The 241,086-nt window shown below is 51.1% G+C and overlaps 15 protein-coding genes and 2 pseudogenes across 46 annotated transcripts; 13 read left to right on the forward strand and 4 right to left on the reverse strand.

Annotated features, from left to right (window-relative positions):
* Positions 1-1,498: 1,498 nt before the first annotated feature.
* PIANP (PILR alpha associated neural protein) lies at positions 1,499-10,097 on the reverse strand. 7 transcript variants are annotated; one of them, XM_037988369.2, is made up of 8 exons: positions 9,881-10,097; positions 7,610-7,693; positions 7,329-7,388; positions 6,570-7,075; positions 5,732-5,813; positions 4,720-4,941; positions 2,099-2,171; positions 1,499-1,749 (listed from the first exon to the last, which is right to left on the reverse strand). In XM_037988369.2, exons 3-7 carry the CDS (start codon positions 7,343-7,345, stop codon positions 2,138-2,140), a joined length of 861 nt encoding a protein of 286 aa, XP_037844297.1. In that variant the 5' UTR covers positions 7,346-7,388; positions 7,610-7,693; positions 9,881-10,097; the 3' UTR covers positions 1,499-1,749; positions 2,099-2,137. The 7 variants fall into 7 exon arrangements, with proteins under 7 accessions (XP_037844297.1, XP_007965582.1, XP_007965584.1 ...); XM_007967391.3 differs by lacking the exon at positions 7,610-7,693; XM_007967393.3 differs by lacking the exons at positions 7,610-7,693; positions 9,881-10,097 and adding an exon at positions 9,402-9,523.
* Positions 10,098-16,263: 6,166 nt separating this feature from the next.
* Positions 16,264-16,360, forward strand: LOC119620763 (U6 spliceosomal RNA; annotated as a pseudogene).
* Positions 16,361-29,807: 13,447 nt separating this feature from the next.
* COPS7A (COP9 signalosome subunit 7A) lies at positions 29,808-37,284 on the forward strand. 4 transcript variants are annotated; one of them, XM_007967398.3, is made up of 8 exons: positions 29,808-29,936; positions 30,399-30,603; positions 33,331-33,406; positions 33,629-33,717; positions 34,658-34,860; positions 35,808-35,913; positions 36,075-36,226; positions 36,405-37,284. In XM_007967398.3, the coding sequence occupies exons 2-8, from the start codon at positions 30,442-30,444 to the stop codon at positions 36,442-36,444; spliced, it is 828 nt and encodes a 275-aa protein (XP_007965589.1). In that variant the 5' UTR covers positions 29,808-29,936; positions 30,399-30,441; the 3' UTR covers positions 36,445-37,284. The 4 variants fall into 4 exon arrangements, with proteins under 4 accessions (XP_007965589.1, XP_007965591.1, XP_007965588.1 ...); XM_007967400.3 differs by having other exon boundaries at positions 29,822-30,049; XM_007967397.3 differs by having other exon boundaries at positions 29,822-30,034.
* A 22,856-nt stretch (positions 37,285-60,140) lies between these two features.
* On the reverse strand, positions 60,141-65,281 carry MLF2 (myeloid leukemia factor 2). The gene is made up of 9 exons (XM_007967403.3): positions 65,078-65,281; positions 64,426-64,503; positions 64,072-64,201; positions 63,783-63,818; positions 62,856-62,909; positions 62,323-62,451; positions 61,994-62,153; positions 60,902-61,114; positions 60,141-60,683 (listed from the first exon to the last, which is right to left on the reverse strand). Exons 2-8 carry the CDS (start codon positions 64,473-64,475, stop codon positions 60,927-60,929), a joined length of 747 nt encoding a protein of 248 aa, XP_007965594.1. The 5' UTR covers positions 64,476-64,503; positions 65,078-65,281; the 3' UTR covers positions 60,141-60,683; positions 60,902-60,926.
* A 13,830-nt stretch (positions 65,282-79,111) lies between these two features.
* On the forward strand, positions 79,112-83,913 carry PTMS (parathymosin). The gene is made up of 5 exons (XM_037988353.2): positions 79,112-79,682; positions 82,565-82,636; positions 82,882-82,960; positions 83,118-83,179; positions 83,353-83,913. The coding sequence occupies exons 1-5, from the start codon at positions 79,638-79,640 to the stop codon at positions 83,401-83,403; spliced, it is 309 nt and encodes a 102-aa protein (XP_037844281.1). The 5' UTR covers positions 79,112-79,637; the 3' UTR covers positions 83,404-83,913.
* Positions 83,914-85,422: 1,509 nt separating this feature from the next.
* On the forward strand, positions 85,423-91,852 carry LAG3 (lymphocyte activating 3). 2 transcript variants are annotated; one of them, XM_007967405.3, is made up of 8 exons: positions 85,427-85,855; positions 86,140-86,287; positions 86,622-86,926; positions 87,524-87,793; positions 88,202-88,477; positions 90,175-90,417; positions 90,699-90,829; positions 91,154-91,847. In XM_007967405.3, the coding sequence occupies exons 1-8, from the start codon at positions 85,798-85,800 to the stop codon at positions 91,340-91,342; spliced, it is 1,620 nt and encodes a 539-aa protein (XP_007965596.3). In that variant the 5' UTR covers positions 85,427-85,797; the 3' UTR covers positions 91,343-91,847. The 2 variants fall into 2 exon arrangements, with proteins under 2 accessions (XP_072876525.1, XP_007965596.3); XM_073020424.1 differs by lacking the exon at positions 90,175-90,417 and having other exon boundaries at positions 85,423-85,855; positions 91,154-91,852.
* Positions 91,853-101,357: 9,505 nt separating this feature from the next.
* Positions 101,358-129,748, forward strand: CD4 (CD4 molecule). Of its 2 annotated transcripts, XM_007967413.3 has the most exons (10): positions 101,362-101,500; positions 111,930-112,045; positions 112,165-112,329; positions 123,336-123,494; positions 123,953-124,186; positions 125,251-125,598; positions 126,268-126,468; positions 127,329-127,450; positions 127,754-127,821; positions 128,217-129,748. In XM_007967413.3, exons 2-10 carry the CDS (start codon positions 111,997-111,999, stop codon positions 128,245-128,247), a joined length of 1,377 nt encoding a protein of 458 aa, XP_007965604.3. In that variant the 5' UTR covers positions 101,362-101,500; positions 111,930-111,996; the 3' UTR covers positions 128,248-129,748. The 2 variants fall into 2 exon arrangements, with proteins under 2 accessions (XP_072876526.1, XP_007965604.3); XM_073020425.1 differs by lacking the exons at positions 127,329-127,450; positions 127,754-127,821; positions 128,217-129,748 and having other exon boundaries at positions 101,358-101,500; positions 126,268-127,317.
* Positions 129,749-130,718: 970 nt separating this feature from the next.
* On the forward strand, positions 130,719-136,350 carry GPR162 (G protein-coupled receptor 162). 2 transcript variants are annotated; one of them, XM_007967411.3, is made up of 5 exons: positions 130,719-130,835; positions 132,394-133,691; positions 134,410-134,599; positions 135,118-135,275; positions 135,578-136,350. In XM_007967411.3, exons 2-5 carry the CDS (start codon positions 132,825-132,827, stop codon positions 136,130-136,132), a joined length of 1,770 nt encoding a protein of 589 aa, XP_007965602.3. In that variant the 5' UTR covers positions 130,719-130,835; positions 132,394-132,824; the 3' UTR covers positions 136,133-136,350. The 2 variants fall into 2 exon arrangements, with proteins under 2 accessions (XP_007965602.3, XP_007965603.3); XM_007967412.3 differs by having other exon boundaries at positions 130,720-130,835; positions 132,394-132,689.
* Positions 136,351-136,849: 499 nt separating this feature from the next.
* Positions 136,850-148,962, forward strand: P3H3 (prolyl 3-hydroxylase 3). 2 transcript variants are annotated; one of them, XM_007967409.3, is made up of 15 exons: positions 136,858-137,710; positions 138,630-138,782; positions 139,124-139,325; positions 139,412-139,543; positions 139,989-140,125; positions 140,598-140,687; positions 142,374-142,426; positions 142,524-142,591; positions 142,707-142,831; positions 145,769-145,870; positions 146,209-146,359; positions 146,517-146,634; positions 146,743-146,818; positions 148,117-148,257; positions 148,413-148,962. In XM_007967409.3, the coding sequence occupies exons 1-15, from the start codon at positions 136,919-136,921 to the stop codon at positions 148,575-148,577; spliced, it is 2,505 nt and encodes an 834-aa protein (XP_007965600.2). In that variant the 5' UTR covers positions 136,858-136,918; the 3' UTR covers positions 148,578-148,962. The 2 variants fall into 2 exon arrangements, with proteins under 2 accessions (XP_007965601.2, XP_007965600.2); XM_007967410.3 differs by lacking the exon at positions 148,413-148,962 and having other exon boundaries at positions 136,850-137,710; positions 148,052-148,159.
* Positions 148,963-149,077: 115 nt separating this feature from the next.
* On the forward strand, positions 149,078-156,711 carry GNB3 (G protein subunit beta 3). The gene is made up of 10 exons (XM_007967407.3): positions 149,078-150,125; positions 150,349-150,435; positions 150,678-150,716; positions 152,051-152,157; positions 152,255-152,318; positions 152,443-152,605; positions 152,712-152,778; positions 152,861-153,062; positions 154,969-155,185; positions 156,111-156,711. Exons 2-10 carry the CDS (start codon positions 150,379-150,381, stop codon positions 156,215-156,217), a joined length of 1,023 nt encoding a protein of 340 aa, XP_007965598.1. The 5' UTR covers positions 149,078-150,125; positions 150,349-150,378; the 3' UTR covers positions 156,218-156,711.
* A 1,461-nt stretch (positions 156,712-158,172) lies between these two features.
* On the reverse strand, positions 158,173-161,473 carry CDCA3 (cell division cycle associated 3). 10 transcript variants are annotated; one of them, XR_005237212.2, is made up of 6 exons: positions 160,557-161,462; positions 160,168-160,277; positions 159,802-159,931; positions 158,896-159,189; positions 158,653-158,743; positions 158,173-158,530 (listed from the first exon to the last, which is right to left on the reverse strand). XR_005237212.2 is itself a non-coding variant. In XM_007967417.3 (6 exons), the coding sequence occupies exons 1-6, from the start codon at positions 160,741-160,743 to the stop codon at positions 158,375-158,377; spliced, it is 909 nt and encodes a 302-aa protein (XP_007965608.3). In that variant the 5' UTR covers positions 160,744-161,460; the 3' UTR covers positions 158,173-158,374. The 10 variants fall into 10 exon arrangements, 8 of the variants coding, with proteins under 8 accessions (XP_007965608.3, XP_007965607.3, XP_037844277.2 ...); XR_005237213.2 differs by having other exon boundaries at positions 160,168-160,344; positions 160,557-160,641; XM_007967417.3 differs by having other exon boundaries at positions 158,653-158,759; positions 158,896-159,114; positions 160,557-161,460.
* On the forward strand, positions 161,439-176,009 carry USP5 (ubiquitin specific peptidase 5). Of its 2 annotated transcripts, none has more exons than XM_007967421.3 (20): positions 161,439-161,610; positions 164,695-164,820; positions 165,056-165,122; positions 165,318-165,451; positions 165,606-165,751; positions 166,008-166,192; positions 166,907-167,001; positions 167,700-167,893; positions 168,710-168,781; positions 169,383-169,470; positions 169,598-169,723; positions 170,185-170,338; positions 170,676-170,850; positions 171,680-171,768; positions 172,394-172,585; positions 173,044-173,187; positions 173,264-173,409; positions 174,112-174,265; positions 174,553-174,637; positions 175,361-176,009. In XM_007967421.3, the coding sequence occupies exons 1-20, from the start codon at positions 161,500-161,502 to the stop codon at positions 175,452-175,454; spliced, it is 2,577 nt and encodes an 858-aa protein (XP_007965612.1). In that variant the 5' UTR covers positions 161,439-161,499; the 3' UTR covers positions 175,455-176,009. The 2 variants fall into 2 exon arrangements, with proteins under 2 accessions (XP_007965612.1, XP_007965613.1); XM_007967422.3 differs by having other exon boundaries at positions 172,394-172,516.
* A 772-nt stretch (positions 176,010-176,781) lies between these two features.
* On the forward strand, positions 176,782-180,214 carry TPI1 (triosephosphate isomerase 1). The gene is made up of 7 exons (XM_007967423.3): positions 176,782-177,044; positions 178,247-178,370; positions 178,488-178,572; positions 178,647-178,779; positions 179,080-179,165; positions 179,437-179,524; positions 179,653-180,214. Exons 1-7 carry the CDS (start codon positions 176,819-176,821, stop codon positions 179,769-179,771), a joined length of 861 nt encoding a protein of 286 aa, XP_007965614.1. The 5' UTR covers positions 176,782-176,818; the 3' UTR covers positions 179,772-180,214.
* A 110-nt stretch (positions 180,215-180,324) lies between these two features.
* SPSB2 (splA/ryanodine receptor domain and SOCS box containing 2) lies at positions 180,325-182,879 on the reverse strand. The gene is given in 5 exon segments (XM_007967425.3): positions 180,325-180,702; positions 181,619-182,164; positions 182,167-182,238; positions 182,241-182,364; positions 182,528-182,879. Coding segments are annotated over 4 exon segments (786 nt in total). The 5' UTR covers positions 182,281-182,364; positions 182,528-182,879; the 3' UTR covers positions 180,325-180,574.
* Positions 182,880-192,988: 10,109 nt separating this feature from the next.
* Positions 192,989-195,770, forward strand: LOC119620741 (large ribosomal subunit protein eL13-like; annotated as a pseudogene).
* Positions 195,771-200,191: 4,421 nt separating this feature from the next.
* Positions 200,192-227,353, forward strand: LRRC23 (leucine rich repeat containing 23). Of its 8 annotated transcripts, XM_007967433.3 has the most exons (8): positions 217,554-217,972; positions 218,485-218,659; positions 218,745-218,854; positions 219,292-219,545; positions 220,498-220,628; positions 222,679-222,815; positions 225,533-225,836; positions 227,009-227,353. In XM_007967433.3, exons 2-7 carry the CDS (start codon positions 218,534-218,536, stop codon positions 225,810-225,812), a joined length of 1,038 nt encoding a protein of 345 aa, XP_007965624.2. In that variant the 5' UTR covers positions 217,554-217,972; positions 218,485-218,533; the 3' UTR covers positions 225,813-225,836; positions 227,009-227,353. The 8 variants fall into 8 exon arrangements, with proteins under 8 accessions (XP_072876538.1, XP_007965624.2, XP_007965621.2 ...); XM_007967430.3 differs by lacking the exon at positions 225,533-225,836 and having other exon boundaries at positions 217,898-217,972; positions 227,009-227,348; XM_073020434.1 differs by lacking the exon at positions 227,009-227,353 and having other exon boundaries at positions 217,898-217,972; positions 225,533-226,360.
* A 282-nt stretch (positions 227,354-227,635) lies between these two features.
* Positions 227,636-237,101, forward strand: ENO2 (enolase 2). 2 transcript variants are annotated; one of them, XM_007967427.3, is made up of 12 exons: positions 227,636-227,789; positions 228,943-229,042; positions 229,520-229,615; positions 229,773-229,831; positions 230,139-230,208; positions 230,680-230,813; positions 231,036-231,258; positions 232,371-232,568; positions 234,990-235,191; positions 235,465-235,573; positions 235,753-235,811; positions 236,125-237,101. In XM_007967427.3, the coding sequence occupies exons 2-12, from the start codon at positions 228,958-228,960 to the stop codon at positions 236,192-236,194; spliced, it is 1,305 nt and encodes a 434-aa protein (XP_007965618.1). In that variant the 5' UTR covers positions 227,636-227,789; positions 228,943-228,957; the 3' UTR covers positions 236,195-237,101. The 2 variants fall into 2 exon arrangements, with proteins under 2 accessions (XP_007965618.1, XP_007965617.1); XM_007967426.3 differs by having other exon boundaries at positions 228,946-229,042.
* Positions 237,102-241,086: the final 3,985 nt, after the last annotated feature.

Raw genomic sequence — 241,086 nt, forward strand, 5'->3', positions numbered from 1 at the left:
TTCAAGTGATTCTCCTGCCTCAGCCTCCCGAGCAGCTGGGATGACAGTTGCCCATCACCACGCCTGGCTAATTTTTTTTATCTTTAGTGGAGACGGGGTTTCACCATATTGGCCAGGCTGGTCTCGAACTCCTTACCTCAACTGATCTACCCGCCTCGGCCTCCCAAAGTGCTGGGATTACAGGCATGAGCCACCACGTGCAGCAAAAAATAACTTTAACAGAAATAATTATAATGCCCATTTTACAAATGATGAAAATTATCCTCTAAAGGTTTAAGTGATTTTTTTCCCCCAAGGTCAAAGCAAGAAGGTAACAAAGTACACCTTTAAATATTTAAGTGTTTAAATAGATGATGCATTTCTTTGTTTGTAATTGTAGTTTGTATCTTTTTTAAAGTGTCTGTTCCCTTTATCACATTTTTGGGCTCAGCACTCAGTCTCTGTTGATGGAGAGTAAGGATTTTAAGGGCTCAGATGTGACCAGACCTATTGCTGTATGGGTCAGAGATTGCTGATTCAAGAAACCTTGACATCAGGGGCTGGTATTGAAAGGTGGGAACAGGAAATAGTAGTAATAGCTATACGTCCTGGTTCTCCTCCTGCTCTTTTCCTATTTACGTTAACTGGGCACTTCCTAGGCCTCAGTGTCTCCGTCAGCCCTGTTCTTGCCCTTGCTATAAGAAGGAAGTTTCCCAGCTACTTGGAAGGTTGAGGCAGGAGAATCACTTGAACCTGGGAGACGGAGGTCGCAGTAAGCCAAGATCATGCCATTGCACTCCAGCCTGGGCAACAAGAACTGAACTCCATCTCAAAAAAAAAAAAAAAAAAAAAAAAAAAAAAAGCAAGTTTCAAGTGCTCTGAACTCCTTAGGGAAAAGCTTTAGAACAATAAATGTGGGGCGTAGGGGGAGGAGGGCTGTTAATTTTAGCCTGGGGTTCTCCAGCTGGCATACTGTTCCCATCTTGAATCACTTCCACACCCTGAGCTGTGCCTGGGAGATCCCTCCCTCCTCCTGGGGGCTTCCCCATTCCCTGGTTTGGTCTGAGCCACAATGGCAAGCATTCCAGAAAAATGCTAAGAGACGCCTGGCTGAGTCATTTGATGCATAGCTGAGGAGGCAAAGAAAGGATGGTGATGAGAGATGCTGGTTCCAGTGGTGCCTGTGATGTGTGACCTCGAAGAACCTTCCAGTTCCCAAAAGGGCAGCATGGCCATTGTTTTGTTCTTGGTTAGCGACTCTGCTGCAGGTTTCTGAGGACCTCCCAAAGACCCACAGTCTCTGTTTCAACTACAGGAGAGAGAAAAGTTAGGGTTTGTTCCTCAGGGCCTCATGACTCTTCATGGCTAACATGACAGTGCAATATCGTTTGGGAGAATTATTTTAGTACAGTTCAGTGTCTGGAACAGTCTTCTTCCTCCTCTGTCTCTCCTGCCATCTGACTTTCCATGGGGAAAGGAGGACATTTAGGGAGAGGGAACAGGTGAGGATTCCAGTATCTTGCTGGTGTATTTTAATTTATTTAAATTTAGAGAAACAGCGGTCTAATCAGGCAGTAATTAATTCCCTCTTCATTGGGGCCTTCATGTGTGCCTTTTGCATATGGATGAGCCACGGGTCACACTGTCCCTTTGAAGAGAGATCCTTGCTGAAGGTGAGAGCCCAGTGTGCTCTCCGGCACTTGAGCTCCTTCCCCTTCTGTGCCAATGCTTCTCTTTTCTCCCCACCCTCACCTGACAAGGACTAGATTCCTGTGGGGAAAGAAGGAAAGGTTAATGAAGCTTCCTATCCCACCCTCCTTGGATCTGGATCCCTCCCTCATGGCCCACAGCATATACCATCCATGCCTCATCCTGTACCCTCAGGTTTCATCCAGCCCGCTCCCTCCCATCAGCCGCCTGCTGGGATATCTTCATGCCCCAATGAGTTGACTCCTCAGAAGCTTGTTTGCCTGGCACCTCTGCTTTGAGTTGGTTCATCAATCCTTGGCCCCGCTCTGCTTCTTTCCTCTGTAGCAGTCCTTTCCTTAGGGAGTGTGACGCCCTGAATGCACACACTGCTGTAGTCCTGACACATACGCTGCCTCCTCCTGGCACTCACCATTCTGTGCTGCACAGGCTCAGCTCCACTTCCCTCAGCTCACAGTACAGCTCCCAACACCTCAAGCACACACCTACCGACACAGAGACATTCCTATCCTAGCTTGAAAGATAAATGCATGGGGGCATATCCAGTCTAGGGCAGCCCGGGCCACCCTTTTGTACACTACAACATCCCTATCCTCCCTGAGGCCACCCCATTTCCAGGGAGCAAGTGGGGCACAGATTGGGGGAGGGGGGAGAGATGGGACCTGGGTGGTTACCATAGCAATAGAGCCTAGCAACAGCTGAGAGGCTGATGTGTGGGTTTTCACAGGGCTGTTACAAGAGCCAAACCTAGAATTGGGGACTCAGAGGTGACTGATCTCAACTGGGCAGCCTGCATTCCCTCCCCAAACACACCCCTTGATCCTACCCCCACACCCCTGCAGTGCCTCTCTCTGAGAGGGCAGAGTAGGGAAAGCTAATGAGTTAACCACAGGGCTTCTGATTCTGCACAGCTTTTGGGGGGCAGCTGTGGGTGGGGGCAGGTTAGGGAGCAAAGCTGAAAATAAACCAAGCAGGGCAGCTTCTTTCAGATGGCTCCCTCTCATCTTTTCTCCATTGCTCCATTTTTCTCTTCTCTTTTCCCCATTCTCCCTCCATCTGTCTTATCAGCTCTCTCTTCCACCTTGATCCACCTCCTATCCTTCCATGTAACTTTCCTTTTCTTCTGTCTCCCTTCTTTTGGTCTTTCTTGACCCTCCCTGGCAAGGAACAAGTGAGCCACGATTTCTATTCTAGTTTCTCTTGTGCGACTGCCCGTCAGAACGGCTCCCTTCCATTTTGTCCCGAGTTAAAGCCCCAGTTGGCTCCCAGCTCCAGGTCAGAGAAGGGAAGGTGACTTAGGTCTAGAGGGGGTCCCCACCTCATCCTGTACCTCCTCCTGGCTGTTCACCCCCTCTCCTCCTTTCTATGGGGGTCAGAAGGCAGAACCAGGGGACTTGAGTATCTTGCAAAGGCTTTATTTGAAAATTTTGAAACTTACATCCCACAGTAATTCAAGATGATCAACCACAAGAAGAAGGAGATAATACAAAAATATATATCACAGCATAGGAGCCAGGGAAGAGGGGAAGGAGGAAGGTGGAAAACCAGTGAGAAGGAGGGAAGAACCTGAGGAGGGGGAAAGGGCAGGGAGGCAAAAGGAAGGAGAGTGGAAGGAAGGAGGAAAGAAAGGAGGGGATAGGAGGGAGTCCGGGAAGAGAAGGGGTAGATTTGGAGGCAGAGCTCCTGATGGCCTTGAACCAGCTGACTCCGGTCCCTGGCAGCCTCGGTGGAGTTAGGGAGGCCCAAAGGCAGGCTGGGAAGGGAGGACTGGCTCAGGGGGCTCTGAAGTCCAGAAAACGGCACACACACAGACAGCCAAGACGACAAGACAAAAGGGACCGTAGGAGAAAGGGAAGGGCAAACGGGAGTCCCTTTCTCATGTAGTGCAGCAGGCGACTCCCCAAAACCCATCTGTCAGAAAACAGATTTTAGCAGTGGGGTGGGGGTGAAGTCTGGGGCCTCACTACCCCCATTCCCAAGGGGGAGCCCTCAGGGTGATGCCGGCACCCTTGGAGTGGGATGGGGAGACAGAGAAACAAATGGTGAGGAATGGGACGAGACCATGACAGAGGAGGGCACAAAGAGCCCCCAGCTCACCTCCCACCCACCTCTGGAGCAGCATGCAGGGGCTGCGGAAACGAGGTGAGTGGGTGTTCATGAGGGAGAGCGTGAGCACGCCGCACAACACCACAACATCAGGCCGGGAAATGCATGAGAGGTAAAGTGTGCAGGAAACACTGACCACCGAGTGAGCTGAGCACAGAATGTGGGAAGGAAAAGTGCAAATGTGAGACGAGAGAACATGAGAGTCAGCTGAGCGGAGCAGTGTGGACAGGGAGAGGGTGCAGGAGCATGTGCAAATGGCCTGTGAAGGTGGAGGTGAGTGCGCAAGGCTTTCATGTGAGTGCACAAGGGTGGGGACAGGGACCCGAAGTCACAGATATGTGAGGCCCCCACCTGCAGGAGGGCGAGCAGATAGGATTGCCTGTGGGGCTGGGGAGTGTTCCGGGGTGGTGTGCAAGGGCAGGAGCCAGGAGCCCCTGTGGCCCCAGCTCCCCACAGCTGCCCCACCCTCAGTGGGATGGGGGCTGTGCCGGCCCCTTGGCCTCCTGCTTGGCTGCACCCCAACATTGGGGGGCATCACAGATTCACCAGGGGAATCCTGAGAGGAAGAGGGAAAGGGCACAGTCAGGAACCAAGGGGTAGGCCAGACTAGAAGGGAAGTTCAAGACAAAGAGAGGGAATCAAGGTTAAGAGGGCAGAGTTGTCTTAGACAAGGTGGCACGAGAAAAAACCAAAGAGGGCAGAGTTGGAGTTATGGGCAGCAGAGAATAAGACACAGATCCTGAGAGACTGGGAGAAGGACGGCTGCCTCCCAGAGAGGAGCTGGTCCAGCCCCTTTGGGAGGGCCAGGAGCTGTGGGAGGCCACATCTGCCTCCTCACCACCCACCCAGAGGGCACCCCCACCCCAGCTCTGAAGACTTAAGTTGCCTTCCCTCTTTGCCCTCCCATCCCATTGCCCCTGCCCTCACCGGTTCAACTGGAAGGCTGGAGCCCCCTTGGGGTGGGGCATCCCAGGCCGGGGTCCCCCTCGGGGCTCCTCATGGTCAGGGGTGGGGGTAGGCGAGTCCCCGAAGGCCCCCAGCACAGTGACTCCGGCTGGGGACAGGTCTGTCAGCGGCTGCTGGCTCTCCTCTTGCCTCAGGGCACCTTGCTGCCCTGAGGGTCTGCGCCGCTTCTGGCTGCGGTCCCAGCTGGGGCATGGAGGGAAAGAGGTTCTCTTGCACACTCAAGTAGCCCCCATCCTGGGCCTGCACCAGTGGTCACCCCCAGCCTTGCCCAGTCACTCCCAACATCTTACAGCAGAGAAACTGGCCAAAACAGTTCCCTCTACTAAATCCCCTTGGACTCTCTGCCCATAAAACCACTTCCCCTGCCCTCTGGGGGGGGCTTGGAAATCTAAACCTCCTTACCCTCTAAACCTGATCCAGATCCACAGAATTAGTATCCCCTCCCCACCACCATAGTGTCCTCCCCTCTGCATGCCCAGAAGAGTCATTTCTCTCCTCGGCAGACAACTGGCAGGTTTAGTTCTAGTTCAAAGCAAGCTAATGACTTGGACACCTGAGTCTAATGATTCAGTAAAGTGTGAAGGACTGAGTGATGCATTATTAAATGTGTGCAAGAAAGCTCTGGATTTTCTCACTCCCCCCAGGCAACCCTAAGAAGGGCTCTGCAGACTGGATCAGCTTTCTCTGTCTTGGAGGAAATAGGGGCAAGGGAGGCCCACCAAAGCCCCGAATGCACAGAAATAATTCCCCTGCCTTCCCTTATCCTTGTATTTCCCTGGGAGACAGAATCTGCCCTGATTTCTCACCGTCTTCCCCCAGCCAAATCCTCATTATCTTTTCCCAAGTTCTTGTCTTCATCCAACATTTCCCACCCACCCCCCAGCAAAAGTGCTGCCCCTGCCCCTCCTGGCTAGAGCCTCAACTGCCAAACATTTCATCCCCATCTGCCAGCACCCTCCTCCTCTCAGCTTACCAGAACTTGAAGATGATGCCAGTGGCCACGAGAACAATGATGATGGAGATGGTAATTGTGACATAAAGCTGGGGGTCCACACCTGATTTGGGTGGGAAGAAAGTTTTAGGGAGCCCCGAGGTGGTAGGAGCCAAGAGGGGCTGGGGGCTCGGCTGTGGGCTGGAGTGGCATTGCTGTGTGGAGCCACGCTGCCAACTCTGTCTGCCCCTCTGGAGCCTCCCTCTTTATTGTTATCACAAGTGTTCCCCTGAGTTTTCAGCTCTTTTCCTCCACTTTCCCAAATGTATTTCACCAAATCCTGTGTGTATATGTGACGAGGATGAGGCCCTGTGATCAGAGAGAACCTACCGCTATGCCTAGAAACTATGGGGTGGAGATGTCCTAGTGTCTGCCGTGGCCCAACTCCCAAACCACGGGCCCTGTTCCTCTGTCAGCACTCCCTGAGCCAAGACATCTCCCGGGTAGTGCCCTTCATCCATGGCATTCTCTGCCCAGAATACTCCCACTCTGTTTTCAAGGGCCAGCTCAAATGTCAGTTCTCTGAAGGTGTCCTGATCCCCAAGCAGGAGGGGACTGTCACTTCTCTTTTTTCCTAAATCATGCTGCACGTGCCTCTATTGAAGCATTTATTACGTTGACTCCTCTCTGAGTACTTTCATATCTGTCTGCTCCAGTGGACCTGAACTCCGACAGGGTGTCTCTGTCGCTGCATCCTGTGCCAGTATAGTGCCTGACACATTTGTTGGAGGAGCTAACAGACAAGGCCTCTATTTCTGCCCCTTGGAGGCTTCACCCAGCCTCCCCATCCATCATATCCCTCCCAGCCTTTCCCACTCACCTTCCCCACGGCCCCCGAACAGGAACGGCCGCAGGGTGGCAGGTGCCTCTCCAAGGATAAGCCCATTTTCATCACCCCGCATGGAGTCTGAGTTGGGGTGTGGGGTTGCGAGCCCATGAGGGGCTGCAAAACCATAGTCCAGAAATCCAGGATTGGCAGAGTTGGGGTCCCCTCCATCCTCTCGAGACACGGTGGGACCCCACACAATAGCCCAGGGGTACTGGGATGAGGGCGGCCCCTCCTCAAAGCCTGATGGGGTGGCTGGGGGTGCAGTGCCAGGCAGGACTTGCCGACGAGATCTTGGGACCCGAGGGGATCGGCTTGGTGGAGGTGCCCGCTCCCACACGCACACATGACGTGGGGCCGAGGGGCCTCCCCGGGCACATGGGGGGCGGGCTGGGGCTGGTGGGGTTCGAGGGGAGGAGGAAGAGCCCTGAGCAGGCGGTGGGAGGGGCAGCAACAGCAGTGGCCAGAGAGGGAGGAGGTGGGACAGCAGCAGCGCAGGCCTGCAAGAAGGGAGAGAACGTGGCTGAGACAGAGGCCTACTGTGGGCCTACGTGTGGGAAGGACAGGCTCACACCAGAAACCTCCAGGTTTCCCTGTGAAAGCAGGTGGGCCTTGGGAAGATTCTCGCCTCATTTCCCATCTTCCAAGGGAGGATGGCCCTCAGGAGGGAAGGCCCTGGATGGGTCTAGGAAGGAAGGAGTCATGACCCCAGGGAATGTGGTCTCCAAGCTCCCTCTGCTGGGCCAAACTTACCACATCCTGGACTCCATGTCTGAGGTCTTCCTCAGCTGTGACCCAGATTTTCAGCCTTTACTGGGAGAAAAAGGGGGCCATCACACCCCAGCCCTGCCCTGTGTACTTCCCCAGCTAATTCATCCACCAATTCTACCCGCATCTGCCCTCCCAGGCCACCCAGCTGCCAGCTATGCTGCTGCACCCAGGATCCACTGCTTAGCATCCTTTTGGGGCAAAAACTGTAGCCTGGTTGCCTGACCAGACCCCAGCCCCATCTACAACTTCTCGGTCCCTATTACCTCTCCACCCCAGGGTCTACTCTGGCTTCTCTGGCTTCCTTTCTTCTCACTTCCTCTGCCCACAGCTCCAGGCTTTTCTTGGATCTTAATTTAGAGCCAAGAACCTTGTGATTCCTTGAGCACCTACCGCTAGGGAGGGAGTCTGAGGGTAGGGGGAGGGATGGGGAAGTCAATCCGAGCAAGCGAGTGAGTGTGTGTGCGTGCAGGGGGACCCTTCCAGCCCTCCTAGCCCTCCCACCCCACTGGCAGTGCCAGGCATTTGTCTTATGATTAGCCCCAGGAGTCTGCATCTTCAGGAGAAAGGAAGAGATGGAGGGATGGAAGGAAAGAAAGAGAGGTGAGTGGGAGAAAAACTACAGAATATAATTTTTGCTCTTAATGTTTAATCATCCAAGTGCATAGGTGCCCTCTGAAGGGAGGTGGAGTCAGGAAGAAACCACCCCCTCAAATGTGGCTCTCCTGGGTAAAGAATCCTGGGAAAATCGGGATGGTTGGTTTTGAAAGAGAAAGGGTATGTTCTCAGAGCTGAAGGTGGTGGATCCAGGAGGGGCAGCCTCCCCAGAGGGAGTAAGGACAGGACACCCGGTGTCCTCTAGATTCTGGGTCTAAATCTGCCCAATGGGCCGGATGCAGTGGCTCACGCCTGTAATCCCAGCACTTTGGGAGGCCAAAGCAGGTGGATCACCTGAGATCAGGAGTTTAAGACCAGCCTGGCCAACATAGTGAAACCCCGTGTCTACTAAAAATACAAAAATTAGCCAGGGGTGGTGGTGGGCGCCTGCAATCCCAGGTATTCAGAGGGCTAAGGCAGGAGAATCCCTTGAACCTGGGAGGCAGAGGTTGCAGTGAGCAGAGATCACGCCATTGCACTCCAGTCTGGGCAACAAGAGCAAGACTCCGACTCAAAAAATAAAATAAAAATAAATAATCTGCCCACTGAGTCTTCCCAGAGAACAACAGGGAAACAAGATGGGAAAGTCACGGGAAGGGAGTGGGGAAGTAGGCAGTGGGAGAGACGGGAAGGGGTGAAGGGCTGGGAGATGGAAGGGTGGTTAAGAGTGAGAGAGGAGAGAGGTGAAGAGGAAGCTGGCCTGGAGTGCAGGGTGAGAGAGAGCAGGCAGACCTGAAAAAGAGTGGACTGGGAAGAGAGGAGGAGAGTGGGTGCAGAAGACCCGAACTGTGGAGGATGCCGAAAGGAGGAAAGGATGAGAGAAAAGGTCAGGGAGGGGAAACGGAGAGGATGAAGGGGTCACAGGTGCAGGGGAAGAAGGGGCAGGAGGAGAAGGAGAGAGCGGTCCAGGCAGGACAGCCAGAGGAGTGGAGCGTAAGGGAATGGGAAAAAAGGAGAAAGAGCCCAGGATGGGGAGAAAGGAAGTGGGAAAGGAGAGAACATAAATGCTGAAGAAAAAATGACATGAGGAAGGGGCTGGGAAACGAGGCGGGAGCAGCAAAGATGGAGGAGTTGGGAATTGCTCCCTCAAATGTAAAGGGATATGGAGATACGGAAAGACATAGGGATAGGGGCATGGTGGGAAGAAGGGAGAGAGGGGAAGGGAAGAAAGCTAGAGGGAGGGAGCGAGGCGCGTAGAGCGAACCAGTGAAGCGGAGAAGGGCTCCCAGGTGCATCTGTGGCCAGCTGACTCCAAGACTATCGCCGCTCCGCCTGTGCATCCCCCCCAACCAGCGCCAACCCAGCCCCTGGGCCCCGCACAGCTTCAGCCGCCCCCTCCAGGAAGCCCGCAGTCCCCGGGCCGGCGCGCCACCCCCACCCCTCTCCCAGCTCCTCACCGACCTGTTGTGCGCAGGAGACGAGCTGGGGGTGGGGCGGGAGCCTCGGGGTGCGGGAGCCGGGCCCCAGCTCCAGCGTGGCCCCCATCCCACCCATCCCGCAGGCCCGCACTCTCCGCACAGGGCTGGAGAGTGGCGAGAGTCGGGGGAGACGAAGAAAAGGAGGTCGGCGAAGGGACTCCGAGGCAGGGAGCGCCGAGAGCGGACTGGGGACCCGAGGCAGGAGACTGCGCGGAGCCGCCCGCCGAGCCGAGGCTGGATGGAGGCAGCCGCGGGGACGGGGACGGCTGCGCCAGGGAGGGCGGGAGCGAGCCAGGACCGCAGAGGGATGGAGAGCCCTTCGGGGAAGGGGCGCTGGGAGGCTGGAGGCCTTGTCCCGGGCGAGGGACCGCGTCGGGAGGGGCAGGAGGCGAAGGGCGCGGAGCTGGGAAGGGCAGGGCCGGACTCCCCGCGGGTGGGGGCGTGGGGGTCCCTCTCACTCACCTGCATGGTTGGCGCGGCGGCGCGACGACTGCGGGCGCTCGGGGCTGAGCGGGGCTGGGGGGTCGCAGGAGCTGGCGGGGTGTAGGGCATGGTCGGGAGGTTTGGCCCGCGGCAGGGCGCTGGAGCGGGTTGGGGGCGGGCGCCCGGGGCGCGGGGCGGCGGCAGCGGGAGATGCTCGCCTCGGCTCTGCTCGGCTTGGCTCGGCTGGGCTCGGCGCGGCGGCTGGGACCGCTCCGTCTCCGCCTCCCCCTCCCGCCGGAGGCCACGCACGGTTTAACCCTCCTGCTGCCGCGCTGCAGGAGTCAAACCCGGCTATGTCCCAGGTGGAGGGCTGAAGAGGGTGGCGGGGTCCAGCGAACCTGGTTCCCTGGGTTCTGATGGCAGTCTCCTCACCTCCTTCACCCCAACTCCAGGGACACCCACGGTCGCCTCAATCAGTTTCTGAGATTCTGAGTCACTCAATGCTCTGCATTCCCAACTTTGTTCTTTTGTATTCTGTTTTGTAGAGATGGGGTCTCGCTGTGTTGCCCAGCCTGGTCTTGAACGCCTGGGCTCAAGCTATCCTTCCCGCTCAGCTTCCCGAAGTGCTGGGATTACAGTCACCACTGCCTGTCCCCCAACTTTGTTTTGTCCGCTGTGGAAGGTGCCCGAGGTCAAGGCTGGGGGCAAGGGGTGGAGGGAAGGACTGGGGAGGAAGGACTTTGCACCATCTTTGGATTATCCCCACAGCTTGATCCCCTATTTCACTCTGGCTCTGCTACCACGCATTAAGTGGGCTTTTCCAGCACTGGAATACCCAGACTCCGTACGGTGACTTACAAGAACCTGTATGACCTGGCTCCTAGGTGGCTCTCTGATTTCCTTTCCTAAAGATTTCTATTGCTGGTCGCGGTGGCTCACTCCTGTAATCCCAGCACTTTGAGAGGCCGAGGCGGGTGGATCACGAGGTCAGGAGATCAAGACCACGGTGAAACCCCGTCTCTACTAAATACAAAAAATTAGCCCGGCGTGGTGGTGGGTGCCTGTAATCACACCTACTAACAAGGCTGAGGCAGAATTACTTGAACCTGGGAGGTGGAGGTTGCAGTGAGCCGAGATCACGCCACTGCACTCCAGCCTGGGCGACAGAGCGAGACTCCACCTCAAAAAAAAAAAAAAAAACAAACAAACAAAAAAAACACCTTTCTATGCCTCAGTCACAGGGGACCTGGTGGATGTTCCTGGATGGAGACGAGCTTAACCTGCCTCAGGGCCTTTGCACTTGCTGTTCCCTCTGTCTGGAATACTTTTCCCTGGCTTTTCACAATGACTCACTGTTTTCATTCCAGTCTCACCTAGATCCAACACCTTCTGGGAGGCCTTGCCTAATGTGGCTATCAAAAGTAGCCTCTCCTGCCCCTTCTCCCACCACCTGGACACCATCCCTCTCTACCACACTACCTTGTTTTTCCTCTGGGCACTTCTAGGACACCACACTCTCCTCATTTCCCTCCAACTTCACTGGCTGTTCTTAGTTTTCCTCGGGTGACTTCTAAATGTTGGAGCCTCCTAGGGCTTAGTCCCTGGCCATTCTCTCTTTCCACATTCTCTGTCCAGTGATCTCATCCGGTCCCAGGGCTTAAATACTATGTAAATGTCAGTGAGTCCTAAATTTATATCCAGAGCGCCAGACTCATTTATCCAACAGCCTACTTGACATCTCCACTTGGATGTCTAATAGCCATGCAAAGCTAATGTGACTAAAATAGATGTCTTGAATTCCCTCACCCCCAATCCATTTTTCTCCCAGTGATCCCCATCTTGGGGCTTGACAACTACTAGTTGTTCAGGCTAAAAATCTAGGAAACATCCCTCCTTTCCCCTTTTTTTCACTGATTCTGTCCCTGTATGTAATTCACCAACAAGTCCTGTGGGCTCTGTGTCCAAAATATATCCCGAATTCATCTCCTTCTCTCTATCTTTATTGCTACAGTCCTGGTCTAAGCCCACATGTCTCATCCAGATTATCATAATAGCTTCCTCACTGGTCCCTGCTTCTGCCCTTGTCTTTACAAACTAGTTTTTGCAATATTGATAATATTTTAAAAATCAAAACCATGTCATGCTCTTCCGTGCTTAAAATATTCGAGTGGCTTTTCATTACACTTGGAATAAATCTGAACTCCTTGTAAGGAGAAGCCTGCTACCCTGTACCCACCTCATACACAGTGCTCCTGCTGGATCAGACTACTTGCTGTTCTGTAACATCAGAAGTCATTCTCTTAGCATCCCTGCACTTTTTTTTTTTTTTTTTTTTTTGAGACAGGGTGTCTCTCTGTTGCCCAGGCTGGAGTGCAATGGCATGATCTCAGTTTACTGCAACCTCCGCCTCCCAGGCTCAAGCAATTCTCCTGCCTCAGCTGCCCAAGTAGCTGGGATTACAGATGCTCCCCACTACTGCCCCGCTAATTTTTGTATTTTTACTAGAGATGGGGTTTCACCATGTTGGCCAGGCTGGTCTCGAACTCCTGACTTCAGGTGATCTTCCCACCTCGGCCTCCCAAAATGCTGGTATTACAGGCGTGAGTCGCCACACCCGGCTCAACTCATCACTTTCTGAAATGATCTAATATGTGTTTACTATTTACTGTCTGCTCCCTCCTGCCCCCCCATACATTAGAGAGCCAAGATCTTATTTGTCTTGTTGACTGCGTATCCCTACTCCTATTGCACTGCCTTGGCATATACTAGATGCTCAACATGTACCACTTAATGAACTTCTCCTAGGACCCCTGCCCACTCTGAACTCTTTTAGTTCTCTCCCCTGCTGTCCTCCTGCCTCTCCTCTCTAGCTGCCTGCCCCCCACTGATCTCTGTCCTATGTCAAATGCTTCAGGTTGAGCCTGTGCTCATGGCTCATGGCCACACCCCTTCAGATTCTCCCCCTACATTTGCTGCATTGTGAACCGTGGTTAGCTTGGAGCTCCTGCCTCCTGGAAAGAAGGAAGCCTGCTGTTCTGACCAACATCTGCAGCAGCTGCCCTCTTGCTCGCCTGTCCCTGACAGCCGTTCATTTGAGGTCAGAACAGCAGTGAGTGAGCCGTCCTCCTAGCGTCTCCCAGTGGTGGGGGAAAGACAACGCACACTGGATGTGAACCTGGCCAAGGGGCCATGTGAGTCAGGTGCGCAACTCCTGCCACATCCTGGGCTCCTTAAGCCCCAGAACATCCTGAGGATATGCTCCAGGTGAACTTGTGTCACTGGCATGGACCAAGCTTATCAAGTGAATATTCATGCTTAGTGTAAGTGCTTTTGACACTGAGGACCTTGGGTCATTAATTATTTCTATTATTCTTGATTCATTCATTCCATTTTTTTTTTTTTTTTGAGACAGGGTCTCACTCTGTCGCCCAGGCTGGAGTGTAGTGGCACAATCATGGCTCACAGAAGCCTCGACCTCCTAGACTCAAGCAATCCTCCCACCTCAGCCCCCAAGTATCTGGCACTACAGGTGTGTGCCACCATGCCAGGCTAATTTGTGTTTTTTTGTTTTTTGTGCGTTTTTTTTGTTTGCAGAGATGAGATTTTGCCACGTTGTCCAGGCTGGTCATACAAATATGGTCATTTAAATGCCAGTGACATGCCGGGTACTGTGCCACGGCTGGGGATACAGTGGAGAGCAAGAATGAAGTCATCTCTGTCTTGGTGGAGCTTACAGTCTGGTAGGGAGGCAGTGAAAGGGGCAGTGATAAATGTGACTTCAGATGAGTTTGAGGACCCGCCCACACTCCACAGTCTCTGTACATCCTTGTCCTGTTTCTGGCTCTGCTGGTATCTTCATCACTATCTCTGGGCTCATTTTTAATTAATTTATTTATTTTCAGAGATGGAGTTTCGCCATGTTGGCCGGGCTGGTCTCGAACTCCTGAGCTCAAGTAATCCTCCCACCCTGGCCTCCCAAAGTGCGGGAATTACAGGCGTGAGCCACTTTCACCTGGCTCATTTAGGGTGAATTTCTGTCTGTTTTCTGTCCTCAAATATCCAGTATTCTTCTTCTGAACTCTTCTCTCTCTCAGCTGATGATCTTGCTTGCTGCTTTTCTGAGAAAATAGAAACAAGCAGGAGAAAACTTCCCCATTCCCACCAGCACACCCCAGCCCCACTGCACCTACTGTGGGGGATCTCAAACACTGCCACCCACCCAAAGTCATCACTCCTGCAAATGTCCCTCCTTCTCCTGCAGCATCACTCTCCTCCTGTCTACTTGATCATTGCCGGCAGCACACAAACACGCTGTAATTCCTCCCAGCTTAAAACATCCTTCTCAACTGGCTGTCTGGCCCCAGCCTCTGCCCTTCTCTGCTTCCCTTTACAGGAAAGCTTTCCCAGAAGATGCTCTCTATTCACCGTCTCCTCTACTTCTCCAATTCCTTCTCTCTTGTATCAGCTTTAATCTAAACTTTTTAACTTTTGTAATTCACTATTTTTTCTTTTTGAGACAGGGTCTCACTGGGTTGCCCATGCTGGAGTGCAGTGGTGTGATCATAGTTCACTGCTGCCTGGAGCTGCTGGGCTCAAGCAAATCCTGCCTTAGCCTCCAGAGTAGCTGGGACTACAGGTGTGCACCACCAGCCCAGCTAATTTTTTAATTATTATTTGATAGAGGTGGGGGATCTCGCTATGTTGTCTAGGCTGGTCTCCAACTTCTGGCCTCAACTCAGCACCTTAGCCTCTCAAAGTGCTAGGATTACAGGCATGAGCCACTGCTCCCAGCCCGTTTTTGTTTTATTTTATTTTATTTTTGAGATGGAGTCTTGCCCTGTTGCCCAGGCTGGAGTGCAGTGGCATGATCTCGGCTCACTGCAACCTCCACCTCCCGGGTTCGAGCAATTCTTCTGCCTCAGCCTCCCAAGTAGCTGGGACTACAGGCGCGAGCCACCAGTCCCAGCTAATTTTGTATTTTTAGTAGAGACAGTGTTTCTCCATGTTGGTCAGGCTGGCCTGGAACTCCTGACTTCAGGCGATCCACCCATCTTGGCCTCCCAAAGTGTTGAGATTACAGGCTTGAGCCACTGTGCCCAGCCTATTTTATTTTATTTTGAGACAGAGTTTCACTCTTGTCGCCCAGACTGAGTGCAGTAGCGCTATCTCTGCTCACTGCAACCTCCTGGCTCCTGGATTCAAGTGATTCTCCTTCCTCAGTCTCCCAAGTACCTGAGACTATAGGTGTGCGCCACCACACCCAGCTAATTTTTGTATTTTTAGTAGAGACAGGGTTTCACTATGTTGGCCAGGTGGTTCTTCAACTCCTGACCTCAGGTGATCCACCCGCCTCGGCCTCCCAAAGTGCTGGGATTACAGGCGTGAGCCACCATGCCTGGCCTCGTTTTTAAAATATAGTTTTCAGCTGGGCGCAGTGGCTCACGCCTGTAATCCCAGCACTTTGGGAGGCCGAGGCGAGTGGATTATGAGGTCAAGAGTTCAAGACCAGCCTGGCCAATATGGTGAAACTCCGTCTCTACTAAAAATACAAAAATGAGCTGGGCATGGTGGTGAGTGCTTGTAATCCCACCTATTTGGGAGGCTGAGGCAGGAGAATCGCTTGAACCCAAGAAGCAGAGGTTGCACTGAGCCAAGATTGTGCCACTGCATTCCAACCTGGGTGACAGGAAGACTCCGTCTCAAAAAAAAAAAAAACTTAAAAAAAATTTTTTTTTAAATAAAAATTGGCCAGGTGCAGTGGCTCACGCCTGTAATCCCAGCACTTTGGGAGGGCGAGGCGGGTGGATCATGAGGTCAGGAGATTGAGACCATCCTGGCTAACACGGTGAAACCCCGTCTCTACTAAAAATACAAAAAATTAGCTGTGCGTGGTGGCAGGCGCCTGTAATCCCAGCTACTCGGGAGGTTCAGGCAGGAGAATCGCTTGAACCCAGGAAGCGGAGGTTGCAGTGAGCCGAGACTGCACCACTGCACTCCAGCCTGGGTGACAGAGCGAGACTCCGTGACACACACACACACACACACACAAATAAATAAATAAACAAATAAATAAATAAAAAGAAAAGAAAAGAAAAATGGACGGGCGCAGTGGCTCACGCCTGTAATCCCAGCACTTTAGGAGGCCGAGGCGAGTGGATCACCTGAGGTCAAGAGTCAAGACCAGCCTGGCTAATGTGGGGAAACCCCGTCTCTACTAAAAATACAAAAAAAAAAAAAATTAGCCGGGTGTGGTAGCGGGTGCCTGTAATCCCTCTGCTTGAGAGGCTGAGGCAGGATAATCGCTTGAACCAGGGAGGTAGAGGTTGCAGTGAGCTGAGATCGCAAGACTGCACTCCAGACTGGGCGAGAGCAAGACTCCATCTCAAAAAAACCAAAAAACTACTACTACTCACTTTGGCAACATATATACTAACATATATACTAACACTGGAATGATAGAGATTAGCACGGCCCCTCTACAAGGATGACACGCACATTCATGACGTGTTCCATTTTGTTGTAAATCAAAAAAATAAATAGAGCAGGCACAGTGGCTCACACCTGTAATCCCAGCACTTTGGGAGGCCAAAGTGGGAGGATCTCTTGACCTCAGGAGTTTAAGACCAGTCTGGGCAACATAGCAAGATGTCATCTCCATGAAAAATTTTAAAAATTAGGCCAGTGTGGTGGCTCACACCTGTAATCCCAACAATTTGGGAGGCCAAGGCGGGCAGATCACCTGAGGTCAGGAGTTCAAGACTAGCCTGGCCAACATGGTGAAAACCCATCTCTACTAAAAATACAAAAATTACCCAGGCATGGTGGTGGGTTCCTGTAATTCTAGCTACTTGGAAAGCTGAGGCAGAAAGATCGCTTGAACCCGGGAGGTAGAGGTTGCAGTGAGCTGAGACTGTGCCGTTGCAACTCCAGCCTGGGCGACAAGACTGAAACTCTGTTTTTTTGTTTTGTTTTTTGGTTTTTTAATGTAATCCCAGCTACTCAGGAGGCAGAGGTGGGAGAATCACTTGAGCTCAGGAGTTTGAGGCTGTAGTGAGCTATGATTGCACCACTGCCCTCCAGTCTGGGAGACAGAGCGAGACACTGTCTACAAAAATAAAAATTAGGCTGGGCATGGTGGCTCACGCCTGTAATCCTAACACTTAGGGAGACCAAGGTGGGCGGATCACGAGGTCAAGAGTTTGAAACCAACCTGACCAACATGGTGAAACCCCATCTCTACTAAAAATACAAAAATTAGCTGGGCATAGTGGCACGTGATTGCAATCCCAGTTATTCGGGAGGCTGAGGCAGGAGAATTGCTTGAACCCAGGAAGCAGAGGTTGCAGTGAGCTGAGATTGCGCCACTGCATTCCAGCCTGGGTGACAGCCAGACTCTGTCTTAAAAAAAAATTTTTTTTTAATTATAAAATAAAGAAAATAAAAATGGATGGGCGTGGTGACTCATGCCTGTAATCCCAGCACTTTAAGAGGCCGAGGCAGGTGGATCACGAGGTCAAGAGTTCAAGACCAGCCTGCCCAACATGGTGAAACTCCGTCTGTACTAAAAATACCAAAATTAGCTGGGTGTGGTGGTGTGCACCTGTAATCCCAGCTACTCAGGAGGCTGAGGCAGGAGAATTGCTTGAACCTGGAAGGCGAGGTTGCAGTGAGCCAAGATCGTGCCATTGCACTCCAGCCTAGGTGACAGAGCAAGATTCCATCTCAAAAATATATAAATAAATAAAGAGATTAGCCTGGGCAACATAGCATCTATAAAATAATGATTTCAAAAATTAGCTGGGCTGATTTCACACGCCCATAGTCCCAGCTACTCAGGAGGGGAGGCTGAGGCAGGAGGATCCCCATGAGCTTAGGAGTTCTAGGCAGCAGTGAACTATGATTTCAACACTGCACTCCAGCATAGGTGACAGAGCTAGACTCTATCTCTAAAAAATAACTGGCTGCACATGGTGGCTTATACCTGTAATCCCAGGACTTTGGGAGGCTGAGGCAGAAGGGTCATTTGAGCCCAGGAGTTCAAGACCAGCCTGGGCAGACCCTGTCTCTGCAAAAAAAAAAAAAAAAAAAAAAAAATATCCGCATGTGGTGGCACATGCCTGTGTTCCGATCTGCTTGGGAGGTTGAGGTGGGAGGATCTCTTTGGCCCCAGAAGTTGAGGCTACAGTGAGCTATGATTGCACCATTGCTCTTCAACCTGGGTGACAGAGCGAGACTGTCTCAAAACATAAATAAATAAGGCCAGGTGCAGTGGCTCACACTTGTAATCCCAGCCCTTTGAGAGGCTGAGGTGGGTGGATTGCCTGAACCCAGGAGTTGGAGACTAGCTTGGGCAATGTGGCAAAACCCCGTCTCTACAAAAAATACAAAAATTAGCCTGGCATGGTGGCATGCACCTGTAATCCTAGCTACTTGGAGGCTGAGGTGGGAGGACCACTTGAGCATGCAAAGTTGAGTCTGTAGTGAGTCGAGATTGCACCACTGCATTCCAGCCTGGGCCACAGAGCCAGACCTTGTCTCAGTAAATAAATAAATAAATAAATAAATAAATAAATAAATAAAATGGCCAGGCGCGGTGGCTCACGCCTGTAATCCTAGCGCTTTGGGAGGCCGAGGTGGGTGGATCACGAGGTCAGGAGATCGAGACCATCCTGGTGAACACGGTGAAACCCCGTCTCTACTGAAAATACAAAAAAAATTAGCCAGGCGTGGTGGCAGGCACCAGTGATCCCAGCTTTTGGGGAGGCTGAGGCAGGAGAATGGCGTGAACCCAGGAGGCGGAGCTTGCGGTGAGCAGAGATCGCGCCACTGCACTCCAGCCTGGGCGGCAGAGCAAGACTCTGTCTCTAAATAAATAAATAAATAAATAAAATGACATTATAAGTAGCCTTCTAGCACTGTTTACTTGCTTTTTCACTCACTATTACACTTCCAGGATTTAGCCATATTGTTCCATGTGGCTGCAGTTCATATGTTTCCACTGGAAGGTAAAGTGCTACTGAGTGAATATACCAAATATATCATACTTTGTCTATTCTCTTGTAGACGCATTTATGAATTGCTTTTTTTTTTTTTTTTTTTTTTTTTTAACTACTATAAACATTGTTACTGGCCAGGCACAGTGGCTCACGCCTGTAATCCCAACACTTTGGGAGGCCGAGGCGGCTGGATCACGAGGTCAAGAGATCGAGACCATCCGGGCCAACATGGTGAAACCCCATCTCTACAAAAAAAAAAAAAATGCAACAATGATCTGGGTGTGGTGGTGCGGGCCTGTAGTCCCAGCTACTCGGGAGGCTGAAGCAGGAGAATCGCTTGAACCCAGGAGGCAGAGGTTGCAGTGAGCCAAGATCGTGCCACTGCACTCTAGCCTGGTGACAGAGTGAGACTCTGTCTCAAAAAAAAACCTGTGGCTGTATATACCTGGAAGTGAGACTGCTAGGTTGTGAGGTATAAGAAAAATCAGCTTTGGCTGGGCACGGTGGCTCACGCCCCTAATCCCAGCACTTTGGAGACTGAGGTGGGTGGATTACTTGCAGTCAGGAATTCAAGATTAGCCTGGCCAACAAGGATGAAACCCCATCTCTACTAAAAATACAAAAAAACTTAGCCAGGCATGGTGGCATATGCCTGTAATCCCAGCTACTCAGGAGGCTGAGGCAGGAGAATTGCTTGAACTTGGAGGCAGAGGTTGCAGTGAGCCGAGATTGCAACACTGCACTCCACCCTGGGTGACACAGCAAGACCCCGTCTAAAAAAAAAAAAAAGAAATCAGCTTTGAGAGAGAATGCCAAATTGTTTTCAATTTTCACCACATTTTTAATGTTTTGTTTATTTATTTATTTTTGAGGTGGAGTCTTGCCCTGTCACCTAGGCTGGAGTACAGTGGCACAATCTTAGTTCACCGAAGCCTCTGCCTCCTGGGTTCAAGCGATTCTCCTGCCTCAGCCTCCTGAGTAGCTGGGATTACAGGCGTGCGCCACCACGCCTGGCTACTTTTTGTAATTTTAGTAGAGATAGGGTTTCCCCACGTTGGCCAGGCTGGTCTCAAACTCCTAAACTCAGGTGATCTGCCTGCCTCGGCCTCCCAAAGTGTTCGGATTACAAGCGTGAGCCGCTGTGCCTGACCAGTTTTCATCTGTATTTGAATACTGATTGATCTACATTCTCTCCAACACTTGTATTTTTAGACTTCTTAATTTTTGCCAATCTAGTGGGTATACAATAGTATTTTCGTGTGGATTTTTTTGGCATTTCTCTAATTACTAGTGCAGTTGAGCATCTTTTTGTATGCTTATTAGCCTTTTTAATTTCCTCTTCTGGGAAATGCCTGATCAGTTGAGTTGCTTGTGTTTTTTTTATTGATTTGTAGTTTTGTTTTGTTTTGTTTTGTTTTTGTTTTTTTTGAGACAGAGTCTTGCTCTGTTGCCCAGGTTGGAGTGCAATGACACGGTCTTGGCTCACTGCAACCTCCATCTCCCAGGTTCAAGCGATTCTCCTGCCTCAGCCTCCTGAGTAGCTGGGATTACAGGCACCCACCACCATGCCTGGCTAATTTTTGTGTTTTTAGTAGAGATGGTTTTTCACCACGTTGGCCAGGCTGGTCTCAAACTCCTGACCTCAGGTGATCTACCCGCCTCGGCCTCCCAAAGTGCTGGGATTATAGGCGTGGACCACCATGCCTGGTCAATTTGTAGTTTTTGTGTGTGTGTGTGTGTGTGTGTGTGTGTGTGTGTGTGTGTTTTGAGACAGTCTTGCTCTGTTGCCCAGGCTAGAGTGCAATGGCATGATGTCGGCTCACTGCAACCTCCGTCTCCTGGGTTCAGATGATTCTCCTGGCTCAGCCTCCTGAGTAGCTGGGACTGCAGGCATGCATCACCATGCCCGGCTAATTTTGTATTTTCAGTAGAGACGGGGTTTTGCCATGTTGGCCAGGCTGGTCTTGAGCTCTTGACATCAAGTGATCCGCCCACCTCGGCCTCCCAAAGTGCTGGGATTACAGGTGTGAGCCACCGCACCTGGCCAGATTTGTAGTTTTTTATATATTCTGGCTACTATCTTTTGCCAGTTATATATATCGCAAATATCTGTTCCTTTTTGAAGGTATTTGTGATCCTCCTCTCACTTTTTTCTTGATGTATTTTAATTATCAGAAGTTCTTAATTTTCATATGGTATATTTATCAACCTCTTATTTTGTGATTATGCTTTTTGTATGTTGAATTTGTTTTATTTTATTATACATATATATATATATTGTTGTTGTTGTTGAGAAGAAGTCTCTGTTGCTCAGGCTGGAGTACAGTGGCGCAATCTCAGCTCACTGCAACCTCCATCTGCCGGGTTCAAGCGATTCTCCTGTGCCAGCCTCCCGAGTAGCTGGGATTACAGTTGCAGGCCACCACGCCCAGCTAACTTTTTTGCATTTTTAGTAGAGACAGAGTTTTGCCATGTTGGCCAGGCTGGTCTGGAACTCCTGAACCTCAAGTGATCCACCTGCCTTGGGTTCCCAAAGTGCTAGGAATACAGACGTGAGCCACTGCACCTGACCTCTATCTTGAACTTAAAAATCATTCTCGGCTGAGCATGGTGGCTCACGCCTCCATGGCCAGCTACTTGGGAGGTTGAGACAGGAGAATGGCATGAACCCGGGAGGTGGAGCTTGCAGTGAGCTGAGATTGTGCCACTGCACTCCAGCCTGGGCTACTGAGTGCGACTCTGTCTCAAAAAAATAAAAATAAATAATAAAAATCATTCTCAGGTTGGCTGCAGTGGCTCATGCCTGTAATCCCAGCACTTTGGGAGGCCAAGGCATGTTACAGGTCGAAGGAATGAGGGGCTGCCTTTGCCCACAGAAGCAGGGCGCTCTCTTCTTCTTCCCCTGGACCCTTCTTTTAAAAGTTTCTTTTGTCTTAAGTTTTCATTTCTATGTTCGTCCCTTCCTTCAGTCGTGTAATGTTGGTCTCAAGTAGTAACAGTAGTAACTGTTGTAATGACGGTCTCAAGTAGTATTTATGGCAGTCAGCCACAAAGGCAGGAGGATTGTGTGAGCTCAGGAATTTGAGACCAGCCTAAGCAAAATTGGGAGACTTCAACTCTACAAAAAATTCAAAAAACAGCTGGAAGTGTTTTTTGTAGGAGAATGATCTGAACCCAGGAGGCGGAGGTTGCAGTGATCCGGTGTGTGGTGGCACACACCGATAGTCCCAGCTACTCAGGAGGCTGAGGTGAGAGAATCACCTGAGCCTGGCAGGTTGAGGCTGCAGTGAGCCGAGATCGTGCCTCCACACTTCAGCCTAGATGACAGAGTGAGACCCTGTCTCAAAAAAAAAAAACAAACACCACCACCAAAATTACCCACAACACTCTCTATCCTCCTCCTAGTCAGAAAATTTTTGTGTTCTTTGTTTTTTGTTTTTTTTTTTTTGAGACGGAGTCTCGCTCTGTCGCTCAGGCTGGAGTGCAGTGGCCGATCTCTGCTCACTGCAAGCTCCGCCTCCCGGGTTCGCGCAATTCTCCTGCCTCAGCCTCCTGAGCAGCTGGGACTACAGGCGCCCGCCACCTCGCCCGGCTTATTTTTTTGTATTTTTAGTAGAGACGGGGTTTCACCGTGTTAGCCAGGATGGTCTCGATCTCCTGACCTCGTGATCCGCCCGTCTCGGCCTCCCAAAGTGCTGGGATTACAGGCTTGAGCCACGGCGCCTGGCCCCATTTTTTTGTTTATGTTCAAACAGGGTCTCTGTCACCCAGGCTGGAGTGCAGTGGCGCCATCTTGGCGCACTGCAATCTCTGCCTCCCAGGTTCAAGCTAATTTTTTTGTATTTTCCGTAGAGACAGGGTTTCACTCTTGGCCAGGCTGGTCTTGAACTCCTGACCTCAAGTGATCTGCCCACCTCGTCCGCCCAGTGCTGGGATTACAGGCAGGAGCCACAGCGCCCCGCCTGTTCCTGGTTTTGGTTTTTGTTTTGTTTTGTTTTGTTTTGTTTTTTTTGTTGAGACGGAATCTCGCTCTGTCGCGCAGGCTGGAGTGCAGTGGCATGATCTCGGCTCACTGTAAGCTCCGCCTCCCAGGTTCAAGTGATTCTCCTGCCGCAGCCTCTCGAGTAGCTGGCATTACAGACACCTGCCACCACACCCAGCTAATTTTTTTTTTTTTTTTTTTTTTCTTTTTGAGATGGAGTTTTGCTCTTGTTGCCTAGGCTGGAGTGCAATGGTGTGATCTCAGCTCACTGCAGCCTCCTCCTCCTGGGTTCAAGGGATTCTCCTTCCTTAGCCTCCTAAGTAGCTGGATTACAGGTGCATGCCACCATGCCAGGCTAAGTTTTTGTATTTTTAGTAGAGACAGGGTTTCGCCATATTGGCCAGGCTGGTCTCGAACTCCTGACCTCAGGTGATCTGCCCGCCTTGGCCTCCCAAAGTGCTGGGATTACATGTGTGAGCCACCACGCCTGACCATTTTTGCATTTTTAGTAGAGATGGGGGGTTTCACCATATTGGCTAGGCTGGTCTCCAACTCCTGACCTCATGATCAGGAGTGATCATGCACCACCATGCCTGGGTAATTTTACTTTTTAGTAGAGATGGAGTTTCAACATGCTGGTCAGGCTGGTCTCAAATCCTGATAGGTGATCCACCTGCCTCGGCCTCCTAGAGTGCTGGGATTACAAGCGTGAGCCACTGTGCCTGGCAATTTTCCTTTCATTCTCTCTTTTTCTTTTCTTTTTTTTCTTTTCTCTCTCTTTTTTTTTTGAGACAGGGTCTTGCCGTATTGCCCAGGCTGAACTTGAATTGCTAGACTTGAGCGATCCTCCCACCTTAGCCTCCTGATTAGATGGGACTAAAATTTCCCTTTCTATTACTGCCCTTTTCTGATTTTGTTATCAAAGTAATTCTGGCCCCATAGAATAAGTTGAGGAGTGTGCTCTCTTCCTATTTTCTGGAATTGTTTGTATAAAATTAATATGATCTGCACTTTGAAAGTTTGGTGCTACTTGCCTTGATTATGTCATTTTTTAAAAAATAAAAAATGTTTCAGCGGGTCTTAGTGACTCATGCCTCTAATCCCAACACTTCGGAAGGCAGAAGCAGGTGGGTCGTCTGTCAGGAGTTTGAGACCAGCCTGACCAACATATTGAAACCCTGTCTCTACTAAAAATACAAAATTAGCCAGGTGTGGTGGTGCATGCCTGTAATCCCAGCTAGGGGGGCTGAGGCAGGAGACTCGCTTGAACTTGGGAGGCAGAGGTTGCAGTGAGCCAGGATAGTGCCATTTTACTCCAGCCTGGCCAACAAGAGTGAAACTCCATCTCAAAAGAAAAAAAAAAAAAAAAAAAAAATTTCTGGCCAGGCATGGTGGCTCACACCTATAATCCCAGCACTTTGGGAGGCCAAGGTGGGTGGATCACCTGAGGTCAGGAGTTCGAGACCAGCCTGACCAACATAGCGAAACCCCATCTCTACTAAAAATACAAAAATTAGCTGGGCATGGTGTGGGTACCTGTAATCCCAGCTACTTGGGGGCTGAGGCAGGAGGATTGCTTGAACCTGGGAGGTGGAGGTTGCAGTGAGCCGAGATCATGCCACTGCACTCCAGCCCAGGCAACAGAGCGACTCTCCATCTCCAAAAAAAAAAAAAAAAAAAAAAAAAAAGAAAGACAAACAATTTCCAGATGGGCTTAGTGGCTCACGCCTGTAATCCCAGCACTTTGGGAGGCCGAGGCAGGTGGATCACAGGGTCAGGAGTTCGAGACCAGCCTGGCCAAAACCCCATCTCTACTAAAAATACAAAAAGTTAGCTGGGCATGGTGGTGGGCGCCTGTAGTCCCAGCTACTCGGGAGGCTGAGGCAACCTCAGTGATTCTGAGGTTCCAGAATCACTGGAACCCGGGAGGCGGAGGTTGCAGTGAGCTGAGATCAGAACACTGCACCCCAGCCTGGGTGACAGAGCAAGACTCTGTCTCAAAAAATAACAGAAAGCACAAAACAAAAAATTTCCCCCTATTTTAAAATAGAGACAGGATCTTGCTATGTTGCCCATTGCTGGTCTTCAACTCCTGAGTTCAAAAGAGCCACCCACCTCAGCCTCCCAAAGTGCTGGGATTACATGCGTTAGCCACTGTGCCTGACTTATGATGTCATTCTCGACTTTCTTTTCTTCTCATATCTCACATCTAATCAATTTGCAAATTCTGTTCACTTTACCTTTAAACACAGAAACCAGGCCAGATACGGTGGCTCATGCCTATAATCCAACACTTTAGGAGGCTGAGGCGGGTGGGTCACCTGAAGTCAAGTGTTTGAGACCAGCCTGGGCAACATAGTAAAACCCTGTCTCTACTAAAAATACAAAAATTCGCCAGATATGGTGGCGCACACCTGTAGTCTCAGCTACTTGGGAGGCTGAGGCAGGAGAATCACTTGAATCTGGGAAGCAGAGGTTGCAGTGAGCTGAGATGGCACCACTGCACTCCAGCTTGGGAGACAGAATGAGACTCTGTCTCAAAAGTAAATAAATATACATACATACAGAATCCAGCTACTTCTCTTTGCATCTACTGCTAATATCACGGTCTAAGTTATCACTGTCTCTTGCCTGCATCACTGCTGTGGCCTTCTAATTGGTCTAATTGGTTCTGCCCATGCAGCCATTTTAATATGTTAAACATGTGGGTCAGATGGTGTCACTCCGCTGCTCAAATCCTCCACTGGTGCCCATCTCACTTTAAGCAAGAGCCAAAGTCCCTACAGTCGCCCACAAGACATGATCTGGACGCCCTGCTCTCTCTCTACCTTGCCTCCTCTCCCCTTTCTCAATCAGGTCCAGCCACACAGGCCCCCCTTGGTGCTCCTCAAACACATCTAGTATGTCTCCATCACGCGGCCTTTGCACTGCTAGTTTGCTCTGCTTGTGAAATTCTCATACAAATCCATCCAACTGGCTCCTTATCATCTTATCAGGGAGGCCCTCCTAAGGACCTTAAATAACACATGTCTCCTGCATTCCCCATCCCCCTTACCTTGTTTTTGTTTTTCTTCATATTTATCACCATGTAACTATTTATTTAAGACCTGAGTTCTACCACAAGAATACAAGTAGCAAGAGGGCAGGGATTTTGTCTACCTCTCCAGGAGCTAGAGCAATAATAGATACCTTTTGACTCAATGATAAATATGTTATTACATGTCTGACTCCTTGGATGTCAGTCAGCTTTTCCGGCTTTATTTCAGTGCATCTTTTCTGTAATTAGCATGAAAAACAGCACCTGATACAAACCCTTGTATATAACTGCCACTTAGTAACGAATGAACTAATGTTATCTCTAGAACTCTACTTATATTTAGTTTCCATCGTCATCTTGGGACACCTTTATTTTTCTTCCCACTTTCCCCTCTTCTTTTCCCATTTCTACTCCTTTTTCTTATCTTTCTCACATTTCCTCCTGCTCCTCCTTTTCTCTCTCTAATCCTACTTCTTTAGTCCATTTCCTCTCCTGTCTTTCTCTAAACTCTCTTTTATCTCCTTACTCAGTTCTCTCATGTCCTCCTCTCACTCCTCTTTCTCCTGTAGAACCAAAAGACATCAGAACCCAAATTGGCCTTACATCTAATCTCTCTTGGCTGCTATGGAAGAGGAGATACCACAAAACGGCGTGATTTGCTTTAAGGTCACAGCTAGTTTAAGGCCAAATCAGGACTAAATCTCAGGTTATCTCTTTCTTTGTCCTCTCTTGTCTCTCGCTCTTTCCTTTCTGCTTTTTCCCCGCTTCTCTTTTTTTTTTTTTTTTGAGACGGAGTCTCGCTCTGTTGCCCAGGCTGGAGTGCAGTGGTGCAATCTCGGCTCACTGCAAGCTCTGCCTCCCGAGTTCACGCCATTCTCCTGCCTCAGCCTCCCGAGTAGCTGGGACTACAGGCGCCCGCCACCACGCCCGGCTAATTTTTTGTATTTTTAGTAGAGACGGGGTTTCACTGTGTAGCCAGGATGGTCTCGATCTCCTGACCTCATGATCCACCCACCTCGGCCTCCCAAAGTGCTGGGACTACAGGCGTGAGCCACCGTGCCCGGTCTTCTCTTTCTTTTTTAAAATTTTATTTATTTATTTATTTTTGAGACGGAGTCTTGCTCTGTCGCCCAGGCTGGAGTGCAATAGCACAATCTTGGCTCACTGCAACCTCTGGCTCCTGGATTCAAGAGATACTCCTGTTTCAGCCTTCCAAGTAGCTGGGATTACAGGCATGTGCCACCACACCCAGCTAATTTTTGTATTTTTAGTAGAGATGGGGTTTCACCATGTTGGCCAGACTGGTCTCGAACTCCTGATCTCAAGACCTCAAGTGATCCACCTGCCTCGACCTCCCAAAGTGCTGGGATTACAGGCATGAGCCACTGTGCCCGGCTCGCTTTCTTTTTTTTTTTTTTGAGACGGAGTCTCGCTCTGTTGCCCAGGCCGGAGTGCAGAGACAGGATCTTGGCTCACTGCAACCTCCATCCCCTTCTCCTCCCGCAGGGTTCAAGTAATTCTCCTACCTTAGCCTCCTGAGTAGCTGGGATTATAGGGGTCTGCCACCACACTCCACTAATTTTTTTTTTTTTTTTTTTTAGTAGAGATGAGGTTTCACCATGTTGGCCAGTCTGGTCTCGAACTCCTGGCCTCAAGTGATCTGCCCATCTTGGCCTCCCAAAATGCTGGGATTACAGTCCTTAGCAACCACACCTGGCTCTCTTCTCTTTCTCAATACAGTGTTAGAATCAGACAAACTTGAATTAAATCTCAGTTCCATCACAGACCGGTAACCTTCAACAAACTATTTAACTTCTGTGTTCCTAAGAAGTTCCTAACTCTGTGTTCCTCACAGGTGAATTGAGACACACTAATATGCACCTCATAGGGTTACAAAAATCGAATAAAAATTTGAACAATCGGCCAGGTGCGGTGGCTCACGCCTGCAATCCCAGCACTTTGGGAGACGAAGGCAGGTGGATCATGAAATCAGGAGATCAGGACCATCCCAGCTAATATGGTGAAACCACATCTCTACTAAAAATACAAAAATTAGCTGGGCATGGTGGCACGTCCCTGTAATCCCAGCTACTCGGGAGGCTGAGGCAGGAGAATCGCTTGAACCCGAGAGGTGGAGGTTGCAGTGAGTCAAGATCGCACCACTGCACTCCAGCCTGGGCGATTGAGCGAGACTCTGTCTAAATAAATAAATAAACAAAATAAAATAAAAATCTGAACAATCGAGGCTGCAGTGAGCTGTGATCACATCACTGCATGCCACCCTGGGCAACAGAGTGAAACCATGCCTCTAAAAAAAAAAAAAAAAAAGTAAAAAATGAACAAATAAAACAAATAAAGCACTTGGTGCAAAATAGAACAAATATGGATTGTTTTCTCATTCTTTCATCTTACATGTTTTTCCCTTCTCTCTTTAAAAATAAGCTTGGACCCATCTCTACTAAAAATACAAAAATTAACTGGGGATGGTGGCGCACGCCTATAATTCCAGCTACTCGGGAGGCCGAAGCAGGAGAATCATTTGAGCCCAAGAGGCAGAGAGGTTCAGTGGGCCAAGACTGTGCCATTGTACTCCAGCCTGGGTGGCAAGAGCGAAACCCTGGCTCAAAAAAAAAAACATAAAATAAAAAAGAAAAGATAAGATAAGCTTGGGCGGGGAGGGGTGGATGCAAAAAAAAATAAGTTTGGATTCATTAATTCCTTGGTTCCTTCAAACTTTTAATATTTTATTATGCCTTTGATTCCTTCTTCTCACTTTTGTTTCACCTTTTCCATTCATTTCTTCTTCTCCTCTTCCTCCTTTCCCTTTCCTTTCTGTGTTTCTGCTTATTTTCTATTAACAAACAAAAATATATGGACCATAAACTGCATCTGCAGTTCCTTTAACCCTAACAGACTACGAGTCCTATTTCTCTTTATCTTTCTCTTTTTCACTTTCTTGTCTTTCCATTACTTATAAGTTTCTTAATTTTCTTCAGTCTCAGTTTTTCCATCTGGAAAGTGGAGATAACAATTACTAGATTGTTGTATCAGATGAATTAAGTAATGCTCGTAGCTTAACACAAAGGCCAAGATGTCATTAACTTTACCCTCACTTGACTTTCTGCAAGCCTGCTGTGAAATATAAAACACTATATAAATGTTAGTTGTTTTTGTTTTTATTAAAGTATGTTGAAGTAGAAAGACGGTTTTGAGTTTGAAAAGCTCCAGATAAATCCTTGGATTTTTATGAGTCTCAATTTCCTTTTCTGTAAAATGAGAATAACATAGGGGTTTTTCCTCCCCAAGAAACTAAGAGTCCATGTACTGAAAGCATCATTCTACTACAAGTATTAATACATATATAGTAATCATGGCAGACGGTGTCCTGAAGTCATACTGGGAATATTTGTGAGGATTCAACGGAATAAAATTTTAAAAGATGTCTGACCAATAGTAAGCACTCAATACATGTTAGCAATTACTATTTTTTACTCTTCTCACTTCTTTTCTCCTGCTCTTCAAAAAAGTGAGTGGTTGAACCGCCTAGGTGATCTCTGCTGCTAAACTTCTATTATTGATTATTGTTTACTTCCTCTCTGCCCCTTACTCCCCCATCCCGTTTTTTTCCCTCTTCTTCACTCATTCCATTACAGCTTTTCTCTTGCCTCAGGCACCCAGGGCAGTCCTGATCTCCAGCTCTTCAGCGGCTTAGAACAAACACAGAGTCGACCGCGACCAGGGACCCGCCAAAGACGTCTGTGTTTAGTGGCTAGCACTCTTCCACTAATAAAGTTTTATTGAAATACAGTATTTAAAAAGGCGCCCGTCATTCTTCCCCCGGCGGCCAATCGGAGAGTAGAATGCTTGCGTCTCTCACTGGAGCTTCAGCGGTCGGAACGCGGGGGCGGGGCATGTCCTGCCGAAATTTGCGTCCTTAGAGCGGAAGTACGGCCGGAAGCCCGCCATAGAGTTTAGTGGCCAGAGCGACTCTTCAGGGAGGTGGCAGGAAAGGCTTGGAACAGCTGCCGGAGGTGACGGAGCGGCGGCCCCGCCCGGTGCGCTGGAGGTCGAAGCTTCCAGGTAGCGGCCCGCAGAGCCTGACCCAGGGTACAACGAAGCAGTCGGCGGGAGCCCACGGTCGCTGGGCGGTGTCTTTAAGGGAGGGGGCGGAGCCACGTGTAAGCTTCATTGGGGTGAGGTCACGTGGTTGTGGGCGCGTGCGGGGCAGGAGTGGAGAACTGAGGGAGCGTCGTCGTTAGTGTGGACACCATGCGACACCCCTTTCTCCGTTGCATCCTGTCTTGGGGTTCAATGGGGGTGCACATGATGGGGCTTGGGGTTAGGCTCCAGGGAGGGTGTGGGTGTGGCAGCCTTGTGAAGTGGCTGACTTTAGGATTTGTAGATCAGAATTCTAGACCGCTCCATGTCTGATTCCTCAGCGCAGAACCGACTTAGTACCTACACAATCCAGTCCTTCACCCTTGTGCTTCCCATCCTACCAGCCATCGGGGATCTCTAGCTTCACATTCTCTTTCCTTGCAGCTCTGGACATCCTGAGCCCAGGTGCCCCCAGCTCAGTGCAGTCATGAGTGCGGAAGTGAAGGTGACAGGGCAGAACCAGGAGCAATTTCTGCTCCTAGCCAAGTCGGCCAAGGGGGCAGCGCTGGCCACACTCATCCATCAGGTGCTGGAGGCCCCTGGTGTCTACGTATTTGGAGAACTGCTGGACATGCCCAATGTTAGAGAGGTGGGTTGCTGGCTTGACTAGTCCACAGAGAAGCATGGGCAAAGGTTTGAATTTGAGAATGGGTGGGCAGGGCTCAATTTGTGATCCCATACCATTCAGTTGAACAAGAAAACAGTGATGATTAAATGCCAGCTTGCAAAAGTAACCAGTAAACAAGCAAACCAGCTTTCCTTTGGAGATAAAGGATCTATAAAGTCCACTATTTTTCATTTTAAGCAAAAGAGCTTGTTATTCAGAATAGGAAACCTGATTTCCAGCCCATCTTCACCAGTGTAATAGCTGTTAATTCTCATGTCACCTTGATCAGGTCACTTTTGTTTTAGGGCCTCAGCTCTCTCTTTTAAAAATGGAGACGATACTGCCCCCTCTGTTGTGGGAATAAAGTGAGATTATGGGAAAGTGTAAAGTCTGGTACAAGTGGGTAGTGAACATGTTAAATTAGCATGCCCTGTTCTTCCCTATGTGCAGCATATGCTAATATGTTCAAGGTAGCTAAGGGAGAACGTGTCTTTTTCCCAAAGACACATGGCAAACACTAGGAACACAGCAGAGAGAACCATTCACACAAAAGTGGCAGAGTTAATTTACAGAGGAGGCAGCCTGAGTCCTGACATGCTGACAGTGATATGTGGGTAAACTGAGCTAAGTTATGTGGGGCCTGTGGTTGAACCTTTTGGATCACTCTGTGATATGGTGAAAACTGGCTGACTTTTCCCTGCTTTCATCTGCAGTGGAACTAAAGAGTATCCATCAAGGTGATGAAAAAGAAGCACTTGGCCGGGTGCAGTGGCTCACGCCTGTAATCCCAGCACTTTGGAAGGCCAAGGCAGGTGGATCACCTGAGGTCAGGAGGTGAAACCAATATGACAGAACCCTGTGTCTATTAAAAATACAAACAGGGCTGGGCACAGTGGCTCACGCCTGTAATCCCAGCACTTTGGGAGGCTGAGGCAGGCGGATCACAAGGTCAGGAGATCGAGACCATCCTGACGGTCTAACACGGTGAAACCCCATCTCCACTAAAAATACAAAAAATTAGCCGGGCATGGTGGCGGGCACCTGTAGTTGTAGCTACTCGGGAGGCTAAGGCAGGAGAATGGCGTGAACCCGGGAGGCGGAGGTTGCAGTGAGTTGAGATGGCGCCACTGCACTCCAGAGCAAGACTCTGTCCCAAAAAAAAAAAAAAAAAACAGGGCCGGGCTTGGTGGCCTCATGCCTGTTCCCAGCACTTTGGGAGGCTGAGGTGGGTGGATCATGAGGTCAGGAGTTCAAGACCAGCCTGGCCAAGGTAGTGAAACCCTGTCTCTACTAAAAATACAAAAATTAGCTGGGTGCGGTGGCAGGCGCCTGTAATCCCAGCTACTTGGGAGGCCGAGACAGGAGAATCACTTGAACCTGGGAGGCAGAGGTTGCAGTGAGCCAAGATTGCGCCACTGCACTCCAGCCTGGGTGACAGAGTGAGACTCTGTCTCAAAAAAAAAACAAAAAAAAAAACAAAAAAAAGCTCATGTATCCCAGAAGTTAAAGTATCATTTAAAAAAAAAAAGGGCAGCAGAGGTTGCAGTGAGCCGAGATTGCACCACTGCACTCCAGCCTGGGTGACAGTGCGAGACACCGTCTCAGAAAAAGAAAAAGAAGCACTTATTGAGTGGCTGTTTACTGCCCTTTTTATGATCTTGGAATACAAGAAAAGTATCAGAAGAGATAAAATGAATGGATATAAGTCTAATTTATTTATTTAGCAAGTATTTCTTCTGAGGCAATTACTGCAGAGCTCTGTGGGATACCAGAGACTGGGTCTATAATCTTGTTGAAAGATATTCTTAGGTAGCAACCTTCTGCAAGGATTGATTAAGTGCCAGAATGAAGCTGAGCACAGTGGCTTATTCCTGTAATCCCAGCACTTTGGGAGGCTGAGGCAGGTGGATCACCTGAGGTCAGGAGTTCGAGACCAGCCTGGCCAACATGGCGAAACCCTGTGTCTACTAAAAATACATACATTAGCCCAGTGTGGTGGTGCATGCCTGTAATCCCACCTGCTTGGGAGGGTGAGGCAGGAGAATCACTTGAACTCAGGAGGCGGAGGTTTCAGTGAACCAAGATCATGCCACTGCATTCAAACCTGGGTGACGGAGGGAGACTCCGTCGCAAAAAAAAAAAAAAATGCCAGAATGAGTGATCCATGATAGGAGAGGAAATCTGGGTGGACTGGACTGGGTGATGCAAAACAGTGTCCTGGTCAGGTGAGTCTGAAGCAGAGACCACACATTTAGATGTCTTTCTAGGCTGTGCAGCTGTCAGAGATGAGTGAGGCTGAGGCAGGAGTCTGTTAAATTGGGGAGTACTGCACACTGCCCAGACATATTCCAATTTAGAAATATCAAACACTCTGAGGGCCAGACAACACAATTTGCGGTGTCTGGTGCATGTGTCTGTTCGACTCTGAAAACTGAATGTCTTCAACTCTGAATTTAGGGTAGGAATTGGATGGCGTATGGAGCAAGAGGGCGTTGTGGATTGGGAGAATAGTGTAAACAAAGGCCTGAAGGTGGAAATGCGCCCTTCCTGTGGGAAGCGTGATCAGAGAGGCAGAGAACTGCTTTTGATGAACCAGGAGAGTTAACATTGGCTGAGAAAGATGGAACAAAAAGTGGAGTTCCACACAGGGTAAGGCTGGGAGGGTGGAGAGGAAGACTTGGGTCACCTCCTTTGTCTTCATTCTTGCAGCTGGCTGAGAGTGACTTTGCCTCCACCTTCCGGCTGCTCACAGTGTTTGCTTATGGGACATACGCTGACTACTTAGGTAACCAGAGGGTGTGGTGCTCTGGAGTAATGGAGATGGGAGAAGGGCAATTTCTGGAGGGACTCAGAAGAAATTCCCGGGATATCCCACTTAGATCCCCTGGGCATGTAGGGTCAGGGTCAAGACCTGAATTGGCATTGAACATGGGAGGGGAGGGAAGGAGGCTAGGGCTTCCCAGAAAACTGATATCAGGATTCCTTACACTTTGTCATTTTTCCCTAGCTGAAGCCCGGAATCTTCCTCCACTAACAGAGGCTCAGAAGAATAAGCTTCGACACCTCTCAGTTGTCACCCTGGCTGCTAAAGTAAAGGTGAGTGGCAGTCCCCCAGTCCTACGATCTTGAGCATCCTTTTGTATGTCCCTGGGAGTCCACACTAGGACAGCCTTTGTCTGGACCGTGGCCGCTTCCTGCCCTCCCCTTGTCCAAGGTCTGTATATAAACTCCATTAGCAACCGTTTAGGCTGATAGTATTCTTAGTTTTCTGTGTTGTTTTTATTTTTTAATCAACTTAAGTTCTAAATAAACATCTTTTGTGTATTTGGTCAAAATAGCAACTAGGATGTTGTTCAGGTGTTGTTCAACAATACCTTCTTCCCTACTGCAGGAAACCAGGCTCTCTCTTGATGAAGTGCTAGGTTTCTCTTTGTTAGGATGAGAAATATATATCCCAGAAGTATCTGTGTATTCCCATTATTAATGGCTGTTTTTTGTCTAATATCACCACCCACCTCCCCAGCCTGCCCAGTCTGCAGCTCACAATAGTTACTTGACTCTCAGTTGTCCTCGGGATTTAATTTAAACCAGGCTCTCTACTGAGAGACACCTCCAAAGGAATGCCTGTTGCAAGTAGGCAGAGTATAAATGGTAAACAGTAACTCCAGACCTCTCCCACTTCCGCTTACTCCCCTAAGTCAAGCTGATCTTGACTGAGGACCGGGTGATACCCTGAACTGTGGCCAAAGGAGTGACACCCAGGCAGATGTCATTTTCTCCCTCTGTGGTGTGGCAGGGGTGAGGGTGTTAGGGGAGCATTTTGTATTTTATTTAAGATTGTGCTTCTAATGATGCTGTTTTTGAAGTGGGAATACTTTTGTTTATTTTGCTTTAGAACCAGCCTCTTAGAGGAAGTGATTTAGGAATGGGAGTGGAGGGCAGGTGGGCTGGGGCAGGGGGAAAAGGAGGGAAGATTTTTGGAAGCCCTTTTCTGTGCGGAACCTCACAAATCCTGACCTGATCTCCGCGACCCCAGTGTATCCCATATGCAGTGTTGCTGGAGGCTCTTGCCCTGCGTAATGTGCGGCAGCTGGAAGACCTTGTGATTGAGGCTGTGTATGCTGATGTGCTCCGTGGCTCCCTGGACCAGCGCAACCAGCGGCTCGAGGTTGACTACAGCATCGGGCGGGACATCCAGCGCCAGGACCTCAATGCCATTGCCCGAACCCTGCAGGAATGGTGAGAACCGTATCCTGGCACTGTCCCCTTCCTTCTCACCTGAGAAAGAGAAAGGCGCTTCAGGGTGAGAGAGGGCAAGAGCTGGGCTGGTCTGTAGAGGTGGGACCCAGGAGGATGAAGGGAAATGAATTTATCCCTCCAAAGGCTTCTGGGGAATGCAGGAGTGGGGAGGCCCTGGGAGGCGGCAGAAGTCAGCGTCCTTGGTATAGCAATTGGGGGAGGGAAAGGGAGTGGTACAACTGAGGGGATCCTAACCAGTAAGTTTGGTCGCCTATCTTAGGCTGGATTCTGTCGATTGGTCTATAACTACCATTGTCCACAGGCCTTTTCCTCTTTTTTATTTTCTTTGTGTCCCCATCTAACCTCAGGGTTTCTGTATTCAGTAAGTCACCTCTTTTGCTCTTTAGCATCTCCTACCCTATTTTGTTTGTAGTTCCTACTCCCATCTTGCACATCACTCCAGGCACTTCCTTATTGCTCTCTGACCACACTGAGTGTCCATCCCACTGCTAGGAGTGTTATCACAGGTAGTTTCTAGGTGCCCTGGTGAGGGTTCCCAACTCAGACTCAAAATGCCAGAAGCTGTGTTCTGGCTCTGTTGCTCAGGTTGGAGTGCAGTGGCACCAGCTTGACTCACTGCAGCCTCCAACCTCCAGGGCTCAAGCCACCCTCCACCTCAGTCCCTCGAGTAGCATGGGACTACAGGCTCGTGCCACCACATCCGGCTAATTTTTGTATTTTTTGTAGAGACGGGTTTTTACCGTATTGCTCAGGCCGGTCTTGAACTCCTGAGCTTAAGCAGTCTGCCTATCTTGGCCTCCCAAAATGCTGGGATTACGGCGGTGAGCCACTGTGCCCTGCCTCTAGGGTTCTTTTTGAGTCAGTTTTCTGCGAGTCTGTGATCGCAGCCCTTGTCTGCTGACACTTCTCTCCCCTGACTCCCGCAGGTGTGTGGGCTGTGAGGTTGTGCTGTCAGGCATTGAGGAGCAGGTGAGCCGTGCCAACCAGCACAAGGAGCAGCAACTGGGCCTGAAGCAGCAGATTGAGAGTGAGGTGAGCAGTCAGGGGAGCGGGCAGACCCAAGCTCCCCCAGCCTGGGCCACTTGTCCTTTGCAGAGAGGATTTGGACAGTGGCTGTAGCAGACAACCAGATGAGCAGGGGCTGGAAGGTTCTGGAACCTTCCTTGCTATCCCCATTCCTTTCATCCTGGTAGGTTGCCAACCTTAAAAAAACCATTAAAGTTACGACGGCAGCAGCAGCCGCGGCCACATCTCAGGACCCTGAGCAACACCTGACTGAGCTGAGGGAACCAGCTCCTGGCACCAACCAGCGTCAGCCCAGCAAGAAAGCCTCAAAGGGCAAGGGGTGAGCCAGGGTAGCAGGAACTGCTCACTTCCAGGGTGCCCTGCTTTTACCCCAGGGACTTCTCTGTCCTCATTTCCTTCAGTTACTTGCATGGGAGTAGGGAGTGGGGGGAACCTCCAGAGGTTAGGGGATTCCCTGCATTCTCTTTCTCTCTCTTTCTCTCTCTTCTCCTTGCCAGGCTCCGAGGGAGTGCCAAGATTTGGTCCAAGTCGAATTGAAAGGACTGTCGTTTCCTCCCTGGGGATGTGGGGTCCCAGCTGCCTGCCTGCCTCTTAGGAGTCCTCAGAGAGCCTTCCTGTGCCCCTGGCCAGCTGATAATCCTAGGTTCATGACCCTTCAGTTCCCCTAACCCCAAACATAGATCACACCTTCTCTAGGGAGGAGGCAAATGCAGGTTATGTTTTTCTTGGTACTTTTTGTTTTTTGTGACTTCATGTGTTCCATTACTCCCTGCTGCCATGCTGTCTCCCCTGTTTCCTTAAGAGCTCAGCATCTGTCCCTGTTTATTAAATGTCACTGAGTAGGTGGGTAGCCCTGATAGGGGTTGCTGTGTTTCAAGCATAACCCACAGGTGTCTTTTCTACCACCTCATCCCTGCATGCCTGATCCCCAATTCCTATACCTTACCCACCACCTATTGAGCAGCCTCTGAAAAGCCGTAGGGCCCCCACCTTTACTCATACCCTGAGAATTCTGGGAGCCAGTCTGCCATTCCAGGAGTCACTGGACATGTTCATCCTAGAATCCTGTCACACTACAGTCGTTTCTTTTCCTCTCTCTGGCCCTTGGGTCCTGGGATTGCTGCTGCTTCAACCCCAGAGCCTAAGAATGGCAGCCGTTTCTTAACATGTTGAGAGATGGGTCTTTCTTGGCCCTGGCCATCTTGGGAAGCTTGATGGCAATCCTGGAAGGGTTTAATCTCCTTTTGTGAGTTTGGTGGGGAAGGGAAGGGTATATAGATTGTATTAAAAAAAAAAAAAAGGTATATATGCATATATCTATATATAACATGACACAGAAATAAATCTATGAGAAATCTATCTACAAACTACCCTGAACCAGGTATCTTCTGTGTTTGATATTTGTGGATGGGAAGAAGACTCATTCCCAGTTCACTCTAAAAGAAACAGTACTGGAAAATGAAGAGACCCAGATACTATTTGCTGAGTCTCTGGCTGAGGCCTAGATCTCAAGCTGTATGCCTTTGGACAGGTTGCTCAGCATCTATTCAGAAGTAATGGATATGGCTGGGCGCAGTGGCTCACACCTGTAATCCCAATATGTTGGGAGGCCAGGGTGGGCATGTCACTTGAGGTCAGGAGTGTGAGACCAGCCTGGCCAACATGGTGAAACCTCGTCTCCTAAAAATACAAAAAAATTAGCTAGGTGTGGTAGTACATGCCCATAATCCCCTAAGGAGGCTGAGGCAGGAGAATCGCTTGAACCTGGGAGGTGAAGGTTGCGGTTGCAGTGAGCCAAGATCATGCACGCCAGCCTGAATGACAGAATGAGACTCCATCTCAAAAAAAAAAAAAAAAAAAAGGATGGGTGTGGTGGCTCATGCCTGTAATCCTGGCACTTTGGGAGGCCAAGGCAGGTGGATCATGAGGTCAGGAGATCGAGACCATCCTGGCTAACATGGTGAAACCCTGTCTCTACTAAAAATACAAAAAAATTAGCCAGGTGCGGTGGTGAGCATTTGTAGTCCCAGGTACTGGGGAGGCTGAGGCAGGAGAATGGCCTGAACCCGGGAGGCGGAGCTTGCAGTGAGCCGAGATGGCACCACTGCACTCCAGCCTGGGCGACAGAGTGAGACTCCGTCTCAAAAGGAAAAAAAAAAAAGGCTCTGGACATGCAAATGGTGGCCACTGTTTCTGCTCTCAAGGAACTTGAGTTCAGTCTATGTCCTCCCACCTCATAGAATTATAAGGGAAAGAGTTGATAATGAACTTGAATTTTCACATTGGAACCACACAGAACTGTCAGATCTGTGGCAAGAAGAAGCCATTGGACTCCTGCCCTCTGTCCACTAGAGCTCTCTAGGAAGTGTGCTAGAAGGATCGGAATCCTTGGCCTAGCTAGAGTGCTGCCATGGACTCCCTAGATTTGGAGAACTCTGGTGTGAGGGACAGCTGAGCCTTCGTTTGCATGTGAAGTGGTTGCCTTCTGAGGGTCCTGGGGTTGACAGCTGCTCCCCAGAGCTTGTGATGTTCTTTAGGTGGAGATTTAGGACAGACTACCCTTCATTGGTCCTAAAGCTATCAGTCATGGAATTAGAAAGTGGGAGTGGGAGCTGGGCACAGTGGCTCATGCCTGTAATCCCAGCACTTTGGGAGGCCAAGGCGGGCAGATCACGAGGTCAAGGGATCAAGACCTTCCTGGCCAACATGGTGAAACCCATCTCTACTGAAAATACAAAAATTAGCCGGGAACGGTGGCGCTTACCTGTAATCCCAGCTACTCGGAAGGCTGAGGCAGGAGAATTGCTTGAACCCAGGAGGCAGAGGTTGCGGTGAGCCAAGATGGTGCCACTGCACTGCAGCCTGCTGACAGAGCGAGACTCCGTCTCAAAAAAAAAAAGTGGGAGGGAGATTCTGCGTTTCTTTTGTGTGTGTGTGTGTGTGTGTGTGTGTGTTTTTGAGACAGAGTTTCACTCTTGTTGCCCAGGCTGGAGTGCAATGGCACGATCTTGGCTCACTGCAACCTCCATCTCCTGGGTTCAAGTGATTCTCCTGCCTCAGCCTCCCAAGTAGCTGGGATTACAGGCATGCCCCACCACACTTGGCTAATTTTTGTATATTTAGTAGAGATGGGGTTTCTCCATGTTGGTCAGGCTGGTTTCGAACTCCCGACCTCAGGTGATCCACCTGCTTCAGCCTCCTAAAGTGCTGGGATTACAGGCGTGAGCCACCACACCTGGCCAGATGCTAGGTTTTTGATTACAAATTGGCTAGGTAGGCTTGTCTTGAGCGGGGCAGTGACTTAATGAGACCAGTCTAAGGTGCCCCATTTCAGGAGTTGAAACTCTTGGCTTCTCAGCTTTTCCCTAGACAAGCAAGAGTTGATTCTCAGTCTCTGCCTCTGAAATAACCCCTTCTTCCCACACCCTCTAGTGTGTAAAAGTTGCTAACCCTTGGTGCTTAGAGCCTGTCCTGCCACCCGTGCGCATGCTCCAATTTTCCTTTGGAACTTAGTGTCGCCTTTACCTGTAAGCTGGTCCCAGCTAATGGTGCCATAACTTCCCAGGCCTCCCTTACTCTTATCCTTTAAAAATGGCTCTCAAGTCCAATGTGGGCTAGGCTGGGACTGCCTGACTTCACCCAAAGAGGGAGGGGAAAGCATTCACATCCCAAGGTTATGGGACAAAGACAAATGCCATTTGCCTTTGATTGACAGAAAGAAGTGTCTTGGCTGTGAAGGCCTGGGGAAAGGACAGTAAATTATTTGGGAGGTGGTGAGGATCAGTTTTTGACCCAGAAATGTGGTTTAAGATTTAGGGATTCCGTAACCAGGCCCAGGGCACCAGGAGAATCTTCCTAACCAAGAATCTTGTCTTCCACTTGCACGCTCACACATATGCTGATCCTTACTGGATAGCAATCTTGGGATGATTTTAGGGCTGGTCACAACAGTTAGTTATCTATTACTATGTAATAAATTACCCTAAAACCATGCCTTAAAACAACATGTAAATATGATCTCAGTTTCTATGGGTAAGGAATCTGGGCACGGCTGACTTCACTTTCTGCTTAGGTTTCTCACAAGACTGGAGTCAAGGTGTTAGCTAGGGCCATAGTCCTCTCAGGGTTCAAATGGGAAGGATTTGCTTCCCAGCTCACTCAGTGGTTGTCAGCAGGATTCATTACTTCACAGCTGGTCGGACTGAGGACCTCATTTCCTGACTGACTGTTGGCCAGAGGCCACCCAGGTAGTCTCCATCACAGCAAGAGCCAGAAAGACAACACCAGCAAGATGAAGTCACAGTCTTTTGTTACTTAGTCATGGAAGTGACATCATGTCACTTTCACCAGTTACCGGGTCCAGTCTATATTCAAGGGGTGAAGACTACACAGGCTGTGACTGTCAGAAGGCAGGAATCATTGGAAACCATGTTAGAAGCTCCCTACCACAGACAGGTTTTCTGGGCCACTAGCATCAAAATCATCAGGAGAGCTTCTGAAAATGTGCATTCCTGGACCCCACTCCCACCCTTTGCTATTGAATTAGCGTCTCCAGGGTGTGAACTGGAAATGTGCCGTCATCACCCTCATTGTCTCAGCTCTGCAAGGGCTCTGAAAAGGCTGCTGCAGGGCCTTGGAAGACATGTAAGGGGGCCCAGGGTCACCGTCTGAGAGAGAAGGGCAAAAGTGAAACTTCTGAGTACAGGGCAAGAGAGCAAGAGAAACTTGTCCTTTCCTTTGAGGTTCTTAAGTACATGGTTATATATTACAAGTGTGATAAGTACCTTAAGAAGTATTGGGTGACACAAAAGCATTTAACTGAGATCTACCTCTTGCCTGGGGTCAGAAAAGCCTGCAAGGACATGACCTTTAAACTGAAACTAGAAGCCCAAGTAGCAATTAGCCTGATAAAAGAGGGTGAGCATCTTGGATGGGAAGAATAGTGGGATAAAGGCCTGCAGGCAGAAAGCTTCATTCTGTGACCCACTGCCTGTCCTTCGATAGGAAATGCATAATTTGGGGGATGGGACAAGATAGACAATGCTATACTTAATGTTCATTTATCAGTCAATTGACAAATATATCTTGTTTTTTGTTTTATTTTGCTTTTGAGACCATGTCTCACTCTGTCACTGGAGCTGGAGTACAGTGGCACGATCATATGGGAATGGGGAGGGAAGCCCCAGGGGCCCAGAAAATGTCAGAGAGACCACAGGAAGAAAATCAAGAGAACAGTCCCATAAAAGTTTATGAACTCCTGGGCTAAACTGTGAGCTGTGCAAGCATAGCTCTGTCCCTAAACAGCCTAGCTAAGGCTTTGTGAACTGAGTTACAGAATGGATCACTGTCCAGGTCTGACTGGCCACTGGGTGGCATCTGAGCCGGACTGATCCAAATAGCACTGCGAACACTTTTAAAATAAAACTGACATTGAAACCACAATGCTAAAAAGGCAGGTCAAAACTTGCTGCCTGAACCTGATTACCTGCTAAAACAAATTAGCATTCAACATGTTCAACATACTCCTTAAGATTTTAACAAGACCCAGAGCCTCAAAACATAGTATTCAAAATATCCAGAGTATAATTTAAGATGACTCAGCATACAAATAACTCTCCAGGGAAAAGACAGCCAACCCCAAGGAGGTGGAAGTGTTGGAATTTAAAGCAAATGCTGCAAGCAATCTAACCATGCAGGAAGAAGAAAGGGAGAATGCTTTTGAAGCAAATGTAAAGAAAGTCTTTTTTTTTTTTTTTTTTTTTTGAGACAGAGTCTCGCTCTGTTGCCCAGGCTGGAGTGGAGTGCCGTGGTGTGATCTCGGCTCACTGCAAGCTCCCGGGTCCATACCATTCTCCTGCCTCAGCCTCCTGAGTAGCTGGGACTACAGGCTCCTGACCTCATGATCTGCCCGCCTTGGCCTCCTAAAGTGCTGGCATGTGAGCCACCTCGCCTGGCCTAAAGAAAGTCTTGCAAAGAAATGGAAGATATAAAGAACCAAACCGAAAATAGTAATAACTAGGCCGGATGTGGTGGCTCACGCCTGTAATCCCAGCACTTTGGGAGGCCGAGCTGGACGAATCACCTGAGGTCAGGAGTTCAAGACTATCCTGGCCAACATGGTGAAACCTCACCTTTATTAAAAATACAAAAATTAGCCGGGCGTGGTGGTGGGCGCCTGTAATCTCAGCTACTTGGGAGGCTGAGGCAGGAGAATCGCTTGAACCTGGGAAGTGGAGGTTATAGTGAGCTGAGATTGTGCCATTGCACTGTAGCTTGGGTGACAACAGCAAGACTCTGTCTCAAAAAAAAACAGAAACCTAAACTTCCCAAACCTGGGAAAAGACAAACACAGATTCAAAAAGTTTGGTGAATAGCAAACAAGATATACTCAAATCCATAGCCAGTGTGGTGGCACACGCCTGTAGTCCCAGCTACTTGGAAGGCTGAGGCAGGAGAATCACTTGCACTCCAGCCTGAGTGATAGAGCAAGACTCCGTCTCAAAAAAAAAAAAAAAAAAAAAAAAAAAAAAAAATCTATGTCCAGACACATCAGAATAAAATTACTAAAGGTTAAAGACAAAGAAAAAAGTCCTACAAGCATTTAGAAAAACAGTGCTTTTCACGCAGGATAAAAATGACTGAAATGACTGCACATTTCTCATCAGAAACTATGAAAGTCAGGTGGAACTAGAATGATACTTTTTTTTTTTTTTTGAGACGGAGTCTCGCTCTGTTGCCCAGACTGGAGTGCAGTGGCCGGATCTCAGCTCACTGCAAGCTCCGCCTCCCAGGTCCCCGCCATTCTCTTGCCTTAGCCTCCTGAGTAGCTGGGACTACAGGCGCCCGCCACCTCGTCCGGCTAGTTTTTTGTAATTTTTAGTAGAGAGGGGGTTTCACCGTGTTAGCCAGGATAGTCTCGATCTCCTGACCTCATGATCCACCCGTCTCGGCCTCCCAAAGTGCTGGGATTACAGGCTTGAGCCACCGTGCCCGGCCTAGAATGATACTTTTAAGGGGCCGAAGGGAAATAACTCAAAATTCTATATCCAGTGAAAATATTACTCAGGAATGAATGTGAAATAAAGATAGTCTCAAGTGAAGGAAAATAAGAATTTGTCATGGCAAACCCGTTGTAAAATAAATCCTAAAGGAGGTTCTTCAGGCAGAAGAGAAATGACACCAGAGGAAACACGGAATATTAAGGATGAAGAGCAACAGCAATGATAAATATAATAGATTATTTTTCTCCTCTTAGGTTCTTTAAAATGTTTATGACAGTTGAAAGAAAATTATAAATTTTCTTGATGTTTGTCTCCTCAAGAGGGAATTCTCTAAATTTAATTTTAAAACAATTATAAATTCACCTAGAGCCATGCACGGTGGCTCACGCCTGTAATCGCAGCACTTTGGGAGGCTAAGGCGGGCGGAACACCCGAAGTCAGGAGTTGTAGACCAGCCTGGCCAACATGGTGAGACCCCGTCACCACTAAAAACACAAAAATTAGCCGGGCGTGGTGGTGCATGCTTGTAATCCCAGCTACTTGGGAGGCTGAGGCAAGAGAATTGCTTGAACCTGGGAGACGGAGGTTGCAGTGAGCCGAGATCGCGCCATTGCACTCCAGCCTGGGCAAGAAGAGCGAAATTCTGTCTCAAAAAATAAATGAATTAATTCACCTATAAGGCTGGGTGTGGTGGCTCACGGCTATAATCTCAGCACTTTGGGAGGCTGAGATGGGCAGATCGCTTCAGCCTAGGAGTTCTAGACTAGCCTAGGCAACATGGCGAAACTTCACCGCTAGAAAAAATACAAAAAGAATTAGTAGGGCACGGTGGCATGTGCCTGTAGTCCCAGCTACTTGGGAGGCTAAGGCAGGAGAATTGCTTGAACCTGAGAGGTGGAGGTTGCAGTGAGCCAAGATTGTGCCATTGCACTCTAGTCTGGGTGACAGGAGTGAAACCCTGTCTCAAAAATTAAAAATCAACAGATAAATTCACCTAGAACTAAGCATTTTTAGCATTTAGTATGTGGAATTTCAGTATTAGTAGTATGTGGTATTTGTCATTTATAGTAATACATATGACAACTACGAGATAAGGAGACAGTAAAGGGACCTATGCTGTGGTGAAATGTCTACATTTAACTTGAAGTGATAGAAAAAACTCTTGATTGTGAAAAGTATGTATTTTGTAATCCCCGTTAGTAAGGGTTAGTAAACCATATTCCACAGGCCAAATCCAGCCCACTGCCTGTTTTTGTAAATACAATCTTTTTGGACTGTAGTTACACCTCATTCATTACATATTATGTATGGTTGCTTTTGCGCTACAGCATCAGATTTGGGTGTTGCAACACACATTGTATGGCTGACAAAGCTCATCATATTTATTACATCCGGCCCTTTACAGAAAAAGTTTGCCGGCGGAGCGTGGTGGCTCACGTCTGTAATCCCAGCACTCTGGGAGGCCGAAGTGGGTGGATCACCAGGTCAAGAAGTCAAGAACAGCTTGGTCAAAATGGTGAAACTCCGCCTCTACTAAAACTACAAAAATTAGCCAGGCGCGGTGGCAGGCGCCTGTAATCCCAGCTATTCAGGAGGCTGAGGCGGGTAATTGCTTGAACCCAGGCGGCAGAGGTTGCAGTGAGCGGAGATTGCACCACTGCACTCCAGCCTGGGCAACAGAGACTCCCTCTCAAAAAAAAAAAAAAGAAAAAGTTTGCCAATACGTGTCCTAGAGCAACCACTAAAGAAAAGAAAGCCGGGCGCGGTGGCCCACGCCTGTAATCCCAGCACTTTGGGAGGCCGAGGCGGGCGGATCACGAGGTCAGCGTATGGAGACCATCCTGGCTAACACGGTGAAACCCCGTTTCTACTGAAAATACAAAAAATTAGCCAGGCGTGGTGGCGGGTGCCTGTAGTCCCGGCTACTCGGGAGGCTGAGGCAGGAGAATGGCGTGAAACCGGGAGGCGGAGCTTGCAGTGAGCCGAGATCATGCCACTGCACTCCAGCCTGGGGACAGAGCGAGACTCCGTCTTAAAAAAAAGAAAAGAAAAGAAAAGAAAATGATACAGATATTTACTGGGAGTAAAAAAACTAAACATAAATTAAAATAGAATACTAAATAACATTCAAGTAAACCAATACAAGGATGGAAAATGGAGACAGATAAATTACAAACAGAACAGAAAATAAATAATAAATAATAGAAATAAATGCAAACATACTAATTATATTAATTTTTTAATTTTTTTTTTTTTGAGATGGAGTCTCACTCTTTAGTAGAGACAGGGTTTCATTTTTAGTAGAGACAGGGTTTCACTGTGTTGGCCAGTACAGTCTTGAACTCCTGACCTCAGGTGATCCTCCTGCCTCGGCCTCCCAAAGTGCTGGGATTATAGGCGTGAGTCACCACACCCAGTCAGTTATATTAAATTTAAATGGCCTAAATACAGTTAAAAGATGGGTAGGCTGGTGGTAAACATCTGTAGTTTCAGCTACTTGGGAGGCTAAGATGGAAGGATTGCTTGAGCCTGAGAAGTTGAAGCTGCAGTGAACTGTAATTGTGCCACAGCACTCCAGCCTAGGTGACAGAGAGAGACCCTGTCTCAAAAGAAAGAAAGAAAAAAAAAAAAACTCCTTAATTCTAGCACTTTGGGAGGCTGAGGCATGAGGATCACTTGAGCCCAGGATTTTGACACCAGCCTGTGCAACACAGTGAATAGAGACCCCATCTCTAAATAAACATCAAAATAATTTTTTTTCTTTTCTTTTTTTTTTTTGAGATGGAGTCTTGCTCTGTCTGGAGTGCAGTGGCGCGATCTCAGCTCACTGCAACCTCCGCCTCCTGGATTCACGCCATTCTCCTGCCTCAGCCTCCCAAGTAGCTGGAACTACAGGCATCCACCACCACGCCTTCCTAATTTTTTTGTATTTTTAGTAGAGACAGGGTTTCACCATGTTAGCCAGGATAGTCTCTATCTCCTGACCTTGTGATCTGCTCGCCTCGGCCTCCCAAAATGCTGGGATTACAGGCGTGAGCTACTGTGCCCGGCTAAAATAATTTTTTTTAAAGACCCAGAAATACAGTGTCTTAAAAAAACAAACAAACAAAAAAAAAAAGAGAAAACATTTTTAAGTATGACATAGATTGGTTAAAAGTAAAAAGATGGAAAAAGATATACCATGAACATTAACCAAAAGAGAGTTGAAAATGGCTGTGGTAACAGTAAACTAAACTTCAGAGCAAAGAAAATTACTAGAGATAAAGAGAGACATTGACTGGGCATGGTGGCTTAAGCTTGTAATCCCAGCACTTTGGGAGGCCGAGGTGGGCAGATCACGAAGTCAGGAGTTCGAGACCAGCCTGGCCAACATGGTGAAACCTCATCAATACTAAAAATACAAAAAAATTAGCCGGGTGTGTAATCCCAGCTACTTAGGAGGCTGAGGCAGGAGAATCACTTGAACCTGGGAGGCAGAGGTTGCAGTGAGCCAAAATCATGCCACTGCACTCCAGCCTGGGCAACAGAGTGAGACTCCATCTCAAAAAAAAAAAAAAAAATTACATAATAATAAGATATTTGGTTTTCCAAGTAGACACAATAATTCTAAATGTCCATGCATTTCACTACAGAGCTTTAAAATACATGAAGCAGGCTGGCCACTGTGGCTCACGCCTGTAATCCGAGCATTTTGGGAGGCCGGGCAGATCACTTGAGGTCAGGAGTATGAGACCAGCCTGGCCAACATAGTGAAACCCTGTCTCTACCAAAAATATAAAAAATTAGGCCGGGCGCGGTGGCTCAAGCCTGTAATCCCAGCACTTTGGGAGGCCAAGCTGGGCAGATCACAAGGTCAGGAGATCGAGACCATCCTGGCTAACACGGTGAAACCCCCTCTCTACTAAAAAATACAAAAAAAAACTAGCCGGGCAAGGTAGTGGGTGCCTGTAGTCCCAGCTACTCGGGAGGCTGAGGCAGGAGAATGGTGTGAACCCGGGAGGCAGAGCTTGCAGTGAGCTGAGATCCGGCCACTGCACTCCAGCCTGGGCGACAGAGCGAGACACCGTCTCAAAAAAAAAAAAAAATTAGCCAGGTGTGGTGGCATGTGACTGTAATCCCAGTTACTCAGGAGGCTGAGGCAGGACAATTGCTTGAACTTGGGAGGTGGAGGTTGCAATGAGCTGAGACTGTGCCGTTGCACCCCAGCCTGGGCAACAGAACGAGACTCCGTCTCAAAAAAGAGAAAAAAGAAAACAACAGCTGTGTGTGGTGGCTCACGCCTGTAATCCCAGCACTTTGGGAGACTGAGGTGGGTGGATCATGAAGTCAGGAGTTCAAGACCAGCCTGACCAATATGGTGAAACCCCGTCTCTACTAAAAATACAAAAATTAGCCAGGTATGGTGACGTATGCCTGTAGTCCCAGCTACTCAGGAGGCTGAGACAGGAGAATCACTTGAACCTGGGAGGTGGAGGTTGCAGTGAGCCAAGATCGTGCCTCTGCACTCTAGCCTGGGCGACAGAGCAAGACTCTGACTCAAAAAGAAAATAAAATTCATGAAGCAAAAACTGATAGATCTCAAAGGAGGTATGGACAGATCCACAAAGATAGTTGAAAACATCAAAACTCTGTTCCCAATAATCAACAGAAAATTAGCAAGTATGAAGAAGTATATAGAACTGAACAATGCCACCAACCAACATAATTGACACTTATAGAACACCCCCCAACATAGCAGAATACAGGTTTTTCAAGTGCACATGGAATTACCAAGATAGGCTATGTCCTGGGACATAAGACCAACTTCAACAAATTTTAAAAAGTGAAGTTATATAACGTATGTTTTCTGACCATAATGAACATGAACTAGAAATCAGTAACAGATAACAAGGAAATCTCCAAATACTTGGAAACTAAACAACATACTGTCAAATAACTCATGGATCAAAGAGGAAGTCTTGAGGAATTAGAAGATACTGTGAACTTAACAAAAATGAAAATGCAAAATATCAAACTGTGAGATGCAGCTAAAACAGCAGTTAGAGGAAAATTCATAGCATCAAATACTTAATTAGAAAAGAAGAAAGGGGCCAGGTGTGGTGGCTCATTGCCTGTAATCTCAACACATTGGGAGGCGAAGGCAGGAGGATTGCTTGAGCCCAGGAGCTTGAGATCAGCTTGTGCAACATAGCAAGACCCTGTCTCTACAAAAAATTTACGGGTGGTCCGGCGTGGTGGCTCATGCCTGTAATCCCAGCACTTTGGGAGGCCAAGGCAGGCAGATCACAAGGTCAGGAGTTTGAGACCAGTCTAGTCAACATAGTGAAACCCCATCTCCACTAAAAAATACAAAAAATTAGCCGGGCGTGGTGGTGGGCACCTGTAGTCCCAGCTACTTGGGAGGCTGAGGCAGGAGAATGGCGTGAACCTGGGAGGCAGAGCTTGCAGTGAGCCAAGATCGCGCCACTGTACTCCAGCCTGGGTGACAGAGTGAGACTCCATCTCAAAAAAAAAAAAAAAAAAAAAAAATTTACAGGCATGGTGGTGCATGCTTGTAGTCCCAGCTGCTCAGGTGCCTGAGGTAGGAGGATCACTTGAGCCCAGGAGGTTGAGGCTGCAGTGAGCTGTGATGCACCACTGCACTCCAGCCTAGGTGACAGAGCAAGACCCTGTCTCAAAAAAGAAAAAACAAGAAAAGTCTGAGGTCAACAATCTATACTTTTGCATTGAGAAAGAAGACAAAGAAGAGCAAAATTAAACCCAAAGCAAGCAGAAGGAAAAATAATGATAACAGATATTAATGAAATTGAAAACAGAAAAATAAAAACATAAATGAGCCAGGCATGGTGGCTCACACCTATAATCCTACCGCTTTTGGGGGCTGAGGTGGGCGGATCACCTGAGGTCAGGAGTTCAAGACCAGCCTGGCTAACATGATGAAACCCTATTTCTACTAAAAATATAAAAACTTTGCTGGGCATGGTGGTGTGTGCCTGTAATCCCAGCTACTTGGGAGGCTGAGGCAGGAGAATTGCTTGGACCCGGGAAGAGGAGGTTGCGGTGAGCCAAGATCACTGCACTCCAGCTTAGGCAACAAAAATGAAACTCTGTCTCAAAAAACAAACAAACAAACAAACAAAAACAACATAAATGAAGCCAGAAGTTGATTTTTTTTGAAATGATCAATAAAATTGCTAAACTTCTAGCCACACTAACAGAGAAGAGAGAGAGGAAGAAGAAACAGAGAGAGGGTGAGAAAAGAAAGAAACAGAGAAAGAGAGAGAAAGTACAAGTTAACCAAGATTAGGAATAGAGGAGGAGATATCACCACAGACCCCAAAGGTGAATAGTGAATACTATAAACACATTTACAAACATAAATTCAACAACTTAGATGAAATGTACCAATTCCTGTGATATGGTGTGAATATTGTTGTCCCCTCAAAAATTCATGTTGAACTTAGTCCCAGTGCAAACAGTGTTGGGAGGTGCGGTTTAATGGGAGGCATTAGGTCACGAAGGTGGAGCCTTCATGGATTAAGGGATTAATGACATTAAAAAAGGGCATTCAGAAATGGGTACAGTGTATTCTGCTCTTCTGCCATATGAGGAACAGTGTTCCCTCTGGAGGATGCAGTGCTCAAGGTGCCATATTGGGAGTGGAGACCAGGTCCTTAACCAGACACCAAACCTGTTGATCCCTTGGTCTTGGACTTCCCAGCCTCCAGAACTCTGGGAAATAAATTTCTGGTTTTTTTGTTTTGTTTTGTTTTAAGTTATCCAGTCTCAGGCATTCTATTAATAGCAGCACAAAACAGACTAAGAAATCTTGAAAGCCACAAGTTACCAAAACTCGCCAAAGAAAAAAGAGGTAGATGTAAATATAAAATGTACAACTATAAAACTTTTAGAAGATAACATATGAGAAAATCTTAGTTACCTGGAGTTAGGCAAGAAGTTCTTAGATTTAACATCAAAAGCATGACTCATAAAAGAAAAAAATGGTAAAGTTCCACGTCATCAAAATTCAAAACTTTTGCTCTGAGGAAGACAGCATTAGAAGGAACAAAGGACAAGCTACAGAATAGGAGAAAACATTTGCGAATCTACCTAATAAAAGACTTCTAGCCAGAATACATTAAGAACTCTGAAAACTCAGTAAGAAAACAACCTAATTTTTTAAAATGGGGTGCTAGGCGCGGTGACTCACGCCTGTAATCCCAGCACTTTGGGAGGCCCAGGCGGACAGATCACCTGAGGTCAGGAGTTTGAGACCAACCTGGCAAACATGATGAAACCCTGTCTCAATTGAAAATACAAAAATTAGCCGGGCGTGGTGGCGGACGTCTGTAATCCCAGCTACTTAGGAGGCTGAGGCAGGAGAATTGCTTGAACCCTGGAGGTGGAGGTTGCAGTGAGCCAAGATCGTGTCACTGCATTCCAGCCTGAGACTCTGTCTCAAAATCAATTCAATTCAATTAAAAATGGGCAAAAGACGGCCAGGTGCAGTGGCTCACGCTTGTAAACCCACCACTTTGGGAGGCTGAGTCAGGTGGATCACCTGAGGTCAGGAGATCGAGACCAGCCTGGCCAACATAGTGAAACCCCGTCTCTACTAAAAATACAAAAAAATTAGCTGGCATGGTGGCTAATAATCAATAATTACAGCCAGCGCCTGTAATCCCAGCTATTCGGGAGGCTGAGGCAGGAGAATCACTTGAGCCCGGGAGGCAGAGGTTGCAGTTAGCCAAGATCATGCCATTGCATTCCAGCCTGGGCTACAAGAGTGAAACTCCATCTCAAAAAAAAAAAAGGAAAAAAAAAAAGGGCAAAAAGACTTAGACACTTTATAGAAGAGGCTATTATGATGGCAAATAAGCACATGAAGACATACTCATGATTAGATGCTCAAATCATTAACCGTTAAGCAAATTCAAATTAAAACTACAATGAGATATCTAGTAGAATGAATAGAATACCTATACACCTATTAGAATAGCTAAAATAAAACAAAAACTGACAACAGTAATTGCTGGTAAGAATGTGAAGTAACTGTAACTCTTACAATTACTGGTGAGAATGCAAAATGGCACAGCCACTGTGGAAAACACTTTGCTATTTTCTTATAGACTTAACCTTACAGCTACTATATGATCCAGCAATCCCACTTCATTTCATTCCTAAAGAAACAAAAACTGGCTGGGCACAGTGACTTAGGCTTGTAATTCCAGTGCTTCGGGAGGCCAAGGTGGGCAGATCGCTTGAGCCCAGGAGTTGGAGACCAGCCTGGGCAACATGGCAAGACCCCCATCTCTACAAAAAATACAAAAATTAGCCCAGTGTGGTGGTGCTCGCCTGTAGTTACTCAGGAGGCTGAGGTGAGAAGACCACTTGAGCCTGGGAGGTTGAAGCTGCAGTGAGCCATGATGGCACCACTGCACTTCAGACTGGCCAACACAGTGAGACCCTGTCTCAAAGAAATGAAAGAAAACTTATATTCACACAAATGCCCCATACGTAAGTGTTTACAGCAGTTCTGTTCATAGTTCCAAAAATTGTAAATGACCCCAAATATTCTTTTTTTTTTTGTGACAGAGTCTTGCTCTGTCACCCAGGCTGGAGTACAGTGGTGCGATCTCGGCTCACTGCAAGCTCTGCCTCCCGGGTTCATGCTATTCTCCTGCCTCAGCCTCCCGAGTAGCCGGGACTACAGGTGCCCACCACCATGCCTTCCTAGTTTTTTGTATTTTTAGTAGAGATGGGGTTTCACCGTGTTAGCCAGGATGGTCTTGATCTCCTGACCTCGTGATCCGCCCACCTCAGCCTCCCAAAGTGCTAGGATCACAGGCGTGAGCCACCCCGCCCGGCCCAAAATGGCCCAAATGGGTGAGTGAATACACAATAAACACACAATGGAATACTGAGGAACTATTAACACACACAACATGAGTAAGTCTCAAAGGCGTTATGATAAGTGAAAGAGCCACCTTTGGCCAGGCACAGTGGCTGATGCTTATAATCACAGCACTTTGGGAGACTGAGGTGGGCATATCACCTGAGGTCAGGAGTTCGAGACCAGTCTGACCAACATGGTAAAACCCCGTCTCTACTAAAAATACAAAAACTAGCCGGGCGTGGTGGTGGGCGCCTGTAATCCCAGCTACTTGGGAGGCTAAGGCAGGAGAATGGCGTGAACCCAGGAAGTGGAGCTTGCAGTGAGCCGAGATTGCGCCACTGCACTTCAGTCTGGGCGGCACCTTCAAAATGTTACCTACTATGTGATTTCCTTATGTGACATTCTGGAAAAGGTGAAACTATAGCAATGGAAAACAAATCATTAGTTGCCAGGAGTTGGGGTAGAGGAAGGGTGTACCTACAGTAGCTACAGGGAGGGCTTTGAGGGGTGATGGAACTGTTCTAATCCTGATTGTGGTGGTGGTTACACAAATCTGTACATGTGAGTTAAAACTCACAGAACATACACACATACACACATGAAGCAATTTTGCCATAGATTTTTTTTAAAAGGTTAGAAAAACATACAGGGTTATCAGCACACTTGGGTAATTTTATTTAATTAATTCATTTATTTATTTATTTTTATGAGATGGAGTCTTGCTCTGTCACCAGGCTGGAGTGCAGTGGTGCAGTCTCGGCTCACTGCAACCTCTGCCTCCCTGGTTCAAGTGATTCTCCTGCCTCAGCCTCCCAAGTAGCTGGGACTACAGGCGTGTACCACCAAACCCAGCTAATTTTTGTATTTTTAGTAGAGACAGGGTTTCTCCACGGTGGTTAGGATGGTCTTGATCTCCTGACCTCGTGATCCACCCACCTCAGCCTTCCAGAGTGCTGGGATTATAGGTGTGAGCAACCTTGCCTGGCTGGATAATTTTTTATGTAAAAATTTGTACAAAAAAACTTTCTTTTTTTGGAGACAAGGTCTTGCTATGTTGCCTGGGTTGAAGTAACCTCTGCCACCCTGGCTCAGGTGATCCTCCCACCTCAGCCTTCCAAGTAGTTGGGCTACAGGCACGCACCACCATGCCCAGCTAATTTTTTATTTTTGTTTTTGAGAAGGAATCTCACTCTGTCGCCCAGGCTGGAGTGCAGTGGCATGATCTCGGCTCACTGCAATCTCCACCTCCCGGGTTCAAGCGATTCTTCTGCCTCAGCCTCCTGAGTAGCTGGGACTACAGGTGCATGCCACCACACCCAGTTAATTTTTTGTATTTTTAGTAGAGATAGGCTTTCACCATATTGGCCAGGCTGGTCTTGAACTGCTGACCTCAGGTGATCCACCTGCCTCAGCCTCCCAAAATGCTGCGATTACAGGTGTGAGCCACCACGCCCAGCTTTGTTTTTGTTTTTGTAGATATGGGATTTTGCCCTGTTGCCCAGGCTAGTCTCGAACTCCTGGGCTCAAGCAGTCCTCCCACCTCGGCTTCCCAAAGTGTTTAGGATTCCAGGCGTGAGCTGCCACGCCCTGCAGGAAACATTCTATTTAAAGGACTTCTACGGTGAATCATTCCATACATACTAGCATCATTTCTGTCAATCTAGGTTTTGAGTCCTGGCTCTCGCTGTGCTGCAATCAGATAGCTGTATGATGCTGAACAAGTCACTTCCCCATTTCTTCAGAAGAAAATGGGAACGGTGGTTTTGATGATATCTGGAATGACTGCTAAGGGGCATCCAAATCATCTCCATCCCTGACATTCTGCTTTAGTGTGTCTGAAAGCAGACCTACTGCCATATTTGGGAATTTCCAGAGCACATGATATCTAAAGTCTCTTTTAAGTCGAAATTGTCATTTATATTATATTTGGGCTGTCTGAAATTAAGATTCATCTATGTTGGGAATCGGCTTCTGTCCTTCCCTGCCATATTCCTTGTGAATTGTGAATTCCCCCACCTCAAATACATAACATCTTTATCTGGAGTCACCAGTGGTGTTCTAGGAACACAACTTTGTGTACTTTCACCAAAGCATTTCTCATCTGATATGGTTTGGCTGTGTCCCCACCCAAATCTCATCTTGAATTGTAGCTCCTATAATTCCCACATATGGTGGGAGGGACCCGGTGGGAGATAATTTAATCATAGGGGTGGTTTCTCCCATACTGTTCTCGTGGTAGTGAATAAATCTCACAAGATCTGATGGCTTTATAAGGGGAAACCCCTTTTGCTTTGTTCTCATTCTCTCTTTTGCCTGCTGCCATGTAAGATGTGCCTTTTGCCTTCCAACATGATTTTGAGGCCTCCCCAGTCACGCTGTGATTCCATTAAACCTCTTTTTTCTTTATAATTTACTCAGTCTCGGGTATGTCTTTATCAACAGTGTGAAAACGGACTAATACACCACCTCAGTGTCATCTTGGCTTTTCCCAAGGTATTTCTGCTCTTTTTCTTTCTTTCTTTCTTTCTTTTTTTTTTTTTTTTGAGAGGAGTCTCCCCCTATTGCCCAGGCTGGAGTGCAGTGGTGCGATCTCCGCTTACTGCAAACTCCACCTCCCTGGTTCACGCCATTCTCCTGCCTCAGCCTCCTAAGTAGCTGGGACTACAGGCGCCCGCCACCATGCCCGGCTACTTTTTTTTTTTTGTAATTTTAGTAGAGACGGGGTTTCACCATATTAGCCAGGGTGTTCTCGATCTCCTGACCTCGTGATCTGCCTGCCTCAGCCTCCCAAAGTGCTGGGATTATAGGCGTGAGCCACCGCGCCCAGCCAGTATTTCTGCTCTTTAGAGACTCAGTCCCACCTGGACAGCTCTTTCAAGTCCCCCCTCTCTCCCATCCTCCAGCTTCATGGGCCCAAATGTCTCAGACCCCTCAGATGCTTGGTTGGCCTCCTGGCCGGAGAACACTGACATCTTCAAGATGATGTTCCAGAAATGGCAAACTCTCCAGGTGGCAGGTGACAGATGAAAAGGAGGGGGTGATGCCGGGATAAACCAGGAGCAGCACCCTATTCCCACCCAAAAGATAAGGGCTTTAGGGAGGAAGAAGAGAATCTCAAGGGGCAGAGAAAGGCTGAATGCTAACCCAGTTTGCCTCGTCTCAGGGACAGTCCAGAGGGCCCCGAGCCCAGGCAGGGAAGCACTTTCTGCTTCTCCTGGTCCCCCAAGAGCTACCGTTTAAGAGCAGACATGGGCCGGGTGCAGTGGCTCACGCCTGTAGTCCCAGCACTTTGGGAGGCACAGGCAGGCAGATCACCTGAGGTCAAGAGTTCAAGACCAGCCTGGCCAACATGGTGAAACTCCCTCTCCACTAAAAATTAAAAAATTAGCCGACCGCAATGGCAGATGCCTGTAATCCCAGCTACCTGGAGGCTGAGGCAGGAGAATCGCTTGAACCTGGGAGGCAGAGGTTGCAGTGAGCCGAGAGTGCTATTGCACTCCAGCTTGGGTGACAGAGCGAGACTCCGTTAAAAAAAAAAAAAAAAAAAAAAAAAAAGGGTGGGCGCGGTGGCTCACGCCTGTAATCCCAGCACTTTGGGAGGCCGAGGCGGGCGGATCACGAGGTGAGGAGATTGAGACCATCCTGGCTAACACGGTGAAACCCTGTCTCTGCTAAAAATACAAAAAAAAAAAAAATTAGCAGGGCGTGGTGGCGGGCGCCTGAAGTTGCAGCTACATGGGAGGCTGAGGCAGGAGAATGGCGTGAACCTGGGAGGCGGAGCTTGCAGTGAGCCGAGATCGCACCACTGCACTCCAGCTTGGGCACAGAGGGAGACTCCGTCTCAAAAAAAAAAAAAAAAAAAAAAGCAGACACGGAGGCTAAGAGGGCTAAGAGTCATCAGCACACTCCACACTGCTCTACACTGGGGGGTTTCAGGGCCCCCTGTGTAGTAGCTGTCAGGCTTCAGCGTCCCAGGCCCCTCTCCCTCAGGCTATGTCAGCTCTGTGCCCCCAACACAGGCTCTCCTGAGGGATGAGGCTGGACAGAGGCTCCTTATGAGAGCCAGCTACCAACGTCTCCCCATGCCCCAGCTCCTCAGTGATTTCTTTCACCTCCCGATACCTCCCATGCCTCACCGTCCCATCTTTATCTCCCCGTCCTGGTGCAGCACTACCTGTCTCCTGCCTCTCCTAAGACTCCAGTGATGTCTATGAGCGACAGAGGTTAAGACTGCTTTCTTCTTGCCCCTAGCCCAACTGGAATGGGCTGAGAGAAGGCATCTTTGAGCCCTGCTGTTCCCTCAGCCCCTGGAATGACAGTCCCAGGATTGGGAACATAAAGGCAGGAAGGTATGTGAGTTAAATGGACTTGGAATATGCAGGTGGCAAGACCAGACTTCTGGGTTCTGTGGGCCAGTTCCTGGGTCTCTGGGTCACCTGTTTATATAACTTGGACATGGGGTAGAGGGTGGAGGAAAAAGGGTATTATTACTAGGGCCTGAGGCCATTACAATAGAAAGGGGAGGCCGGGCGCGGTGGCTCACGCCTGTAATCCCAGCACTTTGGGAGGCCGAGGCGGGCGGATCACAAGGTCAGGAGATCGAGACCATGGTGAAACCCCGTCTCTACTAAAAATAGAAAAAATTAGCCGGGCGCAGTGGTGGGCGCCTGTAGTCCCAGCTACTCGGGAGGCTGAGGCAGGAGAATGGCGTGAACCCGGGAGGCGGAGCTTGCAGTGAGCCGAGATTGCGCCACTGCACTCCAGCCTGGGCGACGAAGTGAGACTCCGTCTCAAAAAAAGAAAAAAAAAAAAAAAAAAAAAAAAGAAAGGGGAGAAAAAACCCCAAACCACAAACAGGGCAGAGGGAGAGTGGCCTCAGACATTTGTTTCTGCTTTGAGGTCTGGAGGGAGTGAGAGATGATAGCCAGGAGCTGGGAAGGTGAACGGCTGGGGGCTGTTCAAGGCCAGTAGGATGAGATCCAGGTTGTGTCTGGAAGTATTTTAGGGGTCCTGAGGATGGAGTGGGGGATGAGGGACCACCAGAGAACCCTGAAGGAGCAAGGCAGGGAGAGAGTGATCAGGGAGACAGACTAGGGTGGAACGGTCATTTGTATCCCATGCGCGTGTCAGACGCTCTCTGCACTCACTCAGGTCTCAGTTCTGAGGTATGAATCCACAGTCACCAGTGCCTAGAAAGGTCCATTTTACAAAGTGGGGAACTGACGTTACGAGAGAGGAAGAGTCTTTCCCACAGTGTGGCTGAGTGGTAGAGCCAGATCTTGCTTGTGCGTCTGCAGCCTGTTTCCCTCCTCTGTGTTATTCTGCTTAGTCACACACCTAGTGTCAGCCTCTTCCAACCTGTAATGTTCTAGGGTGGAGAAAATAACCTGAGTCATTTGCCCATGTCCTCTGGATATTTGCTGGGCCGGTGGCTGAGGGGTGGCCGCTGTGTGAGGCTGGGCCCAGATGGAGAGCTGACCGGAAGTAGAATATCTGTGTCCCTCAGAAAAGTTCCTTTCCTCTTCCTGTCCCGTGGCCCTTACCCCTGTGGCAGACAGGTCAGGATGTGCTAGGGGGCTGGTTCTTTTTTTTTTTTTTGAGATGGAGTCTTGCTCTTTCACCCAGGCTGGAGTGCAGTGGCACGATCTTGGCTCACTGCAAGCTCCGCCTCCCGGGTTCACACCATTCTCCTGCCTCAGCCTCCCAAGTAGCTGGGACTACAGGAGCCCACCACCACACCTGGCTAATTTTTTGTACTTTTAGTGGAAATGGGGTTTCACCGTGTTAGCCAGGCTGGTCTCGATATGCTGACCTCGTGATCCACCCACCTCAGCCTCCCAAAGTGCTGGGATTACAGGCGTGAGCCACCGCGCCCCGCTGGGGGCTGGTTCTTGAGCATCTCACTCTACTGATGCTAACTAACACCTCATTTCCCACAACATATCCCTGCTGAGAACTAGTCACAGGCCCTAGGAGTAAGGGCTGGGGTGAAGGGTGGTCCAAACCCTACAGCAGGGAGCAGGGGTACAAATCAGTTCACATGCCTAAAGGCTGGGACCTGAACAGGGGAATCCCTGAAAACACTGGACTGACTCACCTGGACTGAGGTCAGGGCAGCCTTACCCTGCTCCAGTCACACTCAGGACTATACCTGCGCATGCAGGCACTGGAACTGAAATCGGGGTTGAGAGGCTGGGCCTGATATTTTGTGGCTAGAAGGGCCCCACATAACTCAGGTCCAGGGAGGTGAGTGACCTGCCCAAGACCACAAGGCTGTTAGTGGCAGAGCTAAGGACTGAGGCTCCTTCAATTCCAGGTTACCTTGCTGCCTTCTTAGGAGAGTGAAGAAAACTCCTTTCTCAGAGGAAACAGTCGTGTGCTTATCTGCATAGGGCAAGATTACACTTAAAGATGAGAGCTATGAAGCCAGGCACAACAGCTCATACCTGTAATCCCAGCACTTTGGGAGGCCGAGGCAGGTGGATCACTTGAGTCCAGGAGTTCAAGACCAGCCTGGCCAACATGGTGAAACCCTGTCTCTTCTAAAAACACTAAAATTAGCTGGGCGTGGTGGCGCACACCTGTAGTCTCAGCTACTGAGGAGGCTGAGGCAGGAGAATCTCTTGAACTGGGGAGGCAGAGGCTGCAGTGAGCTGAGATCACGCCACTGCCTGGGTGACAGAGCAATACTCCATCTCAAAAAAAAGATGAGGACCATGGCTGCTGAGTTCCATCATCCACAGTTCAGAGCCCAGCTGGTGAATAATCCATACCTGTTTGACTTCTGGGATTCCTGGATTCTTTCACCACTGGGTTCCCTTGACCTGGTCGTGCATCTTCACCAGCCTACTTAATGGGATTTAGTAACTGCACTGGACTAGGACACCAGTGCCTGGTTGTTGAGCTCAACTTCTTTTTTTTTTTCCTTTTTTTATTTTTTTTTGAGACGGAGTCTCTCTCTGTCACCCAGGCTGGAGTGCAGTGGCCGGATCTCAGCTCACTGCAAGCTCCGCCTCCCGGGTTTACGCCATTCTCCCGCCTCAGCCTCCCGAGTAGCCGGGACTACAGGCACCTGCCACCGCGCCCGGCTAGTTTTTTGTATTTTTTAGTAGAGACAGGGTTTCACCATGTTAGCCAGGATGGTCTTGATCTCCTGGCCTCGTGATCCGCCCGTCTCAGCCTCCCAAAGTGCAGGTATTACAGGCTTGAGCCACCGCGCCCGGCCGAGCTCAACTTCATCTCTATCTCTCTGCTTGTTGAGTCACTGGACAAATCACCATCTTTTTTTTTTTTTTTTTGAGATGGAGTCTGGCTCTGTCGCCCAGGCTGGAGTGCAGTGGCGCAATCACGGCTCACTGCAAGCTCCACCTCCTGGGTTCACGCCATTCTCCTGCCTCAGCCTCCCAAATAGCTGGGACTACAAGCGCCTGCTACGACGCCCGGCTAATTTTTTGTATTTTTAGTAGAGACAGGGTTTCACCATGTTCGCCAGGATGCTCTCGATCTCCTGACCTCCCGATCCGCCCATCTTGGCCTCCCAAAGTACAAGGATTATAGGTGTGAGCCACTGCACTCAGCCGCTCCTTATCCTCTTGAATCTACTCGTCCATGAGACACAGGGGAAGATTCTCCCTTCCCTGAGAGGACCCAGAACCTTAGGTGTCTTTGTGTCCCCAACTGAAAAGAACTCAAGACTTTTATAAAGAGGAAACCATTATCAGACTCTCCTACACATTTGTCATCATTAAGTAAGTTCCCAAGAGGAAAAGAGTGACCCATTTGGCTGGGCAAAGCAAGAGTGAACGTCTTGAGAAATTTGAGCTCCTCATGCCCTTCCAGTCATGCTCAGGTTCCAGGTTAAGTTTTCTTCTCTAGTCTTCTTCCCTGGGCTCAAATTCGCAACTACTGTGGGTGGAAGGTTTGTGGAACGCTGCAGACCAGAGTTCCTCCCCTCTGAAGGCCTGTGCAGGGTTATCTGAAGTGTTTCCACCCAGAGTGCAGGAAAGAAACTCTGCCTAAGGAGCAAGGGGCAGCAAGTTCTGCAGGCACCCACGAGAGATGCCCAGCGCATCCCTGAAGAGCAAAGTGACAGCAGAATGTGAGGGGAGAGCCAGCGAGGCACGTGCTCATGTTCTCACGCCCCAGCCTAGCCCAGCCGAGTGCTGATGGCCTGCACCTGCCAGTGCTGATGGTCTCTCCACACCAAGGAGATGTGGGCTTGAACTCTGAGGCACGAAAGCTACACGTGGAGATGAGGAAAAGTGAGAAGGTAACTTCAGAGGAGACAGGAGGGTTGAACTGAACAGGAAAAGATCAAAAGTACAGCCAGAATCCCATTTGGTCTTTTTTCCATTCTCCTTTATTCCATAAACACCTAGTTACAAGTTGCACAAATCAAAAAATAAAGGCAGAGAAGGGTTTAGGGAAGATTCTCGTGATGTGTGTGGGCAGGAGTAGGGAGAAAGAGTTGGGAACCAGTCTGCTCCTTCCACAGCTCTAGACAGGGCTACGGCCCCTCAGTGGGGGCTCTGAGGAAGAGGTGGGCAAAGATCCAGGGTAGCTGAGGGATGGAGGAGACCCCTAAACCCAGAGCTCACCCCAAAAGACCCTTCAATGCATGGCAGGAGTAGAATGGGAAAGGTGAGGGGGTTTGAAGATGGAGCAGCAGAATGAAAAATCAAGTTAGTAGATGCAGAGGCGAAGTCACCATGGTAAGGGGATTAAAGAAGGAAAAAGTAGGGAAAGGGTGCCGTGAAAGGTTCTCCCTGAGACACCCCCAGGGAGAGGTGGGGGCCGGCTTGCCTGTTAATTTAATATTAAATTGGGGATGGGAATCAGAGAGGAAGAAGTTATTCAGGGGATGATTTCTCAGCCTGTACCTGGAGGGGAAAAGAGAGGAGCACAAATCAAAAGGAAGAAAAAACTTATGTTAAGAGCCAGGAGCTGGGGTTTAATCGCCTATGTCAGTGAGAACATTGTTCTTTCCACACCAACTCGCACTATCAAAGGCAGCTCCCGCGCGAGCCTGGACTGCGCCTGCCTCGCGGCCGAGGACCATCCGCAGGTGCACCCCGTCCTCCTTACCCCTGATACTTACAAGAGAGGCTGAGGGCCCGGGGCCCTCACCAGTCATAGCGGCGGGACTGTCGGGAAGGGGAGTCCTCAGGTCCCTGGATGGCCAAGCGGGGAGGCCCCTCTGCCCTTCGTCCCCCCGCCCCTGAGGACTCAAGCCGCCGAAACTCCAGGGGGCGCTGCTGCCGGAATCGGGACGTCTCCCGCCGCCACTCGTCGTCAAATGCTGCGGCCTCACCTGGAGGGGACGGAGTCCACATGAGGCCTGTGTGCGGCCTGGCTCCTGGAGGCCGATGTGCCAGCGAGTCACAGCTTCTCCGGCCAAAGCGGCGAAGGCTGAGTGTGTGTGCAGGGGTGGGTGGGGCGGCAATTCCCTTAGCTCTTTGGTTTCTACACGATCCCGGGAAGCCACCGGTAGGCCTAAGGTGGCCTACTGGAGGAAGAAATCAGAATGGGATTATTCTTCAGTTCAGGTTCATAGTCCTGTGTGCACACTAAGTACTTAATAATTGCGGATTTGAAAAAGATAAAGAGGGGAGAAAGAAACGGATCCAGGTGGAGAAGAGTGTAACACTATCAATACGGAACTTCAGGGACAAAGCAGGCCCCTCTCAAAGACACCGCCGCCGGCACCTGACTCAGCCCCTGAGCGGAGGAGGCTCCGAGTGCCTAAGAATATGGGGCTGACAGCCGGGCGCGGTGGCTCACGCCTGTAATCCCAGCACTTTGGGAGGCCGAGGCAGGTGGATCACCTGAGGTCAGGAGTTTGAGGCCAGCCTGGCCAATATGGTGAAACCCCGTCTCTACTAAAAATACAGAAATTAGCTGGGCGTGGTGGTACATACCTGTAGTCCCAGCTACTCGGGAGGCTGAGGCAGGAGAATTGCTTGAGCCCGGGAGGCGGGGGTTGCAGTGAGCTGAGATCGCCGCACTGCACTCCAGCCTGGGCACCTGGGCAACAAGAGCGAGACTCCGTCTCAAAAGTAAAAAAAATATATATATATATATGGGGCTGATCCAGAGCTTTGCCCAGAAGTGTCTATGAGTTAGGGATGTCTCCTAGCCCACAGGAACTGGGCTAGGGGCTGCCGGCCAGGAAGTGGGAGGGAAGGCTCACTCTCATCCAGGTTGATATAGTCCTGCCGCTCCTCCTGGTCCCCCGTGCGATGGTTTCGGGAGCGCTGGAGGATGTGGGCCCTGTCCCGGATGTGATGCCCGATGGACATCTGCTCCAGTCCACTGTCTGAATCCCGAACAGTCCTCCGTGTCTCCCGGATCTGGGATGAGGCAGAACATGGCACACTTAGCCGCCCCTTCCAAAGCCCTGGCTATACCATCTCAGGAGAAACACACCACACACAACCCAATCCGGAAAAAAGCAGCCAGGGTTTCTGGGGGTGCCGCTCAATCCCCCCTTCTCTGGGACAGGAGGGCTCCCCCACTCACCCCGCCTGGTGCTGAGCGCATCTCTGATGTCTCCTGGTAAACCTTGGGGGCACCATCACCCGTATTGGAGTAGGAGATGACAGTGGAAGATGAGAAGGTCTGACAATTGCCTCCAGCTGTCATGTGCTCCTGAGGACAGGGTAGGTAGGAGGGCTGAATGGGGAGGCATCCCCCCGGTGAAGAGATTTCGCCCTTCAGCTGCCTGTTCTAGCCTGTATCTTTCTCACAAAATGCAAGAACTGAAAAAACATCAGGCCTCATCATTACCCTCCCAAATTCCTCTGAGTCCAACCACGAGCAAGAAGGATCTGAAGAGACAGAGCCTTAATTGTATGCTACATCAGAGTGCTGCTGCTGGCTGCTTCAGGCAGGCATGACAGCAGATACAGGGTCCCAAGGCTCTCTGGTTCAATTACGGTATCCAGTACTTTACCCTTCACTAGCATACTGTCTCCCTCTTGCCTTAGAGGATTCAAGGTGTTGTCAGCCATCACTGAGAGCAAGGCCGGGGAAGGGTATGGGGCAAGTCTCACCATGTTTCCAATCATGTCATTCATCATCCCAAACATGTCCATGAAACCACCCGACTGGAGGAAAGAGATGGAAAACAGAGTCAGGAAAGCAAAGTCAATGTTCAGAGTTGATCCTGTTTAGGAACCCACAACCCACGTGGCTGCACACTTCCTTTCTCTTCTTCACATCTAGCAAGTTCTCTTTCTCATTCTCTATTAACGTAACCAGAATACTCATGTTTCTCTTCCTGTAAACTGCTGACCCCTTCCTCAATCTCTATGACTGCTCTGATCCAATTTTCCTTCTCCTGCCTGCTATATTCCCCCCATCTTTAGGAAGCAAGCCAAAGTTAATGGATCCTAAACTCTAAAGAAATTAAGGCATGAAATTGTTAAAACCTACCAAAAAATCATCTCTAGTTGGCCCTTTAACTGCGCCTCCCTCCTCCAAAGAACAAATTTTGCTAGACAATTACATCTTCCTAATGAGCATGAACTTCTAGGAGTACAAGAGTTAATAATGTCTTTTCTTCTTTTTTCGAGGTGGAGTCTGGCTCTGTTGCCCATGCTGGAGTGCACTGGTGCAGTCTCAGCTCACTGCAACCTCTATTTCCTAGGTTCAAGAGTAGCTGGGACTACAGGTGTGTGCCACCATGCCTGGCTTTTTTGGTATTTTTAGTAGAGAAGGAGTTTCACCACGTTGGCCAGTCTGGTCTCAACACTCCTGACCACAAGTGATGACCCGTCTCGGCCTCCCAACGAGAGTTAATAACACCTTTAACCCACAGGGCTCCTAGTACCCAGCAGGCTCAGAGCTTTGTGAATGCCATAAAAAGAGAAGATTCTGGGGTTACCCATGAAACTATTCCTAAAAGGCACACTTGGGAATAATACCTAAGGGTAGAGAGTGCGTCTGAGATGGCAGGACACGGGGAGATGAAGACTCACCATTCCCAGCATCCCAAAGGGGGAGACAGCTCCAGCCTACAGGAACACATGAGGAACAGAAATTACAGACCACATCCTATCTCTATACAATCCCAAACCAGGCCCATGGCCTCAATTTTTTTTTTCCCATCCTCTCAAAAGGGAGTCACAAAGCCCTTTTTCCTGACCCCTTCCCCCATTCCTAGAGCACTTCACTTGCTCATTTGGCTGTAGTGCAAGAAAACTAAAGTGCTTTCCTAACCAACCTCCAACCTTTCCTTGGGTCTCAGGTGTGTCATAGCACCATTACCTGCTGCATCCTGCGGCTGGCAGGCCTGGTCCCTGGCATGTTGCCATCTGTGATGCTGAGGAAGGGGCTATATCCAAAGCCACCTGACAACATACGGCTCATATGCTGACGGTGAATAGCAAAGGGATCCCTGTGGAGTGAGCACATAGTATGGATGGCAGAAGCGCCAAACTTAATCCCTCCACCACCCTGCAAAAAATACGCACAGAGCAACAGTGGCACCGATGCCTACTTTCTGCTAGGTAGGAGCTGGGTATCCAGCCAGTTCCAACCATTCCCAGCAATGGGAACCCCGATGTCTGCCTGAACTGCTGAGACCTGGAGTGGGAAGCTTGAGGGGGAGGGAATACTCACATCAGGAACATGGGATCCTCAGGCTCCACATCCCTCATGAAGCGGAACATCCTGATCTCAGCTCCAGGGGGCTCCACACTGGAAACATGTGGGAGCTCAGATACTTGGAGGTGGCCAGGGTTTTGCACACCCACTCAGTGTAGGGACTCTCAGAGCACTGTCATTTCCAAATGCTGTAACTGACCCCCTAAACTCCAGGGAGACCCTACTCCAGTGTTCCGCACAACCCTCTAAGGAGGTAAGGGCTCTTCAAACCTCTCTCTCAATTAGGGCCACGGAAACATTTTCCAAGCCTCTCGGTTTTTCCCTCCCCCACTCAGAGCCATCCTCTTCCCAAAGCTCTGGCCGGTAGCATACTCTCCCCTCCTCCCCCGCCGCCACCGTTCTAGATGAAAATCCCAAGTGCAGGTCCTCCGCCCCATTAATGACCCCAGCCACCCCGCCCCCTCCTTACACTCAGGCCTCCCCCAGGCGGGCCTCACTAAGACCCCCGCGCCTGTCTGCGGCTCCTCCAGCTCCTGCCTCCCCGCCGGGTGAGCCGGAGAGGTAGGCCTGAGCCTCTCGTTTCCCCAGTCCGCATCCCGGCCTCCCAGACCCTGCAGCCCCGCGGGCCCGCTCCCGTTCAGGGCTGCCCGCTCTGCCCGAGCCTCACCAGTGCCCGATTCGGGCTCAGCGGCCCATCCGGCCGGTTTCGCTTCCCGGTGCGCTGCAGGGTCAGGGTCGCGGCCCAGAACGCGGGGATTGGTCCGGGCTCGAGCTCCTCGGCCTTCCACGCCGCCTCCTCCCACCGCTGCCACCTCCGTAACCCCCGCCTCGGCCCACGGAGCCCGAACCTAGGCCAGGCCCGGGCGGAAGTGACGTCACGATGGGACCGCCCACCCGGGGCCGGGCCGTGGGAGCCCCGCCCACTGGCGTGGGTGGTGAGAAGGCTGGGGCCGAGTCCCAGGGGCGGCGGGGCCATGGGCCAACCTCAGGCGAGCGGAGCCTGAGGTCGAGAGGGTTCACCTGGCCACTAGGAAGGGGAGCTCATTAGTAACCTGGATTTGGGTTCTGTGGACTGGAAGAGGCTCCCATAAGGCTGGGGAGGAGAAGGAGAAGAGGAATCCATTCTTCGGGAGGGACCGAGTTGGGGGTTGAACTTGGGGGCGCTGTGCAGCACGTTCCCTCTCCCTCCTCCAGGGGAAACTGGAGGACTAGGGGCGGATGCCCCTCGGGGAGAGGCGGGCTCTCTGTGGGCGACGAGGCGGGGCGGATCCCTTGGGGGAGCTTTAAGCAGACTCTAGTGGAGAAGCAGTCTACCCTGGAGGGAGGATGGGCAGTTTTCTTGCCGGGGAGGCGCTTGGGCCTGTCCCCGCTTGAGGAGGAGCGTTCCTGGCAGGGCGGAGTCCCCGGAGTGACGCAGAGGAGGTGACACTCTCCAGCCCAGATCTAGTTCGGGCTTCGGAAAGTCGGATGGGGCAGAGAATCCAAGTTGGGGGGTTGGCCGCCAGATGGCGCTCCTCGGCCAGGCTGGAACCCGAGGCCGTTGAGAACTGGCATTGGAGAGGGACCTGGAGCCCTTCCCCATTACCCAACTGTGAAGGGTTGGACTGGGGAAAGGCTACAGTTCTGAAATCTATTAGTTTAATGCCACTCTCCCTTTCCTTTTACTCTAATTGTTGCGTCCTCAAGAGCTCCCAGTCCTGCACTGACCTTTCTTGCTTGCTTTCTTAGGTCAAAGGTCTAAAGTTTGGGGGAAGAAAGGAGTGGAGAGCTCAGTTAACCTGGATCACCCAGGGGAGGAGCTAAAACCGGGCCCAGGAGACCTGCCTCCAAGGCCAGAGACTGATACTTTGACATACTAAATGTCTTGCATAAAATCTGGCTCTGCTGGAGAGAAGGGCCCTCCCCTTTGGGGTCAGGGCATTTGGACTGTCTAGGATGGACTTTAACCAGACTCATCCAAACTCCAGCTTTCCCTGGTTCTTTACTCTGGCTTTTAGCCATATTAGTGCTGTGTGGAGTCTGACCCAATGAGAAAGACTTGTTCCCAATAATTCCCTGGGGGAGAAAGAGGGGGTTCCTGGTAACTCAGGAAAAGGTGCTAGGAACAGGGCTTCTCAGGTTTCTTTGGACTTGATCATTATTAAAGAGGAAAAAACAATAGTAGAGACAGGGAGTAGAGACAGATAGTTAAGATACAAGCTGGCAGACTGGCAAGTCAGGAAAACAGAGACAGAATAAAAGTAAATTTGTTTTTCATTGCTATTTCTGGGGAAGATACTTAGTAAAATCTTTTATCTTCCAGATGCTCTATCTCTGCACATTCCACCGTGCAACTTCCCCTTATCCTCTTGCCCCAAATGAAAGCAGTTTGACATGTGATCAAGAGTTGTCCCAGTAAAGGTTCTGTGGCTGAAACTTAAGATATCCTATTCATTCCTTTTTTTTTTTTTTTTTCTGTCCTCTCCTCCTTCTAAAGCAAGTTCTTTATTGTCCAGCCAATCAACAAATGTTTAAGGCCTGGCACGGTGGCTCACGCCTGTAATCCCAGCACTTTGGGAGGCCGAGGCGGGCAGATTACGAGGTCAGGAGTTCGAGACCAGCCTGACCAACAAGGTGAAATCCAGTCTCTGCTAAAAATACAAAAATTGGCCGGGTGCGGTGGCTCAAGCCTGTAATCCCAGCACTTTGGGAGGCCGAGATGGGTGGATCACGAGGTCAGGAGATCGAGACCATCCTGGCTAACACGGTGAAACCCCGTCTCTACTAAAAAATACAAAAAACTAGCCGGGCGAGGTGGCGGGCGCCTGTAGTCCCAGCTACTCGGGAGGCTGAGGCAGGAGAATGGCGTGAACCCGGGAGGCGGAGCTTGCAGTGAGCCGAGATCCGGTCACTGCACTCCAGTCCGGGCGACAGAGCAAGACTCCGTCTCAAAAAAAAAAAAAAAAAAAAAACAAACAAAAATTAGCTGGGCATGGTGGCACATGTCTGTAATCCCAGCTACTCAGGAGGCTGAGGCAGGAGAATCACTTGAACCCAGGAGATGGAGGTTGCAGTGAGCCAAGATTGCGTCACTGCACTCCAGCCTAAGCGACAGAGTGAGACTCCGGCTCAAAACAACAACTACAACAGAAACAGAAATTAACTGGGTGTCGTGGCAAGCGCCTGTAATCCCACAAGTAGGCTGAGGCAGGAGAATCACTTGATCCTGGGAGGTGGAGGTTGCAGTGAGACGAGATCACACCATTGCACTCCAGCCTGGGGGATAGAATGAGACTTTGTTCCAAAAAAATAAAAAACAAATGTTTAATGAGGCCTGGCACTGTCCTAGGTACGTTGTATTAAGCATACATACAAAAGTATAAGACACAGTCTCTGCCAATTGAAGGCATACAATCTTGTAGCCACCTTTTTCTTTTCTGGTTACCTGTTATCCTTTTATTTTTTTTAAATTAAATTGTAGAGATGGGGAGTTTCGTCATGTTGCCCAGGCTGGTCTCAAACTCCTGAGCTCAAGTGATCTGCCCAACCTTGGCCTCCCAAAGTGCTGGGATTACAGACATGAACCACCGCGCCCAGCTACCTGCTATCCTTTACCTACTGCCTTTAGGTGCCTAGAGCCCTTTCTCTTCTTCCTTCCAAAACTTAAGAATCTGCTGGCCAGGTGTGGTGGCTCATGCCTGTAATCCCAACACTTTAAGAGGCTGAGGTGGATGGATCACTTGCGGTCAGGAGTTCAAAACTAGCCTGGCCAACCTGGCCAACATGGTGAAACCCCATCTCTAATAAAAATACAAAAAAATTAGCTGGGCATGGTGGCGCATGCCTGTACTCCCAGCTACTTGCAGGGTGAGGCATGAGAATCGCTTGAACCCAGCAGCAGAGGTTGCAATGAGCTGAGATCTTGCCACTGCATTCCAGCCTGGGCAACAGAGCAAGACTCTGTCTCAAAAAAAAGGAAAAGAAAAAAGGAAATTGTTGGCCAGGCACAGTGACTCATACCTGTAATTCCAACACTTTGGGAAGCCAAGGCAGCAGTCTTGTTTGAGCCCTGGAGTTGGAGACCAGCCTGGACAACGTAGTGAGACCTTGTCTCTTCAGTAAAGAAAATTAGCCAGGTGTGGTGGTGTGTGCCTGTAGTCCCAGCTACTTGGAAGGCTGTGGTAGGAGGATTGCTTGAGCCATAATTACACCACTGCACTCCAGCCTGGGCGACAGAGCAAGGCCGTGTCTCTAAAAAAGAAAAAGAAAGGAAAAAAAAAAAAACTCTTGAACAGGTGAGGATGAAAGAGGAAATGCAAGAGCCCATTTTCAGAGTTGTTGGAGACATACCATATAGGCAGTTGTCTACTCCAGGAATTAAAGGGATGTAACTTTGCAAGTAACCAGAGTTTGTGTCTGTCTGCCTTCTCCCGGTCTCTCCCTCTTCTTCATTTCCTTTCCTCTCCTCTCCTTCACTCTCTTCCTCTCTCCCTTCCTCCCTCCCTCTTCTCTTTTCCTTCCCTCCCCCTTCCTCCCTCCCCGCTTTCTCTCTCTCTTTCTCTTTCTTTCTCTCTCCCTCCCTCCCTTCCTTCCTTCCTTCCTTCCTTCCTTCCTTCCTTCCTTCCTTCTTTTCTTTTCTTTCTTTCTTTCTTTCTTTCTTTCTTTCTTTCTTTCTTTCTTTCTTTCTTTCTTTCTTTCTTTCTTTCTTTCTCTTTCTTTGTCTCTCTCCCTCTCTCTTTCTTTCTTTCTCTCCTACTTTCCTTCCTTTTTTTTCTTTTTTTTTCAGAGTTTTGCTCTTGTTGCCCAGGCTGGAGTGCAATGGCATGATCTCAGCGCACTGCAACCTCCACCTCCCAGGTTGGGTTCAAGTGATTGTCCTGCCTCAGCCTCCCGACTAGCTGGGATTACAGGCACGTGCCACCGCACCTGGCTAATTTTGTATTTTTAGTAGAGAGAGGTTTTCTCCATGTTGGTCAGGCTGGTCTTGAACTCCTGGCTTCAGGTGATCGGCCTGCCTTGGCCTCCCAAAGTGTAGGGATTACAGGCGTGAGCTACCACACCTGGCCCTCCTGCCCTCCTTCCCTTCCCTTCCCTTCCCTTCCCTGCCTCCCTCCCTCCCTCCCTCCCTCCCTCCCTTCCTTCCTTCCTTCCTTCCTTCCTTCCTTCCTTCCTTCCTTTCCTTCCTTCCTTCCTTCCTTCCTTTCACTCGCTTTCCTTTCCTTTTTCTTTTCTCTTTTCTCTTTCCTTTCCTTTCTGTCCAGTGAGCTGTGGTGAGCAGTGTCCCATAGGTGAGATGTAGAAGGCAGAGCAGGCCCTGCCAGGGGTGAGGCTCAATATAAGGGCAGATAAGGACTGTTGGCAAGGAAGAGAAACAAAGGTCCTACATTCACTGTTGTATCTGATGGAGCCAAAGTCATGAAGTCCTTGAGAGGGTACTTCATGGACTTCATGGAAAAAGGGGTCCTCTCTTCAGATGTGAGGTCATGTCTCTGGAGCAATCCCAGGACTGCTGGAGATGAGAGTGGAAGGAGGCTGGAGGAGTGATGAAGGAATGAGGGGAGACTGAGTTTTTTTGCCTGAGCAGCATGAGCGGGTGTGGCTTACTGTGTGTGGATGTGATGTGCATTTGTGTTGGGGGAGGGAGATGACTATAAAAAACAGCGCTAAGGTGCCCCCAGGTAGAGCGAGGGGATGCCAACTCAGTGAGATAGAAAAGTGACTTGAGAGCATTTTTTTAAAAGTCAGCTTTTCAGCTTATAGATATATATAGAGCCACATTCATTCAACAATATGTACTGAATGCCTGCTCTGTCAAGTACTGTTCATGGTTCTGGAGATACGGTAATGATAGAAAAATAAAGCAAGGTAGAATGGGGATAGAGGACAGGCAGGCAAGCTGGGAGGCAGGCAGTGGTTGCTTTTGATATAGGGGACTAGGGAAGGCCTCACTGATGAAGTGACATTTAAGCAGAGACCTGAACAAGGTGAGAGAAGCAGCTAGGATGAGCGCATTCTGGGCAGAAGTAGCAAGTGCAGGCCGGTGCAGTGGCTCATGCCTGTAATCCCAGCACTTTGGGAGGCCCAGGTGGGTGGATCACTTGAGTCCAGGAGTTTGAGACTAGCCTGGCCAACAGGGTGAAACCCTGTCTCTGCTAAAAAATACAAAAATTAGCTGGGTGTGGTGGTGTGCATCTGTAATCCCAGCTACTCAGGAGGCTGAGGCAGGAAAATCGCTTGAACCCAGGAGGTGGAGATTGTAGTGAGCTGAGATCACGCCACTGCACTCCAGCCTGGGCAACAGAGCAAGACTCTGTCTCAAAAAATAAACAACAAAAAGGCTGGGTACGGTGGCTCAAGCCTGTAATCCCAGCACTTGGGAGGCCGAGGCAGGCGGATCACGAGGTTAGGAGATCAAGACCATCCTGGCTAACACGGTGAAACCCGGTCTCTACTAAAAATACAAAAAAATAGCCGGGTGCAGGGCGGGCACCTGTAGTCCCAGCTACTCAGGAGGCTGAGGCAGGAGAATGGCGTGAACTTGGGAGGCGGAGCTTGCAGTGAGCCAGAGATTGAGCCACTGCACTACAGCCTGGGCGACAGAGCGAGACTCCATCTCTAAATAAATAAATATAAATATAAATATAAATATAAATAAATAAACAACAAAAAAGGGTAGCAAGCGTAAAGGCCCTAAAGTATGCAGGAAGGCAGAAGCATGTTTAGTGTGGTCAAGGAACAGCAAGAAGCCAATGTGCCTAGACTCGTGTGAAAGAAGGAAAGAGCAGTGGTGAGATCACCGAGGAAGAAGGAAGCCAGATCATGTGGGACTTTCTAAGCCTTTGTAAAACCTAGGAAAGGATCACTCTGGCTGTTGTATGGAAGACAGACTGTTGGGGGAGGGTAACAGCAGAAACAGAAAGCCCTATTAGCATGCTGTAGCCATAATCCAGATGAGACCTGATGGTGGCTTAGAGCAGGTTAGAAGGAGTAGAGGCAATGAGAAGGGGTCGGTCGTATTCTGGATGTATTTTGAAGATGGAGCTAGCAGAATTTGCTGACGGATGGATGCAATGTGAGAGAGAGGAGTCAAGGATGATTCCAGGATTTCTGGCCTGGGCACTGCTTACACTCCTAAGTACTGTACTGAATATGTACAAATAGTGGTTTGAGAATATGCTAAAGCAGTGACTGGTTGAAAACTCCTGACTGTGTGGCTATCCAGGATAACTGACCTGGATACTTATCTCTTGAAGCTAGCCACCTAAGGTAGGAGGCGATGTGGACAACAGGAATGAGGGACTTCCATACCTAGTCTGACTATAAGATATTGGATATTAGACCGTCTTGGGTAGATATGCTAATAGTACTAGTTGGCATTAGCACCGGAGTTTCAAATTATTATTTAATCATTTCAAGAAGACATCCTGGCCAGGCACAGTGACTCACGCCTGTAATCTCAGCACTTTGGGAGGCTGAGGCAAGTGGATCACCTGAGGTCAGGAGTTCGAGACCAGTCTGGCCAACATGGAGAAACCCCATCTCTACTAAAAATACAAAATTAGCCGGGCATGGTGGCGCATGCCTATAATCCCAGCACTTTGGGAGGCCAAGACAGGTGGATCATGAGGTCAGGAGTTTGAGACCAGCCTGGCCAACATGGTGAAGCCCTGTCTCTACTAAAGGTGGAGGTTGCAGTGAGCTGAGATGGCACTATTGCACTCCAGCCTGGGCAACAGGGTGACACTCCGTCTCAGGAAAAAAAAAAAAATTGCTGAAGCAAAACTTTGAGGGAGTAGCGGTGTGAGGTAAGGCTACATATGTTAAAAGGAATCAGACCTTGAAGGGCCGTATTCGCTTCTAGACTTTGTCCTGTAGGGAAAATTGCAATAGTCTGTTTATATTTTAGGCAGAAAGGCAGTTTATGCGTTTCAGGAAACATTTCTGAGCTTCTACAATGTTCCAGGTATGGAAATAGGTGCTGAAGATGTAAAAAAAAAAAAAAAAAAAAAAAATTCTTAAATCATGATTGAAAACCCTAAGGAGCTTAAGCTTAAAGTCAGTGAGTGAGCCTTTGAGCAGAGGCAGGGCGGGGATTAGGACAGCAGAGGAGGCACTCAAGGAATGAGGGATCTGAGGAGGGAAAGAAAAGGTGGAGTCTAGGATGACTCCTGGGCGGGAATGAATGGGTGGAGGGCAGTCCCATCAACTGAAAGAGGAAATACAAAGGAGTATCAGTGGGAACAAATTAGGTCTGAGAAGCTGTGTTGCATCCGGGGAGAACTGAACAGAACAGAACTGGAATCATGACTCTGGAGCTCTGGAGCGAAGCTACTGCCAGAGAGTTGAAAGTGTGTTTGAGGTGTGTGTTGGCAGTGGAACTTAAACCCGTGGCAGTACAACATGGAATAGTTTAGGGAGTCTGTGAAGAGAGAACAGGACCTCTGAGATTGAAGTCACCTGGGAGGGTTCCGTGGACACTGTCATCGTCTCCTCCTGGTCATTAAGTCCTCCCTTCCTCAGTCTTCTGGGCAAAACAAGTCTTTAGCTGTTACTCCTGGTCCCATTTTCCCTTGCCTTTTCATTTTTACTGATCCCCTGGATCTGCCACAGTCTGTTTAATCTGTGAAAATGTGAACACTCTGAACAAACACACGCCTATGGTAAAGTATATGTCAACAGTGGCCCTGATTACCTGAAACACAGCAGCCAGAGTTGCTCCCTGACTTTCTACTTAAGGATTACTGGTGATGGAGGTTGAAAAGGCGGAAAAAGAGGCAGTTTAGGCCAAGCACGGTGGCTCACGCCTGTAATTCCAGCACTTTGGGAGGCCAAGGTGGGCGGATCATGAGGTCAGGAGATGGAGACCATCCTGGCAAACATGGTGAAACCCCGTCTCTACTAAAAAAATATAAAAAATTAGCCGGATGTGGTGGTGGGTGCCTGTAGTCCCAGTTACTTGGGAGGCTGAGGCAGGAGAATGGTGTGAACCCGGGAAGCGGAGCTTGCAGTGAGTGGAGATAGCGTGACAGCACTCCAGCCTGGGCGACAGAGCAAGACTCTGTCTCAAAAAAAAAAAAAAAAAAAAAGGAAAAGAGGCAGTTTAGGGCCAAGGTCTAAAGTGGTGCTGTCCTATATGGGGAAATAGCCACCCACTAGCCACATGTGGCTATTTAACTATTTAAATTTAATTAATGGCCGGGCGGGGTGGCTCACGCCTGTAATCCCAGCACTTTGGGAGGCTGAGGTGGGGGGATCACGAGGTCAAGAAATCAAGACCATCTTGGCCAACATGGTGAAACCCCGTCTCTACTAAAAATACAAAAATTAGCCGGGCACGGTGGTGTGCACCTGTAGTCCCAGCTACTCAGGAGGCTGAGGTAGAAGAATTGCTTGAATCCAGGAGGCGGAGGTTGCAGTGAGCCGAGATCGCGCCACTGCACTCCACCCTGCCAATAGGGCGAGACTCTGTCTCAAAAAATAAATAAATACATAAATGTAATTAAAAGGCCAGGTGCGGTGGCTCATGCCTGTAATCGTAGCACTTTGGGAGGCCAAGGTGGGCGGATTGCCTGAGCTCAGGAGTTAAGAGACCAGCCTGTGCAACATGGTGAAACCCCGTCTCTACTAAAATACAAAAGAAATTAGCAGGGCATGGCGGCATGTGCCTGCAGTCCCAGCTACTCAGGAGGCTGAGGCAGGAGAATTGCTTGAACTTGGGAGGCAGAGGCTGCAGTGAGCAGAAATCATGCCACTGCACTCCAGCCCTCCAGCCTGGGTGACAGAGCAAGACTCCATCTCTACAAAAACAAAAACAAACAAAAAAACAACAAAACAAAACAAAAAACCTTAAAAAAAAAAATTCAGTTCCTCAGTTGCACGAGCCACATTTTCAAGTGTTCAGTAACCACACATGACTATTGGCTACTGTATGGGAAAGTGCAGATAAAGAACATTTCCATCATCACAGAAAGTTTTGTTGGACAGAGCTGGAAAGCACCCATAAATGTTGCCTTCCTTCTGGACTTCATTGAACGCCCATGAAGACATGTTGAAGAGTGAATGTGGGGGAAAAATTGAAGGCAGGACAGGGAGGGTCAGGCAATAGCAAACGATTCTAGGTATAAAAGCAAAGGCGAGGCCGAGTGTGGTGGCTTACACCCGTAATCCCAGCACTTTGGGAGGCCAATGCAGGTGAATCATGAAGTCAGGAATTTTAGACTAGCCTGGCCGAGATGGTGAAACCCAGTATCGACTGAAAATACAAAAATTAGCTGGGCGCCGTAGCAGGCGCCTGTAATCCCAGCTACTCGGGAGGCTGACGCAGGAGGATCACTTGAACCTGGGAGGCAGAGGTTATAGTGAGCCGAGATCGCGTCACTGCACTCCAGCCTGGGGGACAGAGCAAGATTCTGTCTCAAAAAAAGAAAAAAAAAAGGCAAAGGCAGTCACGAAGGAGGGCAGGGAGAATAAGAAAAGCCAGTAAAGATTCTGAAGAAGGGCCCACTTGGTGGCTCACGCCTGTAATGGAAGCTGAGGTGGGTGGATCGCTTGAGCCCAGGAGTTTGAGACCGGTCTGAGCAACATGGTGAACACCCATCTCTACGAAAAATAAAAAAAATTAGCCAGGTGTGGTGGGGCGCCTCTAGTCCTAGCTGCTGAGGCTGAGGTGGGAGGATCACTTGAGCCTCTGGAGGCAGAGGTTGCAGCAAGCTGAGATCCTGCCACTGTGCTCAGTCCAGGTGAAAGAGTGAGACCGTGTCTCAAAAAATAAATAAATAAATAAATAAATAAATAAATAAATAAATAAATAAAATAATCTGAAGGAGAGGTACAAAGGTGAAACCCATTCTTTTTTTACTGTGGAGAAAGTTCATGGAGAAAAGTAGGAAAGCCACAGAAACTTTGGTTGTGATGTTCAAAACATAAAAGAGATGTCCAACCAGGACATCAGTAGTTACTGGGAAGATCTCAAGTCAGACAGAGGGAAGCCAGTATCCTGGCAGCATGTTGTGTTTTCCCAGCCTCCTTGAAGAAGGCTGAGAGAGCTGTCAGATTGAGTCCAAAATGGTGCTTCTGGGCTCGGAAATATGTGGTTTATTGAGCTTTCTTGTTTGTGCCTGGTGTGGTGCTAGATACTATGCCACAGGAGACATCAGTGTGGGTGGAAGACCAAGGAAGGCGATTTGGTGTTGAGAACAACATATGGAAAAAATGGATAAGGGTCTGCAAAGTCAGGAGGAATCAGGGAGGCATTCCAGAAAGGGAGTACCCACGGAGATGGGACGCATGATGGATATGCCTTAGTGTTGCTTGGAAGATGATCTCTCCTTATTCTTAACACTCGTGGAGGTAACACACTCAAACATGATCCGGCCGGGTGTGATGACTCATGCCTGAACTCCCAGCACTTTGGGAGGCCGAGGTGGGCAGATCACCTGAGGTCGAGTTTGAGACCAGCTTGGCCAACATAGTGAAACTCCATCTCTACTAAAAATACAAAATTATCCAGGTGTGGTGGTGCACGATTGTAATCCCAGCTGCTTGGGAGGCTGAGGCATGAGAATTGCTTGAACCCAGGAGGCAGAGGTTGTAGTGAGTGGAGATTGTGCCACTGCACTCCGGCCTGTTTGACAGAGTGAGACTCTGTCTCAAAACAACAACAACAATAAAAAAACATGATCGAAGTTAGGCTAATTTAGGTCTTCCTCTAGGACTCCATCTCCTTTCAACTCTCCACTGACTTTCATTTTGAAAAGTTTTAGATTGGAAAAAAAAAAAAAAAAAGCAAAGGAAAATGGGGGAAATGGGGGATAGAAAATGAGGTCACTGGGAATGGAAGGGGGATAAAGTAAAACAAGGAGTGAAGATAACTCCCCCAACTTTCAAGTCTGTCTTCCAAGGCCTTGAATGATAACTAGGCCTTCCTTACCCCTTAACCAATAGGAGAAATAGGCACACTGAAAAAAATCCAGGAAGCTGGAGAGGGGGAAGAATTCACCAAGAATGAGATGGAAATAACTAGAATTGAACACTTCCCACACATGGTATCAAGGTAAATTTCTAGGATGTCAGGCCATTAGTCATCGTTTCCGGGGGGCTCAGACCTTCGTTGTTCTCACCTGGTCACTTTTTTCCCACTTTCAGAAAATGTGTAAGAAGCACATGTTTCCCCCATTCAACTAGTGGGAGAAATTCTCAATTGGACTGTAGAGTAAGGTAATTCTAGGAATAGGCAAGCCTCCACAAAGCCTCAGAAATAGTTCCATGGAGAAAAGCAAACACAGGCATTTAACACTGTTGGCCCCAGAGGCTTGAGGCTAACCCCTAGGACTGTCGGGTGGCTTTCAGATCCCACTCACTCCACATTCATCCCAAGTCTCACTTCCAGCTTCTTTCTCATGAAGCCAAGACTTCAGAAGACTGGCTTGTTGTCCAACCAGAGAGAGAAGGCTAAAGGATGCTTCATCCACGCAGGAAAGGAATTCGATCCAGGCCTCCAGCTTCCTAGATCTTTTCCCTGGGGTCCCTCGGACCCTAGTGTCCAAGCTCTTAGATTCTCAAGGCACTCCCTTGGGCTTTGGGGCAGGATTCCCATTCTCTGCCTCTCCATCTCTCTGGAATTTTCCACTGCAGCTGCCTCTGCTCCCAGACACCCCTCCCTGGGCAAAATTCCCGGCTCCCTCCGCCTCCCCTTCCCTAATCACACCTCGTTCCCACCCCCAGCCCTGAGGCCCAGCCCACAGTCCGGCCCACAGCCCACGCTAACCCTGGTGGTCCCAGTTAGAGAAGTGGGAGGCCAGGCCCCTTATGGAAGGGTGAGAGGGAGTGTCCCAGCCTCTCTTTAGGGCAGGGAGAAGGGACACTGGAGGGGCTGGTCCCCTGTGGGGCTGGAGTTGGGGGAGTGGCCCATCTCACATCCCCATATAAGGCAGGGCAAGCAGTTAGGCTTCTGGATTGGCTGATTCAAATGAGCATTCCACCTGGCAACAGGGTTTCTATTGGCTATCAGGAAAAATAGGAGGAAGGTGGATGGAGGTTGTTGGTGGCGGTGATTGGAGGGGGGAGGGGAGTGGAGGTGACCGGAGTGGGGGGCGGTTACCAGGGCAACAGGGTAAGAGCCCAGCAGGGTGTCCGAGACAGCAGGCGGGGCTGGGAGGTGGAGTGGAGGGAAGAGGAAAGGAAGGCGGGAGGGAGAGGAAAGAGCCTGATGGGGAGGGAGCGAGACTGGGAGACTGGGTTGGTTGGGGGGGGAGTAGCAAAGGATCGAGGAGAGGGAGATAAATGAAGCAAGAGGAGTACAGAGATGGAGATGGTGAGAGACGGCTGAAGACATCAGCCAGTGAGTCAGAGAAACAGATTGAGAGAGGGACATGGAAAGATCTCAGAAAAGATAGAGTCCGGCAAGGAAAAATCCTGGGTGGGGCCCCAAGATTTTTGAGGAGACTGAGAATGAAATATTGATAGAAAAGTCAGAAAGAGAAACTGGGAGGCGTGTACATCAAGGAACCAAAAGATGGTGTATTTAAGCACTCCAACACAAAATAATGATAATGATCATCAAAATGGTTTTTTTATTAATAAAATGAAAATAAGATGAGGAATAATGGTAATGACAGACAAATATAGGAGTGCACGCACACCAAAGGTCTTTTTCCAAACCCCAGCCTTCCACCCCGTCCACCTTCCTGACCTTTAATACACAACCCAGCCCCTGTTCCCTTCTGAAATCCCAAGCTTTTCAAAATGACTCAAAGATACCGAGATTGAGGGCGAGGAGCTGAGGATGTCTGGAATAGGGTGGGGCTGGAACTCCAGACCTGGACCTGTATTATATTTGCAAAGGAGGCAAATATAACCCAGAAAGGCTAGGGAAGATGGCAGCAGAGGAATGAGAAAAGCTAACGGACGGCAAATGTAAAAAATGAGGACAGAATGAGGAGTTGAGGAAAGCCAGCCAAGAATAGAGGGCCAGGTGCCTGACTCAGATAAGACAAGAGCAGGGTTGTCTGGGAAAGGTAGGGAAAGAGACCAGAGGTGGAAGGGCAGAAGAGGGTCAGTAAGGAGTGGAGAAGAGGTGAGAGAAGAATGGGAGCGATTCGAGTTATAATTGGTTGTGAGGGAGGGGTCTGGGTACAGATGACTGAGGACAGATGAAGAGAAATAGAAGGACCGGGCGAATAAAAGTGAGGTGACAGGCGAATAAGAGAGGTAGAAGATGGAGGAGAGCTGGAAGCAAAGGAGACCAGGGGCCTGACTCCCTCCAGCTCACAGCACGGGGCCAGGAAGGCAGGCACCCGGCAAGGGTCACAAGTGTCAGTCTGGCGGGAGGGAAGGCTGGGCTGCCCTTTCTGCCCTCCCATCCCTCCTCAAGGCCATCCAGAGAATGTGGATGGAGGATGAGAGGGGGAAATCCGGCGTGGTGTGGAAGGAGCGCCCGAACCCTCTTCCTCTTCTTTAAGCTTTTGGTTTCTCAAATACCTGCCCTATCTTCCCATCTGCTCCCCTCACCCCACCCTTTGACAAAATCCCAGGGCTTTTTTTGGGGTCAGTAGGATTCTGGCCACCTCTCCAGTCCGCCCCCAAAAGCCAGACTCCACATTCGCAGGCAGTAGGTTGGGATTTGGAAAGGTGCCTCCCCGCAGGAACCCCACCCCTTCCCACCTCCTCGCCCCACTCTTTCTCCGCGGCCGTCAGTCTCTCCATTTCCCCCTCCTGGTCTCGTCCTCCCTCCCGACTCTCTAGCTCTCCCTCCCCTCGCTTTCATCCTCCTATCCCCACCTCTCCAACCTCCTCTTTCATCCCCCTCCCCTCTCCTCTCCTCCCCGCTCCCGCCTGCCCCACCCCTGGGAAGCCCCTCCCGTCGGGCAGCGCCGCCTTATAAGCGGGTTCCCTTCCCGGGGGCGGCAGCGGCTGGTCGGCGGCAGCTCTGCTGGTGCGGGGGTGGCAAGCCCGGGACCGAGCGACCGCGGCCGAGCGCGCCGGCCACCGCCTGCACCGCCCTTCCGCCCGCCCTCCGGACGGCCGCAGCCCTGCGGGTCTCCGCTCTAGACCCACCCCCGCCCCACCCCGCGCGCCTCTGCCGCCTCTTCCAGAGACCCAGCTTGCCGAGCGGCCGCCGCTGCCGCTGTCGCCGCCGCCGCCGCCACCGCGCCAGGTTCAGGCCGCGGCCACCCTCCGCCGTCCAGGGCCCCTCCGTCTCGGCTCCGGGACCCCGGCTCCCCGCCAGCCCCGGCCCCGGCCCCGGCACCATGTCGGAGAAAAGCGTGGAGGCAGCGGCCGAGTTGAGCGCCAAGGTACGGGCGGGGGCAGCGGCGGCCCGGACTTCGCGTGGCCCTGGGGCCCGGCGCGGTCCTCCGCCCCGGGCCGCCCCCGACGGCCCCGCGCGGCCCTCGCGCCCGGGTCCTGGCGGACCCCACTGCGCCCTCCCACCGCTCCCCGGCCCGGAGCTGCCTTCCCGGCTCCGCGCGGCTAGCGCCAGCGCCCTCTAGCTGCCCTGCGCGCACCACGGCGCCCGGCCTCGCCGCTCCGGTCGCGCCGGCCCCCGCAGCCGTCCCCACCCCTCTTCGGCCCCACCTCGCTGACCGGATCCCGTCCGGCTTTCCGTCCCAACGCCCCGAGTCTCACTTTGCCGCGCCCCCTCCCTGCGCCCCGCTGCCGCGTCTCTCCTTGCAACCCGACCTCACCTTTCCTCGCTAAGCGGTTTGAGATCCTCAAGTGTAAACAGGACTCTCCCTGGAGGCTACTCCTCCCGGCCCCTCCCCGCGGCCCGACCGTCGCTCGCTTCTCTCCCCGGACGGCGGCTGCCTCTGTTTTCTCGTTCCCTCCCCTCAGCTGGCTTTCAGCTTTATTTTTTCTTCATCGTCCCTTTTCCACATACACACTGGAAGAATCTCGAATTCCTAAAAATTAGAAGCGGGGCAGGAATAGCCTTCGAAAAAGCCGAGGCTGGGCATTGCATGGCATTGCGTCGAGCTGTCCTCGCCCTCATCAGCTCCCTTCCCCTGCCCCATCCGTTCGCCCTTGCTTCTCTTCCAGCCTTCTCTAATTTCCCCAGGGAACCTGCGGAGTGTCGCTTTGGGAAATTAACGCGGCCGGGGTTTGGGGGCTGGGAGCCCTATCTTGTGTGTGTATATGTGTGGCGGGGCGGGTTGGGGCGCGGTGGTTGCTGAGGGGCCGTCACACTGGTCTCCCGGAGGCCAGCGAAGTGAAACGGGGGGAGCCAATGGGATTAACGGCGGTGGGAGAGGGGCTGTGTGCGATCTGCCAAGGTGCGCCCGTGTGGCCCTCCGGCGGGCTGTGCGGTGGCATGTGACTTCACTGAGTAGGTGTCTTTGTATGTCTGAAATCCAGCGAGTGTGTGGGACTGCCCGTGTCAGTTACATGTGTGCATGTGGAGACGTAGATTTTCTGGAGCCATGTTGTCGCTTTGTGAGTGTTAAGTGGCTCCGCTTTGCTCCCGTGCTGTCTCAAGAGTGTGTACCAGAATGGCCCAGCGCTGGGCCATGTGTCTCCCATCGCGTGGGTGCCCCTCTCTCTGCGTGCATCGCTGTCGGCCGGTGTAGGTGTGTGTGCCTGTCTTGAGTAAATGAGGCCAGAGGGCCGCTTAGCAGAAGACCTAGGGCTCAGGTCACATATTCTCCTGGAAAAGGGATCATGGAAGGACAGTGACCAGAAGGACAGAACAGGGGAGGAGAGAGCCCGGCCTCTTGAACTTTGGTCTCTGGTATTCTCACTCCCTCCCTCCATCAGCCCAGATGGGAACGTCAGGCCAGGGCGATACAGACTTCTGGTGCTGGGGCTCCCAGAGAGAAGCTGACCAGCTCCTTGCTCTCCTGGCCCAGGATGTAGGGAAGAGCCCACTAGGTAGTGGAAATGCCATATTGACCTTGTGGCACAGAAATGAAGACCTCACGGTGGGGTGGAAGGGCAGCCTCGCTGGAGTGAGGGTGAAGAGTTCTCAGCTACCCTTAAAGGGAGAAGGGAATTGAGCGCCCCTCAGGGCAGGCGTTCTGCACCGGGCTCCTCTCCTATCCCCTATCCTGTTCCAGAAAAGACCCCCCTCCCAGGGTGATCTCACACAGGAGACTTCCATTCACATGGAATCAGATACACAGCATGGCACACCAACACCAGATCAGATCACACAAGGACACCTACCGTGTTACACTGTGCCTGCCAAGGAGTGGGTGGGGAGAGGACTGGAATCTGAATTGGGAGGCTAGTGTAGTGTCCAGAAGGGACTCACATGGGCATCTCCCGCTGCCATATCAGCACAGGATGTCACCCTATGCCTGCTAGGATCTTGGGGTGAAGGAGAGGGGCTGGCCGGTGGGAGGGTCTACTAGACAGGTGCCTCCCTCTTCTCCATTCCTATCCCACCCCGGTCACAGACCTTGTTTGTTGCTCTCTCCTTGTCTCCCATGCCTGCTACTCTTCCCCTCCTTGTTTTCTCTCCTACTTCACCTACATTTCCACTGGAAATGCTACTTCCACTCTTCCGCTACACCCATGCATACATCATGGGAGGCAGGAAGAAGGAAACTACTTGAACTGTTTTGGGGTGGGGAGGGCAGAAAGTGGGAGGGGTGCTGGGAATGTGCTAAGGTGCTCTCCCTATCTCTGGTAGTGTTTGGCCAAGTAGGGGCCTGAGGATTAGGGAGACACAGACGGAGAGAAACAAAGACCTTAGAAGCTGAAGGGGAAGCTGGGAGGGATGCCCAGGAGAGAGAGTCCTCAGGAAAAGGCCCCAGAGGTAGACAAAAGGCAGAGCTAGGCGGGCAGTGGGGGGCAGGCCAGGGAGGCGGAGGGACACAGGAGGGGGTGGGGCACTGGGGCTGCAAGCAGATGGAGAGGATTTGCTTTGCTGAGCTGAACTCTTCAGCCAGTGAGGTTTGGGAGAACTTGATGGGGGTGGGGATCGTTACCCTGGTTGCCAGCTCCTGCTTCTTCATCCCTTTCCCACCCCACCTTGGGTCTTGGGGAAGGAGGTGTTTGGTCTCAACCCCTTCATGGCCCTAATGTAAGGACCCTGGGGCCCCTATTCTGTCTCTAAGTTGTGGCCACCTTTTCAGTTCATACTCCTCTAAGTTCACTACAGAGGGAGGACGGGGGCTGCAGGGACTTAGGGGCTGCAAGCCATTTGTGGTGAGAAAGGTGACCTCTTTCTCCCTTGCAGGACCTGAAGGAGAAGAAGGAGAAGGTGGAGGAGAAGGCAAGCCGGAAAGAGCGAAAGAAAGAAGTGGTGGAGGTGTGGAGGGGTGGGGGAGAGGACCACATCTACCCTACCATCTTCCTCCCAATCATCTCATCCTTCCTCCACTTTCCTTCTGAGGGTGCTGGGTCCTGCCCTTGCACTGAGCCCTCTCATCCTTGCTGCCCCACCCGGAGGCCCCTCCCAAGTCCTTTTCTCACCCAGTCTGCCCTCCCATTGGTGGTAATGGTGGGCAAGGCATGCAGCCAGCCTGAGGCTACTCCCTCTCCTGGTCCCCACAGGAGGAGGAGAACGGGGCTGAGGAGGAAGAAGAAGAAACTGCTGAGGATGGAGAGGAGGAAGATGAAGGGGAAGAAGAAGGTGGGGAGGGGCAGGGGAGGCTGGGCTGGCAAAGTCTGGGCTCCAATGAGCAGAGTCAGGGTGGGTTTGAAGACCTGAAGCAGGGCTGAGGGCGACCACAGGGGGTCTGTGCCAGAGCTTCCTGCCCTTCCCCAATGACCCATTTCTGGCTCCTCAGATGAGGAAGAAGAAGAAGAGGATGACGAAGGGCCCGCGCTGAAGAGAGCTGCCGAAGAGGAGGTTTGGGCTGGGTTGCTGGGCCTGAGGGGCTGTCAGGGATGCAGCCGGGCTGGGCGCCCTTTGGATTTGGACCCAGATACCTGTGCAGCAGGGGTGGGGGCTGGAACAGGACCGGGACAGGGGGAGGTCTCCCCTCCCATTTTACAACTCCCCCATTCTCTCCCTCTCCACAGGATGAAGCTGATCCCAAGCGGCAGAAGACAGAAAATGGGGCATCGGCGTGAGCCCCTGCCAACGGGCTGGGGTTGGGAGGCCTCTCTGGGCCTGGAGGTGGGGGTGGGGGCAGACAAGTCCAGCCACTGTTCACCTGGCTCCCTGCTCTGGGCCCTGCACCAGAGCTGCCACCCTCTTCTTTCTCCCCAGCCTTCTCATTTCCGCCTTTCCAGACACTGCGCCCTCCACCCTCACTCTGCCATTGTTCCACCTCCTGACCTGCTCCATCTGAGCTCCCCAGCTGGCCCCCAATTGCTCCTCTCTCTCTTTGCTCTCTTTCTCCCTCCCCTACCAGCCCCATCCTTCCTCTGGTAGCCTCTCCCACCTAACCTCTGCATCCCCCAGCCTCATGTCCTGCCCCATCCCTATCCTGCCTGACCCCTGGATCTCCCTCAGATCCCCTCTTCTCAGACAGCGCCAGGCCGGGGTGGGGCCGGGGTTGGGGCCGAGCCCCACAGCTGCCCCCCTCCCCTCCCTTTTTGTATAATTTAATAAAGAAATGGTCGCGCTTCTGTTTTTAACCTGTCTCCTGCTTTCCCGGGGGGGTCCAGTCAGTGTGACAAAAGGGTAGAGAAGGGAGGAGGGTGGCTGACCTCACATTCTGCCAGGACCCTTCCCTTTGATACAAAAGCAGCAGCACACTCCTGCCACCCACGACTCAAGAAGACAAGAGCAGCCCTCCAGGGGTGGCCCGGAGCCCAGCTCTTCTGAGAGCTGACTTACGTCCTGTTTTGGATTCTCAGGGATGCTCCTCCCCAGCAATACACACTTCCCTGCTAACCCACACAAGACCTAGACACTGCTGAGCCCAGTGGAAAGCTACCAGCTCTATTGTGCTGAACCAGGCACAGAGAAACAGCCCAGAAACAGGAAGTCCTGCCCCTGAGCTGGGAGAGGGCTGGTAGTCCTGGGTCTCAGCCTCCTAGGATCTGGAGTGAGCTGCCGGGCATCAGAGATGCCCTTTGCCTGGCACAGAAGAGAGCTCCTTCCAGTCAAGCAGGGAAATCCTGGGCCTCTTGTCATTCCCAGGTCAGCTGTATGTTTCGTCACCTGCCCTCCTACTCTCCCTGGGCTGGGCTGGGGAGTGGGAGTTGTATCACTCTTGTCAGTCTTGGGCCCTCCCTAGTCCCACTGCCTCTGTTTCCCGAGTATGATCTCTGTTAGGAGATTGCTAAGATATCTGCATTTCTCCATCTCTGCATGACCCTTGCCCTCTCCTCTCAGTTTGGAACCTCTGGATTGGAGAATGCTTCTGAGTGCATGGGGGCCTGAGCTGGCGTGGGGAGGGGTGTTGACTCATCAACAGCATCATTTGTCCCGGAAGACTCCCATAACTCATTCAAAGTCAGGATTAAACACTCTCCCGCACACAGGTACACGCGCAGCTTTTATCTTCACACTCCCTAACCTTGGCAAATTGTACAATTTCTTGGGAGCTCAGTTTCCTCATCTGTACAATGGGGAAAATTACTAGATTTCATGAATTACTGTAAGTGTCCTATACAGTGCTTAGCACGTAATGAAGCCTCAATACAATGTACTCTCCATGCCCTGCAGAGCTGGCATGCCTCGCCTTAGACCCACCATGTTTTAGGGTGCAGTAAAGCAGTAAAGCTTCCTGTCCACCATGTTCCCAGGAAACATTGTACTGATGGGTGGAAAGGCCAGTCTAAAGGGGTTACGAAGTTCTGGGAGGTTAAGAGAATGAGGGAGGAGATTAAGCAACAAGGAAAGAGCTTGCCAAGAAGGAAGTGTGAATATTGGGACTGAGGAGGCAGCTTGGAGATGGGCAAGGGGGCAGTTTCAGGCAGAAATGGTGTGTGGAGGCAGAAGGTCCCTGGCAGAGGGAGCAGTCTGGAAGGTGGGGCAGGGGCGAGGAGGGGGAAGTGGGGAGACCCAGGACTGAGGAAGTAAACAAGGGGAGCGCCACCACAGAGGTGGAGGGTGCTGTTGCTGGGAATCAGCCCCCTCAGACTTTCCACTGCGAAGCGAAACCGTAAGCCCTGGGGTGCGGGGGGCGGGCAGGGAGGAGGGGAAGTGGGGAAGGTGGAGGGAAGGCCGGGCACAGGGGTGAAGGCCCGGAGACCAGCAGAACGGCATCCCAGTCACGACAGCCGCTTTGCTCTGTCTGCTCTCCGCCAGGGCCCTGCTCTGTTCCCTGGGACACCCCCCCCCCACCTCCTCAGGCTGCCTGATCTGCCCAGCTCTCCTCTGGATTCTGGCCTCTGGTCATCCCTCCCCACCCTCTCTCCAAGGCTCTCTCCTGGTCTCCCTTCTTCTAGATCCTCTTCCTCCACCTCCCTATCTGCAGAACTTCTCCTTTGCCCCCCCACCCCCCACCACTGCCCACTTTCCTTTTCTGACCTCCTTTTGGAGGGCTCAGTGCTGCCCAGACCATAGGAGAGATGTGGGAGGCTCAGTTCCTGGGCTTGCTGTTTCTGCAGCCGCTCTGGGTGGCTCCAGGTAAAGCGGGGACAGCGGGAGGGTTGACCTCCGGCCCCACAGGAGGGGACCGGCAGGGATCTCTGTGGCCACAAAGGTCCTGAGGTCCTTAGCTCTGTGGTGGATTCTTCTAATCCCTTTTTTGGACAGTCCTTCCACCCCCAAAGCCTCGCTGGGCAGAGAAGGGACAGAAACCCCAGCTCTTCCTGCACCCTGTTTCTCCCTCGGGAAGCACCCAGGCTCATTCTCTACCCCTGCCTCTTGGCTCACGCCCCCTCCCCTTGGCCTCTCTTTTGCTCACCTAGTGAAGCCTCCCCAGCCAGGGGCTGAGATCTCGGTGGTGTGGGCCCAGGAGGGGGCTCCTGCCCAGCTCCCCTGCAGCCCCACAATCCCCCTCCAGGATCTCAGCCTTCTGCGAAGAGCAGGGGTCACTTGGCAGCATCAACCAGACAGGTATGCACCCCAAACTTGGGCAACAGGACCCCCGAATCCAGCACTCACAACCCAACACCCATGCCGGTCCTCTGTCCCCTACCCTGAGGTGCCACTCCCTCTGAAGCCAGTGACCCAGTCTCCCTGCCCTCACCCGCACCGTTCCTGCCCTTGCTCTGCAATACCCTCACACCTGCATCCCTTCTCTCCGGAAGGGGATGCTGCCAGTCCAACAGAGGGGTCGGGGGTGAGAGGACGGTTGGTGGTCAAGAGAACTCTCAGGGCGGGCTTCCTCATCCTCAACGGGTGGCTGCCTGCCCCTGAACTTCTCAACTCCATTCTCTTTCCCGCCCAGTGGCCCGCCCGCTCCCGCCCCCGGCCACCCCCCGGCCCCCAGCCATCGCCCGGCGGCGCCCTACTCTTGGGGGCCCAGGCCCCGCCGCTACACGGTGCTGAGCGTGGGTCCTGGAGGCCTGCGCAGCGGGAGGCTGCCCCTGCAGCCCCGCGTCCAGCTGGATGAGCGCGGCCGGCAGCGCGGGGACTTCTCGCTGTGGCTGCGCCCAGCCCGGCGAGCGGACGCCGGCGAGTACCGCGCCACGGTGCACCTCAGGGACCGCGCCCTCTCCTGCCGCCTTCGTCTGCGCGTGGGCCAGGCCTCGAGTATGTGGGGCGGGACGACGGGAGAGGGGCTGGGAGGTGGGTCCCCATTCCCTGCCGCCGGGCAGGCAGGAAGGGCTGGGGCAGAGGCTGCGCTGTAGGCCGTGTCCGTGTCCGAGAGCTCCCAGAAGAGTAGAGGAAGGGGGTGGGCGGCCTGCTGGAGTGGAAGGGGCCCCCCGAAGCACGTGTATGGGGGGCCCTGTGGAGAGATTGTGTCAGCCCCGAGCTCCCCTTCTCCCACCCACGCGGGAGTGCCCAGAGGCGGGCGGAGCGGGGAGAGCACGGGGCTAGAGTGATTCATTTCAGATATCTGTGGCTCAGGGGGTGGGCTTCGCAGGGATCCAGGCCAGGAGAACGGCAAGGGTGGCTGATGCCAAGTAAATTCCAGGCAAGGGACAGGGGAAAGTAGTCCTGGGGACTCTTGGGGATCCACTTTAGGCACCTCCAGGTGCTGGGAGCTGAGATGGGAAGAGGGTGATGCGGGAGAGAAGACAAGTCTAAAGCCAGGTGCCTGTTTCCAGGAGCTTCCAGCTTGGCAGTCCTGCTGTGTTGGGAAATTGTTTCCAGTGGGCTGATCAAGTCTTCTTTATCCTTGCACAGTGACCGCCAGCCCCCCAGGGTCTCTCAGGACCTCTGACTGGGTCATTTTGAACTGCTCCTTCAGCCGCCCTGACCGCCCAGCCTCTGTGCATTGGTTCCGGAGCCAGGGCCAGGGCCGAGTCCCTGTCCAGGAGTCCCCCCATCACCACTTAGCAGAAAGCTTCCTCTTCCTGCCCCAAGTCGGCCCCATGGACTCTGGGCTCTGGGGCTGCATCCTCACCTACAGAGATGGCTTCAATGTCTCCATCATGTATAACCTCACTGTTCTGGGTAACTCCCTCACTCTGCTTCACACTTTACCACAACCCCTTCCTGCCCCCCTTGTCACCTCCCCTGACTATGGGTCCCCAAACCAGGTTCTCGGCAGCCAGTGGCCTACATCATTGCTGTGGGCCTCACTGTTCGACCCCCTTATATTGCTGGCAGCCTTGCAGCTGCCATCGCCCCTTCTTGCTTCTCCCATACCCTTCCAGCGTCATTGCCAGCCTTCCCTCTCCTTCTGGCTAAGCCCACTTGCTGGATTTCTGCGCATCCTCGGCTCATCACCTTATTCTGCTCCTTAGCACTCTTACGAGCTAGGGCATCTCCTGCACTCTTCTGCCTCCCTTCCCTGCAGCCCCAGCACTCCCTCCCCACTGCAGCACCCAGCTTTAAATTTGGATTTTCTTTTCTCTTCAGGTCTGGAGCCCCCAACTCCCTTGACAGTGTACGCTGGAGCAGGTTCCAGGGTGGAGCTGCCCTGCCGCCTGCCTCCTGCTGTGGGGACCCAGTCTTTCCTTACTGCCAAGTGGGCTCCTCCTGGGGGAGGCCCTGACCTCCTGGTGGCTGGAGACAATGGCGACTTTACCCTTCGACTAGAGGATGTAAGCCAGGCCCAGGCTGGGACCTACATCTGCCATATCCGTCTACAGGGACAGCAGCTCAATGCCACTGTCACATTGGCAATCATCACAGGTCAGCCTCACATGGGAAAGGAGTAGCTCCCCTCCTAGGGGAGAAAGAACAGGGAGGAAGGGCTGGCAGGGCAAAGACTGAGCAGACCCACCCAGTGGGTGATGCCAGGCCACTGGGCACAAGTTCCTGAGCCTGCCCATCTCGGCCCCCACTTTTCTCACCCCCATAATAAAGAATCGAAACTGAAAATCTCCTCTTGAGTCACAAGATAAAAGTTCCACTGTTCTCTATGGGACTCCCCTGCTCTCAATTGGCGGGAGGGTCTGGGAAGTTAGAAGGAAAGGTGACAAAAATTCCAAATGGTTCAAAAGAGGTAGAATATATTTCTAGAACCCTTTTCTACTTTGCGGACAAGGCTTGGGTTAAAGTTGCAGGAAGTGGCCTAGATTTGGGAGGAGTTAATAAATCCGTCCCTTGGTCAGCAAATATTTACTGAGTAAGGGTTTTCCAAGACGGTATAAAACAAACACAGAAAAAATAATACTCAGAGAGTATGTGTTGACTGGTTGATAACTATCAGCCATGACAGATTACTATGTCTGCAGCACTCACCTGCGGTCACTAAGTAGTAGCACCCCATGGCAGGTGCTTAATAATGTATAGAGATTGAATGAATACATGAACATGCTAATGGATAATACATTTCCTGAAGGCCAACCTGAGTTTTCACTTGCTTTCTGATACCTCTAACTAGATATTCTACCACCTCTCAGCCGCCTCACCCTGAATCCCATCTTTTTCTACCACCAATCCCCTTGCTGACTCAGCCTGTCAGTAATCCACTGGTATCCACCCACCTCGAAACCTGGCCTCCTCCTCCCTACGTCCCATCAGTCATCAAAGCCCACCAGTTCTTTCTGTCCAATGCCTTCTTGAAGGTCAACTGTTTTATGTAGACAGCTCAATGAGAAAGATACTGTTACCCCCGAAGACATTCTCAAAACACCTGGGAAGTGCCAGACTCTGGGTCTAAACTCAGGTGTCTGCATCACCAAATCACTCTTCAGGACCCTTTGTCTCCTCCCACCCTCCCATCTCTCACTTTACAACTTGGAGAATGCTCAGTCTCTAGATGAATGGGCCAGTTCCCTGTTCTCTATACATTCAGAAAGGGGGATGATGTTCATTCAGGGGACACCACAAGGCAGGAGACACTGATGTGAGCCATGTCATGGAAGTTGCAAAATTGTGAAGTAGATGGGGGGTCAGCTCATCTGACTGATTTTGAGGGTTCTGAGCATTTTGAGTAGAAAGTAATAAAAGAATCTGTAATAGTATTTCTTCTGTGGTCTGCCAGGGCCAGTTTCAGTGTGAAGGCAGTAGGGAGCCTGGAAATGTTTTGAGCAGGGGAAGGAGCTGACTAGAGCGTTGTCTGAACAAGATAAATGTGGCCGGCAGGGTGTGGTGGCTCACGCTTGTAATCCCAGCACTTTGAGAGGCTGAGGCAGGAAGAACACTAGAGTCCAGAAGTTCCAGACAAGCCTGGGCAACATGGTGAAAACCCATCTGTATAAAATTTAACAAAAAATTAAATAGAAAGAAAAAGATGAATGTGGCCATGACCCCTGATGTCCTTCCCCAACCTCACCTGGCCAGAACCCAAGTGAGTGCATGGTGACTGAGGCTTGGAGTTCAACCTGTGGTATCACATAAGGGGGCCAGAAACCCAAAAGATCTCTTCCTTCTACCCTTTTCAGTGACTCCCAAATCCTTTGGGTCACCTGGCTCCCTGGGGAAGCTGCTTTGTGAGGTGACTCCAGCATCTGGACAAGAACGCTTTGTGTGGAGCCCCCTGAACACCCCATCCCAGAGGAGTTTCTCAGGACCGTGGCTGGAGGCCCAGGAAGCCCAGCTCCTTTCCCAGCCTTGGCAATGCCAGCTGCACCAGGGGGAGAGGCTTCTTGGAGCAGCAGTATACTTCACAGAACTGTCTAGCCCAGGTCCGAGGCCCCAAAATGCAGGACCCCAATGCCACAGCAATAATCTTTATCCCCTTCCAGAACAGCCCCTGCACCCCCATCCCAGCGCTTTTCTTTCCAGACAGGGACCTGATCTCTGGCTCTTGCCTAGGGTTGACCTGTTTCCACCAATAATCAGCTGAAAGACCCTGGGACAAGTCCCTTAAACTCTCTGGATCTCCTTGCATCTGTAAAGTCTGAGGGAGTGACAACATGTCCTTTCTAGCCCTGACCCTACACCTCATCCTGTACTTTCTCCATAGGTGCACAACGCTCTGGGAGAGCCCCAGGGGCCCTCCGAGCAGGCCACCTCCCGCTGTTTCTCATCCTTGGTGTCCTTTTTCTGCTCCTTTTGGTGACTGGAGCCTTTGGCTTTCACCTTTGGAGAAGACAGGTGAGCCAGGGACGTGCCAACCCCGCCCCCCCAACAGCCCCTCCTCTTCCATCCTCAGAGTGCTGATGACACCCCTTCCTCAGGAAGGTGACCAAAGGGGACCCTGAACTTGCCCTCGGAGCCCCCCCTTCTTCATAAGCCTCTCACTCCAGGGACGGCTTGTGCCTGGGTAGGCTGGAACAGGGATTGAGAGAAAGCCAGGACCAGATGGGGAGGGCAGGGTGGCTGAGAAAATATAGATGGACTCAGTGTCCTTCCTAATCCGTTTCCCTTCATCCTTCTCCTCCTTCCACCCTCCATCTCTCTCTCCATCTCTTCTTACAGTGGCGACCAAGAAGATTTTCTGCCTTAGAGCAAGGGATTCACCCTCCGCAGGCTCAGAGCAAGATAGAGGAGCTCGAGCAAGAACCGGAGCTGGAAGCAGAGCCGGAGCTGGAGCGCGAGCTGGGGCCGGAGCCGGAGCCGGGGCCGGAGCCGGAGCCGGGGCCTGAGCCAGAGCCGGAGCAGCTCTGACCTGGAGCTGAGGCAGCCAGCAGATCTCAGCAGCCCAGTCCAAATAAACTCCCTGTCAGCAGCAAGCCTGAGTCTGGCTCTTTCTTGTCCAAGTGAAGGTTCCCGTCTCTCCCCAGCCTCTGGGGGCTCCCTTCTCCCACCCTAGCCTCCTAACCTACTTTCCCCAGCCAGCCTCCCTCACCTTCCCCTTTTCTGTTTCTGGCTGCTTCGCGTTTCTTTCTTGGTCTCTCTCTCTCTTGCGCTCACTCTCTTTTTCTCTCTCCTGGGTAATCATTTCCCTGAAGCTCCCCCCAAAAAGACCTTGCCCCTTGGCTCCGCAGCTCTCTCCTCCGTCCTTCCACCCACCTTCCACCCACAGTGCGCTGGCTGCCCTGGTTTCCTTGATATTTTTGTCCTTTGGGTCCACCCCACCCCACACTCAGCTGCACTTCAGCACTTGTCCTTGGCCCTCCGGCTGCAGCAGATGCGCACATATGCTCGCGCGCACGTGCACACACGCATGCACACACACACACACACGCACACACGCGCGCGCGGAGGACTGCCTTGTCAAGTCTTCCAGGAGATCTGGTCTGGAAACCTCTCTGGGCAGCAGGCTGGGGCTCCTACCTCTGCCCCACCCCCCACGTTCCTCAGCCCTTGGCGGCTTTTCAGGTCCCAGGCATGAGAACACACTGCCACCCAGTGGTCAGTGTTTGTCACACCCCAACGGAGGTCACTGGGCCGGCTGCGGCAGGCCTGAGGAGTTGAACAGTGCAGTGGACAAGGCGGAGCACAGATTGCTGCGAATGCAGGCACTGCCTTTGTATTGTGTATGCTCTATGTGCGGCATATGAGTGTGCGCCCAGTGACTGTCACATGTCCTATGCACCCTTCAGGAGAGGGACTGAACAATGCATGCCTCAGGAGATACAGCCCTGGCTGACCCTGGCAAGGGTGTAATCTATGTCTGACAAAGGGGAAGGCTGTGAACAAAGGCCTGTGCGTGGAGCAAAACAGCCAGCTGCGGCTGCGGGAATCAGGAGCCCCGGCTTCTCATTCCAGCTTTGTTGATGTGACTGTAGTGAATCTCCCTGAGCCTCAGTTTCCTCACCTATTAAATGGGATCATGATAATAACCCACCAGAATGGGTTGTTGTGAATGTTGGATAATAAAGGGCTTTGGAAACTGTGAAGTGCTCTGCATGTGTGGAGTACTTGTCTGATTATCCATCAGTGAAGGAGAAAGCAGGCCTGCTCTGGTCATGCTACAAATGATGTTGAAGACCCCAAGTCGGCCTGCGCCCTACTCTGTCTGTCTCTCTTGGAGCATTCACCTGGGCTATGCCGATGGTCCTCTCAGCAGAGCACACACGGCCTCAGCACATGGCACCCTCCAGTCTGGAATGGGACAGAGACTTCTGCCTGCGAGTGGGCGTGGGCCCTGGACTTTGGCCACAGATAGCTCTGTCAGGGGACTTTAACCCCATGCAGGAGAACAAAATATTGAAAGTGAGTGGGTGAGTGGGAGTGAGCCTGCTGGAGCAGGAGGGGCATGGTGGCATGTGTGAGTGGCGCCAACTGGGTCTGTGTGACGTGTGCAAAAAGACACAAAAAGACAGACCTGAGGACATGTCCCTGCAGAGACACCATAGTCACTCATTGGAGACAGAGGATAAAGAGGGTGACACCTTTGTTCTGTGCAGAGCCTTAGGGAGAGGGGGGACCCTCTGAAGCCTGAACAATGAACCATTTACAGCAATCTGAGGTTCTGAGCCTCAGGATGGTGAGACTCTTGCCTTGTCACTGGCAGAGAAACACTGGCACAGGAAGGAGGAAGCTCTGGCCCTGCCAGAGATGAGCACACTGCAAAAGGACTTGAAGTCCCTTTAGAAGCTTCCAGGCCAGGTGTCATGGCTCATGCCTATAATCCCAGCACTTTGGGAGGCCGAGGCAGAAGGATCGCTTGAGCCCAGGAGTTCAAGATCAGCCTGGGCAGCATAGTGAGACCTCATCTTTAAAAAAAAAAAAAAGGTTAGTTGGGCACACTGGTATGCCCCTGTGGTCCCAGCTATTTGGGAGGCTGAGGTGGGAGGATCACCTAAACCTGGGAGGTTGAGACTGCAGTGAGCCATAACTGTGCCACTACACTCCAGCCTGCGTGACAGAGTGAGACCCTGTTTCAAAAACAAAAAATAAGAAGCCTCCAAAGCGTCGTTCCCACCCTTTGTTGCTGCTCAGAGACCTCAGCTCTGCCCCAGGACCCTGCTCCCCACAGCCTTAGTGGGAGCCCTGATATTTTAATAGGGCAGGGGTTTCCTGGAAAGTTCTGTGGGTGGCATTTTTCCTTTCTACTAGCTAACATCCTATGCCCTTTGGGCTTATGAGAGTAGTCATCGAAGATTCACTGAGGCCTATGCGGGGACTTCCCCATGCTCTTTCATAAAGGGGACAGGGAGGGGACAGAAGCAGAATGAAGGGCGTCCTTTTTCCTTTACCCCCTAGAGAAGAGCAAAGGGCAGAAGGAAGGGGGGCATGTGGGCTGCATTCCGTGAGTGCTTCTCTGTGGGGTCTCTCCTAAGGGTGACATTCTTGGTTCCACTCCTCTTTCCACAGCCCCCCACTATCAGTCTGGCAGGATAACCTCCAGCCCTTTTCCTGTCCTCCAAAGGCCCCTAGGGAGCTTGGTTAATTCATCTGGCTTCTCCAAGTTGATCTGTAAACTGGTGTTCCAGGCTGCGGTCCTGGAGGGGAAGGAGCATTAGGAGGCCAGGAGCTCAGGGAGCTTCAGTGGGTGGGTGGGAATCAGCTCAGCTCCTTGTTAAGAAGGAAGGGGGTGTGTGTGAGTTACCTATTGGCGTATAACAAAAAAATTACCCTAAAACGTAGTAATTTAAAATAATAAGCTGGGTGTGGTGCCTCACACTGGTAATCCCAACACTTTGGGAGACTGAGACAGGAGGATTGCTTGAGGCCGGGAGTATGAGACCAGCCTGGGTAACTTAGTGAGATCACACCTCTACTTTTTTTTTTTTTTTTGAGACAGAGTCTCACTCTGTTGCCCAGGCTGGAGTGCAGTGGCTTGATCTCGGCTCACCGCAAACTCCATCTCCCAGGCTCAAGCAATTCTCCTGCCTCAGCCTCCCAAGTAGCTGGGACTATAGGCGCATGGCACCACACCCTGCTAATTTTTAAATTTTTGTATTTTAATTAATAATCAATTAATTATTTTTGAGACAGAGTTTGCTTTTGTTGCCCAGGCTGGAGTGCAGTGGCACAATCTTGGCTCACTGCAAGCTCCGCCTCCCGGGTTCAAGCAATTCTCCTGCCTCAGTCTCTGTAGTAGCTGGGACTACAGGTGCCCACCACCACACCTGGCTAACTTTTTGTGTTTTTAGTAGAGATGGGGTTTCACTGTATTAGCCAGCATGGTCTCGATCTCCCTGACCTCGTGATCCGCCTGCTTCAGCCTCCCAAAGTGCTGAGATTACAGGCGTGAGCCACCATGCCCGGTCTACAATTTTTTTTTCTTTTTGAATTTAAAAATGAGCTGGGCATGGTGGCATGCACCTGTGGTCCTAGTTATTCAGGAGGCTGAGGGAGAGGAATCACTGGAGCCCAGGATTTCCAGGCTGTAGTGAGCCATGATTGTGTTATTGCACTCCAGAGTGGGTGACAGGGTGAGATCCTGTCTCTAAAAATAATAATAACGATCACAATACACACTATCTCACACAATGAGGAACTCAGGAGCAGTCTTGCTGAGTAGTTCTGGCACAGGGTCGCTCATGAGGTTGCTGCTGAGGTGTGGGCCAGGCCAGGAGCCATTGGAAGGCTGGGATGGGGCTGGAGGATCTGCCTCCAAGACAGCTGCCCTGGGAAGTTGTGGGCCAGAGGCCTTAGCACCTCCCTGCTTGGGCGTCTTTATGGGGCCTCTCACAACACCACACAGCAACTGGCTTCCCTCAGAGGGACAGCGTGGACAAGACAAAAGCTACCATGTCTTTATTTCAAGATTGAATTTGATCTTGAAAACAACATACCATGATTTCTGCCCTATTCTATTGGTCACAGAGACCAACCTGGTGCAAGCAGGAGGGGGCAATGCAAGGGTGTGAACGGAGGGAGACAGGAGTCACTGGGAGCCATCTTGCAGCCTGGCTGTCAGAGTGGAGAGCAGTGCCTGAAACAGGGATAGGCCAAGAGAGGAGAAGGGACCCCTCCGAGCATCTCCATCCCCAGCCATCTTCTCTTGTCCACTCTCGAGAAGTTCTGGAAGCCAAGTGAGGTCTAGGGCCCTGGCAAGTCGAGTGTGTGAGGTAGGAGGCCGTACTGTGCACACTCAGCCCTGGAGTCGGGTTTGCCAGCCGTTCCCCTACCCGTGACCTGGTCTTCTCAGCTCCATAGCGCAGAGGAGGAGCCTCTGCAGGCCCAGAAATGTCCTTGCCCACCTCCCCTGCCTGGTAGAGATGTTAGGGTTCAGGCCTGAGCCCCTGCTGCTATCCCTCCTTCAAAGGAGGAGATCAAGGAGCTTAGGATCCCCTGCACAGGCCCACCCCAGGGTGGGGTTCTTCCTTTGAAGGGAATGGGTTTGGGGTATGGTCGGTTCTATCTGTTCTACTCTGTGGCTGACAGTTTCTCCAAGGGGCTGCAGGTGTCAGCTGTCTGAGCCCAGCCTGAGCTCTGAAATGTGCCTACTCAAACTTCCCGTGGGGTGAGGGAGGCCCAGAACCACCCTCTGAGAGTGGCAACAAGTGGTCCTGCAGCCAGGGGAAATGTGGATGGGGTAGACATGGTGTTGATACTCCTAGACTTTGCTTCCCAGAGAATAATCCCAAAGACCCTTCCCCTGCTCTCCATCCTCAAACCCTGCCCCCAGCCTGCTTTGCAGAGGGCGTCAGTGCCGCCAAACATACTTCTGGTAAGGAGGCCACCGCAGAGTTGCACCTGGGACTTTCAACTTTCCTCCAACCCTGGCTGCCCTAGGTCTCTCAGATCATCTAGTCTCCAGCACTCTGTCTGCAGCCTCTGACACCAGCTGCTCTCTCCTCCCCATCACTTCTTCCCCTGGCTCGGTCTCCTCCTGTTCTACAGCCTAGAGACACAGGATATACGCAGCAAAAATAGCCTCTGGAAGTCCCCCTGTCCCATGCTTTCAGACATGTGGTGGGGGCAGGTAGCTTGACTTCCATTTCTTCTTCTGTAAAGTGAGGATAGTAACAGTAACACCTACCAAAAAGCTCTGGCATGTGCAAACGAACGTGAGAGTGCTTGGAACATGGAAAACCATTCTATAGATGTGAGGATCATCGTGCTGCTGGGCCTCGGAAGCTCCAGATGAGGCGGTGGGCCTCACACCCCACTCCATTGCTATGGGAGCAGACTTCTCTTAGCTGCCATCCTGGCCTTTCTTCTTCTTTTTTTATTTTTAATTTCTTTTTTAGAGGTAGAGTCTCGTTATGTTGCCCAGGCTGGTGTGCAGTGGCTATTTACAGGCACAATCCCACTACTGATTAGCATGGGAATTGTGACCTGCTGTGTTTCCAACCTGGGCTGGCTCACCCCTCCTCAGGCAATCTAGTTCCCCACTCCCGGGAGGTCACCATGCTGAAGCTGAACTTAGTGCAGACACCTGATCTGTGCAGTGCCCTACAGCCCAGAACTCCTGGGCTGAAGGCATCCCCTCACTTCAGCCTCCTGAGTAGCTGGGACTATAGGCACTTGGCACCGCGCCCCACCTGGACCTTCTTTTTTTGTTTTGTTTTGTTTTCATTTTTGTTTTTGTATTTTTAGTAGAGACAGGGTTTCACCGTGTTAGCCAGGATGGTCTTGATCTCCTGACCTCATGATCTGCCCGCCTTGGCCTCCCAAAGTGCTGGGATTACAGGCGTGAGCCACTACGCCTGGTCCTGAACCTTCTTAATGCAGAGCAGAGGCAGTGCAATAAGAGGAACCACCCAGAGATTGGGGTCCAAGTGGGTGAATTCAAATCCCGGTCCACCAGCTATGGTTACTAGCTCTGTGACCTTTGACAACTGAAACTCCTTGGCTAGGTGCAGTGTGACTCATGCTTGTAATCCCAGCACTTTGGGAGGCAGAGGCGGGCGAATCACTTGAGGTCAGGAGTTCGAGACCAGTCTGACCACCACGGTGAAACCCTGTCTGTACTAAAAATACAAAAATCAGCCAGGCGTGGTGTTGCACTCCTGTAATCCCAGATACGCGGGAGGCTGAGGCAGGAGAATCGCTCGAACCCCGGAGGCACAGGTTGCAATGAGCCGAGATCACACCACTGCACTCCAGCCTGGGCGACAGAGCAAGACTGTTTTCAAAAAAGAAAGAAAGAAAGAAAGAAAGAAAATTACCCAATAGCCAGGGGTTGCAGGGAGCAAGAATGAGGAGTCAGCATTTAATGGGTACAGAGTTGCAGTGGGGGAAGATGAAAAATTTCTAGATGGTTGCACAACCATGCGAGTGTACTCAGTCCCACAGAGCAGTACATTTAAAAATGCTTAAAATGGCCAGGCACGGTGGCTCACATCCGTAATCCCAGCACTTTGGGAGGCCAAGGCAGGCAGATCACTTGAGGTCAGGAGTTTGAGACCAGCCTGCCCAACATGGTGAAACCCCATCTCTACTAAAAACACAAAAATTAGCCGGGTGTGGTGGTGGGCACCTGTAGTCCCAGCTACTCGACCATTGCACTACAGCCTGGGTGATGGAATGAGACTCCATCTCAAAAAAAAAAAAAAAAAAAAAAAGCTTAAAATGGAAAATTTTATGTTGCATGTATTTTACCACAATAAATTTAATATCAATAAGATGTAATATATCAGGAAAATATTAAACAAGTATTAAGGGTCTTCCAGGGTCAAGGCATCTGTGAGGGTGCTGGGAGTGTAGTGCTAACTAAGACAGACACGGTCCCCACTTTGGCCTATGAGCTAGACACTAAGCAGCGAATGACTTCATCGCAACTGGAAAATCAGGGAGAAGCACAGGGGAGTGGGATATCCTATGACAAGGAAAACTGATTTCAACTGAGGAACCTGAGTAGCCTCTGTGACTCTGGGGAGGAAGTTCTGTGCAGGAGGATGACAGAGCAACAAAATATAAACAGCCCCAATCCTGGCCCTGGAGGACGGCGTGCTGCTCCCTCACCTCTGCGCCACCCACCTCCACACTTCCTAGATGTGAAAAATAACTTCAATCTTGTTGAAGCCTCATTATTTTGGGTTTTCTTTTGCTTGTAGCAGAACCCAATGCTTACCGATAGACAATTCTCCCAGTTGAAAGAAGGTTCTTTTGTGATAAGATCTCCCAGCACCTTGTGCTTTTTCCTTTGTACTTGTCGAATTGTCATGAAGTTGTTCATTGTTTAGTGTCTATGTCATAAGCTGGAGTGGTGACCATATCTGTCTTATTCAGCATCACATCCCCAGCACCTAGCAGAGTGCCTTGGGCTGGTACACGCTTAACTACACACAGGAATGAATGGAGCAGGGCTCAAAACGTCAATGCCTATGAGAGACTGCCAGGTAATGTAAATGAGAAAAGCAGACTGGCTGTGAACAATAGGGAGGGTGGCTGTGAACAACAGGGAGGGTGTTTGCTTTTCAGTCTGAAGGAAGAAGGCCTGAGGAGGATACATTTTCCCCACTTTGAGGAGCAACTCTGAGGTTGCACCTGATACTTTCACTAACATCCATTAACCAAAATTGAGTCACTTGGACACATCCAGCTGTGAGGGAGTCTGGGAAGTATATTTTAAATCTGGGTAGCTAAGAGCTCAGCTAAAAATTGAGGGTTCTATTACCAAGAAGGAGGAGAAAATAGACTTTGGGGACAGCTAACGCAATAGCTGAGATCTCAAGAATGAATAAAAATTACCTAGATCAGTGATTCTCAGAGTTAAGTGTGGCCTGCAGACCTTTGGGAGTCCCTGAGACCCTTTCAGGGGATCTTCAAGGTCAAGCTATTTTCATAAAAAAATGCATGATGTTATTTTTCTTTGTCACTATGTTGACATTGCAATAATGTTGCAAAAGCAATCTGGATAAAACTGCTGCCTTAGCATAAATGAAGGCAGTGGCCCCAAACCATATGATAGTTATTGCATTCTTCACTGCCAGGTACTTACAGTAAAAAAAGAAAAAAAATTAATGCCAGTTTTACTTAAGAATGCCCTTAATGAGGCTGGGCACAGTGGCTCACGCCTGTAATCCCAGCATTTTGGGAGGCCGAGGTGGGCAGATCACCTGAGGTCAGGAATTCAAGACCAGTCTGGCCAACAGAGTGAAACCCTGTCTCTACAAAAATACAAAAATTAGCCGGGCATGTTGGCAGGTGCCTGTAATCCCAGTTACTCGGGAGGCCGAGGTGGGAGAATGACTTGAATCCAGGAGGCGGAGGTTGTAGTGAGCCGAGATCATGCCACTGCACTTCAGCCTGGGTGACAAAGCAAGACTCCGTCTCAAAAAAAAAAAAAAAAAAGAGATCGAGACCATCCTGGGCAACATGGTGAAACCCTGTCTCTACTAAAAATATAAAAATTAGCTGGGTGTGGTGGCGCGTGCCTGTAGCCCCAGCTACTTAGGAGGCCAAGACAGGAGAATTGCTTGAACCTGGGAGACAGAGGTTGCAGTGAGCCAAGATCGTGCCACTGCACTCTGGCCTGAGCAACAGAGTGAGACTCCCTCTCAAAAAAAAAAAAAAAAAAAAAAGCCCTTAATGAAGTAGTAAATACTAATTTTGTTAAATCTCAACCCTTGAGTACGGTGTGTCATGAAATGAGAAGCAGCACACAGTACTATATGCTATGGATGAAGTACAATGCTGTCAAATAGGGGTACTTGCGTTAATTGCTGGAGTCACAAGCTGAACTAGCCACTTCTTTTCTTTTCTTTTCTTTTCTTCTTTTTGAGACAGGTTCTCTCTGTCATTCAAGCTGGAGTGCAGTGGCGCAATCACGGTTCACTGCAGCCTCAACTTCCCGGGCTCAAGAGATCCTCCCACCTTGGCCTCCCAAAATGCTGGGATTATAGGCATGAGCCACCATGCCCAGCCCCACTTTTTTCAGACTGGAAAAGGCACACTCACATGTGCATCTTTAAATGATCCTTCGGGCTGTGGTATAAGAATGGCAACCAGTGAGGAGGCAGGAGCTGTTGTCCAGGCAAGGGACGATATTGGCATCTTGGGTTGGCATGGTGGCAGTAGTGGTAGTGCAGAGTGACCTGGGTAGATTTTGGAGCCATTTAGAAGGTAACATCCATGGGAATTGGAAAATAAATACATGGGAGAAGTTGGGTGAAGGAGGTGTCAAAGATCACACCCAATCTATTCTGCTTGGGCAAGTTGGTGGATGGTGAGCCCCTCACTGAGTGAGAAGCCTGGAGAAGCAGGTTTGGAGGGTGGTAGTACGCAGGTGGTATGCTTAGTTGGGGATGCGTTGAGTTTGCTATGTCTGGTGAGCTTCCCATTGGAGATGTCCAATGGGCAGACGGATACTCACATCGGGAGCTCATGGGAGATATGGGCTAGAGGAAAGCACCTGAGGCCCGGCCAGAGATGCCTAGAGGAACAGAGCCTGGTTAACAGTCACTCCTGGTGTCTCAGATATTCTTTGCTCAGCCCGCGCCCTCTCTTTCACACTGGGCCATCTATAAAGCCTCCACAGATACCCCTGGAGGCACCCACTGGACACAGGCCCTCAGGGCCCTGGAGCAAGGAGCTATTTGTGGGCTTGCCACTGCTGTCACCATATGCTGCCAACTGCCTCCCACTTCTTCTTTCCCCACAGTCTGGTCAGACATGGCAGTATCACTGATGGAATCTTTCTTGCCATCTTTTTCTTGCCGCTTAACAGTGGCAGTGACACTTTGGCTCCTGCCTGATTCTGGTTAACTTTTTCCCTTGACTTTGGCATTTTCACTTTGACATGTTCCCTGAGAGCCAGGGGGTAGGGACCCCAGCCCCAGATGGTGACGCTGGGGGCCGGCCCAGGCCTAGGGTATGGAGGAGCCTCGCCATCGGGCTTCCTGTCTCTCTTCATTTAAGCACGACTCTGCAGAAGGAACAAAGCACCCTCCCCACTGGGCTCCTGGTTGCAAAGCTCCAAGTCCTCACACAGATACACTTGTTTGAGAAGCAGCGGACAAGAAAGACGCAAGCCCAGAGGTAAGATGGTCAGACTCAGCTTCTTTCCCCGGAGCTGAGAGGGAGGAGAACGTGGGGCAGATGCACAGGAATATGCTTTGCCCAGTTGTCTGCCCACAGCTCTGGCCACTTACTCTTGCATTTCTCTTGGAACCGGTCATGGGCAGCGATCTCCCACTGGAACTGTGAGCTTCCAGGGACTGTGCCAGACTCCTCTCTGCAGCCCCAGCATGCACAACTCAGTGTTCAGAGTGGTGGGTGCTCCTCAGAGGAGTATTGACCTAAACGGCAAGATCAGAGAGGGAGTGAGGACTGGAGACTATCCCAGGCTGGGAAAGGCATGGAAGGCAACTAGTTGTGGGCAGTGGAGGAGAGAAGACTGGAAGAGGGGAAGAGGGGAGAAAAAGAGTGAAGGAGGGGAGGGAAAAATTAGAAAAATAAATATAAGGTGAGAGGAGACCTATAAAAAAGAAATGATGAGGAAAAATGATAAAAGCAAGAAAAAGAGCAAAAGAAGTGAAATCTAGTCTAGAGAAAATTCTTGCAAAATCAATTTTCCTAATACACAGTCTCCAAAAATTGACACCAAATATCATACTTGCAGCATTTCATAAGTCACATGATCTATGTAATAGTCTCTTTTAACTACCTTTTGTGTTTATGTGCGTATTTTTTAATTTTTGTCTACTTTTTTGCTCTTTTAAGATTTTTGAACAATGTCTAAACGCGCTTCTACTTTTTAAATGATTTATGAAATAGGAAATGATTCGTGAAATAGGGAAGTTAACATTCTCAGAAAGTGTTGAAACTGAGATTTGCGTATGAAATGCCCTAAAAGTTGCAGATACATATCCTTAGCTAAATACGTCATTTGAGAAATGGATTTGAAGAGAATTGGTGGTATGGGTTTCATGAGGCCGGGAGAGTTGCAGAAGGAGGTGCAGCTCCTCCTGGGCCTGGCCGGGTGTAAGGGAGAGTGAGGACTCACTATCCCTCCTGACGGGAAGCCCTGTACCATCTCAGCCTCTCTGCCCTCAGGCTTTTCCAGCCCCTGAGACCTGATGGCCTTGAAGTCATGCTATCCCTAGTGTCCTCTGCTTTTCCCGCATAGGCTTCTTCTGGGAGAGAGGTTTCCTGCGGTAGGTTCTGATCTCTCAACATGGAAAGGCCCCGTTCTTGATAATTCAAAGATTTCACTCTGAGTGGGATAGTGCTTCCTGAATGCCCTGCTCTTGTGGGGGACATTTTTATCTGGGCAAGGCTAAGAGTAGGGCCTGATGGGGGAAGTCACTGCTACTTCACATTTTGACAAATAATTCCTTATGTTGTATCAGATGCTGTAGGCCGATACAAAATGGCCGCCGCCCTCAAAGTCAGACGAAGGAGCCCCTGAGGACAGCGTTAGAGACACTCGGGAGATGATTTCCCTCTTTCAATGTGGGAGCACTTATATAGGAGAGGCCTATATCTAGATAAAAACTCCTCCCACCATTGGTGCTAGGCAGAACCTTGAGGGCAGCCCTAGGCCCTGACCCTGGCCGTAATGGCGGGGTGGAGCTGAGGGGAATTGGTTAGACCAACTGTTTTGCACGTTTTATTTTTTATTATTATTTTTTGAGACGGAGTCTCGCTGTCTTGCACAGGCTGGAGTGCAGTGATGCGATCTCCACTCACTGCAGCCTCCACCTCCTGGGTTCAAGCGATTCTCCTGCCTCAGCCTGTCGAGTAGCTGGGATTACAGGCGCCCAACACCACGCCTGGCTACTTTTTGTATTTTTAGTAGAGACCAGGTTTCACTATGTTGGACAAGCTGGTCTCAAACTCCTGGCCTCAAATGATCTGCCCACCTTGGCCTCCCAAAGTGCTGACATTACAGATGTAAGCCACCACAGTGGGCCAGTCTTGCACACTGTAGACACTCAATAAATGTTTGTTGAATGAAATAACTGTGATGGGCCAGGCATGGTGGCCCACACCTGTAATCCCAGCCCTTTGAGAGGCCGAGGCAGGAGGATGGCTTGAGTCTGGGCGTTTGAGACGAGCCTGGGCAACATGGTGAAACCCCCATCTCTACAAAATCCACAAAAGTTAGCTGGGCATGGTAGTGTGTGCCTGTGGTTCCAGCTACTTGGGAGGCTAAGGTGGGAGCATTGCTTGGGCCTGGGAGATGGAGGCCACAGTGAGGCCTGACTGTGCTACTGCACTCCAGCCTGGGCGAGAGTGAGGCCCTGTCTCAAAATAACTTTGATGAAGGTGGGGAATCAGAGGCAGACGGGCAGGGGTCTGGGTTTGCAAAGCGCTGAGTTTGAGCTCCGTTCTGTATCTTTGAGGGGATGAGGGGAGGAGGGTGGGCACGGTTCCCCCGATGTGGGTGTCTGAGGCGAAGAAGAGGATGGCGGAGGTTGCAGCCACCAACCACAAGAGTTCCTTAGAGGGGTCACAGTCTCTAGGAAGTTTCTAGGAAGCCAGTCAGCAGTAGAGAGTGTGAACGCGGTGGGGCACATCCCGCGGCTGGGCTCGAGTGGGCTGCTTGGGGGTTATGGAGAGAAGATAAAAGTGCCTGTGGGACCACAGACTCTCGCTGTGGTGGAGCTGGGCCCTCTTACCCTCCCAAGCCTCGCTCCTCGTCCCATCCCTGGGGGCCAGGGGTGAGGGCGGCAGGAACCTCAAGGCTCTGAGAGAGTGCGTGGTGTGTGTTGCCATTTTGGTCTCATCTCTTTCTCAGTCTCTCTTTGCCTCACTTTGGATCTGTGCTCTGTGCATCTGTCTTGCTTCTCAGAATTTCTTCTTTTCCTCTTTTTTTGTACTACCCTGCGCTTTGTGTGTGATTGTGGATTGTGTGTGCGTAGCTGTTGCTTTAACAAGCTGCTCCAGGTCTCTCCCTCCCACATCTTTCCCTCCCCTCCTCCCTTGAGGCCTCTGTGCATTCTGGGGAAATCTGTCCATTTCCCTTTGTCCACGGTGTCCCTCCCACCCTGTAGCCGGCTCCCTCACATCCACCCTGGGCTGCAGGCGTGCTCGGCAGCCTCCCCACAGATCAAAGATTGTCCAGGGTCTATATTGCTGCCAAAGGCCAGGAGGCCTGTGTACAGACCGGAAGCAGCTAGAGCTTAGTGGCAGCTGGAGAGGGGAAGATTATAAAGGAGGAGAGGCAAGGGGCATTCCAGGGGAGCCTGGGAGAGCCAGCACGACCTCCTGGCATATGAGGCACAGAGGAAGACAGACACAGACACAGGGAGCTGCAGGCTGGGGGCATAAGCTGGGGGCTGGGAAGCACAGATACAGAAATGCACAGATGTGAGCTGAGAAGCAAGCAGAGAGAGAGAGAGAGAGAGAGAGACGTGCTAGGGCTTGAGGGACCAGAGAGCCCTCCCAACCTTTCTCGGAGTGCTGGTCTACAGGATGCTACCGTACTAGGGTAAGGCACCTCTGGGGACGCTGAGTATGGGAATCAAAGGCCAGATCTCTGCAGTGGCAGCGGAAGCCCAAAGCACCAAAGCAAGCATGCTAGAAACCCACAGCCTCCTCCACTTAGCAGAGCCTTGGGGTGAGATGAAGCGGAACAGGGAGCTGGAGGCAGGGAGGTGGCTGTCTGCACAGACCTCAGGACCATGGAGCAGGGGGAGTCAAAACAGCCACCATGTGGGGAAGGGTCAAGAATGCCTCTAGTCTTCCCCAGGCATCTTATCAGGGTAAGCTGGATTTGGACCCCAGAGAAGGGATATCCTATATGGAGACTTCCCCTCTTTCACTCCCTGCTCACCAAGGACACAGTCAGTCTGGGATGGGGGACAGTGGGAACCACTCTTTGGTATGAGGCTACTCCTATTCTACTCTTCTCACTGCAGCCTTCCCCTAGATGCCTCCTGTGCTGCACGCTAACCTGTAGACACTTCACCATGGCTGGTGGCTAGTCTCCCTTCCTCGTTTCTCAGAACCTCCTTCCTGACCTCTTTTCTTCCTACTTCCCTGGTTTAAACAAAATTGTTATCTATTTATCTATCTCTTTTTTTTTTTTTGAGACAGAGTCTTACTCTGTCACCCAGGTTGGAGTGCAGTGGCGTGATCTTGGCTCACTGCAACCTCCACCTCCTGGGTTCAAGTGATTCTCCTGAGTAGCTGAGATTACAGGCGCCCGCCACCATCCCCAGCTATTTTTTTTTTGTATTTTTAGTAGATACAGGGGTTTCACGATGTTGGACAGGCTGGTCTCGAACTCCTGGCTTCAAGTGATCTGCCCGCCTCGGCCTCCCAAGGTGCTGGGATTATAGGCATGAGCCACCGCGCCCGGCACCCGGCTTCTATCTATCTATCTAATCTAATCTATCTATCTATCTAATCTAGCTATCTATATCTGTCTATATCCATCTATGATAGACAGATAGCTTTATATATCTATCCTAGCTATTGATCTATCTTATATATCTGTCTTTTTTTTTCTTTTTTGAGACGGAGTCTCACTCTGTTGCCCAGGCTGGAGTGCAGTGGCAGGATTTCAGCTCACTGCAACCTCCACCTCCCGAGTTCAAGTGATTCTCTTGCCTCAGCCTCCCAAGTAGCTGAGATTACAGACGTGCATCACCATGTCCAGCTAATTTTTGTACTTTTAGTAGAGATGGGGTTTCACCATGTTGGCCAGGCTGGTCTCCCGACCTCAGGTGATCCACCCACCTTGGCCTCCCAAAGTGCTGGGATTACAGGTGTGAGCCACTGCATCCAGCCTTATGTATCTATCTTATCTGTCTGACTGTCTAATCTAATCCATCTATTTATCTTATCTATTATCTATTTATCTAATCGATCTGTCTATATGGCTTTTTTTTTTTGTTTTTTTTTGTTTTTTTGTTTTTGAGACAGAGTCTTGCTCTGTCGCCCAGGCTGGAGTGCAGTGGCGCAATCTCAGCTCACTGCTGAACCTCCGCCTCCTGGATTCTAAGTGATTCTCCTGCCTCAACCTTTGGAGTAGCTGGGATTATAGGCCCATGCCACCATGCCCGACTAATTTTGTATTTTTAGTAGAGAAAGTTTTCACCATGTTGGTCAGGCTTGTATCGAACTCCTGACCTCAGGTGATCTACCCGCCTAAGCCTCCCAAAGTGCTGGGATTACAGCTGTGAGCCACCGTGTCCAGCCCTCTATATCTGTCTTTATCATTTATCTATCTATCTATCTGTCTATCTATCTATCATCTATCCATCCATCCTAATCTGTTTTATCTATCTTATTCATCATCTATCTAATCTGTCTGTATGTTTATCTAATCTATGTATCTAAGCTATCAATCCATCATCTAATCTATTTAATATATCTAATCTATTTGATCTATCTGTCTACCTACCTAACTGTCTATCTCAAGCACCTACCATATATTAAGCCCTGGCTACCTCCTCTCCCAGACAGACTGAGTCACAGGAGGCAGCTGACAAAGATGGAGGCACTTTCTTTTCTTCTCCTAAACCCCAGTAGGAGGACCGGTCTCCCATACCTTCTGAGTGCTCCATTCCTTTCCCTGGATTGTGTCTTAGTGCCCAGCAGGAAACACAGTCCACCTCCCATGGGTCAAGAGACTGTAAAAAGGGGGTTATTCATAGAGGTTAAGGGAATCAACCAACTTCTTGAAGCACAGACACAGTTAACAGCAAGAAGAGTCCTGAGGAAGTGAAAATGGTATTTCTGGAACCCAGAGAGTGCTTGCGCTCTGGATAAGGGGCCACCCCACAGAAGTTGTGGAGGGGCAGGGCTGCAGGTGGGGATGAACACACAGCTATTGACAGAAAATATGTCCAGGACAGGGATAGAGTAGGGAAAATATCCCAGCCTCTTTCCCCCACCCTTCCATCTCATCTCTGACAGGCACTTCCCACTGGCCAGCCCCAGTTGGTGCTGGAGGGCAAGAGAGCCTATGAGCCATGTGTGGCTGTCAGCCCCTTGGTGGCGAGCCACAGACAGAGTGGAGAGTGGCTGGCAGGGCCCCGGGGGGATGAACAGCGTGGATTGGGATGACTTGGCTTCATCTATGCCAGAGCTGGGTGTGTGCACACACTTCAGTGACCCATTTTAGAAACAGAATTAATATGGTGAGTACAGAAAGAAGAAATCAGTGACTTTTCCTCCTCCATACAATTCAATTTGGCTTAAGTTACCCAAAGCCATCCCAAGTCCTCTGTCTGTCTCAGCTGCTGCCAGGCTTGTGGTGGCCACACAGCTGGCTAGACTGTCATCTCTGTCCTCAAGGGGCTCAAGCTGGTGGAGGAGAGTTGAGAAACCAAATCACTACACACAAGGTAGAAGGTGGAACGCACCCAGGAGCATGTCAACAGGGTGCTGTGGGACTTCAGAGTAGGCAGATCGTCACCAAACTTCAATGACAAAGGTGCCACTGGGGGAAAGAAGGACCAAGCTTGGAAGACAGAGTAAGTCTGGAGGCAGGATCCTGTCTCACCAGCAGGGGCCAGGTGCAGGCTGACCCCTTCCCCAGGCAGTCACCTCTCTGAGCTCGCTTTATATCCTGGGCCTGGATTCAAAGACACTTGAGCCCTGCTCCAACCCTCCTTTGGAGGTGCTATCTCGGAGCCCTTCCTATAATCACTGCTCCAATCCCATGTCATCTGGTCCCCAGTTACCACATCAAGCTTCCGAAAGCTCTACATAGACCATGTCACATCTCTGCTCAAAAATCAGCAGTGGGTCCCATCACCTCCAGGACAAAGCTCCAGCTCTTCGACCTGCCTGTCAATATTTGCAATCGTGGCCTGCAAAAATTAGCTGGGTGTTGTCATGAAAGGATCACTTGAGCCCAGGAGTTCCAGGCTGCAATGACCTATGATTGCACCACTGCGCTCTGGCCTGGGTGACAGAGTGGATCTAAACTAAAAATAAAAAGATTTACAGTCAAGCCCCAAATGCTTTTCCCATACCTTCTTCCACCCTCTCCTCCCTGAGCCCTCTCCTTCCCAGAAAGCCCTCCTCGCACATCCCTCCCACCTTCGCATGCCTCAGAATGGGGATGCCTCTCCCCTTTCCTTTCCATCTGACTTATGGTTTTCAAACTGGAGCGTGATCAGTCACCTGGAGATTTATGAAAACCCAGATGACCAGACCCCTAGTTTCTGATTCAGCAAGTCTAGGGTAGGGCCGAGGATTTGCATTTCTAACAAGTTCCCAGGTCATGTTGCCGCTGCTGCTGATCCAGGACTTTGGGAATTGCTCCTCTAACCTACAGCTGTCCATTCCCCAGGGTCCATTCAGAGCCTCTGTGCCCTGCCCCCTCCACCCCCAGTCTCACTTGTCTGCCAAACACACAGGAATCTCTTCTTCATCCAAACCCTGGACCAACGCCTTCTGCTTGGCCCACTCAGAGGCCTTGTAGGGTTGGTCTGATATTGGACAGAGAAATGGTCCTCTGCTCTTTCTCCCCTGACCTCTCTGAAAGGGGCCTGCCCTCCACACCTGTGGGTATTTCTTGCAAGGTGGAGACTGAGAGGCTGAGAAAAGAAATAAGACACAGAGACAAAGTATAGAGGAAGAAAATGGGGCCCAGGGGACCAGCGCTCAGCAAGTGAGGACCTGCACTGGTGCTGGTCTCTGAGTTCCCTCAGTATTTATTGATCACTATCTTTACTATGTCGGCGAGAGGAATGTGGTGGGGCTCTAGGGTGAAGGTGAGGAGAGGGTCAGCAGAAAAACATGTGGGCAAAGACTCTGTGTCATAAATAAGTTTAAGGAAAGGTGCTGTGCCTGGATGTGCATACAGGCTAGATTTATGTTTAACTTTGCACAAATATCTCAGTGCAGTAAAGAGTAACAGAGCAGTGTTGCCGCCATGACGTATCGCCTCCAGCCATAAGGCAGTTTTCTCCTCTCTCAAAATGGAATGTATGATCGGTTTTACGCCGAGTCATTCCATTCCCAGGGACGCGCAGGACACAGATACCTTCCTCTTATCTCAAGGGCATAGAGGCCTTCCTCTTTCACTAATCCTCCTCAGCACAGACCCTTTACGGGTGTGGGGCCGTGGGGCTGTAAGGTCTTTCCCTTCCCATGGGGCCATATCTCAGGCTGTCTCAGGGGGGAAATCCTGGACAATATCCAAGCTTTCTCGGGCAGGGGTTCCTGCAGCTTTCCACAGTGCATTGTGTCTCTGGTTAATAGAGAATGGAGAATGGCGATGACTTTCACCAAGCATACTGCCTGCAAGAACTTTTTTTTTTTTTTGAGATGGAGTCTCGCTGTCACCCAGGCTGGAGTGCAGTGGCGTGATCTCAGCTCACTGCAAGCTCCGCCTCCCGAGTTCACGCCATTCTCCTGCCTCAGTCTCCCGAGTAGCTGGGACTACAGGCGCCTGCCACCATGCCCGGCTAATTTTTTGTATTTTTAGTAGAGATGGGGTTTCACCGTGTTAGCCAGGATGGTCTTGATTTCCTGACCTCGTGATCCGCCCGTCTCGGCTTCCCAAAGTGCTGGGATTACAGGCTTGAGCCACTGCGCCCGGCCTGCAAGAACTTTTTTAAAGCACATCTTGCACAGCCCTAGATCCATTAAACCTTGATTCAATATAGCACATGTTTTTGTGAGCACAGGTTTGGGACAAAAGTTACAGATTAATAGCATCTTAAAGCAGAACAATTTTTCTTAGTACAGATCAAAAGGGAGTTTCTTATGTCTTCTTTTTTTTTTTTTTCCTCCAAGACGGAGTTTTGCTCTTGTTGCCCAGCCTGGAGTGCAATGACACAATCTCGGCTCACGGTAACCTCTGCCTCCCGGGTTCAAGCAATTCTCCCGCCTCAGCCTCCCTAGTAGCTGGGATTACAGGCATGTGCCACCGCGCCTGGCTAATTTTGTATTTTTAGTAGAGCCGGGTTTTCTCCATGTTGGTCAGGCTGGTCTTGAACTGCTGACCTCAGGTGATCCGCCTGCCTCGGCCTCCCAAAATGCTGGGATTACAGGCGTGAGCCACCGCACCCGGTCAATGTCTTCCTTTTTCTACACAGACACAGTAACAATCTGATCTCTCTTTCTTTTCCCCACACCTCTCACACTATATCAGGCCCCAATCCTTGGGAATGTCACCTTAGAACTGTCCCACACATTCCCACAGCCACTTGGCTCAGGCCCTTTGCTCACCAGGATGGTTGCAGTCCTGCCTTTGGTGCCTCACCTCCTCCAGTTCTTTCACTCAGCAGCTTCAGGGGTCCACGTGGCAAATCTAATCATCTTCTCTATAGAAAATCCTCTGCTGGCTCTCTAGTGCCCAGGATCCAGTCCCAGCATCTCAGCACGGCCTTCAAGCATTTCCACGTCCTGGCCTGGCTCCACGGTCTCCCCACCAATTTGTCACCTTCTCCGTGCATCCTTTTCTGATCCCCTCTTCACTCATCCCAGCAAAGAACCCCCTCCTGGCCTGGGCATAGCATTTCGTGGTGTGTATCTCCGAGCATCCAGTTAGGGGTGTGCAAGTTTAGTTTGTTACCAACTGATGTTGTGAAGTCCCAAGTTGTTGGTGCCACAAAGAATTGGACATGACACACACAAATAGCAAAACAGCAAAAAGTTTATTAAGCACAGTACAATCCACTATGGATCGAGGATGACCTGCGAATGGTGTCAGCATTGGTTTGTTATATTTCATGCCTTTTCTATGTGTCTTTTTCTCTTCTTCCTCAAGCTGCCTAATCTTTAGCTGGCATGTGCCTTTTGATTGACAGGTGAGTTGCTCAGTTTCTTGGCCTCTGTGTGCTTGCGTGTCACTTCCTTCCCATAATTTTAAGTACCTGCATGATATGCACTCTGTATGCATGAACCTTAAGTAGCCAATTACTATATGGGGTCATTTTAAGGATATCTTTTCTCTGTAGTACATGCGCATCTTTTTTTTTTGAAGAGTCTCGTTCTGTCCTCCAGGCTAGGGTGCAGTGGCATAATCTCGGCTCACTGCAACCTCCACCTCCCTGGTTCAAGTGATTCTCCTGCCTCAGCCTCCTGAGTACCTGAGACTACAGGTGCCCACCACCGCGCCTGGCTAATTTTTGTATTTTTAGTAGAGATGGGATTTCACCATGTTGGCCAGGCTGATCTTGAACTCCTGACCTCAAGTGATCCACCCACCTCGGACTCCCAAAGTGCTGGGATTACAAGCATGAGCCACTGCACCCAGCCCGGTACATGCCCATCTCTTAGGAGCTGCTCCTTACTGGTTTGGTTTGGATCTAGCCAGCCATGGGGCTCCTTATTCACTTATTTATCTTACTTCTGTTTTTGCTCACTTCCTTCTTTCTCTTGCTTGTGCTCCTACTCATTCCTTCCTTAATCCAACCTCCAATTCCCTCTGCTGTTCTCCTGCCTCAAGTTCACTGGGCTGGCTGCAAGGGTCCTGAGGGAGAGGTTGCATATGGCCCCTGTATACTCCAGGTCAAATAAATGTTTGCTGACTAATGATTGGTATTTCCCTCAGGCCCTGCCATTTCTGCGGGCTCAGGTCCCTACCGGCTCAGGCCCCTGCCTCCCTCAGCAAGGCCACAATGAACTGGGGAATCCCTTTTAGGCACTTGCTTCTGGTGCTGCAACTGGGTAAGTTCTCAGACCTGGGGTCTCAATGCAGATGGCGTGGGAGGAAAGGCAAAGGTGGAGGATGGGGTAGAGGGGGACAGCGGCAGCATTGAGACCTGACTCCTTTCTTTTCCACCCAGCGCTACTCCCAGCAGTCACTCAGGGAAAGAAAGTGGTGCTGGGCAAGAAAGGGGATACAGTGGAACTGACCTGTAATGCTTCGCAGAAGACGACCACACAATTCCACTGGAAAAACTCCAACCAGATAAAGATTCTGGGAAAGCAGGGCTCCTTCTTAACTAAAGGTAGGGGTCCCTGGCTCCCCATCCAGGGAGGAAAACACACTATGGATTGAAAGCCTTTGGTGTCTGAGATCTGCTCTTAGTTAAACTCTGGGATCCCAGAGGGCTGGGGTTGACAGAAACTCAGTGGCATTCTTGTCCAGAGTTTCCCTACACCAACTGCTGGTGGCCCAGGGAAAGGCTTTTGGTGGTATGTTAATTTGAATATTTTAATATTCATGAACTTATTTTAGTGAGTTTTACAACAATCACTACCACTTAAAACCCATGATTTCTTGATTATGGTTGCTACAGACCCATGTAGATAATATTTTGCACAGTGACTCATATCTGTAATCCTAGCACTGTGGGAGGCCAAGGCCGGAGAATTGCTTGAGTCCAGGAGTTCAAGACCACCCTGAGAAACATAGTGAGACTCTGTCTCTACAAAAAAAAAAAAAATATATATATATATATATATATATATTTTGAGACAAGGTCTGGTTCTATCACCCAGGCTCCATTGCAGTGGTGTGATCTCGGCTCGCTGCAATCTCCACCTCCCAGGCTCAAGTCATCCTCCCACCTCAGCCTCCCGAGTAGTTGGGACTACAGGCATGCACCACCATGCCTGGCTAATTTTTGTATTTTTTGTAGAAACTGCGTTTCACCATGTTGGCCAGGCTGGTCTCGAACTCATGAGCTCAAGTGATCCACTAACCTTGGCCTCTCAGAGTGCTAGGATTACATGCTGAGCCAAAAAAAAAATTTTAATTAAAAAAAAAAGGCTAGCTGTAGTGGCTCACACCTGTAATCCCAGCACTTTGGGAGGTTGAGGTGGGCAGATCACCGCAGGTCAGGAGTTCAAGACCAGCCTGGCCAACATGGTGAAACCCGGTCTCTACTAAAAATACAAAAATTAGCCGGGCGTGGTGGTGAAGGCCTGTATTCCCAGCTACTCAGGAGGCTGAGGCAGGAGAATCAGTTGAACCTGGGAGGCAAAGGCTGAAGTGAGCTGAGATTGCACCATCGCACTCCAGCCTGGGTGACAGAGCAAGACTCCATTTCAAAAAAAAAGAAAAAAAAAAGTTGTAGAATTATTATTATTATTTTATTTATTTATTTATTTATTTGAGACGGAGTCTCATTCTGTCGCCCAGGCTGGAGTGCAGTAGCATGATCTTTGTTCACTGCAACCTCTGTCTCCCGGGTTCAAGCGATTCTCCTGCCTCAGCCTCCTGAATAGCTGGGACTACAGGCATGTGCCACCATGCCTGGCTAATTTTCTGTTCTTTTAGTAGAAACAGGGTTTCACTGTGTTAGTCAGGCTGGTCTTGATCTCCTGACCTCATGATCCACCCGCCTTGGCTTGCCAAAGTGCTGGGATTACAGGCATGAGTCACTGTGCCTGGCCCAGAATTTTTTTTTTCTACTTTTTTTTTTTGAGGCAAACTCTCGATCTGTTGCCCAGGCTGGAGTGCAGTGGGCGTGATCTTGGCTCACTGCAAGCTCTGTCTCCCGGGTTAAAGCCATTCTCCTGCCTCAGCTTCCTGAGTAGCTGGGACTACAGGCGTGTGCCACTATGCCTAATTTGTGTATTTTTAGTAGTGACAGGGTTTCATCATATTGGCCAGATTGGTCTCGAACTCCTCACCTCAAGTGATTCACCTGCCTTAGCCTTCCAAAGTGCTGGAATTACAGGCATGAGCTACTGCACTCGGCCTTTTCTCCTGATTTAAAGTATTATATGCTCATCACAAAATATTTGGTCAATGAAGGAAAGAACATGGAAGAAAATCAAATGCATGCATACTTCTACCACTCAGAGATATCCTCTGCTAACATTTTGATTTATTTTCATCCAATGTTTCTTTTTTTTTTTTTCCTTTTTGAGACAGGGTCTTACTCTGTTGCCCAGGCTGGAGTGCAGTGGCATGACCACAACACATTGCAGGCTCAAGTTATCCTCCCAGGTCAGCCTTCCGGAAGCAGAGGTTGCAGTGAGCCAAGATAGAGTCACTGCACTCCAGCCTGGGCAACAGAGTAAGAGTCTGTCTAAACAAAAACAAAAACAAAAACAAGCAAAAAAAAAACCAAAACCAAAAACAACAAAAAAAAGACATTGAATTTATATGCTAAAAACTACACAATGCTGATTAAAGAAGTCAAAGAAGACCTAAATATATGGAGAGACATACTATACTCATGGTTTGATGGACTGGAAGACTCAACATAAGAAAAATATCAATTTTCCCGAAATTTATATACAGGTTTCATCCAATTCCTATAAAAATACCAGCAAGATTTTTTGTAGATATAAACAAGTTGGCCAGGTGTAATGGCTTACACCTATAATCCTAGCACTTTGGGAGGCTGAGGTGGGAGGATCGCTTGAGCCCAGGTGTTCAAGACTGCAGTGAGCTATGATTGTGTCACTGCATTCCAGCTGGCACTCCAGCCTAAGTGACAAAGGGAGACCCTGTCTCAAAAACAAAAGCAAAATAATTTTGCTCTGCAAAAAGGGGCTGGGCACGGTGGCTCACTGCTGTAATCCCAGCACTTTGGGAGGCTGAGGTGGGTTCATCACTTCAGCTCAGAAGTTTGGCACCAGCCTGGGCAACATGATGAAACCCTGTCTCTACAAAAAAAAAATAAATAAAAGTATATATATATTATTTATTTATATATTATATATTATATATTTTTATATTTTTATATTTAATATTTTAAATTAAATATATGTTTATATATTAAATATATATTTATATTTTTATTTTTATTAAATTTATTAAATATAAATATATATAAATACATAAATATATTTCTATATTTCTATTTAATATTTAATATATTTATATATATTTTGTATATATATAATATATATATAATATATTTATAGCTGGATTTGGTGGAGTGCACCTGTATTCCCAGCGACACAGGAGGCTGAGGTGGGAGGATCACTGAGCCAGGGAGGCAGAGGTTGCAGTGAGCCAAGATGTTGCCTGGTTGCCTGGGCAACAGAGTGAGACCCAATCTCAAATAAGAAGAATAAGAATAAGAAAAGACAGTTTACAGAATATAAGAAAATATATCCATAATCCACATACTCAACAAAGGACTGGTATCCAGAATATGATAAACAACTCTCAAAACTCAAAACCAAAAAAACGATTCAATTAGAAAACAGGCCCAAAAGGACATACAGTTGGCAAATAAGCGTATGAAAAGCTGTTCAACATCATTAATCATTAGGGATATGTACATTAAAACCACAATAGGCTATCACTAAACCTATCAGAATGGCTAAAATTAAAAATTGGAACACCACCAAATGCTGATGAGGATGTGGAGAAACGGGGTCATTCTTCCAATATTGATGGGAGCCTAAAATGGCATAGCCACTCTGGAAAACAGTTTGATAGTGTCTTATAAAACAAAACATGCAACAACCCAGCAATTGCACTCCTAGGTGTTTATCCCAGAGCAATGAGGACTTATGCTCACACAAAAAGCTGTACACAAATGTTTATAGTAGCTTTATTCACGGTAGCCACCAAGTAGAAACAATCTAGATGTCCTTCAACTGGGGAATGATTATATCCATACCACGAAATACTTTTCAGCAATAAAAAGGATGAATTACAGTACACACCACAACCTAGATGAATCTCCAGGGACTTACGCTGAGTGAAAAAAAGCCAATCTCAAAAGGTAATATGCTGTATTAATCCATTTATATAACATTCTTAAAGTAACTAATTATAGAAATGGAGAACAGATGAGTGATTGCCAGGGTTTAAGGGGCTCAGGGATGGGGAGGGGAAGGGGATGGCTACAAAAAGCAACAACCTTTACGGAGCTGGAAATGTTCTGTATCCTGATCGTGTGGATGTCAGCATCCTGGTTATGACATAGTACTACAGTTTTGCAAGATATTACCATGAGGGTAAACTGGATAGAGGGTACATCGGGTTTCTCTTTATTACTTCTTACAACTGCGAGTGAATCTACATTTATCTCAAAACAATAAGTTTAATTTAATGCCAGGTGTGATGGCTCACATCTGTAATCTCAGCACTTTGGGAGGCTGAGACGGGTGGATGGCTTGAGGCCAGGAGTTCGAGACCAGCCTGGCCAACATGGTGAACCCGGTCTTTACTAAAAATACAAAAATTAGCTGGGCGTGGTGGCGCATGCCTGTAGTCCCAGCTACTCGGGAGGCTGAGGCAGGAGAATTGCTTGAACCCAGGAGGTGGAGGTTGCAGTGAGCCGAGATCACACCACTACACTGTAGCTTGGGCAACAGAGTGAATCTCTTTCTCAAAAAAAAAAAAAAGAAAAGAAAGCAAGCAAGCAGGTAGGGCCAGGAAAGTGTTGAGTCTGTATAATTTTTGTAGTTCAAATGACTAACCTAAAAAGTGAAGATGGGCCAGGCGCAGTGGCTCACGCCTGTAATCCCAGCACTTTGGGAGGCCAAGGCGGGCGGATCACAAGGTCAGGAGATCGAGACCACTCTGGCTAACACGGTGAAACCCCGTCTCTACTAAAAACACAAAAAATTAGCTGGGCTTGGTGGCACCCGCTTGTAGTCGCAGCTACTTGGGAGGCTGAGTCAGGAGAATCACTTGAACCCAGGAGATGAAGGTTGCAGTGAGCTGAGATCACACTATTGCACTCCAGCCTGGGTGACAGAGTGAGATTCTGTCTCAAAAAAAAAAAAAAAAAAAAAAAAAGTGAAGATTATCTTTTTTTTTTAATTTTTCTTCTTTTCCTTCCCTACTTTGTGAGATAATTTTCTTCTTTTTAAAAAGTCGAGAGCTTCTCTAAATAAAGATTATCTTAAAACAACTTAGAAATGTATATTGTTAGTATTTTCTATTTCATTATAAGTTATTTGTAAATATTGGTTTTGGTGCTAACCTAGAATTCCATCAAATTAATTGTCCTCTAACATATAGCCGTTATCATTTTGTCTAACATTGTATCTTATTAACAATGCTATAAGTATTATTTTTGTACCTAAATTATGGTTTGCATTTTAAAATTATTGTTTTAAACATAAAGTTCCAGAAATGAAATTAAGGATATGACCTTTTTGAGCACACCTTGTCAGCACTGAGTTGTATTATTTAAAACTTTTTGGGGGGGCAATTTTATAATTGAAAAATATATAATTGTTTTAATTTGCATTTCTTTCACTGCCTATGAGATTAAAACAATGCGCTACTTTCTAAAAATTCTTAAGTCTTTTGTGTTGATGCTTTTGTTCTGTTTCTATGGATCTTATCTTCCTTCAGAACAGCTCCCCTTCCCAACTTCCTGATTTCTAACAATAACAGTATCACACCCAATTTCTGAAACACAGAGTCGTGTTTTTTGTTTTGTTTTGTTTTGAGATGGAGTTTCACTCTTGCTATCCAGGCTGGAGTGCAATGGCGCGATCTCGGCTCACCGCAACCTCTGCCTCCCAGGTTTGAACGATTCTCCTGCCTCAGGCTCCCAAGCAGCTAGGATTACAGGCATGAGCCACCACGCCCGGCTAATTTTTGTATTTTTAGTAGAGACAGGGTTTCTCCATGTTGAGGCTGGTCTCGAACTCCTGTCCTCAGGTGATCTGCCTGCCTCGGCCTTCCAAAGTGCTGGGATTATAGGTGTGAGCCACTGTGCCCAGCCACAGAGTCATGTTTTTTTCTCTACTTCAATCCCTGTTTCCCATCATCATCAACTACATTCCTTGCTTTGAAAGTGTTTTGGTCTGGGCATGATGGCTCCCACCTGTTGTAATCCTAGCACTTTGGGAGGCTGAGGCAGCTGGATCACTTGACCTCAGGATTTCAAGACCAGCCGGGGCAACATGGTGATACCCCACTTCTACAAAAAATACAAAAGTTAGTGGGGAGTGGTGGCACAGGCTTGTAGTCCCAGTTACTTGGGGGACTGAGGTGGGAGGATCGCTTGAGCCCACGAGGTAGATGTTGCAGTGAGCCGTGATTGGACCACTGCACTCCAGCCTGGGTGACACAGTGAGACCCTGTCTCAAAAAAAAAAAAGGTTCTAATTTCATCCTCTTCTTTGTTCCCATGGGAATACCACCATCACCAGCCAAGGCCCACATACCTCCCAACTGGATCCGGGTAATGGATTACAGTGAGCTTCCGGGTAATTCGGTCTGCTACTAGTCTCACCTACTCACCTACTTGGATTTCCCTTCCTCCTGCTGCAGCATTGCCTTCCAAAGTCATGCTTTGCACATGCCACGTCCTAGCTCATTAGACTAAGCCTAGGAGCCTCTGCAGGACCTTCACCATCTCGGGGCCACTGCTCACAGTTTCCCAGTGGAAACCTCTGCACCCAGGAGGTTTCCCCACAGCTTGCCTGTGCTGCCTCTCTGGAGCTTTCCCCCTTCCTGTAATGTCCTTGCTGCTCCCCATCTCCTCTATTCTATTGCCTCCACCTTTTTTTTTTTTTTTTTTTTTTCCTTTTTTTGAGACGGAGTCTCTCTCTCATCCAGGCTGGTGTGCAGTGGCGCGATCTTGGCTCACCACAACCTTCGTCTCCCAGGTTCAAGGGATTCCCCTGCCTCAGCCTCCCGAGTAACTGGAATTACAGGCGTGCATCACCATTCCTGGCTAATTTTTCTATTTTTAGTAAAGACTGGGTTTCACCATGGTGGCCAGGCTGGTCTTGAACTCCTGACCTCAGGTGATCCGCCTGCCTCGGCCTCCCAAAGTGCTGGGGTAATACAGGCATGAGCCACCGCATCTGGCCACAGGTCTATACCTCTTTTAAGTCTTCATTCAATATGGGTTGTCCCATGAATTTGTCCCAGACTCACTCATGTGCTTAGACCTTTGATATTATCTTGCTGTAGCTTTTTCAAAGTATGGGACAGCATGGACAGGCAGGCCATGGTTTTCTTTTTAAGAGAAGCAAGGAGGCAGAGTTATTTTAGGAGAAGGCTTACACATTTCATTTTGAACCAATTGCGTTTGGGGTGATGGCAGGATATTAACATAAACTTATCACTTGGACTATTGGAAATGTGTGCCTAGAATTGAGGAGAGAAGTCAGGGCTGGCAGTAACAACTCGGCCACCGTCTGCAGAGCTGACTGGGGATGCAGTGGAATTGAGAATGTCTGTAGAAATGAGGAAGAGGACCAAAGACAGTCTGGGACAACACCTAAATGTAGATGTCAGAGCAAGAGTTCAGGATGAAGAAAAACGAATCATTCTTAGAAATGGAGGAGAGGAGCAAAAGAGGCGGAGCAAAGTGGGGCGGAATCAGAGTAGACCACGCTTTTAAGAAGTTTGGTAAAGGAATTGTGAAAGGAATGTAGATGAATTTCAGGGTAAGCTGGGGAATTAAAGCAGTGTGTAGATCCAGGGAAACAGCAAGTAGGGCAGGAACCACTGAAGGAACAAATAAAGGAGGAGGTTGGCTCCGGGTTGTCTTGAGTAGGGACATCTAAAAAAAAAAAAGGAGTGAAACTGAAGGTGTGGGGTGGATTGGGTGCCTGCCGTGCCCCGGGGAAGCTTGGGGCAACTGTGTGCCGAGGCTGTGAGGGTGTCTGGAAGAGGCTCCTGGACAGTGAGAGTTGAGCAGTGGGGAAGAGGATCGTGTGGTCTGGAAGAGGAGAGAAAGGAGAGTGAGTGGCTGAATGGGTATCCAGGCTCCCACACCAAGGCAGAAAGAGGGAGAGGGCCTGGGCATCTCAGGGAGGCAGAGGCAGTGCCAAGCAGGGTGAGAGGCTTTAGTCTTAGCCACCTTTGCCCCATTCCTCCAAATATACATTCTAAGTAAAAACAAAGCAAAACAGAACTGTTTGCTATGTAATTTAGATTCTAAAGCCCTGTTCTATAGAGATTCTGGAGCTGCCACTGCACCCAGAAAACGGACAGCTAAAGAGAAAACTTCCCTTGGTGATGGGTATTAGATTTTACAAGAAGAGGCCAAAGGAGACACATACTTGTGCCAGAAGAACTTTCCAGAGATAGCATTGCATAGTGAAACAGCCTGAATTATTTTTATTTTTTATTTTTTTTATTTTTTTATTTTTATTTTTTTATTTTTTTATTTTTATTTTTTTTGAGACGGAGTCTCGCTCTGTCGCCCAGGCTGGAGTGCAGTGGCCGGATCTCAGCTCACTGCAAGCTCCGCCTCCCAGGTTCACGCCATTCTCCTGCCTCAGCCTCCCGAGTAGCTGGGACTACAGGCGCCCGCCACCTCGCCCGGCTAGTTTTTTGTATTTTTAGTAGAGATGGCGTTTCACCATGTTAGCCAGGATGGTCTCGATCTCCTGACCTCGTGATCCGCCCGTCTCGGCCTCCCAAAGTGCTGGGATTACAGGCTTGAGCCACCGCGCCCGGCCTATTTTTATTTTTTAAAACATTTTTTATTTTTATTTTTTTCTGAGGTAGAGTCTCACTCTGTCACCCAGGCTGGAGTGCAGTGGCGTGATCTCGGCTCACTGCAATCTCCGCCTCCTGGGTTCAAGCAACTATCCTGCCTCAGCCTCCCAAGTAGCTGGGATTACAGGCATGCGTCACCATGTGCCAGCTAATTTTTTTTTTTTTTTCCTAGTTTTAGTAGAGATGGGGTTTCACCATGTTGGCCAGGCTAGTGTTGAACTCGTCACCGCAAGTGATCCACTGCCTTGGCCCCCCAAAGTGCTGGGATTTCAGGCGTGAGCCACTGCACCCGGCCAAAAATTTCTTTTCTTTAAGATGAGGCCTCTGTTGCCCAGGCTGGAGTGCAGTGTCACAGTCATAGCTCACTGTGACTTTGGACTCCTGGGCTCAAGCGATCCTCCTGCCTCAGCCTCTCAAGTAGCTGGGATTACAGGCACCCACTCCCAGCTAATTCTTTTAAAATAATTGTTTTTAGAGATGAGGGTGTCTATTTGCTGCCCAGGTTGGTCCCAGACTCCTGACAGGCTGCATTTTAATCCTAGCTCCACCACTTAGGGGAGTCAAAATTCAAAAGGCAGAAAAGGGCATATACGCTGGGCGCAGGGGCTTACACCTGCAATCCCAGCAATTTGGGAGGCTGAGGTGGGCGGGTTGCTTGAGGTCAGGAGGTCGAGACCAGCCTGGGCAATGTGGGAAAACTTGTCTCTGCTAAAAATACAAAAATTAGCCAGATGTGGTGGTGCACACCTGTAATCCCAGCTACTCCGAAGGTTGAGGCAGGAGAATCCCTTGAACTCAGGAGGCAGAGGTTACAGTGAGCAGAGATCCAACACTGAACTCCATAAAAAAAAACAAACAAACAAAAAGAAAGCAGGCTGGGTGCGGTGGCTCACGCCTGTAATCCCAGCACTTTGGGAGGCCAAGGTGAGCGGATCACCTGAGGTTGAGCATTCGAGACCAGCCTGACCAACAAGGAGAAACTCTGTCTCTACTAAAAATACAAAATTAGCTGGGCTTGGTCGCACATGCCTGTAATCCCAGCTACTTGGGAGACAGAAGCAGAAGTGCTTGAACCCGGGAGGCGGAGGTTGCAGTGAGCCAAGATTGTGCCATTGCACTCCAGCTTGGGCAACAAGAGCGAAACTCCATCTCAAAAAAAAAAAAAAAAAAAAAGGCAGAGGGCATATAGTGAAAAGCTTTCTTCCTACACATGAGTATTCACCTCCTCTTCCTAGAGGCAACCAAGGTTATCTGTGTGTGTATGTGTGTGTGTGTGTGTACGTGTGTGTGTGTACGTGTGTGTGTACGTGTGTGTGTGTGTTTTGAGACAGTCTCACTCTGTCACCCAGGCTGGAGTGCATTGGTTCCATCTCACTGCAAACTCTGCCTCCCAGTCTCAAGCGATTCTTGTGCCTCAGCCTCCCAGTTTTTTTTTCTTTTTTTTTAAAACAGGGTCTCATTCTGTCACCCAGGGTGGAGTACAGTGTCACGATCATAGCTCACTGCAGCCTCGACCTCCCAGGTCAGGTGATCCTCCCACCTCAGCCTCCCGTGTAGCTGGGGCTACTGGCATGCACCACCACACCCAGCTGATTTTTCTGAGTCTCGTTCTGTCACCCAGACTGGAGTGCAGTGGTACCATATCATTTGTTTCACAGCAACTTTTGACTTCTGGGCTCAAGTGATCCTCCCACCTCAGCCTCCTAAGGCGGCTAATTAAAAAAAATTATTTTTTTTTAGAGATGGGGTTTCGCCATGTTGCCCAGGCGGATCTCGAACTCCTGGGCTCAAACAATCCTTCCACCTCGATCTTTCAAAGAGCTGGGATGAGAGATTTCCACCATGCCTGGCCTCATTTTCTTTCTTTTTTAATTTTTTTTTTTTTTTAGACATTATAACTCTTTTTAATGGCCTCATTTTGTTATGTTTAATTCGAGAAATATTCTTTTCATATACAAAGAATATATTTTCTCCCCCTTTAAAAACAAATAGTAGACTGTTTAATCCTTGCTTTATTCAGTTAGTGATGTTTCTTAGATACGGTTCCAAATCAGTATACAAAGCACTTCCTGATTCCTCTCTTCTGGCTACATAGCAATCTACTGAATGGGTGAGCTATGATCTATTTAACCTATTCTTTATTGATGGACATTTCATTTTGTATACACATTTGTAATTCTGATATATAGTACAAATCACCCTCCAAAGAAATTGTACTGGTTTCTTCTCCTACAAGGTGTGAGAGTTGGGTAATTACTTAATCTCAATGTGTGAGTCTCAGTTTCTCTATCTGTAAAATAAGCAAAACAGTGTTAACAATATCTATTTCTTGGAATTATTGTGGAGATTACTGAGATGATGCATGTAAAGTATTTGGCATGTAGGAGTTGGTGCTCTCCAAATAAGGATATGATTTTATTTGTATTTGTGAGCCACTGTCCCAGCCAGGTAAATGGATATGATGAGACCTCCTTACCAGACTGGGTTTCTCTGATTAGAATGAGGAGCAGATGTTGCAGGAAATTAGCAATTGAGATCAGAAGAGCTGTGGGCATTCTCTTGCCAGAGGTGCCATGTCTCCAAGGCACCTCAACCTCTCCCATATGTCTTCTGCTCCCAGGTTCATCGAAGCTGAGAGATCGCATTGACTCAAGAAAAAGCCTTTGGGACCAAGGATGCTTTTCCATGATCATCAAGAATCTTAAGATAGAAGACTCAGAGACTTACATCTGTGAAGTAGAGAACAAGGAGGAGGAGGTGGAATTGCTGGTGTTCGGATGTGAGTGGGGCAGGTGGGGATGAGGATGCCTCCCGCCTGGTTCTCTTCCCCACTACTCCCACCCCTGCACCAAATCCAGCCTGAGCTGGCGATACCGCAGCAGCCCCAAGAGGACCAGGCTGTCAAACTGGCCTCCGAATCTCTTCAAAGCCCTCTTGATTAGGTGGGGGATGGTGGTGGGCGGAGGAGGGAAGAGGCCTTGGGAAAAGGAAAGAAAAGGGAAGGAAGCAAGGGAAGGAGGGAGAGAGACTGGGGAAGAGAGGATGAGGGGAGAGGAGGAAAGAAGAGAGAGAGGAGGGGAGAGGGAAACCCTGTCTTGGCTGGGGGTGGGCAGCTGGGTGCTGGGAGGAAGGAGATGTTGGGATGGAGATAATGGAGAGATGTTCTTGGTTTTCTGTCCTCTGCCCTTCTCCTTGGGGATGGTATGTATGTGACACAGCTGGCTTTTCCCTCCACAGTGACTGCCAACTCTGACACCCACCTGCTTCAGGGGCAAAGCCTGACCCTGACCTTGGAGAGCCCCCCTGGTAGTAGCCCCTCAGTGAAATGTAGGAGTCCAAGGGGTAAAAACATACAGGGGGGGAGGACCCTCTCTGTGCCTCAGCTGGAGCGCCAGGATAGTGGCACCTGGACATGCAACGTCTCGCAGGACCAGAATACGGTGGAGTTCAAAATAGACATCGTGGTGCTAGGTAAGGGAAGCCCCTCTGCCCGCAATCTCCTCCCTGCCCCGGAGGCTGACAGCCCCCCCCTCTGCTCTCACTTCCCTGCTTCTGGGTCTGGTGCTGGGAGGTCAGGAGTGGAGAGGGCTAGGTCCCCTAGAGCTGAGGCCATTCTTGAAGGACTCACTGGGACCCTCATTCTCAGGGGGCTGATTGACAGCCACCCCTCAGTGTGGTGGACATGGAGAAAGGAAGGGCTGGGGAAGGTAAGGATGCTAGAGGCCCGAGTCTCCTTTGGAGGCCCCAAGGGATGAATGTCAGGGCGTTTACTTTCTTTGTTGCCTCAGCTCCCCACCCCTACCAAGCTGGCAAATCCACTTACTCACGGACACTAACACCAGCAAGCCGACCCTGATGATGTTCTATGTTGTACCTCTGGACCCCTGAGTCAGGCCACTGTGGAGAGACCAAGGTCCTACCCCAGATCCTGTCCCCTGGGTGCTTATGGGACATAAGGTAGTGTAGTGTGCCAGTTTAGTGCATGGACCCTGATTGAAATCCTGGTTCTGCCACAACCATGTGACCTTGGGTGAGTTACTGAACCTCTCTGCACCTTGGTTTCAGCCTCTGTGAAATGGGGATGATGTTAACTGCCATAGTGCCTACCTTGTATTAAGTTGAGGACTGATACACGTAAGGCACTAAAAATGGTGCCTGGCACAGAGTAAGCCCTAGTTAAAGTTAAGTGTTCGCTCTTATTTTGTAAAGGGTGATGAGTTATGCCTCTAAGGAGTGGAGGCCAAATGGCTTCTGTGGTCCAGGAATCTTGAGCACAGCAAGGATCCCCTGTGGCTGGGCTGTTCTGTGATGGCTTCTGGGAGGAGAGAGGTGGTCTGCTGTAGGAAAATGCTGGGTGGAAGAGGGGAGAGAAGGCTGGAGAGGTAGGAAGGATCTGAAGTATCTGAAATGACAAGGTGGGTGTCTGTTCTCATCGGGTCCCCTTCCGTCTCCCTGCTGCCCCCGCATGCCGACCCCACTCGTGCACCCTCATCTTCCTATCTCCTCACTCAGGGTCTCTCCCTTCCCACCTCCAGCTTTCCAGAAGGCCTCCAGCACAGTCTATAAGAAAGAGGGGGAACAGGTGGAGTTCTCCTTCCCACTCGCCTTTACACTTGAAAAGCTGACGGGCAGTGGCGAGCTGTGGTGGCAGGCGGAGAGGGCTTCCTCCTCCAAGTCTTGGATTACCTTCGACCTGAAGAACAAGGAAGTGTCTGTAAAACAGGTTACCCAGGACCCCAAGCTCCAGATGGGCAAGAAGCTCCCGCTCAACCTCACCCTGCCCCAGGCCTTGCCTCAGTATGCTGGCTCTGGAAACCTCACGCTGGCCCTTGAAGCGAAAACAGGAAAGTTGCATCAGGAAGTGAACCTCGTGGTGATGAGAGGTGAGGGGCCAGGCCAGGGAGGGGCAGGCAGGGGAAGGAGGTGGAAGGCCCTGGTTACCTGGATGAAGTAAGGGAGGGCCCTTTGGGTTTGGGGCTGGTTTTGAGCTGAGACATCTATGAGCCAGCCTGGGGCTGGCTTCACTGAAGATCCCCAAACCACTTGGGCTAAGAACCAGAGTTCCCGTTCTGCCTGTGACCAACCCTTTGTGACCCTGACTAAGCCCCCTCCCACTTCAGGCCTGTTTCCTGACCTGTCTAATAAAGATAATGAAATCTGCTCTCTGTATGATAGTAATGATGATAATGTCAAGCTCCAAATTGAGTTTCTGGCTTCCTTATCTCCTTATCATCATAACAACTCCACAAATAATAATGGCTAACACTTAATGCTCAGCACGGGCCGGGCCCCATTCAGACACTGCATGTATATCTGCCTTTACTACTGTCCGGGCGTAGGTTGTTCAGTCCCTTGCCCAGAGGCACTCAGCTGCTAAGCAGTGGAGCTGGGATTCGAATCCAATACCACTGGACCCCAAACGCTGTTTTTTCTCATACGACTGCATGAAAATCTGCTCTAAAAGGCTAAAAGAAGGCCGCCCATATAGAATGTCATTTTAATTGTTCTACTGAATCTCAGGCTTTCAATCTCAGCCTCTCATTCCTCTGCAGCCACTCAGTTCCAGGAAAATTTGACCTGTGAGGTGTGGGGACCCACCTCCCCTAAGCTGATGCTGAGCTTGAAACTGGAGAACAAGGCGGCCACGGTCTCGAAGCAGGCGAAGGCGGTGTGGGTGCTGAACCCTGAGGCGGGAATGTGGCAGTGTCTGCTGAGTGACTCGGGACAGGTCCTGCTAGAATCCAACATCAAGGGTGAGGACCCAGGTTCCATGGCCTCTGCCTCCTGCGCTACGGGACCTTCCTGTGGTTGGCAGAGACCACCCAGAGTCCCAGCCTCCCAATGCCTGAGTTGGGGTGTTATGGGGATGGTGTCCTGGAGGCATAGAAGTGATGAGGTGAGGTGGGTTGTGGTCCTGGGCTCTAGGCTGCCAATTGTAGTTCTACAAGTTCTGACTCCCTCAGGTCTACAGCCGAGGAATGGGGTCCACCTGACCAAAAGCCCTCCTCCCTGGCTCCTGGCTTTTCTCCAAATCCAGACACACACACACACTCACACATGCACTCACACACACTCACATAAACTCTCACACACCCCCACACACATCACTCACACACTCGCACACACTCATACACACACTACACACATCCACACTCTCACACCTACACTCACACCCATCTACTCACATACATGCACACACACACATACTCTCACACACTCACTCACATGCACTCACACAGACTCATACACACACACGCACACACACTCACATGCACACACATGCACACATTTACACATGCACACACATTCACACATGCACACACATGCACACATTCACACATGCACACACATTCACACATGCACGCACTCACACACACACATAGAGTCCAGGGTCTAGACCACTGCTTCTACCTCTGCAGAGTGCCCTGTGGTCTCTCAAACATAAAACCGATTCCCCAGCACTGGCGGCCTTTAAGAGTCCCCAAGCACTCTGCCCCTCTCTCCCAACCCCAGGATCAAACCAGAGACTGGCCAGGCGGAGTTGCAGGTCAGTCCTCAGTCCGCTGGCCTGTGGAGGAGGGTGGTGCACTGAGCACATTTCTTTCCCTTGCAGTTCTGCCCACATGGCCCACCCCAGTGCAGCCAATGGCCCTGATTGTGCTGGGGGGCGTCGCGGGCCTCCTGCTTTTCACTGGGCTAGGCATCTTCTTCTGTGTCAGGTGCCGGCATCGAAGGGTGAGTGACCCCACACCTGGTCCCCACAGGGCCCTCAAACCCCTGAGTCCCGTACCAGGAGATCCCGTATATGGGACCTGCTTATGACCAGCTCCCTCTGCCCACCCCTAAGTTCCCCTGCTGCCCTGACCCAGATGCCACTCAAGGGAGAGACAGAAAGGAGCAGAGAGTTAATTCCAGGATAGATGGCCTGAGCTATGTAACTGCTTCTCCTCTCCCAGCTTCCCCCAATCCCCCCGCCAAGGGGCACCTCCCTTCTGGAGGCCTGGAACCCTCATGACTCCCTTTCTTGTCCCTGGACAGCGTCAAGCACAGCGGATGTCTCAGATCAAGAGACTCCTCAGTGAGAAGAAGACCTGCCAGTGCCCTCAGTAAGGATCTGGGAGGAGGGGCTGGGAGAGGGAAAAAGGGTGGGGAGAGGGAGTGAGACAGGATGGGGAGGAAGAGGGGACAAAGGGGGCAGGAAGGGAGGATGGACAGGAGGAAGGAGTTGAGGAGGGAGAGTTGGGGGGAGTGGAGGTGAGGAGACTGGGGCTAAAGGGGTGTGGTGGAGAGGATAGAGGGGTGGGAAAAGATGGCCAGGAGCTACAAGGAGGCAGAAAGTGGGAGGGTGGAGCTGAAGGAGCAGCAGGCCAGGGCCTTTCTGGACTAGTTCTGCAGCTGTGGCCCAGAGGCTAGCACTGCGCTGGAAAAGCCATGGAGCTGCTAGAACATAAAGGGGTTGCAGCGGGGACAGACCTGCTCCCCTTCTTCTTTGTTCCTGCAGCCGGTTTCAGAAGACATGTAGCCCCATTTGAGGCACGGGGCCAGGGAGATCCCAATTGCAACCTCCCCAGGTGTCTGCCCCGCGTTTCCCGTTGGGCTCATGGCCTGCGGACCAGATGAATGTAGCAGATCCTAGGCCTCTGGCCTCCTGTTCGCCTCCTCTACGATTTGCCATTGTTTCTCCTGGGTTAGGCTCCAGCTTCATTGGTTAAGTGTTGCTCTCTATTTTCCAGAGGCTTAATCACACCATTCTCCCCACCGTTTCCTTTTCCTTCAAGCCCTAGCCCTTCTCTCATTATTTCTCTCTGACCTTCTTCCCCACTGCTCATTTGGATCCCAGGGGAGTGTTCAGGGCCAGCCCTGGCTGGCATGGAGGGTGAGGCTGGGTGTCCGGAAACATGGAACATGGGACTGTTATTTCACAGGACAGGACCCTGGGACCACAGAGGGCAGGAACTTGCACAAAATCACACAGCCAAGCCAATCAAGGCTAGATGCAGATCCAGAGGTTTCTGGTAGCCAGCACCTCCTGCCCCATGCTGCCTGCGTCTCACCCTGTGTGGGTGGGGCCACAGACTCACGTCCTGACCTTGCACAGGCAGCCCCACTGGACATAGCCGCATGTACACAGCCACAAGGGATGCTTCACATCCTCTGTCTGTTTGAGACTTACAAAAATCCTACAAGGCTGGCAGTGACAGAACTAAGATGATCATCTCCAGTTTACAGACCAGAATCAGAGCTCAGAAAAGCTAGATGATTGATTACCCAAGGTCATACAGCTAGCAAGTGCTGGAGTAGGGACTAACCCAGGTCCCTTGTCCCAAGTTCCACTGCTGCCTCTTGAATGCAGGGACAAATGCCACACGGCTGTCACCAGTGGCTAGTGGTGGGTACTCAGGGTGTACTGTTGGGTTCGCAGGAGCACAGCACCCATGGGAAGGGCCCATCTTAGAGAATTTATAAGCAGGGATGAAGGCCTCCCTGTCTAAAATCCCTCCTTCATCCCCCGCTGGTGGCAGAATCTGTTACCAGAGGACAAAGCCTTTGGCTCTTCTAATCAGAGTGCAGGCTGGGAGCACAGGCCCTGTGGCAGACAATGCCCAGTGACCAGCCACTCACCCTGTGCAGAACCTCCTGGAAGCGAGTTTTGCTGGGAGAAGGGATAGCTAGCCTGAGAGGGAACCCTCTAAGCGACCTCAAAGGTGATTGTGCCAGGCTCTGCTCCTGCCCCACACCCTCCCTTACCCTCCTCCAGACCAGTCAGGACACAGGGAAATCAGGGTTACAAATTGTCTTCTTCTTGATCCATTTCTCTCGGGATCCCCTCTCTTCCTACCCTTCCTCACCACTTCCCTCAGTCCCAACTCCTTTTCCCTCTTTCCTTCTCCTCCTATCTTTAAAGCCTGCCTCTTCCAGGAAGACCACCCTATTGCTGCTGGGGCTCCCCATTTGCTTACTTTGCATTTGTGCCCACTCTCCACCCCTGCTCCCCTGAGCTGAAAGAAAAATACAATAAACTTACTAAAAGAAGATGCTCTTCGTGTGTGTGTGTATGTGTGTGTGAGAGACAGAGAGAGAGAGAGACAGAGAAAGAGAGAGAGACCCCTTCTCTGGGGACCAGGAATCTTCTGGTCTTTGGGGTCGGACCCAGAGGAGAGGTTGCCTGGCGTGCCCCAGGAAGGAGATGAAGTTTCCCTGGAGAGGGAAAAATTCTGTGGAGGCTGGCTATCCACCTCCACAACCCACAGGGCTCTGTGTGGGCCTGTGTGTGTGTGAGGCTGAGACTCTGTAATTACACGTGTGTGATATACTGTGGGGGAGAGACTCAGGGTTGCGTGAGCTCTCCTGGTGTATGTGTGTGGCAGAGAAAAAGGACTGTGAGAAACTGTAACATGTGTGTGCAAATTGTATCCCCAACATGTGTGTTTGTGTTCCAGGAGGAGGAAGCAGTGTGTGTGTGTCTGTGTGCATGCATGCGCCCACATCCTTTTAGCTTGTGCACACCCACCCTCAACTCCACAAGCAGCCCCAGCTTGCACCACAAGCCCCCTCACTCCCAAACTCAAGGCCCAGCCCTCACACAGATATACACAGTGACACACGCTTCCTCCTCCCCGAACAGCTAGCTCCTCAGTCCCCAACAACACCAGCTGCCTCTTGGAGCTTGTGTTCGTGTTGAAAAACGGGAAGGGGTGGGGGCAGGACATGAACCATTTCACCAATGAAGCCGGTTCCCAGCCATCCTCCTCACCCGCCTCCCTCTCGGCGCCTTCCTTGCCCCTCCTCCCCTAGTCACCACCGTCCAGTTCCCCACCCTACACTCGTTTCCCGCCCCCCACCCCACAGAGCTGTCCTGCAGTCCCCCTCTCCTGGGCTCACTGGCAGGATGACCATGGGAGAGAGGGTCCTGGAGAGTGAGAGGGGCAGAGACTGAGTGAGCCGCAGGCTGAGCCAGGGAGGCCGGGACTGAGGGGGAGGAGGGAGGCCCGGGGGAAGGGAGGGAGGGAGAGAGGGAAGGAGGGAGGAGGGCGGGTGAGCTGGAGCCGGCAGGCAGCGGGAGCCTGAGAGAGCCGCGTCGGGAGTGCGGTCTCCATGGCAGTGCTGGGCGCAGCCAGAGGTAAGACGACCCCTGCCCCAACCCCTGTGTTGCCTCCCTTTTCCCCCCAAGCTGCCTCCTCTCCCCTAGGCCACCCCTCCTCCCAGCCACCTGCTGTTTCTGCCCTGGAGAACCTGGAGGGGGACAGGAGGGAGGAGCCGCCTGACCTTACTCCTTCACCCCAAAGGGCGAGGGACCCCGTCGGCTAGGGAACCTCCCAGATCCCCCTTCCCACCTTCCTCTGATCTCTCCCTGTCCTTCACCTCCCTCTCTCTGTCCTTCACATCTTTCCTGCCTCCTTCCCTCTCTGACTTCCTATCTCTTTCGTCCTGAGCCCACCAGCTGGGCCTGGGTAGAGGTGGGTGGGAAGGGGTCCAGGGCTGTAGGAGAGGACACTGGGGGCTGCTCATGGCCAAATCCCTCCACCTCCCTCTGGCTGGCCATTGCCATGGCAACTAGGGTGTACTGGGCTCCGGAGGGAAGCCAAGGGTGGGGGTGGACCAGGACCTCTTGGGGAAAGCAAGGGTCTGAGCTGCTTCCATGGGAAACAGACCCTTTCACTGCTGTGCCCCATTTTACCCCACTTACTCTAAAGCCATTATGCGCTTCCTTACAGCCTCACTCTGTTCAGGGTTTCACCCGATTCCCTTACCCCCTTCCCAGGGCTCACTGAAGCTCAGCATCACGCACTAAAACTGGGACCATCCTTCCTCCCATCAGAGGGAAACTGAGGCTCTGGGCCAGGGAGGAAGAGTCAAGGTCTCCCCGCGGGAGTCAGCACCTTATTGAACATTTGGCTTTTCTTCTCAGCCTCCTATTCACTGCTCCCTCCCTCCCTCCCTCCTCCAGTCCCTCCTCCCTCCAAAGCCTCCTCTCCAGGGGGTTTGAGCTTTTCCTGCTATTTTCAGATACTACCACTTTGCCCCCTCTTTCTCTTCTGCTCAAACTCTCCTCCTTCTCCCTAGTTCCCCCTCTTTCCATTTCTGGATGCTTCTGATGTCAGCGGTTTCCCCGCCTTCAGGTTCCCTAGCACCCCCTTCGGTCCCAGACTCCTTTCTCCCATTTTCCCAGATCTGGGGAGCTGGAGGGTGATCATCCAGGTTTGGGGAAGTAGGGGCTAAGCACCAAGACCCCCGCATCCAGGAGACCGGCAGGTAGGGGAGGAAGGCTGTAATGCCATATCCCCGTTCACTGTGAACCCTCAAGAGGAAACCAGTCATGTGTCTCCCATCAGTAGTTCTGAAGAGACATTTAGGGACTTGAAGATAGGGGTGGAGTAGTGCTGAGCAGGGGATGTTCTAAGAAGGAACCCGGGAGTTCCAGCGGGAGGAGAAAGGGCTAAAGGAGACAGGGAGGTGGGAATACCCTCTTCCCTAGAGGTCTGGAAGAGCGGGGCTCTCATCTGTGCGGGGTGTTTACCTGTCTGATTTAAGGCAAAGGAATGTTGTGAATGACCCTCAGGGCCCTAGTAATCAGTTATCCCTATAGTTTCAAGAAAGGGGGCACAGGAGGCTGGTTATAGACCAGCCTATGCCCTACCTTTGCCCTCTCCCTCCCACATCTCATCTTTCCCTTGCAGCCTGTCCAGGGGGCTGAGCCCCACCCCCAAATCCCTGGGGCATCCAGAAGATTCCTGACTGGTCAAGAACAAGAGGAAAAAGAGACCTGGAAGTCCCAGCATGGGGACCAGAACCCCCCAGCCAGCCTCACAGTTGGGAAAGTAGCCAGCTTGCCTGCCCCATCAATTGCAGGGATGCTTAAGGAAGGCCCCACCCAGTATGAAAGCTGAGGACTGCCTCTGCTGACCCTCAGTCTCCTCCCCTGCCCTCCACATCTGCCCTCAGCTGGGTCGATCATGCAATGCTGAGCACTGGGGTGAGCCTGGGGGCAGCCTGCCTGCTGACAGGGCGAGGATTGTGGGGATCATGGGCATGTTTGTGAGTGGGGCTCCTGGGTGAGACCTAGCCCCCACCCCCACGGAGCTCAAGGGGGTGGGGGGCTGAGGATAGGATGGCTCGGGGCGGGGCGGGGGCAGAGGAGGCCTCCCTGCGCTCCAATGCATTGTCCTGGCTGGCCTGTGGGCTCCTGGCGCTGCTGGCCAATGCCTGGATCATCCTCAGCATCTCGGCCAAGCAGCAGAAGCACAAGCCACTGGAGCTGCTGCTGTGCTTCCTAGCGGGCACACACATACTCATGGCAGCTGTGCCCCTCACCACCTTTGCTGTGGTACAGTTGCGGCGTCAGGCTTCCTCCGACTATGACTGGAACGAGAGTATCTGCAAGGTCTTCGTGTCCACCTACTACACCCTGGCCCTGGCCACCTGCTTCACGGTCGCCTCGCTCTCCTACCATCGCATGTGGATGGTGCGCTGGCCAGTCAACTACCGCCTCAGCAACGCCAAGAAGCAGGCGCTGCATGCCGTCATGGGCATCTGGATGGTCAGCTTCATCCTCTCCACACTGCCCTCCATTGGCTGGCACAACAACGGCGAGCGCTACTATGCCCGCGGCTGCCAGTTCATAGTCTCCAAGATCGGCCTCGGCTTTGGTGTTTGCTTCAGCCTCTTGCTACTCGGGGGCATTGTCATGGGGCTGGTCTGTGTGGCCATCACCTTCTACCAGACGCTGTGGGCCCGGCCCAGGAGGGCTCGGCAGGCCCGGAGAGTGGGGGGCGGTGGGGGGACCAAAGCGGGTGGGCCAGGGGGCTTGGGTACCCGGCCAGCTTTTGAGGTGCCAGCCATTGTGGTGGAGGATGCCCGAGGGAAGCGGCGGTCCTCGCTGGATGGCTCGGAGTCTGCCAAGACATCCCTGCAGGTCACCAACTTGGTCAGCGCCATCGTCTTTCTCTATGACTCACTCACAGGGGTGCCCATCTTGGTGAGATCGGGGTCCTCCCCACCTGTTCTCCCCAATATCCAGGCCCCAGCATCATCACCTGACCTCCAACTTCATCAGCCATACAGCAGCTCCGTCATCTCTCCTCTAGTTCCATCATCCATCTTCCTCTCCTCTGTCCATCCCCCACTCCATTTGTGGCCCCCATCTTGATCATCTGACTTTTAGTTCCCACTACCCTGTCTACCCCAGCTCCAGCATCTGCTTCAGTTCCCACTCCTCAGCTCCATCACCGTCCTTCAGTTCCACTACCTGTCCTCCAGCTCCGTCATCCATCCTGCAGCTCCACAGTTCAGCCGCAGACCTCTCATCCAGCTGCTGGGCTCCACTCTTCATTCCCTCCTTCCCTCTGGATGCCACATGGTCTCTGAGCAGTCTTGGGTGGAAACCCCACAGGGCTCACCCCACCACCCCATCTAGTCACTGTTCCTGGGTTCCTCTCTGTCTCTATGCTTCCTGGTCCGCCTCTGTTCCTCTCCCTCCTGACCGCAGGGCTTTGCCTCCAGCGCTCTCCCCGACCTTCCTCTGAGTCAGTTCCTTCCCTCTGTTCACTCCATCTCCACCTCCGGCTTCACCTCTGTTGGATCACAGGGATCAGGCATTACTTCTGACGTCTTGCCCACCAGCTGCACTAGGATATGGGGTTCAGGTGGGCTCCTCAGCTCTGGCCCTGACCCAGCCCACTCCCACCCTTCCCCAGGTGGTGAGCTTCTTCTCTCTCAAGTCGGACTCGGCGCCCCCCTGGATGGTGCTGGCTGTGCTGTGGTGCTCCATGGCACAGACGCTGCTGCTGCCCTCCTTCATCTGGTCCTGCGAGCGCTACCGCGCCGACGTGCGCACAGTGTGGGAGCAATGCGTGGCCATCATGTCTGAGGAGGATGGAGATGACGGTCAGAGGAGGGGCTGGGCTTTGGCTTTCCTGGACATCTATCTATTCCCTTTCCTGCCGTTCCTTCTCAGTCAGAGGATGGGCTGCCCTGGAGTGCCCCCTACTGGACAGAACCTGCACCACCCTGGGCTCCCCTTTCCCTAAGCAGGCACCCTGCTGTCCACTTACTGCTTCCGGCAGCACTCAGGGCTCCCTTCACCGGGCCTAGGCTCCCCTCCAGAAGTCCACACTACCCAGCTCTGGCACTATGGGGAACCTGAGCTTCCTGAGAGAGGCCCCCAGCTATAGGGATGGCTCTTGGGGGAGGGCATGTAATTGTTTCAATAACTTCATCTATATGTATGAAGCACTCCACTCAGGATTTAGCACTGAACACAGAAAATGCTAGCTACTCTCACTGTCCTCTCGGCACATATAGGCTAATGGGAACTAAAGGGGTCTCTGGGAGCTTATAAAGGCAGTGGGCGGGGTTGGTAGGCATTCCCTGCCTGTAACAGCTCTGCCCATTTTCTCTCCTAGATGGGGGCTGTGATGACTATGCAGAGGGCCGAGTTTGCAAAGTTCGCTTTGATGCTAACGGAGCTACAGGACCAGGGAGCCGGGACCCCGCCCAGGTGAAGCTGCTTCCTGGAAGGCACATGCTCTTCCCTCCTCTTGAGAGAGTCCACTACTTACAGGTATGGAACTGGGGGATACACCTCCTACCCTTGGTGCCCCTCATCACTTTTCTCCAGTGTCTGTTATGCACCCCAATCCCCTCTTCCCTAGCCCTGGCTTTCAGGGCACCATAAAGCTGGGTGAAAGAAAACTATAGTAAGAGAGGCATCCCTTCAGACCTCGTGGGGCCAGGTTTGCCCACCGGAGCAAACGTTTTGAAGAAGGTTAAGAAGGTGGCACCATCTTCTGGAGTCCCCACTTGGTTCCTGCCTCTGCCTCTGTCCCTGCAGCACCTTCAGGTCTTACCTGCTCCTCTTCCCAGGTCCCCCTATCCCGGCGTCTGTCCCATGATGAGACAAACATCTTCTCTACCCCTCGGGAACCAGGCTCCTTCCTGCACAAGTGGTCATCCTCTGATGACATCCGGGTCCTCCCAGCCCAAAGCCGGGCCCTCGGGGGTCCTCCTGAGTACCTGGGACAAAGACACAGGTTGGAGGATGAGGCGGACGAGGAGGAGGCTGAAGGTGGTGGGGGGCTAGCCAGCCTTCGCCAATTCTTGGAGAGTGGGGTTCTGGGGTCAGGTGGGGGACCCCCACGGGGCCCTGGCTTCTTCCGGGAGGAGATCACCACCTTCATCGATGAGACACCTCTGCCTTCTCCGACTGCCTCACCAGGGCACTCTCCTCGTCGGCCCCGGCCACTGGGCCTCTCACCCCGCCGACTCTCCCTTGGGTCCCCTGAGAGCAGAGCTGTTGGACTTCCTTTGGGACTAAGTGCAGGGAGACGCTGCTCCCTGACGGGGGCTGAAGAAAGTGCAAGGGCTTGGGGAGGATCCTGGGGCCCAGGCAACCCTATCTTTCCCCAGCTGACCCTGTGAGCCCAAGCAGGCCTGCTGAACTCAGAGGAGGAAGCCTGAGTGAGTAACACCTCATTCTGGCCCTGAGAGTAGGGCAGCTGCCTCCAGACTCTGGGGAGACGGGCGCTAGATTTGGGGCTCAGAAGGCCCTGCTCTCTCCCATCCAAGTGACCAGATGCCCTACTCACCTTCCATCACCCCAGCAATATGTATTAAAGTCTGAAACGTTGCCATGGAAACCTCAGTGTCCAGTGTACTGCGATGGAAAGGGGCTTGGAGGGTGGAGAGGCTCACAGAGGACACGACGGAGCAGGGGCAGCAGACAGAGGCACAGAAGGACACATGGAGAAATGATCACACGCTCCACCAGGCAGCCTCGCACAGGGAAGGCTGGGAGGAGCATATCCTGCTGGGGGCAGGGCTTAAGGACACACATGTCTTTGTTGGTTTGGGATGTGAAGGATCTCTGTTCAGATTTGTTGAGGTGATTTTAGAGCGTGGCTCCAGTCCCAGTGCCCAACTCTCCTAACCCCAAATCCATCCAGGGGCTCACTTTATGGGCAGGAAAGGGTTTGGGGCTGACGTAGTGTCCCGGGCCTGGACACCTCCTCCCTGCTGCATTTTAAAGCTCTTTCTCCAAAGGAGTGTAGGGGTGGATGAGTGTGTGTGGGGAGGGGGGAGGGGGAGGAGCGGGGGTCGGCGTCCACAGTCCTTTTTCTGGACCCAGAAGCGGGTGTGTGGAGGGAACACTGCCCCAGTAGTTACCTCCAGACCTCAGGGGCTGAAGTCACCGCTGGTCCTCCATGGATGCCCAGGCCTGCTCCAGTTCCCGCCTTTTGCCCTCCTCTTCCCAGTTTCTCCCTCTCGTTCCACACTAGACCAGCTTTCTCCACTCAGCATTCTTCTTTCTCCATCTTTCACATGGGCCTCTCCCACCATCGGGTCTCAGCCCCATCTCTCTCTCTCGGCCTCCCTCATCCCTTCTCCCTCTCCCTCCGCCTCTCCACCTCTCCTTCCTTCCCCTCCCTCCCCCTTCCCCCCTTTCCTCTCCCTCCCTCTCGGCTCCCGCATTTCCCCTCGGCGGCCGGCGGCTCCGACATCATGCTCCGGCTCCTCCGGCCGCTGCTGTTACTGCTGCTGCTGCCTCCCCCGGGGTCCCCTGAGCCCCCTGGCCTGGCCCAGCTGTCCCCGGGAGCGCCCCCGCAGGCCCCCGACTTGCTCTACGCGGACGGGCTGCGCGCCTACGCGGCCGGGGCTTGGGCGCCGGCCGTGGCGCTGCTGCGGGAGGCGCTGCGGAGCCAGGCGGCGCTGGGCCGGGTGCGGCTGGATTGCGGGGCGAGCTGCGCGGCCGAGCCGGGCGCCGCGCTCCCCGCCGTGCTTCTCGGGACCCCGGAGCCCGACCCCGGGCCGGGACCCACGCAGGGGTCCTGGGAGCGACAGCTCCTCCGTGCAGCGCTCCGCCGCGCAGACTGCCTGACCCAGTGCGCAGCACGGAGGCTGGGCCCCGGGGGCGCGGCGCGGCTTCGCGTGGGGAGCACGCTCCGGGACGCCTTCCGCCGTCGGGAGCCCTACAACTACCTGCAGAGGGCCTATTACCAGGTGGGGAGCGGGCCGGGCAGCTCCGAGGGTCCCAGCCCTCACCACGACGCTGTTCTACTTTACGATGCCCAGTAGTAGGCGGAATGCTGTTGCCCGGACCCCGGACGGGGCTGGGGGGCGTACCGCGGGCCTCTGCTTTGGAGCTGGCTAAGCGACCGCGAGGACCTGTTGAGATCGCAGAAGAGCAGCCGAGGGGGAGTGCGAGCAGAGTGGGAATGGGGCGGGGAGGTCGTGAGGCGGGTCGGGAGCAGATCGAAGATGGAGGGACAGGGCCGCCTCTTCCTAGGAATGAAGCGGAGGCGGTGGGGGCGAAACCGGCTGTCGGACGGGAAGTGTGCGTGGGTGTGTGTGTGTCGGGGGTGGTGGTGAGTGTGAACCTTCGCTTGGGGTAGGAGGTAGCTTCGGAAAGGAAGGAGCAGACGGAGGCAAGGTTGGAAGCCTCCGAGGCCAGACCTCTGCGGGCGGGGAGGGGACAGCACGCCGCAGCCGCCGGTACCGCAGCAGTTGCCTACGTGGCTGGGGAAGCGGGGCGCCGGTTGCACTCACCTCAGCTCAGGGTCCTAGAGACCTGCGGGTTTTGCTGGTCGCTGAGGTCTCCCCCGCTTCCCCACCTCACTTAAGCCCATCACTTCCACCTGGTCTCCCAAATCGAGGTCCTGAAGTCCTGAGGCCCATGTCCCACCCAACTCCGACGTCTTTAGACCCCCTTTCCTTCGGTGTCAGCCTTCTGAGAGTCCCAACGTTCTGGCTTCTAGGGGGTCTGCAATTTGCGCGGTGGGCGGTTCTTATTGGCCAGTCTTCCATGAGGCTCTTGGGCACCCAGAGTGTGTGTCTGGGGTAGGGTGGGGAGGTCGACCAGGGAGCAGAGGTGTGACCTCCATCCCAGGGCTCTGATGCCCTCCTCCCTCCGCCTCCTCAGTTGAAGAAGCTGGATCTGGCGGCCGCGGCAGCACACACCTTCTTTGTAGCAAACCCCATGCACCTGCAGATGCGAGAGGACATGGCTAAGTACAGACGAATGTCGGGAGTTCAGCCCCAGAGCTTCCGGGACCTGGAGACGCCCCCACACTGGGTGAGACCCCCAGCACCACCCCTGTCTTGCCCCCAGCCTTTTCCTGGCGGGGTACACAGGCCTCACTAAACTGCTGCATTGTGCTGCTTGAGCATACGGAGATGGGGTCATGATCCTCAGTGACCCTGGTGGGGAGTCCTTCTCTAGGACTTCATTTCCTTCCTGGATGATCGCTGAAATCTGATGTTCCAACATTATGATTCTGAGGCCCACCCTTATTCTTCTCCATGGTGAAGAGGGACATGGAGTCCTTGCCCCAAATGAGACCAACACCACTCTCCTCTCTACCTCCCAGTTTGGCAACCCCCTGGATCTCAGGTGACTGCTCCCTTCCCCAACAGGCAGCCTATGACACCGGCCTGGAGCTACTGGAGCGCCAGGAGGCAGGACTGGCACTGCCCAGGCTAGAGGAGGCCCTGCAGGGGAGCCTGGCCCAGATGGAGAGCTGCCGTGCTGACTGCCAGGGCCCTGAGGAGCAGGAGGGGGCTGAAGAAGAGGAGAATGGGGCTGGGAGCCAGGGGGGCCTCTATGAGGCCATTGCAAGTAAGGGGCTGGGAGTGTGTGTGGGGTGGGTCGGTGCCCAGGGAGGGGCATGAACAAGCTGAATGGCTCACGGGTCTCCTCTGCAGGACACTGGATTCAGGTCCTGCAGTGCCGGCAACGCTGTGTAGGGGAAACAGCCACACGCCCTGGTCGCAGCTTCCCTGTCCCAGACTTCCTTCCCAGCCAGCTGAGGCGGCTACATGAGGCCCATGCTCAGGGTCAGTTTGGGAAGGGTGGAAACGCGGAGTGAAGATTTGCCTCTGCTGCTATCCTGAGCTCCATCTCTCTATCCCTCCCATCTGTCTCTGGATTTGTAGTTTCACTGTCAGGGCTCCATGGGAACCATCACTTCACAAGGACTCTAATTTGCTCTCCTTTGGCGCCTGTGACAAGCTCAGGAGATGGGCTTCCTTCTGCCTTGCTGCTTCTCACCTTCCTTTATTTTCCTCCCTCTTGCTCTTCTTTGAAATCTCCAGCTAAGGTATGTTTGCACCAGCGTTTGAAAGAACCGGCAGTTGAACTTGTCTGCCAGTGGGAGGGGGGCTCTTGGAGTTGGCTGGCTGGCCTCTGGAGACCACCTTCTCCAGTACTGCCTCTGCCCCAAGGATGAATGTGCTCTAAGTCTTTATCCCCTGACCCCTGACCTTGTCACTCCCTCTCCAGTGGGCAATCTGTCCCAGGCTATAGAAAATGTCCTGAGTGTCCTGCTCTTCTACCCGGACGATGAGGCTGCCAAGAGGGCTCTGAACCAGTACCAGGCCCAGCTGGGAGAGCCGAGACCTGGCCTCGGACCCAGAGAGGTAACCCGCTCTCCACCCTTACCTGGGAGGTAGCCCCAAATCAAACAAATAGACCTGAGAAGCAACCTGGACCCCCACCCCCTGCTGACCTCTTAGCCAAGCATCCTAGTCACCCAGAGGACTCCAAGTCCAGCATCTGACTTCCATCTCCACTCCCTGCTCCCCACGGCAGCCTGGAGTTCCGATTCCAGCCCTCAGTCCCATCTCTCTTGCCTTTACCTCACTCCTGCCTGCCACCAGCCCCCGAGCTCATGCACACACACACCCACACACTCACACACACTCCCACCCCCTACACCCTTTCCAGTTTGAGCCCAGACGCTCTGAAGCTGCTGAGGGGGAATGTTGAACGGAGGAACCAGGGAGCATGGTGCCAGGTTCAGGGAGCATGGAGCACCCAGGCAGTGCCCTAGAGCCTGGGTTTCCCTGCCCTCCTGCAGCCCCCCTTCACTGCTCATCATCTCACCCTCAGGACATCCAACGCTTCATCCTCCGATCCCTGGGGGAGAAGAGGCAGCTCTACTATGCCATGGAGCACCTGGGGACCAGCTTCAAGGATCCTGTGAGTCATTCTGCTTCTGTCCCATCCCACCCCTCCGCACTCCCAGGAGGAATGGCACTTTGGTTTGCAACAGAGTTTTCCACTTTTCCACCATGAGGCTTGGAGAAGAGTCTGCCATCCCAGTTTTACAGGGACAGAGATAGTGTGCCTGTCGTTAGGGCAGCTTTGGGGTCACACAGTCCTAAGTGTCAGTCCTCCTCTGCCCCAAACGTCTCTGAACTTCAACTTGCCTCTGCCTCAACTTCCTTACCTGTAAGTTGGAATAATCACATCTATTTCACAGGGTTGTCACAGGGTTGTTGAAACCCCATCATTTGATAACAATATAGAAAGCTCTGTTACTGCTGCTTTTATTTCTCTTCTTGTAGTTATGAGAGGAAACTGTGGGGCAGAGGTTATCTGTGGCTAGGACTAGGGCATAAAGCAGGCATTCTCAGCCTTCCTGGCACTACTGATGTTGTGGATCTGACATTTTGGATAATGCTTTGTTGGGGCAGAGGGCAGGGCCTGTCCTATGCCTTGGAGGGTATTCAGCAGCTTCCCTGGTCTCTACCCAGTAGAGATCAATAGCACATTGACAGCCCCTGAGTCATGACAATCAATGATGTTTCCAGACTTTGCTTAATTGACCCCTGGGGGGCAGAAGTATCCTGCTTGAGAACCACTGGTTAAAAGTGAGAACTCTGAAGCTAGTTTTTTAATTTTAATTTTAATTTTTGGAGACAGAGTCTCGCTCTGTCACCCAGGCTGGAGGGCAAAGGTGTGATCTTGGCTCACTGCAACCTCCACCTCCCAGGTTCAAGTGATTCTTCTGCCTCAGCCTCCCGAGTAGCTGGGATTACAGGTGCCCACCACCTTCCCTGGCTAAGTTTTGCATTTTTAGTAGAGATGGGGTTTCACCACGTTGGCCAGGCTAGTCTTGAATTCCTGACTTCAGGTGATCCACCTGCCTCGGCCCCCTAAAGTACTGGAATTACAGGCGTGAGCCACTGCACCTGGCCTGAGGCTAGTTTAAAACCTGACTCTGCTTTGGGAGGCTGAGGTGGGCCTTGGTCAGGAATTCAAGATCAGCCTGGCCAACATAGTGAAACTCTGTCTCTACTGAAAATACAAAAAATTAACCAGGCGTGGTGGCGGGTGGCTTTGATCCCAGCTTCTTGGGAGACTGAGGCAAGAGAATCACTTGAACCCGGGAGGCAGAAGTTGCAGTGAACCGAGATCGCACCATAGCACTCCAGCCTGGGCGATAGTGTGAGACTCTGTCTCAAAATAAAAAAAAATAAAAAAAACCAAACAAACAACTAACTCTGTCACTTCTAGCTGTGTGATCTTGAGCATGTTACTTTACTTCTCCATATTTCAGGGCTCTCAATTACAAAATGAGCACTTTAATACTGTCTGTTTCATGAGACTATTGTGAACTTTAAAGGAGAAATTCAATTTCCATGAATGGAGCTCTTAGAATAGCCCCCAGCTGATAGATAGTAAGTGCTATACGAGTTATAGTTGTACTTGTTACAGAGTTTGGTCCACTTCCCAGGGCTCCTGACATTGATTCCCAGGCTCTTCCTACCTCCGTCTCCCTCTCTGGAAACAGGAGGACCTTAACGAGATATTTCAGCTCTAATGTAAGGGATCCCAGGGTCTGATCTTGGTGGGTGATGATGCTTTTCTGGACTGTCACAGGACCCCTGGACCCCTGCAGCTCTCATCCCTGAGGCACTTAGAGAAAAGCTCAGGTAGGAGATGCCCTGTGGTGGGAGGCACTCGGCCTTAGCTGGGAGGCTGGGTCTGGACTGTCCTGTGCACCCACTGAGCACATCTCTCACCCCTGAGAGAGGATCAAGAGAAGAGGCCTTGGGACCATGAGCCCCCGAAGCCAAAGCCCTTGACCTACTGGAAGGGTGAGTTCCTGGGAGGGAGGAGACAGGAGCCTGGAGGGTCTGGGGGCTGCCAGCTACTGCTCTGCCTGCCCTTAGGGGTTGCTCAGCCACCTCTGCTCTGTCTTTTCCCTGGCAGATGTCCTTCTCCTGGAGGGTGTGACCTTGACCCAGGATTCCAGGCAGCTGAATGGGTCGGAGCGGGCGGTGTTGGATGGGCTGCTCACCCCAGCTGAGTGTGGGGTGCTGCTGCAGCTGGCTAAGGTAGGAAGACCTGCAAGTTCATCAGCTCATTCAAGACCCTTGGGTACAACTGCCTGTTCCCTTGCTCTTGGCCTGCCCCCATCATTCTGCCTGTCCTGATTATCCAACCGGGACTGTGCTTACCACTGCCTCTCAGCTGCGGATAAGTTCCTTCGGGTCTTAATTTAGCTGACACAGGTGGATGTTCTTTACAAATTTTGCTAGAAATTGATAGGAAGAACAAAACAAAAACCACAAAGGCATAAAAATGGATGAGTGTGCAGGTAAGGATTGCTTGGTTAGCCAAGAGTTTAGTTACTGGCTTGACTGATGGCTCAGCAGACACGCAGGCCTTTCTTTCCCTCCTTCTAGTTTGGGCTGAATGACTCATACTCACCAGGTTGAGGCTACCATTTATGAAGCTTCAACCCTTATCTCAGGTTAGTGCTCATTCAGTAACATACTCATTGAGTAGCTGCTGTACCCCAGAAACTGCTAGGTTCTAGGGAGAGGAAGATGATTATAGACTCCGCCCTTTGGGAGCTCCAGTGTAGAGGTGGAAACAGACAAGGAAATACATAATATAAGCAGGTGGTAAGTTTGGTAAAAGAAGTATGTACTTGGGCTGGGTGTGGTGGCTCATGCCTGTAATCCCAGCACTTTGGGAGGCTGAGGCGGGTGGATCACCTGAGGCCGGGAGTTTGAGACCAGCCTGACCAACACGGAGAAACCCCGTCTCTACTAAAAATACAAAAAAATTAGCCAGGCATAGTGGCACATGCCTGTAATCCCAGCTACTTGGGAGGCTGAGGCAGGAGAAGCGCTTGCACCTGAGAGGTGGAGGTTGTGGTGAGCTGATATTGTGGCATTGCACTCCAGCCTGGGCAACAAGAGCGAAACTCTGTCTCAAAACAAAACAAAAAAAATGTACTCATCCAAATAGAAGTGCTGAAATGCACAGTTATAGAAGGCTTGCTGGAGAGGTGGTGTTTGAGCTCAGTCTGAAGGATGAGTTAACCAGGTGATGGGGGGGTGGAATCAGTCTAAGAGGGACAAGAGCAAGGTGCATTCTGGGAACTGCAGTCAAGCACAGGGGTGAGAGCAGGGCCAGCTCCAATAGTCATTACTTGTGTGATCTTGGGCAATTTATTTTACTATCTCTGAGCCTAGTTTGCTCATCTATAAAAAGGGGATAATAATAGTGTTTTTGTCATAGTGTTGTGAGGATTAAATGAGTTAGCACATGGTAAAGTTCTTAGAACATAGAATCATTACTGACTGGGTGTGGTGGCTCATGCCTGTAATCCCAGCACTTTGGGAGGTCAAGGCAGGTGGACCACTTGAGGTCAGGAGTTCAAGACCAACCTGGCCAGCATGGTGAAACCCAGTCTCTACTAAAAATACAAAAAAATTAGTGGGCATGGTGGCAGGTGCCTGTAATCCCAACTATTGGGGAGGCTGAGGCAGGAGAATCACTTGAACCCAGGAGTCGGAGGTTGCAGTGAGCCGAGATCCCGCCATTGCACTCCAGCCTGGTCAACAAGAGCAAAACTCCATCTCGAAAAATAAATTTTAAAAAATTAATTAATTAATTAATTTAAAAAGAACATAGAATCATCAGGGTGTATGTTACCAAGAGGCAGTATGGGGGAAGAGGGAGAGAGCCCAGACATGAAGGCCCAGGGACAGTGAGGGTCTTCTGTGGCCTCCCAAGGAGTTGGGACTTTTATCTGTGTATGGTAGACAGCTATTGAAGGATTTTAGGAGCGGTTGACTTTTGCATTCCTGTAGAACCTCCAAGTGCAGGGCCTGGAGTAACCTGTAGAAGTTGTAGATCCCTCTAGTGGCAGTGTGTAGAATGCAGCAGGAGAAAAGACCGGGAAAACGGAGTAATTGACGAGTGCCACTGTTGGCTGGCCAGGTGGCTCACACCTGTAATCCCAGCACTTCAGGAGGCTAAGGCGGGTGGCTGGCTTGAGCTCAGGAGTTCCAGACCAGCCTGAGCATTGTGGTAAAACCCCGTCTCTACAAAAAATACAAAAAATTAGCTGGGCCTATGCGCCTATATTCTCCCACCTACTTGGGAGGCTGAAGTGGGAGGATCTCTGGGGCCTGGGAGGTGGAGATTGCAGTGAGCTATGATCACGCCACTGCACCCCAGCCTGGGCGATAGAGCAAGACCCGGTCTCAAAAGCAAAAAACAAAAAACCCAGGTTAGATGGCCTGGGTGACTCGGTGTCTCTCAGAAGTGAGATTTGTATGCAGGGGTAACTAGATAGTGGTGCTTAAACAGATTCAAAAAGTGGACAAAAAAATGGGTGTCAGAAAAGGGAATGATTCCATTGTAGACATCCAAATATTAGGAGACCTCCAGGTAGTGAGACTGGTCGCATAGGTAGCTGGGTAATTGTGACTCAGTATCAAGGAGTGGGGGAGCCACGGAGTCCATAGTTTCCCCGAGAGAATGTCAGGTGGGAAGAGGTCAGAGAAGGATAGCCCACTGATGCTGTCGCCCTACCGCCGGTCAGCTTCCTGCTGGGACCTGGCCTAACTGTGGAACTTCCTGTTAGGGTCCTGTTTCCAGAGAGACTCCTCTATTCTTGGCTTATCAGGGATTAATGATCAAGCCCTTCCTGCCTAGTTCCCAGCTCTGCCCCACTTTCCCAGCTGTCCCTACCCTCTCAGAGGCCCCCTTACTGCTGTAAGAAGCTCTCCCGAGTTCTGTCCACAGTCCCCTTGGTAAGCGGGATTCCAGCCTGTACCAGAGAGGGACAGTCGGCCAGCCGTGGCGGGGGGCACTCTCTGGGAAGGAGCAGCATTCAGGAAGAGGAGCTGCAACAGAACTGTGGGAGCATCTAGCTTCTTCTGGGAGCGGGAGGGCCGGAGGGAGGGTCTTGCAGCCCTGCAGACAGTGAGGGGCTGGGGGAGTGACACCACGGTAAACTCTTCCCTATTTAGGATGCAGCTGGGGCTGGAGCCAGGTCTGGCTATCGTGGTCGCCGCTCCCCTCACACCCCCCATGAACGCTTCGAGGGGCTCACAGTGCTTAAGGCTGCACAGGTGAGCACAGGAGGCACCCGGGTCCATCTGATGCCCAGACCTGGAGGAGAGGCTGTGCAGGAAGCCGGGCCCCAGGGCCTGGGCTTTTGTGAAGGAGCTTTCTTGGGACCGAGACTACCTGATAGGACCCAGCATGGAGAAAAGGGATGTTCTGAGAGCTGGGGCCGGGGTTGTTGTCATGGAAAGACAGAAGGAGCAGTTTGGGCTGATGGACAGAGCTGGATGCTGAGACACTCCGAACCTCCGGGTAGAGAGCAGCAGAGATGGGCAGGAGCTAGGGCTGAGACCACCTTCCCATTGCCTTCCTCCGTTTCTGTGCTGCCTTTCGCTGCCTGCAGCTGGCCCGGGCTGGGACAGTGGGCAGTCAGGGTGCTAAGCTGCTTCTGGAGGTGAGCGAGCGGGTGCGGACCTTGACCCAGGCCTACTTCTCCCCGGAACGGCCCCTGCATCTGTCCTTCACCCACCTGGTGTGCCGCAGCGCCATAGAAGGTATGACAGGGACCCCCACTGCTCTTCTCCAAGCTCAGGCCCTGCCCCCAGGACACTGCCCCCAAGAGCCCCAGGGTGGATGTGCACGGCATGAGCCCACAGGGTGGCAGATGGGCACAGGGGCACAGAGGTACCCCCAGACCACTTTGTGTCCTAGGAGAGCAAGAGCAGCGCATGGACCTGAGTCACCCAGTGCATGCAGACAACTGTGTCCTGGACCCCGACACCGGAGAGTGCTGGCGGGAGCCCCCAGCCTACACCTATCGGGACTACAGGTGGGCAGCCCCTCTAGGGGTCAGGCAGGTGGGCAGACAAAGGTCATCCCACTGCCGGCCTGGGCCTGGGTTGGGGTCTCACTGCCTCTTGCCTTTTTCCCTCCGCAGTGGACTCCTCTACCTCAACGATGACTTCCAGGGTGGGGACCTGTTCTTCACCGAGCCCAACGCCCTCACTGTCACGGTGCGTGGAGTGGGGGGTGTGTGATGGTGTGACAGAGGGCCCAGCTGTGGGGTCAGGATTCAAAACAGAAGGTTCCAGAGGCAAATACAGGGAAATGGCCTGTGCTTTTAACCCTTTCACTTCCCTGCCTCCCCAGCCCTCCCGCTGCTTCCTCCGTAGCTAGGTCTGCAGGTGGGCCCCCCAACCCTGCCATCGCTATTCGTCTCACCTCCTAAAGAAGGGTGAATGAAGCAGAGCTTGCAGGTGCCTCCAGGACTCCATGGCCTTATTCTAGGGATTTGGGGAACTTGAAATAGCTCTTCCTTTTTGCAGTGAGATGAGCACAGTGGCTGGCGCACAGATACCAGGGCCACCTCGACTGGGGCTCACATTCTTAACCTTTCTGAGGTTTAGTTTCCTAAATTGAGGTGATAATAATAGTACCTATTTTTCTCCTTTTTTTTTTTTTTTTTTGAGACGGAGTCTCACTCTGTCGCCCAGCCTGGAGTGCAGTGGCGCGATCTCGGCTCACTGCAAGCTCTGCCTCCCGGGTTCATGCCGTTCTCCTGCCTCAGCCTCCTGAGTAGCTGGGACTACAGGCGTCTGCCACCACGCCCAGCTAATTTTTTGTATTTTTAGCAGAGACGGGGTTTCACTGTGTTAGCCAGGATGGTTTCGATCTCCTGACCTCGTGATCCGCCTGCCTCAGCCTCCCAAAGTGCTGGGATTACAGGCGTGAGCCACCTCGCCCGGGCAATAGTACCTATTTTAAAGGGTCGTTGTAGGAAGCAATTTAGGTAATGTACCTAAAAGAATGAGGCAGTGCCTGGTAATAATAAGCAATTAATGAATGTTAAGTGGGAAATTTCTAGACACCAGGGGCTAGGATTGGGTAGGAGGAGAGGGGCAGTGATTTTTCTTCTGGGTGTGGCGTATGAAAATGGCTCCAATATCCATATCCCCTTCTACACAGAGTCTGGTACTGCATGCCCACCCCCAGATTGCTTCACACCCTGGGTTCAAAGGGCTGAGTGGGAAAAATCAGGGTACCGGGCATCAGGAACCAACAGGAGACCCTCTGTGGAGACCCCTTTTTCCTTTGGTTCCCAACTTCTCTTGCCTTAATCTGGCATTTTTGCTCTGCAAGTTGAAGCTGATTTCCCATTTGCCCCAAGCTAGTCCCTGAATTAAGGAGTGGGAAGTGATAGCGAGAGGGCTGACCCTCTCTGTGCCCCTGTCCCCATCCTGCTCTAGGGAGTGAGGGCCAAGTTCTCTGAGAGAGCCGGTCCCTGGAGCTGAACCTGCCCTCATCCCCCCAGGCTCGGGTGCGTCCTCGCTGTGGACGCCTTGTAGCCTTCAGCTCCGGTGGGGAGAATCCCCATGGGGTGTGGGCCGTGACTCGAGGACGGCGCTGTGCCCTGGCACTGTGGCACACATGGGCACCTGAGCACAGGGAGCAGGTAAGGAGTGGGGTAGGAAGGGATGTGGTTCTCCTGGTGCGTGAAGGGTGGGCAGGCACCACTGAGAAGGCTCACAGTCGGTGAGGGGCAGGGGCTGAGCTGGCCCAGGGAAGGTGGGTGCAGGGAACTGGCCACATTCTCCTCCTCAATGCCAGGAGTGGATAGAAGCCAAAGAACTGCTGCAGGAGTCAGAGGAGGAGGAGGAAGAGGAAGAGGAAGAAATGCCCAGCAAAGACCCTTCCCCAGAGCCCCCTAGCCGCAGGCACCAGAGGGTCCAAGACAAGGCTGGAAAGGCACCTCGGGTTCGGGAGGAGCTGTGAGTGGCTGAGCCAGCTCCTTGAGGATGGGGCCACTTGACTTGTGCAAGGCCATCTTGATGCCAGGACCCACAGAAAGCCCCTGCGTGACATCAGGAGCAGAACAGCAAGCTCTCTGTCCCTGCACCCCCACCATCTTGGGGACCCACAAGGGCCTGGACTCAGAGGACAATGCACAGGGTAGCCTGGAGCTCACCAGGGCTGGGGAGCCGGGACTGGGCCCAGCTGCCAGACCTGCAGCCCTGGACAGATGGGGAACACTGTGCCTCCCTGAACGGAAATGGCAGGGGAGGAGGCTGATGCTTTAAATGAAGAGGATGGTGGGGTTGGGGGTATAACCCTGCTGCTCTCTCCCAGTCTGTGCAATAAAGGTCATGAAGATCCCTCAGCCAGGGGCCAGTCGAGTGTATCACAGATTCTGTGATAGCTGGAGGTGGGGGTGGCTCTGGCTGGCCTGGGAGGAGACAGGTGTCTTTGGGCCTCCCAGAGGCGGGGCCCCTGGAGCCTGTGATTTGTCAGGGAAATCTCAGCCACCTGCTCCCCTCATGCAAATGACCCAAGCCCCTGGCAGCTGCTCCTTAGGCCTCCAAGTCTAAGCCCTGTCTTCCCTCCCTGAGCTTTCGCTGAGACTTAGGGCCACCTGCTTTCTCTGACTCCTGCTTTCACAGCCGCCCGAGGGCAAGGAGGGGCGAGGCCCCAGCCTGGGAGCAGGGTGCAGGGCTTCCCTTGCCCGCCCACAACAGGGGCAGACCTGTCCATCGTTCTCTGTGGGTCCCCTGTACCTTTCTCCCCCACAGGATCAGACCCAGAGGCAGCTGGTTGGGGTTTGTTGAGAAGAAGGATTATCCAGATCAGTCGTTTCTAATCTCAGCTCCTGCTGTACCCTCCCATACTCACCAAACCCTCTTCCCCACCACCCTGAGCTAAGGAGCACAGTTTGAGGTACTGACAACGGGGCCATCTATCACCCTCATATCCCGCCTTCTGGCCTGCTTGCTAAGTGGCCCTGACTGCCGAGATCATCACCACGGATGGGGGCCCGGACCGGGGTGGCCACTGGAGCTGTAGTTGCTTCTGCTCCTTTGCACCCCTCCCAAACCCCAACCCTTAATCTACTCACAGCTTTGCTCTAATCCCATGGGGCCTGATGCTCTTATCTCTGCCTGCAGAGACTGACCAGGGAAGCGCCCCTTCACCCCCTCCCCTCTCAGGGCTTGTGGTGGGGGCTGCTCCTCTCTATGGCCCCACACTTCCGCCCCCACCCCTCCTCCAGGCTGGGCCCAAGTCTCTGGAAGCCACACACCTCCCTCCCTCCCTGTCCTCTTCCCCCCACCCCTGCCAGCTGATTTCATTTGCCTGACGTTGTGGTTGGCTCTACCCTTCCCTGTCAGGCCCCCCCAACCCCCCACCGGTCGGAGCCAGGCCAGGCCAGCTCCTCTGGCAGCAGAGCCTGGGCAGGTGACGGGCGGGCGCAAGTGTCGCAGCTGAGGGAGTAAGGAGGCTCCCAGGAACCGGAGCTGGAAATCCGGCCGAGGTCCAGTCAGAGCCCAAGTAAGAGGGAGCTGGCCTGGGCTCTGCTCTCCTGGGCTGGGGTGCAGGCAGGGCTCAGGCAGGCTGGGGCTGGAGGCAAAGGACCCCAAACTTGGAGAGCCTAGCTGGGGAGGGGGTGCAGCCACCCAGGCATTGCCCTGTGTCTTGGAGTCTGGTGTGGGCATGAAGGGCAGAAGCACAGCCTGGTGGGGGTTCCTCAACATGGACCCCATGTTCCTGGCAGGAGCCAGAGCTACCCCTCGACCTGTCAGCCATGGGGGAGATGGAGCAACTGCGTCAGGAAGCGGAGCAGCTCAAGAAGCAGATTGCAGTAACTCCAGAGCCCTCCCACTGGGGCCCCAGAAAAGAGCTGGGGACATGAGGGAGTGTGGCTCAGGGGGAGGGGACTGGGTTTGCTCTTGAGTGACTAGAAGTGACCAGGGACTTTCTAAACTTGGCTTGCATATTTGAGACCCCCAAGCCCCCGTGCCCCAAGCCCAACCTGCCTTGAAGGCCCATGCACCCACCACCCCCACCTTGCCCTTGCTCCCCTGATGTCTGCTTTCCCTGCAGGATGCCAGGAAAGCCTGTGCTGATGTTACTCTGGCAGAGGTAAGACCCCCTGTCCCCGCCGAAGGCAGGGCATTGGGGGAGGGGAAGGGAGCTCCACGAGCTGCAATAGCCCGTTGCTCCGAGCGTTAGTACAGCGTGTCCTCGCAGTGAGGAAACCCATTAATTAATTCATTCAGCCAACATTTAGTGGGACCTGCTCTGAGCCAGGCACCATATTGGATGGGAAAGATGCAGACACGGTTCCTATTCTTGTCCATAGAACAAGAGTCACCACAGCCCCCTCCCAGGGCCTTGAAGATGAAGAGGCGATAGTACTTTGTAAATGATAAAGCCCTTGTAGACTTTAATTGCTGGTTTTCTATACTGTATTTTATCAATTCTAAGATGCACATTTCTTCACATTTTGACATCTCTGAAATCAAGATGCATTCAACAATGGATCATCGTTTCAATTAGAATTGGCAGCATCTTTTCTTCTTAGTGATGCATCTTAGATTGGATTAAATATGTTAACAGTGAAGACTTTTTATGAGCCAGATACTGGGTTAAGCTGCATAAATACCTAATTTCATTTAATTTCATGATATCTCTGTAAGGTAGGTGCTATGATAAGCCTCATTTTACACCTTGAGTAAACAGACTCAGGGAGGTGAAGTAACTTGCCCAAGATAACAAAGCAGGCTGGGCGTAGTGGTTCACGCCTGTAATCCCAGCACTTTGGGAGACTGACGTGGAAGGATCGCTTATGCTCAGGAGTCTGAGACCAGCCTGGGCAACATAGTGAGATCTCATCTTAATATAAAAAAATTGTTTTTAATTTTTCTAAAAAAAGATAGCAAAGCAAGTGATGGCAAATCAAGTCTGTTCACTGTGGACCCCCAGCCTAAGTCTAAAATCTGGTTAGAGCTCAAGGGGCATAGTACCACAAATTTCCGGAGGTGCAGTTCGGGGTAATAGTGATGCCCTAGGCACCCAGTGAAAAAGCTAGCCCTGCTGCAGGGGTGGGTGACAGCAGGCTCCTCTCAGCTTGGAAGAGCCAACCGTGTGCATCTCTTCCCAAATCTGTTTCCAATGACCTCACATTGGCAGCTTGAAATTGGTCAACATGCAAGTATTCATATCATGAAAATCACCTTCCCACCTTCCTCACTAACACTGGAGAGGTGCTTGTTAAACACTTAGCAGCACACCCCTGGCCATGCATGCATCTCTTTCCCACATCAGTCTAAGACACTCTAGGACAGAGGCTTATTTCTCTAAGGCTGGGGGCCTGACCTGGAGCCTGGCACAGAGCAGGAACTCGTATAGATCAGTGACAGACATCCGGGCATGTAACCTGCTCACCCCGATATTCAATGCCCCTCTCTCTGCAGCTGGTGTCTGGCCTAGAGGTGGTGGGACGAGTCCAGATGCGGACGCGGCGGACATTAAGGGGGCACCTGGCCAAGATCTATGCCATGCACTGGGCCACTGACTCCAAGTGAGGCTTTGGGGGGAACCGAGAATGGGAGGGCGAGAGCGGGAGTGAGGAAGGCGGGAAGGAGAGGCTTGTGTAATATGGGATGCCCTCTCCCCAGGCTGCTGGTAAGTGCCTCGCAAGATGGGAAGCTGATCGTGTGGGACAGCTACACCACCAACAAGGTACCAGCCCTGCCTCCCCGAGCCTCCACCGCCGCATCCTTGCTGGGGCGCTATGCCTACCCTCCTCTGCCCAGCGGGGAGCTTGGCTCCGGTGCCATCTCTGCTCAAACCACCCTCCCTGCAGGTGCATGCCATCCCACTGCGCTCCTCCTGGGTGATGACCTGTGCCTATGCCCCATCAGGGAACTTTGTGGCATGTGGGGGGCTGGACAACATGTGTTCTATCTACAACCTCAAATCCCGTGAGGGCAATGTCAAGGTCAGCCGGGAGCTTTCTGCTCACACAGGTGAGGGAGAGACCCTCCCCTCCCCTCCTGAGGGGTTCAGGGAATCCTGGGTTTCCAGTGGGCTGTGGCTGTGCAGCCAGGGCACTGTCCTTCTAACCACCTCCAGGTTATCTCTCCTGCTGCCGCTTCCTGGATGACAACAATATTGTGACCAGCTCGGGGGACACCACGTGGTGAGGCTGAACGTTGTTGGTGCTGGGGCTTGGGAGTGGCCTGGCCTGGCCTTTCCCTAACAGTCTCCCTCCCTTTTGGCAGTGCCTTGTGGGACATTGAGACTGGGCAGCAGAAGACTGTATTTGTGGGACACACGGGTGACTGCATGAGCCTGGCTGTGTCTCCTGACTTCAATCTCTTCATTTCGGGGGCCTGTGATGCCAGCGCCAAGCTCTGGGATGTGCGAGAGGGGACCTGCCGTCAGACTTTCACTGGCCACGAGTCGGACATCAACGCCATCTGTGTGAGTGCACCCCCCGCCCCGCTTGACTCCAACTCCTTCCGCCGCACTCCCCACAACACATACAATACACATCCTCTGCCCCTCCCGTAGCTTCCCTAGCCCTTTCTTTTTTTTTTTTTTTGAGACAGAGTCTCACTCTGTCGCCCAGGATGGAGTGCAGTGGCGCAATCTCGACTCACTGCAACCTCTGCCTCCTGGATTGGAGCCATTCTGCTGCCTCAGCCTCCTGAGTAGCTGGGATTATACGTGTGCTTCACCATGCCTGGCTAATTTTTGTATTTTTAGTAGAGATGGGGTTTTGCCATGTTGGCAGGCTGGTCTTGAACTCTTGACCTGAGGCGATCTTCCCACCTCAGCTTCCCAGAGTGCAGTGCTGGGATTACAGGTGTGAGCCACCGTGCCCAGCTTTCCCTAGCCCTTTCTTTCTTTCTTTTTTTGGGGACAGAGTCTCACACTGTTGCCCAGTCTGGATGCAGTGGTGCGATCATGGCTCACTGCAGCCTCACCCTCCAAGGTTCAAGCAATCCTCCCACCACAGCCTCCTGAGTAGCTGGGACTACAGGTGCGTGCGACCACGCTTGGCTAATGTTTTGATTTTTTTGTAGAGATGGGTTCCCACTGTTGCCCAGGCTGAGCTGGAACTTCTGAGCTCAAGCGATCCTCCTGCCTCAGTCTCCCAAAATATTGGGATTACAGGCATGAGCCACCATGCCCAGTCCATTTTGTCACGTTTGCTTTATCATTTTCTCTCTGTAGAGAAATAGCCATAGATACACACACACACACACACACACTTAGATGTAGATACACATTTTCTTTCTGTCTTTTAAAAGTAGTTTGCAGACATCATGTTTCCTTACCCCTTAAGTACTTCCTAAAACAAAGCTGTTCTGTAACATAATCACAGTATGATTCTTAAAATCAGAAAATTTGGCCGGGCGCGGTGGCTCAAGCCTGTAATCCCAGCACTTTGGGAGGCCGAGACGGGCGGATCACGAGGTCAGGAGATCGAGACCATCCTGGCTAACCTGGTGAAACCCCGTCTCTACTAAAAAATACAAAAAACTAGCTGGGCGAGGTGGCGGGCGCCTGTAGTCCCAGCTACACGGGAGGCTGAGGCAGGAGAATGGCGTGAACTCGGGAGGCGGAGCTTGCAGTGAGCTGAGATCCGGCCACTGCACTCCAGCCTGGGTGACAGAGTGAGACTCCGTCTCAAAAAAAAAAAAAAAAAAAAAAAAAATCAGAAAATTTAACATTGACACAATACTATAGTCTACAGTCTATATTCAAATTTCACCAACTGCCTCAAAAATGTCCATAATAGCTATGGTTTTTTTCTGTCCAGGATCCAATCTGGAAACATGCATGACATTTCCTTGCCATATCTTTTTCGTCACCACCTTTAAACTGGAACTGTTTTCCCACCTTTAATTGTCTTTTATGTCATTGACATTTTTGAAGAGTACAAACCAGTTTTCTATAGACTCTCCCTCCATTTGAGTTTATCGGACATTTCCTCGCAATGAGATTCAGGCCTTGCATTTGTACTTGACCCTGTTCTTGCACACCCTGATCCAGCCCACTTGTGTAGTCTGAGTTTGGGACAACCTCCGTCTGCCCTTCTAGCCAGGTCACTGCAGGCAAGCCTTGGTGCTCTTGCCTGCGACATGGAAATGATGCCTGCCTGCAGCGCAGTATAGTGCAGAGCGGGCGAGGGGCATAGGGAAATCACTGGCACGTGGTACGTGTTGGCAGGGCTGCTTCTCATCCAAAACCAAGGAAGGGACAGGCAGAGAGGCTGAGAGCAGCGGCTTGCCCTGGAGCTGTCAGGTGGGAGCCAGAGGGCGGGAGAGGCTGTGGGCTGCCCAGGTCTGATCCCTGACCCACTTGCCACCTATGCCCTCAGTTCTTCCCCAATGGAGAGGCCATCTGTACGGGCTCGGATGATGCTTCCTGCCGCTTGTTTGACCTGCGGGCAGACCAGGAGCTGATCTGCTTCTCCCATGAGAGCATCATCTGCGGCATCACGTCCGTGGCCTTCTCCCTCAGTGGCCGCCTGCTGTTCGCTGGCTACGACGACTTCAACTGCAATGTCTGGGACTCCATGAAGTCCGAGCGTGTGGGTAAGGGCCAGCCCTGGCTGCGGCTTCCTCAGCTGGAAGGCCCCTCTCCAGCCCTCCCTCCTCATTCTGTACCCCCCATCAGCTCCCATTTTGGACTCTCTTACTGCTGTCCTGGGTGACTCCACTCCTGGAATCCAGTACCCCTTGGCTCCCAGCTAGGACTGTCTTCCCTCAGTTGCTCTAAGCAACCTCTCTCCACTGCCCAATGCCAGGGCTGCTCCCTGCCCTAGATCTGTGGACCATGACTGTCCAGTCAGTTCTGGGTTCCTGGCATTTCAGGGGCACCCACTGAGAGGCAAGACAGCCTCAGGGAAATATGGAATCAAGGCAGAATCAAGATCTGGAGTGGCCCGAGGGCCCTGACTCCTGCCTAGGGCTCATGTAAGACTAGCCTGAAGTTGGTCAGACAGGATGGCTTCTTCTCTATCAAGAGGCCAGGTGCTGATGAAAGTAACACTTGCCAGGAGCAGAATCCAAATCCTAATTCTGTTGCTCACTCTGAGTGACCTTGCACAAGTCACTCCTCCGTGGGCCTCAGTTTCTTCATCTGGAAACAAAGAAATCAGATGAACGGTTGCCTTCTGCTTTCCAGCACCTGTCAAGGTGCCGTCGGTTTTTTTCAGAGTACACAGATGCTTCCAGCTTTTCTCTGTCTCATCCCAGCCCTCCCCCAACCAAAGCTCTTGAGAGAGAACCCCCTGCCCTACGGCTAATCCTCTTTCAGTCTCTCAGCCTTCTTCAGGGGTTGAGCCTAGCCTACCCAGTCTAGGATCCCTGCATGCATGTGCTCAGGCACGCATGCACAAACACACGTACACACACCCACACGTGCACACACACGCACGCATGCACACACTTGCACACATGCACACACTGCTTTCCAAATCAGCTTGGAGACAGGCTGACTCCTTTCCCTCTTGCTCAGGCATCCTCTCTGGCCACGACAACAGGGTCAGCTGCCTGGGAGTCACAGCTGATGGGATGGCTGTGGCCACAGGTTCCTGGGACAGCTTCCTCAAAATCTGGAACTGAGGAGGCTAGAGAAAGGGAAGCGGAAGGCAGTGAAGACGCTCAGCGGCCCCTCCCCGACCCCATCTCATTCAGGTGTTCTCTTCTATATTCCAGGTGCCATTCCCACTAAGCTTTCTCCTTTGAGGGCAGTGGGGAGCATGGGGACTCTGCCTTTGGGAGGAAGCATCAGGGACACAGGGGCAAAGAGCTGCCCCATCTCCTCCCATGGCCTTCCCTCCCCACAGTCCTCACAGCCTCTCCCTTAATGAGCAAGGACAACCAGCCCCTCCCCAGCCCTTTGCAGGCCCAGCAGACTTCAGTCTGAGGCCCCAGGCCCTAGGATTCCTCCCCCGGAGCCACGACCTTTGTCCAGACCTGGGTGGTATAGGCGTTTAGCCCTGTGACTAGGGCTCTGGCACCACTAGAGTCCTGGTCCTCTTCTTATTTATGCTTTCTCCTTTTTCTACCTTTTTTTCTCTCCTAAGACAACTGCAATAAAGTGTAGCACCCTGGTACCTCTGTGATGTTTGCCTTCCACTCCCTTCTGTTCCGAAAAGACCCAGGTCCCATTTAAGGGCAGTAATGTGTTACAGGTGCTGTGATAAAGGCTAGGTACTGGACAGCTTGTGGGCTCATGGGAGGAGGCCTGAGATGGGTCAGGGGGAGAAGGTATTCAGCAGGTGGCTGGGGGACTGTGTGTGCAGCAGTTTGCTACGGCCTGCCTGTGGTGCCCATGTATTTGTACAGGAGGGTTAGATTGAGAAGGAATCAGATTATAAAAGGTCTTGAATGCCAAGCCAGAGAGTCCAGACGTTTTCCTAAGGGCAATGGGAAGCCATTAAGGAGTTCTGAGCAGAGTAGTAACACGGTTAGTTATGCTTCTCAGAAAGATTGCTCCAGATCTTTTGGAAAGAAGCAGTGTAGGCTGATGAAAGGGAGGGAGGAAAGACTGGCACTAGGGAAACAAGATAGGAGGCAGGTGGCAAGAAATGCAAGAGCGACAGGACAGAGGGGTTAGGGAGAGGGATTAGGAAGAGATTAAAGACGTGGAATCAGCTGGAACAGTGGCTCATGCCTGTAATCCCAGAGCCTTGGAAGGCTGGCAGGAAAATCTCCTGAGGCCTGGAATTTGAGACCAGCCTGAGCACCATAGTGTGACCCTGTATCTACAGAAAAAATTAAAAATTACCTGGGCAGGCTGGGCATGGTGGCTCATGCCTGTCATCCCAGCACTTCAGGAGGCTGAGGCAGGCAGATCACTTGAGCCTAGGAGCTTGAAACCAGCCTGGGCAATATGGCAAGACCTCATCTCTATTAAAAAAATACAAAAATTAGCCAGGCCTGGTGGCTCATGCCTGTAATCCCAGCTACTCGAGAGACTGAGACAGGAGGATCGCTTGAGCTCAGAAGGTTGAGGCTGCAGTGAGCTGTGATTGCGCCACTGCACTCCAGCCTGGGTGACAGAGCAAGACCCTGCCTCTAAGAAAACAAGCAAACAAACAAAATGTGGAATCACCAGGATTTAGTGACCAAATGCTAGGATATAGGATATTGGGAGGGAAGGATTTGAGATAATGGCCAAGGTTTGAGTTTGGTGGCTGGGTAGATAATGCTGTCATTCATAGGATAGGGAAGAGGGAATGAGGAATAGCTTTTGGGGGAAGATCATGAATTCAGTTTTAGACAAACTGACTTTGAAGTACTTATAGGGCAGCTGGATAAAGGTCAGGGTTAGAGAGAGAGACCTGGAAGTTACCAGAATATAGGGAAGTGATAGCTAAAGCCCTAGAAGTAAACACCTAGGGAGAGCAGGAGGAAAGGGCCAAGGACAGAGCCATGGGGACACCATGGTTTAAGGGAGATGTGCAAAGGAAGCTCAGAGCATCAGTGGGCTCAGGCCAGGGAACACAAGGTCTCTAGGCTGCCATTCTACACACAGAAAACTCGGTGCAAGGTTTACGTACACCTTTTTAAAGTAACATTTAAAATCACTTCCTTTAATATAAAAGAAACACACAAGACACAAAGAAAGCCCAATAAAGCTCTGAGTCCCAGTTGGGTAGTTGAGGAGGAGTCTAAGAAAACAAGCCTTTCCTCAGTATCCCTGGGAAAGAAGGGGTGAGAGGACACAGATACCACCAGGCCCTGGGTGATTGCATTGCTGGGGCCATGCAAGGCCTAGCTCTCCACCAAGGGAAAGTGCTGATTTTCCTTGTCATGGTCCTGGCCTTGTTCCCATGTTCGTCCTCCAGTTTTCAGAGGTCGTCCAGTTCCAAGAATGGCTCCTTCCTTTAGTTCACTAACATTTTCACTTAGGGGTGAAGGCCGCTTACCCTGAAAACGGCAGTATATGAGTTGGGGGGTTGCTGTTCAGGAGAGGGAAGATCTGGGTAAAAGGGTCTCCCACCCTCTACGCTGGATATCCTAGTAACAGCTTTCACCTTCTCTTCCTTTACCTGTCGTAGTGTCAGGGTGCCAGGGGAGTTGTCATCCTGCAGGATGGTGAGGGGGGATCTCCCTAGTACCTTGCTGCTGTTTGGTTTCCATCTATTGCGCATAGAACCTGGGGTGGGTAAGGAGTTAACGCAAGGACCTAAAACTAGGACTCACAGTTTATTCCTCCCACACTCACCCATGGACCTTATCCCAAAACATTATCCTAGCTTATCTTCCCTACATCTTGCCTTTAGATTCTGTACCTGAAGATCTGGGAGTCTCAGGGTCCCTTGAGGGCTTGTCGGAGCTCTGGCTGGCCACAGGGGTTTCTGTGGGCTGTCTGGCTTCCTCCTTGGAAAACACCTGTTTGGAGGGGAACTCAGTCTGGTTCCAAGGTGGCATCTGTTCCTCAGCAGATAACTGGGTACCCAGAGGCAAGTCCAATTCAGAAGATAAAGGTGCCTCCGGGGGCAGAACAGGCTCTGGGGGAAGATTTGATTTAGAGTCTTCAGTTTCAAATACTTCACTCAGCTGTTTCACCAGTGGGCTTGGAGCGTCTAGAGGAAGAAAGTGAAGTGAACAGTGACCTTCTGATACACAACATTCAGCAAGGAGCAAAAGATACAGGAACCTTAGGACTCATGCCCAGGTGGGTGAGCAAGTGGGAAGAGAGAAATCAAGGAAATCAAGGTGAAAGACAGCAATTTTTCTTTTTTTTTTTTTTTTGAGATGGGGCTTGCTCTGTCCCCCAGGCTGGAGTGCAGTGGCATGATCACAGTTCACTGCAGCCTTGACCTCGTGGGCTCAAGAAATCCTCCCACCTCAGCCTCCTGAGTAGCTGGGATCACAGGCCCATGCCACCGTGCTTGTGTGTGTGTGTGTGTGTGTGTGTGCATTTTTTGTAGAGATGGGGTTTTGCCATGTTGCCTTGGCTGGTCTTGAACTCCTGGGCTCAAGCAATCTGACCACCCTGGCCTTCCAAAGTGCTGGGATTACAGGCATAAGCCACGGCACCCAGGCTGGGAACAAAACATTGAGATAAGAGTGAGATGGGTCTGAAGCAGGAGGATGGAGGACCCTTTAAAGATCCCTGAGAGAATAGCTTCATGGACCCTACCCAAGAATAATAGATGACAGTTTCATCAGCATTCCCTGGGCCCAACACTTACCTCCACTGCTGGTCTTCATAGGTGTCCGAGCAATACCAAGAGTAGGAGAGCGGGGATCTGAGTCCTGGGCATGTTTAAGACCCTCCAGTTGCTCCCCTGCTGGTAGGCCTGGCTGTGGAGAGCTCTCCACCTGTCAAGACCATAGGCTAGAACAAGTCTGGGCCCTGACTCTTCTCTCCTCTCCTCCCCATATTTCAGGAAGGAATTGCCAAGGCCCTCAGATATCCAGTCTACCCCACACAGATTGAGAATGCAGAAAATAAGGCCAGGATAAGGGTGGGGACATGAGGGCTCTCTCAAAATCAGGTTAGGAAGAGGCCCAAGAATTCAGACATTCTCTGCCTTTCCCACTCTGGCCCAGAGTACCTGGATGGGAGTGCGCAGGATGCCAGCACTAGGTGAACGGGGGTCCGCCACTCGAGCCAGATGCTTGTTGTGCGGCGGAGGCCGCGCTGGTGTAACTGGGACGCTCTTGGCTGAGCCCATCTCAACCAGGAGTTGCAGGGTAGGGGCAAGAGCCAGCCCGGGAAGAGGAAGGAATGCCTGTGAGAAGTGACTGAGGTCTCAGCCCTTATCCCTTCCACGTCGGACCCTCAACCCTAAACCACCCTATCTTCCCAGTTTCCAGTGAAGAAACTTCCTGGCGGGGGACCAGAGGCCTCTGCGGAGTTAATGACCGCTGCAGTTGACAAAATGGCTCATTCTGGGCCTGCCGAGCCCGCTAACTTGTTTATTAAATTATTCAAATCACTTACCGGGCTCCAATTCCACCTCTGGGTGCACAACAGCTCGTGGCTCAACTCCCGAAGTTACCAGTTTCAAACTTCCCGCCACGCCCCCTGCCCTGACCCTATTGGCTGAGCCGACGTAGATCCATAGGCCCTCCACGTAAGACCCGCCTCGAGCCAAAGGAAGCTGTTGGTCTGGGAGAACGTCTATCATGGTGACTGTGGGGGGTCAATGGACTGATGCTAGGCTTGCCCAGCGGTGACGCCTCCTTGATAAGGGTACTTCTGTTCAGTATCGGCCTGCGAGCAGTCCGTGGTAGACTGAGGAGTGCCAGTCTTCGCTTTCGAGACGTCTAGTCACAAGAACGAATTATTTTATTAAACAAAATAGAATTATGAGTGATTACACTATTATGCGCACATCCAGCTGGAGTCGTGGTTTTCCTGAGGCGAGCGATAGTAGCCTTATTGGTTGACAGCTTTATCAATCACTCGACACCACCCCCTCAAGCTCCGCCTCACTGGATACCCCCTTTTCAAATACCAAGACAACTGCCCCTCGAATTTCCGACGGGACAGGTCCCCAGGAAACTTTCTGGAAGTGAGAGACTTAAAACAACCGTCAGTTCCTGCTCTTCAATAGAAGGCACGCGAAGCGACCCTAAAGGTCCCGGAGCCGGAGGAGCCGCAACTTCGGAGCCCACCCAGCTGCTCTACGTGCGCTCCCGCCCTGGAGGAGTGGGATTGGTTCTTTCAACCATCAATTGCCTTAGGAGCGCTTCTCACTGGCGTCGGTCAAGCGCGGGGCAGGGGCGGAGCACCGGCAGGCAGGCTGTGTCCAACTGCCATTCTCGCGCGTCGTCCCCGCGGCGCATGCCCCTAACGAGTGGCGCTCATTGGACGGGAGGGACAGGGGAGGAGACTAGGAACGGTGGGAGCGGCGGTGTGTGGAGAAGCCGCTGCCGGTGTCATGGCGGAGCTGAGTGAGGAGGCGCTGCTGTCAGTATTACCGACGATCCGGGTCCCTAAGGCTGGAGACCGGGTCCACAAAGACGAGTGCGCCTTCTCCTTCGACACGCCGGTAAGCCCATTCCCCACGCCCGCAACGAGCACGACTGCCTTCCATCGCCCTGGTCATTCCGCCGGGGCCTGCAAGGCTTGGGCTACCGCCTCCCTGCGATGCACCATGGGACTTGTAGTCTCCCACGCTCCACTCTGCCGTTGCCTTTCATTAACTGCGGCTGTCTTGTGACTACTGCCCCCGGAAGCCGCCGCGCTCACCTCGTCAGCTCCCCGCCTCGTGGAGCACTGTGGGCATTGTAGTCGCTCACTGCCCTCGTTGCCGTTCTAAGCTAGGGGTGCAGTCAGACCGTCGGACTACATCCCCCAAGTGGACCCTTGAGAAAACCTGGCAGTCGGCCTTGTCTGCCGCGCACGGCTCTCCGGGTTTTGTAGTCTCGTGTGGGAGTGATGGGGACGACTCCCCACTGTTCTCGGCCGGGGTTGGAGTTGTGGGGTGGGGTCCGCAGTTCCTAGGCGGTTAATAGTTGGGGAATGGGCTCTCAAGAAGTCCGGTTCTGAGAAAGGAAGAGCTAGAGAGCCTTCACCCTGTGGTTAAAACGGACAGGGGGCGGGGAGGGGAGGAAAGAGGAGAGGAAAGCTCTAGTCGTTTCTCCTTTGAAGTGAGCAATGGCCGCAACCCCCACCCTTCCCCCGCCCCCCAGCCTATCACAGACAGCTGAGATAACCCCTTTTAAAGTATTCCTAGAGTGGTGGTTTCTTTCTTGGAGGATGCTAAGGCCTCTTTCCCATCCCGCTCCCACTCTTGGCTAGTTACACAAAGCCACCTCCCACACCATGCTTCACGTTTTGCAGGCTCCACCTGGTACCTCCCTTCCTGCAGTTCTGCCTTCCTGTGTCACCCTCAAGCGGAGGCCCTTTGGGGCCTGAACTGAGAAGGCAGCAGCTTGGTTGGGATCCGCCCCCCTCACCACCCCTCCCCTCAAGCTGCTGGGCCCTGCCCAGGGTATTCTGCCAGACCAGCTCATGGCCTGAAAACTGCAAGTCAGAGTGGAAAGCCTTCATTACTGCATCACCAGTACTGAGTAGAATGGCATGATGTGAGGCCCAGTTCAGGATCATCACTGTGATTTGTGGTTTGCTTGGTTTACTAGGCTTTGATCTGGGCCTCAGACAATGTGCTGCTTCTCTGAAGTCTGGCTTTGGCAGAGGTAAAAGAGGACTGCGCAGAGCAGAGCTCCAGGGTTCCCAATCCTTGGTGAAATCAGCATCTTTAATTTCCAACAGAGGAGTTTAATCACTTCAGAGCTCCCACATTCTTCCCAGGAGGGAAATGTTTTTTTAAATTACCAGCAGATGGTAGAAGTCAGTGGGCCCCTCTTTACACTTACATTCACTCCTGTCTCTCTCCTTAGTAACAGCTTTGAATAATCCAAAAAGGGTTTTTGTAATCTTCTGACACTTTGCCTCTTTCACCCCAAGTCAAGAGATTTTCAATGTGCCCTAGTTCTTTGCTAACCAACTTCCAGCATATTTGGTTACCTTCAGATTGGGTTCATGGTAGAAAGAGCTTAGTTGACCTCCCTGGTGAGAAATGCTCTATTTGTTCATGAACTTGCAGTACACATTGTTCTAGGAGGTGGTACAGAGCAATCTATGGGCCTGAGAACTACCTTAGTGCACTATTTTCCATATCACAGCAGAGAAATGTTCAAGGCCACTGAGAGTTTTATTCCTGGAAGAGGATGCCTGTTGTTGCTCAAAGCCTTGGATCTGAGGGAAGACCCTTATTTTCTCCAATTCCCTCCTCCACCTTCTCCATCACTCTTTACAAAGGCACTGGAGAACTTGGTCAGCTTTGGGGGAAGCCCATCCCCTTCTCAGCTGTGTTTCTGGGTGGACACCCATTTGTCCCTGTTTTCATGGTTATGTGCGTTCTAGCTATCTCAGCAACTGTTGCAAGATTGTTGGCAGAAGGGGATGGCTTTGAGATTGGTGATTGTTGGGACTTCAGCAGGGATCTGCTTGGTCAGAGGGGAGGCAGAGGAGAGAGGGTGGTGGCTATAGAATGCTGGACTTGATGACCCTGCCAGACGGGGTGCAGGTTTAGCTGTGAGTCCCTAACAAGTCATTGTTTCCCTGGAGCCACACTTCAGCAGGAGAGGAGGGAGAAGACTCACAGTGTGGACCAGGGTTTGACTACCTGGTAGAGTGTGGTAAAGGAAAGGTGTTTTTGGCTGGATGTTTAGTCTCACTGTTGTAATCCCAGCACTCTGGGAAGCCAAGGTGGAAGGATTGTTCAAGGCCACAAGTTAAAGACCAGCCTAAGCAACATAGTGAGACTCCATCTCTAAAAAAGAAAAAAATCTAGGCATGGTGATATGTGCCTGTAGTCACAGCTCCTTTGGAGACTGAAGCAGAAGGATCACTTGAGCCTGGGAGGTTGAGGCTGCAGTGACCTATGATCGTGCCACTGCACTCCAGCCTGGGTGACAGAGTAAGACCTCGTCTCTAAAATAAATTTTTTTGTTTTTTTAAAGGAAAGGTAGTTTTGCTTGCTGGCACACTCGGATCAGATATACTGTTCAGGTGCTGGAATCTCGGCTCCTCCGGTCTGGAAGGGTTTCTGAATCATGGAGATCAGATAGTGTTTGTCTTAGGTGTCCCTGGTTTGGGTTCAGTGTCTGACATGAAAGTCCTTCCTCTCCCACGGAGGGACCCTTTTCCCCTTGAATGTCATCTCCAGCACCGGAAGGCCACAATATTTGATCGCCATTGACTTTCCGGATCTGTTAGCCCCAGGAAGGAGGTGAAGGAAGTCCTCTGTGATTGATTGAACAGCTCCAAAGCCCAAGAAGGAGCAGGTGGAAAGATACATGGAGGCTGGGGTTGAATGGCGAAGATGAGCTTGTGTTCCTCAGCCCCCTGATGCCCTTGTTGGTTGTTATCAAAGTCATGGGAGGAAATGGGGAGAATCTTAGCTATGTCCCAGGTCCTAAAAGGCTAAGTAGCTTGCAGGGGCCCCACAGTGTTAGCAGACAGAGCATTTCTCTGGAGCCAGCGGTTCTGACTCCGGGTTTTGGTCTCCTCTCCTGACCAGGCTCATAACCTCCTCGTGTTTTCACCTTTACCTCTCGTCCTGCAGGAGTCTGAGGGGGGCCTCTACATCTGTATGAACACATTTCTGGGCTTCGGGAAACAGTATGTGGAGAGACATTTCAATAAGACCGGCCAGCGAGTCTACCTGCACCTCCGGCGGACCCGGCGTCTGGTAGGGACAGGGCTGGGGCAAGGCCTGGGTACATTCTGTTCCATTCTATCTGTTCCATTCTGACCTACTATTGGACTCAGTTTCTTTTTTTCACCTACTTTTGTGTCATTAAAGCTTGGCACAGATGTTTTTTAGCTTTATTCTGAGATGAACCACTACCTCCTCCCGTCCCTCCTCCCCACTTGTTCCTTCGCTCATGCTCATTGCTGATCCAGCCCTTCCTGCTTCTTTGCAGAAAGAGGAGGACCCTACTACAGGCACTGGAGACCCACCCCGGAAGAAGCCCACGCGGCTGGCTATTGGTGAGCACCACTGCACTTCTATTCTTCTGCCTGAGCTGGTCTTTCTGGCTCTCAGCAGCACCAGGAAAGCCCCAAAGAGTGGGCCTGATTGATGGCCCTAGAACTCTGGGTGGGGCAAGTGAGCTGCTGGATCGGAGGAGGGACACTGACCTGTTGTCATTGCTCTACTCTCCCTCTTTTTCCCTGTCCTTCCAGGTGTTGAAGGCGGGTTTGACCTTAGCGAGGAGAAGTTTGAATTAGACGAGGATGTGAAGATTGTCATTTTGCCAGATTACCTGGAGATTGCCCGGGATGGACTGGGGGGACTGCCTGACATTGTCAGAGATCGGGTATGACTCCCTCCCACGCTCCCCAAGATTCTAGAGCAAGATGGGCCAGGGTAGTGATGTCTGAGGCAAACACTGACAAAGCTGAAGGCCAAGGGGAAGAGGCGCATGTGGGGCAGGGGGTTGGGTACTGCCTCTGACCCTCTGCTTCCCCCAGGTGACCAGTGCAGTGGAGGCCCTACTGTCAGCTGACTCAGCCTCCCGCAAGCAGGAGGTGCAGGCATGGGATGGGGAAGTACGGCAGGTGTCTAAGCATGCCTTCAGCCTCAAGCAGTTGGACAACCCTGCTCGAATCCCTCCCTGGTGAGGCCTGGCCCCTCTGCCTCGGGCATCACCCCCAGAGCAAGGACATGGAGACCACTTTTCTGGGGGATCTGGTGGGAGAGAGGGTAGGAAGCAGGACAGGAAGGGAAACTTGGAAATGAACAAGACATGGGGATGGCCAGAGGAGAGGAGAGAGAGACCTTGGATTGGCAGGGAGCCTGCAGAGCCCCCTCTCTCTGCCACTCCCACAAATCCCCGATGCACATTTCCGCTGATTCTCTTCTCCCTGGGTTAGTGGCTGGAAGTGCTCTAAGTGTGACATGAGAGAGAACCTGTGGCTCAACCTGACGGATGGCTCCATCCTCTGTGGGCGACGCTACTTCGACGGCAGTGGAGGCAACAACCACGCTGTGGAGCACTACCGGGAGACGGGCTACCCATTAGCTGTCAAGCTGGGCACCATCACCCCTGATGGAGCTGGTACAGCCTCCCCTCCTCCAGCCACTCTCATGCTTAAATGTATTTCATTTGTTAGTTATTTCGTGTGACATGTATAATACATGAATGCATTATCTTGATAAGAAAGGAAAATAGGTGCAGTGGCTCATGTTTGCAATCCCAACACTTTGGGAGGCCAAGGCAGGAGGATCACTTGAACCCAAGAGTTCGAGACCAGCCTGGGCAACATAGTGAGACCTCATCTCTACACACACAAAAAAAGAAAAATTGGCTGGGTGTGGTAGCTCCTGCCTGTACTCTCAGCTACCCAGGAGGCTGAGGCAGGAGGATTGCTTGAGCACCCAGGAGGTTGAGGCTGCAGTGAGCTATGACTGCACCACTGGACTCCAGCCTGGGCTACAGAGACCCTGTCTCAAAAAAGGAAAATACTGCAGATGATACTAAATTTTTGATTACTCCCCACTCAAATCCTCATCCCTTTCCTATCAAGCCTGTCTTACCTCATGGGTAGAATCAGAATCACAGTTAATTCCCACCCTCACCCTGTTTCATCTGTCTTCCCTGACAGTCAGTCCCAGAAGGGCCATGACCTCACTCACATTCAAGGGAACCAAGAGGGTGGACCTTACTGGCTGTCCTTTTGTCCCCTCAAGTCCCTTCTGGGCAAGGGATGGGATGGTGGCCAGGCTAGTCCTGAGCCACTTCCCATGATTCTCTTCCTGCCTCCTGCTCTAGACGTGTACTCATATGATGAGGATGACATGGTCCTGGACCCCAGCCTGGCTGAGCACCTGTCCCACTTTGGCATCGACATGCTGAAGATGCAGAAGGTGAGACCCCTTCAGCTTCAGATTCTACTTCCTGCCCCTGTGAGGGCCCTTCCTCTTCGCCCAAGGCTGAAGTAGGGTTTCGGAGAAATCTTCTAGTTAACCCCATCACCAAGATACACAGGCTGCTTTTAAATATCTCAAATCATGTATGCAGTGAATAGTACTGAGTACCTACTATGTGCTAGATGCTGTGTGAATAAGACGTATGTGGTTTTTGCTTACAAGAATTCTACTCTAGAAGGAAAGGCAGACATTAGTCACATTCCCAGATAAATAAGCCAACAGTTGCAAACTGTGGTGGGTACTATGAAAGAGAGACGGAGGGTACTACAGTAATTAACAGCAGGGTGACCTGGCCTAGTTTAGGGATCAGGGACATTTCCCTGAGGAAACGATGCTTAAGTGACAATGTGAAGGAGGTTAGGGGTAACTTAAGGATGGGAAAAACATTTCAGGTAAAAGGAATTTTTATTCCTCATTCAAGCAGAGGCCCTGAAGACTAAAGGGCCTCTGGGACAATTATGTATGACCTTCCAGAACTTGAACCGGATGATACTCAACATGCTTCCCATGTTTGAGCCTGTAATTCCACAAATTCTAGGCCACAGTCGGGTGTCATCCTAGATTCAGTGAGAAATCAAGGTAAAAACTACAGGGTTGAGTTTCTCACTCAGTCTGAAGTGCCCCTTCTCACACAGACAGACAAGACGATGACTGAGTTGGAGATAGACATGAACCAGCGGATTGGTGAATGGGAGCTGATCCAGGAGTCGGGTGTGCCTCTCAAGCCCCTATTTGGGCCTGGCTACACAGGCATCCAGAACCTGGGTAACAGCTGCTACCTCAACTCCGTGGTCCAGGTGCTCTTCAGCATCCCTGACTTCCAGAGGAAGTGAGTAATGCGCTCCTTCCCCAGCCCCTCCTGGTCAGCACCCTCTGGGCAGACTCCCTTCAGCTGCCCTCGGCACCTCTGTGTTTGATTCTAATCTTAGAGTAGTTCCTATCGGCTAGGTGTGTTGGCCCAGTACTTTGGGAGGCCAAGATGGGAGAATTGCTTGAACCCAGGAGGTTGAGACCAGCCTGGGCAACATAGCGAGACCCTGTCTTCTCTTTAAAAAAAAAAAAAAAAACAGAATAATTCCTGTCACACTCTGGCTGACATGCTGTAAGGGGAGCAAGTTAGGGAGCTGCACCACCAGCACCCCAACACACAAACCCCACTGATAGTGCAGAGTGCCAGGTCCCAGGGCTCTGTGGCCTTCTGATAGACTCAAGGGTTAGCAGATGGTCTTTATTTTAGGCCAGTGCCCTCAGGTGAGCACCTAACATGGACATGTAGCACTTGGGGAGGAATTCGGCTTGGTACACTAAGAAGAAAGGCAGGTTCTCAGCGGAAATGAGTTTACTTTTGAATTTGGGGAACAATTAGAATGTGAATGCTCAGAATATGTCAACAGGTTCTGTCTAATGGAACATGAACTGCACTTGTCCTAATCCAAGGCTGCCTCCCCTCCCTGGCTCCTATGCCGCCCAGCGTGCTTGCACACTGGACATAGTTGAGAAGGGGAGAACAGGCAGGTTGCTGGAGAGAAGCGACTCCCCACTCTTGACGGGAGCCCATTCACAGAATTAGTAAATGTTTGCTCCCTTCCCTTTTCCTCAGAGCTCAGGCCAGAGCCCCTCCAACCGTCCTTTCCTTGACTTTTAGGTATGTGGATAAGCTGGAGAAGATCTTCCAGAATGCCCCGACGGACCCTACCCAGGACTTCAGCACCCAGGTGTATGTAACCAGGTCCTATGTAGGAAGGCTGTTGAGAGTCATGGCCGTATACCTTCCTCCTCCATGACCGCCTGGGGGGCACAGCACTTTAACCTCTGGCCTTTGTTGTTTTTTTTTTTTTTGAGACGGAGTCTTGCTTTGTTGCCAGTCTGGAGTGCAGTGGCGTGATCTCAGCTCACTACAACCTCTGCCTCCTGGGTTCAAGTGATTCTCCTGCCTCAGCCTCCCAAGTAGCTGGGACTACAGGCGCCCGCCACCACGCCCAGCTAATTTTTAAAATATTTTTAATAGAGACAGGGTTTCATCATGTTGGCCAGGATGGTCTCAATCTCCTGACCTCGTGGTCTGCCCACCTCAGCCTCCCAAATTGCTGGGATTACAGGCGTGAGCCACCATGCATGGCCACCCCTGGCCTATTAGGAGTATTCGGGTGACTGTCCTCTGGGCGTGTTGTCTGTCTTGAGCTGGGTTCCTGTGGAATCTAAGGTTTTTCACATTGTCAAGAGTTAGCTAGGGAGAGCCACGAGCAGGGGGTTGAGTTGGGGACATACAGGGTCGTTAAGTTGACTGAAGTGAAATGTTTTCTTGGATATTAACGCAGGGCCAAGCTGGGCCATGGCCTTCTCTCCGGGGAGTATTCCAAGCCAGTACCAGAGTCGGGCGATGGGGAGCGGGTGCCAGAACAGAAGGTGCGTCTAGGACTCTGTCCCTTTCAGGCCCTGGGATTGTGGGGAAGCTGAGGTCTGGGAGATGTCCAAAGAAGGCCCCTGGGTGACCACTGAGCCCCAGCTGAGTCCCTGCCCTGACTCTTCCCAGGAAGTTCAAGATGGCATTGCCCCTCGGATGTTCAAGGCCCTCATCGGCAAGGGCCACCCTGAATTCTCCACCAACCGGCAGCAGGATGCCCAGGAGTTCTTCCTTCACCTTATCAACATGGTGGAGGTAAGGGCTGGGAAGATGGCACACCCTCATTTTCCTGCAGTTTACTCGCTCTCCTTCCTGCCCATTTCTCCCTCTGTCAGCCCCAACCCAGTCCCATCCCTGAATCCCTACGGTCTATGTCCCTGTGAGCAGTATTTGTACCTAAGGAGGATAGTGAAGGTGATGATCCTTACCCTTGATGGGCTCGAAGCTCAATTCAGATTGCGCCCAAAGACAATGACATGAGAATACTTACCGCTCATAAAGAAAAATACAGGCGTGTTCCAGCATAGTCCCTCAGTGCAGGGATGGGGCCAGAAATGGGGAGGGTTTGGTGAATTAGGGAAGGTTTCTGCTCTGCTCTTGTGTCCCTGAGTTCTGAGTGGTAGTCTGCCTTCTCTCCCTGACTCTCCCATGAACCTTTCAGGCCCCATTCTGTTCCCTGGCTGCCCAGACCTCCCTACCCTGCCTCTTTCCCATAGAGGAATTGCCGGAGCTCTGAAAATCCGAACGAAGTGTTCCGCTTCTTGGTGGAGGAGAAGATTAAGTGCCTGGCCACAGAGAAGGTGAAGTACACCCAGCGAGTTGACTACATCATGCAGCTGCCTGTGCCCATGGATGCAGCCCTTAACAAAGGTAGGTGGCTCCATCAGCAAGGCCTTGGCACGGTGGGAGGCTGAGGTCTAGGAGGAATGCTTGGGCACCTGATGGGAGCAGAGTCCATAGAATGCCCTGCTCCACCACCAAGGTTCCAGTCTGGGCCACCAGGAGTAGGTAGGGTTAACCTCGCCCAGTGGACTCTCAGCTTGTTAGCAGAGCTGCGTGGAAACACAGGCGAGACATACTGGACGTGTGTCGGGGTGCCTTGGAAGGGTAGAGGAACTGAAATACGGACACAGAGCCAGTAGGGAGAGGCTAAGAAGGGAAAGAAGCAGCACACTCTGAAGGATCCACCAACCCATTCTGTCACCAGAGGAGCTTCTGGAGTATGAGGAGAAGAAGCGGCAAGCCGAAGAGGAGAAGATGCCACTGCCAGAACTGGTTCGGGCCCAGGTGCCCTTCAGCTCTTGCCTGGAGGCCTACGGGGCCCCTGAGCAGGTGGATGACTTCTGGAGCACGGCCCTGCAGGCCAAGTCAGTAGCTGTCAAGTAAGTCCTCTGGTTGGGGCCTGAGGCTGTGGGTCTATGGCAGAGCCATCCCAGAGGATATTTCTGCCTCTTCCCTGTTCTTTCATCCCTTTGTGGTTGGAATCCCAGGGTTGAATCAGTTAGGTTGGTAATCTGGCCCTGATGGAACCAAGGGACCCTGGTAGGGGGAGATACAGGTGCTGACTGCATCTGTCACCTTGTCCTGCCCCAACCACTCCCTCTTCTCCTGCGGCACAGGGTCTCTTTGTAGCGTAGCCTCTCTTCACTCCCCCTCAGTCATGGCGGAGCACAGGCACTTAGGATCAGCTGTGGGCAGAATTTGGATTTCCAGCAAATAGCCCCACTTTGTGCCTACCCATTGGCACCTGGTTCGGGCGTGAGACCTGAGAAAGGGCTTTGGTCTTGGGGAGTCAGCTACTCAACCTTTTGCTGCTCCTGCCAGTGAAACAGCTCTTCCTCTGTGTGTGGCTTTTTTTTTTTTCTTTAAATAGAGACGGGGTCTCACTATGTTGCCCAGGTTGGTCTCTAACTCCTGGGCTCAAGCAGTCATCCTGCCTTGGCCTCCCAAAGTGCTGGAATTGCAGGTATAAGCCACCACACCTAGGCCTTTTTTTTTTTTTTTTTTTGCTTACAGCCTTCCTTCTGGCTTCTACTGCTCTTTGTTGGCTGAGGACAGGCATTAGACACCTGCCCAGGGAAAGAGAAGAATATGGAGGATCTTCTGGGTTACTGGGACTTCTATCCATGAGGGGCTGAACCCCAGGTGGGAGTTTCAGGAGAGGAAAACCCAGGGCATTCTCTGGGTACCAGCACATTCTCTCTTCTCTAGGACCACACGATTTGCCTCATTCCCTGACTACCTGGTCATCCAGATCAAGAAGTTCACCTTCGGCTTAGACTGGGTGCCCAAGAAACTGGGTATGGCTGCTGGAATGAGGGAGGTTATGCAGAAAATGCTAGAAAAAGAAGGGGCTTTAATACATATAAACTAGTGTTTCTGTTTCCTCTGAAAGGGGAAAAAAAAATCACCTCCAGTGTTTCAAAATGTATCTAGTTTGAAAGCACTAACTAAAAATGTTAAAAGACTTCTTTGATTGTTATAGGTATGATTTACAACCAAAAGTGATTTTTGTAGTTTTTTTTAATAATTGGTAAGATGTTTTCATTTTGCTAATCTTGAAACAATTAATTCTCGTGAGTCTTACAGGTCCCTGACTGTCATTTGAGAACTCGTGATATACCTTCATTTTCTAGATAAGGAAATTGAGACTCACAGGAGTATAAAATCATTCTGTCTCACAAGTTCTAGGCCCCCTGCCCTGTTCATAGCTTATGTGTGGCAGATCTAGGACCAGCATCCTGGCCTCCTGACTCCCAGGCTTAGTATTATTTGTCTTATACTGGGACCCCTAAGATGGGTGCCATGCTTTTAGCAGCTCCTCTTGACAGAGCAGTTCTGACATAGGGGGGCAGGGGATTGAGGTTCCCGAATCACTTTCCAGGTAGGCCTCCGGGAGCTGCTGAGGTGACCCTTTTCCCACAGATGTGTCCATCGAGATGCCAGAGGAGCTCGACATCTCCCAGTTGAGGGGCACAGGGCTGCAGCCTGGAGAGGAGGAGCTGCCAGACATTGCCCCACCCCTGGTCACTCCGGATGAGCCCAAAGGTAGCCTTGGTTTCTATGGCAACGAAGACGAAGACTCCTTCTGCTCCCCTCACTTCTCCTCTCCGACATGTTAGTGACTCTTCTTCCTGCCTGTGTCTCTCCCGTGCTGATGGGGGCCTCTCTGCCTTGCATCCCCTGCCCCTGTCCTTTGTATTTCTCCTGTCCTCCCTTTCAAATTTCCTCTGCCCTCTTTGATTGACATGGGGCCTCACCAGAGCACTCCCAGCCACCTTCTGGGTGTGGATGGCAACAGTACCAGTTAATGATCTCTCTGCCCTTGCTACCTCCCTGGTTTGGGTAGGGTGGGGGTATCATGCTCCAGAAACAGAGCCCATTCTGTGAGAATGGGCAGGGACCCACATTACAGTTGTGTGGTCATTTTAGTTTGGGGATAAAGGTGCCAATCCATGGGAGAAAAATGCATGGAATGGGTGATTGGAAGAGGGCTGGGTCCTGGCCTGGGGGAGGGAGGAGGAGCAAACAGTGGCCCCGTCAGTCGGTCCCTGTACCCACAATTCCCATTGCAGCACCCATGCTGGATGAATCCGTCATCATCCAGTTGGTGGAGATGGGCTTCCCTATGGACGCCTGCCGCAAAGCTGTCTACTACACGGGCAACAGCGGGGCCGAGGCCGCCATGAACTGGGTCATGTCACACATGGATGATCCAGGTAGCCTGGGGTGGGGAGCAGGGTGGGGCAGGGCCTCCATCCTCCCCCAAACAAATCAACCCCTTCACATCCACAGATTTTGCGAACCCCCTCATCCTGCCTGGGTCTAGCGGGCCAGGCTCCACAAGTGCAGCAGCCGACCCCCCTCCTGAGGACTGTGTGACCACCATTGTCTCCATGGGCTTCTCCCGGGACCAGGCCCTGAAAGCGCTGCGGGCCACGGTATGGGCTGCCCCAGCTAAGGACATGGGGCCAGTGGGGAAGAAGTGGGGGACAGTGAGGGGCCATCCTTCTTAAGCAAGACCAAAGACAACAGGTGTGGTCTGGCCAAGGCTGGGCACCACTCTTTTGTGACTGCGATGAAGGAGCTGAGGCCTGCATTTACTGCTGGCTTTTTTGCCCCAGAACTTGTTAGAAAAAGTAATGCTTCTCTCTGGCCGGGCACGGTGGCTCACGCCTGTAATCCCAGCACTTTGGGAGGCCGAGGCAGGTGGATCACCTGAGGTCGGGAGTTCGGGACCAGCCTGACCAACATGGAGAAACTCCATCTCTACTAAAAAATACAGAAAATTAGCTGGGCATGGTGGCGCATGCCTGTAATCCCAGCTACTCAGGAAGGCTGAGGCAGGCGAATCACTTGAACGTGGGAAGTGGAGGTTGTGGTGAGCCAAGATCGCGCCATTATACTCCAGCCTGGGCAACGAGCGAAACTCCATCTTAAAAAAAAAAAATTAGCTGGGTGTAGTGGCGGGCACCTGTAGTCCCAGCTAATTGGGAGGCTGAGGCAGGAGAATGGCGTGAACCTGGGAGGCAGAGCTTGCAGTGAGCCGAGCCAAGATTGCTCCACTGCACTCCAGTCTGGGCGACAGAGCGAGACTGTCTCAAAAAATGAAAAAAAAAAGTAATGCTTCCTTCCTCTCCAAGAACAATAGTTTAGAACGGGCTGTGGACTGGATCTTCAGTCACATTGATGACCTGGATGCTGAAGCTGCCATGGACATCTCAGAGGGCCGCTCAGCTGCCGACTCCATCTCTGAATCTGTGCCAGTGGGACCTAAAGTCCGGGATGGTCCTGGAAGTGAGTGTCCCCAGGAAGCAGGACAGGCCTGGTGGAATCTGGTCAGTCTGCTACACCAGATCCCTCATTCAGGCAGCTCTGCCCTCCTCAGGGGTCAGGGGCTTCTCTCCACCTCAACATGGCATCTGAGGGTGGGGTTCTCTGACATGGAGACAGGCTCTGGCCCAGTACATGCCTCACATTCCCTGAAACTTTTGTCCTGAGTCTGAGCTGTTGTCTGTATCTTTGGACTATCACTCAAGCATTCCTCTTCTGTTTCCTTCTCTGACCCCTCTCTCCTTCTCTAGAGTATCAGCTCTTTGCCTTCATTAGTCACATGGGCACCTCGACCATGTGTGGTCACTACGTCTGCCACATCAAGAAGGAAGGCAGGTGAGTGCTGGCCATGTGCGTTTTGAATGGAGAATGGTGGTGGGAATGAGGAGGACCATCTGGAAGTCCTTGGGATAGCTATGGGAGAAGGTGAAGGGACTGCCTGGTGGTGACATAAAGTGCCAGAGAGTGACAGAAGGTCTTGCAGCACTGATTGGCCCAAGGGCTGGATCTGGCCATCAGCTTTTTTTTAAAATAGAGATGGGATCTCACTATGTTGCCCAGGCTGGTCTTGAACTCCTGAGCTCAAGTGATTCTTCTGCCTCGGCCTCCCAAAGTGCTAGGATTACAGGCATGAGCCACCACGCCTGGCCAGGCGCCCTGCCTTTGTAAATAAAGTTTCACTGGAACCGGAACACACTTGTTTGTGTGGTGTTTGTGCCTGTTTTCACGCTGCGGCAGGCAAGTTGAGTCGTGTCAGAGACCAGAGAGAGGGCCTGCAGAACCTCAAATACTATCTGGCCCTTTTCAGAAAAAGTTTACCAACCCCCGCCTCCCTGGAATGGGTTGTGGGTGGTTGCAGAGGTACTGGAGGATCTGAAGACATAATAGGGGCCCTTTAGGTTGTGAAGCTCCCTTACAGCAGGTGGTGGCTGGGCTGTGGATTTGGGGTACGGGCAGAGAATGTGGAGAGCACTTCCAGGGGCCATGGCTGAGAGACTACATGATGACACTTGGAATGCCCCGTTTGTTCATCGTTTTCTGTTTTCCCCACTTCCCCAGATGGGTGATCTACAATGACCAGAAAGTGTGTGCCTCTGAGAAGCCGCCCAAGGACCTGGGCTACATCTACTTCTACCAGAGAGTGGCCAGCTAAGAGCCTGCCTCACCCCTTACCAATGGGGGCAGGGGAAGACCACCTGGCATGAGGGAGAGGGGCTGAGGGATGGACTTTAGCCCTTCTGCTCTGTACCCTTTTTCCTTTTGTCCCCGGCAGCAGGGAAGAAGCTGGAGGCTGTGGGAGAATGGCTGGGCAGAGCAGAGGGGCATCGATAGACTCTGGGGATGGAGCAGGATGGGGACGGGAGGGGCCGGCCACCTGTCTGTAAGGAGACTTTGTTGCTTCCCCTGCCCGGGAATCCACAGTGCTCTGCTTCTCTGTCGCCCTGCCCAGCCCCCTGGTGTGGAGGGAGGGGTCTCATTTGTGCGCGCGCGTGGGTGTAGCTTTGTGTGTCCTCTCCCAGGTGAGTGAGCACCTGTGCCTCCCCTCCCCCTTTGTTTGCCCCTGTGTGGTTGGTCAAGGAGGGATGTGAGGGAAATAGGGACCCCCCCCCCTTGCCCTCCTGCCTCAGTCTTTCCCCCACCCTGTCTCTTCCTTGTCCTTCTCTGGAAAATGCCAAAACACGATGTGAATAAAAGTACAACTGCTAAATTGTGTCCTGTTTGATACCTTGGGAGAGGCTTACCTTCCCGGGGTTAGCAGGAGGACGTTTCAGAAAACTCCTAACTCTGGCCCCTTCCCCCCGAAAGGCAAGTCTCCACTTTTCACTCGTTCTAGAGCTCTAGGAAAATTGGGGTTGGGTGGGGAGGTGTAGAGTGACAAAGTGCCGACACAAAGCTAAGGAAAGATGGAGTGAAGAGCCCTTCTCTAGTCACACAGGAGTCCGAGTATTTCCCAGATATCCCTAGTGGCTAGCTGGCTTCAGTCTGGGACTCAGTCCCTACAGTTCCTGCCAGGCCTTGCCAGCCGGGGCGAGGGTTGGGACACTCCTGGTGGCCTATGCCTCTCTGGGCTGCCCCTCCCGCTGTGAACCCTGTATTTGTCCCGCGAGTTTTGACTCAGGTAGACTCCCTGGGTACAAGGTTGCCTGCTCAGTAGTCGGGCACGAGCTGCTCCGATGGGGGAAGGTGGTTGTCTATCCCATAGTTGGAGAGGGGCCTTCTCTGCCACAGTAGGCGATGTGGGCTACGGCCAAGTTGCCAACAGCTAGCTCCGCTGAACTACTTCTGGCCCCGTGGGGGACTCAAGTCGCCAAGCGAGGGTTCCCCTGAGTGCCGGAGCTCACAGGTCTTGCCTTGTCCCGAAAGCCCCGCAATCGAGGCGGAGGCGACCGAGCCCCCGACGCGCCTAGAACGTTGCCACAAGAAGGGGGAACGTCGGAACAGTGCAACACGGGGCGGCGGCCGAGGCCGCTGCAGGAGGGCGGGCGGGGGGCAGGGCTCCGGGGGACCGGGCGGGCCATGGCGGAGGACGGCGAGGAGGCGGAGTTCCACTTCGCGGCGCTCTATATAAGCGGGCAGTGGCCGCGGCTGCGCGCAGACACTGACCTTCAGCGTCTCGGCTCCATCGCCATGGCGCCTTCCAGGAAGTTCTTCGTTGGGGGGAACTGGAAGATGAACGGGCGGAAGCAGAATCTGGGGGAGCTCATCGGCACTCTGAACGCGGCCAAGGTGCCGGCAGACACCGGTAAGCCCTCGCCGAGGAGGGGCCGGGCCGGGGCCGGGGCCGGGGCGGGAGTGGCAGCGTCCTCTCCCGAGGCCTCGAGGCCGGTGTGCGCACGGACCTGATGGTGCAGGTCTGTGGGACGAGGCCGCTGGGGTCCCGGCAGGGGCCTCGCAGCCGCAGCCCCGTCGGTGCGTCGAGGGGGCAGGGCGGAGCACATGATGCCCCTTCGACCGTGGGGCAGGTAAGGACGTTTTGGGTCTTCTGGAGGAAGGTGGCCCCGGGGCGCGCACTGGGGCTGTGTCCGCCACGCGACGGGTTAGGAGCGGAACCCGAGGCTCTGCGGGAGACCAGGGGAGGCTGACCGCAGACCCCGGGGTGGGGGAGGAGGCTGGGCCGCGTGGGCTTCCCGCTACCTGCCCCTTGGCCTCCCGCGCCGTGCGCCGCAGCACGTAGCCCCAGACTCCTCCCCTTCCTTGCTAGCGGCCGGGTCCCCGCGCCTAGCTGCTCGGGGTCCCTGAGCCTTCAGATCTGACCCCTTCCCTTGGGCAACCTGTGCGACTCCCGCCTTCCACTGAAGGGACCGAGCTGGTGCCAAATAGCCTGAGCGATTTGGGAGTGAAGAGCCATCCTACCGCCTTCCCCAACCTGGAAACTGCAAAGCGCAAGGCCTCTGAGTCAGTTAGCTCTACCACCCACGGGCAAAGGATGCTCTCCTCCATCCTCCTTCCTCCCTCCACCGAAATCGGAGAGTCACGGGCCTGATCCAAAGAGGCATCCCCTTCTCGTTCATTCCCTAGAGGCCCCAATACAAACCCCAGGAGTTGGCCCCTCTCCTTTTGCTACAGATCCTTGCCTTGCAAAGGGGAGATGAGGATGGGCTATTTTAGAAAGGAAGCAGAGTTGGCCCCTACAGAATGCTGAGTCTGTGAGGTGCCTATGCCCAGAATAGCTCGAGGAAATTGGAGCCACAGCTGTTAAAAGAGCAGAGGGCAAGGCGAGGGCCGTGGCCTCTCAGGGGTATCTGGAAGGCTCTTCAAGTTGAGTGCAGACCCAGCCTTGGCTGGAAAGTGGACAGAGGTCATCTTGCCGGGGTGAAAAGGGGAGGAGAGCAGAACCAAGAAGAAGAGGGTGAGGGCTTTGGGGCTCCAGGGCACCGGTTAGGAATTGTGGAGAATGAAGGCTTTCTTTAGTCTCATCCCCCTGTGGTACCATCTTGCCCTCAGAAGTGGTTTGTGCTCCCCCCACTGCCTATATCGACTTCGCCCGGCAGAAGCTAGATCCCAAGATTGCTGTGGCTGCACAGAACTGCTACAAAGTGACTAATGGGGCCTTTACTGGGGAGATCAGGTGAGACCGAGGTGGAGAGGGGTGTGTGGGACCCTTCCCTCACACTTCCCCTGTGGCTTTGAGGGGAAAGCCACAGGATGGGCTCCCTGCTGAACCTTGGCTTCATCTCTCCTTTAGCCCTGGCATGATCAAAGACTGCGGAGCCACGTGGGTGGTCCTGGGGCACTCAGAGAGAAGGCATGTCTTTGGGGAGTCAGATGAGGTTAGTAGCCAAGAGAGAAGATAAGGGATGTCTTTTTCCAAGAAGGATGTCTCACCAAGTCTGTTTCTCAACAGCTGATTGGGCAGAAAGTGGCCCATGCTCTGGCTGAGGGACTCGGAGTAATCGCCTGTATTGGGGAGAAGCTAGATGAAAGGGAAGCTGGCATCACTGAGAAGGTTGTTTTCGAGCAGACAAAGGTCATCGCAGGTATCTCTGGAAAAAGGGACCTTTGAGCCTATCCAGGGCCACAGAGACTCAGAGGGTAGGGTCAGGCCCTGGAGCCTGTCTTCGTCCCCATGCTGATCCAGAAAAGGAAAAGGGGGAGGGGGAGTGAGAATCCTTGCTTGGGGCCTATCACTTCTCCAGCCCCCAAGGTAGACGCCACCTGGAAATCCCCCAGTGTCCACCAGGGGGCAGTAGGCCACCGTTCTTCATACTCCTGGAGAACCTTGCTGGAGAGTTCTTTCTTGTTCACCCTTCCCTCCATCTGTGATCTGTGCCCTGCAGATAATGTGAAAGACTGGAGCAAGGTTGTCCTGGCCTATGAGCCTGTGTGGGCCATTGGTACTGGCAAGACTGCAACGCCCCAACAGGTAACCGAGCCCAGGAGCCCTGCCCTCATCCCAGCCTGCCTCAGTAGGTTTGGACAGACACAGACCATCTTGGGCAACCCCTTACTTCAAAGAGACGGAGACCTTGGGCCCAGAGACAGTGACTTGTCCGAGGGCATCCAGTCCAGGGCCTGGCTTGGATCGGAGCCCTGGTGCTCTGACTCAGTCAGAAACCACACTAAGTGTCCACTGGTGCCAGTGATTTTTCCTCTTAGACAGAAAAGGCCTTACTTAGTCCAGCTTCTTGTTCTAGGCCCAGGAAGTACACGAGAAGCTCCGAGGATGGCTTAAGTCCAACGTCTCTGAAGCAGTGGCTCAGAGCACCCGTATCATTTATGGAGGTGAGTGGCTTTGGTTCCCGGCTGAGGGGGAGTGGGCTGAGGACTAGACTGAGCCCTCGGACATGGAGATGGGGATGGGGTATACTCATCTCATTCTTGACCAAGCCCTTGTTCTGCTCCCTTCCCAGGCTCTGTGACTGGGGCAACCTGCAAGGAGCTGGCCAGCCAGCCTGACGTGGATGGCTTCCTTGTGGGTGGTGCTTCCCTCAAGCCCGAATTCGTGGACATCATCAATGCCAAACAATGAGCCCCATCCATCTTCCCTACCCTTCCTGCCAAGCCAGGGACTAAGCAGCCCAGAAGCCCAGTCACTGCCCCTCCCCCGCACATGCTTCTGATGGTGTCGCCTGCTCCTTCCTGTGGCCTCATCCAAATTGTACCTTCCTTTACTATCTTCACCCTGTAATGGTTGGGACCAGCCCAATCCCTTCTCCACTTGCTATAATGGTTGGAACTAAATGTCACCAAGGTGGCTTCTCCTCGGCTGAGAGGTGGAAGGGGTGGGATTTGCTCCTGGGTTCCCTAGGCCCTAGTGAGGGCAGGAAAGAAGCCATCCTCTCCCTTCTTACACAGTGAGGCCAAGATCCTCCCCTCAGAAGGCAGGAGTGCTGCCCTCTCCCATGGTGCCCATGCCTGTGTGCTGTGTACGTGAACCACCCACATGTGACGGAATAAACACCTGGCACTAGGTCTTGTGGTCTGTCTGCCTTCAGTGGACTTGCCCAGATAATCTTCCTTTTTGAGGCAGCTATATAAATGATCCTTTGTGCAAAAAAAAACAAAACAAAACCAAGAACAGGTTTTATAATAGTACCTCTTACTGTTTTTACTAGAAAAAAACGTTTTGCGTAGCAAACTGTCATAGCCTTGAATGCCAGCTCCCTCTCTTCCTCTGAGTGGCTCTGGGGCTGATTTCCTCAGAGCTTGGGTTGGGGTAGGGGCCCAGCCTCACCAGCTTTCAATAGCTGGTCTAGGCCAGCAGTGCCTCCCCACCTCCCCAAGGGGAGGGGTGGTGGCAAGGCCTCAGCACAGTCCGTGGTATCACAGGGCTCACTGGTAGAGCAGGTAGCACTTCATGGCGGGGGGCAAGGGCAGGGCAGATACCTGGCCGAGCCGGGTATCCCCCAGGGTGTGGCGCACACACAGGCGGCTCAGGTGCAGAAGACAGTGTGGCTCCGCTGGGAGAGAGAAGGAGGCGAATGTGAGTATGGGTGCAGCCACCAGTCAGATGTCCTCAAACTACAGGGTCCTGCCCAGATGCCTTTCTGCTTTCCTGCTTTGAGTGTGCCCACCTTGGCTGAAAGGGAATCTGAGATGCCCTGAAGTTCTGCCTCCCAGTTAAGATTTCACACATCCCTAGTCAGAGCTGGGGTGAAGCGCTGGCTAAGGCCCTCTAAGTGACAGGCCAAGGTGGCTCTGACCGTGGTGGAGCTGGCCCAGGCTTTGACTCCAGAGGCTTGGGAGCTGGGGCTGAGGTGAGGAAGGATGGCCGTCCACTCTACAGCTCACACAACTGCAGAGAGCAGCTCCAAGCCCTGGCCCCAGTCAGTTCCTGGGAAGGCTCCTCCCCTGCTGCCCCTCCCTAAGGCCCTGCCTCCTCCACTGCTCTCCTCCCTGGTGCCCAGGGCCCCAGTGTCTCCATTCTGAGGTTTGGCTGAGGAAGGAAGTGGGTATGTGGCACAGAGACAGGTCAGAGCCCGGAGAATCCGGTACACACCCTGGGTACCTGGCTCTGCCTGTCCTCCTCCTTTTGGACCTGTACATCAAAGCCAGTACCTAACCCTTTGCGCCTCTTGCTCAGGGGTTGATATCTCCTGAATTCTCTCATCCCTGGAGTGCCTCCCTCCATTCTGAAGGTTCACCATTTACTGGCCAAGAAAACTTGAGGAAGTTGCTTTCTCAAGCCTGTTTCACCTCTATTGCTGTTGGATTAAATAACAGCTGTAAAGACCCCTAGCCTTTCCCAGCATTGAACAGAGGTGAGAGGCAGGCTGGATGAAGGTGCATCCCCTCTGCTCTTGTCAGAAGAGTTTCCATCCCAAACCGCTGCCACCAGGGACACAAAGTTCTCCCCACATCTGCCCCAGGCCTCACCTCTCCTTTCGCCCAGGTAGCGGATGCGGACCTGGCACTGGCCCCAGACAGCGCTTACTGCCGGATAGAGGGTCCTGCCCTTCAGTCCGCGGAAGGCTGTCCCCAGGTAGGTGCTCCCAATAGCGTAGCCCAGAGTTCCCTCCTCCATGTCCAGAACCACCAGCAGCCTCTCTGGCACCTCCAGCTGCTCACCCTGAGTTCCCGCTGGATACTGGGGCGCTCCGGGCCCCTTGCTCTGATGGTACAGCTTTCCCCGCCCGATGTCCCAGCCCCACGACTCGCTGTTGCTGCCCAGCAGCGCCGCGTAGTGCTTAGTCTGCAGCGGGGCGCGGGCCGTGGCGACGCCCACCACGGCCTACGGGCCCCTCTGCTTAAGGGGCCAGCTGATCTCCCAGGCGTGCAGGCCTCTTGAATAGCCCCTCTTACCCCGGACACAATCAGTGCTCTGGGACACGGGCCTCCGCTCAAAGTACAACCCTCCTTCCTTGACCTCGATGTTCTCTGAACAGTCTATGGGGTTCCAACCGTGGCGTCGTTGGGCCCCCGGTCAGGACGGTGTGCAGACAGCAGCTCTTCCAAGCCCTCGGGACAGGAGATGTCAGGGTACAGGGCCCGTGGGTGGGGGTGCTGCTGCTGCCCCCCGCCAGGGCTGTCTCGCCCATGGAGGTGAGGAGCTATAGGACTCCCCGAAAGAGGCTTGCTGGGGCGTCTCTCTTCTAAAAGTTGAGCTCCAGTTTGAGATTGGCCTGGAAGGGAGTTGGGAGAAAAGGGGTGTGAGGAGCAGAATCCTGGCGGGGGGTCGTCACCCAGGCACCCCATCCTTTCACCCAAGTTTGCCAACTGGCCCGCTCCTCCCTCCTCGCTGCCCCAAAGCTCCCGGACCCCTCATCTGCCCTCGCCCCATCTGACCCAGGTCGCCCGAGACTTTCGCGAGTTCGCCCCCTTTGGGCCTCAGCAGGGACCATCCGCCTTACTCGCCCCGAGCCCTCGCCGCTGCCCCCGAACCTCGGTTGGCTTCCCAGCCCAGGAAGTCGCCGGGCCTCTGGAAGAGCCGGGCGGAAAGAAGCCGAGGCGCGCAGGGCGCAGACCGCCTGCCGCTTCCGCCCCCAGCACTTCTCTCGGGCCGCGCTCACCCCGCGGCCCCGCCCCGCCAGGGCCCTCCGGGGCGTTAACCCTCTCATCGCCGCCCCGGGTTGTGCAGCCCGAGGCCGCGCCCCTGTATGGCCTCGCCCCTTCAGCCCACCCCGGGCGGTTAACCTCGGGTCTCCGCACCGGGCTGTGACCCTCCCCGAAGCCCCGCCCCCACGGCGAAGGCCCGGGGCGATTAACCCTTCTCTCCCTGCGGCAGAGTCCGCACCCGAGCAGGCCCAGCTCAGAATTAAGGCTTTGATGGCATCACCGCCTCGGGAATCCCTGTGGATGGTGTTCACCGTCAAGACCTTTGAACCGCCTGAGCAACTAACTCCTGCGACCCTGTGGATAAGGAGCATGGGGTCAAGGAGGGGCTTCGTTGTGCTGACTCCCATTTCTATTTCCCTGTGATTCTGGGTCACTGTTTCTGGGTTGGTCCCTTTCTGCCCCGGGTTTTGAGTCAGCCTGTGCCACCTCTGAGGCTGTGAAATCTGCTTCAGGCTCTGGGCTGTACGCATCATAGTTCTCCCTGCTGGTCCAGTCTTCATACTGGATGCCAATCCATTACTGAGCCGTTGATCTCATTTGGTAGAGTGTCCTGGCTGAGACTTGGAGTTTGGGTGAAGCTATGCCACTAGTTAACTGTGTGATCTCTGGGAAGTTGCCAGATTTCTTTTTTTTTTTTTTTTTTTTGAGACAGGGTCTTGCTGTCACCCAGGCTGGAGGGCAGTGGCACGATCTCGGCTCACTGCAACCTCCGTCTCCCAAGTTCAAGCGATTCTCCTGCCTCAGCCTCCTGAGTATCTGGGATTACAGGCGCCCACCACTATGCCTGGCTATTTTTTGTATTTTTACTAGAGACAGGGTTTTGCCATGTTGGCCAGGCTGGTCTCGAACTCCTGACTTTGTGATCTGCCTGCCTCGGCATCCCAAAGTGCTGAGATTACAGGGGTGAGCCACCACTTCCAGCCAAAAAAAAAATGTTTTTAGAGACAGGGTCTCCCAAAGTGCTGGGATTTCAGGCATGAGCCACTACGCCTAGCCCCAGATTTCTATAGTTTTCTGTTATGTAAAATGGGAGCAATGATGGTAGTTACCTCACAGGGTTGTTGTGCAGTTGAAATAATCCAGGTAAAACATGTAGCACAGAGCTGGGTACATGGTATGCACTCAATGAGCGTAGATGTCAATGTGCTTACAGAGTGTGGACACTAATAAGGAGGTAATATAATATAATGGCAAACATGGTAACTGTGGAACCAGACTCCCCATTCATGAATACCTGAAGGCCACTGTGTGTATGATCTTGGGCAAATTACTGAACCTCCCTGTGCCTGTTTCTTCCTCTGTAAGACAGAGATCACATTAGTATCTATTGCATGGGGTTGGTAGTGAGGATCCAATGAGGTTATAGATGTAACACATTTGGAACAGTTTCTGGTTCGCATTTAATGATTTGTGCTAAGCACTGGAGATTAAGCAGTGAATCCTTAAGGAGGTTACAAAGACTTTTATAAAACAATGTATCATGTATTAATAGTAAATAAAATTATGGAGATATAAAGAAAGTACTATAGAAGTAAAAAGAATAGGACTTCTCTCTGGGGTTCAAGCAGTTAGGAAAGGAGCATGTTCTAGAAGAGGATCACACCTGGGCTGAATCTTTTCATGTCCTAGAAGGGGTTCACACCTTCACACTGGGCTGAATCTTTTTTTTTTTTTTTTTGAGATGGAGTCTTGCTCTGATGCCCAGGCTGGAGTTCAGTGGCATGATCTTGGCTCACCTCCGCCTCCTGGGTTCAAGTGATTCTCCTACCTCAGCCTCTCAAGTAGCTGGGACTACAGGTGCATGCCACCATGCCCGGCTAATTTTTGTATTTTTAGTAGAGATGGGGTTTCACTATGTTGGCCAGGCTGGTCTCGAACTCCTGACCTCGTGATCTGCCAGCCTCGGCCTCCCAAAGTGCTGGGATTACAGGCGTGAGCCACCGCGCCTGGCCTGGGCTGAATCTAAAAGGGTGACTAGGAATTGGCCTGAGACCAGCCACTTCTCTACAGTATGGAGGTTGGGTTAGGGTTGCTGCATGTAGAAGACATTCCAGACAGAGGAGTCCGCATGAAAAAAAGCAAGAATCAGCAGGTGGGTTTGGGGAAGTACGGTATCTTCAAGGTTGCTACAGCCAGGAAGGAAGCAAGAGAAGGGCCAGAGAAGTAGACAGCAAGTCACAGAGGCCTTCTAGGCCGAGTTAAGGAATATAAATGTTTTCTCATAGGACAGGCCAGTGATGGGGAGCCACCGTAGGATAGAAGCAGGAGAGGAACATGGTCAGATAGGCATTTGATTTATTTATATATTTTGAGCCAGGGTCTCATTTTGTCACCCAGGCTGGAGTGGAGTAGCATGATCACAACTCATGGAAGCCACAACCTCCTGAGCTCCGGTGATCCTCCCACTTCAGCCTTCTGCGTAGCTGGGACTACAGGTGCATAAATACCACCATGCCGAGCTAATTTATTTTTATTTTTTAAATTCATAAATTATTGGCTGGGCGCGGTGGCTCAAGCCTATAATCCCAGCACTTTGGGAGGCCGAGGGAGGCGGATCACGAGGTCAGGAGATCGAGATCATCCTGGCTAACACGGTGAAACCCCATCTCTACTAAAAATACAAAAAATTAGCCAGGCATGGTGGTGGGCACCTGTAGTCCCAGCTACACGGGAGGCTGAGGCAGGAGAATGGAGTGAACCCAGGGGGCGGAGCTTGCAGTGAACCGAGATCGCGCCACTGCGCTCCAGCCTGGGTGACAGAGCAAGACTCCATCTAAAAAAAAATATATATATATATATATATATTATTATTTTTTAATTTTTAAAATAGAGACAGAGTCTCATTCTGTTGCCCAGGCTGGTCTCGAACTCCTGGGTTAAGTGATCCTCCTGCCTCAGCGTCCCAAAGTACTGGGATTACAGGCGTGAGCCACTGTGCCTGGCCAGATCTGCATTTTAGAAAAACCACCCTGGCAGCAATGTAGAGGAGGCTTCAAAGGAAACAGGACTGGAAGTTGGTTGGGCGCGGTGGCTCACGCCTGTAATCCCAGCACTTTGGGAGGCCAAGACGGGCGAATCACCTGAGGTTGGGAGTTCAAGACCAGCCTGGCCAACATGGAGAAACCCCATCTCTACTAAAAATACAAAATTAGCCAGGCATGGTGGAACATGCCTGTAATCCCAGCTACTCAGGAGGCTGAGGCAGGAGAATTGCTTGAACCTGGGAGGCGTAGGTTGCAGTGAGCTGAGATCGCGCCATTGCACTCCAGCCTGAGCAACAAGAGTGAAACTCTATCTAAAAAATTAAAAAAAAAAAAGAAAAAAAATAGGACTGGAAGTAAAGACACCATTTCCAGCAAACCAGGTGACAAGTGTCAAGAGCCTGAAATAGGACAGTAGAAATAAGGATGAAAATAATTCAAGAAACACTGATAAAATGGCAAGATTTGGTGACTGATTAGATGTGAAGTTGAGACTGGACACAGTGGCTCACGCCTGTAATCCCAGCACTTTGGGAGGCCGAGGCAGGCAGATCACCTGAGGTTGGGAGTTCAAGACCAGCCTGGCCAACATGGTGAAACCTTGTCTCTACTAAAAATACAAAAATTAGCTGTGTGTGGTGGTGGGCACCTGTAATCCCAGCTACTTTGGAGGGTGAAGCAGGAGAATTGCTTGAACCAGGGAGGTGGAGGCTGCAGTGAGCCAAGATGGCGCTACTGCACTTCAACTGGGGCAACAGAGCGAGACTCCACCTCAAAAAAAAAGAGAGAGAGAAAGAAAGGGAAGTTTCTAGCCTGGAATAATTGATTGGAAGGTGTTGCCACCAATCCAGATGAAGATGACAGAAAGAGGAGTAATTGAGGGCAGGGGCAGGAGGGTGAGAGAGGGAGATGGTGAGTTCGGTTTAGGATATGTTTTTGAGATGTCTGAGCCACACGCAAATGAAACCATCCAGAACACACACAAAAAATGGCAGGTCTGGAGGCAGAATGAGAGGCCTGGGCTGGAGACAGGGATTTGGGAGGTGTGTCAGCCTTTAGTCAGGAGTTGAACTATGAGAATGAGTGAGTGAAATATGGGCGAGGGGACAAAGAAAGAGAGTGCAGAGCAAAAGAAGGGTCAAGGAGAACAGAATAAGGTAGAAAATTCAGTTTTGATTACTTACAAGATTGTTTTGGTCAGAGGTCACTGGCAACCTTGGTGAGAGACAGCACATGTAGGGACTGGGAGGTGGGACTCCAGGCTGAAGGGGCTGGACTGTCACAAGCTTTCATTTTAAAGGAATAGAAAATGAGGAGAAGTAAATTATAATTATGTCACATAGTTAAAATTACCCTTGAAAATACCTTAGTAGGCTGGGTGCAGTGGCTCATTCCTGTAATCCCACCACTTTCAGAGGCTGAAGCAGGAGCTTGAGCCCAGGAGTTTGAGACCAGCCTGGACAACACAGTGAGACCCCATCTCTACCAAATAATAATAATAATAATAATAATAATAATAATAATAATGAAATAGGCTGGACGCGGTGGCTCATGCCTGTAATCCCAGCACTTTGGGAGGCCGAAGTCAGTAGTTCAAGACCAGCCTGGCCAACATGGTGAAATCTTGTCTCTACTAAATATACGAAAAAAATTAGCCAGGTATGATGGCTTGCACCTGTAATCCCTCAGCAGGAGAACTGTTTGAACCCAGGAGGCAGAGGTTGTAGTGAGCCAAAATGGCACCACTGCACTCCAACCTGGGCAACAGAGTGATATTGATACTCCATCTCAAAAAACAAAACAAAAATAAAATAAAATAGGCCGGGCGTGGTGGCTCACGCCTATAATCTCAGCACTTTGGGAGGCCAAGGTGGGCAGATCACGAGGTCAGGAGATCCAGACCATCCTGGCCAACATGGTGAAACCCCATCTCTACTAAAAATACAAAAATTAGCTGGGCATGGTGGCGTGTGCCTGTAATCCCAGCTACTCAGGAGACTGAGGCAGGAGAACCCACGAGTAGGAGGTTGCAGTGAGCCGAGATCCCGCCACTACACTCCAGCCTGGCGACAGAGCAAGACTCTGTCTCAAAAAAATAAAGTAAAATAAAATAAAATAAAATAAAATAATTGAGGACCACGAGAACTAGGGAAAAAAAGAAAAAAGAAAGGCCGAGGCAGGCGGATCACCTGAGGTCGGGAGTTTGAGACCAGACTGAAAAACCCCGTCTCTACTAAAAATACAAAAATTAGCTGGGTGTGGTGGCACATGCCTGTAATCCCAGCTACTCAGGAGGCTGAGGAGGAGAATCGCTTGAACCTAGGAGGTGGAGGTTGCAGTGAGCTAAGACTGCACCAGTGCACTCCAGCCTGGACAAACAAGAGCGAAACTCCATCTCAAAAAAAAAAAAAAAAAAAAAAGAAATAAAAAGAAAATCCCTGTTACTGCATCTATTAGGTACAGCATATATTTGTTTGTGTAAAAATCACTATGTGGCAGTATATATATATATAATGATGTACAAAATAATATTTTATAATGTTTTGAAGAGGAAGAAGGAAGCATACTAAGAAGTAACTCAGGAATGGAAAACCAAACATCATATGTTCTCATAAGTGGGAGCTAAGCCATGAGAATACAGAGGCATAAGAATGACACAATAGACTTTGGGGACTCAGGGGGAAAGGGTGGGAAGAGGTGGAGGTATAAAAGACTATAAATAGGGTTCAGTGTATACTGCTTGGGTGACGGGTGCACCCAAATCTCACAAATCACCACTAAAGAACTTACTCATGTAACCAAACACCACCTGTTCCCCAATAACCTATGAAAATAAAATAATAATAAAAAGAAGAAAGCATACTAAAATAAAGATATGAACCTGAAACCTGTCATCCACCTGGATATGCTTGCCAGTATGTGACATCAGTAATAACATCATGACTGTAAGACGAGGCACAGTGGCTCACACCTGTAATCCCAGCACTTTGGGAGGCCAAGGTGGGCCGATTGATTTGAGATCAGAGGGTGAAGACCAGCCTGGGCAGCATGATAAAACCCCGCCTATACAAAAAATACAAAAAATTAGCCAGGTTTTGGTGGCTGGCGCCTGCCATCTCAGCTAGTCAAGAGGCTGAGGCACAAGAATCCCTTGAGTCCAGGAAGTGGAGGTTACGGTGAGCCAAGATCATACCACTGCACTCCAGCCTGGGTGACAGAGCGAGACCCTGTCTCAAAAAATAAATGACTTCATGACTGTGGATGGCAGCCTATGATGAATATTAGTGAAGTACCTGTGTGATAACCAAGGCCTGGGGACAGAGAGCGGTGCCTGCTCCATGACTAGCTCTAGCTCAGCTTGAGAATTTAATCACGCCTGTGCTGCTGCTGCCGCTGGTTGTTTAAAACATAATTGTTGGCCGGGCACAGTGGCTCACGCCTGGAATACCAGCAGTTTGGGAGGCTGAGGCAGACAGATCATCTGACATAAGGAGTTCGAGGCCAGCCTGGCCAACATGGTGAAACCCCATCTCTACTAAAAAAATACAAATAAATTAGCCAGGCCTAGTGGCGCGTGCCTGTAGTCCCAGCTTCTCAGGAAGCTGAGGCAGGAGGACAGCTTGAATCCAGGAGGCGGAGGTTGTAGTGAGCCGAGATTGCGCCACTGCACTCCAGCCTGGGCGACAGAGCAAGACTTTGTCTCAAAAAAAAAAAAGGTTGTTTAAAACAATTCATCAGTTGATGCCACTGAATCTTGAGCTAGTCAAACATTTGTTGCTAAAAGGTAAAAACTTTCATATCGCTACAAATGATTTAAAATTTTTACTTAAAAATTAAAAAATAAAAATCGGCCGGGCATGGTGGCTCACGCCTGTAATCCCAGCACTTTGGGAGGCCCAGGTGGGCAGATCACGAGGTCAGGTGATCGAGACAATCCTGGCTAACATGGTGAAACCCCGTCTCTACTAAAAATACAAAAAATCAGCCAGGCCTGGTGACGGGTGCCTGTAGTCCCAGCTACTCGGGAGGTTGAGGCAGGAGAATGGCGGGAACCCGGGTGGCGGAGCTTGCAGTGAGTCAAGATTGTGCCACTGCACTCCAGCCTGGGTGACAGAGCGAGACTCCCTCTCAAAAAAAAAAAAAAAAAATTTATAGATGAGGTCTTGCTATTTTGCCCAGGCTAAACTCAAATTCCTGGGTTCAAGTAATCACTCCACCTCAGCCTCCCAAGTAGCTAAGACTACAGGCATGTGCCACAATGTCTTTTTACTTATTTTATTCTTCTGTCGAGACAGGGTCTCACTGTACTCCAGGCTGGAGTGCAGTGGCACGATCATGACTTACTGCAACCTCACCCCAGGCTCAGATGATCCTCCCACCCTAGCCTCCCAAGTAGCTAGGACTACAGGCACGTGCCACCAGACTTGGCTAATATTTAATTTTTTGTAGAGATGGTGGGGGGGGGGTCTCTCTATGTTGCCCAGGTTGTATTTCTGTACTCAAGCAATTCTCCTGCCTCGTCCTCCCAAAGGGCTGGGATTACAGGCATGAGCCACTATGCCTGGCTGTTTTTACTTTTTTAAATTTTATATATATTTTTGAGACAAGGTCTGGCTCTGTTGCTCAGGCTGGAGTGCAGTGGCACGATCTCGGCTCACTGCAACCTCTGCCTTCTGGGTTCAAGCAATTCTCCCAACTCAGCCTCTGGAGTAGCTGGGACAACAGGCGCCCGCCACCATGCCTGGACAATTTTTTTGAATGTTTTTGTAAAAACAGGGTTTCACCATGTTGCCCAGGTTGGTCTCGAACTCCTGGGCTCAAGCAATCCACCCACCTTGGCCTCGCAAAGTATCGTGATTACAGGCGTGAGCCACTGCGATCAGTCCTTTAAAAAAAAAATGTGGTGGGGCGCGGTGGCTCAAGCCTGTAATCCCAGCACTTTGGGAGGCCGAGACGGGTGGATCATGAGGTCAGGAGATCAAGACCATCCTGGCTAACACGGTGAAACCCCGTCTCTACTAAAAAAACACACAAAAAACTAGCCGGGCAAGGTGGTGGACACCTGTAGTCCCAGCTACTCGGGAGGCTGAGGCAGGAGAATGGCATGAACCTGGGAGGCAGAGCTTGCAGTGAGCCGAGATCGCGCCACTGCACTCCAGCCTGGGCCACAGAGCGAGACTCCGTCTCAAAAAAAAAAAAAAAAAATGCCCCCCTCAACTGCCGTTTTTACTTTTTTATTGAGATGTAACATATATAAAGTACACTAATCTTAAATTGCCCAGTGAACTTTTCCATACATATACACTTGGGTGACAACCACCAAAGAGATCAAGATAAAGAATCCAGCTGGTTGGGAGCGGTGGCTCACACCTGTAATCCCAGTACTTTGGGAGGCTAAGGCAGAGGATCACTTGAGCTCAGGAGTTCCGAGATGAACCTAGGCAACATAGGGAGACCTCGTCTCTACCAAAAATTCAAAAAAGTTAGCTGGGTGTGGTGGTGCACGCCTCTAGTCCCAGTTACTTTGGGGGGCTGAGGTCGGAGAACTGCTTGAGGCTGCAGTGAGTCCTGACCATGTCACTGCACTCCAGGCTGAGTGACAGAGCTGGATGCTGTCTTAAAAAAACAAAAAACAAAAACACGAAAAAAGAATTCAGTATCTCTCTTGCTCTTTCCCTGATGATACATCCCCAAGGGTAGCTCCTATTAGACCCCTATCAGTATAGATTAGCATTGTCTGTTCTTCAATTTCATATCAATGAAATCATAATGTCAAATGCAGTGGCACTTGCTTCTAGGCACAGCTATTTGGAAGGCTGAGATGTGAAGACTGCTTGAGCTCAGGAGTTCCACAGCACTCCAGTCTGGGTTACAGAGGGAGACCTTGTCTCTAAAAAGAAAGAAAGAAAAAGAAAACATATAGTATGTACTCTTTTGTGTCTTTCCAACATTGTATCTATAAGTCATCTATGTTCTTGCATGAAATAGCTCATAATTTTCATTGTCATATAGTATTCTGTCATCTAAATATACCACAATTTATCTATTCTACTGTTGATGGATTTTTTTTTTTTTTTTTTTTTTTTTTTTTTGACAGTCTTGCTCTGTCGCCCAGACTGGAGTGCAGTGGGGCGATCTTGGCTCACTGTAACTTCCACCTCCCAGGTTCAAGCGATTCTCGTGCTTCAACCTCCTAAGTAGCTGGGACTTCAGGCATGTACTACCATGCCTGGATTTTTGTATTTTTAGTAGAGATGGCGTTTTCACCATGTTGGCCAGGCTGGTCTCGAACTCCTGACCTCAAGTGATCCGCCCACTTCAGCCTCCCAAAGTGCTGGGATTACAGGTGTGAGCCACTGCACTGGGCCTATTAATGGATATTTAAATTGTTTCCAGTTTTCCACTATTATAAAGTTGCCATGTACATTACTGTACAAGTCTGTTAACAAAAGACCCTGAGGCCTGCAGAAAAAAAAAAACAAGGAAGAGCTGTATTTTTTGGAAAAAAAAAAAAAAAATGCAAATTGGGGAACGCTGCTGGTTTACACATTGTTCACTGGAATAAAATCTCTTTCCTCCAAATTCCTTTACAGCCTGTGATCCCAGTACTTTGGGAGGCTAAGATGGGAGGATCACTTGAGGCCAGGAGTTGGAGACTAGCCTAGGTAGTATATCGAGACCTCCTTAGCAAATAAGTTTTTTTTTTCTGTGGCCCAGGCTGGAGTGCAATGGCACGCTCTCGGCTTGCTGCAACCTCTGCCTCCCTGGTTCAAGCGATTCTCCTGCCTCAGCCTCCCGAGTAGCTGGGATTACAGGCATACACCACCATGCCCAGCTAATTTTGTATTTTTAGTACAGACAGGGTTTCTCCATGTTGGTCAGACTGGTCTCGAACTCCTGACCTCAGGTGATTTGCCTGCCTTGGCCTCCCAAAGTGCTGGGATTATAGGAGTGAGCCACCTGGCCCGGCCAATAAAAAAAATTTTAATTAGTTAGGTGTGATGGTGCACACCTGTAGTCCTAGCTACTCAGAATGCCGAGGTGGGAGGATTGCTTGAGCCCAGAAGTTCAAGGCTGCAGAGGCTGCAAATGTGCCACTGCACTCCAGACTGGGTAACAGAGTAAGACCCTGTCTTTTAAAACAAATAAACTAATATAACAAAATTCCTTTTCAGAGAACTTTTTTCACAGTTCTTTGGTGGACGTAGGCATGCATTTTTCTTGGGTGCAAACCTATGTGCAGAATTGCTGGGTAATAAGGGATTACAACATATAGATTTAATCACATGCAATTTTCTGATTTCTTTCCATAGGAACATTTTATTCAGAAATTAAATCATTCAGAGTTCCAGCACTGTCTGGGGCTATCGGGCTCTGTCCACCTCCATAGGCCTAGCACTGTCACCAACGGAGCCCTGGAGGGACCTCGGCCCAAGCTGGGGCGTCTTCATCATCGAAGAAGGCCTCTGGCCAGACCAGGCTCTGTGGGTGCGACCAGGCTGGAGGACTAGGGCGGTGGCAGTGGCCACGTGAGTGCACATGGCTGTGGGTGGTCCCTCACTTGCTCCCCTCCTCTCTTTTGCTACCCGTGGGCCATAGGCAAGCAGGGCACCCAGCCAGAATGGCATGATCCTGAAGCCCAACTTTCACAAGGACTGGCAGTGGCGCAGCTAACCCACAGGGCAAATCTGCAGAAGCAAGGCAGCCAGCAAAAGCAGGTTGCATGGCCCACTCATATGGGCCCATCTGCCCATGGTTAGGTGCCCCACGCTGAGGCATCACTACAAAGCACGAGCTGGCAGGGGCCTCAGCTTGGAGGAGTTAAGGGTGGCTGGCATTCACAAGAAGGTGGCCCAGACCATTGGCATCTCTGAGGACACAAGAAGGAGGAACAAGTCCACCGAGGCCCTGCAGGCCAATGTGCAGAAGCTGAAGGAGTACTTCTCCTCGCTCATCATCTTCCCCAGGAAGCCCTTGGCCCCCAAGAAGGGAGACAATTCTGCTGCAGAACTCAAACTGGATACTCAGCTGACAGGACCAGAAATGCCCATCAGCAATGTCTACAAGAAGGAGAAAGCCAGAGTCATCACTGACTAGGAGGAAAACTTCAAGGCCTTGTTAGTCTCTGTATGGCCCATGCAAATGCCCAGCTCTTCGGCATACAGGCACAAAGAGCCAAGGAAGCTGTAGAACAGTATGTTTAAAAAAAAAAAAAAAATAGGAGGGCCGGGTGTGGTGGCTCACGCCTGTAATCCCAGCACTTTGTGAGGCCGAGGCAGGCGGATCACGAGGTCAGGAGATCGAGACCATCCTGGCTAACACGGTGAAACCCCGTCTCTACTAAAACTACAAAAAAAATACAAAAAAAAAAAAAAAAAATAGCCGTGTGTGGTGGCATGCACCTGTAGTTCCAGCTGCTTGGGAGGCTGAGGCAGGAGAATGGCATGAACCCGGGAGGCAGAGCTTGCAATGAGCTGAGATTGCGCTACTGCACTCCAGCCTGAGCAACAAGACTCCATCTCAATAAATAAATAAATAAAAATAGGAGGAGGCTCAAGCTGCTGTGTCAGCTCCACGCGGGGTCTCTCGGTCCCTTGGCCATGAGAAGGATGCTCCCCAGACTTGCTCCCTACCCTGCGTCCCTGCGACCATGACCTGTGGTCCGGAAGATGAACTGTTGTGCATCAGATGCCTTTGAGACATACAACTGGAGATGTGAGGTAAGAAATTGAATGTAAGGACTGGAAGCTCAGAAGAGCAGAACTCTGAACAACATGCCTCAGGAGTGCAAGTTGCTGATGAAGTATGTCGCATTTTTTATGACATGAGACTTTGTAAATGCTCAACACCGGCCGGGCGCGGTGGCTCACGCCTGTAATCCCAGCACTTTGGGAGGCCGAGACGGGCGGATCATGGGGTCAGGAGATCGAGACCACCCTGGCTAACACGGTGAAACCCCGTCTCTACTAAAAATACAAAAACTAGCCGGGCGAGGTGGTGGGTGCCTGTAGTCCCAGCTACTCGGGAGGCTGAGGCAGGAGAATGGCGTGAACCCAGGAGGCGGAGCTTGCAGTGAGCTGAGATGGCACCACTGCACTCCAGCCTGGGCGACAGAGCGAAACTCTGTCTCAAAAAAAAAAAAAAAAAAATGCTCAACACCAGAAGAAATGAAGAAAAGAAAGAAGACTGTCATTTTTTTGTCTCAGTGCAGAGAAAAAATGCATCATTGTAGAAGGCAAAGAGATCTTGGTTGGAGATGTTGGTGTAACCATAACTGAGCCTTTCAAGCATTTTGTTGGAATGCTTCCTGAAAAAGATTGTCCCTACGCTTTGTACGATGCAAGCTTTGAAACAAAATAATCCAGAAGAATTGATGCTTTTTGTGGGCACCAGAACTAGTACCTCTGAAAAGTAAAATGATCTATGCAAGCTCCAAGGATGCAATTAAAAAGAAATTTCAAGGCATAAAACATGAATGTCAAGCAAATGGACCAGAAGATCTCAGTCGGGCTCGTATTGCTGAAAAGTTGGGTGAATCCTTTTTTTTTTTGACGGAGCCTTGATCTGTTTCCCAGGCTGGAGTGCAATGACAGGATCTCGGCTCACGGCAACCTCTGCCTCCTGGGTTCAAGCGATTCTCCTGCCTCAGCCTCCCGAGTAGCTGGGATTATAGGCATGTGCCACCATACCGGGCTAATTTTTGTATTCTTAGTAGAGACAGGGTTTTACCTTGTTGATCAGGCTGGTCTCGAACTCCTGACCTTGTGATTTGCCCTCTTTGGCCTCCCAAAGTGCTGGGATTACAGGCGTGAGCCACCATATCTGGTCGGTGGATCCTTAATTGTAGCCTTTGAAGGATGCCCTGTGTAGATCATCATTCAGTGCCACAAATTGAAAGCTTCCACGTTTAATGTTATCCTCTTGCTATATAAATAAAGCAAATACATTTAGGCTGGGGTCTCACTGAGGGGGAGCTGTCTTGTCATCTTTTAGAGTAAACTAAATATTCTATAAACATATGCAAATAGCCCTAAATAAATCTAAAGTCTAAAGTTAAAAAAAAAAAAAAAAAAAAAAGGAAAGAAAAAAAAAATAGCCGGGTGCGGTGGCTCACGCCTGTAATTCTAGCACTTTGGGAGGTGGAGGTGGGTGGATTGCCTGAGCTCAGGAGTTCGAAACCAGCCTGGGCATCACGGTGAAACCCTATCTCTATTTTAAAGGTACAAAAAATTAGCCAGGCATGGCAGCATGTGCCTGTAGTCCTGGCTACAAGGGAGGCTGAGGCAGGAGAATTGCTTGACCCTGGGAGGCAGAGGTTGCAGTGAGCCAAGATTGTGCCACTGCACTCCAGCCTGGGCAACAGAGCACGACTCCGTCTCCAAAATAAATGCATAAATAAATAAAGTCCTGTTGAGGACTTGTAATATATCAGCAGTAATGCAAAAAAACAAAACAAAACACAAAAACAACCCCCCCCCAAAAAAAAAAAAACCTTCCGATTTTGCAGCATGAAAAACTTCAGTAAATTTATGAAGCTTTAGATTGGTCTTTTCCTTTTTCTTCTTAGGGTGATTTTATCAGTGCCTCAAGATTTTTTATTAGTGTTTCTCTGTGGCTCTCAAAAACTTCTTTATTTTCATGATTATTTCCTTATTTTTTAGATACTGGGTCTTACTCTGTCACACAGGCTGGAGTGCAGTGGCGAAATAGCTCACTGTCACCTTGAGCTATGATCAAGGGATCCTTGGTTTCAGCCCCTCAGAGTGCTGGGATTACTGGCATGAGCCACCATACCTGGCCAGGCCAAGAAGTTACTTACTTTCTTCCTCAATGATGTATAAACAAAGCCATCATGATCCACTTGCTAGGCAACTTGCACAAAGAGTTTCACTTCTTTGTCAATAGAAACCCTTGGCTGGGGCTGGGCACGGTGGCTCACGCCTGTAATCCCAGCACTTTGGGAGGCCAAGAGATGGGTGGATCAGTTGAGATCAGGAGTTCAAGACCAGCCTGGCCGACATGGTGAAACCCTGTCTCTACTAATAATACAAAAATTAGCCAGGCAAGGTGGCACACACCTGTAATCCCAGCTACTTGGGAAGCTGAGGTAGACTTGCTTGAACCTGGGAGGCGGAGGTTGCAGTGAGCTGAGATCATACCACTGCACTCCAGTCTGGGTGACAGAGCAAGACTCCATCTCAAAAAACAAAACAAAACAAAACAAAAAGAAAGAAGCCCTTAAAATCCTGAACACGTTCTTTCCACATGCATTGACTGTCAGGCTTCATTACTTTCATTACCTGTTTGTTTATTTATTTATTTATTTATTGAGACAGGGTCTTGCTGTATCACCTAGGCTGAAGTGTAATAGCGTGATCATGGCTCACTGCAGCCTCAACTTCCCCAGGCACAGGTGATCCTTTTGCCTCCACCTCCTGAGTAGCTGGGACTACAGGTGCGCACCACCACGTTCAGCTAACGTTTTGTAGAGATGAGGTTTTGCCATGTTCCCCAGGCTGGCCTTGAACTCCTGGACTCAAGGGATCTGCAGCCTCCCAAAATGCTGGGATTACAAGCACGAGCCACCATGCCTGGCCTCCCATTGCCTGTTTAAATTGAAATGATGTAACTAGCAATATTGAAGGACTTCCAGATCTTTACTACATTAAGATTAGGGTCAGCATCCATGACTCTGGGAGTCAAGGGAGAATCTCAGCCTAATGTATGTGGCTTTGAAACAGCAAATCATGCTTAGATCAGCAGAGTGAAGGATGGAGTAATGTTGGGACAGGAAAACTTTATTCAATGCCTTTATGAGCTCATTCATAAAGTGTGTCGTACATCAGGGTGGTATTGATGTGTCCTGTAGCACAAAGCCATGTTTTTTCTCTTTGAGGTCCTGCTTGACTTCTAGAATGAAGATATTTGAAACTGAATCAGGGAAAGTACTACAGTCACCCAGGACTTTGCATTTGGTTGCTAGAGCACAGGCAGGTTTTTTGTTTGTTTGTTCGTTTGTTGTTTTTGAGAGAGTCTCGCTCAGGCTGGAGTGCAGTGGCCCGATCTCTCTTCACTGAAAACTCTCCCTCCCAGGTTCAAGCAATTCTGTCTCAGCCTCCCAAGTAGCTGGGATTACAGGGATGTGCCACTATGTCTGGCTAATTTTTGTATTTTTAATAGAGATGGGGTTTCACTGTGTTGGCCAGGCTGGTCTTGAACTCCTGACCTCAAGTGGTCTGCCCACCTCAGCCTCTCAAAGGCTGGGATTACAGGTGTAAGCCACCATAACGCCTTTTTTTTTTTTTTTTTAAAGGGCACCAGGATTTGTAGAACGACAGCCCTGTAGAACTACACTGTCACTGCACTTGGGGGCAAGGGCAAAGGGTTGAGGGCAATGGCATTCAGATCATTAGTTGCTTTCAAACCAGGGCCTTGTGTTTCTAGTTTGGAAATATTAAATGCAGTTGGGTATCTTTCCCCAGAAGATACCAACTACCAACCTCATGGTATTCTGGAATAATAATTTTTTTTTTTTTTGAGACATAGTCTTGCTCTGTTGCTCAGGCTGGAGTGCAGTGGCGCAATCTTGACTCACTGCAACCTCTGCCTCCTGGGTTCAAGCAATTCTCCTGTCTCGGCCTCTGAGTAGCTGGGATTATAGGTGCCCGCCACCATGCAGGGCTAATTTTTGTACTATTACTAGAGATGGGGTTTCACCATGTTGGCCAGGCTGGTCTCGAACTCCTGACCTCATGATCCGCCCACCTTGGTCTTCCAAAGTGCTGGGATTACAGGTGTGAGCCACCATCCCCAGCCTATGCCAATAAACCTTTCTAATAGCTCTGAGTGGGTTGTGCTGTCTGTTCCTCTATAGTTTCACCAATAGTTTGTGTGTTTTTTGAGGTTTAAATGGCTTCTAAAATCATTATGCTATCCTTGACTGGTTTTGAAATATTTCCATCCAAAGGCTCACTTCTCTAGTAGGAGGCTTGAACTATGACTTGATATGAAGAGCTTTTTCTTCCCTTTCTTTTTTGCCACATCTTGACATTGTAAGGCACATATTTCTTTTTGGTTTTCTTTCTTTTTAATATATAGAGGCAGGGTCTTGCTCTATTGGAGTGCAGTGTTGCAATCATATCTCACTGCAGCCTACAACTCCTGGCCTCAAGAGGATTAGCTTCTGGTCCTGCCCTCCCAAAGGGTTGGGATTATAGGCATTAGCCACCACACCTGGCCCGCACCTGGCCTGGACACATATTTCTGGTAAGTAATAAGCTTAGTGACCTTTCCATTTTCTTTCTTTCTTTTTTTTTTTTTTTTTTTTTGAGATGGAGTTTCACTCTTGTTGCCCAAGCTGGAGTGCAATGGCACAATCTCAGCTCACTGCAACCTCCGCCTCCCGGGTTCAAGTGATTCTCCTGCCTCAGCCTCCTGACTAGCTGGGATTACAGGCGTGTATCACCACGCCCGGCTAATTTTTGCATTTTTAGTAGATGGGTTTTCACCCTGTTAGCCAGGATGGTCTCGAACTCCTGACCTCAGGTGATCCACCCACCTCGGCCTCCAGAAGTGCTGGGATTCCAGGCGTGAGCCACCGCACCCGGCCTGCTATTTTCATTAATCACATATCTTCATTGTCACTTTAGCAGTTGTAGGAGCATCTGTTGACCTCGCTTCACAAATTTTTTGAATCTTGATTGAATGTACAGATTGAGGCCGTATTTTTTTTTCCACTTCGGAGATAGAGTTGTATGCTACCACGGAAGGGAATTGTTTCTTCGGTTGAGTGCCTACCGAAGTGCTTGATGGCCTTTCAGATGGATCAAGTTATACAGAAAGGAAGTATCTTAAAACACTACAACCTAGTTTAAGACACAAAACAGTAGAATCGCTGTCAGTTTCACAAGATACACACTGAAGGGCCCAGAACTGGGACCAAGAGAACATAGTCTCCCATCTCACACTCGCACGGAGTGGGGCCTGGCCCCACTCTGCTCTATTTAATCTGAACATTGTTAAATGAGTCTGCGATGAAACTCCACATTTCCTTTAATCCTCACAACAAAGATAACCCAATGTTTAGATTAGTAAACTGAGGTTTAGAGAAGTTAAACGCCTTGTCCGAGACTACAGAACTGGAAAATGGCAAAGTCAAGAGCCAACTCCGAAGAGCCTCCCCCGGCCCACTAGTGCAGAGGAAATGGCAAATGACACAGCAAAAAATTTTTAAAACCGGGATTCTCGATCGCCGCCCCGCCCAGCGCCAACGCTCCGTCCTGCCTCGCATCAACGCCCCGCCCCTCCCCGCCCAGCGCCATTGCCCCGCCGCGCGCAGCTGCCCAGGTGCTAGTTGTGTAACCACGGCAAAGCTCGCGGCAGGGGGCGGGGCAGACGCTGACTCACGCCGGGCCGGCGGTCAAGTGAGCTGGCGCGAAGCAGGCGGGCGGTCTGACTGCCTCGCGCGCGCCCCACGGCGGCCGCACGCATCGCGGGACCTCCTCCCAGTAGTTCACGCCTTAGTCACTATAGAAAGTGGAGCCTGCCATAGGGCTTTCTCCTGAACTGCAGCTCCCGTCCCCGCCAATCTCTTCCTCGGCCCCGGCGCTGACGTTCACGTGTGGAACATTCTGGCCAGGAACAAAGAACCCAGGGCGGAAACTAGGACCAGAGACTGAAAGTCCGTGCTTGGCGGCGAGGGCCGCTAAACGGGCAGCTGAGGGCGACTCTAGCCCGGGTTCCAGAAGAGCGTGGAATGGACCGAGTGCTTGTGGGAAATTTCCTAATTGAGGCTTACCTACTAAAGTTCTTTACGTTTTAAAGGGTTCCATTGCATCAGCCCTCAAAATGTTTCCTTCCCCATCCCTCTTTCTTCTATCTTGGTGGTATGTATAGGGACTCTCCACTGGGAGAGAATCATTTTGTTCTCCCCGAGGAGGGAGGTCAGAAGTGGGAGACACCCAGGTTGTGTTAGAAACTGTATGGTAGCCGGCGCGATGGCTCATGCCTGTGGTCCCAGCTACTCAGGAGGCTAAGGCGGGAGGATTGCTTGAGCCCTGGAGGTCGAGGCTGCAGTGAGCCATGATCGCGCCTGTGAATACTCTAGGAGGATGGATGACATAGCAAGACCGTTTCAAAAAGATGAGAAAGAAACTGCAACGTAAAGTAGCACACCTATTACAAAGGTAAATGCTCTTTTGTCTATCCTTGCTATTTTTTAAAATACCCAAATTTTTCCTGGTTTTCCCTTTTTTTTTTTTTTTTTTTTGAGACAGTCTTATTCGGACGCCCAGGCTAGAGTGCAGTGGCGTGATCTTGGCTCACTGCAACTTCCACCTCCCTGGTTCAAGCGATTCTCTTGCCTCAGCCTCCCGAGTAGCTGGGATATTACAAACATACACCACCATGTCCAGCTCATTTTGTATTTTTAGTAGAGACGGTATTTCACCATGTTGGTCAGGTTGGTCTTGAACTCCTGACGGGTGATCCGCCCGCCTCAGCTTCCCAAAGTGCTAGGATTACAGGCGTGAGCCACCGCTCCTGGCCCTAGTTTTCCTTTTGACATCCTTCCCAGCCTCTATTTCTTTCTAGTTAATCCTAACAGGGTATCTTCGAGGCTTGTCACTTGTTCACTACTTAGCAGTGATTCTCAAAGTTGAGGGAGGTAAGGGGATTTTATCTATCCGGCCAAATCCAAATTGAGGGAGGGTGTTCTTGATTACCTTTTTTAAAAAAGCACATTTAGGCCAGGCATAGTGGCTCACTCCTGTAATACCAGCTACCCTGGAGGTTGAGGTGGGAGTACTGCTTGAGCCTGAGAGGTCCAGGCTTCAGTGAACTGTGATCTCCCTGTTACAGTTGAGCCTGGGTGACAGAGTGAGACCCTATCTCAAAAAGAAAAAAAAGTATTTATAGACCATTTACTGTGTGCTAGACACTATGCCAGGCAGTAGGGTGCAGAGTGAAACTCAAGAACTCAAGATCTATTGGAGGCCAAGTGCGGGTTGCTCATGCCTGTAATCCTAGCACTTTGGGAGGCCAAGGCGGTCAGATCCCCTGAGGACAGGAGATTGAGACCAGCCTGGGTAACATAGGGAGACCTCACCTCTACAAAAAAACTAGCCAGGTGTGTTGGTGCACACCTGTAGTCCTGGCTACTTGGGAGGCTCAGGCAGGAGGATCACTTGAGCCCAGGAGGTCAAGGCTGCAGTGAGCCATGATTGTGCCTCTGCACTCCAGCCTGAGCAACAGAGTGAGACCCTGTTGCAAAAAAAAAAGAAAAAAAGAAAAAGAAAAAGTTCTATTTGGCAGTTCTGCAAGGATGACCCAAGGATTTTGATTTGAGCATCTGAAAGTGATATAGGTAACACTAAAGAAAAGCAGGCTGGGTGCAGTGGCTCATGCCTGTAATCCCAGCACTTCGGGAGGCCGAGGTGGGCAGATCACCTGAGGTCAGGAGTTCAAGACCAGCCTGACCAACATAGTGAAACCCCGTCTCTACTAAAAATATAAAAATTAGCCAGGTGTGGTGGCGGGCACCTGTAGTCCTAGCTACTCAGGAGGCTGAGGCAGGAGAATCACTTGAACCCGGGAGGTGGAGGTTGCAGTAAGCCGAGATCAGGCCATTGCACTCCAGCCTCGGTCACCAGAGCGAGACTCCATCTCAAAAACAAACAAATAAATAAATAAAATAAAAAATAAGGAAAGAAAAGCAGAGTTAGAGGAAAAGATCGAGAACTTGGTTTTGGACATGTTGAGTTGAGATGTCTGTGCCTCAGGTAAATGGAGAAGTGAAGTGGGAGGTTAGATGTACGAGCCTGGGGCTCAGAAAAAAGTTCTCGGTTGGAGATAGAAATTTGGGATTCATGGGTGGGTGTGGCGGCTCACACCTGTAATCCCGGCACTTTGGGAGGCCAAGATGGGCAGATCACCTGAGGATAGGAGTTTGAGATCAGCCTGGCCAACATGGCAAAACCCTATCTCTACTAAAAATACAAAAACAACCCGGGCATGGTGGCTCACGCCTATAATCCCAGCACTTTGGGAGGCCGAGGCAGGCGGATCATGAGGTCAGGAGATCGAGACCATCCTGGCTAACACGGTGAAACCCTGTCTCTACTAAAAATACAAAAAAATTAGTGGGCATGGTGGTGCGTGCCTGTAGTCCCAGCTGCTCGGGAGGCTGAGGCAGGAGAATCGCTTGAACCCAGGAGGTGGAGGTTGCAGTGAGCTGAGATCTCGCCACTGCACTCCAGCCTGGGCAACAGAGCAAAACTCTGTCTCAAAAAATAAAATAAAATAAAAAAACCTGGAACTCATTAGAATGTGCAGTAGTGTGTTAGAGCTGGCTTGTACAGGCCTGTGAAAGCTGATTGTTAAGTTTTCATTAATTCCGTGAACCGGTTAAACACAGCCTTTTTTTCTTTTTTTTTTTTTTGAGACAGAGTTTTGCTCTGTTGCTCCTAAAATTGTATGAGCTTATAATTTAATTATATTAAAAACAGTTAAAAACAGAGGTACACCGTACTTAAAACTCATCATTTTCTAATTATTTTACTGTTTTTTGTGAAGACTGCTGTAAGAAAATACCACAAACTTAGTGGCTTAAACAACAGAAATTTCTTTCTTTCTTTCTTTTTTGGAGATGGAGTTTTGCTCTTGTAACCCAGGCTGGAGTACCATCTCGGCTCACTGCAACCTCTGCCTCCTGAGTTCAAGCGATTCTCCTGCCTCAGCTTCCTGAGTAACTGGGACTACAGGCACATGCACCACCATGCCTGGCTCATTTTGTATTTTTGGTAGAGATGGGGTTTCACCATGTTGGCCAGGCTGGTCTCGAACTCCTGACCTCACGTGATCCCCCCTCCTTGGCCCCTCCTAAAGTGCTGGGATTACAGGGAATGGTTCCCCAGGAGGGAAGACGTTCAAGATCAAGGTGTCAGCAGCAGGTCTGGTTTCTTCTGAGGTCTCTCTCCTGGGCTTGCAGACGGCTGTCTTCTCACTGAGTCCTCATATAGCCTTTTTTTTTTTTTTTTTTTTTTTTTGAGACAGAGCCTCAAAAAAACGTGTGTGTGTCCCATTTTTCACATTCAAATTATTATTTTTGACTCCCAGGCTAGAGTGCAGTGGCTGATCTTGGCTCACCGCAACTTCCGCCTCCTGCGATTTCCTGCCTCATTCTCCTGCTCATACAGTCTTTGTGCACCAGCAGCCCTGGGGTCTGTGTTCTGCATGTACACCTCTTCCCAGCTCCCTGTTCCCAACTCCATGTTCAGGGAGCTGCAGCTTGAAATCAGCCATGGCGGGAGTATTTACACTAGAGAAATAAGCAAATGCTTAATCAAGGGCTTTTTGTTCTCTCTGGAGAGCCTCTTATTAAACATTTACCAGCACATCACAACTACAGATACTACTTAAAATCTTGTTTTTTTGTTGTTGTTGTTTTTGTTAGTTTTTTTTTTTTTTTTTTTTTGAGAGAGATTCTTGCTCTGTTGCCCCCAGGCTGGAGGTCAGTGGTGCAATCTCACCTCACTGGAAGCTGTGCCTCCTGGATTCAAGTGATTCTTCTGCCTCAGCTTCCCGAGTAGCTGGGATTTTAGGCTCACACAACCACACCCCACTAATTTTTGTATTTTTAGTAGAGGTGGGGTTTCTCCATGTTGGCTAGTCTGGTCTCAAACTCCTGACCTCTGGTGATCCACCTGCCTTGGCAGCCCAAAGTGTTGGGATTACAGGCATGAGCCACCGCACCCCACCAAAATCTTGAGAGTATAATTTGAATGTGGCCGCGTGGTGGCTCACGCCTGTAATCCCAACACTGGGAGGCCAAGGTGGGTGGATCCTTGATGTCAGGAGTTTGAGACCAGTCTGGCCAACCTGGTGAAACCCCATCTTTACTAAAAATATAAAAATTAGGTGGGCATGGTGGCGATCCCCTGTAATCTCGGCTACTTGGGAGGCTGAGGCACGAGAGTCGCTTGAACTGGGAGGCAGAGGTTGCAGTGAGCCGAGATCGTGCCACCGCACTCCAGCCTGGGCATCAGAGCGAGACTCCATGTCAAAAATAATAATTTGAATGTGAAAAATGGGACACACACACATACGCACACAAACAAACATACATCTTGTTTTGCAAACTCTATAGCTAGTAGATATACAAAGAAAGCCTTTTGAGTATCAGTGATTTGCAAGGAGCGGTGTGTCAAGATACTTTGCATTGGCCAGGCACGGTGGCTCACACCTGTAATCCCAGCACTTTGGGAGGCCAAAGCAGGCAGTTCACCTGAGGCCAGGGGTTCAAGACCAGCCTGACCAACATGGTGAAACCCCGTCTCTACAAAAAATACAAAAAATTAGCTGGATGTGGTGGTGAACGCCTGTAATCCCAGCTACTTGGAAGGTTGAGGAAGAAAAATCGCTTGAACCCAGGAGGCGGAGGTTTGCAGTAAGCCGAGATTGCTCTGCTGTATTCTAGCCGGGGGGACAGAGCAAGACTCTGTCTCAAAAAAAAAAACAAAAAACAAAAACAAAAACAAAAAAACCTTTCCATTGAGTCACAAAAATTCTGAAGAAATGGTATTAAAGGACAATTCATATGGACAGTTATTATCTCACATAAAAATAAATTAAGAGGGCCGGGCGCGGTGGCTCACGCCTGTAATCCCAGCACTTTGGGAGGCCGAGGCGGGCGGATCACAAGGTCAGGAGATCGAGACCATGGTGAAACCCTGTCTCTACTAAAAATAGAAAAAATTAGCCGGGCGCAGTGGCAGGCGCCTGTAGTCCCAGCTACTCGGGAGGCTGAGGCAGGAGAATGGCGTGAACCCGGGAGGCGGAGCTTGCAGTGAGCCGAGATTGCGCCACTGTACTCCAGCCTGGGCGACAGAGCGAGACTCCGTCTCAAAAAAAAAAAAAAAAAAAAAAAAATTAAGAGGCTTCTGGAAAGTGGATGGTTCCTTGCTCTTATGAGACAGCAGTAAGAAAGGACTGTCAGTGGTCCCACTTGAGTCTCTGATAGCTATGTGCAGCCAGCACGTGACACTGAGAAGACTCAGTTAGGGCAGAAGTCAACACTGTGGACTGCAGTCCTGGAAGACATGGTAGAGCTGAAGGATCAGCCAACTTTGAGACTCAGCTCTAGCTCCCTGTCTCCAGTGGCCTAACGGACATCTCTATGAGGATGTTTGGCTCTGTGTCCCCACCCAAATGTGATCTCAAATTGTAGTCCCCGTAATCCTCACATCTAGGGAGGGACCTGGTGGGAGGTGATTGAATCATGGGTGTGGTTCCCCCATGTTGTTCTTGTGATAGTGAGTTCTCATGAGATCTGATGGTTTTATGTTTGACAGTTCCTCCTTCACACTCTCTCTCACCTGCCTCCATGTAAGATATGCCTGCTTCCCCTTCTGCCATGATTGCAAAGTTCCTGAGGCCTCCCCAGCCATGCAGAACTGTGAATCAATTAAACCTCTTTTCTGTTTTTTTTTTTTTTTTTTTTTTTTTTGAGACAGAGTCTCGCTCTGTCGCCCAGGCTGGAGTGCAGTGGCCAGATCTCAGCTCACTGCAAGCTCCGCCTCCTGGGTTTACGCCATTCTCCTGCCTCAGCCTCCCAAGTAGCTGGGACTACAGGCGCCAGCCACCTCGCCCGGCTAGTTTTTTGTATTTTTTAGTAGAGATGGGGTTTCACCGTGTTAACCAGGATGGTCTCGATCTCCTGACCTCGTGATCCACCCGTCTTGGCCTCCCAAAGTGCTGGGATTACAGGCTTGAGCCACCACGCCCGGCCTAAACCTCTTTTCTTTATAAATTACCCAGTCTCGGGCAGTTCATTATAGGAGCGTGAAAACAGACTAATACAATGTTCCATTACCACTAACTAGTTGGATATATTCATCTTCTCCATGTCCTATGTCTATTCAGTTGCTGAGTCTTGTTGAGTCTTCCTCTGCATCCCTACCTCCTTACTCCATACACTTATCATCTTCAGCTTCCTAAACTTTCAAGATTCTTCTACCTTCATTGAATCATATGCCACATATATACCATATATATATATATATATGCATTTACTATCTATTTTAAGAACTTAAGGTAACATTTTAGAATTTATTGAGTTTTTCTACTTCTCTCTATCCAATAGTCTATTCTATTATTGGAAACAATAAGGTGGGCTGGGTGTGGTGGCTCATGCCTGTAGTCCCAGCACTTTAGGAGGCTGAAGCAGACAGATAGCTTGAGCCCAGGAACTCAAGACCAGCCTGGGCAACATGGCAAAACCTCGTCTCTACAAAACACACACACACAGACACACACAGACATACACACACACAAATTACCCAGGCATGGTGGCGTGTGCTTGTAGTCCCAGCTACTTGGGAGGCTGAGGTAGGAGGATTGGTTGAGCTTGGGATGTCAAGGCTGCAGTGAGCTGTGATCACACTACTGCACTCCAGCTTGAGTAACAGACCAAGACCCTATTTCTAAAGAAAAAGAAGGCCTGGGCCGGGCATGGTGGTTTACAGCTGTAATCCCAGCACTTTGGGAGGCCGAGGTGGGCAATCACCTGAGGTCAGGAGTTCGAGACCAGCCTGGCCAACATGGTGAAACCCCATCTCTACTAAAAATACAAAAATTAGCTGGGCATGGTGGGGAGCACCTGTAATCCCAGCTACTTGGGAGTCTGAGGCAGGAGAATTGCTTGAACCTGGAAGGCAGAGGTTTCAGTGAGCCAAGATCACACCATTGCACTCCAGCCTGGGGGACAAGAGTGAGATTTTGTCTCAAAAAAAAAAAAAAAAAAAAGAAGTCTGGGCATGGTGGTTCATGCCTGTAATCCCAGCATTTTGGAAGGTTAAGGCAGGAGAATCTCTTGAGCCCAGGAATTGGGGAGTAGCCCAGGGAACACAGTGAGACCCCATCTCTCTCTTTTTTTTTTTGAGATGAAGTCTCGCTTTGTCGCCCAAGCTGGAGTGCAGTGGCCGGATCTCAGCTCACTGCAAGCTCCGCCTCCCGGGTTCACGCCATTCTCCTGCCTCAGCCTCCCGAGTAGCTGGGACTACAGGCGCCTGCCACCGCGCCCGGCTAGTTTTTTGTATTTTTTAGTAGAGACGGGGTTTCACCGGGTTAGCCAGGATGGTCTCGATCTCCTGACCTCGTGATCCGCCCGACTCGGCCTCCCAAAGTGCTGGAATTACAGGCTTGAGCCACCGCGCCTGGCCGAGACCCCATCTCTACAAAACAATTTTAAAGAATTATCTGGGCATGGTGGCATGCCCGGTAACTAGGTGATTCTAGTTACTTGGGAGTCCAAGGCATTACTCGAGCCCAGGAGTTTGAGGCTGCAATGAGTTGTGTTCCCAAACTGCACTCCAGTTTCAATGACAAAGCAAGACCCCATCTCAGGCCGGGGACAGTGGCTAATGCCTGTAATCCCAACACTTTGAGAGGCTGAGGCAGGTGGATTGCTTGAGCCCAGGAGTTTGAGATTAGCCTGGCCAACATGGCAAAACCCCATCTCTACTAAAAATAATAATAATTAAAAAAACTGGCTGTGGTGGTGTGTACCTGTAATCCCAACTACTCAGGAGGCTGAGGCATGAGAATCGCTTGATGGAAGCAGAGGTTGCAGTGAGCCGAGACTGCACCACTGCACTCCAGTCTGGGCAACAGAGTGAGACCGTGTCTTAAAAAAAAAAAAAAAAAAGAAATAATAAGGTGGCAGGATATATGATATATAGAGAAAAATCAATACTAAAATCAATAGTTATGACAGTATGATACTAGAGCAGAAATAGATACAGAGATCAATGGAAGATAATAGAGTCCAGGAATAACACCCATATATATATGATAAAGATGGCATTTCAAATCAGTAGAGAAGGATGGGATTAATCAATGAATGATGCAGAAAAAAATTGGCTCCCCTTTTGGCTCCCCTACCTCACACTATATACCAACCTATTCTAGATGTAATAAAGACCGAAAAATATTTAAATACCATCAAAATATTCAAGAGAATATTTTCATAACTTTAGGGGTGAAAAGGCTTTTCTGAACCAGACCCACAGTTCAGAAGCCTTATGCAAGAGACTGGCAGTTTGGACTACACACAAATCTCAAATTTCTGTAAGGTGACACTCTATAAGCAAAGTGAAATGAAAAAGTAGGAAAATATTTTCAACATGTACAAGAGACAAGAAGTTAATGTGTCTGTGTGGTGGTTTAAAAATACGTCCACAAATTCTGTGATACTCTTCCTTTCAAGAGGTGAGCCCAATTCCCCTCCACTTGAGTGTGCGCTGGACTTAGTGTCTGGCATCTAAAGAATAGCATAAAGTGGAAGTGATGGTGTGTGACTTTGGAGACTCAGTTAAAGGCAGAGTGGCTTTCATCCTGGTCTCTTTCTCTCTTGGATCACTTGCTCTGGGGGAAGCCAGCTGCCATGTTATGAGGACATTCAGGTCCTATGGAGAAGTCCAGATGGTAAGGAACTGTCTTGCCAACAACCATGCGAGTGAGCCATCTTGGAAGCAAATCCTTCAGCCCCAGCCAAGCCTTCAGATAACTGCAGCTGCAGCCAACCGTTTGACTGCAACCCACCTGGGCCACTCTTGGATTCCTAAGAAACTGAGATAATACATTTTGCTGTTTTAAGCTGCTACATTTTGAGATAATTTGTTATACAGCTATAATCAGTTAACAGTTGCACTTGGCTGACTGGGCATGGTGGCTCATGCCTGTAACCCCAGCACTTTGAGAGGCCAAGGGAGGAGAATTGCTTGAGCCCAGGAGTTCGAGACCAGTCTGTGCAACGTAGTGAGACTCCATCTTTACCAAAAAAGCTAAAAATTATCTTGGCAAGGTGAGGCGCACCTGCAGTCCCAGCTACTCAGGAGGCTGAGGTGGGAGGATTGCTTGAGCCAGGGGGCCAAGGGTGCAATGAGCTATGATCACACCATTGCACTATAGGCTGAGTAACACAGTGAGACCTTGTCTCTAAAAATAATAATAATGATGTACCTATTTTTAAAAAGTTTTTAAAGTCATGTTTATTGAAGTATGAATTTACATTCAGTAAAATTCACCTTGTTCGTTGGTTGCGGTGGCTCACACCCGTAATCCTAGCACTTTGGGAAGCTAAGGTGGATGGATCACTTGAGGCCAGGAGTTCAAGACCAGCCTGGCCAACATAGCAAAAACCCATCTCTACTAAAAATACTAAAAAATTAGCTGGGCATGGTGGCATGTGCTTGTAATCCCAGCTACTCGGAAGGTTGAGGCACTAGAATTGCTTGAACCCAGGAAGCAGAGGTTGCAATGAGCTGAGATCGTGCCATTTCACTCCAGCCTGGGGGACAGAGCAAGACTCCATCTCAAAAATCAAAACAAACAAACAAACAAAAAACACCCTGTTAAGTATAAGCTCTGACAAATGCATAGTCATATCATAATCAAGACATAGAACAATTGTAGAATCACTCTTAACAGTTCCCTCAAAATCAAGAAGTCAACCCCTTCTTGATCCCAAGGAACTCATTGACCTGTTTTTCTGTCAAAAGGGTCAAATTTAATCAGTAAAATGATCTGTGGTACTGTGGAAAAATGTGTAAGCATAGAAAACACACAAACCAACTTTTTTTAAAAAGTGAGATACTTAAAAAGTTCACCATACCAACAAAATGAAGGTAGCTTCACATTTTACTACAGATGTGCAGATATTCATCAAAGTCCACCATTGTCATATATATGGCTCAACAGTAATATTTAAGAATATACTGGCTGGGGCCGGGAGTGGTGGCTCATGCCTGTAATCCCAGAACTTTAGGAGGCTGAGAAGGGCGGATCATGAGGTCAGGAGATCGAGACCATCCTGGCCAACATGGTGAAACCCCATCTCTACTAAAAATAGAAAAATTAGCTGGGCATGCTTGTGGGTGCCTGTAATCCCAGCTGCTCAGGAGGCGGAGACAGGAGAATCACTTGAATCAGGGAGTCAGAGTTGCGGTGAGCCGAGATCATGCCACTGCACCACAGCCTGGTGACAGAGCAAGACTCTGTCTCAAAAAAAAAAAAAAAGAAAAAAGAAAAAAGAAAAAATACTGGCCAGGCGCGGTGGCTCATGCCTATAATCCCAGCACTTTGGAAGGCTGAGGCGGGCAGATCACCTGAGGTCAGGAGTTCGAGACCAGCCTGGCCAACATGGTAAAACTCCGTCTCTACTAAAAACACAAAAATTAGCCAGGTGTGGTGGCACATGCCTGTAATCCCAACTACTCGGGAGGCTGAGGCAGGAGAATCACTTGAACCCAGGAGGTGGAGGTTGCAGTGAGCTGAGATTGTGCCATTGCACTCCAGCCTGGGTAACAAGACAGAAACTCTGTCTCAAAAAAAAAAAAAAAAAAGAATATACTGTAAAATAACAATCTTTAGAAGAGTTAGAATAATGTGATTTTCGTTTGTTTTTTTTCGAGACAGGGTTTCTCTCTGTCATCCAGGCTGGAGCGTAGTGACGCAATCTTGGCTCACTGCAACCCCTGTCTCTCAGGTTCAAGAGATTCTCATAGCTCAGCCACCCGAGTAGCTGGGATTACAAGCGTATGTCACCATGCCAGCTAATTGTTTTATTTGTATTTATTATTATTATTTTTTGAGACAGAGTCTTACTCTGTCACCAAGGCTGGAGTGCAGTGGTGCGATCTCAGCTCACTGCAATCTCTGCCTCCTGGGTTCAAGCGATTCTCCTGCCTCAGCCTCCCCAGTAGCTGGAATTACTGGAATGTGCCACACCATACCCGGCTAATTTTTTTTTTTTTAAGTAGATATGGGGTTTTACTATGTTGGCCAGGCTGGTCTCGAACTCCCAACCTCGTGATCCGCTTGCCTCAGCCTCCCCAAGTGCTGGGATTACAGGTGTGAGCCACTATACCCGGCCAATTTTTGTATTTTTAGTAGAGAAAGGTCTTCACCATTTTGGCCAGGCTGGTCTCAAACTCCTGAACTCAAGTGATCAGCCCACCTCAGCCTTACAAGTGCTGGGATTACAGCCGTGAGCCACTGTACCCAGCCCTCAAAATCTATTTTTTAACATATTAAGATTGGCAAAGTACCTACCATTTGACCCAGAAATTCTACGTTCTAAGAATGTACGCCAGGCACGGTGGCTCCTGCCTGTCTGTAATCCCAGCATTTTGGGAAGCCGAGGCGGGCAGATGGCTTCAGCCCAGGAGTTCAAGACTAGCCCCGGCAATGTGGAGAAATCCCCATGTCCACAAAAATTACGAAAAATTAGCTAGGCATGGTGACACACGCCTGTAGTCCCAGCTACCTGGGAGGCTGAGTTGGGAGGATCACCTAAACTTAGGAGGTTGGGGCTGCAGTGATCCATGATGATTGCACCACTGCACTCCAGCCTGGGAAAGAAAAAAAAATGTTTCCCACATAGTCATATTACTCAATGTGTAGTCCATGAATCAAGAGCATCAGCATCACTTGAGAGGTCTACATTTCAATGAGATCCTCAAGCATTTGAGGAATACTGCTACAGAGTACTCATGGAGAAGAGCAAAGATGTATCTATGGGGATTTAAACAGCGTTATTTGTAATACTGACAGTTTTTTTAAAAAAGTTAATATCCATCAGTAGGGAACAGTTAAAAGTCTAACCAGGCTTGGTGGCACACAGCTGTAGTCCCAACTACTTGAGAGGCTGAGGCAGGTCGATGGCTTGAGCCCAGGAGTTTGAGGCTGTAGTGCACAATGATTGTGGGCAGGAAACAGGACCTCGACGTTGGACCAGATTCAAGACTGGCTGAAACTGGAAAGAGGCACAGAAAGAACTTCTCCGTAAGACACGCCCACCAGCACGACAGTTTACCATTGCCATGGCGACACCCGGAAGTTACTGTCTTTTTTCATAACAACCTGGAAGTTACCACCCCTTTTCTGGAAATCTCTGAATAACCCACCCTTTAATTTGCATGTAATTAAAAGTCAGTATAAACGTGACTGCAGCCGTTTCCCTGAGTTGCTGCTTTCCACACACTGCCTAGAGGGTGGTCTTGCTCGGTAGGAGCAGGCATAGGGCTGTAAAACTACATCCTCAATAAAGCTATAACTTCTACCACACGCTCAAGAAAGAACCATGAGCCGATATTATTGGGCTAATCGCCAATTTGGGTGCTCACCTGCCCTGCATCGATTGTGCCTGTGAAAAACCATTGCACTCCAGCTGTTACCGGTTGAGAGTAATTGTCCAGGTTCTTAGCATTTTGAACAAAGAATTGGACAAAACACACAAAGCAAAGCAGTGAAAGCAGAGTTGTTTTTTTTTTTTTTAAATTTTCCCCCCTGAGACGGAGTCTTGCTCTGTCGCCCAGGCTGAAGTTCGGTGGCACGATCTCGGCTCCTGGGTTCAAGCAATTCTCCTGCCTCAGCCTCCTGAGTAGCTGGGATTAGCGGCTTGCCCCACCACGTCTGGCTAATTTTTGTATTCTTAGTAGAGATGGGGTTTCACCACGTTGGCCAGGCTGGTCTCCAACTCTTGACCTCGTGATCCACCAAAAGCAGATTTATTTTAAAGGAAAGTACAATCCACAGGGTGCGAGCAGGCTCAAGCAAGTGGCTCAAGAGCTTTGGTAACAGAATTTTCTGGGGTTTAAATACCCTCTAGAGGTTTCCCATTGGTTCGCTCTATGCAAATAAAGTAATGGCCCACCACCAGTCTAATTGGTTGTGGGAGGGGACCAATCAGAATGAAGAGTAGGCCTTCTATCAGTCTGATTGGTTGCGAGAGGGGACCAATCAGAGATACTTTCATTTTTCAACTGCTGTACAGAGAAAAGAGGGTTTGAGAAGTGAGTACCCTCTGATATTCAGTCAGCATGATTCGGCCTTAGGTTCCCTGCCTCCAGACCCTGTTCTCCTGCCTCAGTGAGACTCTCTAGAAAAACACAGGAAAGAAAGGAAAGCGGTAGTATATTCACATAATGGAAGACTAGACAACTATGAGGAAAAGAAAGAGATTTATGCGCAGTGACATGAAAGAAGCCCAAGACATGTTAGAATTGAATAATTAGAGGGAAAAAAAAAACCCCTAATCTAATAAAAAAATCTGTTTTTTTTTTTTTTAGACTGAGTCTCTCTCTATTGCCCAGGCTGGAGTGCAGTGGTGCGATGTCAGCACACTGCAACCTCTGCCTCTCGGGTTCAAGCGATTCTCCTGCCTTCACCTCCAGAGTAGCTGGGATTACAAATGCCCACCACCACCCCCGGTGAATTTTTGTATTTTCAGTAGAGACAGGGTTCACCATGTTGGCCAGGCTGGTCTTGAACTCCAGACCTCGAATGATCCGCCCACCTCGGCCTCCCAAAGTGCTGAGATTACAGGCGTGAACCAAAGCGCCTGGCCTTTTTTTTTTTTTTTTTTTTTTTTTTTTTTTTTTTTTTTTTGAGACAGAGTCTCGATCTGTTGCCCAGCCTGGAGTGCAGTGGCGTCATCTTGGCTCACTGCAACCTTTGCCTCCCGGGTTCAAGCGATTCTTGTGTTTTAGCCTCCCAAGTAGCTGAAACTACAGGCACAAGCCACAACACCTGGCTAATTTTTTTTTTTTTTGTTTTTTTTTTTGAGATGGAGTTTCACTCTTGTTGCCCAGGCTGGAGTGCAGTGGCGCGATCTCGGCTCACTGCAACCTCCGCCTCCCGTGTTCAAGTGATTCTCCTGTCTCAGCCTCCGGAGTAGCTGGGATTGGGGCGCCACCACCCCGGCTAATTTTTTGTATTTTTAATAGAGATGGGGTTTCACCATATTGGCCAGACTGGTCTCGAACTCCTGACCTCAGGTGATCCAACCCGCCTAGGCCTCCCAAAGTGCTGGGGTTACAGGCGTGAGCCACCATGCCCAGCCTAAATACTACTTTTATAATTGAAAGAGACTCTATCTAGACCAGCCAATGGGGGGAAAATATCAAGGATGTTGTGGAGTATCTAGCTCTCATTACACAGTGTAACTTCAGTTCTTGCCAACTACAAATAAAATAAAACCTTCAATGGCTCCCCCCAGCTTTCAGGATAAAGTCCAGATCCTTCGGTGTGATCCAAGTCTGTTTACTGCTTCTACCATATTCCAACCCCCCACTGCACCTACTGTTCCAGCCAGCAGAACCACCTGCTTTCTCTGCACAGGCATTGAGCTCTTTCTTCTCCAAGCATTACCACAGGTGATTCCTGTGTCTGAAATCTCTGCCCCGAATATATGGCATCATGTATGTGCATATACTATACAGTGATCCCTAGCACTCAGTAAAAGCTCTATAAATGTTGGGTGTGATTATTACAACATGTCTCATTATATTGAATTACTTGGGTATTTAACCTTGTCACTGAACTGTACACCTCTTGAACATAAAAGATAAGGACTTCAGTGCTTACTGTCCCTGAGGGCCAATCATGTAGAGCCAGGGACAGATTAAGTGCTTAACAAACGCGTGGCAGGGTGCAGTGGCTCATGCCTGTAATCCCTGCATTTTGGGAGGCCAAGGCGGGCAGATTACTTTAGACCAGAAGTTTCAGACTAGCCTGGGCAACATGGCAAAACCTTGTCTCTACAAAAAATACAAAAAAATTAACTGGGCATGGTGGTGCACAGCTGTAGTCCCAGGTACTCAGGAGGCTGAGATGGGAGGATTGCTTGAGCCCAGGACACACAGGTTGCAATAAGCTATGATTGCTCCACTGCACTCCATCCTGGGCGACAGAGGGAAACTCTATTTCAAAACAAAAATAAAAACAAAATAACAAAAGTCTAGCTGGGTGCGGTGGCTCATGCCTGTAATCTCAGCACTTTGGGAGGCCAAGGCTGGTGGATCACAAGGTCAGGAGATCCAGACCATCCTGGCTAACACGGTGAAACCCCGTCTCTACTAAAAATACAAAAAAATTAGCCGGGCCTGGTGGCGGGCGCCTGTAGTCTCAGCTACTCCGGAGGCTGAGGCAGGAGAATGGCGTAAACCTAGGAGGCGGAGCTTGCAGTGAGCCGAGATCCCGCCACTGGACTCCAGCCTGGGCGACAGAGCAAGATTCCATCTCAAAAAAAAAAAAAAAAGTGTGTGTTCAAGGACACATTCCTAACCCTTACATCACAACTTTTCTTCCCATCTAATGTGTCTTCCTCTTTCTTCTTGGCCAAGGAAAATCATATCCATTTCTTTTGACTACCTCAAACCACATGGATTTTTCCGTTCTCCACACTCCGACAATACAATAACTTTCATTTGTATAGCACATCTAACTCTTCAGAGTGCTTTCATATTTATTATTTCTTTTTCCTCACAGCAACCCCTGTACCAAGGACACAGGCCAGGGGTGGGGAGGAGCAGGAAAATGTTTACTAAGGGTCAACTAAGTGCAAGGCGATTTACCCACATTATCTGTTTTAATCCCTTAACAATCCTTACAGGTGGACATTTTAATTCCCATTTCACAAATGTGGAAATTAGATCTTAGTAAGATTTCATAACCTGCTGAAGAACACACAGGTATTAAGTGGTAGAGATGGGTTTTGAAGCTGGTGTCTCTGACTTTAAAGTCCCTACTGGTTCCATGACACCAAGTAAACAGATTTGCCTATTAACTATATTCCTCCAAGCTGCCCTGGGCAGGAGGTAATGTAATACTTCCTGATTTCTTGTCCACCACATCTTCCATCAGACCACTTTGAATATAAAGTCTGTAGGCACAATTTAACAATGAATCACATACCATCTTACCTGGTTACCTGATTGTTTCATTTACATTAGATTCCACAACAAGATTGGTAACATCCCCCTTTCCCCAGGCAGGAAATGTGTCATCTTAACCTCCCTGAGCCTCAGTATCCTCTTCTTTCAAATGTCTGTCTTACAGGACTGTTGCAGAGATTAAACATCAGTTGTAAAGACGTTTGACATAATGTCTCACACAAACTCTTCAGAAATATTTATTGCATCTCAACATCTTTTTCAACTTCTTCAACACGTCAGGCAGGCCTGAGTGCCTGGGTTTTTGGCTATGCCAGTTCCTGTTGATTACTGATATAACAAGGTTGGATCAGGAGTATTTTAGTGGGCAGATGTTGAATTTTCTGCCTTCCACCCACTAAAAGGTTTGCATCAAACCTGTCTAGGATAACTCATACTGGATCCCTGCCAGTTGATATAGTTAAGCTGATCTACAGATAAGAAAGAGTCTTGGGTACGTTTAGCTAGTAAATGCAGATCTGCCAAGACTCCAACCCAGTTCTTTTTTTTTTTTTTTTTTTTTTTTTTTTTTTTTGAGACGGAGTCTCGCTCTGTCGCCCAGGCTGGAGTGCAGTGCAGTGGCCGGATCTCAGCTCACTGCAAGCTCCGCCTCCCGGGTTCACGCCATTCTCCTGCCTCAGCCTCCCGAGTAGCTGGGACTACAGGCGCCCGCCACCTCGCCCGGCTAGTTTTTTTGTATTTTTTAGTAGAGACGGGGTTTCACCGTGTTAGCCAGGATGGTCTCGATCTCCTGACCTCGTGATCCACCCGTTTCGGCCTCCCAAAGTGCTGGGATTACAGGCTTGAGCCACCGCGCCCGGCCCAACCCAGTTCTTAAGATACCTGTTGTCTGGGCTCCTTCCGCTCTACCAAGCCACCTTTCAAAGGTCTACCTGAAATAACTAATGAGCAGAAACTATAGGGGGAAGGGGAAAAGACCCCTTATCTTGGTGTTTCTTGCTTTTCCTCGCAGCCCCGCCCTTTTTGCTTCGAAGGGTGAGTTTTTCCTGAATTCACAATACTTTTGCATTGAAGATGTCGGGGGTCCCTTTAAGGTCTTGGGTGACGTAATGACTAGCCCCGCCCTCTCTCTGCTTTCTTCTCAGCCCTGGCCATTTTTTTTTTTTTGTCCTCAACCAATTAGCGGCCCGACGCCCTTTCCGCGCCTCATCCGGGTTCCCGGGACTGGGAAATTGGCCTGGTAACCAGGCAACTACTGATCAATCCCCTCCCCAGCTGATTTGCGCATCAGGTAGTCGCCGCTCTGCGCTCAACGGTGGCGAGTTTCAGTAGCCAAGTGCCCCGCCCCCGTTGCCATAACAGCAGTACACAACCCCTCCTTCCCCTCGCCCGCTTGCTAAACAGTCCTTCCCTCTCGGGACCAAGGGCCTCTCCAGAACTGCTTCTGATTGAGCAGAAACAGGGTCTGAGCCCCTTTGCTAAGGGGAATTGAGTGGGAGGACTGGAGACTGCGCTTTAGGCTGGTGTACCAGAGGGCCCAAGGAAATTGGTCCAGTGGGGAGGGAAAAGTAGAAGAAATGAATGGAGCAGGGATTAGGGATGGCGCAGTGGGAGCTAAGAGGAGAGGAGGAGGAGGACTTGGTAGGGAAGAGTGGAGAGCATGGCTTAAGGGGGAGATGGGAAGAATGGGGGAGAGGGAAACCCAGGAAATAGGGACACTGGGCTGCTGGAGGAGAGCTGGAGCCACTGCGAAGGACAGGAAAGGCCTGGAGGTGTGGGTGACATCCTGAAGGGAGGGGGTTCTCAGTGGAAAGTGTGAAGTGGGGGTTGAGAGTCAAAATGAGATGTTCACAGGGATGAGGAGAGAAGCCTAGAGTTGGTGGGTCAGAAGTGATGGGGGTGATGGGAGTGGCATGTGTCAATGACGATGAAGGAGCTGAAGGCTGGCAGAAGCTGAGGAGACCTTCTTTCTCAGGAGGAGGACTGAGCTTATCTGACTTCAGAGCTTTCAGGAGGGAAGAAAGATGTCAGATGAAGATGATCTAGAAGACTTTGAGCCAGACCAGGATGATTTTGAGAAAGAAGAGGACGAGAAGGAGACAGAGGAGGGGGAGGACTACAGAAAAGAGGGGGAAGAGTTCCCTGAGGAAGTGAGAGCCTGGACAAAGAGGGGTCCTAGGGCTGAGGGGCGGGGTTGGGCAGGGGAGGGACGCCTTACTCCACTTCCACCTGCAGTGGCTGCCCACGCCCCTCACGGAAGACATGATGAAGGAAGGGCTTTCTCTGCTCTGTAAGACAGGCAGTGGGCTGGCTCATGCTTATGTCAAGCTGGAGGTTAAAGAGAGGTGCGTTGTGGGGGGACCAGATGAGGACTGTGAGATTGTAGGGCCCCTGTCTCCTTTCCCACTGTCATTCCTGGGTGTTCTGGCTGAGAGTTTGACCCTTCTCATGCCTAGTGGAAAGGGAAGGACAAAATTTACTTTTCAGGAGCTCTGAGACTTCTATCAAAGCTGACCTGGGGAATTGGAGACTGAGAGTATATGGGGGGATTCCTGCTGGATTCCCTCATTTGTCTTTCAGAGTATGGGTTCTCTGTCCTTCACAGACACAGGTCTTTCTGCCCACTGTTAAGAACCCACCTACCTTCTCTTACCCTTCTTCTCGCCTACCATCTGTTGCCCATTCTCCTCCCCGTTATAAGCCTTCTGCTTTAGCAACTCCGCCAGTCCTCGCTGGGTTCTTAACCCTAAACCTGGTTCCTTCTCCCTCTTCCATCTCCTAGGGACCTGACAGACATCTACTTGCTGCGCTCCTACATCCATCTGCGCTATGTGGATGTTTCTGAGAACCACCTGACAGACCTGTCGCCACTCAACTACCTCACCCACCTGCTCTGGCTCAAGGCTGATGGCAATCGGCTGCGAAGTGCCCAGCTGAATGAGCTGCCCTACCTGCAGATTGCTAGTTTTGCTTATAACCAGATTACTGACACTGAAGGCATCTCTCATCCTCGTCTTGAAACCCTGAATCTCAAAGGTGGGTCTTTTTTTCTTTTTGAGATGGAGTCTCGCTCTGTCGCCCAGGCTGGAGTGCGGTGACTGGATCTCGGCTCACTGCAAGCTCCGCCTCCCGGGTTCACACCATTCTCCTGCCTCAGCCTCCCAAGTAGCTGGGACTACAGGCGCCCGCCACCTCGCCCGGCTAGTTTTTTGTATTTTAGTAGAGACGGGGTTTCACCGGGTTAGCCAGGATGGTCTCGATCTCCTGACCTCGTGATCCGCCAGTCTCGGCCTCCCAAAGTGCTGGGATTACAGGCTTGAGCCACTGCGCCCAGCCAAGGTGGGTCTTAGGATGGGCTACACAAGATTCTTTCCTTCCTAGCCTGAGGTCAACAGAAGTGGGCAGTATGGTCCTTGGCTATGGCACATGGCAGTCTGCATTCATTCATTCAGATACGCAATATGATTCATTATGACAGTTCTACATGTTAACCATATAGGAGCGAATAAGACAAGAAATGTCCCTATTCTCATATAGCTTATATTTCGAGTTGGGAGAGACGTACAAGTAACAACAAACACAATACGTAAATTCACGTAGCATGTTAAAAGGAGACAAGTGCCTTGGAAAAAATAGATCAGAGTAAGAGGAATGGGGGACATAGGTGGCAATGTCAAACGGATTGGTTAGGACAACCATCACTGAGAAGATGACATTTGAGCAAAGAGTTGAAGAAGGAGAGGGAATTAGACATGTCAGCTGCTTCGTTCACTCTTCAAAGGCTTAGGTGGATATGTCCATCAGGACCTTGGACTACCACACCACTTGCCCCAGGGCTCTGGAGGTATTAAGTCTGGAGCTGTCCTTCCTCACTACTACTCTGCTTTGTGAATGTCCAGGGTAGGGTGCTTTAGAGGCTTCCCAAATTCAGGCTCTAATGCTGAACATTTGGAGTGGCCCTTTGAGCTCTTGAAACCCTCCTCCCCAGGGAACAGAATCCACATGGTGACAGGTCTGGACCCCCAGAAGCTGATAAGCCTGCACACAGTGGAGCTTCGGGGGAATCAGCTGGAAAGCACCGTGGGGATCAATCTTCCTAAGCTGAAGAACCTCTACCTGGTAACTCACTGGGTCATAGGGTGGTGCAGGGAAGAGGGCACTGTCCTGGGGGTCAGGATGCCTGTTTTCTAGTGGGCTCAGCTACTAACTTCTTCATTATGATAGTAACTGGTATTATTATCAAGCCCATAGTGGGTTCCAGATACTGTGGAGATACAGAGCCACCTAGCAGGGCTGATAATATATAATGTGTGGATAATACAGAGATAATTTACTTTGATACAGGTAGCAGCAATTGAGGTACAAACATCAGGCTGTGGAAATGTTTTAGGAAAACTCTCCTCTCAGATTGGGTTTTTCTTCAGCTCTTGCCCTAACCACCACAGCAATCATCAACCTAAGACTTCCGGGGCCCAAGGTGTGGGGTTTCTCCCCATATACCAAGTAGTAGACACCAGCTGGGTGATCTCTAATTCGATTCCGACACTATCTACCTGGGGATAGCATCAGGTCCCACAGATTGAGGGCTCAGTTCCCAAGAGTGACCCCCACACCGTCCGCAGACACCAGTTGCAAGTCCAAACCTCTGGAACTTCTGACACATCAGCTTCAACATGAAGCTGGTTCCCATGACCTCTTCTTTGGATTTAATTAATTTTCTGGAGTGACTTTTTATCAGTTTATTGCAAGGGCAAAGGACACAGATGAAGAGATGCATAGGGCAAAGTTTGGGGGAATAGGTGCAGTGCTCCATGTCCTTCCTGGGTGCATCACCCTCCAAAAGCTTTCATGTGTTCAGCTACCCAGAAGCTCTCTGGACCCAGTCCTCTTGGGTTTCCATGGAAGCTTCATAATATTAGTATTCCCTCCCCCAGGGAATTGGGGAGGCTCTCTCTGGGGAGGGTCTTAAGAACCACAATCAGGCCGGGCACGGTGGCTCACGTCTGTAATCCCAGCACTTTGGGAGGCTGAGGTGGGTGGATCACGAGGTCAGGAGTTCAAAACCAGCCTGGCCAACATGGTGAAACCCTGTCTCTACTAAAAATACAAAAATTAGCCACACATGCTAACATGTGCCTGTAATCCCAGCTACTCGGGAGGCTGAGGCAGCAGAATCGCTTGAACCCAGGAGGCAGAGTTTGCAGGGAGCTGAAATGACACCACTGCAATCCAGCCTGGGAGACAGAGCAAGACTCCATCTCAAAAAAAAAGAAAAAAAAAAAAAAGAGGCTGGGCGCGGTGACTCATGCCTGTAAACCCAGCACTTTGGGAGGCTGAGGCAGGCGGATCACGAGGTCAGGAGATCGAGACCATCCTGGCTAACACGGTGAAGCCCCAACTCTACTAAAAATACAAAAAAAAATTAGCCAGGTGTGGTGGTGGGCACCTATAGTCCCAGCTACTCAGGAGGCTGAAGCAGGAGAGAGGCGTGAACCCGGGAGGTAGAACTTGCAGTGAGCCGAGATGGCACCACTGCACTCCAGCCTGGGCAACAGAGCAAGGCTCCGTCTCAAAAAAACAAAACAAAACAAAAAAAAAAACCACAACCAGAAAGAGGGAGAAGCGGGGAAAGATTAGAGCCTTCCCTTGGGGCAGGTGAAAAGACAGCAGGAGAAGGTTCCTGAGACCTGCCCCTGAGACCCAGCACACCCAACTTTATAACAAAAGACTGCAACAAGGGCTATTATGGGAGTTATAAGCTAGGGACTGTGGATGAAAATCATTGTATATAATAACACCACAGGAAGCCACTGAAATATTTAGTCTTTTAGACTCTTAAGCTTCGTTATTCTGGGATGGTGCTGATGGCAATCCTCAGTGGTGGCATGGGGGCTCCTGGGCTGTGTGGGGAGTGGGTTGAAGCATCTCCTCCATCCCAAGTGGCTTTGGGGGGTGAGTGGTAGAGGGTTACTGCTGACCTTTCTCTGGGATGGCAGCTTCTCCTGAACTTCTTTACTTTCTATACTGATCTCTACTTATCCCCACTCCCTTCTTCCACTCCTCCCTCTCGACGTCTTGGATTTCCTCTTTTGCTTTATCTCATTCTGACTTCTCTTTCTTCCCTGTCCCTGCTTCCTCTCAATCAATCCACTGTGCCCTGGGGGTCTAGGCCCAAAACCTGCTGAAGAAGGTGGAAAGCTTGGAGGACCTGAGCAATCTCACCACCTTGCATCTTCGAGACAACCAGATTGACACTCTGAGTGGCTTCTCCAGGGAAATGAAATCATTGCAGTACCTCAACCTGAGGTATGCACCCCCTCCAAGCCCCACCTTGTCCCTACCCCTGACCAGGTGCAGCTTTTGAGTCTGTGTTCCTCCCTGGCCCAATTCCCCAGTCCTAGCCTACAGCTGGATACTCACCTCATCCTCCTCCCTGATCCTCACCCTGCCTTCCCTTACTTTCTTCTGCACTGAGTTGCAACAGTAAGTCCCTTATAGCTTGTGACCCCTGAATTTGTATTCAATCCACAATTATTGAGAATGTGCTATGTGCCAGGCCTTGTGCTGTGTTTTGGGGGCATTTAAAGGAATCAGAGGCTGGGCATGGTGGTTCATGCCTGTACTCCCAACACTTCAGGAGGGAGGATCACTTGAGGCTAGGAGTTCAGGATCAGCCTGGGCAACATAGTAAGACCATGTTTCTACAGAAGTAAAAATAATGACTGGGCATGGTGGCTCACACCTGTAGTTGTAGTACTTTGGGAAGCTGAAGCGGGCAGATCGTTGGAGCCTAGGAGTTTGAGACCAGTCTGGGCAACATGGCAAAATCCTGTTTCTACCAAAAATACAAAAATTAGCCAGACATGGTGACAAGCACCTGTAATCCCAGCTACTCAGGAGGCTTAGGCGGGAGGATCGCTGGAGCCTAGAGGTGGAGTTTGCAGTGAGCTGAGATCAAGCCACTGCACTCCAGAGTAGGTGACAGAGCCAGACCCTGCCTCAAAAACAAAACAAAAAATATTAAATAAAAATTAAAATATTAAATTAAAAATAAAAATTAACTGAGCCTCGTGGTGCACACCTGTGATTTCAGCTACTTAGGAGGCTGAGGTAGGAGGATCACTTGAGCCCAGGAGTTCAAGGTTGCAGTGAGCCATGATTGTGCCACTGCACTCCAGCCTGGGTGACAGAGTGAGCTGTCTCTAAAAGAAATAAAGGAATCAGAGGTGATTCCTGTTCCTAAGGGGCTTACAGTCTGGCTCCAACTCTTTTTTCCTTGCCATATCCTATATAAGTTTCCACTGCCCTTCTCCATTTCCTCAGTCCCAATTCACCTTCCCATTTCCTGCCTCTCTTCTCCTGAGCCCCACCTGTAAGGGATGACCTTTTTACTGATATAAAACACAAGATGTGCTCAGATTTGAGGAGAGAAGGACATTTGTAAGAAAATCTTTTGGTAGAAAGGCACTGAAGATCAGCCACTCTTGTCGGATGGAGGACTTTATTTGTGTGTCTTTAAGCAAACATGGAAGGAAACTGCCTCTTTCCTTAGTCAACAAGACCAGATTCTTGAGCTGGCAATGGAAAGAGCATCTCCAAGTAGGGAGAGGTGGTTGCATCTGGAAGCCCCAACTCTCATCCTGACCCCCTGGGCAATCTCTTATTCATGAAGTCTGCCACGCAGATCTGATGGGGTGTGTATATGTGCCATCTTCCTGTTAATGATCTAGACAGGTGTGATGGGCCCTTCCTGAGTGGCTATTAAATGGGGATGTTTTGAGAGTAAGTCGGGTGTGTGTGTGGAGGGGGGTGAGGGTGTTTCAATGATTGGGAGGTACCTCTGGGGCCAGAGATGCTAAGCATCCAACAATGCAAGGCAGAGTCCAGTACAAAGTGCCTGTAGCCCTCCTGGTGAGAAACACTGCATGAGGCTCAGCACGACCATGAGATCAGGCTGAAACACTTAAATATGATTTCATAAAGGCTTAAAGCCAGAACGTGAAAATAAATAAAAGGCCAGGCACGGTGGCTCATGCCTGTAATCCCAGCACTTTGGGGGGGCCAAGGTAAGAGGACTGCTTGAGGCCAGGCATTCAAGACCAGCCTGGGCAACGTAGTGAGACCCAGTCTCTACAAAAAATTTAAAAATTAGCCAGGTGTGGTGGCACGTGCCTGGAGCTACTTGGGAAGTTAAGGTGAGAGGATCGCTTGAGCCCAGGAGTTCAAGGCTGCAGTGAGCTATGATCATGCCACTGTACCCCCAACCAGGGTGACATAGTGAGACCCTATCTCAATAAAAATAAAAAAATAAATACAGAGTATCATATAATGAGGCACATTAGGAGATGAAGTTTATTCTCCAGGTTGGGAGGCTCCAACCCATCTGTAGCCCTAGGTTCCCTTTGTGGGGAGCACCAACAGAGCACCCACCACCCTAAACTCCAGTTTAGATCCCAGTTCCTTGTCCACTGACCTAGGTCCTACAGGGTAGAGTGCAGTGGCTCGATCTCGGCTCACTGTAACCTCAGACTCCTGGGGTCAAGCGATCCCTCCTCCTCAGCCAAGTAGCAGAGACTACAGGTGTGTGCCACCACGCCCACCTAATTTTTTTATTTTTAGTTTTTGTAGAGATGGGGTCTCACTATGTTGCCCAGGCTGGGTCCTACCTTCTACCTTCTGTTTAGGTGTGATCACAGAAAACGTGTCTCCCTGTGAGGAAAATTTGCCCTCTCCTCCCCAGCTACAAGAGAGGGTTGTGGCCTAGCTTTGCTGCACCAAAAGAACACATGAACACATGACAGAGTAGAATATGGCACTTAGGGATTCCTTGAAGAGCAGAAGCAGGACCAGAGTGGGGTTGCACAGCACCTCTGCAGTAAATCTGGCAAGGCTTGGTAGGCCAGTCCTCAGTGTTTCTAGGGAAATGGGAACCCAGTAGCAGAGTCCCCCAGAGGCCCCATTCCTAGCAACTGGCAACCAAAGCCCGTTATTCCTGCGTGAACCCCTCCTGACCACACTGGCAGGGGCAACATGGTGGCCAACCTGGGGGAGCTGGCCAAGCTTCGAGACCTGCCCAAGCTGCGAGCCTTGGTGCTGCTCGATAACCCATGCACGGAGGAAACCAACTACCGCCAGGAGGCCCTGGTGCAGATGCCATACCTCGAACGCCTGGACAAGGAATTCTATGAGGAGGAGGAACGGGCTGAGGCTGATGAGATTCGACAGAGTCTGAAGGAAGACAAGGAGAAGGAGCAGGAGCCTGAGCCCAAGCGTGACCTGGAACAGGAACAGTCATTGATCTAGCAGCAGTTCTAGCCTCTAAAGATAGTAAGGAAGCCTGCAGGGATGGAGTGGGAGGAGGCCAAGGGCTGAGCAGGTAGGGAAAGAGGCAAGAGGGGAAGCTGCTGTAGAAGGAGGTGGGGGAAGAAAGCATCAGACAAGCAGAACCCTTAAAGAGAGCAGGGTTAGGAGTCAGGGAGAGGAAAAGGGACCCGTGGGGCCTGGGACCAGCTGAGAAAGGCTTAGGAGGCCAGAAGAGTAAGTGAAAAGAATTGGGGTGGCTGGCAGAGGAGTTGATGGGGGTGGGGCAGCCATATCTGACACAGAGTGAAGTCTGCTAGGAAAGGACAGGTGTGGGTGCATGGTAGGGGCTGCAGGGGAAGGCTGGTGGTGTATGCAGCTGGACCTAGGAGAGAAGCAGGAGAGGAAGATCCTGCACAAAAAATTTGAGCTAAAAATAACAGGACATAGAGGTGGGGGAAGAAAAGAGGGCAGAGTGAGGCAGAAGGAGACTAAAGAGATGAGGATGGCCGCCAGGCACTTTAGATAGGGCAGAGGCTTTATTTATTTACCTCGGGTTTTTTTTTTTTTTTTTTTTATTTGAGGCGGAGTCTTGCTCTGTCGCCCAGGCTGGAGTGCAGTGGCACTATCTCGGCTCACTGCAAGCTCCGCCTCCTGGGTTCACGCCATTCTCCTGCCTCAGCCTCCCGAGTAGCTGGGACTACAGGCGCCTGCCACCACGCCCGGCTAATTTTTTTGTATTTTTAGTAGAGATGGGGTTTCACCGTGTTAGCCAGGATGGTCTCGATCTCCTGACCTCGTGATCCACCCACCTCGGCCTCCCAAAGTGCTGGGATTACAGGCTTGAGCCACCACGCCCGGCCTTTTTGTTTTTTTTTTTTTTTTTTTTGAGAGGGAGTCTCCGTCAGTCTCCAGGCTGGAGTGCAATGGCATGATGATCTGGACTCACTGCAAACTCCATCTCCCGGGTTCAAGCAATTCTCCTGCCTCAGCTTCCCGAGTAGCTGGGACTACAGGCGCATGCCACCAGGCCTGGCTAATTTTTGTATTTTTAGTAGAAACGGGGTTTCACCACTTTAGCCAGGATGGTCTCGATCTCCTGACCTCGTGATGTGCCCGCCTCAGCCTCCCAAAGTGCTGGGATTACAGGCGTGAGGCACAGCGCCCGGTCCCTATTTACTTCTGTTTTCTACCTCCAGGAGATCAAAAATGCTGGCCTTCAGACCTGATTGGACTCCCAGGGGGGCCACCACATTCATACCCCCTAGGGCGAGGACAGAGGATGCCTCTTTTTGCCCCAAAGCTGGAAATTCATCACAACCTGAGGCCCAGGATCCTCTCTGTGCGGGTCCTCTAGGCAGTGTGGGGTGCAGAGTGGGGTGCCTAGGCCTGAGCGCTGCCTGGAGCCTAGGCCGGGGGCCGCCCTCGGGCAGGTGTGGGTGGGAGCCAAGCCCGCGTGGGCCGCGGGGTGCTGGTAGGAGTGGTTGGAGAGACTTGCGGAGGCGGCTGGGGTGTTCGGATTTCCAATAAAGAGACATGTGATGCTCCTGTGTCTGACCGGGTTTGTGAGACATTAAGGCTGTCTTGAGCTTCACTGGCAGTGTGGGCCTTCGTACCCGGGCGACAGGGGTGCGGCTCTGCCTGTTACTTTCGAGTGGGTTGGGCCGTGGGTATGAACACTTGTGTGCGCGGGGGGGGCCAGGTCGTGGGTGCCCACAACCTTCCCCCATCCTCCCCCCTCCCCCACTCCACCCGCGTCGGTCCCCCACCCGCGCTAGTACGTGCGCCTCCGCCGGCAGCTCCTGACTCATCGGGGGCTCCGGGTCACATGCGCCCGCTCGGCCCTATAGGCGCCTCCTCCGCCCGCCGCCCGGGAGCCGCAGCCGCCGCCGCCGCCGCCGCCGCTGCCACTCCCGCTCTCTCCGCGCCGCCGTTGCCACCGCCACCGCCACTACCACTGGCTGAGTCTGCAGTCCAGAGGTGAAGCCCCCGCCGGGCCCCGAGCCCCTGCAGCCCCCTCCCCTCGCCGCGGCGCCCCTGCCCCCTTTACCCGGTGCCGCTGCGCACCTCTCCGCATCTCTGGCCCGGTGCAGCTACGCACCTGCTCGGCCGCCCGTGCCCAGGGCGCCCTCCCTCCCTGCCCTTCCCCGCCCGCTGCCCTAGCTTTCTGGCCCTCTCCGCGCCTGTCTCTAACTGCGCCTCTCCACCCTTGCCTGCCTTTCTCCCGGTGCTCACCCTCACCTACGGTTCTGTCCATTTGTTTCTAAGTTGGGAGTCTCTCCGGGCGGTGCATTTTTATCCTGGTGCGTCCCTTTTGGTTTGCATTTGGGGAAATGTCTTCTCTCACCCTTCCTCACCGCCCCCCCGCCAGACTTCCCTTGGACTGCCCTCTCTTCTGCTCTTCCCCACGAGGCTTCCTCCCCTCAGCTGCACAGGGGAGGGATGGAAGAAGTGGGGATTTGTCGGGGCGCAGGGAGGAGGACAGGCCCAGCTGGTCTCCACTCCCCACCGGCTCTTATCCTCTTCACTTCCCGCTGCAACCCCCAGCGACTGCAGGGCCTTTCTCAGGACCCTCTCCCCCGACACCTCTACTGCGTGCACCTTTCGCGGGAAGAGGAGGGAGCACACGTTTGGGAGAGAGTGGGGCCTTGGGGAAGGGGCAGAGTTCAGGCAGCTGAGGTGTTAAGTTGGGGAGGGATGGGGGCTCTGGAAGGGAGGCCCAGGCAACCCATCCTCTTCGTGGCTCCCAGGAGAAATGCAAGCCTGGCAGCCATTCCGCTCTGAGGAGATCTGGGGGAACCCCACCGGCTGGCCAAGCTGCAAAGAGGCGCGGGAACCACTGTCGTGCCCCTCCCCTCCTCACTGCAGTGTTCTCCCATCTCATCATTTGATCGTACCCCGCCCCCCACTGCAGTGACCTCCCCTTCCTCACTGCATTGACCTTCTCCTCTTCCCAGGGGGGAGGGGGAATCCCTTCTACAGCCCTAGACTGCAGCCAGCACCTCCCTACCCACCCCCAACCCCACTGCAGTAACCTCTTTCCCATCCCTCCCAGCCTCCTGCCCCGCCCATTGATCTCAGGCTCCACCCCTCTAAGCCTCTTATCTTTCTCCTTCCTTCCCTTCCACCCGAGGAGATCCCAGCCATCATGTCCATAGAGAAGATCTGGGCCCGGGAGATCCTGGACTCCCGCGGGAACCCCACAGTGGAGGTGGATCTCTATACTGCCAAAGGTAATGGGTGTGGCATGGGCCTTCCTACAGCCCTAGCTTTTCCACCGCTAGGCTGGGTTTGGCCAGGGGTTCGGAGGGGGATGGGGTGCTGGGCCAGGCTCACAAGCCTGGGTTGTAAAGGTTGGATCCTCCTTGTCCAGGGAGCCAGGGGAGGTGGGTCTGTGTTCGAGTTGAGCGTGTGAGGCATGCCCTGCCTCCGTGTGTCTTCCTGTGCACCTGCATGTGTGCAGACGTGTGCTGCGAGCAATTTCCTTTTTGCGGGCTCCCACTTGTGCATGTGGGGCCTCAGATGGGTGGATGAGGAGGCCACTTCTTGTGCATCTGCCTCTGTGTGTGGCGGGGGGTGGGGGAGAGGTTAGGGAGCAGTGTGGGGAGAGAGCTAGATGTGGTAGGCAGGAAGTTTAGAGCCAGAAGGCTGAAGGACTCCCTGGCCCCTGTGTTCTCTTCACTCCCTCTCATTCCATGTTCCTCCTTTAGGTCTTTTCAGGGCTGCAGTGCCCAGTGGAGCCTCTACCGGCATCTATGAGGCCCTGGAGCTGAGAGATGGAGACAAACAGCGTTACTTAGGCAAAGGTGAGGTATTTTCTCTTTTCCAGACTCTCCCCAACCTCAGCCTTGTGCCCCTACCTCACACCAGTCCCCAGTCCTCCTCTAGCATGCCTTCCCCTCCTCCCATTGTCCCTTCCGGCCCCTCCTGGCCTGACCCAGTCCAGCCTCTTCCTTTCCCCAGGTGTCCTGAAGGCGGTGGACCACATCAACTCCACCATCGCGCCAGCCCTCATCAGCTCAGTGAGGCCCGCTCTTTGCTGGGGATAGCAGGGCCAGAGTTCTGGAAGGCATCCTGGAGCAGGGCAGGAGGAAGGGGAGAAAGAATGCCCACTTTTAGGAATCATGGTCACAAAGGGGAAGGGTGGGGAACAGATTCCTTACTGCCCCTGGTCCCATGGGGGTTCAGGTCCCCTAATCGAGGCAGGCCCCTGTCACAGGGACCTGGTTGGGCCCTGGCCAAATGTGAGCTTGGGTGTGAATGAGGGGACCCTCTGCCTGAGGGCTCAGCCTCCAGCCTGGCCCCGGGTGATGGAGGCTCTGCCCTCAGGGTCTCTCTGTGGTGGAGCAAGAGAAACTGGACAACCTGATGCTGGAGTTGGATGGGACTGAGAACAAATGTGAGCCGGGGCTGGGAGAAAGTGGGAAGCATCAGGGTGGGGAGGCGTGGAGCAGATAGAGAGCTGAAGGGCCAGTGCTGTAATGGCTTCCTCAGGAATGACTGTCAGGAGCCTCCTCCTCCCAAAGCCAGAGCAAGGGGAGACGAGTTTAGCTGCAGAGGGAGGGACCGACATTAGGCAGAAGGAAGACCTTCTTTGTAGCATATATAGGAGGGGGTTGGCCTGAGAGAGTCTGTGGTCTCAGGGATATTTAGAAAGAGGTGCGGCTCTCTGCTGCTTCCAGTCTCCTCCTCCCCACCCATTCCTCTCCCTGCTGTTTTCAGGAGAGCATGGATGAGGTGTTGCTGGGGCAGGGGTAGGGAGGGAGGAGGGGGTCTCCTTTACTGGCTCCTTTTGGAGACTACAGATGGAGGCAGGAGCTAGAAGGAGAAGGGGACAGTGTGCTCAGCACCTTCCTCTATAATCTTCCAGCCAAGTTTGGGGCCAATGCCATCCTGGGTGTGTCTCTGGCCGTGTGTAAGGCAGGGGCAGCTGAGCGGGAACTGCCCCTGTATCGCCACATTGCTCAGCTGGCCGGGAACTCAGACCTCATCCTGCCTGTGCCGGTGAGCGCTGAGCCGTGCCTGTGACTCTTCCAGGGGTGGGTGGGGGAGGGGGCATGCAACTCGGAATGATGGGAGGAAAGTGAATTGGGGGAGGTAAAGAGGAAGGATGGGGACGTGAGATTTAGTCCAGGAAGCTGGGGGAAGTTTGGGATCTTGAGTTAAGACTCCTGGGGCAGGCAGGGAGGGGCTCTTTGACCCTTCTGTCTTTCTGTGGCTTCCCAGGCCTTCAACGTGATCAATGGTGGCTCTCATGCTGGAAACAAGCTGGCCATGCAGGAGTTCATGATCCTCCCAGTGGGAGCTGAGAGCTTTCGGGATGCCATGCGACTGGGTGCAGAGGTCTACCATACACTCAAGGGAGTCATCAAGGACAAATATGGCAAGGATGCCACTAATGTGGGGGATGAAGGTGGCTTTGCCCCCAATATCCTCGAGAACAGTGAAGGTGAGGCCAAGAGCCCCACTGCCAGCTCTAAGTCTTACCCTACTGCATGACATCAGAAAGGGCCACACACTTCACCAAGTCCTGAGTAGGTGTGGAGGGTCCTCGGACTCTGCAAACTCCAAAAGTTACCAGTTCCTAGAGTGGATTGCAGGGGGCTTCCCAAATTCACATGCAGACCTAGGGGCCAGTCTTTCACCTGCCTAGCCGGATGTGTTAGCATCTGTTAAGTTGTCACTGGAGGGCCGGGCGTGGTGGCTCATGCCTGTAATCCCAGCACTTTGGGAGGCTGAGGCGTGTGGATCACTTGAGGAGTGAGACCAGGAGTTTGAGACCAGCCTGGCCAACATGGTGAAACCCCGTCTCTACTAAAAATACAAAAATTAGCCGGGCATGGTGGCACGTGCCTGTAATCACAGCTACTAGCGGGGCTGAAGCAGGAGGATGGCTTGTACCTGGGAGGCGGAGGTTGTGGTGAGCCGAGATTGTGCCACTACACTCCAGCCTGGGTAACAGAGCGAGACTCCATCTCAAAAAAAAAAAAAAAAAAAAAAAAAAGGTGTCAGTGGAGCCCTTGGGAATACTGGGAGATGGTCTGGGTGACCTGTTGGATTCATCCCATCCGTTCGAAATCTGTCCTGTCCCCATCCCAAACTCCTAGGCCTCTAGAATCCCTAATTTTTCTGTGCCTTGGGAGAAACTGTATAGGGAATGGGAACAATGTAGGTAGTGGTTAACAGTTAAGATTCTGGGGCCAAATTACCTGGATGTATTTGAACCCTGACTTGTGAAGTTACTGCGGGTGATCTTTCTTACTTCTCTCTGAAAATAATAACAGAATCTAGCTCATAGTAGTGTGAGGTTTAAACGAAATATATATGAAATGCTTAGGTGACATGCTGCCAATGAAAAGATAATAAGTATTATTAGCAGAATTCCACTCCTCTGTGTTCCTAGATGTCCTCTCCTCCCAGTCCTGGGGATAACCCCAATAGCAACCCCACCACGCTTCCCTCAGGAACGGTCCTCCACCTCTGCCCTGAATGTCTTTTCTTTCCCTCCTCCTTGCCCATCCCTCTTGCTTGTACTATAATCTCACTGTATTCTGTCCCCAGCCTTGGAGCTGGTGAAGGAAGCCATCGACAAGGCTGGCTATACGGAAAAGATCGTCATTGGCATGGATGTTGCTGCCTCAGAGTTCCATCGTGATGGCAAATACGACTTGGACTTCAAGTCTCCTGCTGATCCTTCCCGATACATCACTGGGGACCAGCTGGGGACACTCTACCAGGACTTTGTCAGGGACTATCCTGGTGAGAGGAAGCAGTGTGAGGGGGAGGTCTGGGGACAGGCAGTGTCCCAGCAACTCTGGACCTTATGGGGTGCTGACTCAGGCACCAGGTGGAGGTGTCCTAAGAAGAACCTGAGAAGCAGGGAGAGGGTGCAGGAGCCACCTGCAAAGACTGGGCATTGTATGTAGTGTAAAAGTGCAGGTACCCGAGACTAATCTGTTCTATCTGCCTCAGATCCGGATTAAAGTCATGGGTTCTGAAAATTACTGGGGTCGGGGGAAGACTCTGGAAGGAACCAGGGATGGTGAGAGGGTGACTGGATCTAGCAGAGAACTAGAACATTTTGGTATCTTTGATTGATGAAATTGTGGATGCTGAATGGAGCTGGGACTGATGTGTGAGTAGAAAGAAGGCTGAGGGGGACTGAATTAGCTTCTGCAAGTCTGCCCAGGGCCTTTACCCCAGGAAGGAGGCAGTTGGTCTCCATCTTCCTGAAACAGAGCGAAAGAAAATAAACATAATTGCAGAATTAAGGATTTGGATTAGCAATGAGGAAGGGCTTCCTGGGAGTGAGAACAGGAAAATGCAAAGTTAGGTTGTGAACCCTTGTTACTGGAAGATTTTTTTGTTTTTTGGATTTTTTTTGTTGTTGTTGTTTGTTTGTTTTTTGTTTTCTTGAGACGGGGTTTCACTCTTCTTGCCCAGACTGGAATGCCAGGGCACCATCTCGGCTCACCACAACCTCCACCTCCTGGATTCAAGCGATTCTTCTGCCTCAGCCTCCCGAATAGCTGGGATTACAGGCATGTGCCACCATGCCTGGCTAATTTTGTATTTTTAGTAGAGACAGAGGTCTCTCCATGTTGGTCAGGATGGTCTCCAACTCCCAACTCAGGTGATCCGCCTGCCTTGGCCTCCCAAAGTGCTGGGATTATAGGCGTGAGCCACCACACCCGGCAGGTTTGCTTTTAATTAATTTTTTTTTTTTTTTTTTTGTAGAGACAGGGTTTAGCCATGGTGCTCATGGCTGGTCTCGACCTCCTGGGCTCAAGTGATCCACATGCCTCAGCCTCCCAAAGTGCTGGGATAACAGGCATGAGCCACTGTGCCCAGCCCATGGAAGTGGAGCGAGATCTCTGCTCACTGCATGATTCTCTTAGCCTGCCAAGTAGCTGGGATTACAGGTGCGCACCACCATGCCTGGCTAATTTTTGTATGATTAGTAAAGATGTGGTTTCGCCATGTTTTCCAGGTGGGTCTCAAACTCCCAACCTCAGGTGATCCACTTGCTTTGGCCTTCCAAAGTGCTGGGATTACAGGCGTGAGTCAGTGCGCCTGGCCTGTTTTTTTGTTTGTTTGTTTTCTTTTGTTTTGTTTTTGAGATGGAGTCTCGCTCTGTCGCCCATGCTGGAGTGCAGTGGCGTGATCTCCACTCATTGCAAGCTCCGGCTCCCGGGTTCACACCATTCTCCTGCCTCAGCCTCCTGTGTAGCTGGGACTACAGGGGCCCACCACCACGACTGGCTAATTATTTTTTGTATTTTTAGTAGAAATGGAGTTTCACCGTGTTAGCCAGGATGGTCTCGATCTCCTGACCTCGTGATCCACCCGTCTCGGCCTCCCAAAGTGCTGGGATTACAGGCTTGAGCCACTGTGCCCGGCTGTTTTTTTTTTTTGAGACAGAGTCTTGCTCTGTCGCCCAGGCTGGCATGCAGGGGTACGATCTCTGCCTCCCAGGTTCAAGTGATTCTCATGCCTCAGCCTCCCCAGTAGCTGGGATTACAGGCATGTGCCACTATGCTCGGCTAATTTTTGTATTTTTAGTAGAGACGGAGTTTCACTCTGTTGGTCAGGGAAGTCCTGTCCTCAAACGATACGTTCACCTCAGTATCCCAAAGTACTGGGATTACAGGCATAAGCCACTGTGCCTGGCCTCTCCCTGTAAGGTTTTATGAAATAAGAATCAGGAGCCAGGCATGGTGGCTCATGCCTGTAATCTCATCACTTTGGGAAGCCGAGGCAGAAGGATCGCTTGAATCCAGGAGTTCGAGACCGGCTTGGCAATATAGTGAGACCTCATCTCTACAAAAATTTTAAAAATTAGCTGAGTGTGGTGCCACATGCCTATAGTCCCTGCTACTCAGGAGGCTGAAGTGGCAGGATCACTTGATTTGGGGAGGTGGAGGTTGCAGTGAGCTGATATTGTGTCACTGCACTCCAGCCTGGATGACAGAGTGAGACTCTGTCTCAAAAAAAAAAAAAAAAAAAAAAAAAAGTTAAGAATCAGGGCAGGCTTACACTGGGGGGATTCGTCTTAGCAAGGATGAACAGGTATAGTTAACCAAGGGCCTGTCCATTTCAGGGAATAAAGGGGCATGTTCCTGCCTGATGTAGAGGCCCAGGGAAGATGAACACCCCCCACCCCCCATGCTCTCTCTGCAGTGGTCTCCATTGAGGACCCGTTTGACCAGGATGACTGGGCTGCCTGGTCCAAGTTCACAGCCAATGTAGGGATCCAGATTGTGGGTGATGACCTGACAGTGACGAACCCAAAACGTATTGAGCGGGCAGTGGAAGAAAAGGCCTGCAACTGTCTGCTGCTCAAGGTCAACCAGATCGGCTCGGTCACTGAAGCCATCCAAGCGTGAGTGACTTCGGGCCCTTTCCTGTGTGGTCCTCGTTTCTATAAGACTCCTCTTGCAAGTGCTCCAGCCTAATTCTACCCAGGGATGCCAAAGAGAGCAGGGAACCTAGAATCATCGTCACAGTTCTCTCACCTCTGCCCCTCCACCCCTGATTCTCTGCTCCCCTCTCAGATAGCTTTCCCCTAGATGTTTCCTGACATAGACCAAAGTTGGGGCTGGGAAGAGAGTGCCCAGTGTGAGGGCTGGAGAAGCAGTGCTGTGTGTGGATACAGGTGCAAGCTGGCCCAGGAGAATGGCTGGGGGGTCATGGTGAGTCATCGCTCAGGAGAGACGGAGGACACATTCATTGCTGACCTGGTGGTGGGGCTGTGCACAGGCCAGGTGAGTGAGGCAGCCTGGTGAGTGAAGATAACTCTCTGTGGGACTGGTATTTCTAGCTCACCTACCTGGTCTCTCCTTCCAGGTGTTTGAGGGTGTCAGGGGAGTTTCAGGAGAGCAGAAGTTTCTTTTCAGGGGTGAGAGGGCAGCCACTGAGCTGCAAATGCTTTGAAATGTTTCAGATCAAGACTGGTGCCCCGTGCCGTTCTGAACGTCTGGCTAAGTACAACCAGCTCATGAGGTGAGGGTCCCTGGGGTGGGAGCCCCTGGCCCAGAGGGCTAAAGGCCCCATTTGCCTGCCGGACCATCTCTAGCACCCAGGGCCTGGATGACAGTCCATTTCCAGATAATATTGGTTTTTGCTTCCTGGGTTGATTGATGGCCTGATTGACAGATCCCAGAGATCACATGGGAAAGCCAGGGAATGCTCAGCCTTGGGGCAGGACACAAAAGCAGGTGGTGTGGGGGTGGTTGGAGTCTGGGGGACCCCCTAGAGAGAGAAGCAGGATCCTTCTGCATCCCTGACCACTTCCTTTGTGGTTCATGTCTCTCAGAATTGAGGAAGAGCTGGGGGATGAAGCTCGATTTGCCGGACATAATTTCCGTAATCCCAGTGTGCTGTGATTCCTTTGCTTGCCTGGAGACGTGGAACCCATCCTCCTGGAACCTTGCTGTCCTGATCTGTGATAGTTCACCCTCTGAGATCACCTGAGTCCCAGGGTTTCCAGAACTTCCCTGATTGACCTGCTCCGGCTGCTCCTTGGCTTACCTGACCTCTTGCTGTCTCTGCTCACCCTCCTTTCTGGGCCCTACTCATTGGGGTTCTGCACTTTCCACTTCTTCCTTTCTCTTTCTCTCTTCCCTCAAAAACTAGAAATGTGAATGAGGATTATTATAAAAGGGGGTCTGTGGAAGAATGATCAGCGTCTGTGATGGGAGTGTCAGGGTTGGTGTGCTGAGGTGTTAGAGAGGGACCGTGTGTCACTTGTGCTTTGCTCTTGTCCCATGTGTTTTCCACTTTGCGTATGAGCCATGAACTGTGCATAGTGCTGCGGTGGAGGGGAGTGCTGGGCGTGTGATCATGGCTGGCTAATAAGGCTTTAGTGTATTTATTTATTTATTTATTTATTTATTTATTTATTTTATTTGCTTTTCATTCATCCCATTAATCATTTCCCCATAACTCAATGGCCTCAAACTGGCCTGACTTGAGGGAACGATGTGTCTGTACTTCATGTGGCTGTAGATCCCAAGATGACTGGGGTAGGAGGTCTCGCTAGAATGGGAAGGGTCATAGAAAGGGCCTTGACATCAGTTCTTTTGTGTGTACTCACTGAAGCCCGCGTTGGTCCAGAGCGGAGGCTGTGTGCCTGGGGGAGTTTTCCTCTATACATCTCTCCCCAACCCTAGGTTCCCTGTTCTTCCTCCAGCTGCACCAGAGCAACCTCTCACTCCCCATGCCACGTTCCACGGTTGCCACCACCTCTGTGGCACTGAAATGAGCACCACCATTAAAGTCTGAATCAGTGTACAGTTGTGTCTGAGGAGTCTTACTCTAGTCCATAAGAGGGGAGAGAAGATGGAGCACCTGGAAGCTGGTGAAACTGGACAGCAGAACTGGGGAGGGCACAAAAAGAGGAAGACAGACTGAACAAATATGGCCAAGATGATGGCACTGCCTACCCCATTCTGGCTAGGTGGGGTGCATGTGGCCCCTGCTTTCTTAGCAGCAGGCTTGGCTCCCAGACCCGGGTGAATTAAGGGGTTCAAGAGCCCCTAAAAGCATAAAATATTGTGTGTGTGTGTGTATGTGTATTTTGGGGGAAAGGGGGTCTAAGGTGTTTTCATATCCAAAGGGCTTGTGGACTGGAGCAGCTCCTGTACTGGACCTCTGTGAACAAAAGCCTGGCTGGTTCTCGAATGGAACAGGACTTCATGGCCATTACTCACTGCAAGATGGGGAAATGGGAAGGAAGAATGGTTCTGGGGGTAGTATAGAGAAGGACCTAAGGAAACAGAGTCCTCCAATAAACTGAAAATTCAGGGACGAAAGTACTTAACAGACCCCTGGCTGGGTCAGACTAATAGTAGGGTTCCAATATGTGGCTAGAGACATATGACTCCTTAGCTATAACTCGTTAACTCTTATGGGGCCTCAGTGTTGAGATGCTCATTCTAGGTACCACCGAGGGGGACAAATCCCTTCCTAGTGGCTTGGATGCAACCTTGCGTTCCACAGATAGGGTCTGCACATGGGAGATCTAACCACTAGAGGGAGTTAGAGTTCTGCAGGACGCCATACTGGAGGCCAAGTGGGAGGAACTTCAAGCTCTCCCCTGTGGGCCTCCCACTCTGATTCTGCTAAGGTCCAGTCCTGGCTCCCTCTGCCATCCTGCTCAGCTCCAGGGCTAAAATAGGATTCTAGTTCTGTATGGGCATGGCCCATTTCTTTTGTTGCCCTCCTTCCTGGGTCCCTGACACCTCAGCCATTTTCCATTCAAAGAGCTTCATGCCCCCTTTCCATTTCTGTGCCTTTTAATTTCAGTGTGGGCATCTCATCTTTCCCTTTTCTCCTGTCTCCTGGCGACCCTTTATGCCTCCCTTGGGGTTTCCTGTACTTTTCTCTGTGCCTCTCAGTTTTCTCTGGGGTCCCTGATACCTATCTTACCTTAGTAACTCCCAGACTGACCAGGACTATTCTAGTTTGAGCCTAGTTCCCAGCCTCTGTCCTTTCTTTCATCCCTCCTCACCAGGTCGCCTTCTCTGACAGTCTGGCCCCCCCATCCACAAAGTACTGGGGTTGGATTGGGTTACAGCTAGCTCTGCCTGGGCCTTCCAGGCCCTTCTCTCCACTTTCCCTTTGTGCCGTTGCCTGGAGACCAATGGGTTGTGGGGGGCTGAGCCAGAGAGGGAGCTGGGGTGAGGGATGGCGGGGGCTGTGCGCGCGCGCGCGCGCGCGTGTGTGTGTGTGTGTGTGTGTGTGATGTCCCCTGCAGCTGGACTATAAGCCTCAGGTAGGGGAGGAATGGGAGAGGGTAGACACTGGTTTCTTTTGTGACTCTCACCATCCCCTATCCCCATATATGCCTAAATTTTTCTTTTAGTCTCCATTGTAGCCCGTTCCTTAGTGATTAAAAAACACGGGAGAAGAGCTCAGCCTGGAAGGGATTTGGAAAGGGCTTGAGCCAAGGCCCAGTGGGAGTCTGAACTGAGTGGTGCAGAAAGGGAGGAAATGCAATGGGGAAAGAGGGTGAGGGGGAAAGGGGGAGCCCTGGAACAAAGCTGGGGGTGGGGAGGAGCAGGAGCTACCCTAGAGCAAGAGGGAGTGGGGCGCACAGGGAGACAGGGAGCTGGCCTGGTCTCAGGGAGGCCCTGGGAGGGGCTGGGAAGGTGTGCATGGAGTGGTGAGTGCCAACCAATTCAAGGGACTTCAGAGTGATGACTCATTCCCAGGCCAAGGAAGTGTTCCTGTTCCCGCGCCCAGTTCCCCAGTGCTCTGGAATCTTGTTTAGAGCTTTTGAGTATTCCCAGAACTTTGTTGAATCTGGCCCAAGGAATTGTGAGACAAAATCTACTGAGCTGCTCCTGAGCCAACCTCCTTCCTTCCCTGAAGGCAGGTGGGATCTTGCCAGTTCAGGGACCACCCTTGGCCTCCAGCAAGACTAGTCCCACAAGTACCCGGCCCCCACCCCAAATATGGAGCGCTATTGAGGGCTCCCAATCCACACTCCAGCTCCAGCTCTTCTGGTTTGCCAGCCTGCCTCCCTCCCATTCTCTGGCCTTCCCAATTTCTGCTGCCAAAAATCACCCTGCGTCCTTTGTCCTGGGAGATGTTGCTGCTTGGTGGAGGGCCAGGAGGGAGCCCAGGAGAAGGAACTGGTGGTGGGCTAGCCGAGGTGCTGGCTTCATGGCCGGCGGCAGACTGACTGCCAGAGGCTACCTGGAGAGCAGGGGAGGGAGAGGGAAGGGTTGGGAGGAGCCTGCAGTCTGTGGTGGGGACTGTCTACACCTTAGAACAGGTGGGATTGAGGAACAAGGATACCTAGGGATTTGGGTCCACATTAAGCCCAATCTTCACCCGACTGCTTCCCTGTGACCCAGGGGATCTTCAGTGATGACTTTCAACAGATTTGAGAAGGAAAATGGAGATGCCACTAGATGGAAGGCCTGAGGATGGTGTCTCACTCCTCCAAGCTGTATCCCTTACCTATCTACCCATGGGCTTGCCAGCAACCCCCCGACCCCACCAAATCTGTCATTTCCTTTAACTGCCCTCCTTTCCCATCTCCATTTTCTTTTTCTTTGTTTTTCTTTTTTTTTTGAGACGGAGTCTCGCTCTGTCACCCAGGCTGGACTGCAGTGGTGCGATCTCTGCTCGCTGAAACCTTTGCCTCCCAGGTTCAAGGATTGTCCTGCCTCAACCTCCCGAGTAGCTGGGATTACAGGCATGCGCCACCACACCCGGCTAATTTTTGTATTTTTAGTAGAGACGGGATTTCGCCATGTTGGCCAGGCTAGTCTTGAACTCCTGACAAGTGACCCGCCCGCCTCAGCCTCCCAAAGTGCTGAGATTACAGGCGTGAGCCCCCGCGCCGGCCCCATCTCCATTTTATTTTCCCATCCATGATCTTTCTTCTTCCATACTGCCGCCAAAGGCCTTGTTCAGCTTACATTTCCTTCCAATCTTCTTATCCCCCTCTTCCCCGTTCTGCTTGCCCAAGTAAATCCTCCTCGGCTCCACTGGGAGCCCCCACCCCCAGGATCCAGCCAGCCCCGTGTCTCCCACCCTCCTTTCCCATCCAGAGCCCTCCTTTCTCACCCAGAACTCATTTTCTCTAGAACTGGCACCTGGGTCCACCTCCTTCATCCCTTCTTAAGGTTCTTCACGTTCCCTCCTCTCTCCTCACTGACGTTTCCTCTGGACTTCTCTCTCCAGCTCTCCTTCACCGCTCCCCCACCCCCAATTATTATATTTCTGACTCTTTTCCCAACACGAATCACCCCCAAAAGATTTACTGTCTTCCAGAAGCCCCATCTTCCTATATATGTCATCATTTCAATTTTTCTCCCTCCTTATGACCCCAAACTTCCATCCCATTCTCTCTGATAATATAGACCCCAAACCCATCTGGCTCCATCTCTGCCACAGACCCCTCACCCCAAGCTTCTCTCACTTCTCACCAGGCACCCACAAAACCCCCAGGCAGCTCCATCTTTCCAATCGAATCCCATTATCCCAATCTCTACCCCAGGATCCCCCAAACTCCTCCCACTTCACCTCCGCCACAGACCCGGTCGCCCCCAAACTTCAGCCTCCCCTCATCTGCCCTCACCACCCACAGCCCCTCCTACCTAGCCCTCTCCCGCGCCGGGCCCGCGGGCTCCCCACATTCCGCCACGGCGAGCCCTCCCCGCGCCCCGGCCCCCTCGGCCTCGGCCTCGGCCAACTCGCGCGGCGCCTCCCCCTCTCCGGCTCCCCCTCTCTCCCCCCTCGCGGCTTGCCTCGCGCTCCCTCC

This window comes from Chlorocebus sabaeus, chromosome 11, assembly GCF_047675955.1.
Source record: "Chlorocebus sabaeus isolate Y175 chromosome 11, mChlSab1.0.hap1, whole genome shotgun sequence".
Classification (NCBI taxonomy): domain Eukaryota; kingdom Metazoa; phylum Chordata; class Mammalia; order Primates; family Cercopithecidae; genus Chlorocebus; species Chlorocebus sabaeus.

Bases quoted from the DNA above. Each gene is read 5' to 3' on its own strand.
- PIANP (XM_007967391.3), bottom strand. The intron at 5,814-6,569 runs GTGAGTGGGAAA...CACCCAAATCAG, and splicing joins GTTCGGGGGCCGTGGGGAAG to GTGTGGACCCCCAGCTTTAT. The intron at 2,172-4,719 runs GTGAGGGCAGGG...CTGTGTCGGTAG, and splicing joins CCAGCCTTCCAGTTGAACCG to GTGTGTGCTTGAGGTGTTGG.
- CDCA3 (XM_007967416.3), bottom strand. From the start codon at position 160,743: ATGATAGACGTTCTCCCAGACCAACAGCTTCCTTTGGCTCGAGGCGGG. The intron at 159,932-160,167 runs GTACTCTGGGCC...TGGTCTTGACAG, and splicing joins TCCTGCGCACTCCCATCCAG to GTGGAGAGCTCTCCACAGCC. The intron at 158,531-158,652 runs GTAAAGGAAGAG...TGCCGTTTTCAG, and splicing joins GCACCCTGACACTACGACAG to GGTAAGCGGCCTTCACCCCT.
- USP5 (XM_007967421.3), top strand. From the start codon at position 161,500: ATGGCGGAGCTGAGTGAGGAGGCGCTGCTGTCAGTATTACCGACGATC. The intron at 164,821-165,055 runs GTAGGGACAGGG...GCTTCTTTGCAG, and splicing joins TCCGGCGGACCCGGCGTCTG to AAAGAGGAGGACCCTACTAC. The intron at 165,123-165,317 runs GTGAGCACCACT...CTGTCCTTCCAG, and splicing joins GCCCACGCGGCTGGCTATTG to GTGTTGAAGGCGGGTTTGAC.
- PTMS (XM_037988353.2), top strand. From the start codon at position 79,638: ATGTCGGAGAAAAGCGTGGAGGCAGCGGCCGAGTTGAGCGCCAAG. The intron at 82,961-83,117 runs GTGGGGAGGGGC...CTGGCTCCTCAG, and splicing joins AGATGAAGGGGAAGAAGAAG to ATGAGGAAGAAGAAGAAGAG. The intron at 83,180-83,352 runs GTTTGGGCTGGG...CCCTCTCCACAG, and splicing joins AGAGAGCTGCCGAAGAGGAG to GATGAAGCTGATCCCAAGCG.
- MLF2 (XM_007967403.3), bottom strand. From the start codon at position 64,475: ATGTTCCGCTTCATGAGGGATGTGGAGCCTGAGGATCCCATGTTCCTG. The intron at 63,819-64,071 runs GTAATGGTGCTA...GTGTTCCTGTAG, and splicing joins CCAGCCGCAGGATGCAGCAG to GCTGGAGCTGTCTCCCCCTT. The intron at 62,910-63,782 runs GTGAGTCTTCAT...TCTTTCCTCCAG, and splicing joins CCTTTGGGATGCTGGGAATG to TCGGGTGGTTTCATGGACAT.
- TPI1 (XM_007967423.3), top strand. From the start codon at position 176,819: ATGGCGGAGGACGGCGAGGAGGCGGAGTTCCACTTCGCGGCGCTCTAT. The intron at 178,573-178,646 runs GTTAGTAGCCAA...GTTTCTCAACAG, and splicing joins TCTTTGGGGAGTCAGATGAG to CTGATTGGGCAGAAAGTGGC. The intron at 179,166-179,436 runs GTAACCGAGCCC...TTCTTGTTCTAG, and splicing joins AGACTGCAACGCCCCAACAG to GCCCAGGAAGTACACGAGAA.
- COPS7A (XM_007967398.3), top strand. From the start codon at position 30,442: ATGAGTGCGGAAGTGAAGGTGACAGGGCAGAACCAGGAGCAATTTCTG. The intron at 33,407-33,628 runs GTAACCAGAGGG...ATTTTTCCCTAG, and splicing joins GACATACGCTGACTACTTAG to CTGAAGCCCGGAATCTTCCT. The intron at 35,914-36,074 runs GTGAGCAGTCAG...TCATCCTGGTAG, and splicing joins AGCAGCAGATTGAGAGTGAG to GTTGCCAACCTTAAAAAAAC.
- LRRC23 (XM_007967430.3), top strand. From the start codon at position 218,534: ATGTCAGATGAAGATGATCTAGAAGACTTTGAGCCAGACCAGGATGAT. The intron at 218,660-218,744 runs GTGAGAGCCTGG...TTCCACCTGCAG, and splicing joins GGGAAGAGTTCCCTGAGGAA to TGGCTGCCCACGCCCCTCAC. The intron at 219,546-220,497 runs GTGGGTCTTTTT...CCTCCTCCCCAG, and splicing joins TGAAACCCTGAATCTCAAAG to GGAACAGAATCCACATGGTG.
- GPR162 (XM_007967411.3), top strand. From the start codon at position 132,825: ATGGCTCGGGGCGGGGCGGGGGCAGAGGAGGCCTCCCTGCGCTCCAAT. The intron at 134,600-135,117 runs GTCAGAGGAGGG...TTTCTCTCCTAG, and splicing joins TGAGGAGGATGGAGATGACG to ATGGGGGCTGTGATGACTAT. The intron at 135,276-135,577 runs GTATGGAACTGG...TCCTCTTCCCAG, and splicing joins AGAGAGTCCACTACTTACAG to GTCCCCCTATCCCGGCGTCT.
- P3H3 (XM_007967409.3), top strand. From the start codon at position 136,919: ATGCCCAGGCCTGCTCCAGTTCCCGCCTTTTGCCCTCCTCTTCCCAGT. The intron at 139,326-139,411 runs GTAAGGGGCTGG...TCTCCTCTGCAG, and splicing joins CCTCTATGAGGCCATTGCAA to GACACTGGATTCAGGTCCTG. The intron at 148,258-148,412 runs GTAAGGAGTGGG...CCTCAATGCCAG, and splicing joins CACCTGAGCACAGGGAGCAG to GAGTGGATAGAAGCCAAAGA.
- ENO2 (XM_007967427.3), top strand. From the start codon at position 228,958: ATGTCCATAGAGAAGATCTGGGCCCGGGAGATCCTGGACTCCCGCGGG. The intron at 229,832-230,138 runs GTGAGGCCCGCT...CTCTGCCCTCAG, and splicing joins CGCCAGCCCTCATCAGCTCA to GGTCTCTCTGTGGTGGAGCA. The intron at 235,192-235,464 runs GTGAGTGACTTC...GTGTGGATACAG, and splicing joins GTCACTGAAGCCATCCAAGC to GTGCAAGCTGGCCCAGGAGA.
- LAG3 (XM_007967405.3), top strand. From the start codon at position 85,798: ATGTGGGAGGCTCAGTTCCTGGGCTTGCTGTTTCTGCAGCCGCTCTGG. The intron at 87,794-88,201 runs GTAACTCCCTCA...TTTTCTCTTCAG, and splicing joins GTATAACCTCACTGTTCTGG to GTCTGGAGCCCCCAACTCCC. The intron at 88,478-90,174 runs GTCAGCCTCACA...TACCCTTTTCAG, and splicing joins CACATTGGCAATCATCACAG to TGACTCCCAAATCCTTTGGG.
- GNB3 (XM_007967407.3), top strand. From the start codon at position 150,379: ATGGGGGAGATGGAGCAACTGCGTCAGGAAGCGGAGCAGCTCAAGAAG. The intron at 150,717-152,050 runs GTAAGACCCCCT...CTCTCTCTGCAG, and splicing joins CTGATGTTACTCTGGCAGAG to CTGGTGTCTGGCCTAGAGGT. The intron at 153,063-154,968 runs GTGAGTGCACCC...CTATGCCCTCAG, and splicing joins CGGACATCAACGCCATCTGT to TTCTTCCCCAATGGAGAGGC.
- CD4 (XM_073020425.1), top strand. From the start codon at position 111,997: ATGAACTGGGGAATCCCTTTTAGGCACTTGCTTCTGGTGCTGCAACTG. The intron at 123,495-123,952 runs GTGAGTGGGGCA...TTCCCTCCACAG, and splicing joins GGAATTGCTGGTGTTCGGAT to TGACTGCCAACTCTGACACC. The intron at 124,187-125,250 runs GTAAGGGAAGCC...TCCCACCTCCAG, and splicing joins AATAGACATCGTGGTGCTAG to CTTTCCAGAAGGCCTCCAGC.